This window comes from Saccoglossus kowalevskii, chromosome 10, assembly GCF_978046115.1.
Source record: "Saccoglossus kowalevskii chromosome 10, keSacKowa6.1, whole genome shotgun sequence".
Lineage (NCBI taxonomy): Eukaryota > Metazoa > Hemichordata > Enteropneusta > Harrimaniidae > Saccoglossus > Saccoglossus kowalevskii.
The window spans coordinates 29981970-30270327 of record NC_140650.1 but is presented as its reverse complement, the minus strand read 5'-3'; the positions used below and the strand labels follow the sequence as shown (position 1 = coordinate 30270327).

The following is a 288358-nucleotide window of genomic DNA, read 5'->3' as shown; positions in this document are numbered from 1 at the left end:
TGTCCCATTTCACGTATATTTCCCTCCTGGAAATTGAAAACAGGACTTTAGTATATAGTCATATTTACATAGTTATTGTGTTATAACCATATATTCATGTATTTAATTTACCTCCATTACATCCCCTAACTAATTATTAATACGTTTTAAATACGGAAAGATCATCCTCTGCTGCATACCTTCCTGAAAGTAATTGTGGACACTGCCACACTCTAAATCTGGGAAGAACTATCATGTTTTTCAATAAAGCACTCTGTTTAAATTAAAAACATTTATATTATGTATTTCCAATCATAACAGTAGTGGTTTAGTATTTTTGGAAAAGTGTTTGTCGGAGGAAAATACACAAATATATGCCATTGGCTTGACTAGACGAGCACCAAATGGGGCGCAATTCACTGTATAACGAGGTGATCATGATATCTCTTTCAAGAAATAGTGTCATATTTTATTATTCCGACTTTATTAATTAATTCTTAACATATCAATACCACCAGATTGTAGATGAAGTAATTATATGTACTCCCATACGGTGGCGAAGTACCTCGTAGTCTAATCAGAAAACAAAAGCATCTACAATGTGTTATTCAACCTAAGACACAAGACTATACGTTTTCCACAAAGTGCTAATGCATAAGAAATACTTGTGTTAATGAGAGTAACTAAAACACTTTCTTCCTAACTGTTTATGTAATGTTTCAACCAAAAACACTAGTCTACACATGATTTATAAAATGTGAGTTTAAACAACCAAACCATTAAGTATGTTTCCCTTAAATTGATGTTTTTTTTAATTGTTCCACTATTTTTTTGCTGGTTATCTGAATGTGCCTGGGGTGTGACAACGGTATCACAGGGCAACAAATTTGGACACGTTCATTCATATTAAAGAAAAAGTTTATTACTCATTGTTTTGAAGTGTTCATGTTCCCAATTATTGGGTATTGTTTCTATAGATTCGTGAACTTTCTCAACTGTGAATAAGCCGAGTACTTAAAACACAATTAGAACTATTTCGGGATAATTGGATTCGCTTAAAATGTGCTACTGTAATGGTTTGTTTTCACAAAAATATTTTATTTGTTCGTTTTAGATTTTTTCTGATAATTTCTTGTATTGATATCAGAAATGGGGAAATTAAGAACAATACTACCCTACAGTAGCACATTTTAAGCGAATCCAATTATCCCGAAATAGTTCCAATTGTGTTTTAACTAGTTTCAGAACACATTCCTTCATTCTATTGTTAGTATTTTTACAACCATGATCACGGCCTGTGGTTGGACTGGTCGGCTAAGCCATAGAAAATTAAACAGTAGATTTTTAGCGATATTTTCTAAATTCTGCTCAGTTATAATAATAATAATATTTTATTAGCCCTTGAAACGGACATACAAAAGCACTCAAGCATGTAAATCTTCCAGTTTCTCATTTCTGAATTTCCATAGACAGGTGCAAAAGTTTCAGATTTCATCAGATATATTAATTCTGTATTTATTGCTTATAAAGCATTGATGAAAAAATATTAAATTTGAAATTACATTCACCTGAGAAACATCTATCTACAATAGTTTGTTTCCCACCACTTTCCTCTACTGTTTCGGACAGTGCTGAATAAAATTTAATTCCCAAGTGATTAGTTGATTTGTAAAGTAATAGAAAGCGATAAATATTTGTTTTTCCTTCATTACAAAGCTTACTTACCCCGTCGCCATAGCGTGATCCATACCATTAGTAAATATATATTTTTTGGCCAGTTCTAAGTTAGTTTTAATTTTGAGAATATTATTTTGGTCCACCTGGTAGTATCCATCATTTGTAATTGGTCCAAATACTGTATTCGTGATTTATCATAGATAAAATTGATGTCTAGCCAGTATAAATCTTCCGATACAGATTGCTGGACACTTGATTGATTGGTACTGGATGTTTCTTTGATTAGTTTTATTCAATGCACTTCATGACAGCCTGAGCCATACACTAGATTCACAGTTAATTGATGGCATGATTATATTTTGCCACATGCCATCACCATAATTGAATCTATTGTAGATGTATGTTGATTTATCATATTGCTTTACTGCTAGTGATTCACTGTATGATAATATTTTCATTGTATTTTTAAAGTTTTCATAAAATGTGAATGATCTTTCAATGATCTTAAGATAATGATGCCTAAATATTTGTATGTTTAGTGTCACTATTAGTAATCACCAAATTGTTACTTTCTTTGTAGCTTCCTTTCAAGATACATTATCTGGGATTTAGAATAGTTGAAGCATGATTTCCATTGATCTGCAACTGTTGATGCAATATCTAACATGTATTACAGTTGAACTGTGTTGTGTGCTCTCAGGACATCTGTCATCTGCCCAGTTGTCTTCTTTGTCAGGCAGCTAGGAACTTTTGAACCTTGAAAGTAAAAATCAATGCACACCCATATTATTTTGATTTTACATCTAACGAATACTGTTGTGTGTCCGGCATGTTACGATGAATCGAGTTTGAGTATTGAACAACATTATTAAAAAAATATATGTTCTCGTCCATATTGCATTTTTAATCTGAATATTAACACAACATGTTTTAGTGAAGCCTGATCCACAAATGTGCACGTGTTTATTAATTAAAACCATGCATATTAACTACCAAATTTCCAATTAACGATTTTTCGGGGTTTTTTACTGTTTACCAGGAACAATTCAACATGAAACGTATCATGCATGTGACCTGTAGTGAACACAATGATTAATTGTGGTTGAAAGTTGTGCATATTAATTACATGATTTGCATACATTTGTGTAATATGCATCCACAGTTGCCTATCAAAAAATGTCCTAGAATGATCCAATTACCTAATTAGTTTAGAGTTGAAATATGTGCATATGTATTACCTAATTAGCATAAATTGGTCAATCGTTGGATGTTATCTCAATAACGTCTCAAGACCCATTCAGATTCCAATTGAACTTGTTATTGGGTGATGCACTTGGGTGATGCACTTTCCACTGATATATATATACTACTTAAATAATTAATATCAAACACATGTGTGTATTTATTAACAAGAAGTGGTAGCTTTAGAGAGGGTGCATGACGAACGCCATCGTCACTCATAGCCATACATCCCACAATGCAATGCGGCGATGACGTCATTGTAAAGGTGCTCCTTTCCACAAACATAGCAAGTTTGGTTACCACAATGCGAAAATATTTTGAAAACAGTAACTCAAATCAAGTTGACGTATGCATGATACTGAACAGATTTTATCACATGTAGATACAGCTTTCCATTGCAAATACCACATTCATTTAGTGTATCTTTTGTGTATTTTTTGTTCAATGATGACATCGTCCATAGTTCAGTGCATTGCAATAACTTCAGTTAAATATCAGTTCTGTAGAATTATTGTAGCAGAACAATCTAGAAATTCAAGTCGAAATACGAAAACATATTTTGTCATAACTTTGACACTATGTGGATAAATGTTGTTATCGTGGCATTCGTCATAAGCCTTCTCGACAATCACAGAAAATTGTGGAAATAAGCATTCATGTGTATACGTGCATTATTTAAATAAGGCCTTGGAACTTTCGTAGAATACTCACCCGTAGGGCACATACACGTAATAAATAAAATATAATTATTTATCTCAAATTTCAATGCAATTTGGTGTCCTGTTAATTGTCACCTATAATGTATTTTTGTAAATAAAAAGATTTGTATTTAAGTTTATTTATTTATTCTATTTATACTAATAAAATTTTTATTTTTGTATTTCCAAGGAGACCGAGTTGAGTAACGATAATGGTTAATATATTAAATGTTATATAACCTGGTTATATGCAGTTGTATAACTTGGTTTATACAGTAAATGAATGAATGAATGAATGAATGAATGAATGAATGAATGAATGAATGAACGGATGGATGGATGAACGAACGAATGAACGAATGAATGAATGAATACTGCTCCATCTTTGGGGGTTGGTTGTTTGAGATCTGTGGCGTATGTAGTATATCATTGCGAGTATAATAGAAGAAACACGTGGCATAGAGGCCTTCTGAAATCAACTTACATAATCTCCGTACTATCATAACTATCCTATTGAATGTGAAGGCACTCACTTAAGATTGTTGATGGTGAGCAATACATATATATATATCAGAATGATTCAAAAGAAAATACACAAATGCAAAATTCAAAACAAAGAATAGATAAAGTTGGTAGCATCGTCGAACGTCGTCGATATTCTGGATTGTGATGCTGTCTGAATGCGAAACAGATGTTCAAATATTGGCATGGGAATTGTCCTGTTTCTGTTGTTTTCATTTGATTGATACTTTAAATAATAGAATGTTTCTTTCTTACAGATGGCGCTACATAACAGTTGCGATGTTCATCTTCGATATCAGTTGTGTTGCAGGCTATAATATGTTTCATTGTCCTTAAAGGCCACACACCCATGTGACATACACTACCCAATAATATAACAAAGAAAAACAATAAGAGAACGTAGCAGAGTGTGTTGTGATAATTGTTTTAAATAAATATATCATTTGTTTGGCATAAAAAGTGTTGATACATTTACATTCATCATAATTAGACTCAACTTGAAAATACTCTCAGCTTCAACGATTTATGAATAAATTATGCCAAGGTTCTTAATACTCATACTGAACTGGAACTCATAAGTGACTCTATCTTGTTCATAGTTGAATACAACCAACAGTAACTTGTTTTCTGGTAATTCATTCAAACATGACTAGTGTCCTAGATCATAGAGAGTAGAGAGTTGTTTTTTTATAGATATTTATAGAAAAATATTTGTCTTTTCCTTTCTATCTACAAACTTTTATCACTGGTTCACGATCACGAGTGTCTCTTATCACCAAGGCTCGTTATCAACAGTTTATTTTGAGTTTACGTTATATACAACTCTTGAATTTATGCAAATTTTAATTTTTGTTACGCATTGTGAGTGACCTCTATGTTACTTTCCTTGTCCAAATAATGGTTACAATACACCATACTTTATTTTTTAATTGGGGGCACCTAGTACGTATAATTTATTCAAACCATTGAATTTGCCTTGATCTGCCATGAAACCTTCAGAACCTTTGACGCGAAAATAATATTTACTGTAATTTTTAACTATATAATTCCTTTTGTCATGTTACAATCTAAAGTAAAAAAAATACGCAATTCGGTGAATATTATAGAGACATTTGTCCACAACATGTGCTTGAAAACATGTCTGCGTGTACTTCGAAATGCAACAGATGAATATATGAACTGCTTTGCATCGTGGAATATATTGATGGTCAGACCTTTGGTTAACTCAAATGTGAAGAATGTGGAAATTGGATGACTTTTCGCAAAGGTATGGACAGATACACTAATATCCATCACGAAAATAAATGCATATGTTTATTTTATAAGACTAATCATGTTATAAACTTATAATCAGCAGCTGCACAAGTAAAGAAAAGACAACAATTATACTCAAAAGCAACACAACAGAACTTACTTTAGTAAGATTTACCACTTGTTCTGCTTAGTATTAATATGTTCTTACTAAACACACCTCTGTGATCATAGAGCTATATAATACACATTATGGGCATTGAGTATCTAGAAACTAGTGCAGAAACCCCCACGAACAAAAAAATCCCTGGTTAAAATAACCCAATTGCATATACTTTTGAATATATAACACGTACGTATGTATGTAATATATTTACTAATACATTGGCAAGCGATCGGTAAATATATATATAAATACGCTACATACGAGTTACACGTAGTAGTAAGCTAATAAGCAGTAACTCATAATTTCGGGCGTTACAGGCATGGTTTATTTATATTTATTTATGTGATTTTTAAAAAAGAAAATTGGTTATGACGTTTGTGTTGGTGAATTATTTGGTTTACTAATGTATGTATATGACCTTATCTTGGAGTAGCTGACTATATTGTTTTCATTTTTTTCTCTGGTTTTGAAAAAGTTCTCTATGTATTTGATAACCGTTGATAAATTTGTTTTTCCTTCTCCTGCGTAAAGATCATAAAATTGTCTTCCTCCTCTATGGCGTTCTTTTCACAAAATATCCTTTTTCTCTCAGATATATCTGTGTTATTATATCTTCCAGTCTCTAGTTGTAGTCTGTGAGCACTAATCCTTGATTTTGTCATTGATGACTTGTGATGGGTATTATTGAATACGTGTAAGTAGTTTTCAAAGCGCACAATTTATTTTTGTAATTTTTTTCTTTGTTATCATTACCTAAAATATGTTTAAAATGTTTTTTTTTTCAAATTTTGATTTTAGTTTCCGAATATTACTTTATCTATAATTTCTGTGTTCGTGTTTTGCATTTTTCTTCATGCCACAAATGGTCTATATCTAGATCTTTAGGAATAAGTTTTAAACCGGAGATCCAGTTGTACGAGATGTGAGAGTAGATGAAATATAACTCGTAGATGCCAGAGTTTTCTAGTTCTAAGGCGAGACTGTATGCTCCATATACCAGAAAAGTTTCAGACCAGTATTTGATTATCTGTTTTATACCTGCTGCAATTATTGGGTACCTTCCTAATTCTAAAAGACATGCCACATTGGTCGCTTTGCTGTTAACTTTGAGTAGGTATTTGCAGTATTGCAGGTGTAATTGTTGGATTGGTGACATTATATTCATATACAGCTTTTGGTGTTTAATTATGCTATCTAACCAGATTTCTGTACAGTATAAACGTATTAGTTTGATCATGGTATCAAACATTTCAATGTATGTTTTTATTGGTATATATGTATCTGAGAATAATAACTGTTTCGTATGAAGAATGCTTTCATAGCTATATTTTCAAGATATTCTTGTGCCAAATCAAATTTATAATTTGTTTTTAATTTAATTTCAAGATAAGTGTAGGTTGATATTCCATCTAATTCTACACCATCTATGTAAAAATGATTTTTTAATGAGTTTGCCACTTTTGTTGAATACCATGGTTTTTGATTTATTCATTTTAATTTCCAGTTTTTCAGTAAATTTGAAGACTGTTTATTACCTTCTGCAAACCTCAGGCTGAATTGCTTTCTGATAGTAGAAGTATTTTATATGCGTACAGTAAACACGGCATTGTATTATTTCGCAGAGATACCGTGTTGTTTTCCCCATGTTTATATGTTCTTTAATGTCATTGATATATATAGCAGTGGGCTTAGCCACCCCCCCCCCCACACACACACCCACCCACACCCCCACCTCCACATGCCTTATGCCTCATTCTACTGGAAATATTTTTCGTATGCCATTTTTGTTTTTACACATGCAAGTTAAATTTTAAATGTTGGCATGAACCCAATTTGTTTTTTAATTATTATTATTATTATCCTGTTTACAGTTGGTTGAACTTGGTTTTAGAATTGATGGGAATAGCTTACGTAATGTGCTCAAAAGGGTGATTCCTGTAATTGCTAGGGTCTGTTTTGTCACCTGTTTACCACTCACAGCATAGTTGTCATTCTCCCAGTTAAACATTTCGATTAAAATTGTTTTATTTATCTGGAATTTTGTACCATTTCTATTTCTTTTTGATCGCCATATCGTAGTTTGTATTTCAACTTATACCAGTATATAATACCGGGTGATATAATCATAATATTTTGGAAGAGTCCCAGCGTAGCGGGCGCTCTATTATATTTACCGCATATACTATCTTGAGTAATTGGAATTAATGCAGTTGTCCCAGGAATTCTGCTTCACTTAGTCCTATAGTATTTGCACACGTGACATGCATTTGAACATTATACCGTTCATATACTATATGTGCAATCTGACTACCATCAATTTGGAAATGAATTATAAGGCACCGGCAAGACGGTGTCCTTCGGCGTATTATGTGTAGTGTTCGAGTCATTCCACCGTGGTGGCTAGTAAACTGTACCGTAATTAACATATCCAAATCATGCACTAGTTAACTGGTAGCAGCATCTACATGACATTTTAAATAAGGGTACCAACTAACGGCTAACCTATAATTGACGACGCAGTGCTTTCACTTGTCGGTCGATTGACAAAGCTGTGGAAATCGCGTTTTTTTTTAAAGGACAGGGTGGATATAATGTCACAGAAACGAGCGTTGCACGCGATCAGACCGATATCGTGTCAAAACTGGTAAATATGGTAGAATGTGAAAAAAGAAAAACGACTCTCACATTTCGTGCCAGCCATTCACGCAGAAACGCAAGTTGTAAGATGTTAATATACTATACTACGGCTAGCAGTACAATGACAGTGATGAATCAGAATCTATGATATTCTTCGACCGGAAGCAGCGCTAAGACATTTGAGGACTCACCATGACGGCTGGGTCGTAGGTTGGTACACTCATACCCCAAATACTTAATTCATTATGGACACACTATAAAAAGTCCAAATTGCTTAAATAAATTATTTACATTCTCGGCAACTGAAGACGAAGTGCATACCGACCTTTAGTTCGATCGTTTCTTCAAGTGACATCCATTCTCGTAACTGTTGACCGATTCTCCGTCGACTTCGATGGAATCGTTTATATCTGCCTTGGCTGCGCTCGCAGCATTTTTACTTTTCTTGTCCAATTTCCGATTGGTCTCCTCTTCAACACTTTTCCGACAACGTAGTTTACTGTATGATAACTTTTATGGTTCCGGGGATGACTGGGGATATCGGGAAGCTCGGGCATTGACGGAGACGGAATTATCCCTGGCAACATCACCTATCACCGTGGACCTGTCATCCAATCCTAGGGTATACCAACTCATAACCCGATCATCAAGATACCGTTTGCAAATATTGAATGGCACTGTCCGAACCATACCGGGAAATCAAAGGAACAATATGTATGGTGAGTGTTTTACTGTGCATACTAATAGCCGCGCTGATATTCATAACGCAGTGTGTTTTATATTTATTTTTCTTATCCCAGGGCGGTTCACGCATCGGTAATAGGTAGGAGTGAAGGTGACTTGAATTCTAGTCGGACTCGACTCGCTGTCATGTGACACCTTAATTGCAATATATTCTTATAGTTGTAACAATCTAAAAAAAGAACATCGATTGTTTTACAAGTCCGTTTGTTTTATGTTAAATGCGTTATTTATCATGCGATATGTCGAGTATAACTGCTATGCATGCAGGGAAATAGCATGTAATCGACCATTACTATGATCATAATCGATGTTACTATAGTAACCAATCTATTACGCTGGTATGCCATGAATCTACCAAACACAACAATAATTAGCAATTTAATTCTTTCAATCACGAGCAGCCTGTGAAAAAGGTGGTTCGAATGCACCATCGATACTACTGTTTTCCCTATTTAAATTTGGACACCGGTGTCATTCGAGCAACACAATTAAGTATTCCGCGGTTTAGTTTACTCTGTAATAAAAAAGTCTGAATCATTGAAAATGATGATAGAAGCTATCTAATTGTGATATATTTTAATCTATATCCACACGGTCACTTTTCAAATAACTGCAATAGTATGAATCACTGCTGCCTTCGGCGCATGCGTAGAAGCCTTTATTATTTGCTATTGGTGGAAATTGTTATGGATTTTGGAGTATTTGGACGAACTAAGTTAAAAAGTTGCTCAAATCGTCAATGATGTCATCGATGACTAAGAAATTTAGAAGAAATTATGTGCAAAAGTAGAACTTGTTAATGAACACAGAAGGACGCACGAGTACGTACTAGGTAAACCACCAGGTTGGGATTATTGACAGCCTAAGTATACTAAATAAATACCACCTGTCAAAACCCTTTTCCCACCAATGTTGAGTAATCAATGATTTTATTGAACACCCGTAATCAAGGAATCCGCATTGATTGGAATTTACGATAAACGCTGTAACGTCTTGCGAAACGAGGTACTTTTTATTTGTGAATGGAAATCAACTTCAGTTGAATGAATTACAATTTTATATCGATGTGATTGCATTGAAATCGTCGTTTGCCTCACCCCCCCCCCAACCGATAGAGAAAGACGTGTATGCCTGTCACTGACAGGGTGATTGCATATCGGGAATGCTATATGCATATATTTATTATCTATTTTGTATTAGAACAATCTATGACTCCGACATACGTCGGTGCGCCTAACCAAATCTTCGTAATACCTTTATAACTGGGCGCCAGTAATATCATTCTCTAATTTCCACTTCATATTTTACCAACATTAACACGAAAGAAATAACAATAACTTGCTGAATTTGAACTCTATTCTGAAAGATTGAAGATATTCATCGTTCGTCTGTCAATCACATTCAATCAATAATTAATTAATTAATACAGTATAAACAATAAGAAACAGCTAATGGTATACAAAAACTGGTCGATTTTGAGCTAGAGCTAGACGCTCCATTGAAATTGTAAAATTGGGTCATGCTTTCGTCTAATAAAATGCGTTGGAAGGATAACTAGAAAATATATATCAAACTGTCCCGGGAGACGACCTGACGACATTAGAGCTCTTAAGTCGAATCCGTATACTACTATTAGAGACATGTGTTTTCGTACGCACATGTGATTCAGCGTTGAGTAATGGGATTAAATATAGCATTATTGTGAATATCGTGATTTACCGGGAAAAAAACGACGAGAATACTGACTCACCCACATGTTGTTGCGCGCCAATTGACGAGCAAGATTCGTCCACAATGGATGGTAAATCTAATGACACCTTGTTTTGACATGATCGATTGATACTGCATTACACAATTAAACGAGATAAAAGCTACCGTGACTATATAATGCCCAAGGTGCTTACGCTGACGTAGCAAAGCACGATCAAATGGAATATCTCATCGAAAAATATCCACGCAAACTGGATTGCGAAATCGAGCACGTACCAACTTCTACTATTGCAAATTATTTTATTATACATTAGCGGGTATTATTTCGTTTTAAGGAAAAGCACTAAAATAAATCAAATAGGAAGAGATAAAGGTTAATAGTTCATTTAATGCCGTAGTCGTAGAATTGTATTTGTGAGCGCTACACAGAACTTATCGGTATATCTAAATCGTAATCAATTGCAAACTGACGTTGATATGTAGTGCACTTGTGGGAGCAATAATAAATGGCCTTGGGGGGAAAAGGTTGCGTGTAATTTTCCATTTAAATGTTTATTTGTAATACAATAACGTGAATCTAAACTAATTTCGTAGCATATACACATTTAACAATAGTGTCGTTGAATTCGTCACGGCGTCAGTTGACCACGAGCTTGAATATTATCACCATACTTCGCAGCTCTACCTTCATCCTGATGATCTTCGATATTTATGTAAAAAACAAAACAATGCTTGTATACACGTTGTATACGTCGAATGGGACCCATGACGCAGTGTGACGACTGTGACTCCTTGCAACGTTTATAATGTATTTGCCATTTGTGTAACAGTTGTCAATTGCTTAATGAAAATATTACAGTGACTACGGTTACGTAGTTAATATAGATTACGTCACTCAGCGCGAATTCTTTATACTAATATTGACTCCGGCTATAATGCATTACAATGCAATAATAGTTTGTGTGTTTTGCGTTGATTCACTTTACAGTATACCCACACACCTTTCCAGTAGCGTAGATGTACAGGAGTTGCATATACAATATATGTCGCCGTCGTGTGTTTAAGAAACGTGAACATACTAGTATTTCAATCAATTGCTTTGAAACTTATATATTAAAAAATATTATCGGTCTAGTCGAGTGACCATTGAATTTTTTCATTTTTCATTTGTATCTGCAAATCTGCTGTTAAATGTATGTAAATTCGCTAACTACATTCTGTACAGTTACAACAGTCACTATGTTGTTTTTTGTATGTTATTCATCTGACATTGAGGTTTCACACGACAACAGAAATGTGTGCCAAATATGAATGCAAACCACTCTATATTAAAAATAATATTTTGCTGGAAAAGATATCAGAATACCCAATCCTTTTTATTTGCAATTTTATTGAAAAACAATGTGGGCTCAGAAACTATATAATATTGCCAGTACCACTGTATTTGAGACTAATAATACCTATCACAGTATCACTTTTTGGTCTTTGACGCTATGTGTAATAGCCTCGCTTTAAATGTAGTATGAAACAACTTTAGAGTTCACACGCGTTGAATATGAAATTAATGTCAAAATATATTTTTTTCTATTCTCAGCCGATATCCAATTTTATACGCCAATGGTTGGAGCTGTAGTTATCAGGGGAACGGCGTCACAATTTTATCTAGCAATGGATGAAAATGGACAATTTAGTTCAACTGTAAGTATATAAAATGCAAAACAAAATGTTTTTCTTCAATACGTTTGTAAAGCCTGGTCAGTGTAGCAGACTAACGATAAACGCGTGTAGTATTGGTTATTCAAATTACTAGAAATCGTATTCATGAATACATTGTGACGTCATATCACGTGATTTCTAGTTGTGACTGAATTTCAGTGTATCGCCTACGTGACAGGAAGGTTACATACATAAATCCAGGCTAACCGTGTATTCACTAAGATTTATGCTACCTGTCAAGTCTGATCACGATTACACAACCAAGTCCCTGTAACGTTATCTTATTTCGTTATGCTGGCTAGTGCGTAACCCATCATGTCTAATTTAATACTCTCGTATTTATTGGCTACGATTAATGTGACGTTTCAATGTCTTTCTATTATTGTAGAATAACTTAGAAGATTTATCAAACATACACTCTGGCCTTCTATGATTGCGTCATCCTTTAGTCCCCCATTTTCGTTACATTCCGCAGCTGCAGCGAATATGTTTGAGAATTTCAAATGCAAAGCTTAATGGAGCACGATTTTATCTTGTGTGCGTTCATTTGCTAACGAAAAGCCTGAGGTAATGTTGGTTCACAGATTATAACAAGCGAAACAGTTTACAAAACCACATTGGCTTTTCAGTAAAAAACACGTGACTAATCTTAGAGTTAACGACAGTGAAGTTAATTGATCTAAATATACCTCATATGATGACAGCTAGCATATTTATGACGCCCTGGTCAATAGTTTCATCTGTGAGCCCTGTGAAAACATGGTGTTGAAGAAACCACGGAGCGGAATATAGCCTCCCGAAAAATGTTTAAGTTTATGAAAATGTAAACGCGAATGAGAAATAACGCGAGAATCTACACAATACAGTCTCTTGTATCATCTCTGTAACAAAGATGATATGGTCTGGTCTAATAATGGTGTTATAAACACAGAGCTTGTTCACAACACAACACAACACAATGGTTAATATTAGCGCCAAACATTTTTATCATTTTTAAACCAACTGAAATAACAAAAGTAAACAAAGACATATATAACCATATTTTATGTAAAATAGTTCGGGCAATTAATTAATTTCTTGCTTGGATTATTCATGTTTCAATTCCTTAGCTAGATAGTTTCATTGAGCCAACTGTCAACGGAGTGCGTTATTACGCGTTATTCAATTACAAATATACCCTTGTATATACCCTGGATAATCAAATGGGCCCTCCAACAGAGACGTTTGTCGGGATTGTTTTGGTAACTAAAGTTGTATGTATGTGGGGGAGGGGGATTCGTAATGTGAATGCTGAATCTACAGATTGCCATATATTGTTATCTTCACGATATTGTGTACGTGACAAGCTGCACATTATATTGCGTAATCCAATGAAACCAGCTTATATGAATCATGGCCATATTTAGGCATTGCGTAATAGTGTAATAATGTACTTTCTCTTTCAAACCCCCAGGAGTTAATAACAGAAGATAATATATTCAAGGAGAGCATCGAAGATGGCTTCCGTGTTTACTCGTCCTATCAGCACCCACAGAACAGCAGGTCGACGACTAGCTGGTACATTTCAGTTGATAAACGTGGACGTATAAAGAAAAGCGACTATAAATGCAAAAACAGCTCACATTTTTTGACAATGAATGGCAGTAGACAGACGTAACTATGTCCTGCAAGACAACTTATTCCGAAGTGAAAGAGAACGATGCAGAGTTCGACCAGTCTTCCGTAATGGATGTTCATCGTATCGCACTGCTCCGTTACCAGGACGACAGCGAATGAATAGAGCACATGCGCACATCACTGCAACGTCGCTTACTTCTGCTAGGCCCGAGTTCAAACACAGGGTCAAAAGCTTATAATGTTGCGTGGCTGGTATTTGTGAAGGGAATTGAAGTCATAACTGTTTGTTTTTGCTTCTTACAAAACTATGTACTATTCAGGTGACCATTTTTTAAAGCCAATACAACACTTATAAAGTGTAAACATCGATATTCGGGGGTTTATATATATGGCTAAGCTGTATGCTATCACGCTTGCTGTTTTGAGATTTGGAAAAATAGAACGCAACATTATTCATCGAACCAGTGCACGAGAATGCATTGGTGGGTAGATGAATATTGTACAAAGATTGTACATGGCTCAAATAATTATTGATATGTAATGTAAACTGTATCACAGTGCCTTGGCTGACACGTGTGAAAACCATCCCACCTGACAACCGAGACTAGATTACCCTTTAAAATGATATATACACATTCAACCACAATAAACAATTGTTTTCAAAGCACGTTACAATAATGTTAATCTTGGCGAAGATGTATTTTATTTAATTAAAAAAATGATTTATGATATGTATAATCCCATAAAAATACATTACTAGAGTTTTCAGAAAAAACAGTTTTGTTTTAAATATCAGGCTACCTGTTCTCGCTTGTCTTCAGACTTTCGAAGAAAATAGACATTCACAATGCATCAAATGCTGATTCGTACTCACGCGAGATTTTATTTCATTCATGGCCTATGATGTATGACGTCATTTACCTTTATTCTGAGAATAAATACATACACAACAAAATGATATTAAACTTGATTGCCATCAGGAAGTAAATCGAGTTGAATTTCTAATTAACAACAAATTATTTGCTCAAGGGGGCGGAGGGGGGGGGTGTTACGTTATTCTGTCCTGTATATTGACTGTAAATAATTCCGAGTTATTTCATTAGGTTCTCCTTTGTTAAAACAAGGCAAAAATGGGACAACTAACGATGCACTGTTATTTAATATCAACGGACATATTGATGGAATTTGCATAACCATACGACCCACCTTGATCTAACTCATGAGTTTACTTTACGATGTATATTCATTGTAATCGTTCTGAACGTCCATGTATTCAACGTTGCCATGGATACTAGTATATGTCTGTTGGTGTATATTGAGAAATCAGGACTTTTGTATTGTCCAAACAAGTTTTGATATCATTCATATGTTCATAATAATAACTGTTCACGTGACCAGAGATGTTCTTCTTAATTATTTAAAACGTGCAGAATAACTAATGTGATTTTATTTAAATTATTTAAATTATTTGAATTATACAAAATACGATTTCCTTCATGTATAATTCAATCTCTTCGCGTGTGGCCATAAACTCGCCAATAACCAGGTTGAAGTTGGCCATTTCACCGATCACTGTAGTTCGTGTTCAAAATGGTAACGAATGACGCCATCTAATTAGCGAGACGGACTGCGAACGCAAGAGATGCATGACACCAATTGTAAAAACGACTGTCTTGCATAGGGCATCACACTCACCCATCATAATTACATGATGGTGATGTCTACTTTAAGACACGACAAAAGTCTGTAGACGTATTTTCTAAAAAATAATACGACCTAAGTTTTCATTAGCTATTTCCCTGTTTTTATCCACAAGCCAAAGTGACGATTTATAGACAAACTGCATGAGATTTAGTTTTATATATGATGACGTAATGCATTCTCGAACCGGATCATTTGGGCCAAGGAGAATTAATGTCATAACATTAATGTGAGTTGGTAAATATTCATATCTGCCTTAATACTTTATGTGTTTTGATTTAATTTATTTTACATTTTCAGAACAACATTTTGTCTCATCTTATACATGTACATCAAAAATTGAATAAATTACGAGAAATAAACTAATTCGCTATCTGCTTTAATACATTATGTGATTTAATTTAATCTATTTTACATTTTCAGAACAAATTTTTGTCTCAAACTAAACTACTAGTAATTTGCTGTTGTTGAGATATGCAGTCGTCATCGCTTGCGCTCAAATAGCAAGAAAATCAGTCTAGGTTTGTGCGGTAGGCAGGGTGTAATGTATCGTCGAGCCACATCGTGTTCTCGCACGAAACGTGATGTAATTTCGATGCCAATCCATATCGGAACAAAACAGAAGGTTACCATTCATTTGATTTAAACTGTGTAAATAATAACGTGAATTGTCAGTGGCCTTCTAAGGCTTGTAAAATAATACATACACGATGATGACATCGATAAGAACCGTAAGTCTCACTCTATCTGCGCATGTGCAGTAGAAATGTGACAAGACTATCGTCCGTCGAATCTCGAGTTAATTCAATCTCCGACGTAATGATATAAAAAGCATCAATGAGATAACAGAAGACTTATGGAAGCTGTAATTTCCGTCACTAAGATGCTATTTTGGTGATTTCCAATTATGTTTTTCTTATTCCTTAGTATCAGATCGCCCTTTGCCTTTTGTATTCATCTTCTAAAAATAGTTCTGTGCGATGAATGATGCTCATGCATAAAGGTTGTCATAGAAACCATAGTAAAATGTTTAGATGAGCTAAATAGATTACAATTGGGGATTGCATGTCGCTGCTGTCTCGGTTTGTAGATAAAAGAACATTTTTTGAAAACTGTTCCTATCTCACGTCCAATGCATCACACGATGTTTACGGTGAAATGTACAGAGGTTCTCACATGGGATTAGAAACGAGTACCATTGTCACCACTGCCTTTGCTCTGAATGACGACAATCTGCAAATACAAATTGCACACGAAAATCAGAGGTTGCAACAGTTGCCAGTGACAGACAGACGTGTGTAAGAATCGGCATAATGAAAATACACAATCATAGCCTGTCAGGTTATATTATCGGTCTTTCGTCGTTCCTTGAAACCAATACCATGCATGCGTCTTAAATCCTCATTTTTATTACAGTGTCTACGATGATTTACCAATAGATAAAGTGCACAATCCGATAAAAGGAAATTATATATTTTCAAATAAATGTAATTTACACAAGAAAATATTCCCAAGAAAGGTTTATGGGGTTACGTAACTATATGTCCAAAACGTAATTGTGTTTCTAACAACTAGCGGTGGTGCGTCGTTTGTAACTGCTGGGGCTCGTCTTCAAGTTATTCGTAAAATTTGTGTATTATTTCGAGATAATTATAAAGTAATTAGGCCATAGATTAAAGAACAGCGAAAATATGTTCATCAAATTGATTATAAATTTAAATTGTTTTGCCACCTATATTTATACATGGCATTCACAAGGTGGTAATTAGTTGATATTATATCATTTTTGTTCAGACCGCACGTTTATTCCCGTATTCATATTCTAAACCATTGCGATTGTATTTGTCATGGGCGTATTGTGGTATGGTTGGGTCATAGTGAAGTATGTAGTTCATCCACGCAAATTAACGTAAGTAATGGGGGTTATTCGTGCTAGAGGGCGCTACACGACTTGGATCTGAAACGTTTCGAAGTCAGTCCAATCGCCGTTAACCATGATGGTATTATTCGCAGAGTCCCTGGAGGAAATAAGTATTGTGGCGACAGTGAGTCAGTCGTCTTCTACCCTTAGTACGTCATCGAAATGGCGACGTAATATCTCTCAATGAAACAGTAAAACATTACATAGAAATATACATGTTACTAAATTACATTATCTATTACAAAACAATTAATTAACCATCTAGAGAGTGTGAGTTCTTGATTGGAGTGTATTCTGCGCATGACTGTGGAATTTAAACACGCTCCACGAAATATATACTAACTAGTTATCTTTTCGATTATTTGAGTATTTTTTTGGAATAATACTAGAAATAATTCTACATTCTGACAGGATTATGTAACTTTCTGTGATCATATTAAAGAGACCCTATTGTTTTAACGTTAATTAATTAATTGTCAAAATTGTCAACACTAAATTCAGCATCACATACATAAGTTAAAATTGTCATTCACGTTCAGATGTCACGTGATTATATGCAAATTCATTTATTGTCGGCAGGCGGACGCCATATTCCCCCGCGCCATGATGCATCTCTTTTTCAATATCGCTCAACCAGTTTAGTATTCTGGTGTCAGATAACTTATCGTACTGTTTATGTTCCTCGTGGGTCTCAAGTGCGTTTACACAGTTATCATCCAACGTTTCACAGATATTGGACTTTGACTCAAGATGTTCCTCTTTTACAGCTGATGTTTCTTCTTCGGAACTATTCGTCGGTATTTTGTCAAAGTCCTCCCAATTGAGCGCCTCGTTCCTGTAGCGTATGTTACCCGACGTCACGTGATTACACACGTAGGGCGAATTCACAGCTTGTTCATTCATCCCACAGCTAGTCAGCTTGTTGTTCAATTCATGCATGTCTATAACGCTAGACCCATTAGCGTTCGCATTATGGACACTCCCTTGAAAGAGAAATAAAAATACAAGTAAACTTCATAGCGAATCGATTAGCAAACTCAATTGAAAAAAATACAACTTTAGATTCAAACTACTTTAGAGAAAAGAGAGAAAAACAATTTTGTTATCTTCATGCATAGATAATACTATTATGACGCAACTTTTATAGTACATGTACTAGTAAAGTCAACCCTTGAAGCTTAAATAAACCTAACTTACAATTGTCATTTTGTTGTAAATACACAAGTATGAGGTTATTACGAGCATACCTCAAAGTATACATGAAGACAGTACAGCGGGAGTATCGACCGACGAGCAGCGGAGGACGATGCGACGGCGTACTGTCTGAGTGCATACTTTGAGGTATCCTCGTAATAACCTTATTGTTATAATCTTTTCCTTCTTCTATTAATATTCAAATATTTTCGTCAACCGTTAAGGGTTTTATATATGAAGTTAGAGAGTTTTTGTGTCGTACATTGTAGCACAGAACGCCTACCTAGTACACACTTATTTAGTAATGATTTTCTTTTGACATTGAAATTCGTGCACACTTTTGTCATAGAAACAATACTTCGTACTAAGTGAATACCAACAATGAGATAAGAAACAACAATACGACGTCATTAACTACAATGCAGATTATAAAGAACTTGTTTACTAATATACGTACTATACTAGACACAGTCGTTGAAATGTAAACTATATCCAAAGCTGTGTGTGAATGTTTGTTGTAATCATGGTTTGTTTGATCCATGTGTAATCAACATACTTACCTCAAATAAAATAAAAATAATAATAATAAAATAAACGCTTACAACTTGTTCTAGTTATTTGTTGAGCACCAGATTGATACATGTACATAATACTGGGCTTCTTTAGTAAAAGTAATCCCACATTTAGTATATTGGTACTTACTCATACAAAATGTTCGAGACGCTCTTACAGGTGTTATTCGTCGGAAACTTTCAAGATTTTGGTTCGGCGTAGAAATTTCACGTCGTGACACTCTCGGCGATGGTACGGGAGATAACCCCGTCGAATCATACGATCCACAAACTATTTTACGTGGCACCAGTGGCGACGTTTCCGAAGACGTGGTCGATCTATAATCGTAGAAGTGTTTCTTTGGGATACGAGGTGACGGTGGTTGTTCGTCTTGAGATTGTGACGCGGTTTGCTTTAGCAGTCGGCGAAGAAGTCTCGATGAGTTTTCTATTGATCTTATTGATGACGATTCACTTGATGTCTTCGCTGCTTTGCCTTCCGCGTCAAGCAATGTATCCGGTGCTGAGACATATCTCAAAAGCCGTCTTCTACGACATGGTGAAGGAGAGGAAGCGAGTGGCTCTCGCTCAGAATCACCATTCAAGATGTCCAAACTTTTTCTTGGTTCGTTCACAAGCGGTGGTAGATTGGTTAGAGACGATTGATTGCGCGTCTTGTTCATCTTCCCCTGTTCTACTACACTGTCTCTAGCGTCGACTCTCTTTTCTTCTTCACACATCCTGCCTTCACATGTCCTGTGAACCGTACAGCTCCTCCCGTACAAGGTTCAAGGTGTCAAAGATACAGAAGTAGTGTTGACTGACTGTTCTTGTTATGCGTCTTCTTCACAGCTTATTCGCTGCATGGAATTCGATTACACGTATGTAGTTGGTAAATTATCGCGATGACAATTAACATAAGACAATGTGGTCGCTGATGTGATTAACGGTGCAGTGAAACTAATTGAATGATTTGAAGAATCTAAAAGGTCCTGGTAGCTAAATCGTATTTGTCGTAATTAACAAAAAATGAGCCATATAAAATTATAACTACTGAAATTGACCACTAAAAACAGGGTGCGACAAGCTAGGCAATTGTCTTAACTATGAATTCATGTCATATCAAATCAGAAGAGAGTTAATGAATGAATTACAAAAATAGTTTTAACCAGTTAAGACCCTGCTACAAGTACTATTCTAACCAGGCTAGTGCCGGAACACTCAATGAAATACGTATAGCTCTTCACTTGAAGCATTGTATTCATCAAACGCTTATATATTTTACACAACGCCACATTGATAACTCATCCATGTGATTTAATAAAAAATAATTTTATTAAACTCCCAGTGCCTGTTACGCCTTTTGTATTGCTGACTTTCTTGAAGTTCTAGGGGGCTTTATTTCTATTCACGACACTGGTAACAAAAACAGCTCATCACATTGAATATTGTTGTTGTTTCTTATATCCACGTACGTCCTTCCTTTAATCCAGTTACGTAATCTATTGGTTTGGTTTGTTTGTGACGCTGTTTCGGATTAAAAGTGATGACGCCAATCGTCATTGATGTCGCTTGTTATACCACGGTGATGACGTCAAACGTCATTGATGTCGTTTCTAACATTATACACAATGAACAACTATTTCGCATTTCAAACAATTATACTTAGAACAGTTCCCACAGATAGACTGTGTACTTAAATTTATGTTTGACCTTGTGTGGTTGGACTTACAAACTCCGTATGTCCATGCATATTTCCATTTGTGTGTCACAGTGCAGTGCAGCAACTTGACTAGACCACCATCCCTCAACAGGTGTCGAGGGACGGTGGCTAGACTAGTACTCGAGTACACTGTATTCTGCCTCCACGAATTGCGCTTTCCAACCAACATGTCTATCATATATTGTAGCATAATACATCATTTAAACCGGGTCTAGAAATAATCCGGTAAAAGGCACTTCATATTTCTATTACAATATCATGGTCAAATCAACATTGAAAATAACTATTATTGTATGCTGCATTCAACATGCAGTAATAATGATATCCCATAATAGCGTTTTTTTTTATTTGTTCATTTAACGTTCAGTTGGAGTGTGTTTTTATTTAAAGCGCATAAATCACTAAGGTGAAACGTAATCGGAGCCTGGTCCATTCCCATCGCGCCCAACGTTTGTATAAATTAGAAAATGATCAAATCTAAAATCAAATATAGCCTATGATGGATGTATCACGGGGGGAATACTCTCTCTGGGTTCTCCACACGTCGGTGCCAGGGGGGAATCTCGTCTCGTCTCTCTATCGCGTCCCCTTGAGGTGCGGGATCGGGGAAGTCACTTAAGCTCTACAGTCAAATAAGACACACACAACGAAATACGTTTCAACTCTCGTCTTAGTCGGTTGAGTACTCTATAAGACACAGCGCCCTGGGGAAAAATCCCCAAGACTATCCAAGGCTGTCCCAAGACTCGCCCAAGACTGTGCTTAGACTCGCCCAAGACTCTCCAGGACTACACTGCCTCTGTTCTGGTGTGCTCGCCAAGACCAACTAAAACAACTTTAATCGTTCACTACATTAATAACTACGAATACTAACTGTCAGAAATAGTAGTCCGAATAGCGACGGTTATCTCGTAATTAGTTCCAAATCACTGATGAGCCAAGTTCCGTCCAAAACCTCGCCTGCCTAAACGATGCCAGACATAACACAGTCATTCGCTAATAATCAGCTAATTAAGTCGATTAACAGATACGCGAAAACAATTTCATCATAGATACATCCCTCTGGATTGAAAAATACGAACAACCATAATACCTCTTTCACTTAGTCCTGTCGCATCTACTGATTTGGTATTCAAATTTTGCAACAAATCGTGTAAATATGAACAAACCAAAAATGTTGTTATGGGTGTCAGTGTTTCACAATATTGAATTCAGCATTTAATAATGGTTATTTTCAATGTTGATTTGACCATTTCGCAATAGAAATATAAGGTGGACGCACAGGGTAACGGATTGAAATATATCAAAATATATATTATATTAATTTTCTTAAATTAGACATATGAAAATATTATCAAATGAGTCCTTGGGTACTAAATCGTTTTCACTCCGAACGTAGAGTCCGAGCATGGTTCTAGTAACCGTGGTCTGAGTGGCAGTTGGATTTAAAATGAGCCACAAATAGAGAACTAGTAACCGTTGTGATTTAAATAAATATTTGTTTCATCATTGTATAATCTGTTAAACCTAGTGTGTTCCCTGTCTGTTCGTTGGTAACAAGTAACTATGATTGATTGGTTGATTCTAAACTGTGAAATATTTTTCCGAGTTTTAAAAAAGTCTGTGAAAATTGGTATAACTACGATTATTTTTGAGTATTTTAATAATTTTGACTTAAAATGCATCGTGATAGAAATAATATTTCGTTCGTAGAAAAACTGACTTGGCAGTAAACATATTCGTTCAATACAACATTGAAACCATGAGTGCGCCGGCGTGTGACTAAAGTTACCTATACGTATCGGTAAACCCAAGATGCATGTGAATTTGCGTTTTATTCTATTGTATCATTAAAAGTGGAGATTGTACGAGGTCACAGACATTATACGGTTAATTAGAATTAGAAACTGGAATTAATTTATTTATTGATTTATTTATTTACTAACATTAACAGCGGGTGCCGGTAAATACTCTTTTACAGAATAACGAAAAGTGTAAATTCATTTGAAAATATCAATTTCAGAATTTCCCTGAGCAACATTATATAAAATAGACATAATACCTTTGCAGAGGAGAATATTTCCAACACAGTCCCTCTATGGTGTATTAATTTTATAACGGTTGATGTGAAACAAGTCTACTGAACATAATTTGTCTCACTAAGACTTGAGGAGAGAGCTTGATAATAATGTCCATTGAAAATGTGTACTTTATTATCATGTAACAACATTGCACCGGCAAGAAGTTTTAAAATTCTAATAAGGTAAATTGAAAACTTTGAAAATTTTCAAAATAGTAAACAAATTCATCCAACCTTCAACCATATTTTTAATATTGTAGCATCTCAAATTTACCTTGTACAAATGAACAAGCAAATTAAGCATTGCGGCGTGACTATGTCGTGCGTAAATTACGTCCTCTATCGGCGGACAAGTACGGAGACCAAGACCGTTGACTGAGGGCGCTATTGAGATACTCTGCCCGATTCGTGGTGAAACTTTTGATTTATTTACATTTGAAGACATAACCGAACAGAAGAATGGGCGGATTAACTGGTCTGTATACCACTCACGAAACTGCACACATATAGTTTTATGAACGTAGATTTGAAATGAACAATGTTAATGTTAATAATGAGAGGAACAGGGTAATAATGAAGTTTACAAGTTGCAAATATTGGTTCATACCAGGTTAATATACCAAAACACATGTACATATATATACTAGTACTGTATATCATGTACATTGTAATGGACATCATTCACGTATCGTTTTAAAACGAGGTCCATTAGTACTTTCTAGATACTAGTCCGCGAATAAGCGGCCAGAATGCGTCACTAGTTTATTCACGGACTCCGTCGCGTGTATCTAGAGCGTAATACTAATAAAGCATCGTTTTCAAACGACGCGTGGTGAGGTTATGCCGCGTGGATCAGACTGGCAAAGTCGGGACTTCTTTTTTGTTTTACAAAAAGAAATAATTAATTGTCAATTTAGCCTTTTTAGCGTGATCGCAAAAACTAGCGTGGCCGCGAAAGACATCTTCTAGTTTCGCGGTCACGTTAGTTTTCACCATCACGCTAAAAAACTATTAATCATTTCTTTTTGTTAAACAAAAAAGAAGTCCCGACTTTGCCAGTCTACGCGCTGATCTGCATTGTTTTTGTGGAATTTGAAAACGACACAGCTGAGACACGTGGTCGCTTCGTGTTCAACTGATGTAAGCCTGAATACCAACACACGGACACTAACAGTACGTAATCACGCAATAATGGACAATGCTACGTCTTTGTTATTTTGTATAGATTGTGTGTTCGCCGAACCGCAGCCAATTGACATGAGTACATAGACTGTGTAATTTATCTTCCGTAAATAATGACTTCTAACACTCATGACTGTACTATTTACGCGTTGTCATGGTTATTTCCCAGCATGCGTTTCGGCATTGATATCGGACTGATACTGAAGTAATAAATAACAGGAAAATCGATTTTTAATGAGTCTAATCACTACTGATTATTTTCGCTTAACATGTATAATCATGATAGATCTGTATATTCACACATATACACGGAGACCTTCAATACAGTGTTCACTTAAGTTATACTAGAATATTACAAATCAATGTTTCGTGAACGCACAATATATTGCTGTTGTGTCTTCAACATACATTGTGTAAGTGTCTGGCATTCCATTAAGAGTGATGACGTCATTATTTTTATCGGAGACAATTAAATGCAATATTGAATGATATATCTGATGAAGAAAACCAAGTTAATGACTTTCATTCTTTTTGATATCGATTTCCCATCAACAGGTTGTTTCGGACTGAACACTTAAAATTAAGTACGTTGTTATCCGTGCATACACTCGGGATGTATGTGGTGTTATTGACCTTGTCAGAAGTGACCATTTCTATGTTGTGATAATGTAAAAAGATTTTTAACAATCCATCAAAACTTAATCAGTTGTCATTGTTTTCAAATAACAACACTACACTTTTAATCTGTTATATAATAGTGCGGTCATTCTATCAGGGATTGTATATATTTATATTGTGTATGATAAAAAATATATAATTAATTGTAACATAAAAAATAGAGGGACCCTATATAGAATGGAACGGGCGGTTGTATGCACACATCAAAGGAGACCGGACGTGTTTCTGTGACGTACAATAACCACTCGTTAAGTCATTTGATCTATTAGTAGTTGAAACTATCAAGGCGAATTCTCTTGCTACTAAGTTGTTATGTAACGGTACGCCGAGCCTAACACAATAGAATGAGCGGCTCACATTACTCATTCAGTCCAGAAAACTGTACTTAGATGACGGAATTTATGCATGTTATGCACAACTGATTGCTTATAAATATATCGGAGGGTTTGACACATTCGTCACCAGGTGCACAGCGTCATGCTTACCAGGTGCACATCGTCATTAGTTGCGCCATGAAAGACAAGGTCAATAAATGTAACTACTAACTCAATTAAACATAACGTACAGATTTACATTCTATATTATATACATATATAGTGTAGATATGGGAGTCGATTATTCAAAAACAAGAGTACTCAATATATCAACTAAAACGTATGGGTTTACATAACAGTGCCTATATATACTAGTATATATATGTACATTTTTCATTTTGTAACATAGGATCACACAGGGGAAGAGCGTGTCAGTTACCACGATACCAAACATCGACATATGAGGCATGTAGTTGTTAGCTTGTTGCTATGGCAAAACAACACGGATATGCTCACTGGAGCGAATTGTCAGTCGCACGAAAACAGGCTTTAAGAGTATCGATCAAAGTTTTTTTAGAAATAACTTATCGACTCTTGCATTTGTAAGAATTTTCCCCCAAGTAAACGTAATGTTATATTACTTGGTTTTATAAAATAAGCTGGATGCCCGACGCTATGTCATTGATGAAACACAACCACACTTTAGCTATCATGTTAAAATGCAGAACAACAAGAAAAAAATATATATCGACTGATCTGTTTTATTCTGCGTGTCGTGAATTAGTTTCATAATATAAATAAAGCCTTCTCTTATTTACTCCACATACAGGTAAATCGTGCCCGAAGTCACTGGTATCCAAAGCGTTTGCTATGGCGACTTCGCAAGTGTTTCGATCAGAGCCGCTATTCAGCGAATTCTCTGCCGATTGCTTGTTTTGCCCAATAGCCTGTCCACACTGGAACGCTACGGCGTGCTGAAAAAAAGACAATCATGATATCGACAATGACCAGCATAGCTTGAATATATATTATTAGTTGAAATAAAGACGGCAGTTGATCAAAGGGTTGAGCTTATATCTTATGGTTTGAGCCACAATGGATAGAGTATTGCGATGTTGTAAACGAGGTTGAGTACTAAGTCCACCTTAAAGATCTGAGTGTCACGGTATGTATAGAATGTCTCAAGAGAGTGACAACTGCATGGTCGCCAATCCACAGTAATTTGATACGGATTTGTCAGCATTGTGTTAGTGATTGTGACAAATAAACAGCCGTTTTGACGCGACACTAATTAAAAACACACCAAACCCATCAAGGGTGGGACGTGCAGTATGTCGTTGTGTGACATTTCTTTAATGTCACACTTTTTTTCGTATTGTATTCAAACACAGCAAGGTCACTAATAAAAATTTGCTAAATCATAATTTACAGGAGTACATGTTTAAAAAAACACAAAAAACAATGTACTTCTATACATTGTGTATTCACGGCAGTAATCTATATCAACTGAAAGGCAGTGATTAAAACAAGGAACACGTGTATATTAAAAAAACAAATATTGAAACACTGATTAGTGCAAAATTATATAATAAAAATTCTGATATAGTAGAATATTATTTTTGCGTTTATATAGTCGGCATGGCGAGTTCCGTTGTTAAACCAAAACAATGCCGGATATTTAAAACATCCGATCGATTCAAAACATCGGGAATCTCAACGTGTATCGACTTTAGCTGTATTGCACTCCGACTCGTCCGTATGGCACCATGGCACAGTCATTGCACCAATCGCTCTGTACTTAATAACTTTCCAATATTGAATTATTCACCGGAAATTATTTCCAATTGAATTCAATATATCACCATGGAAACGAGAAAATGAACTCAGAAGCAGCCTGGATGTTTATCAGGTCAGTCAAACAGCAGCATCACGATATAACCGCTTCGCTGATTGATGCAGCGAAAAAAATTCTTGAGTATACAGAATAAAATGCGTGACTTCAAGGCAGTTCGTACATCCAGGCATCTGCATTAGTCTGTTTTTCGTATCTCTCGTCGTTCTCCGTCTTCAACCATTTCCAGATCATGTCGGCTTTAGCCTCGCTGAGATACGCAGGCTCGGATTGGTTGCTCTCCCTTCTTTTTTTGGCCGCTATTAACTTTGATCTGTTATCCGGCTCGACCGGATCGTCGTATGGCGCACACTTAGCAAAGCTGTTCAGCATTTCTCTCACTTCGGGGTTAATTTGAATACTGCTCCTCCTCAATCGAACACTTGCTCCTTGCAAAGGTTCCAGGGTTGCAACGCCACCGCCCCCTCGGAGTACCCGTGTGTTATTAGAACTCAGATTCACTGACTTGGATGTTGGTCGCAGTGTTTTCTTGAGACTCGACACATCGTCGTTGTATGGTCGTTTAAAAAGCGCAGACAAGTCTGGATCATAGGTGTTCTGTATTGAGACTTTCCCCTCGTTAGCCGGAATCAAATAACTTATACCGCGGCTCACTCTCGCACGCCCTATACCCCCTCTCAGTCCATCCAGAGGGGGTAACCTGAATGTCGACTCCTCGTCTTCCTCATCCACCCTCTCCATGAACGAGAACCTCACTTTGCGTTCGGCTTTCATCATTCGCCGGGGTTTCTTCTTGGGCAGGTCTGAAGGTTTGACATGCGATAGCTTCGGTGCGTACTGCATCGACCAGCACAGCGGATAGTTGTCGCTATGCTCTTCCTTGTATTTTTCGAACACCTCTGACATTGTTGATGATGACAGGGCGGATATTATAAATCCTGCCTGCGATCACCTATCCATCCGGTTCACAGTGTAACGTAGATCGAGTTGGTCTCTAACGGTTCGTATAATACTGTAGCCAAGGTAACAGTAAACGGTTCTTAACACAAAATAAATTGTCGAAGAAGAATTAGGCGAACACCGTGGAAACGAGCGATGTTGTGAAGTTTTTGCGATGACTAATTGACTATTCAGTCCACGAAAACAGCGGGCAATTCCTTGTTTTAGACCAACGTATCGACATTAAATTATGCAGGCTCACACGCACAGAGTTGACGACAAACTGTCAGCTGCTCGTGGCGGTCACCCCTTACCTTGTTCAATGATCTCTTACACTAATCCTTGAATAAATACCCTGTCACGATGATAAGCGACGAACATTTTTGTCGTTGTCGATCCTCGAGTCGCTAGTAAACTAAGTAGCTAGTATAAACACACCTGCCGTAAACAGGTTAATGATTTACTGGCTGATGTACTGCAATGGCGAGTAGATTAACTTGGAGTTTTTAGCGGCTTCCAAGCAACGTAACTCTGAGTGTGGTGTTTACAGGTGGACCAACGGATCTGGTCACGCCCAGACGACCGAAGTGGCAGCGAAGAGAACTTGATGCACTATGTTGTACCGGTACAGCGAAGAGTTCAATCAGGCGCCGTAGTTTCAGTAAATTGAATCAGAGCTTAGTAACATTTCAGTTCGCCCCTTTCAGAAGTACGCAATAAAATATGGAAGGCTGAACGTCTGATTGGCGGTGTAAAAGCTGGAGTTAAGTATGTGCTGTCTTAATTGTGCCAGTATTGATTGTGGGTACCGGTTTATTGTTGTAGCAGTCAACAAATAAAGTCTGGCAATCGCATTAAATGCGACCAATTGACCCCTATAGGTACCCTTTGGCCGCACTGTACAACAAAAACGTCACTGATATCTTGTTTCATTTTATTGAAGTAGTTTCTTTCAACTGTACTTTATCTAGTTACAGTCACATTTCACTTATTGTTAACAGTGACAGTTCTGTTTTTATTAAAAACGGGTTCAAGAAACAGACTTTCCGAACTTGACATGAACAGCCTGATAAATGGTTCGAACAAACCGACATTCTGTTAGATGATTGCCAGTTTTCAGTCGTATAAATACAGGCTATTCCATTAACAAGCTACCCGCCCGGATATATTCCCTGATACAAACATTTCCAAAAAAACTGCGAGGGGAAACAATATAGCATTCAAAGGATTAATTTACGTGATGTCAAATTTTCAATACGTGTTTTCAAAATGGCCGTCAGCACCAATGCTTGGTAGATTTGTTTAGTGACGTCATGGAACCTGGTAAATAACTGCAATAATATGAATGTAAACGATGACATGCGTTCATTAGGTATTGCTATGAACAACAATTATTGTTAATATTATTGTATTATATAAATATCATATTGTATTATAAAAATAATCATAATGTGAGTCGTTATTAGTAAACATATACTACGTCTATATGCGTTTAACGGTTAAAACATATTCGTCACGCGGCGTCGTGTTCAAGTGTGTCCTTACGCAACGTATATACAAAGCGGGGAAAGTTTGAACACGCGCGACTGCTGGTATTAATTTGAGTTAATAATTATTATTATTAATGGGCCAGCTTTTATCAACTTATTAGTTTTTCTCTAATTTATTTCATTGCAAGTGTTTGACACCCAGTGACGAAATAAAAGAAACCACGTGACAATGTGTACACCCAATTACGTCTTGCCGCTAGGAAAGAATTTAAGACTGCGTGAATGTGACGTATGTGTGTTCTGTACGATGTTGTAGTTGGGAAGTTATTGGTATGTAAGGCAAACTGTGATAATCTCATTTGGAAATAAATCAACAGTGACGACAACAAACATTCAGCCTAACGCATGCAGCATGACCACCTTATTGACATCCAAACATAACACGTCACAGGTGGATGCTCTTCACTGCACTGCTTTTTCAGTGTTTGAAACTTTACACCTGGCATAGTTGCAACACCACTACAGCGTCCGCATTTCCATTTAATATGTAATACTTCCTATATTTCAGAAAAATAAACAACTACACCTGCTAGAAGTAATTGTGCCACCAAAGACACCGTGAAATGCATATTGTTTAAAAAAACTTAGTGTTTTAACATTGTAGGCATTTGTTATACACAAATTAATTTACAATGTTGACAAGTACCCGGATAAGTGTCATGTTTCGTGGTAGTCTTTTCACTTTTATAGTGATTGCATTGTGTCGAGAACGTGATACCCAGGTAACACTACGATGATGTCTTTCCGTTTTCGACATTGTAAAATTCTTTCGTTTTTACGCAGACAAATATATAGTAATTTTTTACCAAGTGAAATCATATTTATTAAAGTTATTGTTCATACATGAGTTGTTGAACACACTACATAGTTTGTAATTTCATTCAGCTTCTTCCAGTCATAATTCAAGATAAAAAATAACTAAATATAGCGAATATAGATAATATAGCGAATTATCTTTTTTCTGAAAAATTCTTTTGTATTCAGTAATTTTGAAAATATAATTGATGTGCATATTAATACATTTCGTTAAGAATTATACTTGATATTTATCTGATTTTTTTAAAGATTTTTGCCCCAAAACGAAAGAATTCTACGATGGCGAATGTATTTGTCGTAATGTTGGGTACTTATCTCATTAATATGATCGTTACGGCGCTATACAATAAACGACGTGATATGGGACACTAATGATATAGAAGCAACTGTGTGTGCCACACGTATATAACTGGCCCAGTCGCTTACCAATTTGTCTAGCGTGGTATGGATGCCATTTTGTTCTAATAACGTGATGGAAACATAGCTGTGTATAACGAATATAACTAATTTAACCGTGAGTTATGTTATTTGTCAGTTATTAAAGCATGTAACCATGGCAAGGTATACATCGTCTGAAGCTTTGATAAAAGGCAATGGTGAGTTGGGTCGTTGTCTGATTAAAAATGACAGGTTAAGCACATAGTCGCATACTAATGTGTAACCACCCATAATCAAACGAGATAACGTTCACGGGAATCGTGTTAATGCGTTCTTGCATATTGTCTAGCAATATGTCGGGGGCAATGGATGACATGATGTAAGCAGAGTCACGGTCTCCGCCCGGACTGTAAAATGACACCAATGACAGTAAGTCATTTAATGGTTGGAAATTATATAAATATCGACAATAATGATTACCAGTAAGGATAATTTGAATGTTGTAATGTAATGTTGAATTTGATTGGTTTGAGCAACTAATATGGCAGCGACTACCAATTTTAACACATTAAATATTTATGACCAGCCAGACTTTTATAGATTTGTGGCTTCCTGCTCACAACAAACCGATTAATTTTGTTTGTTGAAGTGTTACGTGGTCATGTATATTTTTGAGTTTTGAAAATGTTTGTAGCACATAATTTCAGTCTTCTACAAACGTACGTGTTGTAGGAGTTGGCGATACATAACTATATATTACCGGTACTATTACTTTTACCTCAACAGCCATGTCAAGTCGTTGAGCCCCTGTGGTGGGGACGGCCATGGATGGTCGACTTTAACGAAAACGTGTGAACCTGACGATAAACTAACGTAACATGCGTTATTTGAACATAATATTCTATTTGGCACAACATGAAAGATACGCAATATAGCATCTATTGTCAATTACATAAACGGCACAGAGAGGAACATAATAGAATACATTGACAGATTTTGGAAAAAATTGTGATGAAATGTTTATCTTTTACAAAACTTATAGAGGACTCATATCAACAAAGATGGCAATTTTGATTGTTGCGCAGACCTACGAGTACAAACTGAGACCAAGTGTAATTATAAGTAATTTCTTTGGTAATTGGAAGGTAATAAGTGTACGTCTCCTCCAGGTCAAAACTCGTATTCGTGATTTTCATTAAAAGAGCGCATTGAATTGTGGGAAAAACAGTGTTATCAACACATATGTTGCATATGCGCGGTGCGAGGGTCTATGGTAAAACATAAACATTTCATTCACATTTTTTTTTTCAAAATTTTTCTTGTTTTTGTAATCACGGCAGGCTCTCGTCATATCGTGAAATTATATCATAGAACTAAGAGCGTGCATCTGATATGCCTTGATGGCTACATTCTAGTAAATATACAAGCACTTTATGACTATTAGCCCCGGTACAATGAATACACTACCTTAGCTTGCCTCTGAATGTATTTCATTCATCTTAGTATTTCAATCGGTAGAACATGTGCTAGCTGATATCCTTAACTTTGTGATGCTGATTCTATGATTGATATTCTTGACATTTTAAAAATATGGTTCAAATTCATGTGTTGTTTTAAATTTTCATATGTGCGTAGTTCATAATTTTCTGTTTTATAAATGGATGGTAGCCATATTTTGCGAAATGTACATTTGTTTTGTTTTTCTTTCATTAAATGTTGTTCGATTTTTTGTACACATCTGATACAAAATGTAATGTGTATTTTTTAAGTCCAAGTCTGTGTCATTAAAAATATTTTGAATGTAATAGAGCAAACGTTTATTTATTCGAACGTTGAGGGCGTAAGGGAACTGAAATCCGAGCCTCTGTCCGCTTTTAGCTTCGGACGCCGCAAAATAAAGCATACAGTATCATTATTCGCTGCTTGGCTAAGCCCCTCAGATGCTTGCCTCTCCCAGTAACAACGAAGTTGTCAAGTCTCTCCCAGTGCGTTGTACGCCTTAGGTGAAACTTCTTGTCAACCATAGAAATGACCGCTCAGCAGAACCCCAATCATGAAAGTACCACTAAAACCAGATGATATAGAAATTTAAACATACTCACACGTATAACCAGATAGCTGAAACGAATGATGATCAAAGTTTACAATATTTCACAATTGATGCACCATCTCATCACCCATGTCTTGTTTCAGTGTCTGCATTCTTCTCACTACTTTTTTCAACTTCAACATCTGTCGAGTACAGATGGTAAAGACGAAGGAAGTAGCGATTGGAATTATTTCACATAGTGCAATACGCCCTCTACAACTCACAAACAACACAGCGAGTGACATAATTCTACGCACCCTGGACACAAGCAAGGTAACACAAACCTGCTACTGTAGTATCCGACGTCGCTGCGCTGAATAAAACCACATAGCATAGAAAACATACTATACGGTCTGTGATAATGGACGATTGAATTTATTACCAAGTTATTGAGCCCGATTGGAGTCAGACTTTGCTTTGCGGCTAGAAATATGTGGTGGACATTGGTAAAACATCATCCCTGTTGCTACACCGAATTGAGACGTAGTGCAAAAAAATACATAACTAATTATTTGTTTAAGTTAAAATTACACGGTGACGTCACCTATATAAAGTGAACCACTACCATGTTGTTTTATTATGTATTAGGGTGGAATTACTTCACGTCCTACTTATCATTATCATGCCAGGATACGTATTTACATTGAGCTCAATTCTCAAGTAGGAATGGTATAATACACACACGCCTAGTGTTAGTTGCAGAGCACCTTCCAGTTAAGATTAATTTCACAACAAATTTACTTTCTGGATTAAAATAACAATGGATAACAACAGATAGATTAACATTGTAAACAACATAAACAATAGTGTCCCATGATTCTTTGGTGCAATCCATGGGATTGAGCGGTTCCCCTTCTGTAGTAGCAAGTAAGTACTACAACCACACTGAGTACACATTTTCTTTAATTCACTAAATGGCATGCTTGTGTGATATCCTGCTGAAATATTGCCATTATAATGACACTTTACGCACCTATTTGACAGTGGAGTACGTTGTAAAACTACAGGATCTTGGGTATTCTATGTTATGATACGTAGATGGTTACTGAGTGCATATGACGTCATCGCTCAATACTGTGATGGTCAACTTAAAATGCGATGTGACCTGATTTACTTGGTTTGTTTTTTGTAGTGATCAAAGCATGATGTTTATTCAGAAGAGCCCTCTCCTAAGAGACATTTAACGTCACCCACTCACCCAGTACCTGTTTGCTGAAATGCACACATGGTAGCAACTATACGAAGCGAATATGAAATAATACTGCATATACGTTATATTTAGGTCGGTACAAATATACTGTGAAGGATTAATTTGAGTGTTATTAAACCTTCAAGTCTGAGGTACCAAGTTCGGGGAATTCTCCACCTTTATATCGAACAAAGACACACAGAGAATCGAATTGTTTCAACCTCTCATCTCAGCGCTACGTCGGAACTCTCCCAAGACCGCGTTAAGACTGCGTGCCTCGTGGTGAGCTTGCCACAACTAACTGAGATCGGCTTTATTCACTTCTCAAACTTTTGGCCAATTACAGAGGAGTTTAAGAGCTCGAGGCGTGGCCTCTATACAATCAATTCGCATATAGCCAATCACACAAAGTATTCAACACGCCTTAATGTCTGATTAATTGCCCCGATGTCGGGACATAACTATCATAGTTATAGCCGCCACGTTGTTTTAACCAACATTCCGTATTCTACAATTATATCCGCCAGTTGTCTCCTTGCTAATCTCACTAACATGCAAATGAACGTGATCATGACAATTTGTAAGCAGATGCGGATTATCCAGGGGTCGTCATTGAAAGTCGCTATGACCGCTAAAAGCGGCTTCACCTACAGACATGAAAATATAAATCATGACAATACCATGACATAATGTATTTGGTATCTAGCTCTCATGCTACAATTAGACTCCCCATAGACAACAATGTAAAGACGTGAAAAGTAGGAATATTTTACACGTAGGCTAATCAGTCAGCTATCCACATTATTTAAAAATTAGAATGAATAGTTTGCTAAGTATTAAAAAAACAAATAATAAATGGAACCATTGCAGTGTTGAAAGTCCAAAATGATTCAGAAGTATCGGAAGTATTGGAAATATTGGCCTAACTATTCACCCTAAATGTATCAGACCGTCTTTTATTTCAAAACAGGCAAGACTAAGTGTGAACAAGCGTGCAATTCCTTGAAATAAATCTCGTTTTGCATAACACAACTATTTAGATTTGTCTTAATGTAAATAAATATATATTCATTAATCCCAAACATCTTAAAAAAATAAGAACTGTTATTTTACCCATAATGCATAGCAACAATATATTGATTCAGTCAACTATAATTGTCGATATACCCCTAGTCGTGCACAGTTGACATTGATAGTGATGGATAAAGCTAACAACACTCAGTGCTATTAACTATAATGAGACGGTTGTGGAAAACATGAAGCAACGTGACTGACAGCACTACAAAGGTCTGTGTGTTATTGAACGAGTGAGTGATCGTCATTCACCTACAAAGCTGTTTACTAACAAATGCCCACGCTACAATGCATTGAATGGTTGATAGTCTCTTTGGAAGGTTTATAATTTAACGTCCCCTTGTTTGAAGACTGATCACTCGTTACATTCTACTGCGGTGACTTTGTTCGAATTAAGGTGGAAGCTAACTCATAAAATTGTACTCGTGGTCATTACAAATATATTGACTTAAACATAGCTGGGTGTCACCAGTCTATTTTGGGGGAAATGGTGACTGTGTTTTAGTGAATAGCGGTCATTTTGCTAGTGTCATAACGTTTTTATCGTCGGTTCCTATGGCAGAGATATTACACCATATCTGGTGCTGGTGACTTACATAGAGTAATATGCCATATTTCTGTGAGATTGTCCTAAAAATAAAAAAAAATTGAAAATACTAGAACATTTTCCAAAGATACAAAATTGTAACACACAAATGAATCCTGTTTTATGTTACCATAAGACTGTAGTTCTATGAATGTACCTAAATAAACCAATCAACATTGCCATGAGATTTATGATCAAATTCCTCTAAAATTTAATCTAATCTAACTTCTATGCATCTTAGCCGTTCCTTAAATGCAACCCAGTGACTGTTTTTCCTCCTAACTAACTAATATATCGATTTGGGGTATAGATATACTTACGGTTTCAGAGACACATTCTACATATGTTAAGAACATTTACAAGAAATCCAAATATAATGTCAAACAATTCTTCCTGAAAGATATTGCAATTTTTTGTTGTCATTGCAGATTTTATGGCGTCATCATGACGTCACTGCGTCAAGGACCAATACTACTACCGTGATTTATATATTTTTAATTTAATTTTTTTTTTAATATTTATATTACAACATATTATAAAGATATAGAAACTTAGTACACAGCGTGGTCACGTATAATCACCATGACATATGAGATAAAATACAAAATATCACCTGTCAATTCAACATCTTGTAGTACATTTTCAAGAAATTAAATGCGGCCATGTGTAAGTTTTTAGTAACGGCATATAGAGTGACCCCCCCGGACGCTCTGCAAAAGAAAATGGCCACGACTTATAACATGAACGAAGCATAACGGATTGTTGTTTACATGATTCTTACAAACGCAGGCAAACATTGGATGTAGCGGATTCCTGTGAATCACATTCGTACGTCCATGCATTGACCTCAAACATCGCCCAGTATAGTAGCCGTGGTTTCGCGGCGTTTTGGGTCCGGGAAGGTATTATACCGACTATGTATATATAATTGACAGACGAAGCAAAATACCTTCCCGGACCCAAAACGCCGCCAAACCACGGCTACCAGTAGAGCAGAGCTGCACGTGATGCCAATGGAAACGCGGCGTTTCAAATAATGGGCAGCGCACCGCGTCATAATATGACGTGAAATGCGTGTGTGTATGTATGTATATATATATATATATATATATATATATATATATATATATATATATGTTACACAGCTTCACACTGACAATCTGTAGCACCACTCACTAAGATTCGAATTATCTAAAAAAATATTGATTTTGTACATGCAGCGATAAAAATAAAATATTTTCGTAAAATGTTATATATAAAACCAATCACTATAACAATTACACATGCCATAGTTAAATATTCATATAATGAACTTAAGGCCGCACTTCTTTACGAGAGAGATATTGAAGCAACAGGCGGTTATGGTTGTTAACTTTACATACATCATTCCGAACACACATCGCGAAATCGTATAAGATCGCCAAGAGCGGTGATCGCTAAACAGGTTAGTTCTGCTTCATACTTTACGGCTCGACCCTTTCGTCCTATAATTTTTGTAGTAACGTTACTAGCATGCACAAGGTTTCCTAAAAAATAGCGAAATAGTAAAATCTATCGAATGTGCAAGGTCTCTCCTTTAACTGCGGTTCATTAATGCCGCAAACTACACTGCGGTAATATTTCACGACTAGCACTACCACACGACGAATGAGCCACACATAAAGATAAAAACAATACACACGGCAACAGTGGGAAAATACACACACATCTTGCAGTACGGTGGCATACAAATAACAAACTACACAACATAAAAAGGAGGCTGCATAACATAACGATAAGACTGCATAACACAAAGATTAATTTCCCTGAAAGTCTATTTTCAGTTCTATTGGTAAAGTGGTTTCCAATTCGTCTGTGTTTAAGTGGAAAATGCTTTGCACAAATTTAATTTCATAAACCTTTCACGGCGACGGAAATGACTACTTGGGGACAATTTTGCGTATTTAAATATTCAGTGGCGCAGAGTTAACTCAATTGTAGGTCATACCACCGCTATTGTCGCTGTCGCGCGACCTTCTACAACACAGCCCGTTCACAACTTAACATGATTCCGCGTACGATGTTGATGAACACTCAAATGGATTGGTCGAAATAAATAAACAAAAAAAAAACAAAACAACAAACATAGTTCTAAAATATATGTACGAAATAAATGTTCGGGTGTTGTTTTCAGATAATGCGCCATCACTACTAAATATTCGTAAAACACGAAAAAATCGGATTAGTAAATCGTGCGTCTTTTCCATCCATTATTTCAACAAGTCTCGCCAACTAGAAGTGCTTTTGTAAGTTTCTGCAATCAAGCGACGTCCTTCTTATAAAATTCATTTTCACGATTTACGGAAAATTTTGGTCGAGTGCAACTTCCCAGGTTCTATTAAAATAACTTGGTGACGAGGCTCTGTTGCCCGACGAGCGTAACAGGCCAGGAATAATTGGTTGAACGACTCAGTAAACGAAACATTGAGGCCCTTTTACAAAGGAATATAACACGATAGCATGGAATAAAACTAGATCACGACGACTCAACGACTTTGCACGAATTAACCCATATTTACCAATCTGATAAATTAAACTGATAAAACCGGTAAGACAGGTTTCGTCGCATCCTATTAGGCAATAAACATTCTTCATATTCGTAACAATTCACAGAAAAGTTACAGCGATCTAACACAGTTAGAATTGAAATTGCATTAATAACGTCTGCATAACTTGTCTGCTTTTCCGTTTGTTTCAAGCGCTAATTATATAATCGCCAATTCTGTTTGTAAGATTTTAATAATCGTGGCAAAAGTATACTAGCTTTTATAAGATGGACGTGTAACTTGCCCTGACAGGAGACGATGCCTTCACCATTTAACAATCTCTAGAAGTAAACTCTGCGTACTTTAGTCAATTATGTGTCATTACTTTTTTATCTTGCTTGTAAATTTATCATACACTACCTTAACTCGAGTTCAATCATGCCTCTCTCTCTATCTGTAAGACATATAATAAAACTAACGAAGCTAGATTCCGGTTTATTATATTTGCTTGCATTAAAAGCAGGAAAAAAACAGTTTATGAGATGACATGATACCAGTCGAAATATATAAAAATCTTAGAAGATCTTAAATCTGTGCATATTATTTCGTTATTCAATAATACACATTGTTGTTTAGCGTGTGACAATTTACTGAATACAGTAAGCCAGAATTGCTGATATTCAGACGAGAAAAAGAAAACAAAATGGCCGTTACAGTATATATTTGTTGTCAGTTTGAACACCTTACAAAATGGCGGGCAGTATAATCATAGACCTTGGAATAACCCACAGTATTCACAAAATGGCAGTCAATATAAAGCTCTTGTGTTTACAAAATGGCAGCCAATTCAAACCATACAAATTTAACATCAGAGTTTAACATGTTGCGAGAATGTCGAGTAGCTACTACCTTAAGGGAAGAAGTAATCCCGTCCTGGTATATGCATATGCGATCTAAAAACCCTAAAGGAACGAATAAATACGAGTTTAAATTCAGTGCCTGAATGGACACATTTTCGTTATGAAACCCTGGATAAACACGGAGGCAGCCATTTTTGTCTCTCAGAGAATCACACATGCATCTCTCCGATACCAAGTAATGGTGGCATTTCAGTCTAATTAACATGCTTGGTAACATAATTCTTTTGATAATTTTTATACTGATTACAAGAATGCAGAAATAAACAATAGCTGTCAAGTTTTATACTAAATGATCTATTTTTTTTTTTTTTTTGCTTCAATTATATTTTCATACATTGTTTTAAAGAATGAAGAGTAGATGCCAGTTTCTTATATGTCTTCCCACAAGCACTGGCATCCTACACAAATTCTACACGCTTACTTATGTCAAATATTGGGCTTTTTGTTTTATTATTACGAAAATTACGCCATGGAATAATCGCAACTATTTCATCAAAATAAATACGTATATGAATTATATAGATGGGTGCTGGTTTCACCATGTACAGTGCATATTTTTGGAATAAGTGAGAACAAATAATAATGCACAATATATATATTATTACATTTTTATTAAAGGTCATTGAACCCTGTTGAAGTCACTTATGAATTGACCCGCACTTAATTTACGGCAATTAGCGATTGGATGATTGATGCGAACTGGGAAATTAGACGGCCTTCCAGCTGGTGTTTACACGATGTCGGAAACAATTACTACACAAAAAGGGAAAGCATAACCTGTATAGAATTAGTAGTTACTTAATGACAACCTTTAGAACGCCGTGATGTCATTCACTGTTCAAGAAAAAGAAACACGGGTTGACATTTTAAAAGCGGCGAATATAATGTGATGGTAGAAATATGATACAGGACAAAAAGTCGAATTTCAAAGCAGTCGAATTTCTAATGTCTCAATAATTCTATCGCAGGGGCATTGGAGTTTAAACCAGCGGAAGCCATATTTATCGTTGATACAAGGTTGTTGTTGTTCCATTAACTGTCTGTTATTTTGTATATATTGAAAATACATGCACAAATCAATCAAATGATGTAGTATATTCTAGTTACACCGGGACACTCCCACCCATACGCATTTTATCACATGTATGTAAAATGCCAAATCAAAGGTCAACCAAAGGTCAACCAAAGGGCAGCTTTTTATCAATTTGAATTGTTGCATGTTGTTTGTTTCACATTTAGCTTGCCCAAGACTGCTCAAATTTGTGCGTGTTTCGGTACACATAGAAACAAAAAATGTAATTAAAATATTCATGTAATTTCCCCATAACTGATAGCAAGAAGGGTTGTCATTTAGTTACATCGTATGGAAATGATTGCGTATACTATTTAGTAATCTAAGCAATTAACGTAAGGGCATTTTAGAGGGGTTAAGACTAGTTCGCCAAAGTAAACTAAAAACTCGGTTCGATACAATTGTCCGCAAAGGATCGGTTAAATGAAATACAGGCTAAATATTTCAATACGGCGAATGTCATAACGAAGCAGTAAATCATTACGGGGCAAACATAACTTAGTCACAGTTGTTTACAGGATCAGGAAGGCTTGAACTTTATTCCTACACAGAGTACAGCGTTATCTCTAAATGTCAGTGTAGAGATGATTTAGGACCGGGTTTTATATTATTCAGCCATTCTTGACACCTCCTTATAGTGTCGTTATCCTTCTCGTCTTCGTCGGCATTGGGTGCCATTGGTGGCTGGATTGGATTGTCTGATTCCAGGTCAACCACACTGATCCGGGCATCGTTATTGTAGAGTGTTGGCTTCATACCGCCCACGCCAACTATGGGATTTGGATTAGAATTTTTAACAACCAGGGTGGCTGTGATGAGTTCGTGTTCATGGCTAAATCCCGTCCTTGTGGGTGCTTTGTCACTGCTTCCCATAGATGGGTGGAATTCGGTGTCACAATGTGACAAATCCTTGTCCATTTGACCTTGAAATGCTTTCACATTTTCCATTGTCAATGGTTCTATTTTGTGTGGTTCCTGACTTTGATTGGAAACATTGCGACGACGGGCTGGGCTTGGACACCGTGAGTTGCGTGGGCTTGGGCACGGCGAGTGACGTGGGCTTGGACAGGGTGATTGTCTAGGTGTGTGGTGCGGCGATTGAAAAGGTGAAGATGGATGGACGTTTGCGGTGGTTAGAGCATTACTATCAGTCACTCCTTTCACGAGTGGTGTTCCGGGCCTTCTATGCAGCCTTGGCGATATCAAAGGCGATACAGATTTAGTGGATGATTTTTTTCCCGATGTATTAGGAAATAAACTTTCTATAGTCTCTTGAACGGGAGATCCTGGACTAGTGCTTCCCCTATGACTGCCTTCATCAGATCTTGAAAACGAATCGGCGATATCATGGCATATTAAGATGGGTCTGCATCTCTGTAAGACTTTCCTACGTAAAGACGGTGAGTTCCCTGGACTACAAATGTGATGAGCCCCAGTGTCATAATTGGTCACTTTTTGTAACGAAGTACTATCCGATGAGGAACTGTTCATTCTTTCGTATCGCCCCTTTATCTGTGGTAACTCGGGAACATGTTCGGTACTGCGGGCTGAGCCTACCGTAATAGGAGATTTGGCCCGCCTCTGGTTGAAAGGCGATCCAGGGAGACTTTGCGTTTCTTGATAGTTTGAGAAGCGATGGCAAGTTGCCAATCCATGGCCACCATGAACGCCATCAAACGTTTGATTACTGTCCGGTATAGATTCCAAAGTGAATACGAAATCGTCTTTGACATCAGTCATCTTAGAAAGATGAGACGAATGTTCCAGCACAAGCAATCACAAAAAACGTTCGATCGTGGCGATACAGGTACTACTTGCAGACCAATATTAAAAACTTCCTTCTTGCCATGTACTAAAGTCTAGTCGTCTTGTTGTAAGTTTGTAGTCAACAAGGGGTTTCACTGAAAGTGGTGTTGCGTGAAAACAATTCAAGCAATTAAAGCCACCATAAGCTTACTTAAACTACATCGCATTCAAAATATGTCGACCAGATAGTAATATTGGCTAGTAAAACGGTATCCTGTTCTTGTGTTTCCAATCATAGGGTGGGTATCAACGTCACGTCCGCAGCATCACAAGAAAATAACATCCACGTTACTGTCCAACTCAAGTTACCTAGAATTCAATACAAGAGAAGCGATTTTCGATTATTTACACATGTGAAGTAAGCAGCGAAACAAGTCGAAGCATGTATTTCAAAAGAGTAGCCTAAACAATGTGCTTAGGACGTCGCTGCTATTCACACACGACTGCTCACCGGTCGCTGCTATTCACACACGACTGCTCACCGGTGCATGACTGCACACCCAGCTGAATACAAATTACAAATAATAAAGTACAGAAGTCTTCATATATAAACATATGAATACAGGTTGTCCCAACGAATGTGACGTCACCCAGTTGATTCAATGATCAGGTTAATCTTGAATTGTAGTTGTGTGTTAACCCTTGAATTAAATACAGTAAATGTCTCCTCACAACCGGTGTTTACCTTTAAAATAAGTCAGTACTTGCCTAAGGCACGAGGTTGGAATAAAGTTCTGTTATTCCACTTGAGGCGGTTCTTAGGAAGTGAAAACCAAACCTACCATTTAAACATTACAAATGTTTGAAAGCATGCACGGGCATGGATTGGTCACTTGTTCCGTAGAACGAGATGTCACCAGGTGATGTGGAATGGTTTGTAATTAACCCGGCGATAAAGCAAGTTATTCGGAGCATACCTCGATAGACTCAATTCAGACGTTGTCAACATTTAACACGTAGTTAGGTAAATATGGCAGCCAGGTACTGCGTTGACACCTCGCCCTATGCGTTCTACGAAGGTAACTTTACATTGAATCAGACAGACTTGAGTGAATATTAATCGCATATCACGCGTTTTAAGCCCGGGGTGAATAACGCGTACTGTCAGTTATCCCTTGCCAACTCGGTTGTATCATTTATGCACCGTGTAAGTCCGTCTTTAAATTAAATCACATACTTCTATTTATTAAACGTCAACATTCAAATCGAGGCCGACCCCCACCACGACCAAGACCCCTGAACGCAATCGCACTTTTCGTGACCAATGAGTTATTGTCCAGACTCACCTTAATGCTGTGGTTAGACTTGGTATTCTTTGCTATAACAATCAAGTTCGAAATCAGGTGAAACACAATCAGAACGTTGACTGCTTTCTTAGCATGAACCTCCCCACAGTGCGCATTGTCAACTGTTTACAGTCGTTATTATTCAAAATGAGGTCATCTCAAATTAGTGTGTTGTGCACATACTACGTCACGCCTTCCTCTATTTAAAGTGGTAGGCAATGAAACAATCATAAAGCCGCCGTTAGAGCCGTTAGTGATTTGTTCTGTATGTTTTGCAGTCTGTTAAATGAGGGGTGTTTTACCTGACTGGCGATATTGGGAAATACTACCCACAATCAATAAGGATCATGTTAATGCTGGAATAGTATTATTCCGCAGGATTTATTTTGTCTTACCTGCAAATGATGTCATTGTTATCGAGGAAGCTGAATATGTATCAATTCCTCTTTTCTGATGAATGATTTAGGGACTAGGCGTAAATTACCAGGGTGGAGGCCGGCGCTAGATTGGGGCGAGTCACATTTTATAAGACATTTTATAATATGAGAGTCATGTATTTTTGGTTTACCACTGTAATTTTTGACATGGAAAATATAGTGGTTCACAAATATCCAAACAGTCAGAGATTACCTCTTATTTTTATAGTTCACGTTGGTATCAGTAGCGTTACGGGTGAGCCACTTTTATGTAACTTTTTGATGCACCTTGCCACATGCTGCATAGTCAGCTCACATGCGGAAATGGGTATGCTCACTTTTTTGAAATACCTGGTTAATCGCCTATATGTTTTGTAATGCAGTGTCTATGTGTACGTTGGTTTTCGTTTCGGTAACGGATTACGGTTCCCAGGTTATCAAACGTTTACAACGTCACATGATCAATGTATGACTGCTTAGTCGTATCTATTCGCAGTGATGGAAATAAAGATGACAAGCAGGTAGACAAAAATTGTCCAATTGTCACGCAAGCTGGTGATCGGGGAAATTTCCGACTAGTATGTGATTGTACTAGTTTACAAGATGGCTGCTGATATGAAAACGCCTATTTTGGCAGCAGTTACCCCACCTCTTTCATTATTCTATGTATCGACTAGAACATACCAAAAACTTCGCACGAGCCGAAATGAAACCGTTTGGGTCCGCTTCTTTGGCCTGTACCATCCTCGGAACGTATCAATTTATGTCCGTCTAAAACGGAAATAATAAACAAAAATAATAACAGATTATATATAAACTTGGAAAACAAAAATAAAAATTCTTGCAGTATTTAGAATTTTCGGTCAACCACCATGCTGTATTATTTTGCGGTTTGCTTGTTTTTGTTTCTCGAATTCTAAAAGATGCATACTAATAAGTATTGTCGCCATTGTTCTTTTCATTACTTATTAACGACCTTGACAAATAAGTGAAGTATGATATATGTGGTCTTCATATATCTTCATTAACATTATATTATCTACTATTGGCCGATGACCTAGTCCTATTTCGCCGATTGGGGTGCAAAGTTTATTGAACAATCTGGTTTCGTATATTATCAAATGGAATTTGAAAGTTAATATTTCTAAATTATTCCCTAGGCAACGGATTAGAAGTTGTACCTTGTTACAATTATCTTGGTGCCGTTTTTGATGGTTCTAGTAAATCATATCAAACACAAACAACTTGGCGATTAGGAGGAACTAAAGCATTAATTCCAGTCAGCAAGCAATTTCAAGATTTAGTGATGTAGATGTAAACTTGGCCAATCTTTGACTCTAAAATTCTCCCACTTTTGGTGAACGGAAAGGAACTTGAATCCAACCAAAATAAATGTCGTTTTTTCCTAAAAGTCCTCCAAAACTCGTAAATCCTTGCTTTGCGAAGAGAAATAGATCGTCACACACTGCGCTTCCGTAGAAAGGTCCGGATTGTAAAATATTGGTTACACCTTATTGCTATGTCTGCATGTCGTCGTGCTCACTAGTGTTAGCTCAAAGAGAAAAACTAAGCTGACAAAGGCAGGTTATGTAGGGCTTGGAACGTAACACAGCTATCAGTATTTACAACAGGCGTGGGCGTGGTGTTGACAAACCAGGGAGTGGGCAATATTTATCATTTTATGGTATTGTTTAAACAAATGCGTCGCTATTTATTGACATTCAAGAATGGTATAATAATTACACACAATCTCCAAAATTGTCTGCATACTGTAAATTCAAAATATTTGGTCAAGAAAGGTATTTAGATATAATTGACAATGCCCCTTGTCGAACATCTTCGCTAGCCAAGGACCAATTATTCGGCCAAAGCCTCAACGTTCTTGGACCGGTTATAATTGACCGGCTTTAGCGAAACCGTGCGATTCGGTCGATGCTTGTCGAACAAGCTTATGTAGATTTCGAATTTCATCCCACAATTTACGTATCGAAGCGGACAGACATCTTCACAACAAAAAAATCTAGATAATATGTATTTATTGTAACGAAAATGAATTCGAGGATGAATTCCATTTTTGTATGATTTGCTCTTTTTTCAGACACGCAGACAATCGTATATTCCGAACGCATTCCAACATTTGACAAATTTATATCATTATTGAATACAATCTGTATCTATAATATACATCATGCATGATAACTCGTATTGATTCCCAAATGGTCGATCGGGGTTGTGTAGTTTTGAAGCCACAACTGAATTGCGACCCGTAAAGAGAAATTGATCTCGGTCGAATGTGCTACAAAGAGTAATTTCTGGTGTAAAAAGTAATTCCTGATGAAGGGTTTCGTAAATAATAATTGTGACGTAACATAGTAGTAATCATTCAATAACGAATATATATATGTATATATATCAGGTCCGTTTTTGAAAAATATGGAAAATTGTCACGAGGTGTTTGGAACATATTATAAGAAACTAGCTGTGACAGCGTGATTCTGCGGTTGTTGCATCTTGAATTTTCAAGGTGAATGTTCCGGAGCAACACCGTGCAGGCGGACGATGCGGTTGTTGCTGCTCGAGACCTTGTCCAGCAAAGAAGTTCCACGCTTTGCATGTCTCTGAAATCTAGAAAGCAGATCCACGTACTGCCATAGCCGAACCCCGGGGGCAGTTGATTAATAGCTGGGTAGGGAGGTGCCCCTGAGTCGCTCAAAAGTGTGACAATTTTTATACCTGGATAATGGCAAAATCTATACCCATGTTTATACCAAAGTACCATCTGTCATCATTGTTTATTCCAAATGAAACAGTTACCTATGGATCTGAGGCCGGGATCTGAGGTGGAGATATTCGCTCATATACGGACCCATATTACTTAAAGTATCACAAATTGAAAAAAAAATTACCGATATTTATACCTATTTTGACCATAAATAAGACCGATACTTATAGCTAAAATCCAAAGAAACGAGACCTATTTCAGGGGCACGTCCTTATTAGGCAAGTTTTATGTATTGCCCCCCCCCCCGGAGCCGAACTTGGTGTTTAAAATCAAAGCCTGCGAAGTCTGAAGGCCAATCAGGAAGGAAGCCTGGCGCTACAGATGCGAAGGTGGTGTTCGACGCTATAATTGTTGCTGGCTACTTAAAATTCACCGGGCGACGACGCTGACTTATACATTGCTTCACACACACTAGTTAGTCCCGTGGGTTTTGAGTTATTATGCTGTTAATTTCAAGCATTGTTATTTTTCTGGTCAGTTTATTTATGTAATATTTTAAGTGTATATCAATAGTATGTGTGACGATTAGGTAATGCCGTTTTTCCCTCTTGTCGCGGGGTCGTTACCGACCTTACTGTGGTGTCTATAGTGCGTAATTTAGTAACCACCACCACTTAACCGAATAATTGCGTTAGTGCGTGGTGAGGGCCGCGTTTAGTGCTGAACCATTGCAGGGGCGGGCGATACTGCCGGAAAACAAAACTATACCAAGCATATATTTTGTGAGAAAAAGTTCTTTAAGGCCCCACTCCTAACTTTAATCCTCAAGCCCTCAATGTACTAATTCAATATACCCCTTCAAATAACTACAAGTGACACGAAGAGGGGTATATACAATTGAAAAGAGGGAGGGACACGTGGAGGTACAGGGTTAGAATTAGAGTTATGGGCGAGAGGGACCTAAGAACCTTTACCATTCTGTATACCTAATATTATTTGGTGTTTTGGGTTAATATTTTACCCGTCCCCGTGACCTCGTGACATGCTGCCCTCTATGATTTATCAGTGTACATGCTGTGTACTTTCGTTTTCATCGTGCAGGTAACGCCTATGAATTATAGGGCTCATACCACTAATTGAATTTCCGTGGACGACAATGTTAACATATGACGAGATAGCTATATGAAAATGATGAACAAAGTTGAAAATATGGCTCAAAAATGGGAAATCAATATGTCAGTAATCAACCATATGAAAAAAACTAACATGTTGGCCAGCTCAAACTCTTACAAATCTCAGGTAAACAAGACACACCTACTGTATTTGGATTGCACCTAGAGAAATCACTGGAAAAACACCAAGATTAGAACATCCAAATACACACAGAATAAACCCTAACGTACACAGCCGCTAAGTAGTAAACAAAAGACCGCATGTTTGTCTCACCTTAGACCCAGGTGATTACGCCCTCAAACAGGGAGCACCTGAGAAAAAAATATTTCGTTCTTGCAAGGCATTCAAATTGATTGGTTGATTAGTGGCATGAGACCTTATAGAAAATACCTGGGCCATGACCCCAAATGAGTTCAAATATTTCTAATATCTGTATCAGAGGGCATTGGTTTGCTGTATAATTATTGGTTATAATGTGAGGGTTGACTGCATTTCAGTATCAATCAAAAGCTGGCTGCTTTTTATTACTTTGTACTTTGGAGGATTGGTAAATTTCGGCAGATAAAGTGTGCACCAAAAGATGGCGGCCTCGTATGTAGCGATGTATTATTGCTCGCAATAATTAGTTTTTACTGGAAGAGTGCTAGCTTACACAGGATTTCTAAGCCATGTTTTTATGCATGTATGCAGGAAAGTACTTGTATTTATATAAGTATAGATATTTGGGAATTGTTTTGGATGAATTCGTTGATTATTCTGTAACTGCTGGTATCGCAGCAGACTCGGCAAGTAGAGCGTTAGGAGCGTTATTCGTTAAATTTAAAACTCTCAAGAATCTTGGGTTCTCCACATTTACAAAGTTGTATGATGCCAGTGTCGCGCCTATACTTGACTATTGTTCCGGAGTTTGGGGTTTTAGTAAATTTGAAAAGTGTGAAATGATTCAAAATAGGGCTTTAAGATTTTTTCTTGGCACCCATAGGTTTTCCCCACTCCCGGCGGTTAAAGGTGACACTGGGTGGGTCTCATGCAGAGATCGGAGATGGGCCCATATGGTTAGACTGTGGAAGCGTCTTACTGAACTTGATGACAATAGACTAGTTAAACGAGTATTTCTGTGGGATCACTCCCTAAATTATAATAATTGGTCATCAGAGATTTACCAAATTATGGAGCTCGTCGACTTAAATTATGAACACCTAATTGACGTAAATATACATGCATTAAGAGAAAATATTGCGAGGAGATCAGAGTCATCTTGGTCAGAAGATGTTAGTCACAAACCAAAGTTACGTGTCTATGCAACTTTTAAATTTGAATATAAACCAGAAAAGTACGTGCTAATAAATTTAAGTCGGGGTCAAAGGTCACTATTAGCTCAACTGCGCATGGGCATTTTGCCTCTCCGTATTGAGACTGGGCGATTTAGACACGAGCCTGTAAGTGAACGAATCTGTAAATTTTGTGATGCAAACGTTGTTGAGGACGAAATGCATTTTTTGTTTGACTGTCAGCAATACACTGAATTGAGGCATGAGTATCTAGATTCAATTCTTAATGAAATAACTGGCATATCACGGGAACAAATACTGGTTCGTTTATTTTCAGGGCCAATAAGTAAACTTGCTCTTTTTATAGAAAAGGCCTTTTACAAAAGAAGAAATTTGTTGTACGTCTGAATTTACTGAACTACACGATTGTATTGTTGATATATTATTTCAAGCTCTCTTTCATAACCTTTATTTGTGAATGTAATCGTTATTATTTAAGGTGACTTATAAGTCCACTGGGCTGGGCAGTTCTCTGAGCTGCAGGTCACTATAATAAATAAATTACTTACTTACTTACTTACTTACTTACTTACTTACTTATATTTTTCAGCCTGAAATCAGCCTATTGTTTTTGCCTGATAGAAATATTTTTTTTGTAATTCTATCACTGTGACAAAGTAACTGCTTATTTCTGTTAATTTTTTTCTATATCAATTCTGTGATAATTGCGCTGTTGAGTGTGTAATAACATGAGGAATATGTATGGAAGCTGGATGAGTGGACATCCACTTAGATATCCCCATTAAACCTATAAAAATTGTCATCTTCGAAGTGCAACATCTCCATCACATAAACCAAAGCAGTCATTTTATTTATTTCAAAATACAGTCCAATCAAATCCAAAAGTATAAGTGAATCACTCAAAAGTTGTTTGTATTAGATATGTAGAAATAAAAATGATGTCAATGTTTCATTTACACAAAACAATACGACAAATGCAAAATAATATTACATAATAATTGTATTATACCAATACTTTTTCTTCATTTTACTTATATTTATCATTACGATTAAGCCCTATGTGTTTAGTCTTTCTGTCTTTGTTACTGTGTAACCTTCTTTATAGTAAGGATCTTCCCAAAGATATGGCCCACATAGCTATCTCACTTGCCATTACGTTTTTTTACCGAGTATGAAAGGTTAAGATATTCAACTGTAACATTCACATGTTCTGGTTTAGCAAACCTTAGATATAGAAGGGTTGAATACTTCATCATATTGTAAATGCAAATCCTCGAATGTGCTCTTAGTATACACAGAGAGCTGGCGGTCTGAGTCCAATGATATATTATACGAGGGTGGGTGACATAGTTTGGCTGTGTTAGTTACCATTGAAGTATTGTCATGTGTATTGCTGGTGTAATCGGATGAACTTGACACAAATTATCGTTTTACCAATATTGGTTCAGATGTTGAGTTAGTAACTCAGTATGGCCAACTGAATTGATTTGATATCATATTCCATATCATCAGACGGATATGTGACAGTTGTCTTTGTTTTTCAGTGTGATCAACAAGAATAATTAATAGCACGTTTATATTTCTCTAGCAAGTACCTAAAGTTAGTGTAAGTGGAGAGTACCCAGGTCCCCAGCTGTTCTGCAAAGAACACATATCTGTAAGGTTTTATTGCACGCGGTATATATCTGGTCACTGTTTTTTTTTATTGGATGATTGAATGCACCTGTAAGAAGCCCCTTTTTACCTTCAATACTACGTAACGCATTCAAAAGAGATGACATAGCTTGTGAGATTCCTGGCGTCAATGATTTATTGGGTAGTTTAGTGCCGTATTTCTGCACTAGCTAAGGGAGTCTCGGGGTATTGGGCTGTAACCATAAAAACACAATGGTGTTCTCAAGTGCTGGGATCAAGTCTTCATCATCTGAAATCATTATAATGTGTAATACCGTAATCTTGGTCAATAAAATATATTCATAAAATGCCATAATGTGCTGATACAGGTATTTCATTCGGTTGCAGGCGAATCTTATCAAGATCCAAGAGACTGACCCAAAGGACTGAAACCCATAATGCTGTTTGCTTTGTTGACTAAAATCACTAAGCGAGGCAGGTTGTTGTGCAGTAATTTGTTATCTTACTGAGCATTTATATCTCACTCCAAAAGGATGGTCAATACTATAAACACTCACATGTGAATATCTGTGTTTTCCTTAACTTTGTGTTCCACATTTAAACTTACAAGATAACCATACTGCAGTTAACTTGAAATTTGTACAGGCATTTAATTGCATGAAGCTAAATCCACATGTAGAAATAATAACCACTTCTACAATGTAGAATACACACACACACATGTAGAAATAATAACCACTTCTACAATGTAGAATACACACACACACATGTAGAAATAATAACCACTTCTACAATGTAGAATACACACACACACACATGTAGAAATAATAACCACTTCTACAATGTAGAATACACACACACACATGTAGAAATAATAACCACTTCTACAATGTAGAATACACACACACACATGTAGAAATAATAACCACTTCTACAATGTAGAATACACACACACACATGTAGAAATAATAACCACTTCTACAATGTAGAATACACACACACACATGTAGAAATAATAACCACTTCTACAATGTAGAATACACACACACACATGTAGAAATAATAACCACTTCTACAATGTAGAATACACACACACACATGTAGAAATAATAACCACTTCTACAATGTAGAATACACACACACACATGTAGAAATAATAACCACTTCTACAATGTAGAATACACACACTTACATGTAGAAATAATAACCACTTCTACAATGTAGAATACACACACACACATGTAGAAATAATAACCACTTCTACAATGTAGAATACACACACACACATGTAGAAATAATAACCACTTCTACAATGTAGAATACACACACACACACATGTAGAAATAATAACCACTTCTACAATGTAGAATACACACACACACATGTAGAAATAATAACCACTTCTACAATGTAGAATACACACACACACATGTAGAAATAATAACCACTTCTACAATGTAGAATACACACACACACATGTAGAAATAATAACCACTTCTACAATGTAGAATACACACACACACATGTAGAAATAATAACCACTTCTACAATGTAGAATACACACACACACATGTAGAAATAATAACCACTTCTACAATGTAGAATACACACACACACATGTAGAAATAATAACCACTTCTACAATGTAGAATACACACACACACATGTAGAAATAATAACCACTTCTACAATGTAGAATACACACACACACATGTAGAAATAATAACCACTTCTACAATGTAGAATACACACACACACATGTAGAAATAATAACCACTTCTACAATGTAGAATACACACACACACACACATGTAGAAATAATAACCACTTCTACAATGTAGAATACACACACACATGTAGAAATAATAACCACTTCTACAATGTAGAATACACACACACATGTAGAAATAATAACCACTTCTACAATGTAGAATACACACACACACATGTAGAAATAATAACCACTTCTACAATGTAGAATACACACACACACATGTAGAAATAATAACCACTTCTACAATGTAGAATACACACACACACATGTAGAAATAATAACCACTTCTACAATGTAGAATACACACACACACATGTAGAAATAATAACCACTTCTACAATGTAGAATACACACACACACATGTAGAAATAATAACCACTTCTACAATGTAGAATACACACACTTACATGTAGAAATAATAACCACTTCTACAATGTAGAATACACACACACACATGTAGAAATAATAACCACTTCTACAATGTAGAATACACACACACACATGTAGAAATAATAACCACTTCTACAATGTAGAATACACACACACACACATGTAGAAATAATAACCACTTCTACAATGTAGAATACACACACACACATGTAGAAATAATAACCACTTCTACAATGTAGAATACACACACACACATGTAGAAATAATAACCACTTCTACAATGTAGAATACACACACACACATGAGAAAAAAATGGGAAGTGATACACCCAACAAACTACAAATGTCCTTGAAATAAAATGTCCCCTACCTCACTAATTCATTTATTTCATGCTATAATTTGTGTTTAATTGTAGTGCATTGTTACTATGGTTACTATTGTTAGAATTGTTGTTTTATGATTATATATTATTCTCAGGAAAGTTATCATATTTGCCGACATATCTTTATTGCATTCAGGTGTGTTTTTTTAGTTCTTTATACATTAAACTGACTTAATTGCATCTTTTCTTGTACCACTATTACCACTATTACCGTTCATAAGCGTCTACCTATGTGCCTTTGTGTTTTAAGTGTCTTTAAATGAATGTCACACATACTTGAGAAACCCCTATTAGAGGAATGCTTACATTATACTCTGTAATTTTATTATGAACTATTACTAGAAATCACCATCCTCGAACACTCAACAAATGGTTATATAGTATATACTAGTAGTATATTGTGATAGAAACAAATTTAACAATAAAACTTAATTTGGTCTTTGACCCCAAATTTGACCTGTGACGTCAGACACTATGTGTGACTTTGAGTCACCGCCAACAATCTATTAAAATTACATTGATAAATACAATGTAAAAAGTACCTTTTTTGACAACAAAGATAGTTTTTCCGAAAACACTTGAATAGTTTACATAACATATTGTTGAAAATACTAACTCATTCTGATTACATATCACGAATTCCACTATTTGAAAAAGCAGTGTACTTCCCCACTGCGACTATATATTATGACCCGAATATGAAAATTGGATGCTCAGCATAAGGCAGTTTTCTCTTCAGAAAAGATTAAACCGTTCTCACTTCTTGTCCACGGAACTGCACAGTACATTTTTTAGTATATGAATGACATTTCCTAAAATACTACCGTTATGCTATACTACCGTTATGTGCATGACACTGAATAAGTAAACATAGAATAATTCATGGTTACATGTTCTAGATATTGAACACAAATTCACATTTCATTTGGTGATGTTGATTAACTGCACATCATGTACAATTTAATGAGTGCATATATTTCTGTCACTTACGTCTTATGTTATACGTCGTTGTTTAAAAATACTGAATACTAAAAATGCTGTACATTTCCCTTATACTAATGGTTAAGACCTAACTAATCCAATATGCTTAGCTTAAAAGTAATGACTAAATGTACAATCTTGGAGATACGCATAACCACAAGATTAGTCACGATTTTGTAGGAACGTTGGACAACTTGGAATATAACGTGTCCATTTCCACTTGCGGATATACGACATACCATATGGCAGATCATAGGTCGCCAGAGAACCTCTAATATGGTACTTCTTAAGGGTTTCTTCATCGTACTTGTGGTAGCTGTCTAACCCTTTTTCTGCACGTGTGCCTGATAGAAGAAAAACAGTATAAACATTATTAATTACTTAATACCAAATTAGGAAAGTTACTTTCCGTGTGAACAGTTTATAACATGATACACTTAGCAAACAGAATCAAAGTATTCGAAGGATGGGCCTGGGTAATTGGGTTCCAATGCTGTACTTGTCAAAAACAGTCACATGTTCACTGACCTGATGAAGTATGTTAAAATAAATTAGAATTTGCAATAATGTGACCAACACAAATACCTGGTATAGTGTTATCCAATATAAAACCGGTTAATCCGGCAACAACCATCGCATTCTGTAGTATCACATTGATAACTTGATTTGCGTCAGAGTTTCCTGAAAAACAAAAAATGATGACTAGTTTATTGTAATAACAAATACATCATGATTCATGTTAATTATATGTCTACATAGTAGCATATCATCTTTACAGCATGCGCAATATATTAACATACACCTAACTACCTCACCCAGTATGCATTTACCGATAGACTTTGGACCCCCGAGACTTTCCTAAATAATCTAGTGAATGTTGTAGACACAATAAAGTATTGATAAATGTAAATTCCTTTGATTGGTAGTTTGTTGCCAATTGGTTTTTATCATTAATATTTTTCGCATAATGGCATGTCCCATTGTCATTTTGCTAGAACACTCATCGCCAAATCAATCTTCTACTTAGTTTCACTTCCACACTGTCACTTAGTACCAGTTTTAAATATTTTTCAGATCTGAGACTTCAGCCGACTCCTGTTGTACCGTTGACCTCGATCGTCCAAATAATAATCTCCATCAGAGTCCCCGAGTCTACACGCTTTGACATAAATATTTGTATCAAAGAGGTGTTACATCTTGTTTTCAAACCCAATTTAATTAGCTATTGTTTTACCGATTAGGAGATTTGTTCCTTTTGTTTTATGCTGAAACATTGTATTTTGTCCCATATTTACAGGTTTTTTTTGTAACGAGTTTATTGGGACATTTGACATTTGATATGTATGCGAAGTTTGGATGAGTGCATATTTTATTTCATATTTCACAATCACATAGATGTACCCAACGCATCGTAGCTATGAACCGCGGGATTTCAAGACGCTGAGACCCTGTGCTGCGCAAGCCACGGGACCGCCATTGGTTAAAACTTTCTAACCCGGGCGCTCAAGAAACAACTCAGTTTCTGCCTGAAATGATATTATGATATTAACCTATGGGAAAAACAATACCTGTGTCTATGGCTTCTGGGTGTTGCATTAGATAATTGGGTACTAATATTCCAGTTGTTATCGCTGCTCCAAAGACAGCCAAACTTCTCGAACGAGACATATCCACATGTTGTAGATTAACGATAGCAATTGAAATAAACAAGAATGACATAAAATGATTATGCTAATTATAGATAATGTAGAAAGTTATATAACGCAATCAGTGTAACAGAACAATATAATTGAATATCATTAGTCTTTATTTTATTGGTATAAATATGAAATAACAGACCACAGGCAATCCATAGCACTCCTCCAAGTACTGGCGGTGGTATCAATGACATTAAAATGGCAAATTTGATCGGAATGGCCATTATGAGAAGGATTAGACTCGTCCATTGATTTACACGTCTGCTACCAACCTGAAAACACATTGATATGGTTTAACATAAGTAATTATTCTACATTATAGATAGGTTATTTGAAACACCATTTACATACATATTGTAATATTTGTAAAGTAAACAGATATTGGACAAATATTTAAACCAAAGAATACGAAACATCACTTCAAGCTGACTGGAGGATGATCTTGGATTGATGTTACTTAACTTACTCTTGTTATGGAGATTGATCCTGTAATAATAGAGTATGTTGTCACTCCTAGACCTCCCCACATCCCAGAAACAAGTACACCAACACCTTCCATTCCCAAACCTCGATTTATGGCATGATCGGGCGGTGGCGGAGCTCCACTTATTTTTGCATTAGCATAGTAGTCTCCAATGGAATCGATGATCGATCCAAGCACACCAGTAACCATACCAGTAACACCAGCAGTACTAAATGTTGGCCAACCCCATGGAACTGAGATAGAACAATTAGATAATGACATGCTATGAGATTCAACTTCTAGATTCCTGGGGGAATGGTTATTGTCATTTATTCACCTTTATTATGTATATAACCGCATGCCCATCTAATGTGCTCAAAACATGTATTCTTAACTAAAACACCATCAAATGTGGCAAATATAGGATTTTATGCTGCGCCTTCTTACTTTTAATTATTAAAGTACGATATCTTGGAACATAAAGCACATAAAGTCTGAAAGGGCAGCGATTTTGAATAAATCGATGTGTATGTATCAGATCTATCCTTGCTCTTAGTCTGTTGCGATTCCGATGACAAATTCTTGAAAAATAAATATAAATTGCGTAAACGAGGGGTGAATGCGAAAGCCATTTGACCAGCGAAGTGCGAGCGATACTCTTAGAAACGAGAACCGTACCAAACCATACCTAATAACATATGGTTAACAATTCATGTGTGGTGTCGTAAGATTGACCGGTGTACATTTCTGTTTCTAAATATAGAGAACTGTACTGGTCACCATAAGTCAACATTATTCATGTGTTACAAGAATTGTGTAATTTGAAATTAGTGACCACGTGACAAATTATAATACTTACACGGTAATGGAAATCTAAGCCATGGTGATGTATGAAGTACTTCAATATTTCTATCAGTTCTTGCTTGATAACCAGGGTTACTCGGATCATCAGTAAGAACATCGGTGATAGTTAAGATGTAGCAAACCCACCAACTCAAACAAATGGATAAAAACATCTGAAATAGATAAGCTTCGTAAATGTATATGCACGATAACAAAATGTGGGAAAGTTAGATTATACAGCCAATCACATATTTCAATTATTGTCATAACACCATAAACCATAAACATAATGGCACTATTTAGGTCCGTAATTTGATATGACTATGTCTTTTTTTTAGTCATAAACCAGACAGATATAACCAATGATGTCTTACCGAAAAACGCACAAAGAATTGTCCACGTCCAATATGGCATCCTTTATGTTTACTCCATGTTAGGTATGGGACTTTAACTTTACTTAAGTATTGTGAGAATATTAAAACAAGACTCATCGTCCTGAAAACATTAATGCATAATAATAGTAAACCCTTCAATAAAAACTAAGTCTTTAAAATACAGTATACAATACACTAACGAATACTGAATATTATGTGGATAGTATTTGATGAAAATGACGTATTTACCATGTTATCCCTATTTTAATGTATTTATTTTTGAGACATTACAGTTTGGTTGATCGTATTGAGAAAACTAAATAACGTGCTGCTATCAAAGCATGACATTACTATATAAACGCAATTTTAAGTCATTATGCTTATTTGTCAGCACCATCCACCAGTTAAGTTTGCACCAGTAGTATTGTGATTCAGTTACATGAAAAAACAAAATAAAATGAATACTTTTCGTTTTGTATGTGATTATTCTTACATGCATTGTAAATATACTGTGGTTGAACCTTGAACGAACTTGATTACAGGTACCCTAATATGACATTGACTCTAAACTACGCTTACGATGTGTATTGAAGTAAATATATTTCGGTTATTATGCATGTATATGTGGTATATGTGGGTATAATACTCACATAAAGGCAACTCCCCATTGTAAGCTAATCAGGTCTGATGTAATTGGTAACAGTCCTCCTATAACGACCATGACAATAGAGGGCGCTATAGTTAATGGGCCAACAAAACGCAACACAAATCCAAATACACCACATAAGCCAAATATTGTTTGGAAAACTCCTGCTATTAATATACCACCTTGAATCTGAAATTAAAAAAGTGATCCTACAATGCGTTCTTACCGTTCAAATACATTGTAATTGAATGTAAGAAAATGATGATGTTTATGGTACGAAACATGCCTTCAATTTAATGAAGAATTAAAAGTCCTACCTCACGCATCCTGTCTTGCCAGGTCACTACAGTTACATTAGATGTGATTGATGAATTGTTATTGGGACTTTCTATAATAAAATTATATTTATTATTTTGTGTTTAAATTGAATTGGAATCGGGTTGTATTCCCTGATATCGTCTAATATCAAAAACATAATCACGGTAATTTAAGACTATTCGTTCGAAATGTTTATTTTTGTAATCAGTTTTCAATTTCACCTGCCAAAGATACTTATTAGGCGGCAATTGTAGTGATCGCGAGTTTAACAGCGAGTCGTGACCTCAGCTTATTTAAATAATTTGATAGTGTATATTTTACATCTATAATACATAATGTACTGTAATACGCATCTATTGACAAACAAGTCGCTCAGATCACTTGCCAATTTGTTTTGAGATAATTAAAGTATTGCACACAAAATAAATTACGGGCATGCACAGTAACAATATAATGCGTCAATAATGTTTTATAAAAATAATCTATGTTACATGTTTACTACCTCAACACAAAAGTGAAAGTACGAAGTCAAACATAAATCCATTCGTTCATGCAACACAGCTGTTGATCGTGATATTCGTGACATTCTTCGTAATTGTGTTCAAGCGTACTTTGTTGTTTAATTATGATTGTCAAAACATTAAAGTAGGAATATTGCATTTTATTAAAAACCAACAGTGACTTCAACTGTCTGCATATATTTTTTAGTGATATTCCATGGCAGAATCGTCCTGGAATAATACACTCACACTCTAGAACCTTTACAGGGTAAACACCAAAGCACCAATCTAGCAACTTAATTATATAGCATTATAGTTTAGCATTCACATACCTGACACACCTTCAGGGCATCGCCATTCAGGTAAATTCATTATCACTATTAATGGATATACATAAGAAGATGAGGGCCCTTGAAAAATGGGGAGTCTGAAAAAATAAACAAGCGAGCATTACGCTGTCGTGCAATGAGTTAAATCGCATAATATACAATTGTAATAGTGTATGCTCCCACAGAATTCACTAATTGAATCCACCCAGTACAGAGTCTTGTGTTAGCTGCCTCCCCCGCACGAGTGTTAAATTTAATTTTAAAACTTTTGTTTGTGGTCTAAACTTATATCAACTAAAATGGCTGGTACCATAATTAATTAGCATATCTGTAGTTTTCACGACTGTTAATCTGTACGTCTATTTATGTTATCCTGTTTATACACATAACTGACGATGATGATCTGTTTTCAGAATAAAGACACTTTATTAACTCGTGTATGATTCATTATACTATCAGGGGGAAATTCTTTTCTCTCTGGGTTCTCCACACGTGTCAGGGGGGAATCTCGTCTCGTCTCTATATCGCGTCTCCTCGAGGTACGGGATCAGGAAAGTCACTTAAGCTTTACAGTCAAATAAGACGCACACAACAAAATACGTTTCAACTCTCGTCTTAGTCGGTCTTTCGAGCACTCTATAAGACACAGCGCCCTTGGGAAAAATCCCCAAGACTATCGCAAGGCTGACCCAAGACTCGCTCAAGACTGCGTCAAGACTCGTCCCAAGACTTTCCAGGACTGGACTACGTCTGTCTTGCTGTCCTCGCCAAGACCAACTAAAACAACTTTATTCATTTTCAAAACTATAACCAATTACAAAGCAGAAAAAAGACTCTAGGGCGTAACCTTCAATCATAAAACCAATCACAAGTACTGAATACGTCATATCTTTTGATTAATCGTTCACTACATTAATAACTACGGATACCAACTGTCAGTTAACTCGTAATTAGTTCCAAATCACTGAGCCAAGTTCCGTCCAAAACTTCACATGGCCTAAACGGTGACAAACATAACACAGCCATTCGCTAATAATAAGCTAATTGAGTCGATCAACAGATACGCAAAAACAAATTCATGACAATACATGCTATGTAATTCCATAGAACTATATATCCCTGGGTACGCTCAGACTCAACTGTGAAGAGCTATCTTGTGTCGATTAGATATCGACTAGTTTCCTGTATGTTCGTAAATAGGTAGTTTAACCCTTGACATTACATAAGATATATGCGTCTCTGTCTCCAAATATGTTGTATCCTCATCCCCGGTACTTACCTAGTTCCAAAAGTAACTTGCAAGAAAGTTGCAACTGCTTGCGTAAACAGAAATGCACTAAAAATCATTCCAAATACGTCATTTCTTGCAGCGTCTTCTACACATATGAGATCAACTAATACACCACTGTATACCACTGAAGAACTGAACACGGTAAGAATTTGCTGGGAAAAAAACATTAGTTAATAATATTCAGAATTGACGTAATTGAATGCGCATGAATGGATATATCAAAAATCAAATGAATAAATTAATTACATATATGAAAGTTTCAAACAATATGATGATGGTAGAAAACAAAACGTTATAACAATGCAATTGAAATTATGCCATTTCTCGATGTGATCTGAAACGCACAATAATGAAAACATGAAATGAAAATTACTCAATGCAGGTGTACAAGATGAGGAAATGAGCACGCAAAACGAGTTATAATCATAATGTAATGTAAATAATGCAACAAATAGCTTTGGTGTATAAATCTGAACAAATAATTACTTATACTCCATACTCTTTAGTGGATTCTACGCCGCCTCAGACTATATTGAATTCAAAAAGAAATAAATTAAATACATCTATTTAAAAAATGAAATAAATTACTACCTTGAAATATATTAACTATTAAAACTGACATAAATCGTACAAATATTGAAACAACTTAAAACAACAGCTACTACAATTTAGTGAAAAAAAATCATTGTAGAAATTATACAATCATGTCTTAGGCACGGAAATGTATCCGTAAATATGGACTACAAGCATTAACACACCTGTCCATGAAAAAAAGCTAGATAAATGAAAAAAAAAATGTTTAAAATGTTTAAAATAACAGAATATTGAAATACCTAGACAGTAATTCTATAATACTTTCAAATCAGGCTGAATTATATTCTAACTCCTCATACAATTATTATGAGGAATATCAAACTGGGAAAGAGAAAATTTACTGTTGCTTTGTAGATATTAAAAATGTTTCGATTCAGTATGGAAACCCGCATTACATTAAAAACTAATGAATAATAACATTAAGCTATAATAAAGAATATGTATAAAAAATATAAACTTTACCATCAAAACGTCAGATAGATCAGCCAATAAAACTCACAAAGTACCAATGATACAATAAAAGATCAAAGGAAAAAACTGTCCAATAACTTGGTACAATATAGAGACTGACAATTTTGAATGTAGGGAACATATACTGCTCGACAATAAACTACTATTTATACCTCCAGAGAATAGTCAAACATAAAGCAATTAGCATTCTATGCCTTCAAAGACATAAACATAAAAATATTAACAAATATAAATATACTTATGGCAAGATACCAATTTAGGGCTCACTAATTACATTTCCATAGGCGACAATTGTTAGCATTTGGGCAAACTTCTCAAATAAAACAGGTTACAAAGATCAAAATATTGTTTTAATTTGTTCAAACCACACATATAAATTCTGGCCAGAAAAAACACATGTTCGCCAGCATTGAAGTACGCCCTCACACATCGCGATTCAAATAAAACGCGGTAAAAACATAACAACCATAATAATTATAATAATTAATAACAATAACTTTTCAGTCGATGATATTAGTCAATTTCTTGTGGAGATGGACTAGTGATGGACATCACATTAAAAATAACACCATTGATCTAGAACTGATGAATAAAGCCTTAAAATTATCATGGATAATAAAATCGCAAGCACCATGGTCTCATTTTCCAGCAATCTTTCGCTACTAATTCAATAAATTAGAAGGGCTGGTGTTGATCATCGACTTTAATTATTAGATTGCTTACTGTTTATAAAGATATTTTTTCTGGATTGATTTTCGAAAATCTCAAATGCACACAAACCCTTATTCAGATACGCACATTACATGGAACAAGATGTGCTTATTTAAACCACGGGATGAAGTACATATGTGATCTAACCAATAATAATTGGTGATATTTTGTCACATATTTCAGTTGTAAAATAAATTTGATGTCAAGGTAGATTTTATTACATGATGCGGTTTAATAACTGCCATCCTTAGATAATGGATAAACTAAACCAAATAAATTCACCGATGCATACAGACTTAGTTGTGACAATTACAAGCAATGTGCACATTTCAAATTTCGCGACTATTATACTGTATTAAAACATTCTAAATTTGAGAGAGCCGCTTCTGTGAGCATGTATACCAAGAAGGGTTACGCAGATAATGTTGACAGGGGGGCATGGCAAGAAATTTGGCCGATAACAAAAAAAAATGTGGGTGTTCCAATATAAAATACTTTTCTACACAGAAACAAGCAAATTGATCTTGACAAAAAATCGACCAAAAAGTAGATTTAGAACACACGTTGTGGGAATGTGAAGACAACTAGGAGTTCTGGAGTGGCAATTTTGGACAAATATCTCTTCCGAAAACTTTAACATGTAAAGGATGTGATATTTAATTTTGGAGGAAAAGTAAGTTGTCAAGCCTTGTGGAAGCACTTTAAAGGGCGGTGGTCGTCGTGCTGCGCCCTGTTCGATATGGGAATCATAGCGACGTATACAACGCGTGTAAAATACAATGTCGAAATTCGAACACGCGCTGCAATGGGGAAACATAAAATATTTCGAAAAACTAAAAATGACAAACTGAGTTTATGATAGATTCAAATTTAGTTTCCACTTTGAACAGGATTTATTCAGTGTATTTTACAGACCATTCTGAGAGGTGGACACAAGAGCTGGAGCATGCAGCAATGACTTAATTATTGTATTATTTAGCAAGGGGAATCTGTTTTCCAAATTCCAAAGGGGAATCACATTTTCCAAATTGTCTTTTAATCATTAATAAAAAAAAAGTAATACTTATGGCACATTCCTGTTTTACTTCTGTTCTGTTATTAAATTAGTTGGTTTAGTTATGTAATTATTTATTAGCTTTAGTGTTTAAGTATGTTTCTAAATACTTGTCCATGTTTTGTTAATAACTTATAGTATAGACTTTCCTGGATAAGTAAATTTCCGTATACAACTTGTGTTCACTAATCTATGTTTTGGTATGTTATTTCCACTTTGCTGTTATTATTTATGTGTTTTATATGTTGCGATCTGTACTATACATTAGTGAATTAGCAAATAGCAGTTACATCGATCTGACATTGTTGTTGTTTTGATTCGTGTATAGCCAAAGTGAGCTATTAACATATAGAATAAATGTATGACTGTACTCAACCGAACTTATCATTTCGTACACACAGGTCACTTTATTTTTTCAACACCGAATGCTTAACGTTTAACACCGAATGATTAACGTTTAACCCTCTTACTTGTACACACACAACGATATACATCCATGAAGTGATGCCAGTTGTGTTCTAAAAGATGGAGATTCGCAATATATGAATCTAAGTTTATAACATACAACATATATACTGGTTTGTTATTGCATGTTATAAACAACCCACACAGTTTTAATATTAACTATATATGTATCATTCATATGGATTATGAAACACTAACATATTTTATTATCATTATTGAAGAAATTGGCTTTTCTTTCTAATGAAAGAGACGCCATGTGACGATTTATTGAAACAGGTTATACATCAGAGCGAAGATATTGTTCACAACTAATCATTGAGTAAGCATATACTGATCTACCTGCAATCCATACAATATACATTCGTACCATGGCGGAATATCATCAACTGCATATTTTAACTCGCTTTCATAAACTACAGCTTCAGTATTATCTCCATACCCCCGTTCATCCTCGCCCGAGGATGACAGTACTGGCGATGGTTCTATCTCTATTCCGTCCATGTCCAAATAAGTCCAGTTATATATTCATAAAGATAAATACCCACATATGGTGATCGAACTAACTGGGTGTGTCCCGTCGGGATAGTGGAATGAGCGGCATCCGTGTGTTCATGTGTAGGTGGATTTAGTAGTTGTACAACATGATTTCAATAATACACAGGCATATGTCAGCCGAACATCACATAATGGGTTACTGTAAATGTGTGTTTTTTACTAGTATTTTTAATTGTGTGCTTTTTCCATAATACATAATGAGAAAGAATCCTGTTGGGCAATACATTAACTTAAATTTTGATCTGAGGCGTGAATTAGTTACTAGTCTGCAACAGTAAATTATAGCCTTCAACTACGGGGCAAATACTTTTAAGTATAAAAATAAATGTTAACCAACCACAAAGCTAGAGCATCGACCAATGACAAGCCACTGTCCGTACTATCATGGATTTGTCAGAGATTAGCGAAACAACGGACATCATGTCGTTAATCTACACTTATCCGATTGTGTGCTTCAACGAAATGTGGGCAAAAATCGGAAAATGAGTTCGAAAAGGCTATCCCCAAATCCAATATGTCAATCATTACGGAAAATAACTGTTGGAACTATGTAGGTTAATTAGATTCACTTACAGCGAATGGGCATTTCCCTGGTGATAAAAGCGGTGATTTCACGAGTTTCGGCGATGGTTTTTTTTACTTTTATCTTCAGAGTTTTATATTGTTGATGACTTATTCATTATTAATTGAGATGCGTCTGATCATCTTCCAATTTGTCTTAAAATTAAATCATTTATTCTAACCTACCCCAAAATAAATCTGAATGAAATGAAAACAACACTTTCCGTTTCAATCGGAAAAACTGTAGACGAATTATTCATTAGTTGCATGGATGACGAGTTCGAAAGGTTCAACAAGTCTCTGAATTTATCGCACAGAACAATCACGACCAAGCCATACATGTACTGGGTGAAATATTTGATCACGCTGCCAACTAATTTATCTCGTGTCCGGAACCAATCCAAAACACCGTGGTAAAACAAAGACGGCAGCACAACTAAACTAGAAAACTATAAAGCCCTCAAAAAAAAAATGAAATATCAATAGCGACTTGACCACTTAGTTGCTAAAAAGTAATGTGTATAAATAAGGACCGGTTATTCCTATTTTTGTATTTTATTGAATTGAATTATGACTGAATCTGAATAGAATTAAAAACTAAGTAATGTGTTCAACAGCTCACATATAAACAATAGCTAATAAATATATCATTTACTCATTGTGATTTTTTCTGCATAAAAACAAATCACAATGTCGAATCTTTATTGTAGTGTTTGCTGGACGTAGATCACTCACCACATAATGAATGTTTGTCTCTAAATTCATTCTCCTCATGTATTACTATTTTTTCTCTCGTTGTTCACTTGATCAAAGAGGTAATGTTACATTAGGTAATGTTACTTTTTTGTAGTTCTTCTTATAGATCATTGTCATTATCATTATTATAATTGAAGTGTATATATGGACTGTATGCAGTGAGGATGAACATATCTCCATCTATTTTGAAGAAATCAGGTCTTTGTAATTTCATAGAGATATTATAGATACGTGTTTTTCTGTGAAGCTTTTCCCATTTACTCTATGTATACTTTTGTGTAATATGTCCACCTTCATTAGGTACGGTACGTGGCGTTCAGTTTTCTCACTCAACGACGGTCATCTGGCGCTGCTTAAAAGGAACGTTTTGCAACGGGTAATTTGAAGTGGGTTACTGACTAACCAGGTATTCAAACTATTACGTGACCAGCGTTGTAAAAGCCAAACGCATACACTCATGTTTTATGATGCGTGCAAACGTTTTATTGTGTACAACTTATACTGTCTACATGCATGGCTATAAACATGTGTATGTGTTTGAATTACAATAAAAATGAATGATTTCGTACCTGCAATGCCAAAACTATGCATTCATACCAAGGGGGAATATCATCTACTGCGTACTTCAAGCTCGATTCATGGTTACGATGAACAGAGCCACAGTCTTCGTCTTTGTTTGAGCGGCTACGTCTTGGCGTGATTATCGGGATATCGGCGTAATTGTCCTCTGTAATATCCATGTCAATTTGAAATGCTTTGTCCTCCATTATAATAACTGTCTCCAGATCACCACTAGATAGGAAAATATCATTAATATGTATTTGAATTAAGTCGCATTTACCTATCGATAACTAACACGCTCACAACCACATCCACACCCAATAATTGACACCAGTGAATTCAATTCCTATATAACCCGCATTAGCATGAAATTTACCTCCACTGACTAAACAACTTCTTATCCAACTTTCAATTCAGTCTTCCAGTTGAACGTGTCACGGTAACCGGTTTACTCGCATATAATTACATGGAAGTGGGTCATGTTTCGCATAGCAGAACAATTGGTTTCGTCTTATTACCACATAGCAACACATAGGTCATTTGGGTTTCACTGACCCAAATACTGTGATCGACTGGTGTTTGGTTTGTGGACGTGTCGCTCATGTCAGGCATATATCGCGCTTATATATCTACTCGTATATATGACTATCATATCGCTACCTCTGTTCCACTTTATTGACATGTTGATGAAAGTACTGAAAACTGTCGGTATTTGTTTCGAGGATGCTATGTCACCAAATATGCTATGTTACAAACATACGGTAGCGGAATACAGACGCAAAGTCACGTATACATGCGTATGGTTACGTACACAAACGTATAATTACGTGGCACAAACGTATGATAAAGTATTAAAGACATATGGTTACGCATTGTAGACGTATGGTTACAACATATAATTTGCGTACTAGTAACTAGTTAAATTATGGTCACAAAGCAAAGCGAGAATGCTTTATATGCCGTAACGATGATTTAACGAGTGCAGCCACCGAGTACCGATGTACCTTCAAAATGTTCTTTTCATGCCGAAATACATTATACAGGTCTACAATTGCCTTATTTAAGAAGAATAAATGAAAGTTGTTCATAAATCTACCCATTGGCTGGGGAATTTCTCATGTCGTCTCCAGATTTATTTGCCTGTTTTTTGTTTGCCGACTCCCCACAAGTTTTGAGAGGTCTCGTTTCTTCGCACATTTTTTTTGTAAAGTGTGCTTCTGTAACAGCTTTTTCGATGAACAAAAGTTGTGCTAAGGCTGTCACGAATTGGGAGTTTCTGCCAATCAACTTAATGTGGATACGCGTACTTTGATTTGTATTCAATTTGTCGCATATTCAGGGTTGTCTGTACTTTCCTCTCATCTACCACGCCATACTCAGTTTACGTCATATAAACATGGAAATTCTAGAACGCTCATTGGCTAATTCAAGACAGCCGTAGCACAAATATTATAAACGTATGACAACGTATGTCACAGGCGATTGGTTACGTATTATACGTGTGATTCGAATAGTCTAGTCGGAGCATATCTCGGACCTATGTGAAATTGATAATGAAGAACAATTGCTGATTTTAACGATGTAATTAATGTGAGTACATTGAGACTTAAAAGTCCTTCCAATTTACAAGTATGGGCCTGTTTATTGTATTACTGTATTTGTCAGCAAATGACAGTATTCGGCCAAGAACGTGGAATTTAAATGTATTTTAGAATTTAGGAGCGTAAACCATCCAAGGAAATAAATAATTTTGCGGAGAATTGGTAAACCAGCTGTTAGAAACATAACAAACGTGAAGGCAGATGCACTAGTAAATAACTGACATTCCATTTCTAGAATGGACTCTAAGGTGTGAACAATTAACATAAACATACCTTGGATTTTTTATACTACAATGTTTTTTTTTATTATTTTGGAATTGTTTGAAAGAATAAACAACAGGGACAGACGTAGTTCATTATCATTTTGTTTCCCATTGTGTAACGCAGTTATTGTGAATCCGTCGACTAGGCGAACATTGCACCTGCAAACAATTATGTTGGGTAATATTATTTATTTTATTGTTAATAAAGTCTGATGTGTTATACGGCATACATTTGTTAATAGTACTAAAATTTGTATTATTGTTTTATCATTGTTAGCATTTATTATAATAATAATAATAATAATAATAATAATAATAATAATAATAATAATAATAATAATAATAATAATAATAATAATAATAATAATAATAATAATAATAATAATAATGATAATAATAATAATAATAATAATTACAGTATTGGCTGGATGGAAAAATATATATTTTTAAATTGTTGTTCGATGCTCCTTAATGTAGACCAAATCAGACTTCGGTTTATCAGAAACGAAAAATACAAAACCACTAATAAGCATATGCAGTGATTGTTACATTACATGACAAAACAAACAGTGCGCATGCGTATTTAATAATGTCATTGTTTTATTGAACGAATGCTCAGATTTGTGCTACAAGTTTATAATAAATCATCACAAAGTCCAATGTAAATATGTTAATATACAGTATCAAACAGAAATACTAAAAATGATATGTTCTCGGTTAGATTGTATCTTTAGGAGAAATACAATGTGTAAGCTGCTCCATGAAATAATATTATATATGACTACCATATTTGCCAGATGGCCTTTTTCACTCGACCATTAACGTAGGTGATTAATAATGTTTTGAAATTGCGCCGCCTTGTGTTGAACTCGAGTTTATGAACATATTTATATGGTGGCGCTCTCTCTGACGAACCTTTGCACGTGGCGCCAGGGTATTTCGTTTTCAAGTGAGAAGTGTATTCAGGTCTTATACCACTAATGAGACTTAACTTGACAACAATGTTACTACAATAAAACAGGTTTCAAAGATAACAAAAATATTGTTCTAATTTGCAGAAACTCCGTGTATGTATTTCACTCCAGAAAAACACATATATATCTAAAAAATTACAACATGAATAAAAACTAAGCACAGATTTGTCGACCTTTCTAATTTCTCAGAAAAAATAGCCAGTTGTGTAGTCACGGTGATAAATCGACAGTTTCCAAGATCCTCAGATTTCCGGTACCGGGACTACGGCAATGAAGTGAGCCCTCGTACATCGCGTTTCAGAAAACGGTTATAGGCATCATGTGATTCAATCTGTATTTTTTCATATTTTTTATTATTATTAGTCTTTTGTTGGCTTTCGCGATTATAAAACCTAGCAGCAAATAACTAATAATAATACAATTTAAAAAAAACAAAAAAAAAACAAAAAACTAGGATATAATTTATTCTGTCCTGCATTGAAAACAAGTTCTTAAAATAACTAGTAATAATCTATGTAATAATACATTAGCCAACAAGTTTCCACGAAATGAAGCGATGACATAAGAGGGTGTTATCAAGTGTTCAAATTGTGCATTACAATTTTGCGTTCAAAACACTAACAATGATAAGATTGTCCAGTACAGTGCGTGTTTTCCTCACAATAAAGCAGTATTACTGAACAAATACCCATGATGCTTTTCTTCGGAATTTTTATCCCCACTAAATTTTGAATATCTCAAACAAACTTTATGAAATTATAGCGTTGTTTCATGATGATCTCAAAATGTTATAACAATAACTAAGAACAATACGTTAATTACAATTCGTTCGGTCCTTCAGAGATTGCGTATATGATAGTATTAATGGTCAAATGGCGGTTGATTTGTTTCATTTAATTAAACATATCCACCCTAAAGCGAAGATAACTGCCAGCGACCACCCTGTGATCGACGATTTTCTTGATAGGTTTGTAAGTGTGTTACTATCGAAATGTAGGCCATAACCTACAAATTTAATTAGTATTGGAAAAACATGGTTCAGAATACCTTAATTAAGTTACGTCACAATACTATGAAAACTTTCAAACGTGTATTGGTCATCAAAACTGCATATTTGTAATGAATATCATATTTCACATTTGGATTTTCAATCGAACAATACAGCATATGTATTAATTGTTTTAGTCTCATTCCAATTGCAGCATTCTGTGCCGTATACGATTGTGACCATCAATGTTAAGACTATTAAATGTTATTACTATTTGATGAAATCAGATCATGTTTTAACTAACATGTGTTGAAAATGTAAGCATAATCTTTGATTTAAACTTACATCATGAGTACACGAGAACATCGCAGCAGTGGTACCAGGATTGCTCTAATCGTACTGACAGAGAGACTACCCGATGAAACGTGGGATAGAATACAGGCGTTTAGGAACTTGATGTTTAAAGTTAATTTTAACCAATAAAGTGTTTTTCAATGAACGGTCCAATATGGAGTAATTCGAGTATGTGAAAATTCTTATGTCTAACAGCTAATGTTGGACATTGGGTGACATTGGATGTCACGAGCAGTGTTTTGTATATATCATGCGAATTAAAAGTTCAAACAACACATGCAGTGCATTATCCTGGACCATAAACATGACATTTTCAGATTCGTTGCACACCCTACATTTCTACAATCACGCGACATGAACAAAGAATTTTGAATCTAAAATGATGCACACGGTGTTGTTTGTAAAATAAATAATGTCTGTGTGTTTGTTTGTTTATTTACTGTCAGATATATACATCTGGCGAATTTTGAATCAATAAATATGCACAATATTAATTGTCATTAAATTGTTTCTGTTTGTTTGTTTGTTTAATTATTTAATATCATATGTATCTGGCGAATTCATGGTATGGGTAATATAGACAATGTTGTCGCCTTACCATAAAAAGCATATGCTATGTAGAGAGTCGTTATTCTATGGGTGTTTCACTTATTTCACGGATAGGTAAATAACAACTTAATGAATTTACAAATTTCACAATAATTTGTTTCCGTCTGAAGCCATTAAACCATCCATTCAACGTCAAATTTTGCTAAAATTAAACTCAGTGAAATTGTCGTTGAGGAAAGTGAATCAAACCAATGTGTGTTCTAACATATGATGTCTCGTGTATGCACAAGCATATTCACAACATGGTATCCTAGGTATACCAGGAATAATAACACTCAATAAATGCAGTGTATTACTAAAGGGCCACTTCTCAGTGATACAGTTATATATAATCGTCGATTTTCAACTATCAATCAGGTCTCCCACAATACATGTCTTTACTTACTGCCATATATACTTATCTGCGGGCTATCATGGCGGCAATGGGCGCAAGTCGTGGTGTTCAACTGTTAACCACTGTGCTGTTAATAAGGAGTGTAAATATGTACACACAATTGAAAAATACCACCCATTCTGTATGTACTTATCTCAGTGAAACCGACACCACTTGCAATAATAGCACCATTTATCTCACAAATTATATACTACCTCGCAAAAAATGCCTTTCTCTGCTTTCTAATTTGTTTATTTCCAAACGAGTGAGTGGAGGTAAACTTAATGGATAGGGCGTGGTGGCTTTACCGCAGTCTAAACAAACCACTACTAATCAGTGTATAGGGTCTTTTAAGTAGATCGCTACAAGGAGGTGATTAAGATCTTACGAAGATACCTAGCAAGAATTCAAACTTTTACTTGGTTTAGAAAACCAACAATGTGGAGTCAGAACATACCGGTATTATAAATTTTCTAAAAATTATTTAAAACGCGCCGTAAACATTGCTTGATTAATATCTGCCGTCACTAAATGTGATGTCGGTCTCGCAATATGGACCTTACCAAAATCGTATATAGAGGGTGTAAATTTTGGAATCAGCGCAGAAGAAAATACAAAAACTTTAGTCGAATATTATTTTAGTGTGATGTTTTAATGTGCGTAATGCAAAATACACAATTTGTTTGCATTCACGAGATATTTTTTTTATAATGAGGAATAAAATGGTTAGAATAGAGGGACGACGGGTACATCTCATCTTCTAAACCTAAAGTGTAAATCGCGAGGATACCCTGGACGTACACCCACGTGTTTTGAGATGATCCTCATTCGTTGAAGAAAATATCAGAGCTTAGGGAATAAAAACAAGTACTGAGAATCAACGATGTCATTGTTTATCATTTGTGTTTTTATATACACTGGTGCCGTAATGTGCAAATTAACACATCGTGTAATTCTAATGGACTCAAAACAAATTGAACCACAGGGAATAAATAGCTCAAGTTGATGTACAAGGTGACCATCTTGTCACAGTGAGATGACGTGTATGGTTACTAGTAAACCAGCGATCAAGGGAGTATATTGATACAAAATTGCCAAATTTACCAATTACATCATGTTTCGGTATTGCCAGGATATGGATTGGATACCCTTAACTTGTACTTATATTGCTACTTATAAATGCAATTGTCAGTGCTGCCACGGTACAAGGCGTTTATGGGGGTATAAACAAAGATTACTAGTGGGATTATAATAATACAACGGTGGGAACGTTATAGGCATATATGTATTAAATAATTTCACACCTAAAAGACAAATAGTATGTGTCTTTATCAACACATACCAAGCTTCCTGTTAAAATATCTGCTACTGGATGAGAAAATGACTCTGAATTGAAAATTGAAACAAAACGTGGGACCCTCCTCAGGCAAGTTTCCCGCTATACGGGGTCGGTACTTCAATTCTATTTGTGACACGGTAACGAGTCAACAGCACCCAAACAAATTTGGTCGAACCGACGGTAGTCGACTTCCTGCGAGACGGTGTGACTGGCTCGATTTTCCTCTTGGATGGACACATTAAGTGATACATTTACGTGTTTCTGTGTTCGGAGTTTCCCATGCCGACTAGCAATATGGCCTATTAGCGATCGATACGATCGTTATCTGCAAGACATTGTAATGAACACACAAACCACATAGGGGCAGACCGTTATTTTTGCTGGTGGGGGACTGGTTAGACCAAGAGAAACAAATGATAAACAATAATGCATTAAAAACAGACTTATGACCTGCACAAACAACGTAAATGACAATTAAACTGCCTGAATATGCTATGCTAGCCACCCACTGGCTGTCCCTACGTGAATAACTACCCAACCCAAGGTAGTAGAACTACTACATTCCATGCCCTAAGCAAGTGACCTGATATAGATTGTGGGCAGTCACGACAAACTTTAGGTAAAGTTAGAATAATTATACCCAGGTACAAACAGCCGGATTTTGCTGAATGTGGTATGGAAAGTCTGCTATATAGTTGGCATGTGATATTATCTCAAAACCATACATTCAATATAGTCGAATTTTAGCCCCAAAACAGTAATCAAATGAAGCAATTTATTAGTGAGTCGTGCATGTATGTCTATGAGACCTACTATATTATTCATATGTTTACTTTCAAAAAAAAGTTGGTTTCATACCATTTTCTTCTCATTTTTACAAAAAAACAATATTAACGCCTTGTACCGTGGCAGCACTGACAATTGCATTTATAAGTAGCAATATAAGTACAAGTTAAAGGTATCCAATCCATATCCTGGCAATACCGAAACATGATGTAATTGGTAAATTTGGCAATTTTGTATCAATATACTCTCTTGATCGCTGGTTTACTAATAACCATACACGTCATCTCACTGTGACAAGATGATCACCTTGTACATCAACTTGAGCTATTTATTCCCTGTGGTTCAATTTGTTTTGAGTCCATTAGAATTACACGATGTGTTGATTTGCACATTACGGCACCAGTGTATATAAAAACACAAATGATAAACAATGCCAATAAACTCACCAATGCTGTTACGTAACAGTTCAGCAAACTAATCGAAAATATGACCTGGTTTAGTAACGGCCATTATATAAATTGACGTAAATATCGATTGATAGGATAGAAATGACCAAATATGTCATAATATCACAAATATGTATTTATGTCATAATATGTATTTATGTTATTTTATAACAGTGTGTCAGATTATAATGTTACACATTAACATGTGAAATCGAAATTGGTCTGTTATAATGGACGTTTTTCCAGTGGCGTCCTGAAATGTTTGTGGTATGTGTCATGTTGTTTGGGCGTACCAGGAAACGAGAAATAGACATGCAAAAATAGTAGATGCGTGGGAATGGCAGTAATCGTGAGAGTAAAAAAAACGGTTTCACAACAGACCGGAAGTTCGATTTAATTTTTCGAGAAATCACAAAGTGCATACATTTATGGCAGTGCTGGATGTGAGGTTTAGTACAGACAACATTGGGGTTAAATGGCCCAACGATAATTGTATAGGCTTCTGTGCACTAATTTAATAAACTACAAATCGAGGTGGAATTTGGAAGTAGGCGAAAAATGTCCATCTCAATGCCACTCCGTCCTCCGGTTATTATTTTAATTACTCATGGTATTTTAATCATTTGTATCGCCCATGGCAACCATTTTCGTCACATTTTACATGATAAGGAGTCCTATTCAGAACAATTCATCGAATGTAACGATAAGTATCTAAGAAAAAAAAATAACCAACCACAAGGCTGGATGTTTTGTCGCTAGTTTCGTATACAAAGTGTGCCGATTTCCAGGTACCGCCCATTCACCATGGGTGAGTGAAAGATATAGCGTGACGTTGTTGCCTTGAATCGTATATAGGGAGGGATACCTACGAGGGCGTCAAAGGCATGAAGACCAGAGAAGGCAAAGAACGTCATTAAGATACGGTGTGTTTCGTGTGGGGTAACTCAGCACTCGGCGACTGAAGTGATACAAGACGCCAATATATTGGAGACGAAAGCTGTCTAATGAAACGATCTTAAATATTTGAAACAAAGTCTTGTGAGAAAGTTGAAGGTATGTTTGTAAAAAGGGTGCATTGATTTGTTAGATTCTTGTTTGTACTTTAGATATCGATACCCATAAAATAAAATGTAATACATAAAAGGCATTTCTATAAACCGTACTTCTGACAACAAGTAGTTTTAGGAGATATTATTGGTAATTGGAATAACATACTTCATATTTTATTTCATCTGTAGTACTTAAGGAAATGTTGCCATTAGTTGACGGAAACCGGGACCGCGGTGACGAAGACACATCTAACCAACTCACAGTCATACCTCGCAAAAAGGCAAAGAGATCGTACGAGTCGGCAACTGAAGTCGGTCCTGCTCAGAGCCGGGTGGAGGAGGAGCGGGAGATGCAACAACGGAAGACAGCCAGCGATAGAGAACGGACGCGGATGAAGGATATGAACTATGCATTTGAAATGCTACGGGGAAAGTTAGCTCATAGAAAACAACCAGGAAAGAAAATGTCGAAAATACAAGCGTTGAAATTCGCCATCGAATATATTAACGATTTGGAAGAAACTCTAACGATGACAACACATGTGCCGAACGGTGGGGCTGCGTACTTTCAGTGGGCTCGTGAGAGGGGATTCATTTGGGCCAGAGAAAAGGTAAGCCAATTCATGAGATGTGTACCATACATTCGGCAACAATAAATTTGTATTTTGTCTGTTATAAGCTGGTCCAGGATATCTTCATGGCAAACGTAGTATTAAACATTAACTAACCGTGACAACGCGTAAGATTAAATCGATATTCGAAGATAAAATTGCCGTTATTTGTGTCTTAAATCTAAAAAATAATCTGGTATTCACTGGATTCACATGAAACCTATATTACCCGGTTATAAATATACGATAAATACATTATTAACACCAATGTCGAGAAGAGTGAAAAATAAACACACGATTTTAAAACGTTTCACAATCAATAAGTCGAAGTCTTACCCGTGTCATATTGAAGTATGATGTGTGGTCTGCACTCCGTTTATTGTTAAAACTAATTGCTACTAATACGAATGATATGGATGTGTCTTCACGTTATCAGCGCAGTTTCACTCGACATATCAGATTATTACGATTATATACCCACTGTGGGCGACTCCTTGAGGTAAACATCTCTTCCAGTGTTGGATTTCATCATGACGTCAACACATGGGAAGTTGAATCAAAGTACACAAACTGAGTTCAATAAGAAGTGGAATTCGCGTTTTTTGGGGATTGAATAGCCATGGATATTAACAAAAATGTTGCTAAACTTTAATAATATGCTCTCTTATCTTTTTGAACTACTTCCTTGTTTATTCAAAATACAAAAAAATGCCTTTCGTGACACTTTAGTTCGACTATATTCCATGATAAACTTGCTGCGCTCTTAATGGCTGATACATTTAAAATGAAATATTGTTCGTAAATAAAAATGTGTTCACCGTTGAGTAAAATACATTTGAATAAGAAAAACGCGTTTGTTTCCAAACCTGTTGATTTTTGCCCTTGTTAATTTAAAATTGATATTAAACTTATGCTGGTTTTATTGTTGTTACGAAATGTCGGTTGCATGTTAACTCATTCGTTAGATGTGGCGTGTATATTGCTATGGAAACGGCACTGGGAACAAACAAACAGTTGACACAGCACAGATACAAAATGTCGCTTGACAAGTATCAACAACGGCTAGAAAGTTAGACCTTAATATTGCCTGTGAGAATTTCAAGCGTTCGAAACATCGTTCATACTGACATATTTCAGTTCATTTAGCTACTCTGTATATCCGATATTTCAAGTTACAGCTATTAATTTAGCTACTCTGTATTCTTAATAATTCAAAATATTGCTAATATAGCTACTTTGTATTTTTGATAATACAATTCGATTTGCAAACGATCCACAGCGTTCAGACGTATATTGTATTGTTATTACATGCATGAAAACTTATGTGTTTGAATTCTACTTGATTTTACAGGCGAAATTGCCAGAGTTTCACAATATGGCGTCGGACGATATCACCATAACAACGGAGTATGACGTCAGCAGTCATAGTACGGTTGGTTCAGACGATATAGAGTGCCAGTCTCCATCAATGTATAGTTATGAGCCAGATCAACTCACGATAACACAACTGTAAGCCACGTGTGTTTTAACGCGGTTTCGATACTAAAAAACACTTTTTTCATAAATATTACCACAAATGGTCGTCATATTTCTGCCAAAGAAAGTGCAGAGACATGTATGTTTTTCGAAAGTGTAAATGTTATCTCTAAATCGCTAAAAATCGCGAAAGTTCTGATATTGTAGACATTCAAGATATCGTTTAATGCCGTTTCGGGCTTGACAACATTCACAGGAACAATAGGTTTATTCCATTGGCAGATCGACCACCATATTTTCCAGCTACCCTAGCACCAAGGATACACTGACATACATCATTGCTTTTACAAATATATGGGAATATAGGTGTATATGTTGACTCGATAGAAATAGAATAGTTCCTGATTCATTGCGAGATTTGTAAGTCGGATTGCAAGTTTCATCCAGTTTTCTTGAAAAACGTACCTGTAAGCGTGTTTTAGAACGCTTCTAATCAGATCTATGTATTTTATCGCAAAACCGTGCGTTTGATATAGACGATGAGACACGGCAGACGATTTGTACATTTATAGTAAAGTCTGCGATAAAACCAGCCGTTCGGGGGTTTTAATTGTGGACTTTTCTCTCTCAATCGTCTCTGAAATATGCTTAGACAATAGAAAACCATACTCGGCGATGTCACCTATTCTATCCTGGTAATACTAATTAAAATTGAAAAACAAAGGAGGAAAGTGTTTTCCAAGAATTCCTGTATAAATATCAATTTTAGGACTATATAAATATATTCATCTATCAGAAATATTACATGGAAATTCTAGATATATTTTTGTAAATATTTATTATAAAATCTTTATTATTGTATATTATTTAATCCATATATTGTATATTAGAGGGCAGATACTGAATATAGCTACTCATGGAAATTACTGTCTAGTGAATTGCTACCAACAATCAATTTCCAATGTCTCAAAACATTACGAGGCGCCATTTTATTTCAAATTTTCGGTATTTTCAGAATTTTAAATCAACTTTTACTGTTTACATAGCGAGTCTCTTTACATGTCCCTTATCAAATGCTGAAATCTAAATACAAAGAAAAGTTGGACATTTGGGCAAGTGGTTAAATGGCAACAATTAGTTTGTATTTAAAACATCAGAAATTCGTAATTTTGCCTGATTTAAGCATAGTCCCTCTACTGGAGGGTCTATGATTTAAGGTACGATTAATTCATTCTTTCTTTCTTTCTTTGCATTAAAACAAAATGAATTGTCTTATACTTCTTTCGATTGATCTGTTGTTTCATACAGGAATTTCTTTATGAGTGCGTGCGGTGCGAAAATAAATGTAATTCTTGAAATGGCCTATGGTGTCTGGGTAATATTATTCAGTGAAATTAATCACATATCGTTATACAGATTGATTCTGGACTGAGTGAAAATATGTGTTTATTATGGGCCACATTTGTTTCATTGCTTTCACTTGTATGTCAATTACCTGAAATATTTCTGCATCCAATCTAACTTTTAAAACATATACACATTAGCTCGTTATCGTACAATCGCCAAGTATTCACCACGGGTGGAGCGTCGGGGGGGGGGGAGGGATACATAGAACCTAATGGGGACTTGCTCCTGAAATGAGTCTCGTTTTTTGTATTTTAGAGGTATGAGTATTGATATAAGTATATGAGCGAATATCTCCACCTCGGACCCCACCCTCAGATCCATAGGTAACTGTTTTAGAATAAACAGCGATGACAGAAATGGTACTTTGGTATAAATATGGGTATAGATTTTGCCATCATCCAGGTATAAAAATGGTCACACTTTTGAGCATTCAGGGGCACCTACGTACCCAGCTATGTATCAACTGCCCCCCCCGGGGGGGGGACTTCGATTACGGTGCCAATGCCTTTAGAAATGTATCTTTAACGTGAGTCACTTTCTATTCGCACAACATTGCAAAAGGGACAATACATTCTGAATAATCTCGTCTTGAGTTCACAGGATAAAGTACAAAACTGGGTGACTTATAAGATTTCAGAGTAGAAAACGACGAATAGTTTAGATTTAACACCTAACGTGCTGTACAGATTAGTGTCCCAGTTATTTTATACCATCACCATGAAATATCACCATGAAATAACGATGCAATCCTAGCACGTATCGAGTTGTGCGTGTTCAGTGATTTTACATTTGGCTCGCACGCTCACACATACTTTATGATATTGCAGTTTGATTACGTATCCCGTTCTATCATTCGTGCAGCACTACGCTGTTTCAACCGCCTTCAACGTTGAACCAATCAAAACTTGTTTTCCCCCAAAAGACCTTCACGAGCTTGTTGATCTGTATCACAGTCACTTGGGGGCTGAAAATCAATAAATACTAATTTTAAAAAAAAAATCACCCGCTATACGTATATAAATAAACAAGTTTATACGTATATAAATAAACAAGTTGTTTATTTATATACGTATAGCGGGTGATTTTTTTTTTAAATTAGTATTTATTGATTTTCAGCCCCCAAGTGACTGTGATCTGTATATCACCGGGGGTGGAGGAGAGGAAGCGGTCGCCCACCCGAAAAAAATGGGGGGGGGGGCGTTGCATCATTGAGTTTCAGAGGGTCTAGATTTCATATCTCACCCCCTCATGCAAAATGTCGTCCCGCCCTCTATGGACATTATAAAGTACGTTTGTATGACGTAATCAATATACCATTGCCAATCAATTCAGGCATGTATTAGTTTCTATGCATCCTTTACAACGCCCAGACGTTTCGATATACACTTGATAGCGACTTTGATGCACGCCCTAAAGATAACTAGCATGATCACAGAAGATTGCCAAACTTCCGTGTTGTCTCTCGTGCACGAAATGGTATACAAACAGCGCCAACTACAGTCGAAAGTAAATTAAATTCATTTATGGAATTGCCTTTGATATTCTACACGTTCCAAAAAGTTCTGAAATTCAGAGTTCGTCAACATTGCTAACTTCACATGCAAGAATCACAGTATACATTATTTCTGCAACTTGTATTAAAGTGTCACTCAGATCATTTCCATAGATTTTTTAGGGTTTGAGAACAGAAAAATTCAGTGGCATGCACAAGCATGAATAGCAGGCAACAATTCAGAACTAAGAATTTTTTTCTGAACCATACATGTTTGACCACTATTCAAATGAAGTTGAGAAACTTGATACATACTCCTACTATCCAGTTCAATACTACATGTATTTTAATCTATGCAAATTAGGAATGCAGCATACTGTTTTGGATCTATTTTTCTGCAACACTCTTGAAACCAGTTACCCGAAATGTTTTCGATATATGCACAAAAAGAAATTGGGGGCCAGACAAGGTCCATAGTTCTTTTAAAGTGACACTGGGCTTAATCCAAAATCTTTCGAACTCACAACATTCCCAGCCATGGCAGTTTTTTTTTGCTTCACTCCCAACGCCATGGCTAGTACATTGCTATACATGTATATGAATTCTTTTCCAGAAGGCAGACATCTTGAATCATTCAAATAACTCATACATTGATACAAACACAAGACTTGCATGTTTCAATGACTACATGCTAACATAGCACCTTGGAAATTTTATTTTGCAGTAGCAATCATGTGACGACATTACAATCACATACCTACTAGTACAAACAATGGACACTTTTTGTGATTGTACACAGAGGGGAGTTATATACTGAAAAGTCTTCAATTCCAATGAGCTTTTTTTTTATTCTTTTGTGGAAAAAAAATTACATGTATTTACAAGTTTAATATGTTAAAAATAAAGAACTCTTCTCAGTTGCCATTTACTTCCATCCTAATTATCATTATACATTCCACTCGCACACAAAACAAAAGATAGAATATTCCACCGAAAATCTCAAAAAGGGTGTCGAAGAACCGTCAGATCTAAGACCAGAAACTGGGCAGCAAAGGCTTTCTCACAAATGACAGATTAGAAAAAAAAAAATAGTTTCCTCTAAAATTAGAGGAAAATCCATAAAACATAGAATGTTTTTTTATTTACATTAACTGTAATCTACATAATAGTTACTTAAGACGATGACTGAAGAGTGCTTTCTCTCTTACAAGTCTTGAAGTTGCATTAACACACAACAGTGCTTTATTGTGATCAAACACCACTGGAAACTGAAGACAACTAAAAATAGGTTATCCCAAATTAAAAAAAAAAACATACTACAGCTATAGTGAAGAAAGATAAATGAACTAGTGAAAAGGCTACGCATAAAGAACTTAAATTTGACAATTGACAATGAGATTAATAAGGCCAAAGTCTTGTTAAATGAATATATTCCAACAAGATCTTAATGTATACATTCATTTCCATTTAAGGCATCACCACACATTTTTAACCTTCATTTAAAATTAAATATATATTAAAATGTTTGACAAAGTGAAATGCTTTTTACAGATCGAACTAGAGACGCAAGTTTTGTGACAAGGTGTTAGAATAATTTATGCCACACATCTACTTGTTCAACCCATCTACCTTTATTATTGATTTCTTAAACTCATTAATATGTATACAGTAAATAATTATATTTACTGTAATTCAAATATAAAACTTAATAACTATACCAGAACACATTGGCATATCAGCAATTTATTTTAGGATAGTATAATCTTTACTATTCAATTCCATACTTGAAAACAAGTATCCCAAGACAATTTAAAACCATTTATTTTCCCCATTGGTTTTGCAGCACAAATTGAGAGAGAGAATGTTAAGTTGTGAATTTACAGTTGGCGATACTGACACTTGTACACATACACCCAGTATTTTTACAAGTTGTGTTAATTTCTTGCTCATAAGAAAATAATGCTACTTTGGTCCAACACAGATACAGATAAAGAAGGTGATAAATTCACAAAAAAATGGAAACAATTTAATTTTTTGTTACAATGTATGTACAATTACTGTCAAAACAATTTGTTGTTACAACTATGTACAATTACTGTCAAAACAATTCCTGAATGCGTAGCCTTGTGAAAACAAAATGATAACATCAAAACAACAAAAAACAAGAGATTAAGAGATGAGAATATCTAAAGATAGCTATATTTCTTAAAGTTGAAAGAAGTACATTTCATTAAGGAGGAGGCTCTTTGTCTTTAACACTTAAATTATCTAAATGCAGTAAAATATCACTAGGTGTTGCACCTCCTGTGGCACCTTCGTCATCGTCGTTCTCATTCGGCTGCAAGGACTTCTCGTCCTCCAGTTCACGTTGGAACTGTGCTTCCTCAGCTAATGTAGATAAGAGTAAATCTTGTAGAAACAAACTATGGTCAGCCCGCTCCACTTCCAGGAGCTGCTGGTCACTCTCGGACAACGACGAATCATTTATCCTGTGTGAGACACAAAGAGGATAATTGAATTATCATATGTAACTGACTGTTTATTCAACATCGTAACAGTATGACATTACCTTTGTCACACTATGATACACTGTATTCAGTCAAAAAACTGTTGCGACACTAATAAATGTTCTCTCTATCTAAGCAGTATTTAATATACTTTAGGTAAAAATATATGTACTTTTAGTGATGATTTACAAAAGCACAAAGTCTATTGATTTAAAATTAATACTTGTAATTACATTGTAGTCGGTGAGTTTTCACTTATTTCAAGAGGCAGTGTGCACTTAAGCTCATAGCCCAAGCATGGCACTTAGAATGTGTATTACCGTAATACTATTGCAGTACCATTAAATATTCAGGCATTTTTGCAATGAGATGCATTATTCTTATCTAGGCATATGTGAAACCATGAAATTACAACCACATGCAGAATTGCAAAATTCAAGAATTCTACAGGGTCTAATTAGTCCTGTTACAGGCATGTTTGAAAGTTTTGAGAAAACTGCTAATTTTTAAAATGATGCCTGAGTGACTATCATTGTATGAAGGATACATACCTTGATAAAAGAAACTGGGAATTTGCTTGTGAACTAGGCGTACTATCTAATGTACTGTTTGTGGAATTTGAAGGGTTCATTAAAGTGGCTGAAGCTGCCTGTCGCCGTGAAAACCGTTCCATGTGATGTCTTGCAGCCTGGGCTTGCTGTCTCTCCAACTGTAGCTGCATCTGTAATTGCTGTAGCTGTGATGAAGTAGATGACTGCGGTTGACCCGCTGATCGACGAACACCCGATAATTGTGATAATAATTCTATGAGAGAAAACATTTATGAATTTCCATATATCATATACAGTCCACATGTCAAGTCTGATAAGACAAAATATTTTACTTCATGACATGAATTACACTTAGAATGTATAACATGTTGCAATGAGAACCATTTATTAAGGCGAGCCGGATTATTCTGAATCAATTTTTTCAAAAAAATCAACCATAAAAGTTTCTGTCTGGTTAGTTATGTTAGCAGCCAGGCAATGACAAGTACAAGGGTGGGGGTTTTGATTATCAGATTTTAAATTAAAACTCATTCGTACTCCAATTTATTGTCAGAAAGTCAGTGAGGGTACCTGGAAAACACACATAAAATGAATAAAATCAACAGATCTCTCCCAAAAATGAAATCAACAACGATGCCTAGAATTGTGACTTGCCTGCTATTGGATCCATCGTTTCCCTACTGCTTGGCGATGTTGAACTCTGATTAGAAAGACCAGAACCACCACTAAAATGCATGTTGGTTCTCCTAGCCCTTGGCACACCCACCCCTCTACCAGGGTGGAACATTCTTCTAACATGTCTTGTATTACTAGTTTCATCGTAAAAAATTATGTCAAGGAAAAATTGGCCCACAAATACTTTGTTTAGAAGTGCACATACACATACTATGTAGTGCATTTATGGTATGCCGGATTATTAACTTATTTTGACCATGGACACACTTTTGTCATTTACACAAATGTAAGAGTAATACAGCAAATGTGATAGTGAAATGATCCAAGACAACAGGAGGTCATCCGCTCCCAGTGCCAATGACAACGGGAGGTCATCCGCTCGCAGTGCCAAGGAAAACATAGTGAATGATAAGGTAAAAAGTTGGTAATTTTCTTGAACATAAAATGCAACTTGGTGTGTTTTAAAATAAATTGTATACATTTTACACTTGCATAGCAGCTGACCAATACAATCATGTTACACTACATATATACATGTCCTGCATTTCTAGTTAATCTTCAACAATGAACACCATTTTTTCTGCCCAAACATTGTCTATTTTTAGAAATCTTTTGGTGTTTTTTTTTATTTTGGAGCAAAAGGACATCATTTCCTACTGGCTACAGGATCTGATCCAAATTTCTGGAAAAAATATGAAAAAAGTATTTAGGTTTATCTATGGTAGGTTTAAATTTATGATTGTGACAATGAAAATGCCATCATTGACCTCACACACATCCAATAATTCATTTATAGACAAGTCATTGCTAATGACATAGTCCAGTTGGAATTAGGAGAAAGGTTATTACCGGTAATGCCAAAAATAAGGTAATATGAAAAACAATTTTTTTTTTTTTAATTATTTAGTTAAATTTATCAAGTAGTGTTTTAACTTTTAGAAAGTTTTTGACTCCTGTGTGCAAAGCACACAATAGGAGTCTCTGTTTGTTTGTTTGTGCATGTGTTTGAGTGTCAATTTCCTATACATAATTCCCAGTCATAATTTTTTAATTTTGCCATGTTTGAAAATGACGAATTTGTACTAAAGTTAATGGAAGTTGTTCTAAGAATACAACACATATTATATTAATACATTGCAAGCATAGGTAAAAATCCATACACAGATTGCAGCACATCTATGGAGAAACAGCAATGAAGATCTATAAATTTGCTTTGAATGAATTTGTACGTTTGTAAGTTTTCTCCCCAGCTAAATGCACAAACATGGAAGTTAATTTACATATTAATGATGCATTTTGTTACAATAATAATCATTCTCATAAAAGTATAACCTTTATTGTTTTCATGAAAATATAACCACACCATCTCACTGGCCAAAAATGGTAGGGAAAAGTACTGTAATAAAAGGCCAAGGGAGAGCACAGTATCTATAGAACCGCCATACTTTGTCATCTACTATTTCAATAAGATCATCTCGATAGAATAAATATGTACAATATAAAAAGGATATAAGATCTCTAGGAGCTCTATGCTCCAAAGTTAGATGAGCAGCAAAGTCATCTGTAACATGATTTGGATCACCTCCCGGCAAAGCTGCACAAACCGGACAAACCTACAATTCAAGCAATACAATGGATTTGTGCTGAGTGTACAAATGATAGACATATGGACATAAGAATAAATCAGGAAGTAAATCCAACTTGGTTCTTTACATACAGGAAGGTTTACCAAGATTTTGCTTTTATCTTGATATATTTTAAATAACTATCATAATAATATGGAAACAAAAACATACTTGTATCATCCTCTATATTTTTCAAATATATTTCTTAAGTCTAATTTTAAAATCAATAACTGTTTCCACTCTAATTACAAATCCAGGGAGACTGTTCAAAGCAATAATGATAATTAATGTTTCCAACAATTTTGTAATATAAAGTACAGTCTAAGTACATCATTTTCAGGCTAAATTACACATATAAGGCTCCTACATAGTTTGAATGATTGAAAGTTAAGATAATGGTGACACAATGTACGGATGTTTAGTTCATCAAAAAGTTGGATAAACCAGGGTTTCTGATAGTAGAGGCTCCACTGTGAAAGAGGTCATGTGAACACCAGCAAAGATATTCAGAATCAAAGAAAGCTTAGAAAGAACTCCCGTGTGCTGAGAGTATTGAAGACACAGTAAAAATTAATTCAAAATTACTTGTACTTGAGATATTGATGGAATAGCTGAAAACTAATTATGTAAATCAGGTAACTGATATGAACAGATTTAAGTGTAAAACTAATAAGGTCTGCACAATGTACCTAGTTTCATTTAAATGTGATTAGAACCCAAAAAATATTAATTATTATGCTAATTAGTGAGTTAATATGAACAGATTTTAACCCAAAATTAATCAGGCTGTCTATTGTCCTAGAGCATTTATGTACCAAGTTTTATTCAAATGTGATGATCAATACTTGAGATATCAGTATTAATTAATTATGTTAATTAAGTGATTAAGAAGCATACATATTTACCAAAAACTAATATGGTGTATAGTCCTAGGTTCATTGAAATGTGATGGGTACTCTTGAAAAGTTTCATTGAAATTCAATGAGTGGTTTGTAGACATCAGTGCAACAGCTATAGAACAGCAAAAAATTAACTAATTATGCAAATTAGGTAATTAATAGGCACAATTATTTATTCCAAAATTAATCAGGTCTCTGCATAGTCCTAGAAAATGTCGCAAGTCTCATTGAAATGTGATGATTAGTACTTGAGATATCAGGTGAAAAGCTGAAAATTAACTAATTATGCTAATAAGGTGATTAATATGCACAGATATTTACCCAAAAACTAATTAGGTCTCTGCACAGTCCTCAAGTAACTATGTACCAAGTTTCATTGAAATGTGATCATTACTACTCGAAATATCAAAAGCTGAAAATTAATTAATTATGCAAATTAGGTAATTAATATGTACTGATATTACCCTAAACACTACCAGGTCTGTGCAGTGTCATATGACATCTATGTACCAAGTTTTATTGAAATGTTATGATTAGTACTTGAGATATGAGTGGAAAAGCCGAAAATTGATTAATCATTATGTAAATTAGGTAATTAATAATATTAACAGATTTTTACCCAAAACTAATCAAATCTGCGCATTAGTTCAGAGCATCCATGTGCCAAGTTTCATTGAAATCCAATGAGTGGTTCTTCAAATATCAGTGGAACAGTCATAGAACAAGCTTGAAATCAGTTAATTATCATTCAAATTAGATAATTAATATTCATAGATTTTAACCCAAAACTAATCAAATCTGCGCACTAGTTCAGAGCATCCATGTGCCAAGTTTCATCAAAATCCAATGAGTGGTTCTTCAGATATCAGTGGAACAGTCTTGGAAGAGCTAAAAATCAGCTAATTATCATGCAAATTAGGTAATTAATATTCATAGATTTTTACCAAAACCTAATCAACTCTGTGCATTATCCCAGAGCATCCAGTGTTCTCCCCAGGCCTCTGAAGCGACACGGTACCGTGACGCTTGGACACTCGGTCGTGATGCTTGCACTTTGTGTGTGACGCTTGGTCACTCAGCCGTGATGCTTATATTTTTGTTTACAAGTGTCAGTCTCGTCTTGCACGTATTTAAAACAATAACATGTATTGATCGATTTAGGTAATCCCGCTTTTGTTAGCCATACAAAGACAGTGATAAAAACGGAAGTCTGCAATATGTTGCGAAGTCTTTCAAAGGTGCAGAGCCTCCAAATCAAAAAAAAATAAATAACTAGAATAGCAATAATTTGCCCATTGCACGCAATGGCAACAATGTGACAAAACAAGTCACGGCGTACGTCGGGAAGATCAACCCCGATTTGCTGCACTCTGATTTGTTATCACTCAATTGCTGGTGACATTATTTACTCCAAAATTAAAAAAAGAACAAGTGAAATTAAGTCGCATTGGAAAGAAAAGTATGAATATTTCAACAGCGGACGAGATGGGATGAGACAAAACAAACTCTGACCTCTGGAAATACCCCATTCATAGGGTACCCTTAGTACAGAAAAACGCCGCCCTAAGGCGACATAATGCACGTTGCAACATTGTGACCGATGCATGCTGGGGTACATCCATGGATAACAGTATATCCATGGATAACAGTATATTCACTGACTGGCTATAACACAAGTTTTTCAATTTTTTTTTCCTTTTTATGATGTTCCATTTCAAACTTTATTTGACTTGATACAAAAACAAAAAATACAATGCAGTAAAATGATATAAAATTTATCAGATATAAAAATATCTTGTCTTTAATTAATTGTAGATTGACAATATTTATTGGGAAAAACTGATTAATATGCAAATAAAAATTATGCAAATTAGATGCATTGTTATGCAAATTGGCCGTGATGCTTGACATGAAGTCTGGGGAGAACACTGGCATCTACAGTACAGTTCTCGCGGAAGCTTTGGCTTCACTTCAGCTTCACTTTCGCTTCAGCATCGCATCATTATGGCATTGTTATGGCTTCAGCATCGCTTCAATGTCGCGACATTAAAAAGTTAGGCGATTATCGCTTCGCTTCATTGTGGCCTCATTATGGCGACAATGTGGCATCAGCATCGCTTCATCAAACAAAGAAGTACTGTACTCATTTCCCCCAAACCTCTTGACCGCTTCCGCTTTTGACCGATCAATTTCAGTTTTATTTTCGACCGTGCAACAATTCGGACTACTAAAAATTTTCTGGTTTTCATAGATCACGGTTACTAGTTTAGTAACCGTGCATAGATGTTGAACAACCGTCAAAAGTTCAAATACTTTTTGTTTTAACTATCTATAATTATATGCACGCAATCTGACCCTTTGACCTAGATTTGGCTGGGATTGAATATTTTATTTTAGACAATATTCCGACGTGACTCACTGCTACAAAATGTATTCAACAGAAGTACAACATGGTTGTCTGGGTTTCTTTTCCTGATTGTGTTGAGTTTACGATTTGTATAATTATTGTTGTTTCCCCCCAAGCAGAAGACAAGCCGAAGGACCATGAAGCTAAATAGAATTCCCACGCATGGACGTGGACTGAGTGAAAGAAAATATTTCTAAGGCTAAAATAAAAATGACCTACTATTACACATCTTTGTGTATTTGTCAATTTTGTATATATTTGGTATGACCGAATGATCGTAAATACCTAGAAAAATCTTGTCTTTCGTTAATAATTTCATTTGTTTGAAATGTCTACCGACCGTAATTTGTTTCCCCAAACGGTCCCGACGTCCGTCATTCAACACAATCAGCATTTATTTATCGCAATTCATGGGGATCATGTCCCGTAATTTGCGGGCTGTAAAACCAAATAATTAAACAAGTACTATTTATTGTATTTTTGTTTTACCTCGTGAAACTACAACAGAGCGTAGAGTTGTCGCGGTTAAATAGTCGCCTTGAAATCGATGGAACTTCAACTACTAGTATCCATTTCTCACCTTGAAATAAAAAAATCGAAAAGCATCGGGGGATATATTATTAACCAGTCTTACGAATCGCTAGCTTTATTTTATTCGAATTTATACAATTCACGAGTTTTCGACATTTGTTGGCAACTTCCGCGCTAAAATGGTTGAAAATGTGGGTGTGGTTTTCTCGCAAAGTCCTGTTGATAATACGGACTAATATGGTTCTGTGACCCAGGTCATGCTCCGATCAGGTGACTCTCAGCCAATCAATGATGTTGTAACAAAACATATTTAACGCAAATTGAAGGGTCGTCGTACCATCCAATCTCCATCGTCGATTCACAAAGTTTTTTTGTGTGCTGTGACAGGCTTCGCAATTATTCACTGGAAAACATCGGTATATTTTGACAAACGGATGGGATTTTACCTCAGTTCAAAAAAAAGAAAAAACAAAACAAACAGGGCTGAGATACAAATCAGTTTTGCAAGTTGGGAAATAAGGTAAACCAGACTGGGGTCGATGATTTTCAGTATCGAAGGACTTCCGTGTGAATCATGATTTTCAAATTGTTCATCGGCTGGTGACCAAATATTTACGGCCACACTAAATGGACACGTTTATTTTTCTGAAGCCCAATAAATTATTCCTGCATGTCAAGCGCTATTCGATTTTTTACAGGGCATGGCTCGTTTTCATTCGAAAATATGTTTGTGAGAATACTTTTAAAGTACGTATAGATCGAGCTCAGATCACTGATCGTGACTTAATTTTGAGAATTGGTTGTCAAATATTACCAGACCGACGCCACCACAACCATCCAATCATATGTTGGAAATGTACGCACTTGTTTTGGAACTTTGTATCAAGATGACTGGCGACGACGCCGACGCACCCGGCGGCGTACGTGTGTGTTGCATGTTTTAGTAGTCCGGGCATGGGGTCGGACTCGGCTAAAACTAAACGAAACACAGAAAAATACCACCGAAATGAGGAATCTGAATCTGCTCTTCTAGCAGCAAATAAAATGAGCGAAAAAAGGTAAATTTTATAACAAGAAAAGTTTCACTTCGTATACAGCAAATTGTGTTGTATCAGGACGACGATTGCATCGTGTGATTTGAATTTATCACGATTTTCCTTCCAGTCAATATGAAACTCGTCACCTTGCCGATTGTAATGTACTTCGCAAAGTTTTTGGTGCCCAATACTCGCAACACTAAAATAATTAAACAAGATATTTTTTTAAAATGTCATTTTACTCTTGATCATATTATTTTATTCGCCTTGAATTTCAAATCGATTACATATCGAACTTCTGTACATGTTTTTGTCTACTGCCCTTCTGCATGCAAATAATGAGGTCATACTCATGTCACAATACTTTGAAGCTGATGCCATGTTGATGCCATGAGACTGCGAAGCTAAGGCCACGATGATGCCACAAAATAGCGAGGCGAACACAGCTTCAATTTTCAATGACGCGAAGCTGATGCCACAATGATGCGATGCTGAGGCGACAATGAAGCCATGCGTAGGCGACAATGATGCCACAAAAGCCAAAGCTTCCGCGAGAACTGTACTGTATGTACCAAGTTTCACGAAAATTTGATTAGTGGTTCTTGAGATAACGGTGGAACAAAAAAAGTGACATACATACATACATACATACATACAGACGTACAGACAGGGTAACTGCAAAGACTCCCTTTTGTGCTTCGCACACGGGAGTCAAAAATTGGTGAATTCTTGAGTGCCTTACCACTTCAACTGACGAATCAGAATGCTCTGAAGTCACATGTTCCTGTAAGGTTGTCTCTGTAAAACCCATCTTACCACAAAATGGACAAGTAAAAGATTGCGGCTGCTCAGGAGATACCGCTTCACCTCCGTAATAAAGATCTGGATAAAAATAAATGTAATAAAACAGTTTACTCACTAATTTTAAATACAATGTGTTGTATATTAGTAGTGCATGTGCTTAAATAAATGACTGAAACATGTCTATGGTTGAAATAAGTTATATTTTAATGATCAAGAATAAATTAAATGTAATTTTTGGTTTATTTACAATTCCAATAGAGCAAATACAGTATTCATCTTGCAAATAAATTACCACATCAAGCACTTCTCTATATCCAGTTAATTGGGAAAAGTCAGGAGGGAGTTAAATGACCACAAACACAACAAAGACGCCCATGAGAAATACATTGTTCAATAGCAAAGAGACTAAAGTCTGGAGATGAAATCATTATCACTGTAACAAAATATCTTAGACTGTTGGAGTCAGAGGGATGTGTCATTATTACTGGCTTCATATCTAGTTCAGCAGCAGGAGGTGTTACATCAAGTATGTTCAATATCTGTCTTGTAACATGACTGCCAATAAAATGCATAATTTACAATTGAACACATTTTAAAGATGCAAGGAATACCACTCTCAGTGACTTGAAGCTAGGGAAAAAATCCAGGCCATGGAGGCCAGTGTCTAGGTGCCATGGAGGCCAGTGTCTAGGTGCCATAGAGGCCAGTGTCTAGGTGCCATAGAGGCCAGTGTCTAGGTGCCATGGAGGCCAGTGTCTAGGTGCCATGGAGGCCAGTGTCTAGGTGCCATGGAAGCCAGTGTCTAGGTGCCATGGAAGCCAGTGTCTAGGTGCCATGGAGGCCAGTGTCTAGGTGCCATGGAGGCCAGTGTCTAGGTGCCATGGAGGCCAGTGTCTAGGTGCCATAGAGGCCAGTGTCTAGGTGCCATAGAGGCCAGTGTCTAGGTGCCATGGAGGCCAGTGTCTAGGTGCCATGGAGGCCAGTGTCTAGGTGCCATGGAGGCCAGTGTCTAGGTGCCATGGAGGCCAGTGTCTAGGTGCCATGGAGGCCAGTGTCTAGGTGCCATGGAGGCCAGTGTCTAGGTGCCATGGAGGCCAGTGTCTAGGTGCCATGGAGGCCAGTGTCTAGGTGCCATGGAGGCCAGTGTCTAGGTGCCATGGAGGCTAGCGTCTCGGAGCCATAGAGGCCAGTGTCTAGGTGCCATGGAGGCCAGTGTCTAGGTGCCATGGAGGCCAGTGTCTAGGTGCCATGGAGGCACTCATTACTCATAATGCCATTGATCTAATGATCTAAATAATAAACTGAATACAGCGTTGTTTATTATTAGATTACATTACATGTGAAAAATGATTCCATACATCACAAATAATTTGTTTCAAGTTTATGCTACAAATTATGACTTGTCCTGGGTACCTTGTACCAAGTTTTATTGTAATATGCTGAGAAGTACCCCAGATAATACTAAAAGAGCTAACATTGTTATGCAAATTAGATAATTAATATTTACAGATGTCAAACAAAAAAGTAATAAGATCTGGATATTATCACAACGCATCTGTGTATCATGTTTCATTGAGATCAAAACAGTGCATAATATTAATGGAATAAACTAATAATTTGCCAATTATCAAGCAAATTAAATAATTAATATGCATAGATTTCCACCATATTCTAATCAAGTCTGTGCATCACCCAACGCATCTGTGTACCACGTGGAACTGCCAAAAATGGACTCGGGTACATGTATGTACATTAATCCCAGAGTATCTATATACATGTGCCAAGTTTCATTAAAATTTTAACAGAGATTCTTGAGATACTGGTGGAACAGACAGAGTAAACACAAAGACTCCCAATTGTGTGCTTCACACACAGGAATAAAAAATCGAGCATTGTTAAATCAAATGGCAAACAGACTCAGTTTTTCATTTTAGCTTGTCTTTATTTGGACCAGAAATCTTATTTCTGACATAATAGTGATGAAAAATCTCAGAGTGATATTTTTTTTTGATGATTATTGACTAGTTTGTGACAACTTACCAAAATCAGACCTTGTTAATATACATTGGACTGGGTGTTCAGCTGTATGCCTTGTAGTGGTGGCGCCACTCTCGTGGCATGTTGCACATAAATCGTAATCGTAACAAATCAGACACTTGTAACGCTTCCCACGAAAATTTGATTTCAGACATGAGTCACAACTAACACCTGTGATTGAAAAACAGACGATAAAGATAATATAATCTGCATAATCAATGAGTTTTTGTATCTGTAACAAGATTATCATGGACTTTCACATTTGTGTTGAATCAATATATATATTCAGTGTTCTCCCCAAGAATTTGAACCACTGTGGCGGCATATTTTGCATATCATTTGCATATCATTTACATATTAATAGAAATTGAACAAAGCACACACACACACACAATAAACAACATATATTTTCAAAAACAAAGTGGCAGATATTTATTTGCTTTACACAGTGTTATAAACACTTTATTTTGGGCACTTTTGTAATATTAATGAGCTCCGCTCCGTCACAGTGCAAATATTTTTTTTGGAGTCAAAAAATTACGTTTCACAACTTAGAAGAGTTTGAATTTAAAAATGAAACAATCTCGAAATGCAAATGCTGCAGACTAAAAAGAAACAAATTGTAAAAGGTTAAATGAAACTCATCTGAAACGTTCCAGCCAGGATTATGTTCAAGACTTTCACGATCTTATTTACTACAAAATTCTCCTTCAAAAAATCGACCATGTAATTATTTGGCGGATTGCTGGTTATTATTGCGACCATCAGCTTCTACAACGTTTACATTTACAGTAAATGAACGAACAAATAACACTTCCAAACAATCATCAAAGTTACGACGTGACATAACTTACTTCGCGATGTTATACACCAGTTATACCAATAATTTCTCTTACTCAGTCATGATGCCATGCAAAAATTAAATACTTCTTTTTTTATATGAAAAAAACGTAAAATTTGAACTAGTTTTATCGGGAGAAATTATCACTCGATCACTTCGTGAACAAGCAGCCTGTCGGCTGAGATAGCTCTGCTGTTACCAATGCACATTTCAATTAAAGAACAGAAGATATCATTAGAAAATGAACAATATGTATAGTACATTGTATCAAAGCAACGGACCTTGCTGTTTTCAACAAGAATTCAAAAATATCACTTTTCACCAAAAATGACAAAAATAATCATCAAAATTAAGTAATTGAAGATATCACCACGAAATTAACAAGGTCCACATGTAATACCTATATATGTAATATAAAAGCAATCAGACTTCAGAAAATATCACTTTTTACCAAAAATGACAAAAATATTCACCAAAATTAGAGAATTAAAGATATCATTACAAAATGAACAAATTTGAGAGAGGTCCAGATTTAGTACCTATATATGTAATATCAAAGCAATTGGACTTACGGTTTTTAACAAGAAGTTGAAAATATCACTTTTTACCAAAAATGACAAAAATTTTCACAAAAATTAGAGAATTAAAGATACATGTATCATTACAAAATGAACAAATCTGAGAGAGGTCCACTTGTAGTACCTATGTATGTAATATCAAAGCAATTGGACTTTCAGTTTTGAACAAGAAGTTGAAAATATCACTTTTTACCAAAAATGGCAAAAATATTCACCAAAATTAGAGAATTAAATATATCATTACAAAATGAACAAATCTGAGAGAGGTCCACTTGTAGTACCTATGTATGTAATATCAAAGCAATTGGACTTGCGGTTTTTAACAAGAAGTCGAAAATATCACTTTTTACCAAAAATGACAAATATTCACCAAAATTAGAGATTTGAAGATATCATCATGAAATGAACAAATCTGAGAGAGGTCTACCCAAGGTACATATACACCAAGTATCAAAGCATTCAGGCTTGTAGTTTTCAAGAAGAAGTCGAAAAAGTAAAACATTGACACGGACGCCGCCGGACAATCACTCATATGATAAGCTCCGCTTGACAAAGTCGACAGCGGAGCTAAAAATCACCTTCAATGAAACCAATATAAAATGCACTGATCGTAAGTCACACCCAAAATTTTAATTCTGAGAATAGCAGCACTCACTTTTTTGGGGGATTGTAAATTAATTGATTGGTTGTCACAGTGGAATGAATGTAGGTTACCGGTATGTGATATCTCACCAGATACTGAAAGTAGTTGATGTTACAACTTCTTTACACAAACAATTTGTAGAAAGAACACTGTAAACTATAATTTTTGCTCTTAGAAAGGTTGGCAATTTCAGATTTTTATGCAATTCGTGGAAAAAAATTTACTGCTTCAAAATTTCTCAATTTCCATTGGGTCGCAAAATTCACGGAGATTCATCCTTAATGTATACATTTGATACAAGTGTTTGCAGGTACATGTTTGACTTGAACTTCTGAAAATGTGCTGTCGCTTTTAACCAAGAAATTAGTATTCCTTACATTCATCATAAAGAGTTACACAACCTAAAAGGGTTACCAATTAGTTCCAGACTCGATCATTCTGGTTCATTTGTTGTAACATTATGTGTTCTTTTCCAGATAGATTATTACAAAACATGTCATCAGAGGTGTTAACTGCATATTACAAGAGTGAATATTTTGCAACATAATGTACTCCCCACTGTACAAGTTGCTGTCTCTCAAAGAAAAAGATGTAGTGTGTATGTGAAGAAAAACAGTGTGTATACGAGTATATGAAGAATATAATAATCGTTCCCCAGTAGATTGTCTTACGATGAGGTCTGATTTCTCCTTTTATCTAGCAGAGCAAATACATTGTATATTGAATTTATATTTCAATTTCAGTGTGTTCAAGATTTGTTTATTTATGAATAAGCAACCTTGCTGTAGCGACTATTAATAAATCAATACAATTTTATAATTTAGAAATTTGTGACAGACTACATGTCCCAACACCGAATATCAACGGTGACTCTCTGGACGTGTAAGTTGTACATGCAAGCAAGTGCCAGGGATGATGGTGCATAACCCCATGCAGCGCCAACATGACATGCTGTTTCCGGAAGATAAATTTAAAATCTGCCCAGACCTCAGCCAGTGGTTTCACCGTCTGAATCTGTAATACACTCACAATGGTTACTAAAAACTATGAACTCGTCTACTTGCTACAGTACAGGTAGAGATGTTCAACCACAGGTTGAATTTGGAACCCACCAATCCTCAGACTGGCTCAACAACCCAAGGCAGCAATCAAAACTATGCCACTAGTATTCCCGTAACACCACACGGACAGTGATTCTGGTCGGTGTAGATAGAATACATGAATAAATATTAGTTAAAGCTTTATGATATCATTTTAAAATAACATTATTTGTTTTTTTTATGTTAGAATAATACATCACCAGACTCAACCACAAAGGTACACTATGTTGTTGCATGGCTATATCATTTGTTATGTAGTGTATCAACAACCATTATTATTGGTGCACTGAGACAGATTCTACTGACAATTTGCATCAACCAAGTAGATGGAGATTCATTAGAGAGAGGGAAAAAGACTTGCATCCGATAATGGCAGATTGGAATATAATGTAACTGGGTGAAAAACATTTTAGCAATAATAAACTACTCGTAAATAAAAAGAGTAAATTTGGCAATATCCAAATTTCAACATGAAGCATGTAGGGTTAGGTATCACCAGCTGTGGTCTGGACAGTATCGGTAAATCAAATACATCACACAATATTGTTATTTAGTTGATTATAGCAAATCTAACAGAAAGAAACCTGAACACAATGATTTACAGAATATAAACCTGCTTCAATAGTGAATATAAATCTGTTAGCATTTAGCATGTCTGATTCCCTGTCTAATAGCGATTCCCATACTAAATTTGGACGCATGCGTTTACTTAATAGGATGATTTTTGACGGCTGCTCTCGACAAATCAATACTAAGGTGTAGGCGATCAAAGGTGTATTATCGTCAAATGTGTCATTTTTTGAGTAAAATAATAAATCAAGATAGTAAGTGAAATTCTATTTTTTAGCAAATCATGTGTATAAATTAAAAATCTGAGGTTCAAGTGTTAGACACAATGATAGTGAAATTCTGAAATCAAGATGGCGGCCATGTTGGAATACTCGATTTCTCACCTTCATGTCGGGACATTCTAGTCTACTATATAGAGCCTGGTACAGGCTAAAATGAATCGCCAGCTCACAATAAAGACACGTATTAATCATGTAGAGTTATGCCTTGATCCCGCGACGATAAAACCTATAGTTTAGCGTAGTTCCGGGTGACCGTCCATAGCGTTTACAAAACTCCCCTACGAGCCCACAGTACTTCCAATGCCCATGACGTCACCAAACACGGAAATTCTCGTAATGTCTCGCTGCATACGAGATTTGGGGTCTTTCACCTCTGCGCCAGCGCCCATCCCACAATTTACATTTTTTTAGGGGGGGGCATCATTATTATGATTACTGGTACTCATCGATCATAACAAGCTTACTTCACATTATTTTGAATCTATGGAGTTAGTGATAGCAAGTAGTAATACTTCGAAACGAAACAAACAGTATAATCGAAACAATAATGCAAAAATAAGTTTGTAGTACTGGAAGTATCCTCTGGGGCGGAGCTACGTCACAAGACGTTCCACGTTACTACGACGCGCACCACTGTACATGCATTTATATGGGCTCTGTGCGCGCTGCTGTGGAACGCCGGTCGAGCCGGTGAAAATTCGAGAAAACAACACAAACTCAACTTTGAAGTAATCCCGAACAACTAAATTTATATATGTTACACACGTAAGGCTAATCTTGTCACACTGTTCAGAGGAGTCTCAACAATCATCCCAAAATACCGTTTTCTGCGAGTTTTGGGTCTTTGTTTTCACCGCCTCCGGTTGCCAGGCGGTGAAAATGCCCGGATGTCCGCCCCCGAGGATACTGGATTTTAATTTCGATATTTTCGCTAATAAGTAAAATCTGCTGAATGAATCCCACGTGAACATGCAAAATAATACTAGAACTCATTGTTTTACTGAAAACAATTTTGAATTTAAAATATGTTCACAATATCAAAATGGCGAAATTAAATGCCAGTGAAAATAAATGGTATTGCAGTTACTGTAAAATACATACAGTGTAATTTTCGCTGAACATTATGGCTGTTTTGTGGGATGTTTATTTTCACTGACTTTTGATGAGTTGAGTGTAAAGCATAGGGAAATAAGAATGATCATTGGATTGTAATTTCACGGATTCATCCTTTCAAAGAAAATAAATTCCAAGTAAAAATTAAGCCTTTACATTATTTTAGAAATGACTTCTAAAAATCGTTGTAGGTTTGATAACACTTCTTGTGAACTGTACAAAATCCAAAGACTCTTTAATACTTGGCTTAGTGAGAAGTTTTCCGCAGATCATACAAATTGAAAATACTACAATAATAGTAGCGCACGTAATTATGCACATTCCATGTTTGGAAGCTCTTTTCTCCACATTCATATTTTTAATAAAAAATAATTTTTATCACCCACATGTTATCACTTCATAATATTTTGTAATTTTTAGCTGTGATTCAATTAAAAAAACATCTTTTGATTTTTCACCAATAAAGAAATAAACCACGTTAGCGTAATTAAAACATTTACTATGTATGTGTTATGTACTGTACTAGTGTACTGGAAGAAGAATGATCGCATTTATTTATTTATTTATTTATTTATTTATTTATTTATTTATTTATTTATTTATTTATTTATTTATTTATTTATTTATTTATTTATTTATTTATTCATTCATTCATTCATTCATTCATTCATTTATTTATTTATTCATTCATTTATTTATTTATTTATTCATTAATTAATTAATTAATTAATTAATTAATTTAATTATTCATTTATTTATTTATTTATTTATTTATTTATTTATTTATTTATTTATTTATTTATTTATTTATTTATTTATTTATTTATTTATTTATTTATTTACAATATTACATCAAAGCTGTTTTTTTTTATTTATTTTAAACAAATTGCATATTGTTGTTAGTCAGCGTGTTTCTATTCTAACAAATCTACCCGAATTAAGATTTGGAAATCTACCAATAGCTATCCCAGGTATAAGTTTGCAGGTAATCACAGATAAAAATAAAAACAGAGGAAGAGAATGATTTGTATAAAGTATGTTTCTGGCTTGCAAATGAAACTCCCTACTTTTTGTTTACATGTGTGATTTAGAATTTACATAACAATCAAGTAAAATAACCTCGCAGACAGAGATAACCACTATATCAAGAAATATCACGTTCAATATGAACTAGGACAGAAATGAAAATGATTGTGGACGAGCTATAATTAATTAACAAGTTAATATTATTTAAACAGAGCTTTACTGCAAGCCAGCAACATTTGATTGTTTTTCTAGGGTGTTTCTCTGACTTTCTTTGTTTGTATTGTTTGTACATATGTGAACAGCTGTAACCATTCAAGCCATTTTTACCTTATGTGCGAACCTGGGAGAAGACATGTCAAGTCAACTTTTGACCAATGACCAATGTTAAGTTCACGTGAATCCTACTAAGGCTATATATAATCCAACTTGTATTATGTTGCTTGCTACTTCTTCACCATTCCAGTTTCTGTTTATCTTACATTGTGTTATACAATACGTCATCACTAAACTCAAGCGAGTTTCACTATTTTGTTCAGTCTGACACGACACTCCTGTCATCATCCTTATACCCTGAATCCCTCTACTATTTCCCCCCGCAATGTTCTATCGCACAATATACTACTTCTCTACAAATCCTAGATAACTTTGGGAATGTGATTGTTTAAATATTTTAGTCTGGAAAATAAAGTATGATTTATCGAAACATAAAACTCAGAAAACTAATATTTTATTTATCTGGGCATCAAAGTGTTGTTGCTGGGAGCAGGAGGCAGCGTTTGCTAGCACACGTGTGCCCCATATTTACCTAGTACAGGAATTTCAAAGCGCAAGCTCAAACGCACGTGCGGATTTGGCGCGCCCTCTTCAGCCCGCCAAAAAAATTACAAATCAATAAACAAACCCACGTCAATAGGAACCTCCCCCCTAACAAACAAGCGTCTACCCATGAGCCTTTGTGTTTTAGCGCGTGTTGTTATCGTCGCTTGGGACTCAATTCCCGCGTGTGCGCAGATGACGACCCTCCGGCTTTAAATAATCGAACAAATACAGCCATGATTGTTCAAAAACGAATCGTATTTGATTGAGATGCGTATATTAGTAAACAAGACGTAAACAGTTATTAGCTTGTTCTTGGGTACATGTTTTCCTCCTGGCTCAGAGTCATCCAGTCCTCTTACTGTGTATGTGTGTAAACTCACTGTTCCATTGTTGACAGAACTTAACATGCATACTAAGTAATAATAATAATAATAATAATAATAATAATAATAATAATAATAATAATCTTTATTGATAAACGTATTCTTAATTGAGACATTGTTAGTAATACAATAAAATTAAATGTTGAAAGTTGAAATGAGAAAATAAAAAAAATAAAAAAATTAGAGAAAAAACAAAACAAAACAAACAAAAAAACATTTTTATGAGGTAGCTGGTAATTTAGATTTAATGAAGTTTTCTCTCATTAAGAAACCTTGGTATACAAATTTGGCTAAATTAATTAATATCTTTTTGTCTTTTGTTTTAAGTATATTTACTAATTTCTTCTTTGTTTTGATTGGTCGGTGTTGCAAGAAATTTGTTTAGGCTGTCTTTTTTTAATGCATCATAATGTGAACATGTTAGGAGGAAATGTTTTTCCTCCTCAATCTCTCCATTCTGGCAAATTTGGCATTTTCTTTCTTGTAAGGCGTGGTTGGTGTATCTGCCCTTTTCAATTTGTAGAGTATGTGCACTGTAATAACTCACAATCTTAGCCTACATTAATACACAAATTAGCTATTTAACTTGGCCTAAACACTAATTATGCCTGCGCATTACCACAAGGTACCAATGTACCAAACGTTATTAAATTCTGCTGAGAAGTGTTCAAGATATTGCTTACACATTTACACAGACAGGACAAACACAAAACTCATTATCTCTACGTTGTGCTTCGCACACGGGAGCTCATAGCAATAAATGAAATCACATTTAATTTATCTCTGATATATGTATATAAATAAATGGAGAATTTGTGACTTGCGTGGTATGGCAATGTCCCCAATAAAAATGACAAATATAAATTGACAAGAATTGCCAGTCTTACCACGCATATAGTACAGCGCCGTGTTTGTGAGACCATTGACAGAGTTAGGGAGTCCGAGACCAAAACAGTCACTGGGAAGATGGCGTCCGGTAGTCCTCGTGTGTTGGTGTATGGTGGGAAAGGAGCGCTCGGGTCAACAATTGTTAACTTTTTCAAGAACAAGGACTGGGTAAGTGTATTTATAAATGAGTACGCACTTGAAATATGTTATACTAGTGACAAAACAGGTTATTTATAACACTAAAAACAAGGAAATCGTGACCTGTGCGGATGCACCCGCTCCTAAAATAAAATGCAACCCGGTCCCTAGATTAATAGCATTTGTTGATGTCAGCACGTGTCATGGACACGCCCACATTTGACCCAACGTCACGTGTTGTTTGTGAGTGTCCAAAAATAAGGTTGTTTATAGAAGTACCTAAGTCGTTACAACTCAAACAGGCGACATCTGCAACAACTCCAGTTGGAACAGAATGACTCCACTAGTGACCAAGTCTGGTAATCGCCTGTTATTACTCTGGGTGGGGGAGGGGGTTGTTGAATTGTGACTGCCATCGTGTACACACAGTGTTAAATGGCGGTGGTCGTCGCGCAGCGCGAACAATATATTTTCCAGCTTGCCCTTTACCATTCATGCATTCAGTATCAGTAAGTCAATACTAGATTTATTCTTTTGTCAAAGCAATTAATTTTATTTTATTACAGTCTAATATTTGTAAATTAAATACTACAACATTTAAACTATAAGACATAAAATCGGAACGGGATGGGGAAACACAATTGCATAACTAGACATTTTAATATTCAGGTCAATTTATAGAAATGTGTCATGATATACAGTATAAATATCTATCCCTTTATTCTAATCTTAATGCCAAGACATGTTAAACTGTTAAATTCACTTGCATTATTGTGTATGATTTCACTTTGATTGAGTTGCCCTATGGGTTCTGCTTCCTGTTCCATGAATAACCATTAAAACAACTCTGAGAAATGATCCTGTTACGCAAAATTCATCATTATTCTACTGTGTTTTAGTGGGCAACAAAGGTATTTCACATCGCCTCTCGTTCTTTGATTTATTCTTTTCATACAGTAAAACAGTTCCGGAACTGAGTTGCCATGGTGTCCACTTTATGTGCAGTAAGAGTAATCATTGCCAAATGAATATAGCACACTTGAATTGTGAAGCTCTTCACAAAGATACAAGTATAAGTGTAGTGTAATCACAGTCCCAGGTATATTGCTTGATTGTGATAGAAGTTCAAAATCTTTTCTACAAATGGGATGTTAATAGCGATGCAGGTGGTGTGATTTTCTGATTCATGCACCAAAAATGGCATGTAGTAAATGTTTATTTAATTTTGTATTTTTTCTGATATGATCAACTGGAAGGTTTATTTTTCATTATGATCTCTGAACAGTGACACCCCTCATGTAGAATGGTTTATTCATGTTAATTTCACAGTAAACTGCATTAAGCATAGACCCTTCTTTAAAATGCCAGAGGTCATACCAAATGCACAGCTAACAACAATATTGGTGTGATTTGTTAGCAGTAAAATAGGTTTTAATACTATTTCTTTTTAAACTTTCCAACTGATTTTTTTATGTTCATAAGGTGTGGACAGTGTTTCAGTGTTTTCTGCCGTAATTTTGTTCTGAAGTAGGCATTTACAATTTTGATTAAAATTATGGCAGATATGCAGAATTTGTGCAAAATATATTTTCTAAGCAAGCTTTTTTTTTCTTGGGTGACATTCCTCTATATTTTTGTTTCCTCCTGGACTCACTTGGGCAGAATATTTTTGTTATTATATTCTCCCCTCGGCAGAGTTCATAATCGCACTTGTAGATAAAAAGAACACTTTTTACAACCTGTTGATATTATTTCTTTGGTTTTCAATTTGACCAGAACACAAGCCAATTTAAATAACAGATTTGGTAAAGGCATCCATACTATGACATCACAATTATTTTGTGTTCTCTTGGAGATTCTGATTTAATCATTTCAAATTTATTGAAAGATTATGCAATGTGAATAATATGTAAATATGATGTCATGGCAATGTATTATGAAAGTCTATGTATAACCTTTTTTAGCTCCGCTGTTGACTTTGTCCTGCGAAGCTTATCATATGAGTGATTGTCCGTCGTCGGCGTTCGTCGGCGTCCGGCATCCGTGTCAATGTTTTACTTTTTCGACTTCTTCTTGAAAACTACAAGCCTGAATGCTTTGATACTTATATATGTATATGTACCTTGGGTAGTGCTCTCTCAGATTTGTTCATTTCATGATGATATCTTCAATTCTCTAATTTTGGTGAATATTTTTGTCATTTTTGGTAAAAAGTGATATTTTCGACTTCTTGTTAAAAACCTCAAGTCCAATTGCTTTGATATTACATATATAGGTACTACATGTGGACCTCTTTCAGATTTGTTAATTTCGTGGTGATATCTTCAATTATCTAATTTTGATTATTGTTTTTGTCATTTTTGGTGAAAAGTGATATTTTTGAATTCTTGTTGAAAACAGCAAGTCCCATTGCTTTGATACTATACATATTGTTCATTTTCTAATGATATCTTCTGTTCTTTAATTGAAATGTGCATTGCTAACAGCGGAGCTACATGTATCTCAGCCGACTGGCTGCTTGTTTAATAATTTTAATAATTTAATTCACCATATTTGTTCTATTAATAGTGCACATACTTATGTAAATAAGAGGTGTGCCTATTGTCAAATTACCGGATTCGACTGATACCCCGCCCTGGGCGATCTTGTGGAGAATTCGATTTTATTTTAGAAAAATGTGGACCAAAAGATCGCCTGGGCGATGTTATGGCTGATATTAGGAAGCCCATCTTGTCTGGAAAAAATAACCCTGCGCTGATAAAAATGGTCTAGAAAAAATAATGTTTCGCGTTGACCAAATATAATCATGCAAAGTATAAATTCAAAGTGTTTTAATACATTGATGAGAGGTCGAATTTTACGTGAACAAGAACATGCACTAAGAAGGATAAGCAAGTCAAAGTCGAAACGGGGTGCATCATGGACATGACACAACACACGCTGCGACAACTGAGTGATCAGCGACATCATTGTAGGACGCAATTGAACTTCAAGTACTTCTTTGCGAAACTTGCTGCGCGGCGATGCCGACACCAAGTGTGTGTTGGCCGAAATTTGACCCCAAGTCATGCACTGAACTGGTGCGTTACCGTAGCAACCTTTTTCTTTCGTGCTCCGCGCGTCGATCTAGTAGAATTGTTATTATATCCAACGGTACAGTAATTACTAGTACGCAACTTGTATGCAAATCTGTACTGGCTTTGAATATATCAACGTTGTTTACTTAGTGTACTGCTTTTCTAATTACGCAAATTTGCTTACAATATTGTACCGGCTCTGAATATTTCAACTTTGTAATGTATTGCTTTCATGATAATTACGCAAACTCAAGTTATTTTTTACTATTGTTAGGGCACCGACCCGGGGTATTGGGTCTGTGAATATTTCAATATTGCATTCGTAATTATTACGCAAACATAAACATGGGCGCATTTAAATCATTAAAAAGGATAGTAGTCAGGTATCAACGGAAAGTCAAGAAAATTATTTAAAATACTTAATTCATCGGTGTTCCAATGGTGAGTTATTTTATTCGAAATGAAGTGAATATGTAATATAAACCATACCATGTGTCAAGTTAAATTTTACTATAATATAATAAACTCCAGGAAGCACACCTCGATCGCATTATTCACGTCTATTTCGACTGAACTCTCTAATAACCTCAATATAGTTACTTGTTATTTGTTCAGAAAATCTTTCAACTCTCACAAATACCATGAACGCAAAGAATTAACTGGGGGTTAACTGAAAGGGAACGTCTTTTTTGGACAAAAACACGTCAATACAAGATTATGTGTGCAAGGTTAGATTTATAGAACGTACATGACCGCTGTTTTTTTAATAATCATGTTGCATGTGAAACACACGAGACATTTTAGTTCGTCCATTTCTTGTTTACCGATCTTGAACTTTTTGTCTGGAATGTAGACTTGCCTGCAGTCTGTAGCGATTCTGATGAAACATTCTTGAAAAATAAATATAAATTGTGTAAACGAGGGGTGAACGCGAAAGTCATTTGACCGCGAAATCCCAACAGACTTGCCATCAGTGTAAGCGCCCTCACATTACCGGCCAGATTCGGGCTTGTAAATTTGCATACACGTCATACGGTGGGTGGAGCAGCCGAGCCACGGATCATAACAATAAACCGGACATTGCACGTACCCGTGTTTACTTGTCTCGCACTATGTTACCATGTTGTTGACGCCAACAAAATTGAGTAAAACAACTATCATTTCTCCGAGAACGCAAGTTTTCGGGATCTAAGTTATCTAAGAAAGTGTGTATGGTTTCCATGGTCTTAGTTGATATGTTAATTAGTCTTCTGATTGTTTGAAACATATTACACGTGTCAATCATTACAATCCCGAATCTGGCTGGTAATGTGAGGGGGGCTTACACTGATGGCAATAACGCAATTTATATTTATTTTTCAAGAATTTTTCATCGGAATTGCAACAGACTGCAAGCAAGTCTGTCTGGAATACGATACAGACAAAGATTAAACATTACTGATACCAACCAAGAGGCTCGAATCAGAAAGGCTTGGCTATTTTAAACTTCGTAAATAGCATTCTTTTTAAGCGTAGACTTTATTCAAGTGTAATAAACGCAAGTGAAATGTATTAACGAATCATAATACGCAACAACAATTTGTATACAGCATTGGAGTTTTATGCTTTTCGACTTCACAGTGAATTATTTTTAGCATCATATTTGAAATAGCGCGCTCGATGCAAGATGTCGGACGGGAAAATTGGGGTCTGTAAAAATGTTTGTTGGTTCAGTCAGGCAATGTGTGGACCAAAACATTGCTCATGGGCGGAGTTTAGGATGGGTGGGGTATCAGCCGAATCCGGTAAGTCATATAATAATAATAATGTTCATTAACGATCAACAACAAAACTTCAAAAAAAAGAGAAAAAGACAATTAATCCATCCTAAACAAGAGCAACTGATTCAGCATGCAATAAACACGATGTTTGGCTGACTTATAATAGAAAAAATACAATATATGGCATTGTCATACTGTTGTCATGGCAATATCCTAATGGTCAGGAATAAATTAGTTTTATTTGTAGTTCTTGCCTGTACAATTTAAAGTAGTGTGCATAGGCAATTCTTGTATTATAGATTCAATTTTTTTTCAAATTTTCACATAAAAAATTTATGCCAGAATACTGCCTAATTAATCCTAAAATCTATAGTTTAATAGATTGCCTGCGGAAAGCATCCACGAAGAACTGAAATGAATAGTGGAAAATAGGTGTCACCATGATGAATGCTAATACTGTTTATTTTGTTGTTGTGTGTATATAATTACACAGCAAGTATTATCATGTTTATCAAATACATTTTGGTAAAACTTGTGAATTCGAAATCAATAATTCATGAATCTCAATCTCAATCTAACCGAATCAATTTATTCTGAGCATGCTCAGTTGCTCGTCAGTGCAGTAGGGAGAGGTAATTTTGGATGAAAATCTTGAAAAAGACCCACATAGGATTTTCAGATGTGGGAAAAAAAATTATGTGCGTACTCAACGGAGACTTGTTCAACCTGCCAAGTTTCATTGATATCTGCTGCAGAATTTCTGAGAAAATGTTAGAGACATAAAGGGAAGTGGACAGAAGGAATCCAGAAATAAGAATTAATAGTCTCCTTTCAGGCTATGCCTGAACAGAGACTAAAAAGTCACTTGCGTGTGTTTTAAATTTTATGCATTAATTTTAGGAAATGTTTGAAATGCTTTGATTTTGAAGAGATAAACAATTTTTAATTTGTTGGTGAAAATGTGTTGAATTGAGAATAAAGTGTTTTTCTTTCAAGGTTGTAAAATTTGCAGTTTCCAATTTATGCTTTCAAATTTAATTAATGTATATGCATTGTTTAATTTCACACAGTGGGTGGCATCTGTAGATTTATTCCCAAATGAAGATGCCCATGCTAACATTATACTGACAAACCTTGATAACTGGACAGAGCAAGAGAAACAACTTACCAGCAGTGTGGAAGATACATTGAAAGGAGAGAAATTAGATGCAGTCCTGTGTGTTGCTGGTGGATGGGCTGGTGGCAATGCTGCAAGTAAAGGTACAATGTAACTATACATACCAGGGATTTTTTTAAACAAGGGAACAGGGGCGCAGCGCCCTCATGCCATGGCCATGTGCCCCCTTACCCTGGGGAGCAGATCCTCCGGCAACCATAAAATTTTGATTAACCAGGGATCACATGTGGCCACAGTCTTTAACTGTGAACTGTCTGATAGTAATTTTGGCCCCAAGGAAGCCATAGAATGCTCCATTTTAACTTAGAATTATCAAAAACTCCACACCCTGGTAGGGAAAACCCTATCTTGGGATTTGTCAAGATTATCTGACTCACCTGATGACAAGAATTTACATTAGCAATCACTTATAATTACACAGAAAAAATAAATGTTATGCAGATCATGCAGCAAATATTTGTAAATCAGGGGATCAGCTCCTTACATTTTCTTTTACTAGACAACAACAGCATACTTTGTTTATTTCTAGATTTCGTGAAGAATTGTGACATGATGTGGAAACAGAGTGTATGGTCCTCCACATTAGCAGCACAAATATCAGCTACACATCTTAAAGATGGTGGTTTACTCACACTGCCTGGAGCTAGACCAGCCTTAGATGGAACAGCCGGTAAGAATTTATACAGGTAGTTCTTAATTTATGCATGACCTTGACGGGGATCACATATCCTGTATGTCTGGTGGTTGCAAATTTGTTGTGTTGAAATTTTACTAAACGAGGCAAGTAAGTCCTCAATTATACTAAAAAGTGTTCATGTGAAATAAAGTGCGGAAGACATACACTTAGAAAGTGTTAACGTGATCAAGCAGTCAAGTTATTCATCTACCTTGTCATGTATCATGCATGTAAAGCAGTGTAACACAAATCACTTGTTACTGTCTGTGTTTTCAGACATTCACAGATGGACACTGCACAATGAAATGCTTCTTTTTAATATCATGAAATTCAAGCACCTGTAAACCTTATCCAAGAATCCCCAAAAGTTGCATCCATTATAGAATGAAACTTGTTGTATCTGGTCTCTTCATTGAGTCTATGGTATACTAATCCAGGCTATAGGCCATGACGATGACATATGTTTACATTTTTGCCAAACAGCATGTGAATGTTAAATAACAAATATAACTTATTGATCAGTAATGGCTGGTGATCTTCTGTGACAACAATGTTCGCAAGTTGTTTTATTAACAGGATACATGCATGTATATTTAATATCAACATCAACAAACAACACCATTATTTTATTTTTGGGTGCGAATGATCGGTTCTAGCCAACAAGTCAAGTGTGATTTATGATGTTCATCTCCCAGATAAGATTTGAACTCTGAACTGAATCAATTGCGGATCCGGCGCAACAACCACTACTGTAACAATAATTATATGGGTGAACAGTTAACTACTGGAGTCTATTTATGGTTTCATTACCTTGCCCATATCATAGATAAAGGAAAAGGATCTGATCTGTCATTGTTTACGAGGTCATTGACTTCAACTTGTATATCAATCACGATAAAAGTCCAATTTTCGTGTGACTAACATGCACAATTTTCCAGGATATACTTGGAAATTTGGCTTATTGGTTATAAGCAAACATTTTGGAACTTCTGAGACACAGATCTTACTCTCAAAGATCTGTTAATTAGATGAAGCAGTAACCTGATATGTAGTAAAAAGCCTTGTTTCTGCCAAATTTTTAGTGAGTATTTTTTCTCGTCTAAATTTTTATCAGTACTTTCCCAGTAGACTTTTAATTGTTACATTATTGTATTGTTTTGGAAACTGTTATACAATTCATGTATTAATCTACGAGGAGCCTTGAGATTAATACAGTTCATCTAATAATAATTAAGTGATGTTCAGATTATTAATTTTATAAATAAGTGCTATTGAGCGAGGTTGAAGGTCATGGGTTGATATATTTGAAAAAGAAAGGACCTGTTGTTTACATAGCAAGCTCACAAAGAAACCCGTATCTGCCACAGTCCGATATTGTGCTGCATATCAGGAAGGCAAGTGTTTAATAGTCAGACCACTAGAATTACGCTGTCAAGCGGCACATCCTTGGATTATCTCTAATCTTAGCAGCATAAAATTATGGTACAAGTTTGATTAAATACCCAGCATCTATATTATAACCGACAATCACGAGTGTAATGCACACAAATAAATAGCCTAGGCTATTATGTTTATACATGTACCTTGATTCACAATGGGCAAGGTACTAATAGTTGAGCTAAGTTTAATTTAATTGTAGGTATGATTGGTTATGGGATGGCGAAGGCTGCTGTTCATCAATTGGTGAAAAGCTTAGCCGCTGAAGGAAGTGGTTTACCTGAAAAAGCATGTGTCACTGCCATATTACCGTAAGTAAATACGACAAAGGTTTATCTTTCTAGTGGAATTCTTGTCCAATGACAGCTTTGAACTCTATCTACAACTACTTTCAATTTATCTCTGCTGTCAGATGATGGATCTAGCTATTCATATAAGTGGATTGTTTGTCGGTTGTGTACGTGAAATCCATCAATTAATTTTTGAACCGCAAACCGGATTGTTGATACTTGATCTGCAGGTATTTTGGGTTGGCCTCTATTAGCTTGTTCATTTCATGATAACTTCAATTCTCTATATTTATTTATTGTTTTTGGTGATTTTTTTTTTTTTAGAAAACTACCAGCACATGTTTGCTTCATATTTTGATGGGTCTCCAACTAAACAAATCAGGGGTGGTGGTTATGTGACCTAATTAATATGCAAGAATATGATTCTCAGCAAACACTTGTGTATGAATTATATATCTCATGTGCTGTGAACAAATAAATAAATTACCCCCCCCCCCCCCACAAACCCCTCCAATGTGTGACTCACAGAAGCTGAGAAACATCATTTATGTTCTGTATCAGTTAGCACTCACGGGAAGACTAGTCTAATTAATTTAAATTTGTTATTTGTCGTTTGAATTGTAAACCATTGACAAGATAAATTGTCACTAAATCTGAAAGACTGATGTTGAATGTAGTCTTGTCTAATACAATGTCAATTTATTAGGATGGAATTCATGAAATGTAGCATGATGTTACATTAGAGTGGTATCAAGACACATGTACAGTGTATGTGTCAAACAACCATACCATATTTTCTCTATTAGAAGTGTATCTCCAATACATGTAGAAGAGCACAGAAGCCAAAAATATCATTATATACTGAATCATTAATATATTTAACAGATTTTGACAATATCTATTATGCAAACATATGCACTATTATAATGACATCGTATTTATGATTCGGTACTACCTATAGTTTTCGTTTAACATTGTTTCATTCTCTTTTTCATGATAGCGTTACCTTGGATACACCAATGAATAGGAAATGGATGAGTAATGCAGATTTCAGTACATGGACATCACTGGAATACATAGCAAAGTAAGTAATCACAACTATCACATGGTCTATGCTTTTATATACCTCCCCCCCCCTCCCTAGATCCGCCAGTGGATGAATATATTGAACTATGTTTTATCAAAACCTGGAAACTCTGTTCTTGTAGCACACATCTCAGTATTCGTTTGATGTAGAAACAATGACATTCTCTAATACGCATGTGCAGAGATTGTTTTGGTGCATACAATCATTACACATACTTATTAATGGTTTTGATAAAATATAATTCAATTTGGTCTACAGTTTTGAGTACCAAACAACAGTTTTAACAAGTATGTTTCCATCCATATTGCATCTTTTTAGCATGGGAGGTTCTTCCACAAGAAGCAAAATGCAGCCTTGACTTTGAAAGCACTCATTTAGGATTTAGCGAATCTCATATTACCACTATTTTTAATGAGACACCTTGATGATACAGGCCAGCCTTGCCATCATCCATTTACTGCAGCACCTCACCACTAGATGGCGCTACATATTAAACAAGTTTTCATACTACAATTGTATCTTTGTTTTATTATCAACAGGTTGTTCTTTGATTGGGCAACCAATGATGGTCGACCAGAGAATGGCAGTCTATTAGAAGTTGTCACCAAAGACAACAAGACACAACTTACAAATATGAAATGATGAAAAACATTAAACAGCAATGGCTTGCACTCAATCTGGAGATGCAGGAACCATCATTGTCAGTGTGTGATTTGTCTGGACATTAAAAGATGTACTTTTCTCAAGAAACTGGATGCATTTGTAAAACTTCATACAATCATGGACCAAATTAGAAATCTTTTTTTTTTTCATTCGTTGTTGTAGTGTAACGCAAGCAATAGTACCGGTAATTTGGTTGTTAATAAAGTGCCTCTTGATAAAAGTATGCATTTTTTATATAATTTGTATCTCTTTCTTGAAAACTGTAGTGTTACATTGATCCGAAGGACACTGATCAGATAGTATAGTTGGCAAGGGTTAAAGAACCACATAAAAAGAACTTAAATTGAAATTTTGTTTATCTACTGTATTAGCCCCTGTTTATAAGGTGCAGCCTAAAAGAAGCACATAGAATGACCCAGTCAGAAAAATGTTTCCCACTAAATATAGTGGTTTTAAATATTGCATTTCAATTGTTACTGCACAATGTAAATGTATTTTAAGTAAAATATAACATTACAGGTATAAAATTACCATGCATCAAGCTTTTTGCACATTGATACATCGTAATATAGTTGATTTGCGTCACCCAAAATGAGATTATGATATCACAATATTTAAAACTTCTTTGTTGGTTATTTTTTTTTATTTTGAAGCACATGCACTGGTGCATTCCCAGGGATTGTCTCAACTACAAACCAGATTGCGTTTATTCATAACATTGGCAGCAGTGTATTTTAGAAATGTTTTGTTAGGCCAGACTTTTATTATCCCTTGTTTCGCGAGCCCGCCGAATGAACAGGAGCCGAAAATGAAATAAAAATATAATTTTATTTCAGCGTAATTTCTTGCACCCGCCGACTTGTAAGCGCAAACAAATATTATTTTTATCTTCATTTTTTTACCGCCCGCCGCATAACAAATCCATGTTGCATTTTCGTGAGAATATCATGATCAAAGTATCGAAGTATCGACAGATGAGAAACAAGGTTATACATGGAATAAAATTTTATTTCATTTCTTCTCTCCGATCAATGATCTCGCTTACAATTCTTTGAGAATCACACAAATCCAATGGGAAAAAAAGAATTTTATATTTATTTTTGCCCTCAAAAAAATTGCCTTATAAAAACTTGCGAAACAAGGAATAAAAAAAGTCTGGCCTTAGTCTCTGTTTAAACGGATCACATTCAAACTTCATACATGCCCCTTGGGATACATGTACACATCTATTTTTGTGCTAAAAATTCATCATGATCAAGCATTTGTGCCATTCCAGAACTGGATCTCCACCATATAAGGATAAATTTGTTTTTCAGATCTGGTGGCCATTTTGATTTAGTGAATGTGGTTACAGAGCCTTATCTGACATACTCTGACTGGTCATGCTCAAACTTTCAGAAATCTGAAAACTTTCAGGACTATGTAATTCAATTTCTTGTTCTTAAATTTACTATAGATTTTGATAACTATCCATCATAAATTCATAGATGTTTCAGTGCATGTCTGCCAAATGGCTATATAAGCCATTATCCATTATTATTATGGTGGGAGGCTGTACTCTGCTCACTTCCACAAACCTAGTGGTGCAGTAACTAGGTCAGGTTAAGAAACTTTCCACTCAACAGTCAATGACACAAAGCATTTGAATCAGTTTAAATAGACTTTCTGTATTTAATATTTCTACAAAATAACATCAAAGACAATATTTCTGAAGTGCAAAAAATCCCCTGTGCTGTGGATGACAATGCTCACTTTACACAACACTTTGTAGTCTTACAGTCAGAAATAAACATTTTATGCACTAGCAATAAATATTCTGACCAGTTTAAATCCTAGAATTCTAATATTTGCATTTGGGACTTGTACTTCCATATATGGCTGCCTTTTAGAAGTATACAATGATTATCATTGTGTGGCAATGGACAGCATCTGGATTGAAATAGATTAGAAAGAGTACAATAAAAGTGAACACGTAATATCCGACAAATTTCAGTAAATTTTCAGTGAAGTATAAACATCAGTAGTTCAAATAATGAAAACTGAAAACCAAGGCTATCAAATGATTTGAATTTATCTAATTTCCTAATTTTGCTTAATGCAACACCAATTCGGTTAGTCTACTACCTGCCTTCATCAATGTTTAAGAGAAACAAAATATAATACAGATGTAGTCTTTTGAGATTGAAATGCACATATACATTGGTAGGAGAATCAGTCTTTTAGACTATTGAACAGAAATCCCAGGCTAATTTCACAAGACTGATATTTTTGTTGTTTTTTTTAAAAAAAAGAAAAAGATTGTGATTTAAAAGCTAAAGTGCGATAATGCTGCTCATACCACGCTGTGACTGGTGCAATGCACGTCAAATATAGATAGTTAAGACAAGTAGGAAATAATACATGTAACATTCCTTTTTTTGTTTCAAGATTTGAAGTGATACTGTTTTGTTAAATAACTTTTAAATTGTGTTTTCTATATCTACTATTGGATTACAAATTTACGTTTTAAACTTTTAAATTTAAACTTTTTAAAATCCATTTTTTTACAATTATATCCGACAAAATCTGGGAAATGTTAACATTTACAGAACAGGAGTTGAATGAAAGAGTCGTACATTATATTTACAGTAGAATGCACATGATTGGATGACTTCTATGATAAATGTTTTTCATATCTGATTGGTTGCCTTGCATCACATGATACAAAACAAGAATGCTATTGGTGGTCACCATGGATATCAAATGTATGGCAAGATACTACCAAGACTGGTAGTCACCTGACACTTGTGTAAATAGCGCCACCAAGTGGCAATGATCACATTCCAATGTATACTTGCGTACAAATTCTCTCAAAAAACGAATATAAAATTTATGGCACCAACTTTTGGCCTGACATGATTCCAAACCTCTAAAAGTGAAAACCCAGAATCTGATACAGTAAATAGAACAAATTTGACAAAAACATTAAAACTACTTATGCTAAATACCCTGCATGTTATTAAAGTCAAAATTGTGTAAAATCACCAGCAGCTGGGTTGAAAAGGCTTTCAAAAATGGGTGAACATAGATAAAAAAAACAACAACATGTTGGCGTAATAAAAGGATGTTACATACAATAGGATCGCATCAGTGGCTTTGATTGGTCAGTAACAATCCACCTTAAACCAATCAGCAGCTGCATATTAAGAAAGTGTTATAGAGAATATCATTGAATAGAAAAAATTTCATATACACACAGGGAGGGTATGTTAGAAAAAGACTGTCTATTTTAACTGAGGGTTAGTCAGCAGAAGCAAAAAATGTGACAAGACAGAAATGCATTCAATTAACATTACCATCTGGAATATCATGCAACAGTATTGATAATTCCAAAAAAAGTGATACACTTTATTCCTTCCAGGGAGGAAAGGGTTCTTGGTGTGAACAGACAAGAACAAAACAAAATCTTAAATGTACTTTTCAAAGGATAAATAATGCAAAACTTTTACATGATGTCAAACAGACATGCTCACTTTGTGATCAGAGTCGCAATAAATGATTAGCCCTTGGCTATCAAGTGAAAACTATAGCTCTCACTCACATACATGCAATAAAATTTAGGTATGAGAGAAAATAAATTATTTAAATTATTCTGCTTTAAGTTTATCTACATAAAAATACAATGTTGCGCATCTGTCCTGGCAAGTTAAAATTTGAAGATTGTCTTCAGCCTCTTTTTTTTTTCAATAGTAATCTTGAAAATGAAATAATTGTTTTGGTATCATAACCATGGCAGCAACATGCTAATTGCTATCAGATTGGCCAGAAATGGATGTTGGTAATACCAGTTTTATGCACATGACTGACTGTTACAAACTTAAATCAGAATATTTGAATATTTTCTGGCTGAAGAGGAAAGAAAAGATATTTTGTTCAAAAACTATAAAGTTGAAACACCTTTGTATTTACAGGTACAATGCATTGCACTTAATTTCATACATGCTACAAAAATAATTGCCTCATTGTGTGGTCCATTTCTCCTTTTTTTCATGGAGTTAGGGCGGCCAAAGTTATTTGTCACATGTGACAAAACACTATATAGGGCAAGGAATATTAGTTTTGAGTTTCCAGTTTTAAGTGGTTCCAATTGTAATAATATTTGTACTGCCTTAAAAGGGTATTTTCACAACATCATAAAAATTCCTTGCTTCTAAATAAGTACACTGTCTTTCTTATACACTGGTTTCCTTCTTCCATTTAGAGGACTTCTTCTTTTTCTTTTTGCCACATTCAGATCCTTCCATGCCCGACTCAGAGCCGGAGCCAGAACCTGAATCTGATACTTGTGACTGCTCCTCCTCGACTGAGTTCTCGACTATAACCCCATTTGTTTTTTCATAACAAGGTTCTGTTACATCTTCGTAACAGGGAGGTGAAACGGAATCAGTCTCCTGTATATCAGAGTCAGGTGTTTTTGGTTTGATGCTGTTTGATGCTGTTGGATCATTATCTCTGGTGATCCTTGCCTCCCTCCCTAAACTGCTATCCCGGGATATATCCCTAGGAATGCTGGGTAAACTGTTTTGCGACTTATGACAATCCTCGTGTGACTCCCCCCTCACTATATTATGTGACTCCCCCCTCATAATCTCACGTGGCTCTCCCCTTAGTTTATCGCGTGACCTTCCTCCTATTCTCTCACGTGACTCACCCCGTCCTATTTCGTGTCCTTCTTTGTCTCGCTTTCTTTGCTGCGAGAATGTGTTCAGGCTGACTTGGGTGTTGGCCTCGCTACTGTAATGGCTTGCTCCTCCTCTTACCGTAGAAGCCAAGCTTTCAGGAAAACTTGAATGGCTATCCGCCATACTACCCCGACTCTGAGGTCTATTTTCAGGGTATATGTAATAGTTCATACCACAGTCTCTGTTTACTGGTAGCTGTGGGGGACGAGGAGGATATTTTATATTCGGTGGACGGTTTTTATACTTCTGCATATACCTATGATGCGGGGGATATCCATTTGGTCTTTGTTGCAAAGCATACGGATGTGTCCTGCTATCAATCGTACCATCAAATGAATGATCAGTGTATGTTGCAGTGTGAGATGGAATGCTTGCATTAGTCATTTTTCTGCCTTGCGGCACTGGTCGGTATCCTGGGTTGGAGTGAAAAGAGCGGTTTGTGGTGACTGAACGGTTAGTGAATGACGAATCAATGCTGCTTGCTGATTGCTTGTGATGATAAATATGTCCATTGCCTTGCAAAGCTGCGCCAGAATCTACAGAGTATGCGTATCTGGTTTTACGGCGACAACCACAGCAGCGCTGCCAACTAAGACGGACATCAGTTCGTAACAAACAATTATACACAAAGATGAAAATTCCGAGTGCGGTGCTGGCAGCCCCATAGAGGTAGCTGAACAACAAACTCAAGTGATATTCCTGCGTTATTGTCATGGCACCAAACAACCACACACCGATGAAACAGAACATTATGAAAACAAGCGATCGCAGCTGGGACTGGTAGCTATGTTCAGCATCCAGAAAACTAGTGGCAACTGATGTTGCTGCAGTGTGAGTACCAATAGATTCCAAATCAGTGAGCGGTAGGTCACGCTCGGCATTTTCGTTCTCACGGTTCTGCTCAATTTGTTTGACTTCATACTTCCTGGGCATTGTCTGCAACTTCCTTGACGTGCTGATGAAATAGACGATGTTGACGAGGAACATCAAACTGACGAATGAAAGGAACGCAATCAGCTGTAAGCTACTCTCAAGATTAGTTTGTATCTCCAACCAGCAGCTAAAAAGAATAAATAGAAAAGTTTTCAATACTTGATGCAAAAATGTGTGCTTTGTATGTTTTCATTGACAAATACTAGTATACTGCTAAATTCTCAGAATTTGCCATGACATTGATGATTTAAAAAATGTCACAAAGTTACTGGAAATCAGATTAAAGATGTCACAAGTTCACTGCTACAAAATTTCTCACAAAAAAAAAAAAAAAAATCAGGATCACACTCTTGGAAGATAGAAAATTAGAACAACTTATTATATGATTATTAATTAATTCATTTGTTTTTTCAGTAATGAATAAGTACAGTACTTACTAGTCTGAGCTCCCATATTTCTTTATATCAGCAGCTGCACTGATACCAACAACAATGATGGGAAGACCTGTGGAATGAAATAAACATTTACTAACAGTGTTTCCCCAGCTGGTTGTCCTCCATTGTGACTACTCTGGTAGTATGAATGGTGGTTTATTCAGAATACTGTAAAATCATGCATTAATTTTCACTGGCATTTAATTTAACTATTTTGATGTTTTGAGCAATTTTACTGGGTTTTGTTCACAAATTTGGCAGAGAAAGAATGAGTTCTATTGTTGTTCTTCATGATAAAGAGAATTTAATTAAGCGAATTTTATTTATCAGTGAACAATAAATGCATTTACAGTTACGCAAAAACTACAACTATTGTTTTCTTGAAAATACAAGTATGGTACACTATGAAATAACTCCAAAAAATTTTATAAATTTTTGGATCACTGATTTAGAAATCATAATAAAACATTGGATGTGAATCATTGAATACATATAATTTCCCAACTTTCTGGGAAATCATTGACAAAGCATTAGATCACGATACTTACCCCAACCAACAAAGTAAAACCTAAGCATTGGTCTGGGTGGAGGAGGGGGTTCACCGGGTGGCAATACTTTATCCTTCCTGCATAGTCGTCTATTGAGATTTCTTGATGCTATTGCCAACCATACCAGTGTACACAAAGTGAAGTAATGGATTGAGATACCAATCCCGTAACAGATAACTTTTGGTTCTGTGCGATTTATACCCCCTGTGAAGGCTGTGACTGTCATGATGATGCACAGACTTAAATTCATTAATGTGTGCACACTTTTCCTTGATAAGCGAATTTGACTGAAAAAAAACAAAACAAAGAATCATTTAGAAAATGTATCTGGTGTGAAAAGGAGGTTCCGACAAAATTGTATAGTTATATCAATGAAAGGGAGGTTTTGTATTAACATAGAAAGGAGGTGTTGCCCAGGTTGGGCTTTGCCCGTTGTCTGAGGGGGTTATGTACGTTTTTTTTTTGTCTGGGAGGGGTTTTGTCATGCACTTGTAAAAGAAATCAAACAGACAAGTAAATTCAGAAGAAAACAGAAGAATCTCAAGAGAATTTGACACATAGCAAGTTAGAAACGAAAGTAACTTGCAATATACATACAGAAACCAAGGATTTAGAAATCACAACGTGCCAGATGATATGCAAAGCAGTGCAGCTCGTCCATCAGTTACCCTCAGTACTTACCTATTGAAACAGATATATGTCAAGATGGTCACGAGTATTGTAATCACACAAACACCGCTGCCAACATAAACTATGGGTTGTAACAGTCCTGTGTTCCAGCCACCCATACGTTCCATACTGTTGTCTGGGCTGTGTAAATCCTGTGTAGAGTTAAAACCAGGAGTGGTAAAGTAAGACATGGTGTTTGCCCAGAAACACAGTGCCAAATACACAGACCTCACCCAAAAGGTCTTGAAAGCTGGGGGCATTTAGGTGAGATTCATTGTCTCTGCACAATAGGCCAAGGTGATTTGCATGAGTGCCATTGTGTCAAAGGTCGTTATATAACAGCCTTTTTAGATAGTGATCTGAATAAGACAATTAGCACACACTCCAATAACTATTAGGGTCTGTTAGAAAAGCTTTACTATCCCTTTGTGATGGAGTAAGCATCAATCATTGTGGTTTAGGGATTGCATTCGTTTCTTTTTTGTGTTGTGGTAATTTCTTGTATAATGTACACCACAGTCCACTCCCCCTATAAACAGAGCTTATTATAGTAGTGTATTAATCCTGTATATTGTTGTCAATTTCTTAGCATCCAGGGATGTGTTCAGTTATATTATGATGCTGGCTTTCAACACATGGTATCAGAACAATTACAACATGTGACTTTGAACTAGTGGGTCTTACTACTTCAAAACACTACTTCAAGACTGCACAGCAAGCATGGCACAATAACTACTAGTTATTTATGTTTTAAACAATAATGAATACACACTGGTGTTTCTGTATAACACAAAATTGTCAGATTGAAAGAAAGTCAGAAAAAACTTAATCACACAGGGATTTTTTATAATATGAATAGTTGACATTTTCCACAACAACCTCAATGCTTTTTACATATCAAAGAATTAATATTGGTGGAAATATCATCATTTTCAGTATTTTTGTTTGCTACTATATGTTTTGATGAATACATTTGACTATTGTGTAAAAAAAAAAGGTGTTCACGTACCACATTGTTCGTTCTTAGAAACAATGAAATTCTCTGATATGCAAGTGCACTGGCTGTTTTTGTATGTACAATGCATATGCATATTAATTGTGCTCCATACAAACGCAACACTTTCGATCTACAATATTAAAGAATAGATGTTTTCGTCCACATTGCATTCACTGAATATGTATAGTAAATATGGTTACCTTGAGAATGGCAAAGTTTGTAAGATGGGAGCAGTGTACAGATGTCAGATTCTCATTCTGTTGTACAATTTTACAACCAGTAGTATCCCAAGCACCACGGCCATCTAGAAATAAAAGCATATAAATACAAATTTAATATACACCATATGTATGGTGTGTAACTTCAAGTAGATTCCAAGTTACTATGAACCAATGAGATAACATTTTAGTGAATTTTGTAGTATTTAGTAAAATTTCCAGTCGGAAGCTTAATTCTGCTGCATTGCATGCTGGGATTCCAGCAATCAGTGAAATTCTGCTGCATTGCATGCTGGGATTCCAGCAATCGGTGAAATTCTGCTGCATTGCAGGCTGGGAAATGATGTCCAGTCAGGCCTTTGTGCTGTTCCTGTTCTAAGTGCATGAAATTTGGACTAAAGCAGATTACGACTGTCCGGAATCTCAAAAAACAGCCATTTCGACTGAGATAGCTCTGCTGTTAGCAATGCACATTTCAAATTGAAAATATTATCACAAAATGAACAAGTCTGAGGTAGATCCATCCGTATTACCTATACGTATAATATCAAATCAATCAGACTATTGGCTTTCAACAAGAAGTCGAAAATATCACTTTTTACCAAAAACGAAAAAAATATTCACCAAAACTAGAAAATTGAAAACATCAACATGGAATGAACGAATCAAAGAGAGATCCATCCAAGGGACATAATTGTTCAATATCAAAGCAATCAAAATTGTGTTTTCTTAAAAGTTGAAAAAGGAAAACGGTCAACGACGGACAATCAGTAATATGATTAGCTCCACTCAACAAAGTCAACAGCAGAGCAGAAAAGGATAAGCTGATTTGTAAAAAAAACAATAATTAAACTGGTAGAAGCAATTAACACAAATTGTAAATATCAAAATATTATAATTATTACTGAACACCATATTATACAACATGCAATCTAGTTGCTATAGAAACCAGTAATGAATACCACTACATACCTAAAGCCCTGAAATTCCAGTATCCAGCTACGGGATCAGCTCCCTGTGGGCGTGGCCTAAATGTCAGGATAACAGGATCTGTTAAATTCTCTACATTTAAATCAGCTGAAAAGAGAGAATAGATCAAGTTACAATGATATTACAGGTCTCTGGTAAGAGATGCTATTGTCATATTCATGAATTTTTATGTAAATGAGGACATTTACCATGTTGTCAAGGGAACAGGTCAGATGACCACACTGATGGCAAAAGTACAAGACATAAATGAGTACTGATAGAAGAACCTGTTTGGTGGAGAAGATAGATTTCCATCCACAAATTGTGCCAAAGTTCGACAAATTTTCTTTCTTTTAGTATACTCTTTACACCACTACAAGAATAACAAACATTACAAGAAAAAAACTCACCAATTTTACTGGAGATGACAGTTGAACTCACATCTCTTCGTCCATCATTCGATGCATAGTTTGTCGAATTACCAGTGTTCGGGAATAATTTACCATTCTTATAAACAAAGAACTGTAGTCTGTACATGGTATCGGCTCCTACGCTATATGTATCACGTAATTTACTAACTAGTGAGACAGGCAGCTGAATAGATGCTTCTACAGGCTTTACAAAGTAAACAAAATAATAGTTTATTTTTACTTGTTACCATGCCAACAGATTTTTCTTTCTTAGAGAGGAAATTTTCTCAACATTATATTCCATTTACCATGGTTTTCAAAATGTAGTCATAATTTTTTTTAATAATATTAATCACATGAGCTAGTTCACACATGATACAAGCTTTTCCATTGGCAACTCAGTCCCCACATCTACACTTTTGGCCAATCATAACATTTCTTATGTATAATTTTTAGTTCAAATGCTACCTGGGATGGAGCACTGTACTATGAATCACTTCAAACAGAGGAAGGAAAGAAGGAGTCAATGCCACTGGTCTCGCTTCAACCATTTGTAGGGGAACCTAGGAGGTTAACCTATTCTCCACCGGACTTTCTCACCCAAATTTGTCTGCCCATTTTTCTTTTATTCTTCAAAATTTCTGGAATTGGACCTTAATTTTAATTTGTTTAATTCGGCCATTTTTGTCACAATCTTCTGAAGGAAAGTGCAGACTATAAACAGGAATTTGTGATGAAAAGAGGGAACTAGTGGTGAAAAGGTTAACCAACTTGTGTTTGAATGGCATTAACACTGTAATAACACATTAACATAAGATGATACCACAGTACAGGTTGTGTACAACACTAAATATGGAATACAATTTGCCTGTCAGATATAACAAATATTTTAAACAATATTTTGTTTTGAACTTCATGTTTAACTCACTGCATATTTCCTCACCTTGTAATCAGTATTCAACTGACTACTGTTAATATTTGCAGTAAAACATTTAAAATGTTTGTCGTCATACGCTGTGTCTACTCCACCATCTCGTACAAATGATGCACATGTGATCGGTGATGATTCAAAAGATTCAGCTTTGATGCGGAATGCTTCCAATCCAATGTTTGGTGCAATGTGTTCCATAATCTGTACTTTGTTCAATAACACATCTGAAGCAAATTTTTCTACTGCCATCACAAGCCTGGGTGGAACAAAAAGCAAGATTTTATTAATCTCTTTGTTAATTTGGAACCAATTAGACACAATATTCAACTTGCTACAATTCTTGATCAACATTTTTGAATCAAATATGCATGTTAAACTTAAACAAAAGGTTAAGGTCTAGAACTTCAATGTTTGAATTTTACCTCTTTCAATCATAATAGAATAGAATTTCCATTGCAAATTAATTTTATTGCTAGTATTATCATAGAAATTTAGTACACATTTATTTTTTCACTTTGACATATCTTCTTTGAAAGTAATCACAATATAGTACAGTGCCCTCTACAGTTCACTCACCTCGTACAGGCTTGTTCAATCCTCTGTCCAGCACTTAATAACTCTGATTTCATTTCCATCACATTACTAGCAATGTTAATCATGGTTTTGCCAAGCTGTGAACAAATAACAGACTTTGTAAATCATTGATGTCATGTTTTGTTTTTATTATGTTGTAAACATGACAGTGTAATCGTAATGTGAGTAAAGAAGTCTCAGTCAAAATTCTAAGAAAATAAAAAAAAAAAAATATGTCAAATTATAATTTGTGAATGATCAGAAAAGTTGGCAATTTGCAATTATTGTCATGAGCCTCAGACTCTAAGAATAAAAAAGAATGAAAGAATAAATAGTCCTATTATTCTAGAATTACACAGGTATAAAATATACATTTATAATTGGCCATTTACTAGCGTAAACACGGAAATGAAGGGAAGCAAGCCAAGTTCTTCATGTAATTATTTATAAATTTCTTTTCATCTGACACTCAAAATTATATATAAAGTGGACTACTATTGTCGTCTGGATATATTATTCACAAAGCATCATTTCAAACTATTTTCCATTTCCATGCTTACAAAGTTTAAATTTTGTGATATGATTTCTAATATTTAGGAACTCAAATCTCTTTACCAGGCCGCAGATGTCTCCAGCTGACCCTAGCAACAGACTCCCAATGAACACTGGAATACAATTACAAAATTTTGGTGAATTGTCTGCCTGTACATTAGATAATAATAGTGATTTTTCTGATTATGTGCTGCCATTTTCTTTATTTAAAATTAAACATTTTTCAATTTTGTTCAGAACAAAGAAGAAGATATTTTTTTCACATTTAATTGGCTGAATTCACGATTGTAACCAGGGAGACAAGACTTGACTTTCCCATCTCTTCAGTGAAACTAGACATTTTTAAAATTTTACCCAAAAAAATCTACACGAAAATGTAAATATAAAATATTTCCATCATAGTAAGAGGAATTAGAGATACAGTAATATGACAGAGCTTTACATTATATTCTCCATTAGCTGAGAGGCAATATATAATGTATATCACGGGATACGGTAACTAGATGACTCTGATAGAATGAAATGAATCCTTTACCATTGAACAACGAACAACTCCAGGCATCCATAGTGATATGAATTTTTGATGCTCAACAAGACAAAACTGAGACACAAAGACAAACAAAAATTGGTATGATTATCATATTTGAGATAAAATTTCCTTTGTGATATATTCTGGGGTCACATATATTATTTTAGTTAGAATATTATTCCTGCTTAATCAAAAAATATGTCTACAAAGATATTGCGGAGACTTTAGTTGTGAATTTTCTAACTGAGCAGCAGAGTTTACAACAACTACATATTAGTATATAACATATAATGTGATGTAGTTTCATAGTTTTTCACTGCATACTGGTGACATTTAAAATGTGAGCAGCTTACAGAGGAAATTTCAAACTCTCAGTTAACAGTCTTGAATTTCTTATTTATTTTTAAATTCATTATTTAAAAGTCAGTATTTGTGGTGGTGGAAATAATGATTCATTTTTTAAGTGGATTTATATCAGTTACTATTCAATTGTGGTTATAAGTTTCCAATCCAATCCAGAACAAAATAAAACTGACAATTTGTATTACTGAGTGGAAATAAACTAACATTATATTATATATGAATATTATATTAGGATACTTGACTGGACTGTAATCAGAAAATTGATCCTTTTTGATCAAAACTAACACAGCCAGTGGAGAATTCTGCAGAAAATAACATTAATTTTGCACTTAAGATGACAAGCAGGATTTCCAATATATATGAAAAACAAGTAATTTTTCATTAATAAAAAAAATGAGAAAAATCAATGAAGCGTGGATAATCTTAGAAATAATACTCCATAACAATAGAAGATTAAGAGTAATTGTTAAACTTGCAAATGGGTCTTAAATAATTGAATTCAGCTAAATTAATACTAGCTTCCAGCAAGCTCAGTAATATTGTAATACACTAAATCACTGTTCAGTGGTTATTCAAATTTACCAAATTTCTACTGTAAATTACAACAAAAGATATTTCTTATTGTTGCACATGATGACATTTTTCTGACAAATAACCATATGACAATGTATCAAATATATGCATACTACTGTGTATGGTGTTTAGTACAGCACTGTGATTGGTTTGTGGGCTGTTCGACCTTTGACCTTGTGGTATTAAATACTGATATTGTCGTAACTTCATGATGAATTTTTTTACGGTAATGATAATTATGGAAGGTATGGGTTTGTACTGAATGCTAACAAAATTTGCAACATATAGTCACAAAGTTTACAATGAAATGTTAATAGTAAGGAAATATATAAGATGAAATTTCTCAAATTTTCAATAGTATCCAACAGAAATGAATTCAATAAATATCCTTGCTATAAGTTACTGTAAGACATGTTGAAATAGATACATGCCATTTTAGAGAATCATCAATTAACAGAATCTTAATTTAGTTAAAGTGCCAACAATTTTATTGTACTTTATTTTAAATCCTGAGATCACGAAATTACAGATTAGCTACATCAGCTTAAAAAATAGATGCTGGCTAAAAAGACATGTTTTACAGTATTTACTAAATATTCATATTTATACTTTTTGAATATATATTAAACTTTGTATTTTGTAACTTCTCACATAAAAAATTAGAAATCTAAATAGTTTCTACAGTTGGTGAAGTTGTGAGATGATTTATTGCTTTGAGTAATATTTGTTATAATTATGATTACGCAATAACATAAAAGCGTCAGATTACAAGTATGCCATATCAATTCTGGCCTCTGAATTATTTGTGTTAAAAGTTGCCACAGGATAGTAATTTATGCTGAGAGAAGTGCTTTCAGGCAGTAAAAATAACAGAGCTTATACACAAAAAGACTAAAATAAAAGAAGATTAAAATAAAAGTAGCACATATGCTATATAGTGATAAAGATAAACTAACGTCTGCCACCGAACATCGATCACATCATATCATTTGTCAGTATGAGAAACAGTTTTTAGTTTTAAGTTAAAATAAAAATGAATATAATAGAGTGAATAAACGATAAATATTTTGGGTAATTGTTAAAGTATAAAGCAAATATTATCTTGCCATCTTCTACATACACATTTTTCAAGTGAAATGTAATTTTCAACATAAAATGTTTTCAAGTTCGATAGTGAAAAATTAATATTTCTCTCATTAGGTTATGTCTTTGTTGGACGACCATTTTGAATTTATTGACAAAAAAAATAATCAGTTTCAGCTTAAAAAATTATTACTGAGTGTTGAATTTTCCTTGCAATAATTTTGAAAAAAATTGAACTTGTAAAAGGACAAGATTACCAGTAATATTGAATTGAGTGGATGGTTCCGTCTTTAAACAAAATTAAAACCAGATTAGAGTACAATAGTAATCACTGTCTCTGTACTAGTATCAGTTGCCATGGAAACTGGAAGAAAAGTGGTGTTAAATTTATTGTGTCTTCCTGCTAGAATTGCCCTCAAACGAGTCTATTGTAACAAAGGATTATTATAACCAGTATTATTTTCTATCAAGAATCTTACCATGTATTTGAAAATACTCATAACATTGCGTGTCAAAATCAGAGGATGAAGGGAGTTTTGGAATAATGAATATTTTAGTAGTGAATTTAAGTGAAGTTCAACTGTGGGGCTTCCTAGCGGGTGCTGTTTCATATGAGTCTATTTTGAAAAAGCCCAAGTTTTGATTACCGGTAATGATTATACAAATTACGTAATTAATATGCACAGATTTTTACCCTAAACTAATCATGTCTGTACAAAGTTTCACTGAAATTTGATCACTGATTCTTCAGATATCTGTGGGACAGACAGACAGACAGACAGACAGACAGACAGACAGACAGACAGACAGACAGACAGACAGACAATTGTTAAAATCAAATCTAGTTGTTAAAATAATTCAGTCGAGTATTGTACCTGTATCATTATGACAGTTTGCTGTCACTCTAAATGTGACATCCAACCCTGCCATAAGTTCTATATCTACATCACCCATTGTCAATTTCCATATACATTTTTATAATGACACAGGATTAGAAAATGTATGAGCATTCATGGTCTAGATTAAAGGGGTCATACTTCGGGGGTCAGAGTTTCTGTACATATCAAAGTGACAGGACAGGTCCAGGGTCAGACATTTCAAAAGTCATTCTGCCCTGGGCTGCTAAAAATACTTCACATTGAATACCTTTTTCATAAACATATTTGAAAAGGTCACTAATAGGTTACAAATGTATATTTTTGTAATGTCACATTAGAACGATTGAAAAAGTGATTGAAACAGTACGTCACAACGGTTTCCCACACACACGGTTTCTTCACTACCGGTACATCAATTTTCTTTACTTCAGCTGCTGCCTTTTGGAAATAAAGGTCAAATGTAGTGTAGTCAGAATGGGGTTAGATTTAAAACTCTAGTTGAGAAACTAAACCCTATTCTAAATATGCAATATTCTTTTAAGACCATGCCTTGATATTAGGTACTTTTACAGTAATTTCCCCTAGCTTATCTTAGGCATATGTAAAAATAGCACCTAATATTTTTAGAGTTTCAAAATTGTAACTAGTTTATTTTTCAACTACTGCCTTGTTGTGATTAATTACATACAGTAGTTTATTTCTAAATGAAAACACAATCATAAAACATTCATTCCTCATATCATGAATGCCCATGATTTTTAGTGATTTAATATACTTGTATATCTTTAGTTACAATGTGATATAATTCTAGCAATCTGATTGGTTTATGGACAGTTTGACATTTGACTATCTTCATATCATGTGATATTATTCTAGCAATATGATTGGTTTATGGACAGTTCGACATTTGACTATCTTCATATCATGTGATATTATTCTAGCATTATGATTGGTTCATGGAAAGTTTGACATTTGACTATCTTCATACCATGTGATATTTTTCTAGTAACATGATTGGTTCATTGACAGTCTTACATTATCACTATTATCAGGTGACTATCCCCTGAACAAAAAGTTTCAATCTGACAATATTTAGTAACAAATTATATTTATAACAAGTCATTGAAAATGACACAGTCCCCGTTAAATTTTTGAAAATTCTCTTTGTGCTCGTCATTTTAAAGCGGAGGGGTTGTCGCAAGCATGTCCTTGAAACTTGAGTTCCAAGTGGCGTATACAACACATTGTTTATTTACATCAAAACACGTGTTACGTGTAGTAGTAATATGGCCAAAAATAAAAACAGCCGTTATTCGGCCATCTTTGATCAGATTATGAAACACACTGATATGTATGATGTATGTGCCAAATACAAATGAAAATGGTACATAAATTGTGGAAATATAGTAGTAAGGCCAAAAAGTCAGATGCCTGTCAATTGGCCATCTTTGACCAGATTTTGAAACAAATTGTCATGGACATGCATCCTAACATGTATAAAGTACATATATGTGCCAAATTTAAATGAAAACTGACAGAGCACGTCCAAGATACCACATAAAAAAAAACAAGATGCCTGCCAGTCGACCATCTTTGATCCAATTGTGAAATAAATCATCATGAACATGTATCCTGACATGTATAATCTATGTACCAAGCTTGAATGACAACTGACAAAGCATGTCCAAAATACAACATTTTCAAAAAACAAGATGGCTGCCAGTGGGCCATTCTGAATCAAATCGCTAAACCACTGCATGTGCATATGTCCCACATAAAGTACTGGGCACATGCAAAGAATGAATGCAATCGGTCTAAGGGATTCTGAGATATGACTCCGGACGGACGCACAGATGCACGGACGCAGACCGAATTATAAGTCCCCGTTTTCGAACTTCGTCCGAACAGGGACTAATAATGTACAATACATCCACGTTCATATATATGGATTTTTTCCCCTTGTTTATAAGGATATCTCTGTAAAGATATGGGGAACTCTGTTTGTGGTTCAACAAGTAGCCAAACATCATGCCAGCTTTGAAGGTAAGTGAGACAAGTGCTGTATTTAATCTCTTTTTGTCACATCAAGCTTTTTATAAGTTTAATAAAACATACATTTCTCCATATTTAAATGAAACCATGCAAGATTAAAGAAAGTTCTCACAAACAAATACAGACATGAAGCTCACCTCTTGATCAATGAATTTACTGAACTTTTCCATTGTTCTTGCTATGAACACCACATCCATATCATTGCTAAAGGTATGTGCATCTGATGTCTGTGTTTCGAGTTCCTTAGCCAGTCTCAAAGCATTTGTACTGTTAATATTGCTCTGTGGATGAAAAATTCAAATTAATACTCAATACATGTACCTAGGCAATATTTTAGAATTACATACAGGTCATGTTGAAGTACCAATAGGCTAACCTCATCACCACCAGACTCTCTCAACCAAATTTGTCTGCACTTTTTTCTTATATTCTGCATTGTTTCTGGAAATGAACCATAATTTTGGAAACAATTTAAGTCAATTTTTAGTTTTTACTCAAAAAATGTGGCTATTTTTCTTCTGAAGGAAAGAGCAGACTATAAATGGGACTCATTTGTGATGAAAAAAAGGAACTGGTGGTGAGAAGATTGAGGGTTTAGCTTACCAAGGATAAATCTTCTAACCATTTGGTATCAGTACTAAAATACTGACAATCAGATGTGTTTGGTACTTCCCAGTTACCATTTATGTTACACTGTCTGCTGGCTGAAGGTTTACCAGGTACACCTGTATATCCACTACCAGCACCTCTCGGACAAAGACGATATGATTTTATACCAGCAACTGTCAATGGCCATGATATAGTGCCTGAAAGTGAAATAACAATTATCAACAAATTTCTATTTAGCATTTCCGATGATAATAAATAAATGACAGAGAAAAGAAACAATAATCTCATAATCATGATTAATGATAAAGTGCGCCCTCTATGTTATAAAATGTGCCCTCTATAGATCAATTACCTTTATTATCTGAGGTGTTCTCCTTTGGACAAAACTCAGCACTATCTTTTAAAACGATTATACTGACAGCGCGCGAGTCGTTTCCTCTTGACGTCCACACACGGCATTCCCATAAACCACCATTACTCATCACTAAGTTATGTACTATCAACTTGCTTGTTATTATGGACCTATCACGAGATATGTGTTCCTCTACTCCAATTCCTGCAGATGCGTTTTGTTTGACTTCTTTCAAGTCTTTAAACCATGACATTCTCGTAGACTCATCGAGGTAAGTTGCCATGCACGTCATTGGCAATGTGTCACCAAGAAACACAACTTGATTGTTAAGAGGTGACAAGTCAAACACGGGCAGCTCCAAAGGATAGTCTGAAAATTTGAAATACGAGTATTTTTATTATAAATGTCCTAAAGAATTAATATTTTATATTAAAGTTAAAATGTAGAAGGTTTGTACATGCTTCCTAATATCGTGTGCAAACATCATATTATGGAGAGCATTTGTCATGTTTGCAACATGATGAACGCACATCAGAACATGATGGTGGCATCCAATAACAAGATAGTTGTGTACAACAACATCATGAATGTATACCGTAACATGACAAGATATTAGATTTAAAAGAGTTATTGTTTTCTATGAGTATGAGTTGGAATTTGGAATGGATCACGTGTTCAGAAACAGCCATTGTTTGAGGTGTGTTATTCTTGTATACAATATTCTGCGTGGATACCTTGAAGTAAATTGCGTAGAAGTTAATGCCAAGACAAGCATGTGCCCACCAACAAATATTAATAGTAAAATCCATAAATCGATGTTTGGGTTGCTTGTCAGATAGATTTAATGTATGGTGAGCTAGTTCAAGATGGATTCTGAATTATTGCTTTTAAAAGCTCTGTTTCCTTCAGTGTGTACTGTAACTTTTTTTTTGCTGACTGAATGAAAGCAATTTGGTTCATTTCCAAACTAATCTATAAGAGTGTGTGATATAAGATGATAATAACATCATATTAAAGCACTGAATGAAACACATATTGTAGTTTTTGACTCAAACAGCAGATAAATAAAATATCTGAAAGAGATCAATTTTCAATTTTTTAATTTTTCTGTTTGTAACTCAAATATTTCTTATTCACTTACCGCAATGAAGATCTCTTTTACGAAGTTCCCTTAATTTTTCCCCTTTTAAAGCTCTTGGATAGACACAGGTGGTTGTATCGGCTATATTGCGTTTGTTATTTTTAGTCCACTTAGGAATCCAGGCCATCAAACAATCACAGACAAGATAATCAGACTTGAAGTCACTGATGACAGAAATGAAACAAGAAGTTGAAAGAATGAGAATATTGAAAATAGCATTTTAAATTCACCTTAAATTCAACATAAAATTTTATTGACCACCATTTATTGAGATGATCTTGTGTGACCGTATTTGCTGTATTAAAAATGCAAATAAGTAGTAGAGAAAAAAGGGTTAAAATTAATATACACTCTGCTGTATACATTGTAGATTGACAGTTTAAAAAAGCATTTTTTTACCAAAAATATTCACTGAAATTAGAGAAAGGTATCGTCACAAAATGAACAAATCTGACTAAGGTCCACTCAAGGTGTCTACATATAAAATATCAAAGCAATTGGGCTTTTTCGTCTTTTTTAAGAAGATGTCAAAAATGCAAAGTTGGAAGATGACGGACAATTAGTAATATGAACAGCTCAGCTCTGTCAAGTCCACAGCGCAGCTAATAAAGAGAGCGATCATGAAGTTATTGTCATATGGAGAACACCCAAGGTACATATCAAATTACAAAACAATTGGGCTTGTAGTTTTTGAGAAGAAGTAAAACACACTAGATGTCAGCCACCTATAATGAACAGATGCTTTGTTATCTTCAAGCAGTTAATCAGACAGACCTGCACAGCACATGGGGTGTCAGTTGTAGAGTTTTGATACATTTTATAAATGTCAAGGAGATGGCAGAAGCACCTACAACGGCAAGATGTCAACAAGCACTTGTACGAAATGACATTATAGCATTTCCAAGTTCAGTGTGAACCCCTGGGACCTTGGACCATTAATAAAATCATGCACAGGGAAATTCAATTCTTCTCTCAACATTATTAACAGATAAAATGTCATCATCCTCGTCTCCGGGGAAACAAACTCTCACTTGACTTCAGGATGAACTGTTTATGGGTCTGTACAATTTTTGCATCAGGTGAGTTTCTTATTCAGAATGACAATGTTAAACAAACTGATAACGAGCACATTTAAAAAGAATTATCCATATTAACAATTACATGTATATTTGAGTAAATGAGGACATCATCCTGTCATCCGTTCAGTACAGTCAACATTTTGTATTTCAATGATTTCTTTGAGGCTGATTGGATGCACCTTAGACTATACAAGCTTGAGATATGAGACAACCCCAAGACATTAATGTACATGTACATAGAGAATGATGATATTAATTGACACAGACAGTATAATGGTTCAAACAATTCAAAGCTGAGTTTAATTTAATAATCCTTCATTTACAGTCATGTATGCTCTACAGCATACAGGAATTTGAGAGACAATCTAACTATGATACACGGTCTATGTTTTCTAATGGTATCACAATACAAGTGGTTTTCTCTCAACGATACTTGTTTTATCACTGAACATTAAGTTCAAGTTCAACATTAACACAAAGCGAAAATTTACGACTATCACCATGTATATCCATGAGACTGCAAATCTTAAAACTGGTTTTATCACATTAACGACTCGTGTTTTACTGGAAATTTTATAACCATGTTATAAGTTTAAATGTTGAACATTTATGAAGAGACCATCTCTAAATCACAAATTATAAATGATTCATCGCATACATCATGCACATCAAAGGCGACCATTTGATCAATTTTATTATTGTACATCCATGATAAAGCGATACAAGAACGTTTATTTGTGTCCTAATTGCCAATTTTTATTACACATACAGTCTAGCAGCATTAAAGGTTCAAGTATAAGTCACCTTTAATGTAAAATTTTATTGACCAACTTTTATTGAAATGATCTTGCATGGTGCATATACCGTATTTGCTCTATTTCATGTAGAATTGCATATAAATAAAAAAATGCATGTGTTGTATACTAAATATTTTAACAATAGGAACACACCTGTAATATACAAGCAACACTAATAAAGTAAATATGATAAATGTTTTTCCTCTTTCATATTAGACGTGATGAAATTGACAATCTAATATCTACTATACAATTCTAATTCAAACTTTTATACAAGAAAGCACTTTGAGGTCAAGTTCAGAGCATTAAAGTTCTTTAGGCTCTTACTGACCTATCTGACCTTCAGAAATGAAATGCTCGGTCTGACCCAAAAATAAAATATCATAGTAACCAGGCTAACCATTTTAAAGAAGTATAAAATACCCTTTTTTACCGAAAATGGCAAAAATATTCATCAAAATTGGAGATGTGAAGATATCTTAAACAAATGAACAAATCGTGCCATTTTCAAGAAGATGTCGAAAATGTAAAAGTTAACTCTGAGGGATAATCAGTAATATGAACAGCTCCGGTGTTAATAAAGAGAGTAATAATGAAATATAATGTCATGAAATGAACAACCAGAGGTCATCCAAAACAATTGGGCCTGTAGTCAAACATACTAGTTGATAGACAAACAACAATATTATACATAGTTCCAGTACCAGTATTGAAGTTCACCCAGTTGTCATGGTAACAGTAATTATCACTCGAATTGCAATTAGTTGTAGACATGCATTTGTTGTCATCTTGTAAATGTCATAAGGCTGTTTGTTTGCAGAGTGATGTTTTAAGGATTAGGAAAAAAAAAAACAATCTACACACTACAACTCAATTATCTAATTGCTGCTACATATCAACAAATAAGTAACATGACTCACACAATGTCTAAGTTCCTCAGGGAATTGAACGTGCCTTGAGGAATAGTAGCTATCTGGTTGTCGGAAAGATTTCTGAAAATAAGGAAAAACATGACAGTTATTATTATTCTGACAAGAAATCTTACACACGTGATACATTAATGTAGGATGCAAATGACACATTTAGGAAGAGACCACTAGACATGGTAACGTAGAAGTATGTTGTGGTTGACATGAAACAGCTTGTTTTATCGCTTCATGTTGTGCAATCTTTCTTGGAACGATGATCACCACAATTTGTATGTCATTCACAAGATACAATTCCCACACAATTTAAATACTGTATTTGTTCTATTGGAAGCGCATCTCCACACAAGCCAAAATAATCACTGATTGTATACTTGATAACAATGACACTTACTTTGACCATAGTTTCACACCATGTCATTTACATAAACTACTAATAGAACAAGTACTAATAGAGCAAAAACAATTTTAAAATAGAAAATAATTTTGTTTAATCACTATTGGAAGCTACATCCCTAATAGAAGTCACACAGATTCTTTTTGAATAATTGAAAACCAAAAATTCATCATTTCTCATATGTGTAGGTGCTCTAATAGAAGCCACATACCCTCCATTGCATTGTACCATTTTAATAGAAATCGCATTTTCTAATACAGATTTTACAGTAATTTCTATTTTGAAAATTCACCTAGTGCTTTGCATTGGTGACGTATACGATATATAGAGAAAGTTGCCTCAATGTGTCAGATAATAAATTAAGCATCACTTTATATTTGTCACATTCAGAATTAATAAATATAGCTGATCTCTATTGTAAAGTGATTGGCAAATGTCAATGGTTCAAGTACAAATAAATAGATGGAAGATGACCCCCCCCCCCCTTCCAGCTCCCTGGATACAATCAACCTATTCTGGGCAAATATAATTTTTAAACAGTTTTGTGGAATTGTCAAGTATTATTCACTACAAAAGGAATTTTTTTAAAAACTTTTTCCCACTACTCCAAATATGCAAACTAGCAAAGGAAAATCAAATAATATGTAAAACAGACACAGTGTGGTGCTTCAGTTGACAGTTCTGAGAACAAGTCTTTCAAGCAGCTGAGGTGAAAATTGGACTTTTCACATAGAGAAGTAACTGCACACATACATTGTATGCATGCTCCTATATCTACAGTTCGGAAAACAGCCTATAGCCATGTAAAACAGCTGATTAGAAACATAAATCATACTTCTACCTACACCTCCACAGTGGACCACTCAACTATTTCTTAATGACAATGACTCCAAAAGGAAAGATGAGAGAGAAGTCAAAAGATGAGCAAATAGGTGAGCATGTAATGCATCAAATTTGGAAACATTAGAGACTGGAATGACCTGTGAAGTGATTTCCTGTCAATTTACACTCTAATAGCAACACACCAGTTAGATGCCATTGGCACAATCCATTAAGTAATAGGGGTGAAAACATGGTGAAGTTGGATGCCATTGGCACAACCCATTCAATAACAGGGGTGACAACATAGCAGAGTTGGGTGCCATTGGCATAACCCATTCAGTAACAGGGGTGACAACATAGCAGAGTTGGGTGCCTTTGGAACAGCTCATTCAGCAACAGAGAAACAATATGGTTTATTTACCTGTACATTTGGCCTTTCAATGGTCATACTGGGTCAAAAGTATAAGACTAGCATTACAGCAGTCCTACAACAATTTGTCACCACAATACATTCCAACTGTCCCCCTCCCAAATAAAATGGTACATTCCAATAGAGTCATACAGGTGATCCAACTATCATATGCTTTTCACATTGTGTTGCATTTCAAAAAGAGGATCTGAATCTTGTGTTAAAAAATCTAAATGAACTGAAATTTCTGGTGAATCAGTTTAACTAGATATTTATTTCCATTCTCAATATATAACATGAAACACCTTTGCTGCAACCAGTGAGTTGCTATTTATACCGAGAATAAATTCCTAACATTTTTCAAAATATCTAGGTTATAAGGTTTAATAACTGATTACTCTATCAACAGGTCAGCATAGGCCCCATAAAAGGATTATCACTACTTACAATCTTTCAAGGCGATCAAGTCCAGAAAACATGCTACTGTTGATACTACCAAGTCTATTACCAGATAAATCCCTACAGGTGAAAGCACATAAAATGTGGTTATTATCCAAAACAATGTAGTAAATATATATAATGTGGCATTTTGAAACAAATTTATTAGTACTGACCATCTGGTACATTATTTCTATCGCAGGGTACTTGACATATATGTGCAGAGAATCACGTACAGCGCATCAAAACATAATAAGCTGGATATTACGGATGACAACATACACGCTCATTTCACACATGTATCAACTTTCGCTTTATGTATCATCTTTATATCTCTCTATTATTACTGACCTTAGCAACAGTTGCCATGGTGAATTTGAAAATACATGTCTGTACTGTACTGTGTGTATTTTTTGAATGAATACAAATTTATATATTTATAAGATGTGTCATCTTGAATTTCAAAAAACAGATTGTAATAGCAAACGGGTACGGCGACATTGTTTCCTCTTTAAGTACATATGCCATATTTGCTTCAACAGAAGCACATATAAACTGTAAATTACATTTGTTGTATATTGAATCATTAAAATGTTACTTATTTTGACAAATACAGTATAATACTTTCTGTAAAGCATAAAATGCAGACAAAATGTGTATTTCACCAATCAAGACGATAATAAATCAGTTTTGGGGCCGAATTTACTAAATTGACATACTATATTTGCTGTATTTAAAAGAGTGCATCTTCAGTAGAGACACATGAAATGTTGGTGGAATTTTAAGCACACTAAATGTAAACTGAACCTAAGCATATATGTTTCTAACAGAATATGGTAAAGCTACTGTAAACTGATTTGCAAGAGACAAATTTACACGAGTCAGTGAATATCGCAAAATTTTGCAGCAGTGACAATTTCTCTGAAGTGTACAATGGTGTACAGGATAAAAGGACACACCAGTAATTTGCAGTAAAGAAGCTTAACAGTTTCATCAAGGGGGACAAGGGGGACAAACCCGTGTGTGACTATAGTCATGTTCAGGCTACGCCAAGTACGGGATAAGATTAAATCTAATCTCATATATTTGCATATCGGCTAGACCCAATAGCGTTCACGCATGTTAGAAAACAGTGGTTAGTACAGACTAAGGGCAATGTTGTTGGCCATTTGTTCGGATATACTGAGAATAATGCCATCAATATTTTCTAATAACAAGCAATAGTGATTCATCAAGAATGGCAAAATGCTCCTCAATAATGACACATCAATTGGAATTTACTAGCTTGCCTTTCTAAAAACTGGTTGCTATCGATATGTAAAACATTTGTTACATATGTTTGTTTGTTTTCTGTGACTTTTTTTCCTACATTCACTGAGTACTGACATTTACCAAAATTTGTCTTCACAAATGCCTTTAATAATCAAATCATGGAAATCACTAGCAGCAAAAATTAAATGGTTTACAATATTGAAGAAAGTGTTTACGGGTATGTCAAATGCCATTGTCATCTGGTCCAGTTTATGACCTGCCCCAGATTTGGATGGGTATCAAATAATTACGAAGCATGAGTAATTTCAAAATAAATTATGAACTTTTATACACTCATGGGAAATAAATGATAATGGTACTTTGACAGAATACCATAGAATACAAACAAACAAATGGATCAATTGCCAGAACTGATGATATTTTGTATACAATTTAAGTATCCTTAGTGACAGATACAGAGTAGATCTAGTTGACTGGCGCATGTTTCATTAACTGATAGGTATATTTTGACAAAAATACAGGACAAGAAGTATTTCTACTTGTAGTATCTTTCTTTCTATATTATTATTTTTTGAGATCCAACTTCCAGGGGAAATCAGCATATGAGGAATTTGACACAACGTATTAATATCACAGATACATGTAGAAGACTCGCATCAAAACAGTTGATCAAATGAAAATTGCCAAGTGCATTGGATTTAGACTTGATGTTAAAAGTTTTAAACTGACTTGTATGTTGCCTATATATTTACTATAGTCTGTTGTTACTATGTACAAATTTCTTCTCGTCCTGGGCTAAAAGACTACCTTTAATGTCAGGACCTGGCATTATTGTTGCTATGCCAACGTCCATAAAGATGACAATCTGATTAAAATAAGATCTATTGTTTGACATTTTTTCTCTCTTGCCTTATGTTTTTGTTTATTGTGAAATCTACAATAAATCTCGCAGTCTAGCTTGCACAATACATATTTATTTTAACCAGATTGACCAGCTGTGAGATTAGTTTCTGTACAAATAAAAGATGACTTCTGCTTTATAAATTGATGCTATTTGTATAAATTAGCATATATATATATATTAGCATATATTAAATCAAAAAACACTTGAGAGCAATAAAAGAGATCAACACTGAGAACAGATCTGTTTTTAACATTTAGCTTCATTCTTTCATATAGATGTATTGTCATTAAAAAAAAAACAGTTATCAAGTAATAATCTTACTGCCCTTGTTCCTAAAAAATAGATTTAATACAGTTTTTATGTTTCCATTGTGTTTTAAGTCTTTAAAGAAAATTAAAATGGCTATAAATTTTAGTTTATGGTTTCTATAGTATTTCATTTAGTGATGTTCGCCTCAGTAATTATGGAGAGCAATTAAATAAAACTAATATGAACAGTTAAATGATAATTAATGAGGTACATCCTTATCAATCAAATAAATAGGTGATTGACTGTTTGATGACTATTTCAAGTAACAACAAGGGGCTTTTCAAAAATGTAATCAATTGACCACGATGTGAACAAATACACTCGAAAATATACCAAGGTAGAAACAGTGAAATCTCAAAAACAACCAAATAATATAAACAAGTTCTATGACAGTCAGTCATATGTGTATGAGTTGCCAAATGTGAAAATAATCCGATGTATTTCTTGTGAAATTATTGATTCAGAAACGTGGAAACCTTGAGTTTATAGTACTGGTAATAATAAAATGTAAGAACTCATTGTCAATTTACAAATACTGACCATATCACATTCATTTTCGCTAAAAAGACTTTTTGGGTATTTGTACGGAATTTATATTCACTGATTTTTAACGAGCTGAATGTAAACTATAGAAAACAAGCCATGCATGGCATAGTCCCTGTTAGTTATCAAATTTAAGATATATAGTTTTGTTTAGAGTAATATAGTTTGAACATAAACTGTGTCAGAGATGCAGAAGCTGCTCTGGAACAGCATTAATTATAACAAAATGATTTTGAATCAGATCATCAAACCAATACATCTGTGTATCTATGACATGATGTATAATGAATATATAAAATTTGAACATAATCAGTCATGTATGGCTCTAGAACTGCATTTATTAAAACAAAATGGCCGCCAGTCAATCATTTTGAATCTTATCTGAAAAACAAAATGACATGCATCAAGGTCCCCTAATGTCCTGTGTATGTACCAAGTTTGAACAAAATCCATCTGTAAACAGCCAAGATTTGATTTGGAGATGCCAGAAATGCTTGATTTTGATGATTTTTCAGCACAAAAATGGCCATCATTCTGCCATCTTGAATCAAATCGTGAAACAAATTTATGTGCATATGTATAATATTATGTATGGGCAGGGATCTCGCCACGGCGGTGGTCGGCCCCGACCGGCACTCAAAATTAGCGACCACCATGGAAATGCTTCCGACCAGGACTATTGTTTGATTGTTATTATAATTATGTACCGACCGACACGCATCTTGTCAGTCGTGGATTATAATTTGTAAACAATAGATCTAGTCGCACGATACGTAGCGGCTAGTTAATTTTGTGAAATTAGCACCTCTTTGTTTGTAAGTAAATACTTTCTGTGATAAACACATTCTTTAGATTGAAAGCTATAATTCTTTCAAAATCAATTTCACCCCGATATAACATGGTCAAAGCGCCTGTGGGTCAAAGCGGAGTTCACGATCTGACAGTTTATGCTACTCAAGAAAAAAATCAACGTGTTTATTGCGTGATTTGGTAAAATACATTTGAACTGTTATCATCGCGATTCATGTAAATACTCTTCTTTCAAGACCTATTTTACCTTTTAAAAATTGCTAATCACCTCTTTAGATAACCATCATGCAGTTTTCAACTGAAATCGATGTCAACACATCGTGCTACGACATTGCTTTACTTCTGCAATGTAATTTTTCTGATCGCTACCATTCGGAAAACTTCGGATTCTATCGGCATTACCATGCGGCATTCTGATTGGTTAATGGAATTATTGACCCATCGGGTCAAAGGACACATGCCGATCAACTAATACGTCACAAACATCATGGCGGGCTGTGTTTTTTACCGAAGCGATCAAGTGATCAAAAATATCCACTCTTGATAAAACTAAGTCAAATTTCACTTTTATTTCTTATCAAAAAAAAACGAATTTTGCTTGGCATCATGAATGAGTAAGAGGAATTATTGGTATAATCGGTGTATAACATCACGAAGTAAGTTATGTCACGTCGTAACTTTGAAAGTTCGGAAGTTTTATTTGTTCGTTCATTACTGTGAATATATACGTTTTAGAAATTGATTGTACGAAAAATAAATTACAACAATACTCCAAATAATTACGTGGTCGATTTTTTGAAAGAGAAAGTATTTGGGGTAAATAAGATCATGAAAATATTCCTGGCTGAAACGTTTCAAATGTGTTTTATTTAACTTTTTACAATAGACATTGATATTGCAACAATAATTTATTTGTTTCTGTTTTTAGTCTGCAGCATTCGCATTTCGAATATATTTAATTTTTAAATTCAAACTCTTCTAAATTGTGAAACATAATGTCTTAATTCCAAAAATATTTGCGACTGCGACCGAACTCATTAATATTCATTGCTAATTAATATTCATATAGCTCATTAATATTCATGACCGACCGGCACTCACGTTGGGCTGGCGAGATCCCTGTATGTGTGAAGTTTGAATGTAATCGGTCCAGGCATGTCTAAGATATAGGTCCGGACGCACATACAGATGCACACAGATGTCAATCCATACTTGTAAACCCCAGTTTTCGGACGGGTACTAAAAAGGTTGGGTTTTATTTTCTCTGAAACATTCCTTCCACAAAAATAATTCCAAATGAAAATAAAGTATTTTACATTAGTTTTGATGCCTCTTCTAGATAGTATAAGCATCATTTTCAAATCAAACTCTACAAAGCTCTAGTGTGAATACAGAATATATGCAAGCATTGTTGTTTTATAAAAACATATCAAGGAAATGAAAATTCCCAACGGTCAGTAAAGTAGAAATGGCATTAGAGGTTAGGATTCTCAGTCAGCAAATGTTCAGCACCAATATTTTGCAAATTTGATCAAAATCTATTCTGAAGTTGTTTTTGAGATTTTGTTTATATACATGTAGGTTGAAATAAACAATATGTAAATAATATGCACTAGATGTCAAGGCTCCAAAACTAATCATGTCTGTGCTATGCTTTATCCGAAGGCACCTATGTTCCAAATTTAATCAAAATCTGCTCAGAAGTTTTTGAGATTTTATTTACACACACACACACACACACACAGACAGACAGATACACACAGACAGACACACCACACAGGATTAAGGATGAGTCGTGTGAACAGTGCCCTCTAGTGGTTGAAATGATTTATGTTGAAATAGGAAAATGAAAACAATCACTATGTAAACAGTCTGAATGATATTTTTTTGCATTAAACCACACAAAATATATTTTTTTAATTTTGTTTTTTTAAATGTTGATCAAAGTGAGTTCAAACATGAAACGTAACAAAGAAATTATCAAAAAATACATATTACATGTAAAAATATTGCTGCAAAACATTGGTAGGTCAAACATCATGGTGTTCAAAAGTTGACAGCATAAAATACAAAAATAATGACTCACAATTTCTTGAGTGAATTGAGTCCTTCAAATGCACCAGGCTGTATAATGCTGATACGGTTATAAGACAAGTCTCTGAAAACACAAAAGAAGAGATAGTCGTTTGTTAGTCATCGTCTTCTAGTATTACGATTCAAGCACCTGAAGACGGGAGAATTATGCATGACGCATGAGAATGATTCATTGAAGTCTTCGGGATACACTTGTATAGTCGTAATGAGACATTGATATACTGATGATCAAACAGAGCTAGCATGTTTATCCCCTAAATATTGTTTTTTTTTGACATTAATGTTTTATTATTTTCATTTTTAGGGATATTTCAGATCATATCAGAATTTACAGAAAAAATATGTGAAAGAATAATAAAAATAAGTGAAATTAACAAATAAATTCAATATAAATCATTTACATTTTAAGAAAAGTGTAACTGTGTATGCAATTTAGCGAAGGATAAAACATTGTGAGATCTGCTGGGAGTGCAATCATATCCTATGACACACATGTGGGAATATAATGCACATTATTTTACTTTTTAAGCAGTGGCAAGGTAACCCATCACCATCATAGGGTCAGTTTTCCTAGAACATATACATGTAATATACATGCATATATCAAGTTACCAATGCATCATCAAATTTTAATAAAAGAATAAAAATTCAGTTTAAAAAATTTTGAAAGCTGAGAGCAAACAAATCTGTTTGCGCACAAAATCTAAATTAAGAATTTTTTTTTTTATAATAATTGTTTGGAAGAAAAATTGATGTATATATATATTGAGTCATAATGGAATGATGTAATCATTACCCATCATGCATCACACGATAAATTACCCAAAATGCTCCAGTGCTAGCGCATGTATAGCATTATATTACAGCCCTCAAAATTCCTTGTTGAAGCCCCCACCCCCTTTTTCTCATAATACATGTGTGGATACACTAGCTAGCTCATTGTTGTATAGGGTTCAGAACAGCAAGAGTAACCATGACAATAAGCTAAGCAGAGATCGGCTCATTATGTACTTCACATCTACTTATTCATTAACACCAAAGTATTATGATCACCAGATACAGTATATATTATTGAGATTGCAAAATGCAAATAATGAAGCCTAACAAATATGAGAATACAGACAAACTACTTGGGTATTTCAGTTTTAATATTTATTTCTTAAAATTCAAGATGGCTGCCATGGAAACCAAACAACTTGGTCTAAAACATGATATTAATAATTACAATAGTTATATTATTATGCACTTAGTAATAGTGATAATTTATCATGGTGACTGACTTCAACTGTGGGAAAAATATATTTTCTTAAAGTAGAATCCTGAAAATTGTTGGTATTATGGGTATAGCCAAAATGAACTGATTCAAACAGAGCTACTTTGATGATGATGACAGGAGAGAATACAGACAAAGAAGACATAGTAATGATGATATTTGAATGTCATCATTCTGCCATCAGTTATGAGATTGGATCTATCAATACAGTCCATGTCATCCATGACAGCTGCTTAGGGAGCAAGGCGTCAATATTGTCTTTACTTCCAGACACATACATTGTAAGAGTAAAACAAATCAATGTGTTCACTCTGGAAGGAATCACACATTGATAGCTATTTAAATACCACATCATTCTGCCACAGCCATAATCAACCTCATATTAAACCGCAATATTGATGAACGTTGTTTATTGAAAATTTTACGGCACTCAAAAACAACCTCAAGTGTTTTATATATTGTCAGGAAAAGAATCTCTGATGTGTGTTAGATCAATAAATTGTTCACTAGCGAAATAAAACACACACACCTTCTTTCATTGGTGGTTTAATTTATGGATCACTTAACCTCCTACATGTTGTATTGCAAAAAAAAAGTTGTTATATACTCCTTTCCTTTTTTTCCTCTTTCAACAATACCTATACTCTATACTGAGTAACTGAACATAATGTTTGTTTTCCAGTGAAGGAATCTACTGAAGGAATTTTGAAGACACAATGGGGAACCAGATCTAGTCTACAACTGTACAGAGGAATCCAGAGTGATGTCATACGACGATTGATGTATATGACCATATTTGTAGCTGTCAAGGAATACATCCAGACATATAAATGTACATCTTCTAAACATAATTTAAATTACTGTAATGTTTATGCAACCTTACTGCTGGCTGCTCTACATACATAAAGTCATGTATTTGTGTACAATCCCTCTATCATGCAAGACATGGTTTATTGTCAGAGGGTACATCCATTATATGTTTGTGTACAGTCCTTCTATCATGCAATGCAATGAACATTGTTAGTGTGTAAGTCGTTGTGAAAGTACGTGTTCGGTCCCTCTATCATGCAAGGCATAGTTTATTGTCAGAGGGTACGTCCATGTATATGTTTGTGTACGGCCCCTCTATTATGCAATGCAATGTGAACATTGTTAGTGCTTACGCCCATGTGAAAGTATGTGTTCGGTTCCTCTATTATGCAATGCACAGTTCATTGTCAGAGGGTACGTCCATGTATATGTTTGTGGTCGACCCCTCTATTATGCAATGCAATGAACATTGTTAGTGGATACGCCCATATAAAAGTTTGTGTTTCCTCTATTGCATGGTTCACTGTCGGTATGTTTATAAGTTCATTACAGTCCCTATATCATAAACCAAGTTTTGTGGGAGATATATTTTCACAAATTTTGAGAGTCTGGAAAATCCCAATGAGTGACTTTTGTGAAATGTCTCAAGAATATATACTTTTCAATCATCAAATCATGACAATTTAACAACTGGCATCTGCAGTATTAAAGTGCCTGTGCAATGCCCACCCCCACGTTTCCCATTTTAGATCTGTGTCCCACTGAAATGGGCAGTTATTGATTTTTTTGCGGAAAATGATTACTCGTATCCAAGTAAATTTGGGATATTTCTCGTGTTGTAGCCACGCCCACCTATCCTGAAATGGTCAACTGTTTCCGGATTTCCGACTCTCGCCGGAAGTGCGCCACCAAATGCCAAAATGTGAGAGGAAGTCATACCCCTGAGCCGTAATAACACTGGTCGGCGTTTTTTTTTCTTTTTTTTTTGTATATTTTCTTTCTTTTTTTGAGAGAGAGTTTTTAGATGTTGTGTTGTGGGCAGTTGCAGTGAAATGTATAGTCATAGTGTAAGTATTCACACGTTTCTAATCGATCCGAAGGTGCGACATCAGTGGACGAAAGCCACTTAACCTCAGATTCCAATTTTTTGGAAAAACTTTCCTCGTCCATGAAAAAAACATCTAGGTTTAAAGAGAAACGCCGACAACATAAACTTGGCGCAACACTTTTGAAAGAAATAGATTCCGGACCATGATCACCGAGGCGGATTTCAGAAGAGAGAGAGACGTCCGGCAAGTGTTTCAAATGAGTTGACTTTTTTTGCGATCCTAATTATCGTTTTATAGAGACCATTTAGTTCCTGTTAAGTAAAAGGTAGCAATAATTTTGACAGTGACACGAAAACGAAGCATCGGACAAATAGGAAATTACACAGCCCTTACACACTGCTAATTGTTTTCATTTTCGAAGGCTAAAAGTTTCTGAATTGTTTGGTGATTGGTGTTGAATGTCGAATTCACACCTCTGTTCTTTTTTTACATCCATGCTTGCAGCTTGATCTGCGTAATAATTTATGAAATATTAGAATCCGGGCTTGGTCAATGTGTTTCCACTAAATAAAGTTTTAATATGTTGTTATAATTATGACAATCATGCCATGGATCACGCTAACTCGAATCCACTCTGAATTTATCTGTATGTGTGTCGATCTCGATTATTTTTGTTATCCAATTAAACGCCGCTTTTAACGCACTTGCCCTCGTCGCAAATAAGAAGCTAATGAGGAGCCTCGTTTTAAAATACACAAGAATAAAGTTGCCGTAGATGAGTTTAAAACACATTTTTTCACTTAAAAAAATAATTCATGCTTAGAAACATAAAAATTAATAATATTTATGTATCAATGGATAATTTTAGGCATAAAAATAGCAGCCATTTCACAGGCACTTTAAGTGCTGAATGATAAAATTAGCAAAAACAAACTTTTTTCACTTCAATTTAACATTCTGAAGAAAATAGCGAAAATAAAGTGTTTGTAAAAATCAACTCAAATATCAAAAGCTTCTAGAAATACATTACATAGAGAAAAGATTGTCTTACAAGCAAAGTATGAAAACAACAAAATGTCAGGGGGCTGTACAAAACAACTGAGCACCAGGTACAAAATTTCAAACATTGAGAATTGGATATTCATTTTGCTACAGAGAATTCAGGAGACAATAAATTCCAAACAAATAAACAAGCACTGAGCAGCAGTCTGCAATTATGGAAAAACCGTTTCAACTTTAAATGCATGATGCCATTAATAATACAAACGGAGTCCTTGGATGCTGACATGTTTATTTTAATTTCCATGGTATTTTAACCGTTATTAAAACAATTTTCACCAGACGCTATATCATATTGTGTAATAAAAACAAGCAATAAAATAAGACATTAAATTTATGGATATTGTATTGTCTACTATGATACAGATATATCATAACTGCTATGGAAAACCTTGTCCAACTGATAATCACTTTATACAAAACAACTTAATAGTGTCTAATGCTCAATAAATGTTATCATACCATAAATTCAACATGCTTGCCAACCTGATGTGCATACTGTACACATAACATAACATACGACTGAATTGTTGGATATAAATTGTTTTCCGTCTGAATACAGTGCATCACAAAATATTGTCAATAAATTATAATAAAATTTATGTATATTATTGATAGTTTATAGAATTTATTTCAATTCATAACATTTACATATTTCATTATTTTTTTTTTTAATTTATCCCACCAAATTATTAAATTTAAAAAGTGATAACGCTATTTGAATACAAGTAATTTTAATATCCATTATGTTGAATGAGTGCTGATAGTAGGTGTTTTTTTTTTATCCATTAATTTTTTGACAGGCATATCCACTTCGATTTCCCAAAGTATTAAATATTCATCATTTGAGATACTTTGCTAAGGTAAATTACAAGTGAGAACTATACCTGTTTATCAAAAGTATTCTTTCAAGATACTAATTTGCAAAAAAGCGATTTGAGGGGTGCCGTCTGGAATTACAGCATATCCCTTTAGTTGCAATTTGTGAAAGCATTTTTTTTTTTTTATCTCTCCATGTATTTTGAAAATGGATTGTATAATCCTGAGTCTCTCTTAGAGTGGTTTTAAACTAGTGCCGGAAATGAAATCTGTATATTCTACTCATTTAGAGAGTATAGGTATTTGATAAAGGCAGAAAAAAACAATCAAAGAAAGCTCTGAAAGACCGCCTATGTGCAGCAGGGTATTGGAAAACATGAATTAGGAAAATTATTCTAAATAAAAAAAGCAATCACCAATGGCGACAGAATGTAAGATGAAAGTGAAATTGATATAAATTGCATGATTTGAGGGCCGTAAATCATGTGGTAGAGATATGTTCAGTGTTGATGGATACACAGTATGAGCACTCAACCTTTGACATCCATTATGAAGTAGTCCAGGTCAATATCAAAACCTGTTGAAATGTTAATGAGTTACAACCAGCTATTTGCGACATCATAAAAATCAAGAATTTCTAACGAAAACATAGAAACAACACTGCGGCTTGACGCAATGAGCAGTGCTACTAATAGAGGAAATACAGTGTACCAATTATAAATTTCTTGCTTTGCGGCACACAAGATACTGCAAAGAAACATGTGTGTTCACATCACCTATGGTTATACATGTTCCTTCCACCTATTTAGAATTCTTTATGTTTGCCTCACTGCATGATAAATTGTCCACTTGTGTAAATAAGAACAGCAGTTGCATTTTCTTGAAAAACGTTTTAATTTCCACTGAACTGAGGTAACCATTCAGCTCAATTTCCTCCCCTCGTCTATTCATTCAAAATCCAATCCACTTGTCATTACCAGCGAGTGACATTTCACAAAGAAAGAAAGTCCAATTAATTATCCGAGACACTTTCCACATCTCAAAATGTTATCAGAATAGAAACCGGCAGTCATCCCAGCGTCTTGTGGTCATGGAATGCCAAGTCTCGTTCCTTAGAGGCAGGGGACAGCATGTAGAAAAAGGTCAGAATACACTATATTTTACAGACAATTAGAAATTTACTCCATTTTCCAAGAGTACACACAATTACAATCAGAGTCAGAAAAGGATTCCCCAGCAGTGTAAGAATACAATATATTCAGAAGGGACTTTAAAAAGCACAGGAATACAATGGTTTTGACCTTTCTACATTCTGATTTGCACGCCCAGTACAGTTGGTGATTCAGATACCATAAGTCCAACAGTGGGGTTCCGATGACCCCATCTGTCATATGATCAAAGGGTCAGAAAAATTCTGACATGAAACAGTCTGAGGCAATCCACTACATCATTCTATAGAAGTCGACAACTAATATATCAAATAAATGAACTGAACTTTTTCAACTATCTCTTTTAAGCGTAGGTTTTTTTCTTTTTCTTCTTCACAGGATCAGTAAGCTTAAAAATGAGAACATTCTGGGACTCCACAAAATACAAAACCATTCTTTTAAACTCGAAACAATCAAAGTACACATTAATATTATTAAAATAGGATTAATTTGGTTTTTTTTTTTTATGTTTTGTATGTGATGGTAATGAGGGTAGGTATGTTTACATTGTTTCAGTTTTAACTATGTATAAACAATACCTGATATCATACATGTTATACTTTATGGTAATTCGTAACCCTCCCCCCCTTCATATTAATGATCAAACCCTAAAGCTTTTACAAACAAATGTTTGAACACTGACAGTAAATGCCATTTATCATGCCTAAATCAAAACACGAATAGCTATGGATATTTTTGAGCCCTGATGACAGTTATCTACAAACACCCACATATATCTATTTACTTATGGAATTTCCATCCCCTGGTTTTATTAGTACAATTTAATTCCAAAGATCATTAAAATAATCATCTAACAATTAAAAAACCAATTCTCTATTTAGTGATGTGACAGACTGGGAAATGTAGATTAATTGAACTTGATTTTCATTTCAGAGATTTTTGGCTTCCCGCTGGTTAGAAGAATCTTGGCTATTCTGTCATTGGGCATGTAGTTGAACGCAAGATCTGTCAGAGAATATGTGCAGTGAATGGGATTTCACGGAGGGTGGGCAGGATGATGACATGTTTTTGTTTTTCCACAATCATTCCTAATACTAACACTATTTCAGATTATACCAGCTGCCTTCAAATGCTATATACTGTGGAATACTTTATTTTCGCTGGAATTAATTTTCGCTGAAAAGGCTTTTTGGGCGTTTTGTATGTAATTTATTTTCACTGATTTTTGATGAGTTTACTGTGAAATATAGGAAAAACAGTATATTGGCTGGATTTTATTTTCACGAAATCAACCCTTCAGCGAAAATGGCGAAATTAAATTCCAAGCGAAAATAAAGTATTCTACAGTACCTCACAAAATATCAATATTTCAGTTCCCTTGAGCAACCACAGCTCCCAAATTTACAATTCATTCCTCTACTGACCCCTTCTGTACATGTCAATGCTGTTTTCTTTACCACTTAAAACATTCACCAGAAGCTAGAAAGCTAGAAATGTTACATATTTGTGCATATTCTTGGGGGTGGGTATATTTCTATTGGCTTTGTGCGAGCTACTATGGAACACTGGTCGAAGCGCCAGTGAATAAAGCTAAAACAAAGAAAACAGTGCAAACTCAACTTTGAGGCAATCCTGAAGAACCGAATTGATATACATGTATGTTGCACATGTAGGGATAGTCTTATACTGTCCAGGAGAGATTCAACAACTAGCCCAAATAGTTTTCTGAATGTTTTGACCATTGCTTTCATGGATGGCGGTGAAAATGCTCGGATATTTGCTCCCAATAATGCCAGAAAAAATGACATGTTGACTACTATCGTTTCTTATATCTCTCCTCCAGGGCAGTAATTATTTGTTTGTTGGGAACAGCAGATTCTCAATTTTGGCCACAATCCTGAAATATTTACATGTATATTGCAGATGGAAAAACTAATAACTACTGAAGAAGAGCCTTCTAGCAAAATATCAGTATCTAAGTGTCATTTAGGATGCATGAGGGCATACAGAGAAGATGCATCATGAATGCATCAGAGAATAACCTTAGTGATTATGTTTGACAAAGATGGAAAGGCTTCTAAGTCAATAGTGTCTGTTAACATTAGAAGGGGATATTACACCAATCCATCAATGACTCAAGTGATATCAGTGGAGAATGACAATTTGGCTGTTACAGTATACCTTGCACCTCTGCTATGTCAGGCTAAGGTAGTCTGTCATAATTAGACTCCTGCTTGTCAATCTACAGCCACAAAATCTGAATGATCAGCAACTATAAGAAAGCTGAGAGAAATTGACACTAGGAATGTGCATAGCCTCAGGGAAAGATCCATCCACTGAATAACAAGATGGATTGCCAAGAAATTAGTGTCAGGGGTAGTCTCTAAACAGCCAGGTGATCTGGATAAATTAGTAAGTGTTAGGGGCAGTCTCCAAACAGCCAAGCGTTCATCAGAAATTAGTGTATGAGACAGTTACCTAAAACCAAGCATTCATGGGCACATGTGAATGTATTGTTAATTAGCAAGCTGTTGTCAAATTCCTCGAAAAGTAGAAATGTTTTTTGTGAAAAAAATCATGTGTAATTTACAGACTTAGGCATCAAGTTGAGTGAATATTTTATTTTAGTTTACTTTGATGGCAATTAAGTATTTCCTCCAAAATATACAATACTGTAAATACTACTATAGATGAGAGAATGCCCACTCACAAATATACCAAATTTGAAAAATTATAACCCTTAAGACAAGAGAATTGGTAGTCTGAGGGCCTTGAGGGCTACTACTATTTGCAAGCTGTAATAATACTGTACTTGCTCTATTAGTAGCATATCTCTAATAAAAGTAATAACTAAATAGTTTTAGCCAACCAATCACAGTGATTTGACACTACTGGTGTGAATGTATATGATTTCCCACATAGAAGGCAGTGCAAAAATAGCCAATCAAAACCTCCTGTTTGATTTGAATCTACCGATACATAAATATTTACAAAATTGGTGTAATGCAATGTTGTTTTTGTTAACCAAATACAAACCTGTTTTTAGCCACTTGGCAAATAGGAAAAAGATAACATTATGACAGATGCCATGTAGTGAACTGAAATATGATATACTGTGATATAATATGCTTAAGATTAATCTACCTTTCTGTGGATGTTTTTAAAATGACGACCATTTTTTCTAGTCTGAGCCATCGCTGATGAAAAAGACATAATTTGCAGCAAGATTATTTGAAATTAATTTGTCATTGGTGACTGTAAATAAATTATTCCTAGTTTTATCAAGAAGGTAAATTTATCAGATGACAGATATTGATTTCAACGCAACTACACCTTCTTGAAAGTTTTGAGAACAGTAAATACGTTTCTTTTTTCCCCAATGAAAACATGATAAGGGGACAAGTTAATAGCAATTCCATGTAACCATTGCAGTCATGAAAGCCAATTGTTCTTGATGAAATCAGGAAAAGAAAAACAACAACCCCTGCAGATTGCAAAAAATTGCAATACAGGCAGAAATGTTATATCATGTGTTTAAAGGTTTTTCCAATTGAATTTGTTAATCTATTATTATGATATTCATCAAAATATAAGTAAATTGTAATTTATTTGGTCAAATTATGCCAAAGTTGAATAATTAATTATTTACTCAAATTAAAGTGTGCATGATAAATATAAATATTCACAGGACAAGATAATTTTTATTGAAGGGAATTTGCATCAATTATAATGTTTTTTAGGACTCAACTGTGTTACATTACAAGCTATACACTACAGACCTGTTTTACAAAGAAATAAATAGATATGTAGGCTGGGTAGACAGCTCGCCTGAGGTTACATGTTCCAGCCAAATGCACTCTATACAACTACAAACTACATACTGCACAAACCACATTATAGAACAGATGACAGCTTAATTATCGATCAATTGGATTTCACAGACAGGGAAATATCACTAGAAACCAACTCTTTAGCATTAATTCGATTTATTTTGAGGCATGACCTCTGACATTAACCGAATTCCATCTCCTAATTATACCCATGCATACTTATCATATACTATATATATTTGCAGTGTTTTTTTTCTTTTGCTTACAGCTAACTTTACTAAAATAAAATCCAGTGGATATTCAAATTTAACAATAGAAGGTATTGTTTCTTTCACAAACCAGTCATAACTATGACAACTAAATGTGATATATGATGAGCCACTGTAATGTACACAATGTATTTCAATCTGCAAATATTACCCATAATGCTCAGCTTTATTGTCTGATTTACTTTTTTTTTCTCTGATTGAACACTGTATTGCATATTTTGAATTATTGAATATCAGTAAACGAATATAGAATTTTTTAATGATTCAATTCAGTAAAATACATTTTTTAATTTGATTTAAAATAACATAAATGTTATTAATTGCAAGATTAATACATGTATATTCACTACTGTATGTTGATTCTGTTGGAGAAGGTGTTTGTAGTGTAGTTAACATGGAGCAAATGACTGGATTTGCTAATTCATGCATAAAATGATTAAAATAATGCTAATTTGTTATGAGCAATGAGTTATGGATTTCATTTGATAAAGTCATTGCATGATAACATATTCAGAGAAAACAAACAGACTTGAGTACTCTGGTACGTAAACTGCTTTATTTTCAAAAGCATATGCAGTCAGAAAATAACTAAAATTTGATATTAGAACCTTGTACACCTTTTCGGTATGGTCAAATCTATGATTCTGTCCTTGCTTTGATGATTATATATAAAATTGAGAACAATTTTATCTGGTCCACACCAAACAGAATTATGGATCAATGAATGATGAGGATTGTGTCTGCTTCCAATTTGTTTGCATGTTTGAATTTCTTTTGCTAACACTTTTGAAGACCGTTCTAACGCATGTTGATTTACATACAATGTAGTTAGCTTCTGTTCTGAATTACAAATGCCGCAATAATTCAAAACAAAACAGAATCCTGGTGAATCCTAATTTTCTCTGAAGTGTCCACAAATTCAGACAATCAAATATGTCAGATAAATAGTCCCAAGACCCCAATAAATGCTTTCAGAATGCAACTTCAACTTTAACTTTGCAAACTCACTTAGATCAAGAAATGATGACAAGCCTGTGTATAATAAATGCCTCATAGTTGTATATAAGTTGTAATTCAGTATTAAATGTAATCAGATTTATGATCAAAAACATTTAGCTTATCAAGAGAACACATATACTGGTAGTCAATCTATGGAGGCAATCAACAACTGATTTATGCTGGTATTGTTTTATTTTACTTTGATCTATCAAATACAGTTTTGCCCATGATATCTCGCATGTCAAGTATGAAATGAACATTTATTGTGTTTGGAGTGTGTATGCTTTCACCTCTGTATTTTGTACAAATGACCCAAATTGTTCATTTTAAATGAGTGTACCTGCAGCTGATCTTCTTTGAGGTGGAAGTATTTTCTGTCAATGTGTCACTGAGATCTCAGATTGATCTCATGGAAAGAATCACCACAGAATGATACATTAGGCTTTCAGTGTTACATTTCACGGATACAAATCAATGTATTATTACCATCTGTAGAGTACTTAGATTATAAACTGAGACAGTCAACAGTGGTAAAAATAAACTGTAGTTTTAAATTATTAAATACATATGTATATATTTATAATAGTGACTGTGCAATCATTTGTTATATACATTAGTCAAGCCACTATTTTTAAATTTGCGAAATATTATTATTATAACTAATTATTCGAGATATTTCCAATATTAATAACAAAATTGCTCACACACTTGTCTAGTGAAGTATTTGGAATAATGTTTATTATTAATATAATGATTTTTTAATTAACAAATTAACAAATATAAATTCAATCCATTAAATAGTTAACGCCGTAAATTTCAAATTTTTTACCTCACATGATAATTGAAGAAGAGAAGTCACTTTACTCCAAAGTTCAAATGGCGGGCAGGAAACATTGATTGCTTTCAATTCTCCTGCATTCAATCAACTGATCAGGAAGCACCTCAAAAGTCCACTGGTGAACCAGCGCTGAATTTGATAACAGGGAATGAATCAAAGGAATATAATAATAGAGTACGAACAAATGTGACAAGATGGCTTTCACAAATATATCTATTCCTTTTATTGTGCATGTTCACTGACCTGGAACAGATCAAAGAACACATAAAGCAAATACAGACCTGAGTACTGACCTTACAAAAGCTGACAAGTTTGACTATAGCTATATGGCATGGTACTAGACTTTTTATTTTTAATTACATTTTTAATACAATATTCATTATAATACTGACAGAATATTTTTTTTTCTCCCTGTAATTCAGAAACTTTTTAAAATTACTTTGTGCATTATTTATTTGAAATAATTGAACATGTTTTCAATTAAAGAAAGAAAAATTAACTGACAATAAAGTAGGGTAGAAATAGTTACGACAAAGGATCTACATTATTATTTATTTACCCACTTAAGGGAGACCATTAGAAACTTGGGGGTGAATTTTAAAGAAAAAAATCAGCACTGAAAACATATTGAGAAAAACAATTTTACACTTGATAGAAAAAAAATACATAACAGAAATCTCAGCAATATCAAAACAATATCAAAAATCTAGCTCAAAAAACAAATAAGTAAGAAAGAAAAAATTGCAAGAAGTTCACCCCCCCAAGTTTCTAATGGTCAACCCTGAACTATTCAACTATTCACACACACAAGTTTTTACATATATATTTTCCAACAAAAGTGAAGAGATGAATATGTCAGGTACTGTATTTTAGAGATATGGCTTATTCATGAGATAGAGGGACATATTACCATCCACAGGGTGGACACATGGGAACAACAGTTAACAATCACTCTAACAGGAAGCATTAATAAACAAACCTCAGTTGGGCCACCTACCATTGTGAACTTAACTCACTATAAATAAATGATATCAGTGAACTTGGCATATACATGTACATATTAATTAGGGACTGGCCAAAATTCAATATCAGACATTTATAACTGCAGTTGTGTGTGTGTCCTCCCCACCAATAGAGAATTAAATGGTCAACCCTGCTACTTGTTCAGCATGCTGCAACCATAGATACCAGATGGATGATTAATTTGCATATACTTATAATGATGGATGTGCCTGAAACTATTCAGTGCCATTATCAAACACAATGTATCCATAAAGCATCATACCATCTTGACAAATTCTGTAAATCACTCAATTTTTCTGATTTCATGACATTCATAAAGACAACATTTCATTTACAAGTCACTGACAGTCTGTGTCATAGGACCACGGAGAAAATGTCATTGCTACAAAATATTGTTTTTTACTGACTTACAAAATTCACAACAAGTTGTCTCTCATGAAATTATCAGTAAATTGGTTTACAGTACCTTGATCTAAGGATTTAACCATTGGAACTTTGAAAGGGGAGACACAAAATTCAGTTTTCTTTCACTTTGTTCTTAGCTGGCTTTCCTCTATCAACTACATGTAATTTTTTTGTTATACCTGTAAACATTTATTTTTTATCATTTTTTTTCCTGTTTAATTTGCTTTCAAAACTTTCTCTCACCAAATATATTTTTCCAAATCCATCCTTCTCTATGTTTCAAATGGCCAATCCCTAACTAATGAGGTTGCATACACAAACATGTGGGTCACATAGCTTGAATTTTGAATCATAGTCTCACCACTGACCCAGCATACATCAAGTGTCATTTCAAATCAGTGAAGGTCAGGTGCACTGCCATGCACTATGAAGTAAAAATACAATTGCCAAGTTCATTATCACTTCATAAAATCACAGCTGTATTCAAACATGTTGACATTTTCCATATGTAGCTGATAATGTACATTTTCTACTTGTCACTTGGAATTGTAATAGTATCAATGAAGGTATAAATCATTAAATATAAAAAAAAAAACAGTGAAATTACTGTTCTCTGTCTCTACTTTTATCTACAAATATTTTTTTATGTTAGTATGCAACTATTTACAAAATATTGTGTTACACAATAGTTAAAGCTAATTTTTCTAAAAATAAGGTGAAGCCCCTCAAAAATTGGAGCAATAAAAGAAAATGAATTTATTTTTTGAGTAATAATAAAAATTGGTAAATAATAGTAATCCAGACAATGGAAGGCTGAAGCTTTCCAGTTTCTTGTCTGACTGTATGCAATCTGATCAGCATTAGGCAACATCTTGCTAACTTTATTGAATTTCCTTGTGTGGAGCCAAGTTGACTGCTTCTGGATTCAGACCCCAAACCTGTCACGCCATACTCATGAGAGTTAAACAATTGTGAAAGCTTTGACAGCCAGGATTGCACTTAACGTATCTGTCTTCCAACCATCTATGCATGCAGATATAAGTTTTGACTTGTGTAAAATAGAAGAAATGCAAATTCTTTGCAAAATTGATTTGAGTCAAAATCCGTCTACAATTAATTTATTTGGTATTAGTCAACAGTCACTGTCAAACTGTTTTTTGAGAAAAGCGGTAAAATATATAAAAAATATCATATATTTTATACAATGAATGTCACCAAGCAAATTTTTATATATATTTTAGCTGGAGAAAACAATGGTAAAATATCCTAAAACAGACAAAACATTCTATTTTCATTGTATTTTATTAGTCGATATTATCTAAATTGGGAACGATCACCTCATAATTTTAATTTATTTTCTTCATCTTTGACATACCAAATATTTATTTATTTATTATGTTTAGCGTTCTACCTTGATTATTATTACTAATTTGTTTAACATAAATTTGTACATGTACATGTATAAACTAAATTTCAAATCCCATAACTATATAATATAATATATTGTAAAATATTTCCTGTATGTGATATCTGAATGTAAATTAAATAAACAAGTAAATAATATATGAAAAACCCATTAAGGCAGATGAATATAATAAAGCTACAGTGGGACTAAGTAGAATTTGTTTGTAAACTGGGAATCAGTCACCTACTAAATAGCGCCAGAAGAGACCTAGCCAGAACACATTACTTAGCAGTATGTTGATTTATTGCGCAATGTGACACAAACACATGCTATAAAACACATGTCACTGAGCAATCTTCACAAGATGTTAGCACATAATTTATAGCAGGTAGTCTGTGGCATACAGATGGTAAAGACAATAAATATCCATATTTCATGACAATTTATGGTCCTCTACAGAGGAAAATGCATGCCAAGATGAGATCGTTGAGCTGATATTAAAAAACACCTTGGAATAACAGAATTCAATGATCAGTAAGCTGACTGTGTCTGCGGTTATCACCTGACAGTAAACAGATTCTGTGATTGCTGAGAGAGAGCATGAAAACCACAAAGTGTATATGTATTTTAAAACGCAGGTGATAGAGGGACTGAGTGGCCAAATCACAGGTGATAGAGGGACAGTGGTTAAATCACAGGTGATGGAGGGACAGTGGTTAAATCACAGGTGATAGAGGGACAGTGGTTAAATCACAGGTGATGGAGGGACTGTGGTTAAATCACAGGTGATAGAGGGACAGTGGTTAAATCACAGGTGATAGAGGGACAGTGGTTAAATCACAGGTGATGGAGGGACTGTGGTTAAATCACAGGTGATGGAGGGACTGTGGTTAAATCACAGGTGATAGAGGGACAGTGGTTAAATCACAGGTGATAGAGGGACAGTGGTTAAATCACAGGTGATAGAGGGACAGTGGTTAAATCACAGGTGATAGAGGGACAGTGGTTAAATCACAGGTGATAGAGGGACAGTGGTTAAATCACAGGTGATGAAGGGACAGTGGTTAAATCACAGGTGATGGAGGGACAGTGGTTAAATCACAGGTGATGGAGGGACAGTGGTTAAATCACAGGTGATAGAGGGACAGTGGTTAAATCACAGGTGATGGAGGGACTGTGGTTAAATCACAGGTGATAGAGGGACAGTGGTTGAATCACAGGTGATGGAGGGACTGTGGTTAAATCACAGGTGATGGAGAGACTGTGGTTAAATCACAGGTGATAGAGGGACAGTGGTTAAATCACAGGTGATAGAGCGACAGTGGTTAAATCACAGGTGATAGAGGGACAGTGGTTAAATCACAGGTGATAGAGGGACAGTGGTTAAATCACAGGTGATGGAGGGACAGTGGTTAAATCACAGGTAATGGAGGGACAGTGGTTAAATCACAGGTGATAGAGGGACAGTGGTTAAATCACAGGTGATAGAGGGACAGTGGTTAAATCACAGGTGATAGAGGGACAGTGGTTAAATCACAGGTGATGGAGGGACAGTGGTTAAATCACAGGTGATGGAGGGCCTGTGGTTAAATCACAGGTGATGGAGGGCCTGAGTGGCCAAATCACAGGTGATAGAGGGACAGTGGTTAAATCACAGGTGATGGAGGGACAGTGGTTAAATCACAATGATAGAGGGACTGTGATTAAATTGCATAACTTGATTAGAATATATTATTGAACAAAAAGGACAGTTCTAAAGCCAGACAGGGATCTAAATTACAGCGGCAAATCACGAGTTAGAGGTTGGAGATTGCTATAAACATTAATGACAAGCAATCACATTCTTACCTGAAAATACTGAAGGATATAAATAAAGGTGAAGCACCTCTCTTAGATATTCTGTAAAACACTTATGGTTACATACATACATGTAGCGACTTTTTAAAGAATTTCACTTCATAAATGAATTACATGAACCTTGATTAAAGGGCAGTGGTTGCCATGTATTACACATGTTGCCAGTGACTCACATCGAACACTGCAAAATGATCACTGCCCTTTAATGTCAATATTATCGATGTTAAAACATTTGTTTTCATTCACTGCATATTAAATCAACAAAATTTCAGGATAGTGAAATTAGCATGCTAATATAACATAATTAACAAATAGTCTTTTCAATGTATTAGTTTTATTAACTATCATAATTTTACTAAAAATTTGAAATAAAAAAATACGGAACACATTAATTAAATATTTGTTGATTTGTAATCATATTATATTGATGTTCATAAAGTTGAAAAAAAAAAATTCTAAAAAAGTAATGATGCATGTATGTATGCCTATGTGTAAAAATGCCAGATATACATGTAGTATATATATGTATTCAAACATTTTTTTTTTCTTTTTAAGTTTTCTTTTCCTATAAATAGGCCACAACATTACTCTCTGTTCAAATAGTACACATACAACAGCTGACAGGGCTGTCACAAACCTGACAAGTACTCATGGGTGGGAAATAGTAACTTGACAATAATAAATCTGAATGAATACAGCCTGATGACAGTCTTGTACATGTATCCACCCATAACAACCCCTTGTACAGTCTAGCCTAGTGCAAATAAAGTTACACCCCCTAAGATAAAATGAAATACATGTGAGAGTTCAGATGAATAGAGCCCCCACCCTCAACCCAAACAGGCAAACCACAAATTGGCTAACGCAAAGGAGTAATTTAGAACCCTTGTGTGCACTCCAAAGGGGGTCTCGTAACAACACTCCCTATAAAACTGGTTGCATAATTCTCTCTTCTGATTAGGGTCAGATTCCACGACTCCAATGAGTTGACAACACTGAATAAAACTAACAGAATGACTAATGAACCGTTGAATATGACTGTCGACTGTAAAGGAGGCTTGAGGAGAGAACCACGCTGTACATGTGAAAGGTGGCCAACAACACTGACAAAAATGGATATTTAGCTGTAAAATTTTTTTAGTACGTATCTAATGAAATTTCACAGGAGACCAATATTTGAGAATAACCCAGAATTGGTAGTAAAATTGCAACATTTTCAGCAAAGAAAATTTATCACTTTGGTTTCATAGCAATGTTCATGAAATTTATGTAACACTCAAATCACAGTAGCAATAGATAGTGAAGTAATAATGGTCTGCAACTATACATATAAATGAAATCAATGTTTGGACACACTTTGGAATTCTTTGAATGCATATACAAACAAGTTTTTTACATAATTGTTGACACAAATATATCTAAATGAAGAAACAAACCACAAACTAACATACATCCACAGTTTGATTAATGCATAGTGTGTTTATAATTTAAGAATAGCAGCGATAATATCTATAGTAAAATAAAAATTAAATGATTACCAAAAATTTGATTTCTCACTGATTATACATTTATTTTAATATCAATCTAGAATCCATAGCACCAGATAGGTAACATATCTGACTATAAAGAGAAACACTGATTCCATCCATTCTCCATAGTATGCACCAGCAACATGAAAATTAATTCCGCAGCTATGGAAACAAAGCTTTCTCATTCTGAAATAATTCTAAAAGAGACATCCTTCGCTAGTCACACATAGTTATTTTGCAAACCAAATATTGATAACATAATTAGTTATTACCTTCACTTCATTCACTTATACATGTATCATTGATAGACAAGTTTATTTTGAAATCCCAATAGACCAAAAACTAATTTAAGATAAAATGGTCAATAATTTTAAAAAACATACAAAAACTGACGCTGAATTTTCCTCAACAGACTGGCTCCTTTATTTGAATATTACAAATTTAGAAAAGTACATCAGTTCCAGGCTGCGTCAGAACAAAAATGACATGTTCTTAGTCTTTATAAGTAATGTGAACTCACAGTAATGCTTGTTGAATAGTGAATTCAAAGAGAAAACTTTGTACTGAGTAAATTTCATTAACGCTTTAAAAGACGATAATACAGCCGTAAATGCTATTGCAGAAAACATGGGGCGTAAGCAATTTGTATCGTTTTAGTTTCATTGTGCCTCCATGCCAGTCATACTGGGCTGACAATTCTATTATAAAAGGCTTTCTTTTTTATCGAAGAAGTCGCAGGGCACCTCGCATGACAGCTACGAATTAGCCAATAGAACTGTCATTTACAGAGTACTCATTGCTAACTGACAGGAGCAGTAACAATCAACGCTATAAAGGTGAACTAATTTTGTAGCTAGTTGAAGTGAAAAGGCTAGAATCGATTTCATGTCATCAAACATCGTTGGTCTCCTTCCCATTGTCAGAAAACTGTCACAGATTCTTTCTAAACACAATTAAAATTAAAAACAGTCTATTACCTATAACAGTCAATCATTACGCAACAACAACTCGATCTATAGCTATGCCCTGGTCACACAGTTTAACCACAGTGGCTAAACGCTTGTTTGGCTTCCACCAACATTTCAAGTTTATCTTGTCTGTGAAGCTTCTTCAAAACCATTAATCTCCAAACCATCTATCTTGTTAAAAGTAATGAGAAGACTACCTGAATGTTTTTGTAAATCAGGCGAAAACGTCTTGATAATTATCGCAGTAAATGTACGTCCAGATTACCAAGGGCTTCTTTTCTTTATTACAAATGATTGATTTTACAATCGATGCCAGAGATATCATCAAAATACATGTACCTGAACACAAATTATATTCAGGTGTGTCTATTTTAAACAGCTGTGTTTGTCATCATTTTTTTAATTCATGTAATGCTGAACCAAAGTGACCTTTGTGGCAACAAATGAAGACACATGTGGTGAAATGTTAGGGTGTCACTACGCATATACAACAGCAGCAGCACCTAGAACATGTAGTGAATTGGATAACTGGTTAGGAAGTGAGTTTAGATGTAATTAAAAGTTACAGTAGATACAATGTATATGAAATAAACATAACATACATGTACATTATAGTGTCTCTTGCTTCATTTATGACAATACTACAAAGTTACATTACATAGGCTCTCACCCCTAGAAAAAGAAAATTATTCTAAAACTTGATTATTTTCATTAACTAATTCAATCTCATACCATCCAGTTTGAAAGCAGTTGGATCTGAGAAAACACTTGAAAAATGTATATGACTGATGAAAGCACTCTGCTTGAATATAAACTGGAACTGACACAGACTTACGAATAAAAGAGACAACACTAGAAATGAGTGGCTAAGTAGACGTGAAAAAAGCGTACATAATGGTATTAGGTTTTAAATAAATCTACATGGAAGGGAAAGCTGTCAACTTGAATCCGGGGATGAGGTAGACATGATCCAATACTGACATGCATCAATTGAATTACAAAGTTGTCCTGATTTGGGTGGATAGAATGTCTATCCTCTTCTAACCTTCTCAGTGGCATTACAAAAGATGGAAGCATGTTCTCCAATGATATTGATGAAAGCAGACCTAATGATGCTGTGTTTTCTTCCTTAAAATGAACTGATTTTTATCAATGCCTAGACTTAACAAATTGATACCCGCAATATGACAGCACCGAGTTGACACAGATTAGGGAGACTTATCAACTGTCATAAAGGGTCAGCTTTATCTAACTGTAAGAACAGTGCAAGAGACAAGTGAAGCCAATTAACGGCCCACAGTGGATGTTTCGGTGACTGCTCCAATTTCATAGAATGTCAACCTAGGACAGTAAATTGAAGGGGATGAACAGTTCTTAGAATCGCAATAATAGGGAGTCAATACAAGAGGTCAGACGATATCAGTAAATGCTTGGTTTTTATTTTCGATTCACGTTCTCAGCAGATGGAGAAGAAAGTAACAATTTAGTTGGAAACTGACAAATTGTGGCGTCATTAGACCTAACATCTGATAATTCATGAGCATTTCATGCACAGCAGTGACTACTGTACTGTAAACGGCTTTTATCAAGTCAGTCTAACATTGACAATTTCACTGGGGTTTTAAGGCAGGGGGGTCGGAGCAGCTTTCGGAAATTTGACATTCATGGGAATTGATAATTTAACAGTACATGTACATTGTATGTTGTCACATGTGTGTATATCAATGGGAAGTTTTTTCCATTCATCTGGGGATTAAATTCATGGTGACAAATGGAAAAGATTATTTTGAAAACAGACAATGGTGAACCTACAAATCTGACAACTCTGACAGGAAGGTTTTTATTAAATTTTAAATCCTGAGCTCTGATATTTTTGGATATCACAATATACGAATAATCCTAGTGCTTCGTTATTAAATTATTAAGGTTACGCAATAAGTATTCCTGAAAAAAGAAGACTTGAGTATCCATGGCAATGTGGTTTTATATTTTCTAGTCAACCCAATGAACAATGAGGGGGTGATTTGACAATCTGTATACATGAATGTATGTGAACTTAACTATGAAATTAACAAAGGGAGATTTAGGACACGCAACTATTGTGCCATGTGCTCATTACAAGAAAAATGACCATGAACGAATTGGTTAGAATTGATGTGCTGCATGTTTCTATCTTCTTCATTGTGTGATGTAGAATCATTTTTCCAATATAACCTAGATTAGTTTCTGTTAGTCTGAGGGGAAAAGTAATTCTATTTCTCATTACTCTACCCTTAGTGCATATATTTCACGAGCCCCAAACTTTTAGTTTAGGCAGGTGAGTCTATTTAAAATTTATTTTTATGCAAATTAGCCATGTTTTCTACCCACAAAAATAATTTTGTTTATTTACTTTCTTTAATGTAGTAGATGACTGGAAAGTAAAAAATACTACCTACCAGCCATTACCCAATATTTTATCTTTTTACTGGAAACACAGAATTTTTTCCATGGTCTAGACATGGGCAAACATTTTAAAAGTGTCAATGGTGTCTGCGATATTATAGCATTGACTGTCAATGGCAGTCTGTGACAGTACTTGTAAGAATGAGTTTGATTGACACTTGCATGAAAAACACATCAAGAAGTGAAAATCATACACTTGATATGTAGATTAGTTCCATTTCAAGGGGACGTTCATCGCATGTCACTACACAGGGTTATGAAAGTTACGTTCACAGTACGCTTATTTATTATCTACCTCTGATATTACCTTCCTAATAAATGACAGGTTTGTTTGTAATCTTTGCGAAGATATCTACTTCATTTCAATATTTATGAGTTTGATGCTGCAACCCAAGCGAGGACACAGATACAAATTTTCGAGGTCTGAAATTTTCAAAGGAGCAATATTGTCAATGATTTAAAGTGGCGTAATTGAAGCCCGGCAGTTATAAATAAAATATTCGTCTTCTACCTTGATGAAGTCAAAAAGTCAAATATTCATCATTACGCATGCATGAGTAGACATGAGTTTGATAAATATATGAATATAAGGAGGTAAAACGCATTCATCTGCTTGAGTTGGTTAGATATGAAATGTCACATGCAGGATAGTGAATAGACACAATGCATTGACGTTTTAAACATTAGTATTCCTGTCACTCTCACGTTCTCATTATATTCCGTGGTGTATAATTGCCTCCACAAAGGTTTTTGGTGAACTGGTGGGTATGAATGCAACCACGTCGATACGAATTATTAAACTGTTACTTGAAAATACTATTTTTTACTGAAGATCAATAATATTGATTATTTGGCATAAGTAATAACACCTGTCTATACTTTCTTGTTGTTGGCAAGTCATTCTCGCAACCAGACGTTATTTCTGCTTTGAGATTCTGCGAATTAGGCCGTGGCTCACAACAATGTGTCGAGCATAAACTATAAATGGTCTCACTGTTTATGAGAACACTTGGAGCGTCAAGATTTCACAAAAATCACTCTGCCTTGACGGACAAGAGAAGGTTCAATGTTTTTGCCATTTTTTCTAATTTATGAATTTGACTCTTCTGTTCATTCCTTGTTGTTGAATGCTACCATTTTGAAAGATTTGGTTAGCATCCTGATTCAGATTACGATCATCATTCTGGATATTTACCTGCTGTTAACGAGAAATAGTCAGTCATTAAATAAGTTATGAACAATTGCCCCCATCTACAATATTGTAATATATTTTATTGTTACTTGAGAGGTTCAGATATTGAACTCGACTGACAGGATATGAAATAATATAGTTGAGGGTATACAGTGTGGTAACAGAGATGTAAGTAAATCTAATATCAAACTGAGCTATTAACACTGCAGCTATTAACTGCAATTATGTATATATATACATGTACATGTATAACCAGTCTCTGTGAAGGCCTGCGGACACACTTAAAAGATTCACAGTAAATGTGTTTTTTTAATTCATCTACAATTATTTCTATACTCACCTAATATAATGTATTATTAGTGGCTTTTAAAACAGAGCATTTGTTCATTTAAAGTGCTTGCATTTCACTATTATCTTACCCCAAAATTATGCTTCCAGGACTCCCATATGAAGGGGTAATATTACATACACTGGATGAATTTGTAATTCCTCTGCACTATTTTATGTCTGCTGAATTTTTTTACCAATCGGAGTCTATGAATGTCTTAAAGAATAATTTTAATGCAAATCGACCAAGAAGTTTGCAATGAATATATTATAGTAACAGCAAATGAACCACTGCATTCCTACATAGACTCAACCATATACATGTACTTACAATGTTAATGATACAAAAAAACACAATACTGTTTACAATCATGCAATAAACCTGATAATGAATGTTTTAATATTTATTTCATGAAAGAATGCTACGATACATGTAGATGAAAAAACTAACCACCAGGATAACATACACCTACCACAATATGGATTGAGGTACCTTTGTTGTCTTGGCAAGCTGAATCTATTATAAAATCAACCTTCCATACTGTATTTGGTCATTCAATTACATTGGATTTCAGTCTTAAGGTTTTCAAAGATTTTGATTGTACTCATTTAATATTAATACCGCAAATGTTGAGGCATTCTCAAAGGATTTGGATATTGTACCAGAAGGATGGCAAATATATTTCAGTTTATTTCATTAATATCAAATCAGTGTATGTCTAAGCTACCTATTTGACATCAAATGAAATTCAAAATTTGGCAACTTAGACTGAAGTGAGTAATAAAGCTGTCCCCATGAATGCCTCATATCAGTAATATAATCAAATCACACAAAGTAACAGTAATCCCCTCTACACAATTTATCATGGGATATACTGGAAACCAGCCAGCTACAAAGTGAGAAACTGTGTTAAAATCATAGTAATACATAGTTAATCAAAATACCCCAATATTAATTAACAAGATCTCCTAACATTTCAATCTAGATCAAAGTGAGCATTAAGTGGGTGGGGCCATTAATAGTGTAACCATAGCCCAAACAATTCTGTTTTTAAAGAAATCCATCAAAATTATTTGATTTTATTTGAGCAAGTTGAAATAAGATTATTATTGGAAGAGATTACAAAGACACTGAAATCAGGTTCAGGGATTTAAACTAACATCTTTGCCTCATAAAGCGATTCATTTGAAACTAGCAGATTTGGTCAAAATGAAGCAAAAAGAACTTGCTTAATTATACATCTTGGTTTTACTATTCTCAATCATTTTTTTTAAGTCATTAAGTATTAAGTGACCTTTGAACTTCCATGATTAGCAGTACAAATTGTACACAGTCACAATGTTTTGCCCAGATGGGCATATACAAATGCAGAGAATTGATAGTTGAACGAACCATCATAGAGTTCTGCATGCTATTCTGTGTATTGTGTATTTTTTAAGTACAGCACAAACTACCTTTTTTGTTATCAATATTTAGAACATATGTTGTCTATCTATACACACCACTTCAAAACATCAATTTATCAAAATGAATGAAATATTAATGTCTACTAAACTTAACAATAGCATTAATTTTACAAACACAGTGTATATTAGCACCTGAGGAACTGAGAATATAAAACAGGGACTTTTTGGGTTATTTTAACTGTTTAGTAGAAACGTGAGTGAGCTATTAGAAAACTATCATATGGTGATTCTAAAGCACCGCGTTCGTCATAATGCCATGTATTTGATATGTGTTCCATACAACGAACACACCGCATTGAAAATACAATCAACATTCATGGCATCAACACTTTACAACAAATATAACAATATGGGAAATGCTTTTATTCAAAGAAACAAATCTGCAAAAAAAGTTACACCTACTGCCCCTTTTAAGTGAAATTAGCACTGACATAAAGGAGGCCTGATGGACAGCGTTAAAAATCAGTGAAGTATTCGTAAGAACATTATTCACTTCACTATAATTGGATTTAATTTTTCATCTACCTTGTTTCACACAATCACAATCAGTTTAAAACCACAACAAATATATCCACCAACACTAGAATTAAGCCGCAATCTTGGCTCAAAAGAAGCATTCATTGAATAAGGCAGAATTTGGCAGGTGGCTCTTTTTTTTAAAATTAAAATAGGAAATACTGAAATCAGTTACTCAGCAACGAAACACCTGAAACAGACAAAGCGTTTTCTTGATAGCGCAGATTTCATGAATAAATTACCTATTGATATAATAGTAAGTACACGGCTTACAAATTTACATTGGACTTATCAATATTTGTTGATAAAATGAAATTACTGGTGACCATTGTGTGCAAAGAACATAGAAATCTGATTGATAGGCATTCATCTGTCACTTTTGTCTCTCTCTGTGCAAAATCCATGAAGAACTGACTCATATTTTAGAGGCAGATTGACTGAAAGATTGGGGGCAGACCATTTCAATTTAGGGAGGTGGAATTATAAACTGTGCTTATAAACACACTCCTATTTAGCAAGCTAACATTTATTGGTTTTTCATGTTTCTTAATTTCAAAATGGCAGCACACTATATATATAAGAAAACCAATTCCCCCTCCCCCTCACAAAATAATTAAAATAGTCTTCCCAAATGGTAATCAAGAATTATGTGTCTTAAAATGGGCTTCATATATTTAATGTTGCTAAAAATGTTGCTTTTATATACACTAAATATCCAGTTGTTAGTTGATAGATACACAATGTATATGTTAACATTGCCGAATTCAAATGTCCATTGTATTTTATAATAAAATTGGTCACAGTATAATCAAATTATCGAGACGTTGAGAATTAGAAAATTTATTCAAAATTATGCATAAATGCTCATAACATTATGTATGTTAAGCTTATTTTGTTAAATCTACACACAAATCTACTTACAACGTGAGGGACAATATTTTAATTAATTCTGTGATATTTTAGAATATTATTCTAGTGTGTTGAATGAAGCTCACAACACTGAAATCAATTTCCGCCTTTACAAGTGAGTCACATCTGGTGCACGATAAATGAAAGACTATGACATATATATGCCAAAACCTACTGTTTCCTCCCTGTTTATATTCAGTACACATCTATTGCCAGAAACGATTATTTGTTTATTTTTCAAAAGAAAAAAAAAATGACATTTTTGTTTAATGCTTCAACAAATAAGAATGATTGTACATGCACAGTCTATCAAAACCCAATAGGGTTTAGTGTAAAGCTTTCCTGACCCCTCGACTGTTGGTTTTCACAGAGCATGGTGCCAATCACAATAGCATTAGACGTTTTGTTGTCATGTACAATGTACAAAATGAAATCTAAATTTTGTTTTCACGGCATATTTTCCAGCAGATATGAACTATTAATAGTTATATCAATATTGAGAGAAACATTCAAGGGTGAAAAGTTCATGTGAATAATTTATTATTATTATACATCTGTCACCGTAACGCCTTAAGTTACAGCGTGCCGTAATTTTGCGGTATTTTACGGGGTATTTTCATACTACAAAATTTGGAAATGCGAATTCCAAATATGAAATGATTACGCGCGTAAGCATCCTCTATTAATAAAAACAAACATGGCTGCCACCAGGATTTGACCGGACTCCATACAAAGAAGTTCGCTGATTCTGTTCTAAATTTCTTGGATTTCGGCATTTCCATGATGTATCCTTGAAGGGAAAAGATGTATAATAATAAGGTTATTACGAAGATACCTCAAAGTATGCACTCAGACAGTACGCTGTCGCATCGACCTCCGCTGCGCGTCGGTCGATACTGCCGCTGTACTGTCTTCGTGCATACTTTGAGGTATCTTCGTAATACCCTTATAGTACTGTCATTTTATTCTTTTACCGGTAAATAACAATGCCAATGTTACATGGAAATTGTGACAGTTTATTCCACAATTTTTCAAAGATGTAGCAGGACAATTCAGTGAGTTGCAACATCATCATTTGTTCTATTAAGTACTATAGTCATAATACAGTTAAATGTCCAAATGCAGTCACTAATTCATATACCGGTATATTAATGATATCTCATTTGTCTATTCATCTTGTTAAACTAAAAATAATTAACATATCAATGAAGTTCAAAGGTAACTAAAACACCATGCTTTAACAAATCCTGGGGAGAACACTGGATTACATGTGTGCATTGACTTATGAATGAATTGAGGTATTCTCGGGGCGGAGCTATGACACAGAACATTCTAGATTGCTATAATGCACACCACTGTACCGTGTATCTCTATGAGCTCTGTTTGAGCTGCTGGTCAAAGAGCTGCCACTGAAAACAGCTAAAGTCAAGGAAACAGCACAAACTCAACTTTGAAGTAATCCTGAGCAACCAAATTTATATATGTTACACATGTCTCAACAACAACCCAATATACAGTTTTCTGAAAGTTTTGGGCCTTTGTTTTCACTGTGATGGTTGCCAGTTGGTGAAAATACCCGGATGTCTGCTTCGGTTATGGAATGCCAACATCATCAACTCCATTATCTATCGACACCTTCATTCTTTTCATCACAAATTCACAAAATGAAACAAATATTGCCAATTTTTTTTTAGTAAAAACTGAATATTGACTCCAATTTTGTCTGTCTGCTCCAAAATTAGGGTTCATTTCCAAAAATATTGAAGAATATGAGAAAAAAATGCAGAAAAATTGGCGAAAGGAAGTCTGGTGGTGAAAAGGTACAAAGGTCTTACATAAAACATATCCTATTTAATTCAGACTAAATATCCAGATGATACCCATATTTCAATTAATGCTACTGAATTGGTTATTTTTTTGGGTCTTTGTGATTGAACCTGGTTGCAGGGTAGCCACAACAGGTTCTGATGAGATTGTGGTACATTGGTCTCAACAGTGATGGAAACTGGTTGCAGGGTAGCCACAACAGGTTCTGATGAGATTGTGGTACAGTGGTCTCAACAGTGATGGAAGCTGGTTGCAGTGTAGCCGCAACAGGTTCTGATGAGATTGTGGTACATTGGTCTCAACAGTGATGGAAGCTGGTTGCAGTGTAGCCGCAACAGGTTCTGATGAGATTGTGGTACATTGGTCTCAACAGTGATGGAAGCTGGTTGCAGGGTAGCCACAACAGGTTCTGATGAGATTGTGGTACAGTGGTCTCAACAGTAATGGTTGCAGGGTAGCCACAACAGGTTCTGATGAGATTGTGGTACAGTGGTCTCAACAGTAATGGTTGCAGGGTAGCCACAACAGGTTCTGATGAGATTGTGGTACATTGGTCTCAACAGTGATGGAAACTGGTTGCAGGGTAGCCACAACAGGTTCTGATGAGATTGTGGTACAGTGGTCTCAACAGTGATGGAAGCTGGTTGCAGTGTAGCCGCAACAGGTTCTGATGAGATTGTGGTACATTGGTCTCAACAGTGATGGAAGCTGGTTGCAGTGTAGCCGCAACAGGTTCTGATGAGATTGTGGTACATTGGTCTCAACAGTGATGGAAGCTGGTTGCAGGGTAGCCACAACAGGTTCTGATGAGATTGTGGTACAGTGGTCTCAACAGTAATGGTTGCAGGGTAGCCACAACAGGTTCTGATGAGATTGTGGTACAGTGGTCTCAACAGTAATGGTTGCAGGGTAGCCACAACAGGTTCTGATGAGATTGTGGTACAGTGGTCTCAACAGTGATAGAAGCTGGTTGCAGGGTAGCCACAACAGGTTCTGATGAGATTGTGGTACAGTGGTCTCAAAAGTGATAGAAGCTGGTTGCAGGGTAGCCACAACAGGTTCTGATGAGATTGTGGTACAGTGGTCTCAACAGTGATGGAAGCTGGTTGCAGTGTAGCCGCAACAGGTTCTGATGAGATTGTGGTACATTGGTCTCAACAGTGATGGAAGCTGGTTGCAGTGTAGCCGCAACAGGTTCTGATGAGATTGTGGTACATTGGTCTCAACAGTGATGGAAGCTGGTTGCAGGGTAGCCACAACAGGTTCTGATGAGATTGTGGTACAGTGGTCTCAACAGTAATGGTTGCAGGGTAGCCACAACAGGTTCTGATGAGATTGTGGTACAGTGGTCTCAACAGTAATGGTTGCAGGGTAGCCACAACAGGTTCTGATGAGATTGTGGTACAGTGGTCTCAACAGTGATAGAAGCTGGTTGCAGGGTAGCCACAACAGGTTCTGATGAGATTGTGGTACAGTGGTCTCAACAGTGATAGAAGCTGGTTGCAGGGTAGCCACAACAGGTTCTGATGAGATTGTGGTACAGTGGTCTCAACAGTGATAGAAGCTGGTTGCAGGGTAGGCACAACAGGCTCTGATGAGATTGTGGTACATTGGCTTCAACAGTGATGGAAGCTGGTTGCAGGGTAGCCACAACAGGTTCTGATGAGATTGTGGTACAGTGGTCTCAACAGTGATGGAAGCTGGTTGCAGGGTAGCCACAACAGGTTCTGATGTGATTGTGGTACAGTGGTCTCAACAGTGATGGTTGCAGGGTAGCCACAACAGGTTCTGATGTGATTGTGGTACAGTGGTCTCAACAGTGATGGAAGCTGGTTGCAGGGTAGCCACAACAGGTTCTGATGTGATTGTGGTACAGTGGTCTCAACAGTGATGGAAGCTGGTTGCAGGGTAGCCACAACAAGTTCTAATGAGATTGTGGTACATTGGTCTCAACAGTGATAGAAGCTGGTTGCAGGGTAGCCACAACAGGTTCTGATGAGATTGTGGTACAGTGGTCTCAACAGTGATGGAAGCTGGTTGCAGGGTAGCCACAACAAGTTCTAATGAGATTGTGGTACATTGGTCTCAACAGTGATAGAAGCTGGTTGCAGGGTAGCCACAACAGGTTCTGATGAGATTGTGGTACAGTGGTCTCAACAGTGATGGAAGCTGGTTGCAGGGTAGCCACAACAGGTTCTGATGAGATTGTGGTACAGTGGTCTCAACAGTGATAGAAGCTGGTTGCAGGGTAGGCACAACAGGTTCTGATGAGATTGTGGTACAGTGGTCTCAACAGTGATAGAAGCTGGTTGCAGGGTAGCCACAACAAGTTCTGATGTGATTGTGGTACAATGGTCTCAACAGTGATAGAAGCTGGTTGCAGGGTAGCCACAACAGGTTCTGATGAGATTGTGGTACAGTGGTCTCAACAGTGATGGAAGCTGGTTGCAGGGTAGCCACAACAAGTTCTAATGAGATTGTGGTACATTGGTCTCAACAGTGATAGAAGCTGGTTGCAGGGTAGCCACAACAGGTTCTGATGAGATTGTGGTACAGTGGTCTCAACAGTGATGGAAGCTGGTTGCAGGGTAGCCACAACAGGTTCTGATGAGATTGTGGTACAGTGGTCTCAACAGTGATAGAAGCTGGTTGCAGGGTAGGCACAACAGGTTCTGATGAGATTGTGGTACAGTGGTCTCAACAGTGATAGAAGCTGGTTGCAGGGTAGCCACAACAAGTTCTGATGTGATTGTGGTACAATGGTCTCAACAGTGATAGAAGCTGGTTGCAGGGTAGCCACAACAGGTTCTGATGTGATTGTGGGTACAATGGTCTCAACAGTGATAGAAGCTGGTTGCAGGGTAGCCACAACAGGTTCTGATGAGATTGTGGTACAGTGGTCTCAACAGTGATGGAAGCTGGTTGCAGGGTAGCCACAACAAGTTCTAATGAGATTGTGGTACATTGGTCTCAACAGTGATAGAAGCTGGTTGCAGGGTAGCCACAACAGGTTCTGATGAGATTGTGGTACAGTTGTCTCAACAGTGATGGAAGCTGGTTGCAGGGTAGCCACAACAGGTTCTGATGAGATTGTGGTACAGTGGTCTCAACAGTGATAGAAGCTGGTTGCAGGGTAGGCACAACAGGTTCTGATGAGATTGTGGTACAGTGGTCTCAACAGTGATAGAAGCTGGTTGCAGGGTAGCCACAACAAGTTCTGATGTGATTGTGGTACAATGGTCTCAACAGTGATAGAAGCTGGTTGCAGGGTAGCCACAACAGGTTCTGATGTGATTGTGGGTACAATGGTCTCAACAGTATGGTTATTTGTCAACAGGATCATTAATTTAGGAGAAGACTTGTTTGCAAACATAACAAACTTAATTAAAGTGAATGCACCTTATGACAACATTTTTAAAAGGTGAAAACATTTCTTAACAATTTGGCACAATTTCTGAGAAACATTTGAGAACACACTCCCATTGAAATGATGAAAACAAAGCCTATACTGTTAGATACATTTGCATATTCAGAACATGTATACATGTACAATTATTTTGGAGTGTAACTTAATATTGGTCACAACTGACTCAGAGGTAAAAAACTCCACAACATCCCAGATTTCATTTGTTTATTCTCTGAAAATGACGAGAACTTCGAAAGTTTGTAATTTCATTTTTTATTAGAAATGCAATCTGCAATAATCCTTTAGTCTGTCAAGTCCAATCAATATTTGGTTTTGAATGCAAGAAAATTTCAACCACACTTCATGCAGCATGCTGTGATCTAAGAATGCATTTGTCGAGAACATTATCACCAACTAGAAAAAGAAAGCCCATAGTTATCCATCCGTAGTACACATAGAGAAACCCAGAAAATTTGCAGCATTTGAAAAAGAAAGCTGCAACCATCGACAGCCATGTACATGTCATCTCTAAACCAAGTATTTGAATAGAAAACTGCATGCTGAGTTGAATATATTAACATACAAAAGCATCTATTAACACCATTTCTATGAATGCAATATGCGCTCTCTGGCGTCAAGGTGATATATAGTCCATCACACATATTCGCAATTACTCATAATTTTAAAACCAGAAACATACTATTAAATCCAGGAAACACATCAAAATGAAAAGAGGTCAATTTATGTTTTATTTATCTACAGACCCATAAAAAAGTTAGTTTTAAACTGCTTAGAAATCATTAAATTTAGATTTTCTGATTAACAACCAATGTTGATAAAACCGTTCCATTATATTATATAAATGCCATGTAAACTCATAAAAAACGTATCGATAGTACTCTGGGCAGACATGATAATAAATGAGTTTTAAAGTCAGAGTTTAATAATTCAGATTAAAGAATCGTTCAGGGGATTATTGAGCAATATTCATAATTACATAAACATGTAGTTATTGAACCTCATTCCCAACTGCTGTCAACCGTGGTTACATCAAACTGAATAATGTACACTAGAGGTATCAGACATTACTCAAGTACAGTACATGTAGTTGTGATTTAAGACATTTTAGTTCAAGTTTAACCGCTGGCCCCAGCATTCGCAAATTTTACAATTTTTCATGTGATTGTTCATATATTAAATCTTAATTATAATCAATTATAAGAATTATGTTTGTTTGTCTAAAAATCAACATTAAACATGGACAATATTAAAGCGAGAGGGTCGTCACTTGCACACGTGCGGGAATTGAGTCCTAAGCGACGATAACAAGACACGCTAAAAACGCAGAGGCTCATGGGTAGACGCTTGTTTGTAAACAATAACACACTATGGCCATCTGACGTACGAGCAAGTGACGACTCCCCGGCTTTGAACAAAATTTTTGTTGGAAATGAACATCAGAGATTTAGCGTAATCAGTCCTAGTGTTACAAATGATTTTAGTGAGAGTAATGAGAAAGTAAGACATTTTTTCAACCATGAATTAAATAAAACTGACAAATTTGATGGAAGGAATAAAATCTTCTCAATGCATGAGACTATTTGCATCTACGTGCAACAAACATTTGGTTCTTAGCAGCACTGCTTGATCCGCCATTTGTATTCACCTAATATTACCTCATTCAAACATTTCAAATGAGATTACTTTATCCCACAGGTATGAAACAATGTGGTGGAATTCAGAATCAAGATTACAAAGAGAACTTAAATTAATTAGTTTCTTTCAGCATTATAAGAAACTGTTTGCCTGCATCAACATTACTTATGAATCAATTGGCGAATATGGCTTTGGGTTAAAGTAACAAGACCGAAGCAAAAACCCTGGGGTTTTAATATACAATTGAGTGCATTATACCAATTGCTTGGCTTTAATGGATATCTCGGGCTATGATTTTACTTCCAGATGATTAGTTCTTGCATTTCTTAATTTCTAATGGTAAGTGCTGCTGCTGAAATAAATTTACCTGGCGGTATAAATATTTATGTTACAACTGAGCAAGATGATTTATAGGCAATTGATTGGGAGGGGAAATTTACATTAGTGATTGCAATGTGAGACAGAGTGATGATGTAGATTACAATGTCCTCTCAGAGGAAATTGAAAGTGTTTTTTGTAAAGCAACAAAAATGCATTTCGATGACAAGAATTGTGGATTTAATTTCTGTGTTGAAGTTTAAGCAAACCATTTCAGTACCGGTAAGTATCATGAAATCTAGATGCCAAAACAAAAATTACAGAAATAAAAGGACATCATCACATGGTCTGGTTTCTCAGATGTTTGAAACAGAGGACAGCATATATAAAAGTAAAATTGATTAAAATTTTAAAGGTCTTCAAAATTGATTATGAAAGTACAAAGTATTCCAATGATTCAAATAGGAAAGGTCAACTGAATAACTACATTGTATCTTTAAAATGTTCTTCAAAAAATAATGAATTCAAATTTTTTTTCGTTGTAGTACAATTGCACTAAACTGCTATTTAAATTAATATTGACAATGATAACAGCAGAAACAAATTTCTTTATTATATTTTCCTTCATTTTGGATTCCGGAAGGCTGGGCACAATTCAAATTTGAACAATTTTATTCATGACAAAGTCTTGAAGAAAAAGAAACTTGCTTTCTACCCAAGTAATAATGCTAGTATTTAATTTTTGCTATAACACTCAAATGGTGTGTCTGAAGTCAGGCATGTTAGAAATCGGATTTCCAATCTACTCGATCCAGGGTTACTTCCTGTGGACTGCACAGAGTGGAACGTTCCGTCCATTAAGAATTACCATGGCGTATCTCCGACCATTCTACTAGCCTGCAGCCACAAATCCAACATACACATTCCTTGTTAGTCACCCATGGGACTTTGAAACTACCGCTTACGGGTGTACAGAACCTCGGCACAAAAGTAACACCGCACACGTGTTGTAGTAATTTTACTCAGGCACCAAGCCTGTCTATTCAAATCCGTCAGAAAAATATCCCCCACACTGAGACATGCGCATCAAGCCAGTAGTAAATTCTTAACAAATCCATATAAAATAATTGTTATGGAGTGGCCATAAATTACTTGAGGTTAGGACAACAAACACAGCAGAGAGACACACTTCACGCCTAAATGGTAATAAAAGACTGAATAGCCCACTCAAATTTCATGCTTGATAAGGGGTAAATAAAAGGAACCCTGTAACTACCTTGCAGGTTGATTGTATCACCTACCAACACTCAATCCTGTTTTCATTGGAAACAAAGTTTTGTTACCTGCAAGAATGCAATTAAATTGTTTGTCACATTAAATTAGTATTGCAGTAACTAGCTGCATTTTAAGACCACCAAACTCTGTCAAAACCACTTATCACCTAACAAATTACTTAAGTACAATAATTTTCAATAGCTGCTCTAGTTTACCCATAATACACCACAATTCTGAAATACTGGATTTCAAACAGCCCCCCATGAGCAAAGCAGTGCAATTCCCTACCCAGGAAGCTGGTGAAATTTGAATAACATAAACCACTCTGAATTCTTTCCCCTTGTTTACAACTTCTTACCATCCCAGAGATACTTTCTTATACAAATATTTTGAGACTTATTTTGACCCAGATGTTTATCATACTTAGAGTACCTACTGCAAAAAGGGGGGGAGGGGAGCTATAAATACTGACAGACGCCAGCAATGCAGCATGTTCAGCTTAAGTAGACCGATGACAGCCACATAATATGCATGTCCTAGTGGGGCACACCAAACATCAATAGGCTTTCAAACCATTCATTTTTTTTTTTCAAAACCACATTCCGTGCATACCTTCTTCTTCCACCAGAGTTACAATAAGAAAAGGTGAGAAGAAACAGGGAATATTGAATGAATTAACAGTTGTTGATTAGAATGTTTTCATCTATCAGTCCCAGAGCAGAAATGGGAGGGGCATGTCTATCAGTAAATACAGATTTCACCAACCATCAAAGTCCTGCTCAGCAATTGCAATCATTTATTAATAAACACATGACTGAATGCTACAGTTAATATACCCCCCCCCCTTACACATCAATTCTACATTGAGAAGCACAAACATTAATAAATATGCACATGTATGTACCAGTTGAAAGTCTGCTGTGAGCCATATTTCTATCAAATTTAATCAGATCAATTCCTGATAAAGAGTCTACTGGGACGAACATTTAGGGGTCATGTGGGCAAGATAAAAATTGACACACTGATATACCCATAACTAGCTCAAACAAGTTATGTTCCTATTGTGCAATAGTAAACAAAATTGAAATGAGTCAGCCATTTTGAATCAAAATTTAAAACAAATGGCCACCAGTCAGCCATTTTGAATCAAATCTGAAATAATGACATGCATTGATGTCGCATAGTGACTAATGTATACATATTGTAAACCAAGTTGAACAAATTCTATCCATACACAACAGATATCTTAAATTAGGTCGTGAAAGTAATGGACATTCATATGTAATCCAAGATGTATGATGTATGTTTGATTGTGATCAATTCAGACATTTTCACCATACATATGTAGGTCAACCAATAAGTCCGAGATATTAGATCATTCACTGGAACTTGCTTTATATAATACAACTCTGGCATAGGTTTTCATCTCTCATTTCAACATTTGTCTAAACATGAAACGTACACTGGACTTTCTGATGAATGAAATTCACCAAGTGGGTACAAGAAACCAAAATTGAAGTGCAAAACAGGTTTTAAATTTCACATTTATTCCTGGCTGAAAACCTAGTTCAGACATGGGGGTAGGAACAACTGCATCCAAATGAACAATACACCAATAGCTTGACATAAAAGCAAAAGAGGGTAATCTGAATCTTGAATTTAACCACTATAATATAATTTTTTTTCAATGACTCACAATCCCTCTACAGTGTTGAGGGACTGTGAATGACTCAATGTGAAAAAGATTTTATGCAATTTTCATCTACTGCATGTTTTGTTTGATTCTGTGAAGAAAAAACTTGGGACTCTTGAAAAAGATGATGGCTGTGAAAACTTCTCATTCAAGTGCAGTTACAATTAAGTATTTGGTGTACTGCGATGTAGACAGACACTGAATAGTGAATAAATGACCACATGTGGGGCTCACTGCTAAGCAACACCATAGTATGAATAACACAGAATGCATTCATTGGTGGAGGGAGAAGGAGGAGAGAGTGATAAGCTGATCATGGTGGTGTTGAAGTGGAATATTTCACATTTATTCAAAAACATTGGTTTTGAATTTCAATAAAACGTCTGTCTGAAAACAAAGTCCCTTATTACAGGATAATGTGAAGTATCATAAAAGACTTGCTTCACTTTCCGAAATAACTGAACCGGACTAAAGCTATGTAGATTATTGTTGCAAGCGACACAAAGGTAATCCACATGGACAAAGGAAGGGGGTATTGCTGAGTGAGACACAGCATCAATAGCAAAACAGGAACGTTCCTTTATTGCACCTAATCATTTGTCATAATATGCCCGTCTTTAGTGAGAGGAAGGAAACTGTAAGCCATGCCAACAAGGTGCTGGTCATTTAGCCTCATTCACACACTTGCAAGACGTGGAAACCACGCAGTGTATAGAGACTATTTCAAGGGGAGTCTTTGTCCCACGCTCTCATACTGATTAATTGCTAAGGACAAAAAAGTCACACAGGGGGCAACCATGATTTCAAGCAGCAACAAGCAAAATTTGTCACTTTATTCAAACCTGTGGTCAACGTATTCAGCGCTTTTGAAACATAGATTCAATACCTGTTGTTCAGAAGAGAGACACATTTTTGTTACACCGCTGCGCCTATATCTGAACTAAGGTGGTTAGTGCTTTCGCAAACTAAAATGAAGCGCTTGGTAAACATTTCATACTTGAAAATAAAAGCCATCATTGAAAGGAAGCCCTCCGAAGTCTCTACTGTATCAGCTCAAATGGCAGCTTTCAAGTGGACATACAAAGAGTAATCTTTTCACACTTTTCACATGTAAAAATAGAAATAAGCCATGTATGGGTTCTACCGTGTTATTGTTAAATGTTGTAGTTTCTTTAGTTGCATTGAAGACACCGAAAACAGGTTCACAAAACATGGGGCCATTACCTTGCTAAGTGACAACAAGTAAAGAGAGTAAAGAGTCTTCAACATCCAATTCAGTCAACAAGAAAGTTCAACTACATTAATTGTTGGAATCAGGTGAAACTTGACCTGAATATTGTTATCCTAAACAATCAAAATCAATGAATTATGATTTCAACAGCATTCTCACAATCCCAGAATCCTTTACTGTGTCTAGAATATAAAGCTCAATTAACTTCTTATAAAATGTAATTCAAGAACATTTCATCAAAAATTAAAAAGAGTTAGACCTGAAAGTTATAATATTAATTCGATTGTTGCTAGTAGCAACCGACAATGGGTCCAATGAATCTGCCAGGAAACAAATTAACAGAAGCACACATAAACCATAAATCAGTAATTGTATTCCAAATCATTAAAATATAATTTATTTTGACCATTACACCTCTGTCATTTAAATTTGTGCAATTGTTACTAACAGAGTACAGTATCATAATTCTGATAAGCTTGAGAAAATATTGATCCACAGACTACGCAACTTTCTGTCACACATTGAGGGTGATTTAAAAGTCTATGTTTCATGGCCTGGAAACAAAATAATCCCTAATGTCTGCGTTGTATGCATACTGAATTTGTCTCTTGTTTTTCATTGAAACCAAAATCACATGCTACTCACTTGAAGTTAGAGATATGGTGTAACAATTTTACCTTTCACTTTCAGCCAATCAAGATTTCAATATCTTCAAATGAGAGTGCGAGTACATGAATCTCTTTAGTTTCAGGCTAGTGTGGCAATGCATCAAAATGTCTACTGATCAAAAATCTAATCTTTCACTGATTGCATAAATGAGGACCCTGATGCAAGAAAAAATGTGAGATCTTTAAATAAACAACACACAAAGACTTTGTTGCATTTTACCTGCCTCAATTTAACTTGAGACATTTTTCCTGACAAGAAAGCATGTAATTTGTGTTACACACGTATGACATCATCCTGTCCATTTGATGCATTACATCTGACAGCCTTGCCATTATTGATCAGCATTGAGGTCTTAACAGTTTGCTGAGTTATGTTACAAACACGTTACAAAAAATCTATCATAGCAACTATTGTAAATTGCATCACACAACAACTGAACGATATCGCTTTTAATTCAATCTCTTACAGTAGCTGTCAATTGATAAATTTTTTATTCACCTCTATTAGACAAAGACAAATTTCCCTTATGTACCCAAGCAATATTAGTTAATTTTTTGCATCTCATTAGCATAACAAGAATATTTGTGAGGTTACCTAGATGGCAAAAAAAAGGGGTTTTCATTCATTTCTAAAAACCATTGTTGACAATGATTAGTCCAGGGCTCAAGATGGTGATTGTGTAGATGCCCCACATGAATGTACATTGATGCAGGTATGGAAGATATTGCCTAGATGTCCCACATGAATGCCTTGATGCAGGTCATGGAGGTGATTGGCTAGATGCCCCACATGAATGCCTTGATGCAGGTCATGGAGGTGATTGGCTAGATGCCCCACATGAATGCCTTGATGCAGGCCATGGAGGTGATTACATAGACGTCCCACGTGAATACCTTGATGCAGGCTATGGAGATGATTGCCTAGATACCTCACATGAATGCCTTGATGCAGACCTTGGAGATGATTTCTTAGATGCCCCACATGAATACCTTGATGCAGATCGTGGAGTTGATTGCCCAGATGCCCCATGAATGCCTTGATGCAGACCTTGGAGATGATTTCTTAGATGCCCCACATGAATACCTTGATGCAGATTGTGGAGTTGATTGCCTAGATGCCCCATGAATGCCTTGATGCAGACCTTGGAGATGATTGCATAGATGTCCCACATGAATGCCTTGATGCAGGCCATGGAGTTGATTGGCTAGAAGTCTAACACGAATGCCTTGATGCAGGCCATGGGGGTGATTGCCTAGATGCCCCACATGTATGCCTTGATGCAGATCATGGAGTTGATTGGCTAGAAGTCCCACATGAATGCCTTGATGCAGGCCATGGAGTTGATTGGCTAGAAGTTCCACATGAATGCCTTGATGCAGACCCTGGAAGGGAGTGCTTAGATGCCCCATGAATACCTTGATGCCCTTAATAAAAAGTCAAATATTTTTCCAATTTTAATAAGTCAAATGAATTTTTCAAAATTTTGTCAGTTTCAATTACCACAATTTAATTCAACAACACAATGAACTAGAAGTATACACAATCCAAGCAACCAATTATTGAAACAGCAACAGTTTGTTGTATACTGAATCATTAAAATATGACATAAATTGACCACAGACACACCTCTGCAATTTACGCAAGTGCATACAATACTAACAGAGTAAATACGGTATAGAGACTTCATCCACGCAATCAGCAGTATATAACACCCTAGAGATAGAAGTACTTCGGACTATGCTAAATGTTTAGATGTTTGTTTTGGCATGTGTGTGGTTGATTCAGTCCAAACTCATACTGTCAGGCGCCTTTTATCTCCCACAAACATTTGTCAAGAATTTTACACATTCTCATCAAAGTTCTTTTCTACAGCTAAACGCACCATTTAAGACTGAAGAGGCCAAGAATGTTTTAAACCAAAAAAAAAACAGAATTGCAGTCTTTTAATGAGTTCTAGATTTACTTGCAGAGTGGACCTACATTGTGTTTTATGTTTTCAGCAAATTGTTCGTCCAACAGAATCCACAATATGTGGACTATGGAATCCTTTTAATGTAAATGCATGAGCCATAAATATGACTCCTATGCAGCCGTTTTTAAACTGGATTTACATGCACAGATGTCATTTGACAGGGATGAACTAGGATGGGGGGAGGGGAGCTAAATATTCTAGAATATATTTTAACTTGTTATGCCGAAAACAAGTGTGTGAGAACAAGATGATTTGTAATACCATATTTGACCTATTAGATGCGCATTTCCAATAGAAGCGCACATAAACCAACAATTGCATTTATTGTTTTATGGATTAAAATATAACTTATTTTGACCATAGATACATCTAGATGTAATTTATGTGAGCAAATACAGTAATTACATAGTTGAGATTAAGTTAAAAGAATGAACAAGATGATTTTCAATTCAAAAGAAAATTTGTTTCTCGTCCCGACAATATTTCAATTGCTAAAACCAAATTTGCCTTAATGTTTCTTAAGATAATCAAACTTTGGGGATGATTCCACAGGAGCAAGGTTCATTTATTGACCACCCCCAAAAAGTTCAAATGGTACATCCCTAGTTGTTATTTTGGAAATGGTTTTATATGACTCATTAAAAACCCGATAGGTGTTTTGCAGGCATCTCTATTTCACTTGCCCACCCAACACGTAAAAAGTGCTGCAAGCAGAGATAGAGAAACAAATAAAAAACTGGAATTCCACAATCACCAGGCTTACATCACGCACAATTATTACACAAATTGAACAGACACAGAAAGTATGTCATTTGAACAATAACAAAAATAGTTCTCTTTTTTCTTATTACGAAGTTGCATCGCATGAACACCAAATGACATCATTTAAAATATAATCAACATTTAAAGATTTATTCAAAATGCCGACCTTTCAGGGGGGAATATGGCGTTGAGATACTATTTACTTCATCAAAATTGACCAGCATCAAATATGTATAGCACAAAATAATTTTGCATGTGAAGAATACCACAAGAGGATTTGATACCACTACGACACTACAACCTTTGTTTGTTCTTTTTTTACATTTGATTTCATGCACAGTGTGGTATCTCTCAGTGGACGGAAAATGAAAAAACAAATTATAGAACAAAAAACAAAAACATTTAGCTATCCCTTTTCAATATGATTTGCTGAGAGTCGTTCACAATTCAACGACTTTTGGTCTTGAAACACAAGTAATCTTAACTTCAACAGCATTAATATGAATAGTTGTCACTTCCAGAACATTAAATTATTACATCATCGGGAGCATATAACCATGGCAACCAAATATTACATCACCATGGCAATAGGATAATATCTGGTACTTTACTTCAATGCACAGAGAAAAATCAATGAGTCTTTCAATATTTTTTTTTTGTTCAAGTGACGACTTTAGGGACAAATGGAGAAGAATAATAGGTTATTTTATCAATACTTATTATCACAATGAAAAAGAAAGAAAAACATTTACCCGTAGATTGAATAAAAAAAAACTGCTTGCCTTCGAAATTAGGTAGATTTCAGTCAGGCAGGTAATTTTGCAGTGTATTATTTTTTAACATAACTATACATGCTATTATTAACTATGGGTTAACAAACCAAGCAGATATGTTATTCCAGATTGCCTAGAAGCAAGTCCAACACAGATGATATCAAAACATTAAAATACAAGTCAATTTATTGAGAGCCAAGGGGTGAAACGTGATGAAGGCAACGAAAGCATGAATGTGTACTTTGTGGAATGGGAAATATTGATTGATTCTGTTTTTATATTTCCAAATATAGAGTTAGAGTAAACTGATAGAACTTGTAAACCCCTTTTGAATATAACCAGGATATATGTATTTAATAAAATTAAAAGCACAAATGGAAATTATGATGCAATTTTTATATCAGTCAGTCACTCAACAATTTCTGTTAAATATTCAGGATATATACTCATCAGTCCTAATTAGAAAGCACTCTGATAAGTAGATAAACTACAAACAAGTTGGAATATTTGAATATTTAAATTTAATTCAATATTAAAAGATGACTTTAAAATACTTTGTGTGAGCACTGACGGATGATGACTGCCACTCATGGCGACAGTGACATGTTATCAACAGGGGCCAAAGAACTATGGCATCATGTCGTTTGTAGAAAATTCCAGAGACTTCTAAAAGGGAGATTTCATAAGCAATGATGGTAATAACAGCTTTAAATACCATGATAAATCTGTAGGCTTGTTGTAAGGGCATTGAGGCGACTCTAGGCTGAGATATGACAAATAATTGCAGACAGCCAAGTAACCGAGATAAATTCTGACATACTTAGACCATTACCATGGCTAAAATACAATGCAGAATTTGTTTATCATTTTATCATTCTAGGCATCTTTTTCACTGAGGTATGTTTTTGACTTTTAAATCATACTGCACTCCACTGTACAACAGTTTAACTGAATAGTAGATATGTGAATATCAAAATATATAACAATCTGCAGAGAAACTATTTCTAATATCTTTAGCAATTCTGGAAAGGGCTATAATTTGCTTGCTGGGAAAAAAACTATGGACAATGTATACTATGGCAGACAAATTTGTAAATTTATTGCAAGTAATTTACAATTTGAAATCAACATCATTATTCCCAGATTAGTTCAACTCAAACCAGTACTGTAGCTCTCACTAGAATCCTCATTTTCAATTATTCTGTTATAGTTATTATAAATTATAAATGTATCTTTTAATTCTGGTAAATGAATTTAAGACTAGCTTGATCAAGTCAGACAGAAAAGCACTGCCACAAAGCCATACAAAACAAATGACGAAAAATAATATCAAATCAATATCCTGAATTGTAGTTTGTTGCAGTCAGCTGTCAATCAAAAAAATGCCATATAAGAAATCCTTTTAATATTTGATAAAAGAAACTCTTTGAATCTGACAGAGGTCAACAGAGAGGGCATAACCTAGCCGCCTCGTCAATGTGAAAAATTACTTTTGAATGCATGATTAATGTTAATTAAGCCACTCAAGTCAGGACAAATTATGAGCTCTAGAAATCTGCTCGTAATCATAGAAAGAAAGCAGAAATTGTTGTTATCCAGGTCAAATCAGGAGTGATTGAATTCAGTTGCTACCAAAGCTCAATTTAATAAGCAATAAATTTACCGATATGAGCTGCCAAAAATAAAATGGTTAGTTAGAATTAAGAGACGGTCATAAATGTAAAACTAAGAGAGAAAAGTTAACTAGGATTCTGTGTTTAACCTGCGTGTCACATTTGATTTATTTGGTTTGATCACAAACTGTATACGCAGTACACTGCCCATACTGTCATGCTTGTCAAACCAGTGTAATATTCTGTGAGATTCGGCAAAATAAGGTGTCACATCAAAAAACAATGGGAACAAATTCCTTCAACAGGCCAAAAAATAATTCAAAATTTAGTTGACATGAACTAAACACTAAACTAACGATCCCTATTTTAGCTACAAATGTACTTAGATAACTAGTTGTCTGCTATTTTTGCAATGATATAAGTAATTTATTTTGCGATATCACACGAGTATTATAAGTATGTGATAATGATATGTTCATCTACAAATAACTGTACTGTGACAATGTTGTTGCCTTGTTATGACAGCTTTGTTGTATATGATGCCTGGGTATTCCCTGGATACCCACATAACCTTTCTGTCACTTTGCCCCCCCCCCCTCCCACCCCATGTGATCTCCTTATCTATAGCAATCAAGTGTCAGTACAAAAGTATAGTGTGCAAAGTTAGACAAAGTTAGTGTGAGAGAACCAAGTTTACAAAAAACATTATATTATTAGTAGTAATATTATTTTGAACGAAAAATAATACCGAATTTTATTACTATTCGAATAAGAATAAAACTAAATACATAGAAAAGAAGAATATAGTAAGCATACTGTCTGCATTTTCAATAACAAGCAAATAATAGTACATATTTGGGATATATCTGTAATACCAGCGGCAGCTAAAAGATAATGCATCATATATAATTCTCTTGATCTTAGCTTCAGGAATTGTGTTAAAGCGGGAGGGTCGTCATCTGCGCAGGAATTGATTCCCAAGCGTCGATAACATCGCACGCTAAAAACGCAAAGACTCATGGGTAGACACTTGTTTATAAACAACGACACGCTATGGCAGACTGCCGCATGCACAGGTAACGACTCTCCCGCTTTAACCCACAATTCTGCTTCCCAACCTTAGTCTGGGGGTTAATTCTGATATTGACAATTTTCAATGCATTGAAATTTGACAAACCAGGACTTGCTTCTCAAAAAAGTAAGCAGGATCCTTGTTTAGTCCCAGTTAGGCTTGGATGAAAGCACCTACCTCGAAACTACCAAGGTAACTGTATTTGTTATTGACAATATTTTCAAAAATGCAACAAGCATATTCTAACATGCTATCATAATTGGTAACATTAACATAACAATACAGACATACTAAATAAGGTCTGAGGACATTCATTGTGATGCTAATTAAGTACTGATGTAGATACTTTTTTATAGGATAACCCTATTAAACGCCATCAATTTTCCCTTCATAATGTTTTTGTAAAATTTTGCACATTAACTGCAATGCCTTTGTTGATTTTGGACCAAAATATAATTTTGAAATGCAAACAAAATACAAGAATGTACAACTTATACAGGTAATTTTTTTTTTAAAGTAGACAAAAATTGACTTAGGCAACTAAATGTGAAATTATTTGCATAATACTCCATTTGCTCTATGATAAGTATATCGGTATTACCGACAAATGTGCACACAAACCAAAAATTGCAATATAACTTTGTAATTAACACTAGTCTCCACATTGATATTTCTTCTTGAAAACATTTTTTTATCTCCATATTAAAATATATCAAACTGCCTGTTGAACTTAGAAATTCTTGTCATATATCTTATAAAAGGCCACCTGTCTATAAAAACCAATTTGTCAAAGTACCTTAGGTTGTTTCCAATACTAGATTTGACTGCAGTTTGAATATGCAGCTCAGTAAGGTAGTATATTTGCATACATCACATCACAAGTACAAGAGGCTATACTTTCAGATAATATCTGACAGATAAAACAATTGTAGGAAGATTAATGAAGCAAATGGCTGCATGTCTGCCACATACAAACCTTGACCTACTAAGCCACTGAGTGAAAATAATATAGGACATCTATCACAACAAAATACATCCATTTTTTGGAACAGGGTGCCTCATATACTTTAAAGCAAATTTCTAGAAGATTACCTGAATGAGAATGACCATATTTTTCTATTTAAGTATTATTTGCTGATCATTATCTGTTTTACAGGTGAAAAAAATAGCATAAAAAAACAATTAAGTACACAATGTTTGAAATGGTGAGGAAAACGCCAATAAAATGCATTATATCAAAGACCAATTACATCATAAACTTCAGACAACAGGTTTTATAGCAAGTGGCATGTACTTTATTCAGAACCTCAGAATGTTACTTTAAAACAGGGTACAGGGTGCAAGACTTTGCCAGCTGAGTTCAGCTCAAGTAAATTTTATTAGGCCTTGTAGAGAATGCACAAAACAAACAAGCTGATATAGTAGGGTAGGTGTTAAGAAAATAGAGCGGCTCTTAATATATACAACAAAATCAAGCCATTCGGTATTCCACAGAGGGTGCCTCACAAAAGACATGACCCCCACACATAATAGGCACAGTGTTGTCACTATGTTATCGGAGTGGCCATCAAAGATTGCTTTCGTGACGCAGGTTATGAACAATCTTGATAAGTGTATATCAAATGTAATAAAGATTGTAACAAGTCTCTCCTTAATTCAGCCAAGCATGCATGGACACAAGGATCCATATTGCAATGATACGGTACCACGCAGTGTGTAGCTGCCACCCAGTGGTACAGCCTTTGTGATAACCATAAAGAAAGCCCTAGGGTGTCTCTTTTAGAACATGTCTCTTAACATCAATGGTACAAAAAAATTACACTAAATAGTGCAGAGAGTAAATATTGAACTAAGGACTATGGGTGAAGGAGGGCCAGGTAACATGAGATGGTATAATCCACTGGCAAAGCAACAGCTATTCATCACAGCAATCTTGCTTAAGAGAGAGTTACTTGCCATTTCAAGTAAACAATCCCAGGGATTTGGTAATAGAGCCCAAATCTCGCATTCTAATCAGCATAACCTAATACTCTAGGTCAGAAAAAAAACACCTGAAGAATTTGGAAACTGATAACATGCCTAGAGCTAGTGATAGGGAGGGAAATACTAGTCAAGGCATGGGAGGGAAATACTCGTCAAGGTCTGGGAGGGAAATACGAGTGAAGGCATGGGAGGGAAATACTAGTGAAGGCATGGGAGGGAAATACTAGTGAAGGCATGGGAGGGAAATACTAGTCAAGGCATGGGAGGGAAATACTAGTCAAGGTCTGGGAGGGAAATATGAGTCAAGGCATGGGAGGGAAATACTAGTGAAGGCATGGGAGGGAAATACTAGTCAAGGCATGGGAGGGAAATACTAGTGAAGGCATTAGAGGGAAATACTAGTGAAAGCATTGGCGGGAAATACTAGTGAAGGCATGGGAGGGAAATACTACCGGTAGTGAGGATATGGGAGGGAAATACTAGTCAAGGCATGGGAGGGAAATACTAGTCAAGGAATTGAAGGGAAATACTAGTGAAGGCATTGAAGGGAAATACTAGTGAAGCCATGAGAGGGAGATACCAGTGAAGGCATGGGAGGGAAATACTAGTCAAGGCATGGGAGGGGAGTGAAGTACTGGTGTAGTTAATGAAGGCTAGGCAGAAAAGTACTATAGGGAAGGCCTAGTAACAAAGTTCTAATGAAGGTGTAGGATGTAAGCACTAGTGAATGCCTTGGAGGTAAGTACTAATGTAGTTAATGAAGCTTCAGAAAGAAAGTACAATAGCGAGGCATGTGACATGAGTGCTAATGATGGCTTGGGAGGGAAGTGCTAGTAAAGGTTAGAGAAGGAAGTACTAGTAAAGGTTAGAGAAGGAAGTGCTAGTAAAGGTTTGAGAGGGAAGTGCTAGTAAAGGTTAGAGAGGGAAGTGCTAGTAAAGGTTAGAGAGGGAAGTACTAGTAAAGGTTAGAGAGAGAAGTGCTAGTAAAGGTTAGAGAGGGAAGTGCTAGTAAAGGTTAGAGAGGGAAGTGCTAGTAAAGTTTTGGGAGGGAAGTGCTAGTAAAGGTTAGAGAGGGAAGTACTAGTAAAGGTTAGTGAAGGAAGATCTAGTAAAGGTTTGAGAGGGAAGTGCTAGTAAAGGTTAGAGAGGGAAGTACTAGTAAAGGTTTGAGAGGGAAGTACTAGTAAAGGTTAGTGAAGGAAGATCTAGTAAAGGTTTGAGAGGGAAGTGCTAGTAAAGGTTAGAGAGGGAAGTACTAGTAAAGGTTAGAGAGAGAAGTGCTAGTAAAGGTTAGAGAGGGAAGTACTAGTAAAGGTTAGAGAGGGAAGTGCTAGTAAAGGTTAGAGAGAGAAGTGCTAGTAAAGGTTAGAGCGGGAAGTGCTAGTAAAGGTTAGAGAGGGAAGTACTAGTAAAGGTTAGAGAGGAAAGTGCTAGTAAAGGTTTGGGAGGGAAGTGCTAGTAAAGGTTAGAGCGGGAAGTGCTAGTAAAGGTTAGTGAAGGAAGATCTAGTAAAGGTTTGGGAGGGAAGTGCTAGTAAAGGTTAGAGAGAGAAGTGCTAGTAAAGGTTAGAGCGGGAAGTACTACCCGGTAGTAAAGGTTTGGGAGGGAAGTGCTAGTAAAGGTTAGAGAGGGAAGTGCTAGTAAAGGTTAGAGAGGGAAGTACTAGTAAAGGTTAGAGAAGAAAGTGCTAGTAAAGGTTAGAGAGGGAAGTGCTAGTAAAGGTTAGAGAGAGAAGTGCTAGTAAAGGTTAGAGGGAAGTGCTAGTAAAGGTTAGAGAGGGAAGTGCTAGTAAAGGTTAGAGAGGGAAGTGCTAGTAAAGGTTTGAGAGGGAAGTGCTAGTAAAGGTTTGAGAAAGCTAGCACAGGATGGAGATAGCAGTGTTGATTTGATAGCTCACTCAAAACTGCTGATTTGTAATAATATCTTGTGACAGCTTCAGAGAAAAGTACTAGCCATAAACGAAGTATGGAATGAGATTTAAGCTAACCTCATATGTTTGCATATCGGCGAGACCAAATTCCCGAATTACTGACAGAGGTGATGAAAATCTATTTGCGCATGCGCAACCTACCAGGCAACAGGCGAGGGAAGGACAGCAATATAAAATGTAAAAAAAAACAATAGACATGCAACCAGTGACGTACTCAAAACAGTTTTAAAAGATAGCTGAGAGAGCATGTGTGTGTGTAAAGAGGGGCATCAAGAAGAACATCTAGAAATACCCCCCAAATTTATTAAAGTATTACATTATAGCCAAAGCAAATTTGCATGTTCATTCAATCTTGCTCGATCAGAACAGTGAGTAAGGCTGATACAAGCTATTTGAAAGATGGTGGCCCTTTTACTTCAGGTGATTTTTTACGCTACCAATAGGAAACATGGATGAGCAGCACAATGCGTTTCTACATGTTTGGAACATTCAAAATCTGTCCTACCTTCCAGCAATATGTATAAACACAAAAATGATAAACACACAAACGCTATCAATTTAGAAATCGGGAACTGCGTTCCACACAAGGGCACAGTGGTTAGCTTGAGCTAAGAAATGCCAGAACTTGTCTTTTTGACTATGATTATTCAGTACAGTAACCAGGAAGGTATATATTTAGTTGTATGGTTATAAAACAATACTAAAGCAAATTCAGAAAGTACAGTTTTTCTCAAGAACAATGTCCGTAGATGTGCCTGTGTTGATAGAAAATGAATAGTTATGAATGTAATAGTAAATCTTCCAAATGAACATTGAATACAATGGCATTTTGGTGGCTTAGCTCGAGCTAAGTATTCAGGCATGTTTTCTTAGATTGGGTTAACGTTTTTGACCTCATACATGTAGTCGCTGTGCGCAAACGCAACTACTGAAACAATAATTGAAAGCTTATCAAGGATACATCCGGTTAATACTGTATCAATAATAATCTTTCGCCAAGTGGATGGTGTGTTTATCAACACCAGGGCATGACTAGTGTGACTACTTACATTTATAATAATCAGTTTATAATAATCAGGGACTACATTGTCTCTGACTTTTCTTGAGACAGTGTGTGTTATGTCTAGACGCTACGTTATTTCGAATCATTTAATTAAAATTACGAATGGTTACCAACTAATTGTCAAACAGTACTGATTATTCATCATATGAATTGTATGCCTTTATTTACCGGTACTAATAATCTGGACATTAAAATTAATAAAACATGAGAGATGTTGTACATGACTACACTAGTCATGTGAAAGTGCCAGCTGACTTGTGGACATACAGGTATTAAGATCTCCCAGGAGTTACACAACACATCTCAAATAAAGCTATGACTTTGTCTACATGGTTTCTAGGGAGAACTCAATCTAACATTATATAACGGCCTTGACCAAACATGTGTTATGGAACATAGTCATTGAAATCCATAATACTGGAATAAATTTCTAATCCTGAGGAACAATTATAGGATTATTAAAAAAAAAAACACAAGGTCAACTAATTATATTGAGGAATAGATGTAAAACTGAGCAAATAAATGCATGCATGTAAAAAATACAAAATTTGGTTCCATTTACAATGAGAAGTATTTCTGAACACTGAACCAGAGAGAATTGATGAATTGGCCTCATTTCGTAAGCTCTCCCACAGACATACATAAATCAACGATAAATAATTTGCCTGTTAACTCATATACCTGTAATACGTCAGTGTTTTGCCAAGAGCTGAATACTTTGAACACCATATATTTTCCTGCCAGGATTTTAGAACAACACAATTTTCAAGTATTCTATAATTACTTTACTTTATTAAATTTGGTCTAGAAGGTAATAATATCCCACAAGTTATGTCTTGTTCAAATTTTTTTTTTAAATTTATGCAGACTGTGAAATTTGCTTTCTGAAAAAATTGAGATTATTACTAAAATGCTAATCATTTCTGTGGTGTGAAAATTATGATTCGTGCATACATAATTTTGCATCATTCATATGTAAATTAGCCACACTTCATGAGTAAACGATTAACCACCATGTTAGGTAGGGGAAATACCACAGGTTGATGATACTTTATACAGATCTGCAGGGAACACATCGAGGTAGGGATGACAATCAAGAGAGACTTGGAAATAATGGTCGCCTACTTAGGAAATAAGTGCAAACATCAATAATCTCTTTTGACACCTAATTATCAATTTATCTTTTAGGACAGGATAAGGTCAAATTCTCATAAAAGCAAAGGTGTTATTAACAATCTTGTACATTATCTAAAAATAAACACACTACACCCCCATCTCATAATGTGAACCATTTTACATCACAGTCCCAAAGAAACAGAGGTTTATATCAGCTGATAATAGCTTTTTATGGAGGAAATAAAACTTAGTTGAAGGTTAGTAAATCTGTATGGTGATAGACACTTGACTATCATTTTGAGTGAAAGATTTTAGACAGCTGGGAAACAATAGTCATGAAAGATGTCAAAACAAACAAGTTTCTTATTCTTTTTATATTGGCTGGATTGTTACAGTGAGGGTTAAAACTACTTCTAATTTGACCTCATTAATTCACAGCACTGTCTTTGAAACATCTAAATGTTAAAAAAACAATGGCAGCCGTGATAAGTAGGAGAAATGACTATTAGTGATTGCTGCACTGAAGACAAGAACAATAACAAAACGGATATTGAATTTTAGTTCAGATATTATAATTAACTAAATATGAATCAAAATTAAACTATCTTGAATATATAATGCATGTATAATGTTCATTTATTGTTTTTGTTTTACATACTAGTACTAAGTAATGCATGTAACAGCGACTACAATGATACTATGTGACATCCTTTTGTCAACACTGGAATAACAATAAACATATAAGAACAGGACTTGAAATTGACAGTAACCTGACATTCACAGACCTACTATTCAGCTAACTTTTCCAAAAAAAAACTATTTCAATAAATAACACATTGTCTTCAAAGCTAAGGGTGTCTTACACAAATTAAGCAATGTGAAATTTATTTATTTATGTGAACACTTCAAGTGTCTGCCAAACCTGGACTACTCAATATTACCATGTAACTATCAGCTTTTAAATTCAGCAGCCCAATTGGCTTCCAAGATTTTTTTTTTTTAATTTCAAGCCCTCGAAAATATATGCCTATAAACCTTTAGGTATATCAGTTGAGTTCCTCTATTCATGCTGATATTGACTACGACACACATTCTAACAAAAGCACTGTACCAGTTTTAAAACGACCTTAAAGGGCTACGGAAGCAATGCATTGTGGGATGATATATCATATAACATCATGTAACATAGGGGGATAACATACAGCAGCAATAACATGTCAATATACAAATAATACATAAAGGACAATACATTAATGCATTGCAATCATGATGGAACATTATTCAAATATAACAATAATTATTATTTCATATCCATTAGTAATTGTTTGTATATGCAGCATATTGGAACAACAGACTTTATACAGTATCTATAATATACAATATAATATAATACCAAGTGATCATTGGTAATATAGCAACACACAGATTACTTTCTATGCCATTGATTACTGAGAGCTAGCTTTAATATTGATCATAGATTGATATTCAGTAGCCATTCAAATCAAGAGTTTTGGCATCAACACATTAATGGGAGTCAGTTAGCTCTTAAATCGTGCCAATATTATAAACTCCTTTACCCCTACCCCCAATTGCCAGATATAGTATGCATAATAGATTGGCAAATAGATATGTTTATCACGACAGGCCAGGCTGTCATTCATGTATCCACACATATGGAACAAAGAAATGGAATAAACCACAGTGAAAGCCAGCTGTATCAAAGGCTGACCTTGGACATGCCAAATTGAGTGTGATACCTCTCAATTGTAACCATGCTGGGACCCCTTGGATTGTGAGATTACAAGAACCCGCACTTTTGAAGGGAAATTTCCCAGGGGCTGGAGGGTGGGGACAAAATAGCTGAAACTCAACCAGAAAACTGGATTTGCCTGTGCAATATAATTAGATGATATACACAATAGATGAGCACTTGCAACATGATCATTGGGAGTATGGCCGCACAGAACTGTGGGAAAAATAATGGTACTTACAATCTTTCCAATGAAGACAGACCCATGAATGTGCCAGTTCTCAGTATGCTTATAATATTGCCACTCAGGTTTCTGCAAACACAAAAATAATATTACAATTTTTTTGTAATATCTTGTAATAATTTTGTGATAGGAAAGTTAATAATGCAATATGAATATACAATCATAATTTTTAATATTGTTGTTGAAACAATGAAATTCTTATTTCATTGAAATTCTTAAATACATATATGATCCGGTTATTTTGGTACATACAATAATAATCCCTACACATGTGTTAGTGTTTTTTCATCAGTATTTCAACAAATATGCAACATTTTTACTATTAGTTCTGTCATGACAAATCATAATTTGGTTTACAGTATAAAGTATCAAACAACAATACATGTATTAAATAATATATGCTTTCATTCATACTGCATCTGAGAAAAGTATTGAAGCAGTAAGTTAGTCATTATGCAATTCACATGATTTTGTTGAAGCCGGCCTACATGGCCATCCCTACGATAGAAATAAGTTTATGAGAGTTTACAGGACTGAAGAGCAAGCAAAATTGTTTGTGTCAGTCAAATATGTTTTAGTCAAAACCAAAGTTATCTGGCAAAATACACGACCGACTGTAATCAGGTGTTCTAAAATGTTGGCTTTACTGAAAATAGAACATGTTTCATTATCCTTGCCAATTATGACGTCAGTTGCACATACACATGACCGATTATAAACAGCCGACGTCTACAGTGATGAGATATCATAATTTTTTTTAATACAAATGAACAAAAACCACTGTAAACAACTTTATTTTTGTGCCAGACAAATTTGGTAATTGCGAATTTTAAGACCGTGAATCACGGTGGTTGTTGTAAAATTTCATCTACATGGATGCCATCAAATTATCAGACTGTGAAACCAATTATCGTGAAAATTAAATGGTTTAAAATATGTAACTAGATTTAAAAAAATAGGATGCAGTTATGTTATGGTAAAAATGCTGGTATGTCTGATGAAAATATACACTAGTATATTTTTAGATTAAGTTACTATCAGTAGTTATTATCATTTAACACAGTTACTGAAAGTACCCTTGGAATTTGTTTAAACACCAAAAAATACAGTAATAATATATAAATTTGAATAATAATCCAACAAACATTTGAAATAATAATTGAACTCATTTTGGTGAATGTCGAATTATTTAATAAATTATAATAATTGTTGATCATAAAAGTTACACCATACTATGTAAAAGTAGATAATTACAGTGAAAGTTATTAATATTAAATCAGAAGAAATTGTTTCAAAATGTTAACAAGGGGAATGTTTCTTGTCATTAATGAGCAAGGGTAACAAAAGGTTATGCCAATTGTACATCATTGTAATTTTTGAAAATCATATTATATTACATTTTGTTGTTGTACATCTCACTGCATAAGACTGCACAAAGGTAGCTAACAGCCAAGATCAAGCCTGGATTATACTGCATATTGAGAACGAGAGCGTCATTTTAGTCTAAGCATGACGCGCAGAATCATTGGGAATCTTTTGACTTACCGTAGCGCTAAAGAGACAAACCGGTATTCTGAATTAGTTCAGATCCAAACTACTTGAATGCAGCAGGTTTCAAGTATATAGAAGAATCACCAAGCAAAATGTGTCAGTGCCACAAAAGCGTTAATTATTACGGTGACAGACAGAATAAAAGACTCGAAAGAACAGATCGGAGACCGGTTGAAAAACGTAAGCTGGCAAACATTCAATTTATATTTTTTTTTTTATTTTTTAATTAAAGTTGCCCTCATTATAGTCAGCATGTGGGACAGACTACAATTTGATAATATTGCTGTTATCATTTCACGATGGAAAACAGTTGGGCGTCTGTATTTTAAGTTAACGCAGCTTTCAAAGAAATTACTCGGTGGGTTGAAATTACTAGTGGCCGGATAATCGCTTTCCTGTGTGAGATCTGGTAACAACAACACGACATTCTTTTTTTTTTATCCACAATGTTGCAAATACTAATATAATAAAAATGCGATGTACACCGAGGTTAAAAACAACAGAGAAATCAACGTTTGCATTTGAAATCTAAACATAATAGAGATACTCACAGATGCACGGTGTCAGCAGGCATCAACGTAGGTTCGACAGGACTGTCTAGGCCACTACTAGAGCATACGATGCGCCTGCCTTTTGGTGTTCTTTCCGGGTCCTCCCCGGGTTTGGATCGCAACATACTACATGTACAACGCAGAGGACAACCGCTGACCTCAAGAAGTAATGTTTCGGAAAATATTACGACTAAGACTAACGTACATAAACTGCGTTTAGCGCTCAGATTCATCGTTTTGAGAAACACATGCCCCGAAACCATATGGCGAAACATATAAAATCACTAAGTTATTCCAGTGCGAAGTTCATCGCTGCTTTATCCATTGAAACGAGGCAACATTGAGATGTGGTTCCACGATCAGCGTAGTCGTTGTAGAACCTTCGATTGTACACTTCTCTCAGTGTAGTCACGTTAACATAAACAAGTCTAGCAAGTCCAGAAGTGGCTCGATGACACAGGTTATGATTAGAAACAACGTTGTAGTTTTTAAAATAAACCGATCAGCGGCTGAGACAGGGAAATCTGTTCTAATCCAGCGTTCCAGTTAGAGTGGTGCACATTACAGTGGCTTGATCGTTCGGCAAACCGATGTAACGAAATGTAGACAATCCGACCGTCGCGAGATTTACATCCAATGTGCTGCAACTAAATAGATCCTCCAACGTTCGCTTCGATCTATGTTTGTATATGAGGTCTCACTACAGACTCGGGTGTTGACTATACGTGAAAACAGTCCAAACGACAAGATTTTCACATCTGAAATGCCAAGTCTATCAAAACATCGTGGAGTAGTCGACTGGAGTTGACCTGTGACGTCATGGGATCGTATTTCAAGACAAACAAGCTGATTGGTTGATTGATTATCGTGCCTGACGTCACACAAAAGGTGTCAATGTTCTATCCCAAATCTCGCCTGAGGGCGCAGCACCTGTCAGTGGCAAGGAAACTGCGACATGATCGATGACCAATTTCTTTTAGTGTATTAATTCGTTGGGCCGGAATACATTAATGAGAGCTGTAACCGCAACAAAGCTATCATCAACGCAGTTCAATCATTTCTAGATAAATCAGCGCATGCCGACATGCTAACAAAAATAACGTTTTACAATAATTGTTTTCGGAGCTGGTCCTTTAAACTGTTATGTCTGTACAATGACAGGTACGATTGCAGGTACTGCGATTTGTAATATTTAATTGTAATTCAAGAATATTTAATTGTGCCGTTTTTTTTCGTTTGTCAATATTATTATATGTACCGGGTTTATGAATACCCTAAAGACAGCTAGCATGGTAGAGAATGATTCATATCTCCAAGGAAATATGTTAAAATGGGACAGGTGATAATGGCACACTGTTCTGCTACAAGGCATGATGTAGTACATTATTTACACTAGGATATTTTTATGGACTTTTAATAAACTTTATCAAGGTTATTCAGACATCATCCTCGGACTTTTCGGCAACAAATATTCATATACTTGTTCACATAACTCGTACATTACACACGGTGCGGTTTATTTATAATTGTTTACTAATATCTTGCAAGTTATAAGTAAATACCTATAATTAAAACGTGCTTGTAGCGTACAAGTTATTATTAAGTAAATATAAATACACCGTGCTTGTACGTACGAGTTCAGCGGGCTGAAGTTTCGGTCACCATTTCCACCCGGACGTTTCGGCGTCGGAAGTTTTATATTATGTTTTATATATTCTCTATTGAGTTCTTGCAGTTATATATATTTATTTATTTGTATTCCTACTTATTCAGTTATATATATTTACTTTTCAATTGTATATACATACAAATGACGAGCTAAATACATATAATTGAGGCGGACCCTCTTTTAGAGAGCTTATGTTGCAACTTATGAGTTAAAAGTAAATACGATAATACATAATATAAAACCAAACTGTAAGAACTCAATTGATGAGATATAAATCATTTGTGTGACTGGAACTTCCTACATTCGTGTCGTGTGCAACGATGCACGTGTTAACAATAAAGTTCTTGCAACCGGAAACGTTACATTCTCTAGTTTGTACGTACGTATGGCTTAGAAAAGGTCTATGGACGGATGTACGCACGCTTCGTAAGAATACAGTTCCTCCATCCCTGGAAACGGTCATTGTATTATGTGTGAATTGGCCTCCTTCCCTGGCAAAGGCGCGTTGCGGGTATGCGCAAAGCATTGTCACGTGATCAGTACACAGTCGGTCATTATTTTTGGCATCGTCAGTGCTGTGTTTTTTTTTAACAACTTAGTTATTTATTCCAGAATTCGAGTTTTTTTAATCATGATATCTGTATAAGGTCATATTTTAGCCAGCGAGTGGTTCTTTAATTAATTATATCTATTTTACCAGCAACGACACATTTTCGCAACAAATGTTCATACCTTTGCCCAGAAATTGTTCGCATTTGATTTTTGGAGTGATTGAAATGAACTCTATTTTATTTACCCTTCTTCTCGGCGCGAAACCAATATTTGTCTTCGATTTTCACATTTTACGATCGAAACAATTCATTCAAAATTGGTGGGCTGATTTAATATTTGTCACACCTCATTTTATTAATGTTAAATTCGACGATTTTTATGGATGCTCTTTTCGATCGTAAATGCAAATGGCGATGTTTTGAAATGACAATGTTCGCTGTTCAGTGCTAAATAAAACAATTATAGGCAAAAATTGAAGCATTGTTTTATACTTTTGCATCGAATAAATTCATTAGTTGTTGTATAATTGACTTGAATTGTTATGAACCCCCAAGAATCAGAAATATCACAGTTTTTCGATCGACCCGTTAACATAAACAACGTCATTTTGACAAGATTTGTTTAGCGATGTCAGTATGGTACGCGCCGTTTTTCCCTATTAAAACTAGAAAATGAATATATTCCCGATATTAATCTTTACCTGGCAGGAACTGGGTGTTTATGAGTTGGTAGCCTAGTTGTGATGCGTATCAGGTTTCAAAAAACCCAAATTTCATTGCTAATTTGGTTTACATGTTTTGTTTACGTTGTAGTTCCATGTCATTTGATGTCAAAGTGAAGGCATACAATGAGGTATCGCTTTGCATGACGGTAAATTTGCCGATTTCTGACATTGTTGTAATCTGTCTGACTTCCTGGCTCCCTCGGCCCCGGTGTGAACGGTTTGTTTACCCGCAACGCGGTTCGAGACAAAAGAACTCTAGTCATTCTAGACCGGAAGAGACTGTGGTAAGATATACGTTTATTGTTACCAGTTTTACAATCTGAGTTTGCGATCTGAGTTTGGTGCGATCTTGCTTTGGTGCGTTGAGATTGTACTCCTTACAATCCGACCAAATATCTGTCATGAATTTGTTTTCGCGTATCTGTTGATCGACTTAATTAGCTGATTATTAGCGAATTGCTGTGTTATGTCTGTCATCGTTTAGGCCTATTTGAAGTTTTGGACGGAACTTGGCTCAGTGATTTGGAACTAATTACGAGATAACCGTCGCTATTCGGACTACTATTTCTGACAGTTGGTATCCGTAGTTATTAATGTAGTGAACATTAATCAGAAGATATGACGTATTCAGTACTTAGTGTGATTGGCTTTATTTATTCGGAACATGTCAGAGAAATACAGATCAACTCGAGGTTCGAAGTCGCCACTTATCCTTCCGGGACACACTTTTTTACTACTTAAAATAGTGAGTTTTTAATATTTGGGCCTTTAAAAAACAAAACAAAAAAAAAAAAAAAAAAAAAAACGCGACCCGATATTTCATATTTTTTGGTCGGTCGCTGAGGGCAACAAAATATTTTTTTAGCCTTATAAATAATCCCATATGTGTACAATCGACTTGACCAGATGCGTTCAAGATCGAAGGACATTTAGTACGACCACAGTCCCTTCATAGACCATAGTGTCATGAATTTGTTTTCGCGTATCTGTTAACCGACTTAATTAGCTGATTATTAGCTGAATTGCTGTGTTATGTCTGTCATCGTTTAGGTCTATTTGAAGTTTTGGACGGAACTTGGCTCAGTGATTTGGAACTAATTACGAGATAATCGTCGCCATTTTGACAGTTTATATTCATATAGTTATTAATGTAGTGAACGATTAATCAAAAGATATGACGTATTCAGTACTTAGTGTGATTGGCTTTATGATTGAAGGTTACGCCCTAGAGTCTTTTATTGTTTTGTAATTGGTTAGAGTTTTGAAAATGAATAAATGAATAAAGAGAGTTTTGAGTTAGTCTTGGCGAGTACAGCACGATAGACGCAGTCTAAGTCCAGTCCTGGAGAGTCTTGGGGCGAGTCTTGAGACGCAGTCTTGGGCGAGTCTTGGGTCAGCCTTTCGATATTCTTGGGGATTTTTCCCCAGGGCGCTGTGTCTTATCATGGAGCTCCATGGTCTTATAGAGTGCTCGATTGACCGACTAAGACAAAGTTGAAACGTATTTTGCTGCGTGTGTCTTATTTGACTGTAAAGCTTAAGTGACTTTCCCAATCCCGTACCTCAAGGGGACGAGATATAGAGACGAGACGAGATTTCCCCCTGACACGTGTGGAGAACCCCAGAGGAGAAGAATTTTCCCCGTGATATATCCATGAAAGTTTCAGGCACAGTCGTTTGTTACATTTGACTAAATCGGATTACATGTACATCGTATCTAAACATTACGAAACAAACATCGTGTAAACGAGACTGAGCTGCCAATCCCGGGGATATTTCTATTTTGATTTTTCAGTACAGTAACTAGAGAGGTATATATTTATATTCCGTAATTATACAGAAATGACAAATTGCAGTGTGGCGGTGGGACACAATTTCTGTGGCACGAAGTGTGCAATCGACTTGACCAGTTGCGCTCACGATCGATCGGAGCACTATTGTAATTCTTAATAGTTTGAATCCCGTCTATTACCTAAAAGACCACAGAATTTTAGTTGGATTAAAAGTAACTCTGAAATTAATGAAGAAAAGGAAATAAAGCGTTTTGGTCAATCCCATTAACAGATGATATAACATTAACAGTGTGGAGACAAAAAGTCTTGCTAAATTAACGGATGGTTTCGTGGTGTAGTGGTTATCATGTCTGCTTTACACGCAGAAGGTCCTGAGTTCGATCCTCAGCGAAATCATTGGTGTTTTTTAAAGTAATAATTTTTTTTACCACAGAAATGTAATGTAATATTTTTTTTATTTCACGCCATAATTTACGCTTTTATATGTTATGTATTGCATAACCAAATCACCTCAGTGATAACAAATATCACAACTTATTAAATAGAATTATTTCGAAAATAAACATGTCTGTATCTGTTATCATTTCATTTCACAAACATCTACAAATTGGATGATATCGGACGTAAAACAAACAAACATAGAGAACGAATGGAAACGACAAAAGTGATTCCGTAAACAATCTTAGTACCAGTGACATGTGAGGGCGGGCTTTATAGTGACCAATGCAGAAAACATTCTTATCTCAGACTGGTAATACTAGTAATTGGAAATAAAATGATTGAAAAAAAATGATTGAAGAAATTGAAGTTGTAGCAAAATATTTTCGACTTCGGGCAAATGGTTTCAAACACAAAAAGATATCTCGGAGCGAGCTAATAAAGCACTATTCTGTTTGGGAAAAAACATTATGGGGGTTGGACTGCAGCCTGACCTATTTGACTGTAAAATATTGCAAATTTTGTTATATGGTAGTTGTGTGTGGGGAATGCGGGGTGTAATAGCTGACATAGAAAAAGTACAAAATAAGTTTTGTAAATTTATATTGAGAGTTAGTTTCAACGCTTCCAAAATAGCTGAACCGTCTCTCTGATTCACCGCTTACTGCAGTAAGCGGTGAATCAGAGAGACGGTTCAGCTATTTTAAAGGACTGTTATAATTATCTATACAATAGGGCAGAAGCGGGGGGTCTAGGTGTTGGGCTTTTGAGGTAAAATATATTTTATGTACATCTGGTTATGGTCATGTATGGTATGAACAAAAAATTGATAATAGCGAGATGTTCTTCAGTAAATTTAAAAGAAGATGTTTTGATATATCTAGACAGAATTGGTGTGCAGAAATTAATAAAAATGTAAAGCGTCAAACGTATTGTATGTTTAAACAAGATTTAATATGTGAAAGATATCTTGCTGATATTTCGTTGGCTACTCCTATCTATTCATGTGATGTAATTGAAAATAGTAGAACATTTGCGTATTCCACGTGACCAAAGGTTATGTCCGTTTGGTTGTAGGGTCACAGAGGACGAATACCATTTTACAATGGTTTGTCCAAATTATGAAGCACTCAGACTAAAATTCTTACCAAAATATTATTTTTCACCACCAACCAAGATGAAATTCATTGCATTGCTTCAGTGTACTAACTCGTTTATTTTACTAAGTTTGGGTAAATATTTGTTTAAGAGTTTTCATTACAGAGAAACTGAAATGGAAGTATAATTTGAAGTAAATGAATCTTGTAATTTTAAAGCGACCGTGTGTAATTTTAGTTTTGAAATGTAAAAGTACTTTAGGCCGGTGACCATATAGTGTGGAATAAAATAATAATAATAACATATTAATATTCCGTGATTATAAATAAATGACAATGCGAATGTAGTAAGTGAAAGTTGCCGAAAATCAAGAGGTATTACATCTTTTGTATGGAAATGCTAGACTTGCTTGGAACTTGCTTGAAATAGTATGAATCGGATAAAAAAACACAGAAAGTTAGTTGAATTAAAAGTTTCTCTAAAATAAGGGAAATAAAGCGTTTGTCCGAAACTGTTAACAGATGACAACTTTAATACTGTGATGACAAAAGGTCGTTTTAGGTTTGTGGATGGTTTTGTGGTGTAGCGGTTATCACGTCTGCTTTACAAATTATTCAAAATAATGTTTTATTTAATTAAGAAAATACTTGGTGCGTTGATGTTTTTAATACAGTGCACCAAATATCCGTCGAATCGCAATGTCAAAATGACCTGAAAAAGACGTGTTTGCTCTTCAGACTTCATAGTATTCGGAACATGTCAGAGAAATACAGATCAACTCGAGGTTCGAAGTCGCCACTTATCCCTCCGGGGACACACTTTTTTACTACTTAAAATAGTGAGTTTTTAATATTTGGGCCTTTAAAAAACAAAACAAAAAACAAAAACAAAAAAAAAACGCGACCCGATATTTCATATTTTTTGGTCGGTCGCTGAGAGCAACAAAATATTTTTTTAGCCTTATAAATAATCCCATATGTGTACAATCGACTTGACCAGATGCGTTCAAGATCGAAGGACATTTAGTACGACCACAGTCCCTTCATAGACCATAGACCCAACTTATCAATTACAAATTTCTATTTTTAATTTTCAGTAAACTTAACTAGAGATGCATATATTTATATTCTGTGTGTGACTATAAATAAATGACTTGGAACTTGCTTGAAATATATCAAGAATATTCTAATTCATATTAGTTTGAATATCGTCTATTGCCTAAAAGACCACAGAATGTTAGTTGGATTAACAGTTTTTCTAATGTGAAGAAAAGGAAATTGGTGAAACCATTAACAGACGATACAACTATAACAGTTTAGGGACAAGAGGTTTTATCAAATTCGCGGATGGTTTCGTGGTGTAGCGGTTATCACGTCTGCTTTACTCGGAGAAGACCCTGAGTTCGGTCCTCAGCGAAATCATTGTACTTTTTTAAATAAAAGTAATACATTTTTCATTGGTATTTTTTATCAAAGTAATACATTTTGTTCACTACAGAAATGTATTATTTTTTTAATTTCACGCCATAATTTACGCTTTTATATGTTGTGTATTACATAACCAAATCACCTCAGTCATAACAAATATCAAAACAAAATAGAATTATTACGAAAATAAAATTTTTTTCATATTTTATTCATCCCATTTTACAAACATCTACAAATTGAGTGCTATCGGGAGCAAAATAAACAAACTTAGACATAGAGAACGAATGGAAACTACAAAAGTGATTCTGTAAACAATTTTAGTACAGTGACATGTGAGGGCGGGCTTTATAGTGGTCAATGCAGAAAACATTCTTATCTCAAGGCTGGTAATAATTGGAAATAAAATGATAAGTAATCAGAAATCTATATTCTCTAGTTGATATATATATATATATCACATCACGAATAAACTGGTACAGTAGTATAAACCAGAGATAGGCGGTGTACTTCCCATGTATTGTCCAGAACTAATCTGAAAAAAGTTCCCCCATCAAGGTAAATATGGCAGCAATTTTTTCGCTGCGCTCTGTTTAGTGATGATAACAAATGTTCAACACAAAACATTTAGGGGAGTTTTACATGATCAAGAATATTATATATATATATATATGGCAGATGTGGCATTTTTGTAGTATTGACACAACGTGATGATTTATTCGGTCATTGGCTCGTGATAATTTTGATAACATTTGGGGACATTTGTAATTCTCAGTGACATCACTGATCACATGACTAATGATAGGCTTTAAGCGACTCCCATTGCTTTCCAGAAAGACGCTTGACAATGAACTTTTGAAGTTTATGATAATATTCGTTTACCCATCAGAACGACACGCTGTGAACATTCAGTTTCTTCACTAGACGTTGGAATTCTCTGCAGTCGGCCTTGCCACTTTAACATTTTGATGCAATTTATTTATAAATTGTATAGAAACAAAAGCATACCAACTATGAGTTACATCAAGTACCTGAGAGTTCATGTGGTACAGGGCTTTGTCGCTATCGTATAAAATAACTGGCGTAGGCAATATTCGAATATTTATCAACAACAGAACACTGATCTGTAAGTTAGTGATTTGTTGAGCAAATCGAACATAATATTGAAAGCTGGAAAACCGAAAAAGCATAAATACATTTCACCATTCTACATTTACGGGAATACAATATCAGAATGTGATGGTTTCGTGGTGTAGCTTGTTTACCGGACCGATCGGCCTCGCACGCAAATGACCCTGGTCCAGTCACTTTCGATATGCAAAAATTAAACAGCAGATAATGTCCAATAAGTAATAATGATCACCGGAAATCATTAAGCCATATTTAGTACCTGATAAATAACAACATCTAGGTTCCGTTTTATTGTTCTCTGGCGCAAAGCTGGCAAAAACGTTCCCACATGTCTAGGTTAGCTCGTTACGGTACCTTATTGTGCCCTCGATAATTGTCGCTCAGTTAACAGTTTCTCATGTAATTATATATTCATGATATAATCACATTTACAGTGTAAGTTGAATTGTTTCACTTCTAAATTATAAGAACAATAACCCAACATGAACTTTTTGGATATTTAAGTTGCTTAGTATTTGTTTTATTCTACTGATATAGAATGTTACATATCTTCAAGTAAAAGAAAATAATATAAATTATTTGAGTAGAATTTATTAATTAAGAACAAACTATATTTAAAATATTCTTGAACTTATCGTAACGTTTGTGGCACACAAATGAGAACACATTTCTCATATATAATATAATTATAATTATGTTATTAATTGTCGGTTAACACAAAATAACTAAATGACATGATATATAACTGATAAAAATTACTTTATCCGCGAAATGTCATTCCCACGTTTCCGAAATAATACAATAGTTTAGAAACTAAAAACCAATAGTTGTAGCAAGAGATGACTGGATGTACTAAATACTAGTTAGTGGTCAATTCGATGTTGACGTCTCTTGACGTCCCTGCCCAATAAAGGTTTTACGAAGTAACATAAAAGAGATGGCAACGCCCAGAATAAAGAACAACACTAAAATGACCATGATAACTGTTAAATCGAGTTGAACGTCGAAAATTTGAATTAGAGCAGACACGGTCACCATGACAACGTATGTCAATATGAAGCCACACATACAGAGAATTTGTGAGATTAAACTTTTGGTGCCCCCTGGTGATTTTCCGCAGACTTTTAGTTCGATCCACAAAAACAATCTGATTATTACCCAAGCCAGGAGTACAGCGATGTACTGGATGAGAGGAATACGAATAATTTCTTGTATCCTGACCCAGGTACGACCCTCGCCGTCTGGAATCCAACTATAACAGTACAGAACAATCATCAAGTAGACAGACACCGGAAGTACTCGGCACCACCCCGGTACCGTCTTCCATACTGGCAGCCCGAACAATTGAGTAACGCACAGGAGCCAGGCAAACCCGAACACGAACATCGGCCAAAGTGAAGTGCCAAGAAGATCGGGTCCTGCAGTCTGACTGGCTACAACCCCACTGTGTATCAACACCCAAACCTCCAATAAGAGACGCCAATATCGATTCAGGTGAAGACGCGTGTACATTAAACTGCCTTGAAGGAGGATTATCCAAGTGTGAAAAAAACCAAAGGCGTGTCCCCAGGTATTTTCCATCGGGTGGTACCATAGTGTGTATATGGCTGCCCATGAGAACGCATACCCGTGGTATTTACGAATTAAAGTTATTGGTCCGCTGGACAAACGAAGACGTCGGCTGATTTTACCAGTGTGTCCTGGTGCTGGCCACCCGAATAGAAGTCCACGGTCGCGATACTCCATTAGTAGTACAAAAACTAACAACATAATAACAGACCCCTGTGAACTGGCGATGCTAACGTCCTGTGCTGTTCCGTCATAAGTTAAGTGTGTCTGTACAAGGTGTATGATATGGAATACTACATTGATGCCAAAAGACGCCCAGTTGAATTTCGACATCTTGGATGAATACTTGGTCTCGCCGACTGTCTGAGTTTTTGAAATTTGTTGCCAGTATAAGATCGACCAGATGAATATCTGGTGACAAGAATAACAGAGCCAAACGGCCAGTCTAGTAAGAGCACTGATGTCATCATACGGTAGCTTCCAATAGTACCAGCGTCCTGTCCTACCGGTACCATAGCGACCGTGCACGCCAGGTTCTTCAGTGAATGGTTCAGGGAGGAATCGTTGTTTCGATGAGTTTGTCACATTGTGGTCGTAAGGCGATGGAGCGTGCCAACCCCGCATCGATCCTAAAGTAAACATTGCAACCAGAAGAGCAAGTACAAATGACATGCCAACTAACCACACAGCTATGTCTTGTCTCGTTGTTTTCTGGTTTTCCTGGAGAACGAAACAAAATGTATAATTTAAGCCAAAGTTTAATCACACCACAATGTCTGATGCATTATAACTCAATACCGTATTATAGCTACTTATAAATGACTCAATAAATATACATTCAATCTTGCTAATCAAATATGCAATTATACACAATGTATATCCATTATAGCTAATTATATTTGCAATATATCTAATTATATATTATAGTTAATTCTTTAGTTAATTACAAATGTAATCTGACTTCTTGCTGTTCCCGGAGAAAAATCTGCATATCTGCATAATTTAGGTATTACTATAAAAAAACCACATTACCAAGTCCAAAGACACACTCTGACTCAATAAACATATATGCAATTATGGTCAATTATATATGCAATCTAGCTAATTATGTATGCAATTATAGCTAAATTAGATAACTTTGAAGGTATACCTTGCCATTGGCCAGATTAATATTATTTGCCAGATCATTTGAACTGTTACCAGTGTCAGTTGAGTGGTAGTTTTTATTGCCTCTAATTTCAATCTCCTTATCTTCCTTGGTATCTAGAAAAAATCACATACAAATGTTTGAAAGGTTTATTGCAGATAACGAATCGTTGATATATTAACAAAGGAAATTAAACGATTTAAGAGCATATATGAGCCACTAACAGAAGAAATAGACTTTAGCCAAATGTCCAGAATGCCAGCAAATTTATTTACGCCATGCCACAGTCCCTCTATCAAGGGACTGTGGCCATGCCAACCGAATTGTGTCCATCGACCGACGTTGGAGGCGCTACAGAATTCCAAAAGGCGAAACAAGACAGCTATGTAAGCACGTGACACCCATTAAGCTAAGAATGTGCTCAGACTCTGGCCGTATTTTACGATTCACCGTGGCCAGTGTAAAGAGGCGCAGTTATTACTATATAGCTCAACAAAGTGGAATTTGGACAATGGAGTCTGTATGCGAATAGCACAATCAAATGTATTTTGCTCAAATATTGACGATTAATGGCTGGTGACAAATTCATTGTGTTTATCACAGTCCCTCTATAGAAGGACAGTGTGGGGGACACAGTTAAGAATATAATACATTCAGACATGTCATGCCCCATAATGGATTTCTACCTAGATGTAAGTTCGTCACGTGATGAGACATTTTAATTATAGAATCAGTAATAGTATGGTTGAAAAATTGTTGCTATGCACTAGTATTGAATATTTGTGTATAAACAGAGGCTGTTTCCACTTTACAGTAACTATTGTTTATGCCACTGTCTCTCTATAACACGAAGGTATTAGCATTTTACACACATATTTAACATTGTATTCAATGTATTCAAGTTTGACGTTTTCGTTGGCCACTCTTACATGGTCTCAATTTGAAATAATTAAAAAACAATTTGAAATGAATTAAATTATATACTATATATCATGTGAGTTCACAATATAATAAAAATGGCGGCGTAAAGGTTCATGTAATAATCCTGCAGACGACTACTAGTAAATGGACAACGTTATTTTGATTTAATTGCGAGGCCGGCTGGTATATAATAAAGCTCGGGAAATAGCATTATCGTGTGCACACTGTTGTGACCTTTTCTGATATTGTGCAAAACCCGAAATATTTGTAGTCAGCAATGGCTACCATATGATATCAGTGAATTTCTTGGAGATAACAATGGCGATTTATCCTTGGGTAATAGACGGTTGCTAACCGTGGGTAATACTATTAAGTACATTATACGATAACACCTGTGGTGGGAAACTTACCTTCAAGCATAATTCCCTTGTTTACAAAACTGGAAGACCGTTTTTCAGAATTCAAATCTGATCGCTGTGGATAGAAGTCCATGTTCACTAACCATAAGATAGGCAAAGGTCAATATCAAGGTCACATTGGATATAAAAGGACGATGTCCTTAAAATAGGACACACTGCCTTTGTATGTACGCGTTGGGTCGCGGTCACGTGACGATTGTACTGTAAATAAACCGTGAGTTGTTTATGCGCCGTCAAATGAGGATTTTCGCTGCTGTGTGTACGACTTAAAGCATGCCCAAAAACGATGTCCAGTATTATAATACTTAATACTCAACTTTTAAACTTAATTTCTACATTTGTAGTTTTATAGTTTCTAGTCGTGTTGTATGTCGTATGTCTTAGTTTAAGTTTTTTTAAAGACCATACTGCTGTACCTCTGCGTCAGTGTTGTGTCAATAAATATTATTATAATACCATGAATAAACAAACAAGTCATTCACTCCTAAATCTTTCATTTGTGTGCAAATCAATTAGAATCAACTGACTTCACACAAAAGAACATAAGTACGGACAAGGTGATTTGTTTCAACAGATACATAATACAACAAATTTCTCTCAAAACAGAAGAATTGCGAAATTCTTTATCTCTCTGAAGTTAAACTCAAACATTAAACGAAATACCCCTTTTAATAGTGACAGAAAACGAATATTCAGTCTGAATACACCCAAACATTTTGTATCGACCAGAATTGTAAATGAAGGTATATATTTGCATTATGTGTATTATAAATTGTAGCCGGCCAATCGTCATGAAATGTGTCCTATTTGCTCTATTTGGAGCACATAATTTTGTTAAGTCTGTGGTCAAAATGATGACTTTACATGCAATAAATACAATTTATGTCTTTGTTCGCAGTTAGATACCCATGATGCTCTGCTTGATTTCATATTTTGCTATTTTCTCTATTATGAACGCGAATATTTTTAATTCGAAAAATCCGTGAACATATCTTGGTTCTTCATCCAAGGATTATGGGTAAAGTATGACATCATATCCTCTGTTGTCGTCAGAAATTGAGAAAATGATTTCATCTATAACTTCAAAAGTTGAACTTCAAATTGGCTGAAACATGCATGTAAAATAGTTGTCATGGCAACAGTACTGAAAATATTCAATTTTGTGTTTTTCTACCAAGTGCCCACATTTCCTAATATTGTATACAGTTTATTGATTCGAGTAGGTTATATCTGTGATATATAACCTGTTGACCACAAAAAGGGGACTAAAAGTGTCATTTTAACGACCAAAATAATGAATTCTATTTTTTTACGTTTGTGGCAATATCTTCACTTTATATGTATTTGTAACATTCTATTTCCATTACTGTAATAATATACATGAGTAATATGCACACCGAACATTTGAACAAATTTGCATCAGTATTTCTCACGTTATAGATGAAGGCCGCGCATTTTCTCAATTTTTCACAACAGTGGATATGAAGTCACACTTTACCCACAATCCTTTGCCAGAGAATCAAGATACCAGACTACATAATATTGTTGAAAAGTCGAATATCTAGAGAAAGAAAAGTGATATACAAAAATTGTGGAACTCTTTTCTTGGGGAACATAATGTTGTTTGGCTTGACTTCCCCTTTAATTAAACTTAATTTTAAACTCAATTCTATGTTGAATTGCGCTGTAATTGAGTTTTATTAAACTCCAATTAAATCGCCAACCTATATAGATGTGGTTTAATATGGATCTCGTTTATTGCATAAAACGACCACAGATATTACTGGGATCAAAAGTTTCTCGAAAATATGTTAAGTAAATGAGGCGTATTGGTGAAACCAATAACAGATGGTACAATTTTAGTACTGTGGAGACAAAAGGTCCTTCGAGAATCGTGGATGGTTTCGTGGTGTAGCGGTTATCACGTCTGCTTTACACGCAGAAGGCCCTGAGTTCGATCCTCAGCGAAATCATTATATTTTTATCAAAGTAGTAATATATTTTTTTTTACTACAGAAATGTTATATTTTTTGATTTAACACCATAATTTACGCTTTTATATTATGTAATGCATAATCACCTCAGTGATGAACAAAAGTTCAATCAACTCAACACGAAATATTCAGGCTACTTGAGACTAAATAGAACTTAAGAAAAGATACGTACTAGATGTGCATTATTTATTTATTTATTTATTTATTTATTTATTTATTTATTTATTTATTTATTTATTTATTTATTTATTTATTTATTTATTTATTTATTTATTTATTTATTTATTTATTTATTTAACACTTTATTTAAAGAGAGTAGGTCAATATACAATAAAGTAATTTTCATTTGGCCCTCTGTAGAAACAACATACACAATATATACACTATAGGCTTGAGCCATTTACAACAAATTGTTCACTAAGATATATTTTGTAAGTTTTTTAAAAAAATGCTTAATGAGGCTGAATTTCTGATATGGGGTGGTAAGTTATTCCATAGGGTTACCCCTCTATACTGAAACGTCCTCTGACCCATGGATGTTTTCCATTTAGTAATGCGTAAATTGTTTTTAAGAGAGGAGCGTGTACTATACTTGTGGGTTTAGGAGATAGGACTGAACATTTCACTTATATATAAAGGCGTATCTAAACATTATTTAAAATTATGTTAATGAGTCTGAGCTGCTAATCTGCGTAACATGAACGTACAATACAAACTGTTTACAATTATGAGAATGTCAGAATACTACCTAAAATTTATTTATCAATTACGAACATTCCACATGAAGCGTACACCAAATTCAAATTGAGCCAAAAATACTTGACTAGGCTGACCACGACCACTGTCCCGAGGGGCGGACTGATTTAGAGGGGGCTGAGGGGACCGCGGCCCCCTATTTTTAACCCCCGCATCGGCGCTCGCGAACTAGGCCTTCGGCCAACTTATCGCCCCCCCCCCCTATTCCAGAATCCTAGATCCGCCTCTGGTCCCACCATAAAGGAGGACTGTGCCACGACTAAAAAAAAAATATAACTACTGAGAACATTTAACGCTAGGGGGCGCTATCATAAACAACATGTCGTCCACTGGCAAATTGTTCGAAAACCACAAAGTGTTTGCTTTCTCAAATGTCATTGTAAAACCACGTCATAGATATCGGAATGAAAAAAATCAAATTAGATTGTTGTCAACGATTTTAAATTAGTGATACGAGTTGAAGGATTGTTTACAACTAACAATATTATGATTATTTGGACTTTATTGATAGTATCCAAAGTAAATACATGTACATTCGTGACCTATATATTCGTTATCTATAGTAGGATAAACACATTTATTTCCCACGCATATACGTATGTTCATAGGGCGGTGGTCGTCTTGACACGTACTGTTCAACACGGGTCTCATTGCGACGTACTAGTATATAACGCGTGTAAATACGTTTGTTTACGGGAAATTCTAGCCCGTGCTGCGCGACGACTACCGACGTTTAACAGACGATACAATTATAATACATTTTTTTTACTAAAGAAATGTAATATTTTTGCGATCCGCTCCGCTAAGATTGTCCTTAAGATCACTTTTGTGTGTGTGTGTGTGTGTAATTTCCAGTGTCCTTACGTATTAATTTCTTTTTTTTTTTTTTTGGTTTGGTCGATTTCGCTCAAACTTGGCAGGGAGGTCACACCTTCACTCTAGTTAGTAGGCAAAATGAGAAGAAGAATTCTGGCCCACCGTTGCCACGGTAACAGCAAAAAACTTACTTTTTAAATACTTTCGGGCAAATGTAAATCTCTCTAAAATTCTAGGATTAAAACCCTCAGACATGTGGGCACAGATTTACTATTTGTTTTATATATCTTGTTCATTACTGAGAAATTTGACCTCAAAGTTGGCGAAACTTTTCACCAGTGACGGCTTTTTAACTTTTTCTGTGATTTGTTTCTTCTTGGCAGGCAGGTCATACCGTCACGGTCACTAATCAGAAACAAAATCCGGGCCCACTAATGCAATGGCAACAGCCAAAAAACTGATTTTTGAGTACTTTCGCCCCAAATGTATTACCTCCTACCAATCTTGCGATAGCAGTGTTCAAATTACCATCCGTTTTACGTCGGCTAAATTGCACTCAGACAAAGGTCGCCGGCTCCGAAATTATTACACTGTAATTAACGTAATCCCAACACAACTTTGAACTTCAAATGAACTGTAAATGCTGCGTTCGGTCAGTCGAGGGACTGTGGTTCGGTCAAAAAATCTAAAATCGAAAAACGGTCGGAAATAATAATTATAACGGTAGAATACGTGCCAGTAATATAGTAAAGTGACTTCTAAAGACTGAATATTGTTTGCGAACTTCGTGTAGAGAGCCCGGTTTTAGTTATACACCAAGGATAGGTTCAAGTTTATGACCTAGTATGGCAACAGCCGAAAACATGTTGTTTGGTTTCTTGAGCGGAGTGGATCACCAACCAGTCTAACGGGTTTTTTTTATTTCTCACCTTCATTTATATTTATAGTTATGGCGTTCTACCCGGAAACGCAAACTTTATTTTATATAATTACTGCAGACTACCACATTTATGATTCTGATAAGACTAACAGTTCACAGGCATGGAAAACTGGTGGTTTCGTAGTGTAGCGGTTATCACGTCTGCTTTACACGCAGAAGGTCCTGAGATCGATCCTTAGCGAAATAATTTTTAACAAAATAATACATTTTTTACTACACAAATTAATATATTTTTAGCATGAAATGTAATATTTTTGTTGTTTTATTTTAACACTTTTTTGAGTCGTCTTATAGAGTATAGAAATATATGAAAGCAGGTACTGTGATTGGATTTACAATGTGTTTTATACCTTAACCTTAAAATATGTTTCTAAGTGGTTTCGAGGTGTAGCGGTTTTTTGATACATTTTTTACGATTTACTCCAAATATTGTACATTTTATCCAATAATATTTCTCACCATAATTTACGCTTTTATATGATGTATTACATCATCTCAGTAATAACAAATATCACAACTAATTAAATAGAATTATTACGACGATAAACATGTTTTCATCATTTATTCATCTGATTTCACATCTACAAATTGAATGAAATCGGGGGCTAAATCTACAAACTTAGAGAACGAATGGAATTGACGAATGTGATTCCGTATAGTGATCAAGGCACACAATATTCTTAACTCAGTGTGGTAGTGATTAGAAATTACTAGTAAATGATAAGTAATCAGGAATCCATATATTTTCTACTATTTGATACATATATCACATAACAAATAAACCTGGTATAAACCAGATATCAAGTATAGTAATGGCGGTGTACCTCACAGGTATTATTCGAAACGAATCTGAAGAAAAGGTTTTCAAAGAAGAATTTTCCCCACCCATCCAAGTAAATATGAGAGCAATCTTTTTGCTGCGCTCTGTTTAGTGATGATAACAAATGTTCAACACAAAACATTTAGGGGAGATTTACATGAACTCAAATAGGTGTATCTGGCAGGTGTGGCATTTTTGTAGTATTGCCGATTTTCTACACAACGTGATGATTAATTCGGTCATTGGATTGTGATAATATTGATAACATCCGGGGGAAATTTGTAATTCTCAGTGACATCACTGATCACATGACTAGTGATAGGTTTTGAGCGACTCCCATTGCTCTCCAGAAAGACACTTGACAATGAACGTACGTTGTGTACTTGTTGTGAACATTCAGTTTCTTCATTCGACGTTGGAATTCTCTGCAGTCGGCCTTGCCACGTTAATTCGAACATTGGCTATTTCAAACAGCCGTTCACTGAATATTCTGTTGTCAGGGAGTTGTTGAAGCAATCAGAATATGCTACATTAGGGTTTGACCAGAAGTATATGTTTTCAGCGCTTATGACCTTGGAGGTTGTATGAAAGTACTTCACCTCGTTTAAAATGTTCCAGAAGAACTATGTGGCAACTCCACAGTCTTTCAACGGCGTGATGAACTACATGGGCAATGTTGACTAGTCATAAATGCATGGGTTCCGGCTACTCTGAAATCGTCCTTGAGGCTGAACTGTAACAGTGGCTGGCGTAAGAGTGTGCTAAAAAAGGGTGTGCATTTGTAAAGACTTTGTTTGAACGATTGTTGATAGAGCGCGTTAATGAAAAAAAAAGAATGTAGGGCCTTGCACGATCTATCCGTTTCCATCATTTTGAAGTACAAGGCATACGAAGACAAGGTCCGTTCATTCGTTTTTTGACTCACATACATCCTATTTTATTTGTTCCCACTTTTTCAGATATTAGTATGATTGAATGCCTTCCTTGCATATATTGAAACATTTTATCGTGGGGCTAAATAGGTGAAAAAAGGTAGCATTGCAGTGGCACATTCCCTAATCCCAGGGTATCACAGTGCAGTAGACAAATATACAATGAAGGAGACATTTATGAAGGTGGGTTACAATTGGTCTTACAATTGGTATTGGAGGTGTCAATTCCACTTTTTATATACCATTGCTGCTATTCGTAACTTCATCAATCCATTCTTATTGGCTGACGATTTGCGGACTGCTCTTCACAGAAGGGAACTTAAGTTGAACACACTGGTCGCGTCACACAAAACAGTCAAGCTCACCGCCTCACATGGAAAGGTATGTAATATTTGTGAAAAGTGTTCTTGATGTACTGATAATATATTCACTCACACCCTTGTAGTCTCGTAACAGCTGATGTTCATCTTCAATAAGAACAATAAATATGCACTACTACATTTCTTCATAGACGATGGTTAGAAGGATATGCCTTATCAAAAAGGTGCCCTACGCATCCAATAGCAATGCACTTTTTCATGCCCAAATAAACATTTCTACGTTTAGAGAAATATGTCTGCTAGTATTATATGAGATGGTGCCCAACAATATGTTACATGTATCTTCTCAATAGATGCTTACCATGCCGATTCTATTAAAGCCCGGGTGAGATTACACTGATGATCTTCCAACAGTATCTGTACAAGAGCTAGAAGAAAACCAAGTGATTTCAAGCTTTTCCTAGCAAATGAACAAAATAAAGCTATCCTAACTGTTACAACATCAGGTGTGGAGCAGGAATGCAGTAGCATCCCGCATGGAGCAACTTGGAATAGTATTGTTAGTAATGGTTGGCAAGGCATGCCATTTTCATTCATCTGATGGTGGGGTAAGTAATTGAATTCCATGCAGAAATTCATTTAAACCATTTTTATCATAAATTCAACATGTTGGTACATGTATATCATTGCAGGTTACAAAACAATAAGTTCGTGATCTGTTGTCAAATCAACAGGAAACAAACACAAGGATTGTACTTTACTTGAAATATGCATCCAAAGTTGTTAAAATGTCATACAATTTATCATGAAGCTTTTAGACATTACTTCTATTACCAATGAAAATCTTGTATCTATCATGTTGTTTTTATTTAAGTTGGATAGTTAATATAACTTGGTGATGAATGGTCTGTAAAGCCAGAAATGATTGATGAATTGAGGCATTCACATGTCTAGTGTATGCATTAACCATCCAGGCATCTATTGACACTGTACGTGGAATCATGTTAAGGAAGATGGTTTGGGAAGTGACAATGAAATCTATGATTGGCCACTCCTGTATGCAATGTTGCCAAGACAACCTTATCCGGCACAATAGTCGTGTGCGCCATCGCCTTGCTATCTTGTGAGCAGATACCTCGTATTCTAATCTTCTGGTCTCCAAAGCCATATGATCCTGGACAAGATTGGGCATAATGGTGGAGGCGTTTTGGAGCCAGTGTGGCCATTCGGTCCTTTTTCTGATAGATTACAGAAGAGATGTAACAGTATGATGATGACATTGAAGAACAACCAAGATAGTGATTATGAAAAAAATCTTAGTTTATATGAAGACTAAAATATGAACATAGAAACTTTTGGCAGTCATCAGTTTCAAAATTAATTAGTTGTGGGTCTATGCATCATAGTAATTTGTGTTACTCGGGATCTCCATGTAATATGTTTGCATTCCAATTAGGAATGTGTAGAAGCAAAATACCAAGAGAATTATGCTGGATATATTCCAGAACATTTACCATCACAAAAAGAAGGTAGAGAAACAAGATGTGTCAAATTGCAATTTTATGAAAAAGTCCAAAAAGTACAAAATAGCATATTTCAATATTTTCACGGAGAGTTAATGTTGTACAAAAAAGATGAATGGTAGTTTAAATGGCTCATATATGTACACTTTTCCCCCTGCAATTCTGAAATCAATAGAGATAGTTATAGAGGTACTAGGCCATCGTCCGCCTGCACGGTGTTGCTCCGTTCGAACATTCCTCCCTCCACAACACCGTGCGGTAATTCTATTCATAACCGTATATGTCACGTGGTTGCGCGATAGAAAGTTTACCGACCAATAGAAAGCTTTGTTACAATGACTACCAAAAAGCGTTTGGGGCTTTGCATTTCTGATGTCTTCATCTTCGGCTTCATTTCTGCCAATATATGTTGCAGTGACACCATGAGCTTTGAGGTATAACACCTACTCTTCTATAATACTCAACAGGCTGGTAAAGCATAATAACATAATGATTTACCATTTCCAGTGCGACTAAAAACGAACACATCAGACTCGGAACTAAGTACCCTGAACGGCTTTTGTCCGAATAGTGTATTGCCTCGACATCCAAGCCAATACAGCTTCCACTGTGCGAGCATTTTCACTATCTGGCAACCATCATGGTGAAAACAAAGGCCAACAACTTTCAGAAAACGGTACTTTGGGATGGTTGTTGACACCCCCTGAACCGTGTAACAAGATTACCCTGCACATGCAACATATTTAAATTTGGTTGTTTAGGATTTCTTTAAAGTTAAGTTTGTGCTGTTTTTTCGATTTTAGCTATTTTCAACGGCTTTTCGACCGGCGTTCCACAGCAGCTCGCGCAGAGCCCATATAGGAATACATGGCAGAGTGGTGCGCGTCTTTAATAGCGTCTTGTGACTTAGCTCTGCCCCGACAATGTTGATAGCTTGGTCAAGCGCGTTGATGAAAGAAGCAATATGATTGGCTGTTGGTAAACTGATTCTAAACTGTGAGGGCATTGTCACATACACATATTCCTAATGAAATACTTCAAGGTGATAGTGGAGTGCTTCGCCGGAACATTCACTTTGAAAATTCAAGATGGTACTAGGCATAGACGTGACCTTTTGATCTGATGACGTCATAGATGCCATGATTGAATATTTAATAATTTTGTTTTGATTGTACACGCTATAACCTTTCGAATAATACCTAATTTGTACCTGTAATTTGTAATTTCTTTCTATGTGAAAAGGTCCTTCATATTCCGCAAACCCCTTACTTTTTAAGAAATCCAAAATTGCAGACAAATGAACCATTAAACAAGCCAGCATGGGACATTTTTTGGAATAGGAATAAAGGAGATTCTGTTCTGGGATTGTAAAAATGCAGGTTAAAAAAATGTATCAGGATGGTGACTGGGATCACTATCTTCCTCCTCAACTAATAGGAAATTAAGCAATTTAAGTGCATATCTGATCCACTAACAGAAGAAATTCACATTAGTCGTATGCCCAGAATGCCAACAAATTTATTTACGCCATGCCAACCGAATTTTTTTCATCGACTGACGCTGGGGGCGCCATATTATTTCGATAGGCGTAACGAGAAAGTTATGTAAGCACGTGACCCGTGACAAAACTAAAAAATGTGCCCGAACTATGGTATAATTTTACGATTCACCGAGGTAGAGGTAAAGAGGTATAGTTATTACCTAGCCTGACAAGTTGGCGTAGGTGGCGCCCTGGACTGCTGCGATCCCCACCAACGATCGCAGCAGTCCAGGGCGCCACCTACGCCAACTTGTCAGGTTAAGTTATTACCATAAAGGTGCACAAAGTGGACTTTGGAGTTTGTACATACTATTTAAATATGTTATATAATATATATATATTTATTATTTCTTTATTTCTCTTTCAAGCATTTACAGAGAACACTAAACTTGTGTACGATTAGCACAATGGAATGGATTTCGCTCGAATATTGACGATTAATGGCTGGTGAAAAATTCGTTGTGTTCATAGTTATAGAATCAGTAATAATAACGGATGGTTGATAAATTGTTGCCATGCACTAGTATGAATATTTGTGTATAAATAATGGCTGTCTCTCTATAACACAGAGGTCTTGACATTTTACACACATAGTTAAAATTTCATTACATTCAATAAATTGTTGACGTTTGCATTTGGCACCTTTACATAGTCTCGATTTGCAAAAAAGTAAATTTCCAATTAAATGATATACTATATATAATGTGATTTCATAAAATAATAACATGGCATCGTAAGGGTTCGCATAATAACCCTACAGAAAACTGTGTGAGAGAATTTCTTGGAGATAACCAGGGCGAGTTACCCTTGGGTAATACTATTATGTGCATTATCCGATACAAGCTGGGGTTGGAAACTTACCTTTAAGCGTAGACTCCTTGTTTATGGGACAGGAAGACTGTTTTTCAAGCTTCAAATCGGATCGCTGTGGATTGGAGCAAAGTACTGAAAAGTTGTGGCAAATAAGTGGCAAAGCACTGAAAAGTGTGGCAAAGTACTGAAAAGTTGTGGCAAAGTGCTGAAAAATAGTGGCAAAGTTTGAAAAGTAGTGGCAAAGTGCTGAAAAGTGTGGCAAAGTACTGAAAAGTTGTGGCAAAGTAGTGGCAAAGTACTGAAAAGTTGTGGCAAAGTGCTGAAAAGTAGTGACAAAGTACTGGAAAGTAGTGGCAAAGTACTGAAAAGTGTGGCAAAGTACTGAAAAGTTGTGGCAAAGTGCTGAAAAGTAGTGACAAAGTACTGGAAAGTAGTGGTAAAGTGCTGAAAAGTGTGGCAAAGTACTGAAAAGTAGTGACAAAGCACTGAAAAGTGAGGCAAAGTGCTGAAAAGTAGTGACAAAGTACTGAAAAGTAGTGGCAAAGTGCTGAAAAGTGTGGAAAAGTACTGAAAAGTTGTGGCAAAGTAGTGGCAAAGCACTGAAAAGTGTGGCAAAGTACTGAAAAGTAGTGGCAAAGTGCTGAAAAGTGTGGCAAAGTACTGAAAAGTTGTGGCAAAGTAGTGGCAAAGTACTGAAAAGTGTGGCAAAGTACTGAAAAGTTGTGGCAAAGTGCTGAAAAGTAGTGACAAAGTACTGGAAAGTAGTGGCAAAGTACTGAAAAGTGTGGCAAAGTACTGAAAAGTTGTGGCAAAGTGCTGAAAAGTAGTGACAAAGTACTGGAAAGTAGTGGTAAAGTGCTGAAAAGTGTGGCAAAGTACTGAAAAGTTGTGGCAAAGTGCTGAAAAGTAGTGGCAAAGCACTGAAAAGTGAGGCAAAGTGCTGAAAAGTAGTGACAAAGTACTGAAAAGTAGTGGCAAAGTGCTGAAAAGTGTGGCAAAGTACTGAAAAGTTGTGCCAAAGTAGTGGCAAAGCACTGAAAAGTGTGGCAAAGTACTGAAAAGTTGTGGCAAAGTGCTGAAAAGTAGTGGCAAAGTAGTGAAAAGTAGTGGCAAAGTGCTGAAAAGTGTGACAAAGTAATGAAAAGTTGTGGCAAAGTACTGAAAAGTGTGGCAAAGCACTGAAAAGTTGTGGCAAAGTGCTGAAAAGTAGTGGCAAAGTGCTGAAAAGTAGCACACACTGTGTTTGTTGTAGACGCTGGGTCGCGGTCACGTGGCAATTACAGTGTATATAAATCATAAGTGGTTTATGCGCCATCAGGTGAGAAGTTATGCTGCTCTGTGTACGGCTGACTTAAAGCATGCTTAGAAGTAATGACCAGCATTATAATACCGTAATTTCTTACATTTGTAGTTTTATAGTTTCTAGTCGTGTTGTATTTTGTATGTCTTTGTTTTAGTTTTTTTAAGACCATACTGCTGTACCTCTGCGTTAGTGTTGTGCCAATAAATATTATTATAATAGCATGAATAAACAAGTCATTTACCACTGAACCATTGATTAGTGTGCAAATCAATTAGAGTCAACTGACTTTCCACAAAAGAACATAAGTACGGGCAAGGTGATTTGTTCAGGGATATGTAACAGCAGTGAAAATGAACTAGTGCTGTAATTTGCATAATAATTAACCAATTTTTTACCCATATCTCAAAATCAATTATTGCATTTCAATTAACACAGGCTTAGTTTTGTATTGAAATTCGAGCTTACTAATTTACCTAATTAATTATCTAATTTTCACAATATTCATAATTATGCCATTTCACTGCAATAGGGTACATATATGATCTGGGGTAATCTTCAGACGTGATTAGTTTAATGTTCATATTGGTTATCTAATTATTATTTGCCCATTTCTGATATCTCAAACATTCAGGTTGAAATTTTGACATTGAGTGAATACCAAATTTTAAAATTAAAAAAAGAAAATATATTAGCGACGGTGATGAGTATGATGGAGTACGCAAACATGACAATTCATTACTATACACGGATTTACAGCAGGCGCAAACAAAATTATACGGGAAGTTAGGGGACTCCATAGGGAAGTTCCTACGAACATTGTAATATAGCGAGGTACTTTTCGTATTGACGTTATGAAATGATCTAATGCTATGAAAACGATTTGCTACATTATAATCTCACTTTCCCTGACGCCACTTATTTTGGACTCATTGATTTGTGTCTAGGTAAGTTCTATGGCTAATTTGTTTTCATATTGTAACTAAGGAAGTTGTAAATCACCCTAACGAAACTTATGTGGGGAATATTGGAACAATGATATGCACTTTCCCAGAGAAGATGCAAGTTAGTCATACTACTTTAGATTGAGCCCGCTATAAGCGCTATAAACGCTCTAAACTTCAGACCAATATTTGCTGTTTTAAAAACAAAGGCTGATCGAAAACTGTTTCGAAATATACACAAAAGAGACGAGCAAGAGTTAAGTGACAATCAATGATTTATGAAGCGTATCAAATGCAGTTACTTCATCGAAGGTATAGAATCAGTGATTGAATGTTCCTTACGAAACCCACATTGTTTTCTCATAGTCCACTTGTTCATTGATCCTATCTTTTATCTGAATGTTGTGAACAACATGAGGTAATGTAAAGGCATAAATTATTCATTGGGTTTTAATTTCGATTTTTAACACCGATAAGTAAAATGCGCTAAAATAAACTCTGCCGATTTCGTGAATCCAGTAAAAAGGCTCAAACATCAAAATAGTGAAAATAATTTGTGTTGCAGCAAACAGCATTGTAAAATTAAAGAACACCTTACAGCACTATTAATTAATCAGACTGCTCTATGATTTGTTGTTACGTCCCTGTGGTAAGGTTCAAGTGGGGGCTAATCTGCACTGGCTCGGAAGGTTGTAAATGATTAGCTAGTTTGAATTTGCATAACAATACTGACAATGAACGTGCATTCAACGCCACAAGTTTTTTTGTTTTTTTTAGCCAATCAGAATTCATCTTCCGACCCAGTGCAGATCAGCCGCCAAGTGGCAATTCAGACTTAACCCCGGAGACTATCGCATAGTACTATTCCCCAATCGTTTTTATTTCACTAGTCCATAAATACTGCCCTTAACAACAATGACAGTAAGTACAGGTATGGATAATGATTAATAAATATTAACTATACACACAAAATAATCTGGCGAAATTTAACTTTCCCGTCCATAAGCCATATTAATGTCATCATATATAACATGAAATCAACATTCCACTATATTATATTACAAGTACGTAACATTTGTATCATTGGATGTTAATTTCCCTGTTTTCGGGATGCATGAAGCTTATCCACAGGTGTGTATAACGTACTGGTGGTTACGTGGTATTTACCAACACATATATGCAGTATAAACCATATAAGATTGTGGGTAACCAGAGGCATTGTGGGCATCTTATGATCTGATTTAATAGTAGCAACCTGCTTCAAAGTTTAGCGGTTACAACTTCACGGCAATATGTTTTTATTGAGGTTTGAATAATATACATACGACACCAAACGTGATGAAATTCCATTGGATTGCTTCCAGCCCCAAACCACAGCGTGTTCAAACAGTGTCGATGGTGTGAACACATAATGAGGTTCTTATCTTTCTAATTACCGGTTACAAATCACGCAGACGTGACGGTTTTACGCCAAACGTGTTGGCATTTCAATTACAATCACTAAGTACAAATTTCTCACAATGTCCGAAAGCGATGCTAATGAGGACTGTGGCTGATGTTTTGAAGTTCAACCAACTGAATATAATATAATACAGACGTGAACAGTGGCATTAGTAGAGCAACGCGTATTCTTTCTAATTTCATGAAGGACTCATGGTTTAAATACTAGTGTCTTGTTTGTTGTGCTCAGTTATCTAAATAAATCACCTGTTACTTGACTTCAAAGATAAATCATCCAAAGAAAACACAATAGCCCGTCAAAAAGGCAGAGTATTTTTATCATGCAAATTGGTCTTCCAAAATGAATTGACGCTTGTGTCCCTCCCATCTAAGTCACTCCAAGTCATGTTATTGACTGTCGTCATGTTTATCGAGGGGGGATTGTAACTTTGGCGAGGTGAACATTTGAATATCTATTGTCTACCTGTCATTTAACTCTGCGTAACCATACCAGCACGTTGTACCTTAACACCCACACACCACTCTGAGCACCACTACAGAGAACATTGCCGATTTGATCAGAATCAAGTTTATCAGACATGCAAACCTGATTGGTGAAGAAATTTCAACACTTCATCATGCGAAGACATTTTATCGCTGTGATTTTCGTCGTTTGCCAGATTCGGGGTAAGGTTTTAAAATTATTATTGCTATAACGTCAAAACCACATCTTTATTACATCTTTATTTCCTCAGCAAACACAGTCCCACAATTTATCAAATTGTTCGCCGGGTAGAATTCAGTATGTCTGATACTGACTTACGCGTAAATTGAAACTCTCAAAATTCTGATGCATTTTTAATAACTGATGTATGGGTATCCAAATTCAGGGTACTAACTGGTTGTTAAGACCATCACCACGTACTTACACAATTATCATCCTCACATTTTGATAAAGTTCGAATGTTTTCAGTTATACATTGTTCATTTTCCCTAATATTCTTTATTTCGGGTTTCTTAGCCTATTTCTGATCTCGTTAACGAAAATGTAGGAATCCATTTTAGCGCCAGTGGTACTGTCAATGTAACCATGCATGAACCTGGTATAAATATATGGACTCTGTACTATGTTTGCCCGCCTTGAAGATTGCGTGTAGACGGAACCGTTTCACACATTATATTGATTGATGATGATTTATTTATTGTTTTTTTGTGCAAATATTTGAAATTCTTTCTTGCTACCTAATTATCATATTATATATATATATTATATATAATATGATAACCAGACTAGCAGCTTTAGTCACTCACTTGTAAAAAATCATCTTCTATTGTAATAATATTCTATTAATAATATTTATGTATCAATGGATGATTTTAGGCGTGAATTGATTATCCGTAATTTGTTTGCAATCTTTGCAATAACCTGGGCCCTCACGTATTTTTTGGTTACTTTGGTTTCAAAAATGTCAAACAAGCATTTTAAAAATGTAAAACTTTAGCATTTTTGAAACGGAGATTTGAGCTGGAAAGGCTTGTGCATTTGTCATGTTAGACCTATCCTTGAAAAATAAAAAATAAATCATTTACACATACTCTCTTAAAAATCAAATTTGCATTTCAAAACTGCGTTCGCAAATACACGTATTGGATATTTATATGTTTGATCTCAACAATGTTGAAAGTCTATTGAACAATAATAATAAAACAAATATGTGTTTGTATATATTGCATCTTTAACCTACACGGTTCATTTTAGAACGATATAATCTTCTTTGTTAAATATAGTATGTTCTCCGGGCCATTTACGGCCGACATAGATGTCGTCTAGATGTGTCTTTATGATCTCGAAGATTGTGTTTTACAAAGTCTACCGAGTAGACATATCCGATTAGTTTTAACTACTCATAACTCATCCTATCAGCTCATGCACAACAAAAAAACTTTGCCATTTAAACGCTATACACATTATTTACATACATGTAAACCCCGGGTGGAGAATACTGTGTAATCACGGTACATAAGTTTTTGCCATGTTTGCTGATTTTATAGTCACAGAATTATAGAGGTTCAATACTCGCAGTATAGAAATAGTCGCTACGATGCATATCACAAGAAACATGTGTTGAAGTTGCAAGTTACCCGTACGAATCCGTACCGTAGCTTGCGCCCGTTATACGCACTGTAAACGCTCATAAATTCAGACCAATTTTTGACAATTTTCAAAACAAAGGATAATCGAAACCTTTTTTGAAATAGATACAAAAGCGACGACCACGAAATAAGTTGCAATCAATGATTTATGAAGCGTATCAAATGCAGTTACGTCATCGAAGGTATAGAGTCTGTGATTGCATGTTCCTTACGTAACCCACATTGTTTACTCACAATCCATCAATTTGCAAAACTGGTTCATTGACCCGACCTTTTATCTGAATGTTGTGAACAGCATTAATTTTTCACTTGGTTTTAATTTCGCTCTTTTATAGCCGATAAGTAAAATCCGCTAAATTAAATCCGACTGTCATGTGAAATAACAATAAACTCGTTATTTCTCTGCCGAATTCGTGAACTTAAAACGCAGTAAAAAGGCTCATACATCACAATAGTGAAATTTAACGCCAGTGAAAATAAATTATTTTACAGTAAACAACATTGTAAAATTCAAGAACATCTCACAGCACTATAAATTACCCAGAATTCTCTAAGATGTGTATCACTGTGCGTTGATTTCTTTGAAACTTTTTACTGGTTTACTATGTTGGACCCTATTAAATTCATAAAGAGTCTGTTGTTGTTTTTTTTCAAAATTACGCTTTGCAATGTCTGGAGAAAAATAAAATATAGGGGTACTAACAATGCTGTCAATCTTTGGGCGATAGAATTACTAACATTCGTTCTAAATTTGGTTAACTGTTTACAAAAAACACTATTCAACAATTCGACGAAAATTAAAAATGAAAAAGAATATGAAAAAAAAGTGTACGTTTTGAGGATGCATGAAGCATACCCACAGGTGTGTGTGTACTGGTGACATTTACCAGCAAATATATACCAGCATAAACTATATAAGATTGTGGGTAACCACAGGCACTGTGGGCATCTTATGATCTAATTTATGGTATCAATTTGCTTCAATATTCAGTGTTTTCGTTCAGGCTAGAATAATCGGATGTTACATGAGAAGGTGTTTACAGTCCCAAACATTATCAAATTTCATTAGATTACTTGCAGCTGAAAATCACAGCGTATCAAACCAATGCCGATGGTGCGAACGTATGCTCTGAGATTCTTACCTTTTTAATTACCGGGCGCAATTCACGCCGACGTCATTTTTTTTCTATTGCGTCAAACCACGAATTGACCACTAATCAGTTTACTAAGTACAAAATTCTCACAATGTCCGAAAGCGATACCCATGACAACTGTTGTTGATGTTTTGAAGTTCAACCAGCCGATTGTAATACGTTCGTTTGGCAGGTACTGTAATACGTAGAGCAGTGTCATTAGTAAAGCAACGCGTAGTTTCTAATTTCATGAACGAGTCATGGTTTAAATACTGGTGGCTTGTTTGTTATAAACAAACAGCGAATTTAACACTATTATTACACTTAGTCGTCTGAATAAGTCACCTGTTACTGACAAAGAAAACACAATAGCTCGTCAAAAAGACAGAGAATTGTTATCATGCAAATTTGTGTTCCAAAATAAATTGACGCTTGCGCCCCTCCTACCTATGTCACCCTAAGTCGTGTTATTGATTGTCGTCATGTTTATCGAGGGGCGGATTGTAACTTTGACGAGATGAACATTTGAATACCTATTGTCTACCTGTCATGTACTAGTAACTTCGTGTGACCATTCCAGCACGGTATACCTTAATACACATACACAACACTGAGCCCCACTGCAGAGAACATTGCAGATTTTATTAGAATCTGGTTTCTCAGACATGCAAACCTGATTGGTGAAAAAAGTCCAACACTTCATCATGCGAAGACATTTTATCGCTGTGATTTGTGTCGTTTGCCAGATTCGGGGTAAGGTTTTTAAAAAATTGCTATAATGTCAAAACCACAACTTAGTTAGACCTATATTAGGGAATGTTTCATTTTTGAATCGCCAGTACTTTAAATATTTCGAATGATATACATCAGATAAGCTGAACACACGTTGATATCACTGTATCCGGAGCCACATCTATGACAACCACAGTTCCACAATTTATCAAAATACTCGCAAGCTAAGTCTGATACTGACTTACCCGTAAATTGAGACTCTCAAAGTTCTGATGCATTTTTAATATCTGATGTATGGGTATTCAAATTCAGGGTACTAATGATCGTTAAGACAGTTTCGCATTTCAAAGTTTCTTCCATCATCACGTACTTGATTCACTTATCACCCTCATATTTTAATAATGTTCCTGTCAGGTGTTTTCAGTTATACATTGCTCATGTTCCGTATTATTCCTTATTTGGGGGGGGGGGGTCTTGGCGTATCTCTGATCGAGTGAACGAAAATACAGGACTACGCTCAGTAACCGTGCATAGACATAGTCTAAATGCTCTCCTTGAAGACTTTTTTTACCGCGGCAATAATTTATTTGCAAATATTTCAATATTCTTTCCTGCTATCCAATTAGCATATTATTACTTATTAATATATATTGAATAACGACAATTACTATTGGCTCCCATTGCACTTAGTCAGACTAATGGCCATAGTCACTAGCTTGTAAGGAATCATCTTCAATTGTTATTTAAAGTGAGAACAAAAAGTCAGACAAGGCTCCTAACTACATGTGAGTCACCGTGCGGTTATACTAGTAGTAGGTTCATGGTCAATGGGATCAATTACAGAGGCCTGGATACGTACATCGTAATAAACAATGAAGCACGATAAATTGATTGTCCGTGATTTGTTTGCAATCTTCTCCATTAAAAACCTGGGCACTCACGTAATACCCATTGCATTGTTTGAGAAAAACTCTTTTGTAACACGATTCACAGTTTCTCTGATAGAAGGACATGTATAGGACTGTATTGATTTTACACCAATAGTCGTAATTTCAATCGATTGGCATTGGTGTAAATGGACGTTTTAAGGACATTATAACATGGCAGATGAAAGCCAAAAATCTCAAAAGCGATTTGTATCGGTATTTAAACCCACATTCTGACTATAATGGACATGGAACAAAGGCGACCACAATGTCTCGAATTCAGTAAACCTGCATATTATGTCACTTACACGAGATCGTCTATTTTGCGGGCAATTTACAATTTTGAATATCATCATGATACTGACTGTATGCAAAACTTATAATGATTACTTGAGCAAAGGTCAATATTTCTTTGAAAACCTAGTTAGATTCGAGGTCACAGAAAAAAAAGTCCCCTGTGAATAAACTCTTGTTAATCACTGTATTGTAACAATGACGATAAATGAACCCTTTGATATCTGTTTATAGACAAGCCTCCTGTATTCATTTATACACTGTCTTAACGACTAGTTAGTACCTTAAATTTGAATAGCAACACCTCCATAGTTCTTCCCACGGCGCTTAACGAAGGCTTATAAACATATGTTTAGGATCTTTCTCGATAAAAAGACCGACATGAGAAGATCAAACACAAAACGCCAATACTTATTACATTTATTACTGAACTCATAACATTTGCCACCATACAACTCCTCCTATAGTAGACGTTTGCCGTTTTAGAACTGTACTTCAAGAAGTAGGTTTTCAAAAATGTCAAACGTGCATTTCAAAAGTGTAAAACAGAAGCCGAAAACGGCTTGCATGTTTGCATTTTAGGCACATTTTTGAAACTCGGTCTTGAAAAATAAAAAAAATCCTTCACTTGTATTTTGCTAAAAAAATCAAACTTGCATTTCAAAAATGCCAATCGGGTTTTTCAAAAATTTAAAAATGTTTAAAAAATGTTAAACATGTAAAATTGCTGTACATTTTGAACACCATTTTAGTTTTCAAACACGCACTGAATAATTACATGTCAATTGTTGAATATAGTATGTTCGCCATTACAGTTTCAATGGTTGCAGTCTAGATATTCATTCGCCTGTATTGAGTTTTCATTATGATCTCAAGGAATATGTGCTACAAAATGTATTGACACACCTGATTGGTTTAAACGCCCCATAACTCACCATATCAGTTCATGTACTACATGGATGCAACATATATCCCAAACCAAACCTAACAATACCAAGGTTCACCATGTAAACACTGTAGAAGAATTCTATGTGATCACGGTGTATGAGTTTTAGCCTTGTTCACTGAATTCATGGTCACGGAATTGCAGAGGTTCAAATCACGCAATATAGGAGTAGTCAATTTTAAATCTATTTGGAACATCGCCATAATTAGTGTTTGAAAATTAACGCCGTTTATACAACTCAATATTCAAAACGTGCGCGACCGAAACGTCAGAATTAGTGCGATTTTGAAGTTGTAATCCATAATTGTATACGGGACGAAAAATGGGCGAAAACATCTATTTTTAACATATTTCTTACTTTACTTAGTCTGTACAATCGTTACGGTTTCAATAAAGCTCTATTCTATTCTATTCTATTGTCGTTTGATATAAATTTATCGTTGAGTAGCTTTGACTACTTCGAACACGGACACAACACATTTTCTCGTTTAAAGGGACCAGATCGAACACGCCCACCTAAAATGTTAATATTGTCTAATGATTTGGTCCTCGAAAACGCTGCTTTGCACCACGGAAATATCACGTACAGTAGCTCCTCCTGACTTTATTGTTCATTAAGTTGATGTTGTAGAGCCAACCAAGTTTGGTCAAGGTTCATTGTTCTACACTGTGTTCTGCATTTTGTACCGCAGCTCATTTATTACCCGAAGAACGCTGTAGGGCTTTATTATTGGAACACACTCAGCATACGTGCGTCTATTACAATACAAGTCACGGTGACTTTGACACAGATTATATTATACCCCACAGCAGGTAAAAAAACACAGTTGTTGGTGATCTTATTTCACAATGAAAACAAAGCATGGTATTTTAGAAACTACTGAGTCATCATTCTCGCTGGAGTCAACGACATCATGTACTTAGTCTATTAAACTATATCTGCATTCAACAAGGTCATAGGCAACGTAGACCATATCGCAAATCAAAATCATAGTGAATTGTGGGATAGTTTTGCTGTTGTCGAACCGTGACTGAACACAATAGGGCAACCCCGCCATAGAACTATCCCACAATGCACTAAAATTTGAAATTGCGACATGGTACATAACTTTGATAACCAGGTTATAGAGCAGAGGTAACAAGGTTTTTATTAAAACAAATCCAAATGCGTTGTAATAAACACTGACATTAAAGGCCATTCGCATTTCCCAGAGTCAAAAATAGATGAATCAAGTTAGGACAAATTTGAATACTTTGTGGGGCTGTGCAATATCACTAGGTTATGAATAGCACCGTGAACTTGAACTCAACAGGTTATGCTTGATGGAATGCGGAGATACGCATGTGCAGTGTATTGATTCTGCGAATGCTTAAAAATAAAATTGTAATTTTTTTAAATTGTAAAGATTTGTGCTCAATATTACATTTATTGCGCAAAGTATTCAAATATTAAAAATATTACTGTAAAGGGGGTAATTATTCACTGGGTTTTAATTTAGCTTATTTCGCTGACTGGAAAATGCGCTAAATTAAAACCCAGTGAATATGTAATATTTAGTATAGAACACATTATCTAAATGATAAAACCGTGAATTTAAAACACACTGAATATGCCTGAAATGATAAATCAGTGAAATTTAAACCCAGGGAAAATTAGTCATTTTACAGTATTCCGAATTCATAAGTTCGTCAAATTGTACCATTCTTTCATTCAGTTAAGTATTACTTTTTCAAGGATGCTAATTAACAAATAGGGGCGGTAGAAATCGAGGGGGTCGAATTTCTTGCAATTGTCTTTGAGGGCCGTTTCTATTACATGCGCTTGTTTCAATGTAACGCATCATAACATAAATACAAGTAGTAACTAAATTGTCACTCGAACCGAGTCAAGCCAACTTGCGAGTTTTAGGCAACAGTATATTTATAGTTAACTTGCAACATTGGTTATCAAATTACAAGTTTATTTTGAATGTTACGTCACCTGAAAGCATGTCTTAAGTCTGGTTTCATCAATTACAAAGCTAAGGCATATTTCTAATACATGTCAAAGTTCAAACGCGTAAAAACTGTGTAATACAGTTTAGTTCTCCAAAGTGCACCATACAAACACACGTGTTATATAATTTACATTGGTTGATCTAAAAAATATCAAACTTAGTCTGCTGTTAACCATACCACAGAACCGAAATCCTTGTGAATAGATGCAACAAACGATTTGGCACCAACGGCGGTGCATGAACTTACGATCCTGGGATGAAGTCCTAGATGTCATTGATTCCACAGTGTTACTATTTGTGTCAATCTTGACAAATCTCTGCCAATCTCTGACAGACGAACATATCTTGTTGTCAGATTTTTTTGTGAAAACTAAGTTGGGCGGGGAGCAACTTTTGAAAAGCCAATTTGGAGGGAAGCAATTTATTTTCCCAAAAATTTGAAAGCAAAGGGTGAAGTTTTTTTTGCCAAAAAGTTTATACTAATCTGGAATGTCTTTCAAACGATGCACTTAACGAAGAAACTTTTAAAAAATTGCAAACATTGAAGCAGACGATCGTCGGCAGCAAACAATGTCTATTTAGCCGGGAGACACTTTTCGTTCCAAGGTCCCGCATTATGTTCCACTCTCATAGAGCTGCCAACAATAGAGGGATTTTCTAGTGCAAAAAATGCGATCTGACAGATGCGAGTGGAAGTCTATGAACCTTTTTTTTTTGTTGTCTAAGACAAGATTTCATTGTTTGGGAAAGATATTTGCCACAGTGTTCTTTTTCTGGTTCAAATACTGGTGGATATTTCAACGCCCGACTCCCCTGCTTCAAGTTAATAACGAAAGCATCCCAAATAAAATGTTGACTTACATTGATGTCAGTTTAAGCATGTGTGTTATAAATAATTCATACCGGTAACTTAAATATGTACAAACTGAACACGGCTCAAATCGTAGGTTTTTCTCATTCTTACAAGCGTTACAAACTAAGTGTTAGTACGTCAATGTTTTAACTGTGGCGAATATCGGAGTATATAGCAATAAACATTCCTCAGCCGACGAAAGTTTGTGCTAAGGTTTAGTTTACAGTTTTAATATAGCTCTGTTCAGTGTTTTAAAGTAACGAAACCTATACTTTTAGGCAACAACAATTGTCATACAAATATTTCATAGTAACGATGAAACGGACCAACATCATTCATTATTTGATGGAAGCGAGTCGCCTCTCTATCACATCATGCATCAATTATATGTAACCAACTGATTGTTTGGTTAATTTATCGGGTTGCCTGGTGACGTTTTCAAATGTGCCGCAACCAATTTGTCTTTTAATACAAAAAAATAATAAAATAGTGACTCGGTGTTACGTATTGGTATTTGGGACTGGTTACCTTAACAACATATATTGAGACATGTATTTGTTAACGGTAGTCGCTACCAGTGTCTTTGGATATTCAAACAAAGTCGTTTTTGTTTTACAGTGTCACTTTCCGCTGACGGCAATGGACCAAAAGTTGACAGAATTTCACCGGTATCTGGTAGCGTCAGAGGCGCGACTGAAATTGCAATAGAGGGGTCAGGTAAGGCCACTTAGAATATCGCCACCTAGTTTATAAACATACCAAGAAGTCGTTGTTGTTAAAAGGATTAGACCAATGTGTCTACTTAGGGAATGGTTCAGTGGAGGCACTCTTATGCGAACAAGCCTCCAACGGTTAACTAGACTGATTTGTTATACTTTTGTTTTATCAGCGACATGATGGTATCCAGGTGCATTATGTATTTTTATCGATATATCAGTAAAATATACAAATAAATAACACAGATGTTGTTTTTTTCATTCTTATTCGATTTCTATGTTTTCAATGATCCAGGATTCAGCCCGACTACCTTCAACTTTGGTCCTGGAAATGAGCACCTTGGCAACAAGGTATTTTTGGAATTAATGACGTCATCGGTACAATGTGATGTAAAGCACGCAAGTGATACTCGTATCGTATGTGGCACAAGGTAGTACACCAATAATCGTTATTTGTATTTGTATTTATATGAACACTGTTAACCTGACGTGACGTGATTATAAGCACACTCGGCTCGTGCAAGCGTCTACGGGACCGCGTTCTGCAATATTCTAAACTATTTGAATAACTACCCAGGATAGAGATGTTTCTCAGCTCGAGAGGTAGAACCCCAAATTATGGACGCTAAAACATTCGAGTTGTTCAAAAAAATAATAATTTAAAAACTTGGCTTAAATCACAATAAATTAAATTAAGATCAAATATATCAATATAGGGGGGGGGGGATATCCAGTACTGCATTCCAACGACGTTCACAGGAGTACACTCCGCAATAATAATGCCGGGTATTTTCAATTTCTCGTTGACAGTCAGGGAAATACAGTTTTGGCATTTATATTAGAATATATCTTTCGACGATACCACGTCATAATTTGAAATAATTTATCAAGCATCGTTTTTCTGAGTGTTGTGACATTTTCTGCATAAAGCAAAGTTATTAAGTTAATTATTCCATGCTGCGTGTTTCTCTGTCGTGATACAGGAGAGCATCTCCAGGAAGCTATACAATTCGTTTGGCGGTCGACGGAATATTCATTGAAGATATCGACGGACAATATTGTGACAATATGAACGATTGTACTTTCACGGTAGGTACTTTCACAGACGGTTCACGTTCAGATCTGTTATTCCATATCATGATAGTGCATCTACTGGTGAACAATATACAGCATAGACAACACAAGTAAACGAATCTAAATATTTACAGTATTCTGGTTCAATCTTTAAAAATGTTTCTCATGGTGTACGAAGTAGTTCCAAGACGCAGATTTAGCAAGGAGAAAAGTGACCGAAAGACGCTTTACACAGAAGTAAAAATATCAATGCGTGTAGTTGATAACTTGAATGTATTTTTGTTTACAGTATTCTCTGGATATGTCGCCGAAAACGTTGTCTGTAACACCATCGAACATCGTGCCAGGTAAAATTGTTTCAGATATTTAAACAAAAACTCGTCTATTTTATTCTCAGTGTTATTAGTATCAACACATGGCGGAAGGGAATTCTTGATCGAATTATTGTTGTGTGTGAATTACAGTCAAATATCTTGTACATAACCAATTTTAATTGGTGCATTTCAGGAACTATTTTGGATGTCAGAGGTCAAATCTTTACTGACAAATATTTTCAAAATGACGCAGAGAAAGATGAAGATCTTCCGAGTATTTTAAGGTAGAAAATCTTATCTTATATATTATTGCAGAAGGACCGGTTGTAAAATACAGCTGTTGGTCGATTAACACAGTTTCGTTATTGTTTTGCATAATAAGTCCAAAAAGTTTCGATGAATCATTAATTCTACCAGTGATATTATAACCCGGACAAATACTTATTTATTTACGCTATTACTCAACCAAGGTCTGAGTACGTTACAGAAAGTTTCCTGATACCCATAGTTCAATGCGCCACAAAAAAAGATGGCGGAAAGTTTGAAGTTGTTGTTTGCAGGTTCTCTGAAATTTTCACAATTTTGCTTCATTCGCTGTCTCAACAAACCATGTCTACAATGCATGTGGTGGGTGGCTAATTTTGGAGTAAATTGTAAGTCCGGTGAGTTTGAGGTTCGTCATTTTGTTCAATTGTGAACTTGTTGGGGTCGTTCGTTCGATCGACCGACAGTCAGCAAGGCACTTTTCCCGGAAAAATAGCTTACTAACAACTGTTCGGGAGAAATTATTATGCATTTCAGTATAGTCTACTGGTCACACTGGTTTAGGTTTATTACCAGCCAACCGGGCTTTATTTGAGCTACGCAAGTTATTTTGGTGTGTACAAATTAGGTCGGTAAAAATAAGGAGACTGTCACCTAGCCCTGAGTACAGTCCTGTAGGTTGGCCTCCTTCCGCTGATCATTCGAATGATCAGCGGAAGAAGGCCAACCTACAGGACTGTACTCAGGGCTAACTGTCACCCTGCAACAACAGTATCTATGGTGATTTGTTTTTGATCACTTGTAACCCCCCCCCCCCCCCCATCCTCCCATGATGCATGTAGAATGTCGGGTAACCCGGTTGTTATAATATTATTCTAAAATGCATGAACTTCAAAAAAATATTGGATTAATGGTCCCACTCCAGATACAATCCCATATTTTTTTCTCAGACCACTTGAGTTTTTACCCATATTGAGAGAAATTCTCTATACTGGAGAAAATAACATTTTTGGGGAAAGTGACTCACTGTAAGTCGGTGTTAGCTTACCAAATGATAGTACATGACATTTGTGAATGCGCCTTTGATAATATGCAACTCTTTTGTGTATCTCGACTCAGGCTGGCAATATGTTGAGGCCAGTCTGTACTTATATTTGAATTTTGTTCTCGAATCTCAATTTGTAGAGTCTATAATACAGGCCAAGAATGCAGCTTGTTGTATACAGATGAAGAAGGGGAACAACAACTGTGAGTGAGAATTCATATTCATTTAATTGACAGCTTGTTTACAAGATGGCTTCATACTGAGTATGAGTAGCGCTATGTTATGTAGATTGCTTTATTGTTCTTATGTTCAAAATAAATAATACTTTAAAGCGACAATACAGTTTTGAAATTTGTCAAAATGGCTTACCAGATTATAGGTTTACCTATTCGCCCTTTTGGAGTCGCATTTTATATTTTGCTTCTTTGCTGGAAACTTGATTCCTAAAAACCGACATTTTCAAAATACAATGTAAAATACAGAGCAGAACGATATGTCAATTCCAGCTTTGAAAAGGTCAGGTCAACTAAACTCTTGCATATTGTGACCATTCAAATCACGAATAGTGTGAGAGTTAAATCGTGCATCGTGCATCGTTCATGGATGTTGTTTATACTTGTTTTACATGTTGCATGTGTCAAAACGCTCTCATCAGATCTATAGGTACATACTGTAATTTTGACAACAATCTATACATTTTGTGATTTTTGTGAAAAGTAATATTTTTTATTTTCAAAAAAGGGCTAGTAATTTTCACTAGCCTGAATGAATAGTTACCCGTGCCGGGGGACAGACAGGTAGTAATTTCAAACACTGGAAATAGCTGTAACTATTGATTTTTTCCCCTTCGATTTTCTGTCAATTTGTTATAATATTCACTAGATGGCTTCATATTCACTAGACGACTTCATATTCACTTGATGACTTTATATTCACTAGATGGCTTTATATTCAATAGATGATTTCATGTTCAATAGATGACTTCATATTCAATAGATGACTTCATATTCAATAATTCTACTATACTATGTGATTTCATGTAATTTTACTTTAAATTATTCACATCACTACATTATTTCAATTTACTAGGTAGTTTGATATCAATTCATTAGATTGTTTCTTATTTCAGGGAATGATTTCTGATCATAATCTCTGAATGAGATAAAAAATACTAAGAATAATATATGACTTATACATAATCTATTCAAATTCTATTTGCATGACAATAATCTATATTTGTTATCCATTTTGCTTCATATTGCCCTTATTTATCATTTGTGTTTTTACTTTTGTTTAAAAGTGGCAGTGAAATGCCCACCTACCCATTTAGGTTTTTGGTTTCTGTTGCCCTGGAATAGACTTTAAATTATAAATCATCTTCAATTACAGCCGTTCTGAGAATTATTCGGACAGTCAGTTAGCAATATATGTTGGAACTTTGCAAAACATTTGGGTCTTTTCCAATCTAGACTTGATGGCGCCGTTGTATTGGCACGCCCACAATTGGAATCATTCCATATCTTGCAAGATGCGGGTAAAACGCTGTTTTCAAAACGACATGCGTTGGTTACCATATATTAACAGGTTATATGTTGTATATGCATTCAAAGTGTTATTTTAAAATGTTATAACCATCTGAGTCCACCTGACATAGCGTAATTTACAAAACAACTCCCGAGTGTTGAGTAACCCCAGGTATTAATGAACTCGTCGTTGGCGGGAAGGCTCAAAGTAAAGTTTCTTAGCGGGATGCGCTGCAGTTTCGCGACAGTTTTGGGCCAAACTAAAAGTTGCTTTTACATTACTGGTGCATTATGTATCAAATTCAGATTTTATACCGAGGTGGGAGAGTACGTCAGGGATACACAAACGGAAAACTCGATTATAACGGTTTGATGGATTTTGTCAAATCAAAAGTGCCTTCCTTGATCGAATCACTTTTTCAACTGCAGTTTGAAAATGACGGGGTATAACGACCGTTATTATATTTAGTCCATTTTTGTAATAGGTAAAACTGACTAAAATGAGCGAGTGGTTGACATTTTTCGACAGATTTAAGCAACACCCAACTTGTGATTTTCAAAATTACTGAAAATAATTACAATATAATTATAAAAAATAAAGAATGGTTGCTGTGGACGCACGCTAGATAATACTTACAATTCACCAAGCCGACAACCCCTATGAAATAGTAATCTCAAACCACGCGCCCGTCACTCAAGTGGCGCTGACAAGTCTAGATTGGGCAAAGACCAAAGTGTTTTGCAAAGTTGCAAGTCATTTTGCTAACTGACTGTCCGAATAATTCTCAGAACGGCTGTAAAATTTAATATTTTGAGTTGTAGCAACACGCTTCTCCTGAATATCAGACAAAAAAAACGGGGGGGGGGGGGTATGCAAGTGTCATTCACTGAAAACAGTTAAAACTCCTTTTACAAGTGTGTGAATAACTGGTATGCTAACGAAAAACATTGTTGTTATTTACTGTGGAACATGAATCAAACATTGAATTGTACAACATGGTTTTTGTTTCTTTTATTTCTCCTGCCATAGATGATTACCCCATTGATATGTATCAAACAGGAACCAAAATCAAAATATACCAGGTCGTGAAATTAATGTATGAAAAATGGATCCGAACTCCAGTTAATGACTTAAGTTGTTACTGTACCGGATTCTGTCCTATATTCACCCTGGGCCGTTAAACAACAGTTTGAGTTTTTAAAAAAAAATATAATGGGACCAAAATATCGGCCCAGGGCAATTTTTCGGCAGTTTTTAAAGTAAGACTACCATGTCTATGTTGTGCAGCAATGTTCCCTAGTGACGTCACCAGTTGAATACTAGTACTTGTATGCAAATGAATAGCCTTGTGAATTGTTATGCATGATGTCCAGGTGTGCTTTATTTAGGACAGCCTAAATATTTACGTTCATGTTCACACATGATTGTAGTCAAGCCTAAAACTTGGGTAAGCCTAAGGCCTGCCTTATTTTCGAATATAAACCCTTTTTTTAAATACCTACAGCTAGAGCTATTAAAGGCTTAACTTGCTCTGCTATTATTTGTTTAACTCAGAATGGGGTTTGGGGTGTGTGGGGGTGGGGTATGTTCCACTCGGCTAAAGCTTGAATTAAATCACCCCTTATCATGTTTTGTTTTGTAAATTAACTGTTTTCATGTACAAGTTTCCACACACTAGACAAAATGTTCAAATAGCCATGTGAACTTATGAACCAAATAGTTTGATAGACATAAAAAGGAGCGGAACAGTGAATGACAAAACTGGAGAAAACACACTGGGGGGTAGTTTCACATCTGCTATTCAGAGGCTTGAACAAATGATGTTTTTGATTTTTTAAGTAAGGAATTTTCTGATAGATATTTGAAGATGAAATTATATCTTCTAAATGTATAATGTCTCAGGCTAAAATATTTTACCCTATTCAAGACGTGTTTTTTCTTTTACCAGTTTGTGTACCTGACTTTTAGCCAAGTTAGGCCTTCAAGGTGTAGTTGCACCCTGAAGTCAGGACTTAGTTTGATCTTTGTGTGAATTGCACACAACATCTAATCAATGTGACTTTAGCCTGGGAGACTTGCAGAGCAAAGTAGTATTATGTAGATCATTCCATTGTATTTTATTTGCTTAGTACAATTAAGAAATGCCATACAGTATTGGTTTGGAGAAAGTCATAGAACTCTACTTTGTATCTGTTTCTTGGGGCAAAATAATGCTACAATCAGCTGGTCAAATGAAGATTTATTTATCTAGAAAGCAGTGGCAGTTTCGTGCTAGAATGGCTTCATATAATACAATACAATAATACTTTATTATCACCGTAAAGAAATTACAATCTTTTTTGGGCTATGAATAATAAAGTTAAATTAATAAACATGAACACAAATTAATTATAGTATCAAAAAACAAAGAAAGTTACTAAATGCTTCTTTTCAAGTTTGCATTATTATCAATGTATTGGATTAGTGTTTTCAGTAAATGTATATCTGATGCGTTGATGATTGTCTTATAAAATGTAGATACCGTAAAAATCATATTTGAGGCCGCAGCTTTAATAGAAGCCGCACCCCTAACTTGAGACATTGTTTCATGTTGAAATTGACAAGTTTTGATCCCAGAAAAAAGTCTGCAATATAAGCCGCACCCCAAACTTTCACAAACCGAACAGACACCACATATTTCAGAAAAATTTAATTTTAAATTAAGGCATAATTTTTTGAACATTTCAATCTTTCTTGACGCCTAGATTAGAGTCTAATTTAGGTTTTCTGTAGTCATTGACGCCTATTCGAGAGTACAGTTTTTGACTCCCATGTGCGAAGCACAAAATGGGAGTCTTTGCAGTTAGTGTGTGTGTGTGTGTGTGTGTATGTGTGTGTGTGTATGTGTGTTCGACTGTTCCACTGCTATCTCAAGAACCATACATTGGTTTTTAATGAAACTTGGTGCATAGATGCTCTGGGCCAATGCGCAGATTTGATTAGGTTTTGGTAAAAATCCATGCTCGTTAATTACCTAATTTGCATGATAATTAGCTAATTTTTAGCTATTCTATGACTGTTCCACTGATATCTAAAGAACCACTCATTGGATTTTGATGAAACTTGGTACATAGATGCTCTGAACATATGCGCAGATTTGATTAGTTTTTAGTAATAATCCGTGGATACTAATTACCTAATTTGCATAATGATTAGTCAATTTACGGTTTTCCCACTGATATCTCAAGTACTAATCATCACAATTCAATGAAACTTGGTACATAGATGTCATATGACACTGCACAGACCTGGTAGTTTTTATGGTAATATCAGTACATATTAATTACCTAATTTGCATAATTAATTAATTTTCAGCATTTGATATAAGTACTAATCATCACATTTCAATGAAACTTGGTACATAGATGTCATATGACACTGCTCAGACCTAATAGTTTTTATGGTGATATCAGTACATATTAATTACCTAATTTGCATAATTAATTAATTTTCAGCATTTGATATAAGTAGTGAGCATTACATTTCAATGAAACTTGGTACTTAGATACTCAAGGTCTATGCAGAGATTATTTTTTTTGGATAAATATTTGTGCATATTAATCACCTAATTTGCATAATTAGTTAATTTTCAGCTTTTCCACGGGTATCTCAAGTACTAATCATCGCATTTCAATGAAACTTGGTACATAGATCCTTTAGGACTATGCAGAGACCTGATTAGTTTTAGGATAAATAATTGTGCATATTAATCACATTAATTAATTTGCATAATTAACCAACTTTCACACTGATATCTCAGGTCCTAATCATCACATATCAATGAATGTTTGTACATGGATACTGTAGGACAATAGACAGACCTGGATAATTGTGGGTTAAAATCTGTACTTGTTAATTACCTAATTTGCATAATTAACCAATTTTAAGCTTTCACACTGATATCTATACTACTAATTATTCCATTTCAATCAAACTTAGTACAAAAATGCTCTAGGACAATGTACAAACCTAATTAGTTTGGGGTAAAAATCTGTTCATATTAATTCCATAATAAGCATAATAATTCATAATTTTTTGGTTCTAATCACGTTTCAATTAAACTTAGAAACATAGATTTTCTGTTACATTGTGCAGACCTCATTAGTTTTACACTCAAATCTGTTCATATTAATTTTCTGATTTGCATAATTAGTTTTCAGCTAAGTAATTTCGAATTATATTTAATGCGTCTCCAATACTCTCAGCACATGGGAGTTCTTTCTAAGCCTTCTTTGATTATTATGTGTACCATGAATGGGTAAAGTGCGTTTCGACAATGAGCTGTTATTATCGTCAAAAGTGTTCTTCTTAATGCTCAGCTCATCTTTCAAAAACAACTAATTTCTTGATTTAAAAAAAAATCATGTCGTTTTCCCATCAAAGCCAAACGATCGCACTACAACAACGGTAAATCTCTTCCGTGTGCGTTCACCATGAAGTTGCTGAATACATATTTAAATGAGCTATGGTAATTTAAACATGTTGGCTCCATCCAGCGTTTTGATTGGTTAATTAGCGACTTGACCTATCAGGTCAAAAAACAGTTTCAAGTCACTTGTGTTTGAACAAACATGGCAGATATTGTATCGGATCGAGTGTTTACATGTGACCGAAATCATTCTTTGTGGTGAAGCTAAGTTGAATTTTCACAACAATTCAACGAATTTATTTTTTGTACGTTATTGTAATCACTACTGAGTAATAATCATCAATTATAACACTTCGTAAAACAAATAAGTTATTCACTTGTGTGAAACGCAGCATGAGCTGCTGGAATGCGATACCGTACCGTGATCATTTGCTACTAAGAATGCATTCGTTTTTGTTTTATTTCTTTTAGAATATACTTTTCATTATCAAAAAAAAATAAATAAATACATATTACTTTAAATATACTGAGTATTTTTTTATTATCATGTGAACATTTTGATTGACTAATTTTCCCCGATGTCTAAATTAGAAAATGGAAGGTACAGTCACTCTGCCGGTAGTCGAACATGCCAGTAGTCTGACGCAATTGACTGTGTCAGACAACTGTCTCTCAGTTGTGAGTGCTAACGAATTAGAGTGACGTTTATTCAAGAGATTATAGTATACGTTAGGTACCGTAATCTACAAATGCGTACAAATCTATTTGTAGATATTATTTATTGTGCAGTATGTTATATAGTGTGAAATTTCATTTGTGTACAAGTTTGTCTGTGTGTAAAAATTCGAAAGTGCGCTTAGAATTGCAACAAAGTTGCAATCGAGTGTCGTACATCTCATCTCATTAGCATATCATTATCTCTTCTGGCCTTTGTTTTCTGAGAAAAATTTCCCACTGTTACCGAAGTGAATCTCTAATTAAAACCGCACCAAGACTTCACGCATCTGAATTCGCCCATTGAAAAAATGAATTTTAATTAAAGCCATGGCCTCAAATAGGAATTTTACAATACTTCATTTCAATAATAATATGAGGTTATTATGAGAATTCCTCTAAGTATGCACAAAGACAGTACAGCTGGAGTATCGACCGACGCGCAGCAATCATGGGATTGCCAAAATCAAAAAAAAGTTTAGAACAGAATCAACGAACTCCTTTGTGTGGAGTCCGGTCAAACCCTGGTGGCAGCCATGTTTGTTTTTTTATTAGAGGAAGCCATGTTTGTTTTTATTATTAGAGGAAGCTTACTACAACAGTAGTGTTCTTCTGCTTACTAACAGGCTCTGCTGGGTCAATGTGGTGATCAAATTTCTAAAAAAAATTACTAGTACATGAAGCTAGAAAAGTTTAATACTCTAATCATAATTCTTTATTTACTCTAATTTGTTTTCCTCAACAGAAATGTTACCAGTGTAGTAATTTAAGGATGTTCAAAGGAATTCAAATTTCATGAAATACTCCCTACTATTGCTGTTACCATATCATCTTAGATGTTTTCTGTCATTTTCCTACGCCTCTATTGTCATTGCTGTTGCATAGTTTTCTGATCATGTCAGAATGTGGTTTACATTTATTGCAGAAAACTTTTATAATTTATTCACCATTTTTGTTATTTTATTGTTCATTAGATATGGTATCACACTTGATAGTGATAGTACTTGGGGTAATTTCCAATGTCGCCCAGGAGGGACATTTATTGGTAAGTACCATAATATAAATCATCTACATAGTTTTGAAAAATAATAAATGAAATGTGTGCTGTGAAATGTTTTAGCAAAAAAAAATCACCTTATCGTCCCATTTTTGCATTTCATTGGTACATTTGGCAAGTTGAAGCACCATGAGCTGTAAAGGAAGTTTACTTGTACATCTTAAAAGTGTACCACATGTTTTTTATCACAAAGGCCCTCAACTACAAGTCTTCCACCATGATCTCATATTGTGGGGAAAAGGGATGAGACTACTTATTAAAAACTGAATGTTTACATTCCAGGCTCACAGAATGTATCTATGATCGTTTCTGGTTATGGACGTTCCTTGGCTTTACCTCAGTTGTTGAAAGTCAGTGCACAAAATAAGCTGTACATGTTTCAGACTCATGCTGGTGAGTACATCTACAACTTTATCGCTGCAAACACCTAATTCAAATTGTTCTTGATTTTACCAGAAACAGTTTTATATTTCTTAGTACTAGTGAAAACTATTTTTTAGTTTTACTTAATAACATATAATGTTAGGCCATTGTTTTTTAATTTTTTATTCCATGGTTACATTTCAATAAAATGTCTGGTTTATAGAAATCATCTCTGTTAATCCAAGTACTGGCAGCACTGAAGGTGGAACTCATTTGACAATTACTGGAAAACATTTTGATACTGATTCTACAGTTTTAGTAGGAGGTAGGTGAAGTCATACTGTTAAATAGACATCTGATTGGGTGGTACATTATATCTGTATAGCTTTTCCATGAAAGGCCCCTTCTCCCCTGGGAATATATAAAGAAGTTGATAAATGATGAGCATGTCAACTGCCATGAGGGAGTTTGATGAGTCTGACCATTGGATACATTCCTGTTCTCAGGTGTTCCTTGTATCATTGATGACATCACCACAACAACTACCATCACATGTGTGACTGGAGCCCAGGCTGCAGCACAGTCACCATATCCTGGAAATAGAGGACTACTCCGGGAGGTATGGACTGGCACCACTGTCAACATGTAAGATATACAATATTTAGTTGTTTTGAATTGAAAAACACTGTTTTCATTATAGGAGTGAACCAGACACTATTAACACTACAAATTGATTTGTTTTTTCTTTCCATCCCCAGTATTAGTGAGATTGCAACCCTGGATGAATCTTCACCTGGATATTTAGATGAGATTGTTGTTGATGGATCCAGTGAGTCTGGTTCTGATGCCGGTGACAATTATGTCTCCAGATTGAGTGGATATTTTGTGGCTCCTTATGACAGTGACTTTACATTCTTCATCGTAGCCGATAATGAGGCTCAACTCTACTTCAGTGAGACTGAGAATAGGAGTGACAAGGTACATGTATATGCCATTAGTGTCTTGTAAACCTATTTGTTCAATTAGAAGTACCATAAATACCATAAATAATTTAGGCATAATCTTTGGAACATTTCAATCTTTCTGGAGTTGTAATATAGGTTTTTTGTAGTCACTGATGCCTAGTTAAAAGTACAATGTTTATTGTGACTAATGTGAATGGGCAAATTTCCTTTAAAGACAATGAGCTGTTATCATGAAGAAAGTGTTAAAATCCTTCTTTAATGCTCAGTTTATCATTCACAAAACTATTAATTGTTTTTAACTGTAATTGTTCAACAGTCTTTGACATCTATTTTATAACCAAATTAAGGCCTTTAACTCTTTCTTTACGGTACCATTACTATTTAAAAGAAAAATGATTGTCAGTTACAAGAATCGTGCTTAATATTTCACAGTTGTCATGCTAAGTACTTTTGTGTAAACAATGTATTTTATTTCTTGTTTGTTTTACTCAATTGACAAACCAACTGCTGTTCTGTTGTTTCTAATTTATATTTCTTTTCACAGCAACTGATTGCCTCCTGTTCTTCACCTACATCAAATTGGTTTAGTTTTGATGAACAGAAATCTGAATTAATCTCTCTCACTGGTGGCACTAAGTATTATATTGAAGCATTACATAGAGAATACTCTGGTGAAGACTCTGTGAAGATAGGGGTCTTGATTGACGATACTCCATTTGTACATAGCCAGGTTGAATCTGCTGTGAATGAATTTCAGAAAATACAAATATCGTCTGTGACAAAACAAGAGATTCAGGTGAGTGTAGGGACATATTATTGTAATATTAAATATTAAATATTTCTTTTACTAAAAATATTTGCACCTTGCTAATTTTAGTGAGAAACATTTTTGATGTGGTCTTTACATTAAAATTTCTTTCTGGTGCTTTTCGAAGGCAAATCATGCGAGTTGTATAATGGGCCATTCCAGTTTATATCTGCACCCCCCTGTTGATGAGGTCGGATTTCCAGCACTGTATGATGGGGAAAATACCCCGGAATTCCAACTGTATATGGAGAAACAGAATCTGGAAATTAAGACGAGTATGGAAAAAAAAATTCTGGAAATCCAGGCAGTTAATAAAATATGGCCTAGTTTATCTCACCACATACCGGTTGATGAGGTTGGATTTCCAACACTGTATGACTAAAAAAATTTGGAATTCTAACTGTATTGGGCCAGTATGAAATAGTTATTACTGAAATTAGATAATGATGGTGGGACGAATGAGCTCATCAACACCGTGAATCAGGACTAGTTTGGATTTCCATTATCAGATATAAAATTTTGAACTTGGTAAATTAGCATATGATGAGAGTTATATTTGGAAATCCTACTCTGTTTGGTGTCACAAAGGAACTCATCAACACCATAAGTAGAACCTATAGTTTTGGATTTCCATTACTGTATGGTGAATGGTGATTTGGAAATAAAATTTTGTATGACTTATACACCCATGGAAATTATAACCTGTATGAAGTAAACACACAAACTCATCAACAGGGGGGGTGCATATATAAACTGGAATGGCCCAATGCCTGGGGATGTCAAAAAACACTTTCTTTACAGAAATTGTTCATAACTTTAATCCTTAACAATAATCAATGTACATAGAATGTACCACACAGTTTAAATTTAATATTGAGATAATCACTTTCATAGTTCCAATATTATTTTTATTCTTTCCCATTCCAGAGTGTCACACTCTTCACTGAAGACGTTTTTCAATTTGTGTATGATGGGATTGAGTCAGATCCTCTGTCAATATCATCTGAGGTTGCTGAGGTAAGTAAAAATGGTCAGCAGATGTATCCAAATTTTTTGTGTGTGTCTTTTGTGTATACTGGCCATATCACAACTCTTTAGTATGTATCCTTTCCCAGTTTTCTCAGTATATAGTTTTTTTAGTACATGAATTTCTAAACTCTGAATGAACACATATCAAAGGTAGACAGGGTATTAAATTTCACTTTTTGATGCTTGTGAAATTGAGTTGTTCAATTGTCTAATTTACTTTAATCTGTTTAATTCACTCATTTTCTTTCCCAGATCCAAGGTGCCCTACTGAAGATGTTCAGTGTACAGTGTCTAGAAACACAGACAGCCCCAACTTGGTTCCTAGATGATTTTGAAAATGATATTGGTTTATATGAAACTGGTGAGAGAGTTCAAGATGAAGAGCCATTTTGTGGGCAGACCTCTTTGAAGAATCCAACCAATATTTATGTAGCTCCTGGTGAAGATGGGTTTCCTGTTTCAGTGTATAACACTGTAAGTCAATAGTGCTTGCTTGGATTTCAGTGTTAACGCACTAGAAATGACACAAGAGACTGATATGCGAGAAAAAGTAGGGGGATCAAGAGCCTCAGCGTACAAGCGTCTTAGCCGTCTATTCCATGATATTGGTCGCCTTTGACCAACATCATGGCAAGGACGACGTAGTACTTGAGTGAGGGCGCCACCTAAGGGTACTCTGTGTGTAGGTGTCATTGAGGCCTGTGTCCCGCGGCGAGTTGTAACTTTTAACTCATCTCTGGGCAAGTGCGACGTGTTGCCCAGAGTATGGATTCCCTGTGTGACAATCCCCCCCTCTAGCTGTATTTATTGATAAATAATCAAAACATGAAATAAGCACAGAGGAAAAAACAAAATACAAAATGATGAAGCAGACTGTAATGATGGGAGGGTGGGAGGTAACTTGAACGATGCTCACTGTATGAAAGCAGGAACTAAATGATGCGATGAGAGTAGCCAAGACTAAGGGACGCCGTGGATGCACTAACGTGATTGGCTAAGATGGCAAAATGTAAACACATGATGGTTCATGGGATACTAACTAAAATAGCACAAACTGGGGAATGATCTATAAAGTAAATACGAGTTACATAATCAAGGGTGGAAGTGAGCTAGCTGACTGATAAAGGTCAATGGAGTGGGAGACAAAGAGTGCACATTTCGGTGCGTTAACATACAATTACAAATGTTTTGTAATAGTCACAAATAATAGAATTGGAGTACAAATAACTAGAGAACAGTGTGTGGAATACATGATAGTCTTGTGAAGTAGATTCAACTTCTGAATCTAGTCATTGTTACAATGATACTGCCATTCATACTTGATCTACACAAGTCTTATTTTTGCAAACAACTAAATGAGGACAATACCTAGTTTATTACAGAGTATTGCATACTAACCCCTTTGGTTAATGAAATTTTAATTTCATAAACAAATGGGATAATTGCCAATTATCATATAATACTGGTTAAATAAAATCGAAATAACAGTGGATAGCTCCCGTAGGGGGCGTCCTTCCCCTGTCATCTGATTTGCATACTTCCATTTTTAACCACGAGATTGATTCACGGTTGAAATTTGGGCTTGCCAAAATATCATTGTTTTTGCGGTGGAAATACATTGTTACCACCCATCATCACAGCCACCGAACTATTAGTGTGTCAGGAAGCTCTTGTGGACATCAAGAACTTCGTACTTAGTCACCTTGAGTAAAAAATTGTAGTTTTAGTAACGAAACTCAAAAGCCCGCCTTCAGTTTCAAGATGGCGGAAAATATGGATACCGGAGAGTTGAACACCGTTCATCCCAGCACTTCGGATTCAAACACTTTCGGATGAAAGTGTGAAGAGTGCCATATATTGATGCTCACTTACGATGATCACCGTATTTGCATTCCATGTGGCAGAAAATGTAATGGGCACATCAACTGCGGTGTTTGCTTCGCCTGGCCGATAGAAACTTGGAACTGGGATTCCCGCCTACGCAAGTCAACGGGAAAATCAGGAAAGAAGAAATCCAAAAAATGTCATTTGGAGGAGTCTTCGGTTTCATCGGTACCTACCAACGCTGAGGACGAACTATTGGCAGACGAACCCAACCAAAAACGTCCAAAGGAGACTGACAATGAGCAAAGTGTTATAGCTCATTTACAGAACAAGGTGGATCTACTGACCAGAAAAATTAAAGTTTTGGAAAACCCAGTAGACGAAGAGGTACCACCAAAAGCATGGAGTGTCAGCGCTCTCCAGGCGGAAAAGAAAAAGTCCTACACAACAGTGGTGCGAGAAAATGTTGAAGACGCACTGGCTGAGGCAGGCGTGATTTTTTCTACTGAAGATGCTACAAGCAACGCGGGGGAGGCCGGCTCGTCGAAAACCACAACAGCGAGTGGTACCGACAAGGAGGACCCCGAATTCAAAATCCGCTCTGATGCTATCACGAAAGGTGCGGTTATGGTCAAGAAAATCTTACCTCTACCGATTCCACCGATGACGGACGCCCCACGTTTCTCGATCGGTTTGTCTACACTGCCGAAAAAGGACACTTTTGCGACTTCAGCAATGCTACCATGGTCTCCCCGACTGACACAGGGCGCTGCTATAACACAACGCGTGATCGGAGGAGGCAAATGGGATCGTGACGTTACCGAGAAAACCGCTACAGCCACCAAGGACGACTTCTTGGGGACTAACCAGGACGATTAGAGCAGACGCTACCAAAAAGTTATACCGCCCGCTGATGAGTGGAAAACACCGGTCGGTACCGACGCCAGCCTGCACGAACGACCTCTCGGCGTACAACCACCAGAACTGTGGCCATGCGTCCGGGAAATGGTCGCCGAAGGAAGTATAACGAAACATCCACTCGGCAAACCACAAGTTTACATCCCGTATTGCCTGTCCCAGTCAACGATATGTAGATTGGAAAACAACGTTTGGGACACTTCTCTTGCATTAAGTCATGGAGAACTTTTCACTACTACTACACAAATTCAGTTAGCGAAATTCAAAACAGGCAACATCACCAAGGATGAACTGTTTAGCACATTAGAGCCGCTGTTGGTTGCGACTAACGTCGTCGACGCTGACATAATACAGAGTCATCTCCAGTTACGAGCGACTATTCAACACTCTCGCCGTGCAGCAGTTTGGTCCGCTATGCTAAAGACAGCCGCCAACGCTGAAATCAAGAACGAATTGGCGACGATCGATTTCAGAGGGACCAAATTATTCGACGGAAAACTCAGCGCTGTGAATTCTAAGTTGAATGAGAAAGCAGCGGCAAAAGTTAACCGTGTGATGATCGAAGGCGCCTTTAAAGCCAAGCAAGCCGCTAATAACAAGCAGAGCATCGCGACCAAGGCGAAGCCAGTTAACCAAGCTACTACGAGTCAGCCCAAGGGAAACGCAAAGGCAAACCCGAATCAGGCAAAAGGAAAAAGTGGAAACCAGCAGCGACAGAATAAACAATTCTCGAAACAGACTGGTAACACTAAAAAGTCTTCCTGACTATACGTCAGCAAATATGGTAATGTATCAAAACAAGGTGCGATTAAACATGTCAAATATTACTCAAGTCTCCGAGTATTTTTGTCAAACAAATCAAACCACAGATCCCCTTACACATATACCACTTGCATTAAACGATTCGATTCAGTGCCCAGGATGGCGGGAACTCAATCGTGCACAACAAAAACACGGTCGGCCGCACCTCAGGTCGGTGGGCGATCGTATAAACAAACAACCGGCCGAATGCGTGGACCTAGGGAGAATGACGCATCGACCGGTGAAAAAACAGAAACCCGTAAGGCAGAGTCCCTACTCCCCTCCAGGTTGGAAAAAAAGGGGGGGAAGGAGGTTAAACGGGGATATAACGCCGTATTCACTCCAGGGGGAAATGGAGAAATCGGCGATGTCAATGTATACCGCCACAAGCGACCGAGGGTTGGTGAGTCCCTCGACGCTGGTGGCACTGCGTCTGCAGAAATGTATTCCCCGGTGGAAAGAAACGATAAACGATCCGTATGTGATATCGATAATAACACACGGGTATCGAATACCGTTGATAAAAGAACCGAAATGCAAAAAAAGAACATGTATTTCGGGGAAACCGGGCTCTACTCAGTCAACAATACTGAAAGAAAGCGTGGAAATACTACTCGAAAAAAAGGTAATTCAGCGGGTACAAAACCCGAAAAATTCTTTCATCTCGAGGTTATTTCCCGTCAAGAAATCCAACGGTGGGTACAGGCTGGTGCTGGATTTAAAGGAGTTGAACAAATTTGTGAAGAAAGAAACGTTCAAAATGTTAACTCCGGCACTAGTGAGAGCGTCAATTCAAAAAGGGGACTGGATGACGTCCCTCGACTTGACCGACGCTTACCTGCACATACCAATACACACAGAAAGCAGGCGCTTGTTACGATTCGTGGTGAACGGTGTAACGTATCAGTACACCGTCCTACCTTTCGGCCTGACGTCAGCCCCACTTCTGTTTACAAAAGTTCTACGGAAAAGTGGTGGCGTTACTGCACAAGAACGCAGCAGACGTCAACCCCTACTTAGACGACTGGCTGATAAAAAGTCAAAATCGGAACCTGATTTGTCAATCAACCGAGCGGACTGTCAGTCTACTGCTAAAGCTAGGTTTTCTGATAAATATGGAAAAATCAGAATTAATACCGACGCAGAAAATAGTCTTTCTGGGCATGGAACTGGGTGCGGAGAAAGGCATGATCCGACCAGCCCAGCACAGAATCGACAATGTACAAAAAATGATACAATCATTTCTAAAACAAAAACAAGCCACACTACGCCAGGTAATGCGACTAGTGGGGATGTTAACTTCGATGAGGGGCTTAGTACCGAGAGCGGCACTACAGTCCAGACCGATCCAACGCCTAGTGTTAGACGCACAGTTAAAAATGCGACTATCAAAGGACGGGATAAAATACGAAAAACCGGTACTGTTCACACCGGCCTTTCTGGAATCACTTCCGTGGTGGGGCAACCTCAAGAACCTCACGGCGGGGATTCCCATGGACAAGGCGAAACCGACAGTAACGTTGGTGACGGACGCATCCATGACGGGCTGGGGAGGGCACTGCATGGACGGGATTGCACACGGTCAGTGGAACGAAAAACAAAGGAAATTTCACATAAACCGACTGGAAATGCTAGCGGTGCAGTTCTCCCTGCAATCCTTCAAAAAAGCGGTAAAAAACCGAGCCGTGTTAATAAGATCCGACAATCAGACTGTAGTAGCTTACCTCAACAAGGAAGGGGGAACGAAATCACAGTCGTTAAACGACCATGCTGTAGCAGTGCTAAAGTGGTGTGCACAAAACAAAGTCGAGCTGATGTGCAAACATATACCGGGAGTCCAAAACGGTGTAGCGGACTCGCTATCCCGGGGGAAACCCTACGACGACACAGAATGGGAGCTGTCACAGACGGCAGTAAACCTAGTGTTCGACATGTGGGGGGAACCCCAGGTAGATCTGTTTGCAACACCGGAAAACAAAAAACGTCCCGTTTTTGTGACGCGTTATCCGGACAAACAGTCACTGACGTGGGACGCACTTCAGATGGAGTGGGGCGGAATGTTCAGTTACGCATTCCCACCATTTCCATTGATCCACCGAACGTTACAAAAACTGGAACAATCGGAGAACTCGCACATGATTCTAGTGGCACCGAACTGGCCGTCTCAGACTTGGTTTCCGTTACTGCTGTCTCTGCTAACGGACCATCCGAGAAGCCTGCCACAAGAAATCACGTTGACACAACCCGGCGGTTATACACCAACCAACCTGGCTGTACCAACTTCACGTGTGGAAACTATCCAGCAATTTAGAATTGCGCAAGGGTTTTCAAGCCAAGTGTCGCAAACAACGACGGACGGGCTTAGGGATTCCTCAAATGGATTGTATCAATACCACTGGGAAAAATTTCGTAATTGGTGTCTTGCAGGGGATATACATCCACTCTATCCCTCTTTGCCCCAAGTAGCGGAGTTTTTTTCTTATTTGATCAACGAAAAAAAGTTGAAACCGGGGACAGTAGAAAACTATAAATCGGCGATCAACTCTGTACTCAAACTAAGCCTAGGCAAAAACATTTCGGATGACCCGACAATCTCCGATCTGTTCAAGGGCTTTATTACACAGGCAGGCCCCATTGAGAGGTACAAAGCACCTGCATGGAGCTTGTCAGTAGTCCTTGAAGCGCTACGACAATTCCCATACGAACCGAAGGAATTGGCGTCACTACAGGACTGGACGAAAAAGACTGTTTTTCTACTAGCACTCGCTTCAGGGAGGCGAGTTAGCGAAATACACGCTCTGTCATTTGAAGACAATTTTACGGTGTTTTATCCCGATAAAGCGATTTTAATGACATCAGTAAAATTCAGAGGAAAAAATCAGAAACTGCACGAGACGGCGACTCCGATCGTTATCCCGGCACTGAGCAATATTTCCAATGAAAAACAAGACAGAATTCTTTGTCCGGTACGTGCGCTAGCTTATTATAAGAAACGTACTTCCGGGGTCAGAAGGGGTCAAAGGTCGATGTTCGTTTGTTACCAAAAAGGTAAACAAAGCTCAGCGGCGTCAAAATTCACGTTAGCGAGATGGGTAAAAGAGACAGTTTACCACGCTTATAGTGATAAGTATTTGAGCACAGAGGCAGGCAAAGTCACTGCCAAGATGCATGACTTAAGAGGCATAGGTAATACACTGGCATTTGCTAGCGGAGCTTCTTTAGCCCAGGTGCTAGCAGCCGGGTCCTGGAAAACTAGCAACACTTTTCTCTCTTATTACCTGAAAGACCTAGTGGCCGAGTCACAGGGCCTACACTCGTTAGGCTACCTAGTGACAGGCCAAGTTGTAACGAAACAATAGGGCATGTAACTTCCCGCAACTGCAAGAATTATTCAGTTAGCGGGAGTTATACAGTTAGGGGGATGGAATTTTTTCAATTCCATAATCAGGTGGGGTAGTATTTATCTGCCAAGAGATATTCTCTGGTAATCTGTCCCATTTGTTTATGAAATTAAAATTTCATTAACCAAAGGGGTTAGTATGCAATACTCTGTAATAAACTTTTAAAACTAGCGCCGAAGGCGCATATTAGTTTTTATGTTTATATAAGAGATTGCATACTTACCTTCCCACCCAAAACCACCCCAGATAAATAGCTACGAATCAATATCGTGGTCAAAAAGATCTGGAAGTATGCAAATCAGATGACAGGGGAAGGACGCCCCCTACGGGAGCTATCCACTGTTATTTCGATTTTATTTAACCAGTATTATATGATAATTGGCAATTATCCCATTTGTTTATGAAATTAAAATTTCATTAACCAAAGGTAAGTATGCAATCTCTTATATAAACATAAAAACTAATATGCGCCTTCGGCGCTAGTTTTAAAAAATTAATATTAAATATTGTCCAAAACATTTTCTTTAAATTATTTTGTGGCAACTAGTATAAGTGCATATATATTTTATTAGGTAATAAATTTGTTTTTTCTTCAGTTCTGCTTTGCTTACAGAGGGGCTATCAATCCACAGTTCAAACTGAATGTGGCATGGACTGACATATATTCACAACGTAAAGAGCGTCATGTATGGTATGATTTTGATGATGATTTTGTTGTTTCATCTGATGCAGAGTAAGTACTAGTAGAATAATTTTTTCTTTCTTTTCGAAAACAGGGGCACATGGATTGATCTCCATGCCTCGACCGATCACATTCAAACTTCACACAAACATCTTATTGTAATGAATGCATTTCCAGACCTCCTTAACAAATCATGTTCAAACTTTATTTATACATCAATCATCATGTTGCACATATGCACAAGTATTCGTTGGATGATCAGATTCAAGGTGGCTGAATGGTTGCCATTTTAGTGTTGAACAAGTTTTGTTTACTATTGAACCAACAGGGACTTTATCATATCATGAAAAGATTGTGGTACATTGTCTTAAAATAATTTAGTTTTATTACATTGAACTGCCATGATATGTATGAGAATATTTGTGGAAGCATTCCCTATGTAATCTGATCAGGCTTTTAATTAACCTGTGAATATTCTGTATAGTGTAATTTGTTTGACTAATATAAACAACTTTCTACTTCCAGTAGGTGGTTTCATACTTGTGTTGATTTAGAAGATATATTGCTAGCTGATTCTCGACTTCCAAGTGAATTCACCTTTTATATTTTATCAATAACCTTGAAAGGTGAATTGGAAGAAGATTTCTACATCGATAACGTGTTCATTGGTGCTGGTCATGTAAGCTGTGAGTACTGAGTTATAATTATTATAACTCCTCCAATGCTATATGTCTTCCTCCAAACAAATCTCAATTTTTATTTATTTTTGTATAATTGCTTTGTTAATTTTGGTGCAAATGAATATTGGTCTTGATTTAATCATTTGAGCAATTATAAGAAAAATTATGTAGGTCAACTTTGCATTGAGAAGATTAAAAAAAACACCATTCTGCTGGATAAACCATGAGATACGAGTGAGTCAGCTATTGTATACCCTGCATTTTTTGGCTGAGTATTTAGAGCACTGAATTCAAAACTTTGGTTATTTTCATAAGAAAATAATTTGTTCAATAACTAGCTAATTTTCAGCTCATACAAAAGTATCAAGAGCCATTCAAAAAATTTGATGATACTGCCTCCCTAATGGAAGCCCCACACATTCTTTATGAAAATTTAGCACCACAAATTCTCCGTTTCTCATATGTGTAGATGCTTTAATAGATACTTGTAATACAGATTTTACAGTACATGATTAATTTAACAATGAATTCTGTGCATATGAAATTTGAATAAAATTTTATTTTACCAAAAAAAAGAACATTGAATATTTGTATTAAATATTAATGCAAGATGACTTGCAACTTTGCAAATGACTTTTTTTGTCCAATCAGAAATGAGTAAACCAAAAACATTCTGAAATGAACATGAATCAATTCTACCACATACTCACTAATTTTATGTAAGGATTTTTTTTGATTTTGCTACCACATAACACATTGCTCATGATTTCTTCAATTTTGTGTGTTTTTCATCACATGTCACACACTTGCATACCCTAATCTTAAAAATACTTGATTGAGGTCTACCTTGATTGATAGCCTCTGAGATCATGTTGAGTGTAAGAAAGCCATAAGACTTGTTTTCTCAATAAGTGTTCCATTCACTGTTCATTGTGTCAAATTTTCCAAATACCATGGTCATATGATCTAGCAACCATTGACATTTAAGGTAGAAGCCTAGTCATAATTTTTGACAAAATTGGTCATAAATCGCATGACAATGTTCATTAGTTTATTATGTACAATCATGAAGCTAATGTCTCATGGTACAATGAAATAGCATTATTTTGTGTGTTACAGTTGTGCTTTTCGAGAAATGCGTCCTAATATTTCTTGAAAATTGCTATTTTTAGATTATTTTCATAGAACACAATGTTAAAGAAAAACTGCATTTTTTGACACTTTTTAAAACCCAGATTTTTTAAATAATTCAGAACAACAAAAAGTACTCCATCATTAACAATATATGATTTTTTCAGCCTATGTCACCAGGCTAGATTTTGAGATATTGCATAATATCTCTGCCATAGAAACCTGTGGTAAAAGCGTTATAATAGTGTCAAAATGGCGATTTTCCACTAAAATAAAACCATCAATTTCTCGAAAAAAAGGCTGGTGACACCCAACTTTTTTTAGGTCAATATCCTTATATTGCCTTGGAGTACAATTTATTGCAAAATGAATAAATTCTGGGTTTTTTAATTTATGGGTAGGCTTCTCCCTTAAAGTGCCTGTGCAATGCCCACCCTCACGTTTCCCATTTTAGATTCGTGTCCCACTGAAATGGGCAGTTATTGATTTTTTTGCTGAAAATGATTACTCGTATTCAAGTAAATTTGGGATATTTCTCGTGCTGTAGCCACGCCCACCTATCCTGAAACGGTCGACTGTTTCTGGATTTCCGACTCTCGCCGAAAGTGCCCCACCAAATGACAAAAATGTGAGAGGAAGTCATACCCCAACACTTTTGAAAGAAATAGATTCCGGACCAGCCCATGATCACCGAGGCGGATTTTAGAAGAGAGAGAGAGACATCCGGCAAGTGTTTGCGATCGTGATCGTGATTATCGTTTAGTCCCTGTTAGGTAAAAGGTAGCAATAATTTTGACAGTGACATGAAAACGAAGCGTCGGACAAACAGGAAATTACACAGCCCTTACACACTTCTAATTGTTTTCATTTTCAAAGGCTAAAAGTTTCTGAATTGTTTGGTGATTGGTGTTGAATGTCGTATTCACACCTCTATTCTTTTTTTACCTCCATGCTTGCAGCTTGATCTGCGTAATAATTTATGAAATAAGAATTCGAGCTTGGTCGACGTGTTTCCACCAAATAATTATGACAATCACGCCATGAATCAGGCTAACTCGAATCCACTCTGAATTTATCTGTATGTGTGTCGGTCTTGATTATTTTTGTTATCCAATTAAACGTCGCTTTTAACGCACTTGCCCTCGTCGTGCCGACGCGTTCTCCTATTTCAACAAAAAGTCAATTTATTTCCACGCAGCTGTCATTTATTTAGTAACTGTGATTTGTCGTTTTTTTTAATTATTTTATAGTGATCACTATAGTCTAATGTTTAGAATGTCAGAATATGTTCTCTTTTATTTTAATTTTGAAAGTTTTACTCAGATAATCGATGAAATAAAACAGTGTAGTGACGTGCTTAGTAACCTGCTAGATAACGAGATAATTACGACGTCAAATTCTATTTTGTTCAGCGACAGTGTACAAACGTGCGCCGGTGTCGGTGACGATCACGGTGACCAGCTACACCAGAACGGACATATTTCGCATCTAACTCAACCCCATGCAACACAAATTGATACTATGTGTTCATTATGGTCCATTCTTCCTCGACGAACAAGTACATAAGTGACAATTTAGTCAAAGACGAGAAAACTGCACAAGAAATTTGCCTTATTTACACGTATCGGCAATGCAAGCGGCCATGCGACTTCCCCTTCTGACGTCACAAGGGGAATTTCTGTATGCAAATGAGAAGCTAATGAGGAGCCTCGTTTTAAAATACACAAAAATAAAGTTGCCGCAGACTGAGTTTAAAACACATTTTTTCACTTAAACAAATAATTCATGCTTAGAAACATAAAAATTAATAATATTTATGTATCAAATGATAATTTTAGGCTTGAAAATAGCAGCCATTTCACAGGCACTTTAAGTGATGTTCCCTTGTCTTGTAAGTGAAACAATCAATATAAATTATTACAAAGGTGAACAAGTGTGAATTGAAGATTTCTTTTTTTTATTTAGATGTAATCACCTCACCCGCTGCAAGACCAAATGGTTTATTCATCTCAAATGTTACTGTTGAAAAATACAACAATACTTTTGACGTTGCTATGTTGCCAGAAAATTGTGGATTTGATTTTCCATTAATTGGAATGAAAAATGCGAGTATTATCTCTGGTAGTAGAGATGCTGATAGTGACTATGTTGAGTACTGTACCAGTGCTGCTTGCGGTGATGGTGCTGATATTGTCATTAATAGGGAGCAGTCTGCAACACCACCAGTTGGTGGTACATTCCAGATTGAACTTGGTGGAAAAATTGCAGTAGGTATGTTGAGTAATTATTATTTTCATCTCAGAAAAGTCAATTGAAAACATTCAATGTTATAGTTGTTCAGTTGTTTTTCTACAAGGTTTATCGTTATGTACAGATCTGTGTTCATATTTGTTTCAAAATAGCTTGTCTGATTTTTAGGTACACACCTAAAACTATCTTGCATAATAAAAATGTCAGCTGCTAACTTAAAAGCTACAGAAACAGTGTAAACACTTATAAAATGTTGTAGCAGGTAAAATATAACATAGTTGATATTTTGTATAAAAAATGCATAAATAACATTCATGTTTTGTAATATTGCAGTACCAGCTGATGCTACAGAAAGTGATATGCAAGAAATATTTGACAACAGTTTTGACATTGGTGTGTCTGTGGTAAGAACTGATACATGTGCTGGCTACACTTGGACTATAGAATTCAGCAAAGCTGGTGGAAATCATCCTCCTATGAGTGTAAGTTGACTACTATTTTATGGTATGAATTTGTATGACTTGGGGCATATACCGGTAATGAATATGTCCTAAAAGTTTCATCCCATTTTATCCTGCCAACCTCGTATACTTTTACATTGACTTGACCAGATAAGGGATAATGTTGGAAATTGTTTTAGCTCATGTTTTTTTTTTTGGTGAAAAATTTGTTTATGTATGGTGACTGTTATCTTCAGTTCTTCAATATCAGTGAATATTTTTGTCATATTGATTCACAATAGTTTGTTGATCTGATGAGTCAACCTATTTGAATCTGATCTGAATTTTGGAGTTTATTGTGGTACAATACCTTGTCAAACTTAATATACATTTTTACAAATACAAATATACCTCTTCCACTGTTAAAATCAGAAGACCCATCAGCTCTTCGGATATTGTTTCTTTGATGTAATCAAACAATTCATTGTTACTTGATACTGCTTAAATTGAAAATAAATGATTCTGGTGTTTTTTAGACCAATAGTCTAGTTTTTTTCTTGTGTGGAAACCCAAGGCACTTTAACTTCATATTATTTACTGAAAAGTGATTTTAATGATGTCAGGAACCTTCCATCCTATTAATTCAACCATTTCTGACCACCTATTTTTGGCCATATTTGTGGTGAACCCTTTTTTGGTGTTGAACCCTAAGGTAGAATTTGAACTTGGGTCTACCAGTGATAGGTCTGATAAAACAACCACATCACTCATGATGATCTGTTCATTTCATGTTATGTGTAATTGTTTTCTTGTCTGCTCAACATCAAAATGATTGTGGATTTGCTTGAGCAGTGTAATACTTTCTTTACAGAATGGCATCTACTCACAGTGGACTTGCCATATCAGGTAATAAATGTTCATGCAATAGATGGAACTTTCTCTTTGACTACACACCATACTTTAATTTGTAGGTTGACAACAGTCGTTTAACTGGCTTGGATGTAGATACTGTAACAGAAACATTGAGTAATGGTGGGTTATACCTGTTTCCAATTCCTGGTGATTATCTGAGAACTCTAGATGAGACTCCTCAAGTAACTGTTAGTGTCAACCAGATTCCTTCTACTTGTACTGGAGATTGTAGTTTTGAATACTTGGCTGACCTTACACCACACGTGACTGGTATATCTCCAATTTCAGGTATTTTATAAACTTTGTTTAGACATCATAGATGAACAACTATTACTGTATTGTTATCTGCAAGGTTTTTTAACAGCGCCCTCTATCTTAGATAAGATTGAGTATACATTATTTACTTCATTAGCACATACCATTATGTAATTAACAGAGGTGTGTCTATGGTCAAAACAAGTAATATTTTAATGATCCAGCATACAATAGATCCAATTGTTTGGTTTATGTGTGCCATCGTCCGAATTGCATGGTCCAGTGTCTTCGACATATAGTCCTCTACACAATACTGTGCGGGATCGCATAGGCTAATTGCATATCTTAAGCAGTGAGATCTGATTGGGCGCTTCTCGAAACAAGCTCAATCAGCATGGATGTACCAAATTATAAAACAAAATTCCACTTCCTGTTTTTGTCACTATGAAGACATCCTTCCCACACAAAACTGTGTCCATTGCCTGTACCTGATGAGGCTTGAAGGTACCAACACCGAAAACTTTTGCAATTTTATCATCACAAATATCATGATTCATGGGCGCCGCCATTTTGTTTAAAATGAAACGCCAAAGAGGGATTTGTAACAAGCAAACTGATTGGACAATGATGAATATGCCTATTTGATGGTCGGTCTAAGTTTATTCGGCTAAGCCTCTAAAAAGACCTTGGCTAGCGAAGATGTGTGCTTTCTATTATGTATGTATGAACTTTTTTTTGTTCCACCGTTATCTAAAGAACCACTAATCAAATTTTGATGAAGCTTGGTAAATAAGTGCTTTGGGCCGATGCCCAGATTTGATTAAATTTTGGTAAAAATCTATGCATGTTAATTACCTAATTTGCATGATAAATAGCTAATTTTTAGCTGTTTCATGACTGTTCTACTGATATCTAAAGAACCAGTCATTGGATTTTGATGAAACTTGGTACCGTAAAATTCCTAATTGAGGCCACGGCTTTAATTAAAATTCATTTTTTCAATGGACGAATTCAGATGCGTGAAGTCTTGGTGCGGCTTTAATTAGAGCATTCACTTCGGTAACTGTGGGAATTTTTTTCAAAAAACAAAGGCCAGAAGGGATAATGATATGCTAATGAGATGCACGACACTCATTGCATGTTCGTGACATTGCAACTTTGTTGCGATTCTAAGGCATTTTCGGATTTTTACACACAGACAGACTTGTACACAAACGAAACTTCACACAGTATAACATACTGCACAATAAATAATATCTACAAATTGTATGCATTTGCAGATTACGTATACTACAATAGAATAGACTAGAATAGAATAGACTAATTTGTTAGCACCGGTATAAGTCACAAGTGAGAGACAGGCGTCTGACACAGTCGATTGCGGCATGTTCGACTTCCGGCAGAGTGACTGTACATTCCAAGTTTAATTCATACATCGGGGAAATTAAAAAAGTCAATCAAAAAAAAAATGTTCGCATGATAACAAAAAAAAAAATAAATTCGTTGAATTGTTGTGAAAATTCAACTTAGTTTCACCGCAAGCGGTCACATATAAACGCTCGATCCGATACGAGATCCGCCATGTTTGTTCAAACATCTCTCTAGTCTCTTGAAACTGTTTTGTTGACGTGATAGGTCAAGTCGCTAATTAACCAATCGAAACGCAGGATGGTGCCAACGTGATTACCATAGCTCATTTAAATATGTTAATGTAGTTCAGCGACCTCGTGGTAAATGAAATGCGGAAGCGATTTACCGTTGTTGTGGTGCGATCGTTTGGCTTTGATTTTGATGGGAAAACGGCATGATTTTTTTTTAAATCAAGAAATTAGTTGTTTTCGAAAGATAAGCTGAGCATTGAAGAAGAATTTAACACTTTTGACGATAATAACAGCTCATTGTCGAAACGCAGTTTACCCAGTCACGCTACCCACAATAAACCTGTACTCTTGAATAAGCGTCAATGACTACGGAAAACCTTAATTAGACTCTAATCTGAGCTTCAGGAAACATTAAAATGTTCGAAAAATGTTGCCTTAATTTAAAATTAAATGGTATATCTTTTTCTGAAATATGTGGTGGCTGTTCGGTTTGCGAAAGTTTGGGGTGCGGCTTATATTGCAGACTTTTTCCTGGGATCAAAACTTGTCAATTTCAACATGAAACAATGTCTCAAGTTAGGGGTGCGGCTTCTATTAAAGCTGCGGCCTCAAATATGATTTTTACGGTACATACTGTAGATGCTCTGAACTAATGCACAGATTTGATTAGTTTTAGGTAAAAATCTGTGCATATTAATTAGCTAATTTATTAATTAATTACCTAATTTGCATAATTTAATCAATTTTAAGCTTACACACTGATATGTGCAAACCTGATTAGTTTTGGGTCAAAATCTATTATTTCCATAATTAGCATAATAATTTATTGGTTCTAATCACATTTCAATGAAACTTGGTACAAAGATGGTCTCTCAGCACACGAGAGTTCTTTCTAAGCTTTCTTTGATCTTTTATTGAAAGGTTCAGCATCATCATCAACTGAAGTGACTCTCCTAGGAGTTGGATTCAGTCAGACCGCAGATGACAATAAAGTCACCATTGGTGGTGTGAACTGTGTCGTTACAAATGCTTTAGACACAACGATTATATGCCTGATTGGTGAAGCTCCTGGCGGTACTCAAGATGTAGTAGTGTATGTTGCACCAGATGGTTTAGCCACACACCCCAGTGGCACTGTGCAATTCCAGTATGAAGTGGGAATTACTGATGTCAATCCATCTAGTGGCAATACTGGGGGTAAGTTTTAACTATGTTTACACTAGATTAAGAAGGAATTTAGTAGTGTATGTTGCACCAGATGGTTTAGCCACTCACCCTAGTGGCACTGTGCAATTCCAGTATGAAGTGGGAATTACTGATGTCAAACCATCTAGTGGCAATACTGGGGGTAAGCCTTTATCCATGTCTACACTCGATTAAGGATGCTGTACACCTTTTTTTGCTTTGAAACCGAAAATTCTACTTTTTTGTATTTTTCAATGCTGGACTGCAAGGAGCAAACACTCAGTAGGAAAAAAAGTGAATTGAATGTTTTTATAGGGTGTAAAAATCAATTTTTGTTAATTAAAAACAAAAGCACATGTCATTGTTTTGAAAGCTATGTTTTAACAAGTCATTGTCAATGACACGTCCCCGTTCCGTTCATATTTGAGTGACATATACATTCAAAGCAGATCATGACCGAAATGCACCTGCATATGTACAACACATTGTACTAAATCTGAACAAAATCCATGCATGCATGACTGAGATCCAGTTCTGGAATTGTGAAAATACGTGATTTTAATGCATTTTCGGCCTTAAAATGGCCATCATTCAGCTATTGCTAAGCGGATCATGAAACAAATGCACATATCTATTTGTGACATGATGCACCATGTGTGTGTGAAGTTTGAACTTGATCAATCCAGACATGTCTTGGATACGGATCCAGAACTGAATTCTTTAAGAAAATGGCCGCCAGTCGGCCATTTCGAACTTGATCCGAAAAAAAAAATGACGTGCATCAAGGTCCTATTATGTTTAATGTAAGTACCGAATTTGAACAAAATCCGTCCATGCATAACTGAGATCCGGGTTCGGAATGGTGAAAATGTGCGATTTCAATGCATTTTCGGCCTTAAAGCGGCCGCCATTTGGCTATCGTTAATGGGATCATGAAACAAATGCACATACATATTTGTGACATGATGTACCTTGTGTGTGTGAAGTTTGAACTTGATCAATCCAGACATGTCTCGGATACGGATCCAGAACTGAATTCTTTAAAACAAAATGGCTGCCAGTCGGCCATTTCGAACTTGATCTGAAAAAAAAAATGACGTGCATCAAGGTCCTATTATGTTTAATGTATGTACCAAATTTGAATGAAATCCGTCCATGCATAACTGAGATCTGGGTCCGGAATGGTGAAAATGTGCGATTTCAATGCATTTTCGGCCTTAAAGCGGCCGCCATTTGGCTATCGTTAATGGGATCATGAAACAAATGCACATACATATTTGTGACATGATGTACCTTGTGTGTGTGAAGTTTGAACTTGATCAATCCAGACATGTCTCGGATACGGATCCAGAACTGAATTCTTTAAAACAAAATGGCCGCCAGTCGGCCATTTCGAACTTGATCTGAAAAAAAAAATGACGTGCATCAAGGTCCTATTATGTTTAATGTATGTACCAAATTTGAATGAAATCCGTCCATACATAACTGAGATCCGGGTTCGGAATGGTGAAAATGTGCGATTTCAATGCATTTTCGGCCTTAAAGCGGCCGCCATTTGGCTATCGTTAATGGGATCATGAAACAAATGCACATACATATTTGTGACATGATGTACCTTGTGTGTGTGAAGTTTGAACTTGATCAATCCAGACATGTCTCGGATACGGATCCAGAACTGAATTCTTTAAAACAAAATGGCCGCCAGTCGGCCATTTCGAACTTGATCTGAAAAAAAAAATGACGTGCATCAAGGTCCTATTATGTTTAATGTATGTACCAAATTTGAATGAAATCCGTTCATCCATAACTGAGATCTGGGTCCGGAATGGTGAAAATGTGCGATTTCAATGCATTTTCGGCCTTAAAGCGGCCGCCATTTGGCTATCGTTAATGGGATCATGAAACAAATGCACATACATATTTGTGACATGATGTACCTTGTGTGTGTGAAGTTTGAACTTGATCAATCCAGACATGTCTCGGATACGGATCCAGAACTGAATTCTTTAAAACAAAATGGCCGCCAGTCGGCCATTTCGAACTTGATCTGAAAAAAAAAATGACGTGCATCAAGGTCCTATTATGTTTAATGTATGTACCAAATTTGAATGAAATCCGTCCATACATAACTGAGATCTGGGTCCGGAATGGTGAAAATGTGCGATTTCAATGCATTTTCGGCCTTAAAGCGGCCGCCATTTGGCTATCGTTAATGGGATCATGAAACAAATGCACATACATATTTGTGACATGATGTACCTTGTGTGTGTGAAGTTTGAACTTGATCAATCCAGACATGTCTCTGATACGGATCCAGAACTGAATTCTTTAAAACAAAATGGCCGCCAGTCGGCCATTTCGAACTTGATCCGAAAAAAAAAATGACGTGCATCAAGGTCCTATTATGTTTAATGTATGTACCAAATTTGAACGAAATCCGTCCATGCATAACTGAGATCCGGGTCCGGAATGGTGAAAATGTGCCATTTTGATGCATTTTCGGCCTTAAAATGGCCGCTATTCGGCTATCGTTAATCGGATCATGAAAAAAATGCATGTGCATATGTCCCATATAATGTGTGATGTATGAGTGAAGTTTGAACATAATCGGTCCATGCATGTTCGAGATACAGGTGATCACGGACGCACGGACGGACGCACACAGGGCAAAACATAAGTCCCCGTTTTCGGACTCCGTCCGAATGGGGACTAATTAATCAGCCAAAGACATAATAGACAGATAATTTGCATAATAGTCACCACCCATAGCAAATATAAACAGTCTCTTGCATTCAGTACAAGCTCAGACTAGTAATACAAGTACATTTTTAGTCCCCGTTCGGACGTAGTCCGAAAACGGGGACTTATGGTTTGCCCTGTGTGCGTCCGTGCGTCCGTGATCACCTGTATCTTGAACATGCATGGACCGATTAAGTTCAAACTTCACTCATACATCACACATTATATGGGACATATGCACATGCATTTTTTTCATGATCCGATTAACGATAGCCGAATAGCGGCCATTTTAAGGCCGAAAATGCATCAAAATCGCACATTTTCACCATTCCGAACCCGGATCTCAGTTATGCATGGACGAATTTTGTTCAAATTTGGTACATACATTAAACATAATAGGACCTTGATGCACGTCATTTTTTTTTTTGGATCGGGTTCGAAATGGCCGACTGGCGGCCATTTTGTTTTAAAGAATTCAGTTCTGGATCCGTATCTGAGACATGCTTGGATTGATCGAGTTCAAACTTCACACACACAAGGTACATCATGTCACAAATATGTATGTGCATTTGTTTCATGATCTCATTAACGATAGCCAAATGGCGGCCGCTTTAAGGCCAAAAATGCATTGAAATCGCACATTTTCACCATTCCGGACCCGGATCTCAGTTATGCATGGACGGATTTCATTCAAATTTGGTACATACATTAAACATAATAGGACCTTGATGCACGTCATTTTTTTTTTCGGATCAAGTTCGAAATGGCCGACTGGCGGCCATTTTGTTTTAAAGAATTCAGTTCTGGATCCGTATCCGAGACATGTCTGGATTGATCAAGTTCAAACTTCACACACACAAGGTACATCATGTCACAAATATGTATGTGCATTTGTTTCATGATCTCATTAACGATAGCCAAATGGCGGCCACTTTAAGGCCGAAAATGCATTGAAATCGCACATTTTCACCATTCCGGACACGGATCTCAGTTATGCATGGACGGATTTCATTCAAATTTGGTACATACATTAAACATAATAGGACCTTGATGCACGTCATTTTTTTTTTCGGATCAAGTTCGAAATAGCCGACTGGCGGCCATTTTGTTTTAAAGAATTCAGTTCTGGATCCGTATCCGAGACATGCTTGGATTGATCGAGTTCAAACTTCACACACACAAGGTACATCATGTCACAAATATGTATGTGCATTTGTTTCATGATCTCATTAACGATAGCCAAATGGGGGCCGCTTTAAGGCCGAAAATGCATTGAAATCGCACATTTTCACCATTCCGGACCCGTATCTCAGTTATGCATGGATGGATTTTGTTCAAATTTGGTACATACATTAAACATAATAGGACCTTGATGCACGTCTTTTTTTTTTCGGATCAAGTTTGAAATGGCCGACTGGCGGCCATTTTGTTAAAGAATTCAGTTCTGGATCCGTATCCAAGACATGTCTGGATTGATCAAGTTCAAACTTCACACACACATGGTACATCATGTCACAAATAGATATGTGCCTTTGTTTCATGATCTGCTTAACAATAGCGAAATGATGGCCATTTTAAGGCCGAAAATGCATCAAAATCACGTATTTTCACAATTCCAGAACCGGATCCCAGTCATGCATGGATGGATTTTGTTCAGATTTAGCACAATGTGTTGTACATATGCAGGTGCATTTCGGTCATGATCTGCTTTGAATGTATATGTCACTCAAATATGAACGGAACGGGGACGTGTCATTGACAATGACTTGTTGTATTAGTAGTCCGAGGTACAAGTTACATGCACTCCATTTACGATCGTCCACAAATTTAATTTTGTTGAATTTCTCGCTCTTCAAGCAGTCGACTATGAAACCGTCTTGGGGTCGACTATGACAGTGACAAAAGAAAACGAATGCAAGGAAATTTTGAGAAGAACGTCGACAGTATGTAAAGCGATTATTATGAAAATTTAATCATGGAAGATACCTTCCACGATTTAATTGATCAGACCATGGAGGTATAAACAGAAGGTAGAAAATTTGAGCACATGGCAGACTTAGTTTTCGTGACCAAATTACGTGCCATGGACTCCGACCACAATGAGTCGGAAGTGAAACACTTGGGCCCGGACTTGGCTACACCATGGCTACACGTAAAGCCCGACAAGCAGCTGTAAAAGCGTGTGTGTGAGCATCCTTATTTTACCTGTTTTATTTTTCTTTATCTTCACATTCTCAATAAATAATTTGACGGATTCAATGAAGTTAGGTTTGTTATACATGATATAGAAAGTGAACTGAATGTAAGATACCAGCAGTAGTCCCCGCCAGCAGTTGTTCCGGTACTATGTATTACGCATTGAAGATGGGAAAAAGAACCATCACACTAATTTTGTCAACAGTTTTGGGACTTAAAAAACGGAAAACACGATTTATGGTGAACAGGTTATTTTACAAATCAACAAAATAATAACGGAGCAAACAAACTGAAAATTCACCGCCCAATCGACAGACAACTTTAAACCTAAGCGATCGCATCTCCCGATTCAGTTCAGCACTCGCTGTGACTTCTATCCCTCTCATTGCCATTCAAATCAGATAATACAGATCTTCGTCGAGACATCTCAAACAAAAATCTTGGAAAGAAAACTACGTGTAGTTGACTCTGGTGGTGCGTTCAGCCACGGTTATTGGTTCAGCAGTTGAGCAAGAGAATGACCTTCCATGGAGGGCAATGTATGGTAATGAGTCTTCCAGAAAAGGAGTGTCTCCTCCCACAACGTATTAATGAATATGTAAATCATGACGTCATTTTGGCGCGGCTTTGTCACGCCGTGAAACAGTGTTTTCTATTGGATTCAGGAGCATAATTTCGTACTTTATAACCAATTGCAACCACGCATATCCACACATTTGCATGATTATGACAGACAGATATCATGACTATTCGTTATGAGTTTGTTTTGATCCATGGGACAAACGGATTTTGAGTTAGCCGACGATACGTTGCTGCTAAGTTGTTTTTGCCGTTTTCTCGGTGAAACAAAACGGCGATTCACGGCAACTGCAGGCCTTTGATCTTGATCTTGAGTTTTAGTGGACGCATTATACTAATTTTTCGCACAGACACTCTTCGATATGTTCCCTCTCAAGCCGCGTTGGGGTTTTTCTATTTTCCTATTTGTTTCGAAATTACGTTCTAATTTCTGAATACCGAAAAGAACCAGATCGCATTGTTTTTTCAAGATAGCTAAATTATTATTTCTTCTCCAACTATCATGTCGATATATATCTCAATTAACGCGGAATGGTGGTGAGCGTCGTCTGAAAAGCTGTTTTGTTGCCAATGTTCCACTAAATTTGTTTATTCATTGGTTCAATTATTTTTTTACCGAAAATGGCTTTCTGTGTTTACACAGAGATCACATGACTATACACGTCCATACACACACTATCTTGTCGATTTCATATCCAGTGTGAAATAAGCTTTCCATCTATATAACGCTTTGTGTGGTTCAGTAAATATTTTATATGAAAATATCAGTTTAGAAAATCAATACCAAAAACGTGTACAGCATCCTTAAGAAGGAATTTAGTGGTGTATATTGCACAAGGTTGTTCAGCCATTCACTCTAGTGGCACTGGTAATTTGGCATTTGGTAACGCAATGCTGAAGTGAATTATCGATGTTGAAGTACGATCTGTTTGAATTGATTTCGGAGAAAAAAAACTACCAAAAAAATTGTAATTAATGATTTTTGAAATTTAAACTTGAATATGGAATGAAGTATTTATCGTGCAAGCTTCATTGTTGAAGCATAGTTTACACACAGTTATCATGGTCTACGCATTCACACGTTTTTCATGGCATGGCAAATTTGATTACCGGTATTCAGAAAAGTCAAATAATGTTCAAAGACCAGGTTTTATGACTAGACAGTCAAATTTGGAGCATTTTGGAAAGGATGGGCACTTAACCAAACGTGAACCAGAAAATGAAAAATGGCCCAAATGTGGGTGGGCTCTTAGTCGAGTATGCTGTATCATGTTTCTATATGTAAATTTCCAATTCTTCCAACTTATTTTTTGGGTTGTACTACTATCGTAAGGAGTGACGAATGGCCATGGATTTTTAAAAACACCTAATAGTGTGATAATTCTGAAAACATGACAGAAACATTGCATCGTATTTCAAAATTGTGTTTGGTGACCTATGCAAAAATGATATGTAGTGTTATGAGAGCTACATGTTGTACATATGGCTGTCATGAAAAATGGGAGAATTCTGAATATTAGTATATGTTATCCATGGAATAATGTGTTTACATGGATTCCTATGGGAAATGTTTTTGGCTTATTTTGCATATGTTTTCTTGAAAACACATTCTTATTTCTCTGTAAAAACTTTAATTATGAATGACTTGCAAGTAAAATGAACCATCACAGTACAATTTTTGAATGATTTACCTTGATAAATTTTTTTATGGTGTTAAACTTTTAATATACCCTCTGTATTGGCTTTATAATTCATAATTGTTTGTCAAATTGTTGTTTTTCAGGAGGCTTGGAGATTACAATTACAGGTTATGGATATTCAAATAATGTTGATGATTTAACAGTACTCATTGGTGGTGCACTCTGTGATATGACATCATCAAGTCAAAATACCATAATATGTATATTACCAGCTGGGGTAAGTTTCACATTTATTGATATCCCTTTATAAGACATAGTTGTTGGAATTCAAGATTCATCCCAGTTTGTAGTCGGTTAATCAAATTTTGTTTTTGTTTTCTTCATTTTTAGTTATATGATGCTAGTTTACAATATTATCTATTTCTTTTGGCCAGATCTTCTCGCTTTCACATTCAGACAAAAATTTGTCAGCAAAAAAAAAAGTAAAAACTAAACATAAATAACCAAAACTATACTGGGTAACTAATTCAATAACAATTTTAAAATGATAATATAAGATCGTACTTTAATCATATTGATAAATCTTAAACATTCTTGTATAATAGGTTGCAGGCAGTGTTGATGTGAGCGTCAGTATTAGTGATGTATCAGCTACCAGTGTGAATGGTTTTCAATACGATGCCAGTCTTACTCCATCTATTACACAATTGAGTATCACCCAGAGTAGTGTTGCAGGTAAGTGTTGCATTAATATTAGCAACCACATCAAATTTGCTGAAAATAAAACCTTTTTTGCAAGTTATATTTAGACCCTATTTTTTATAGTTTTAACAAAAGAAGACAATGCTTCAGTCTTTAAAAAGCTATCTTTTGATGTATTCAATCAAATACTGTAGCATAATGTTTGACCAACTATTATCAGAATCATCCCTAGTTCAAATCTTGCCTTTGATTGTCTGCAAAAAATGAGCACCCAAATGAGTGACTACTATGTAGGTGGAAGCGAGGTGAGGGAGGGAAAGGGATGTGAGGGGAGAAGAAATACAAGATATTGCAATGTGGAGGGTAAAGAAGAGGAGGAGGGTTAACATTTACGATACTGTATTTCTAAGGTGGTGCAACATTGGTTGTGAGTGGTACAGGATTTGGTACAGATGAGGCAAGTAGTGATGCTCTGAAGATTGGTGATGTTCCATGTCAGCTGATATCCTATTCTGATAACACAATAGAGTGCATATTACCAGCCCAATCACCTGGTGTATATGATGTCAGACTTTATGTTGATAATGTAGGATATGCAGATTCTAGGTAGGTTAACAGTAAACAATAGTGAATGAACCAATCTGGCATATGTGGCTAGATAAAAACATCAGACCTTTTGAAACTGAGTTTGTGTATTATACTTACACCATTGTAGATTTGATTTGGATTTCATGCTGACAATTGCACAAACAAATAATAGTTATGATTGTGCTAGTAGTGTGCATTTGAAAATTCATAGCATTAGTCCAATTCATGCATAAAGTATGCCCTCTATGGCAAAAAAGTGCCATTCTGACTTTCAGCAAGTAGTATTGGGGTAGTAAGTTAACAAACTCACTTGTGAATTGACTGACAGATTGAGATTGGCTTTTCAGTTTGTTGAGAACATTTGTAGACTTGGCAGCCCTCAACTTTACATGTAATAACATAAATAATAGTTTTTGACTCCCGTGTGCGAAGCACAAAAGGGAGTCTTTGCAGTTACCCTGTCTGTATGTATGTATGTCACTTTTTTCGTTATCTCAAGAACCACTAATCAAATTTTGGTGAAACTTGGTACATAGATGCTCTGGGATAATGCGCAGAGTTAATTAGGTTTGGGTAAAAATCTATGAATATTGATTACCTAATTTGCATGATAATTAGCTGATTTTTAGCTGTTCCATGACTGTTCCACTGATATTTGAAGAACCACTCATTGGATTTTGATGAAACTTGGCACATGGATGCTCTGAACCAATACGCAGATTTGATTAGATTTGGGTAAAAATCTATGAATATTAATTACCTAATTTGCATGATAATTAACTGATTTTAAGCTGTTCTATGACTGTTCCACTGATTTTTGAAGAACCACTCATTGGATTTCAATGAAACTTGGCACATGGATGCTCTGAACTAATGCGCAGATTTGATTAGTTTGGGTAAAAATCTGTTAATATTATTAATTACCTAATTTACATAATGATTAATCAATTTTCGGCTTTTCCACTCAAGTACTAATCATAACATTTCAATAAAACTTGGTACATAGATGTCATATGACACTGCACAGACCTGATAGTTTTTAGGGTAATATCAATACATATTAATTACCTAATTTGCATAATTAATTAATTTTCAGCTTTTGATATTTCGAGTACCGGTAGTAATGATCACGTTTCAATGAAACTTGGTACATAGTTACTGTGCAGAGACCTAATTAGTTTTGGGGTAAATATTTGTGCATATTAATCACCTAATTTGCATTATTAGTTAATTTTTTGCTGTTCTATGGCTGTTGCACTGATGTCTAAAAACCACTCATTGGATTTCAATGAAACTTTTAAAGAGTACCCATCACATTTCAATGAACCTAGGACTATACACCATATTAGTTTTTGGTAAATATTTATGCTTATTAATCACTTAATTAACATAATTAATTAATACTATATTTCAAGTATTGATCATCACATTTGAATAAAACTTGGTACATAAATGCTCTAGGACAATAGACAGCCTGATTAATTTTGGGTTAAAATCTGTTCATATTAATTCTCTAATTAGCATAATAATTAATATTTTTTTGGTTCTAATCACATTTCAATGAAACTTGGTACATTGTGCAGACCTTATTAGTTTTACACTTAAATCTGTTAATATTAGTTACCTTATTTGCATAATTGGTTTTCTGCGTTTCCATTTTGAATTAATTTTTAATGTGTCTCCAATACTCTCAGCACACAGGAGTGCTTTCTAAGCTTTCTTTGATTATGTTTTCCTCGTAAAGGCATATTGAGTTTTTTCTTTTTGAACAACTTCTGATGTACTCAACAAAGGAGCTCAGTACTAAACACAAAGCAGGTTTTATTGGCTTAAAGTTAGATTTGGACCCTGTTATAATCCATATTGCCCCTTGGAAGAGTTCTAAGCAGAAATGTTCATATGGTGAATCTATACTGCACCAGAGAAGGGATGAAATTCAAAAAAACTTTGAATATGTTCTTCAAATTAAACTATGATGGTGAGATTGAAGTCACTATTGTTATCTAACTTGATTTTTTTATTAAAATATACATCAACCACCTGTGAGATGATAAATCTCTGGCAGGATGTTTGGAAAAGTCTAGAATAAGCCAACTGCAGTTTATTGAAATCCCAATCTACCAGCAAATTTGCGAACTAGTTTTTCAACCTGCTGTTCCATTGCTTCTGAGACTTGTTGTAAAGGTCACATATTAAGGTCATTGATAAAATCAGTAAAAAAGTGTTATTGAGGTTACAAAACTCAATTCATTCTATGACAAACATTACATTTATTTTTGTACACAGTTTTGAAACAACTATTACCTATCAGTTGAGTGTGACTGCAATCAATCCAGGTTATGGATCCATCAAGGGAGGCACTCTGGTAACAATATCCGGGGAGGGATTCAGTAATGTCAATTCTGAAAATGTAGTATTATTTGGTAACATTGAATGTCTGGTTATAAGCAGTAATTCTAATGAGATACAATGCATTGCTGGAGACGGTGGCACCACACATAATGTTGATAATTCAGGACTTCATGCAGGTAAGAATGTGTTGCAATATCTCAATAAGCAGACACTGTTTTACCACCAAAATAGTTGCAATGGAAATGCTGTGCCAAACATGCTCTCATATATCTCTCAACGTTCACATTACACCTTAGATGAAATACACTGAGAAGAGTTGGCTGTTTTTATATATCATTTAGGTTTTAAAGTTAATACGCTGGGAAAAAAATGCTTGAACAGAAAATAGTGTTTAGATCAGTGCACATTGTCAGACTAACAACAGTATTCTAATTGAGAAAACGTTTGATTGTGGAACATCCCCAAAACTTGGGTACAAACTCTCATCTGGGACAGGTTACTGTAAATCATTAACATTTCTAGTAATTATTTTCTATGACACTTTTCATGAATTTCTCACACTCAACAAATTTCGATGTTTTGTAGTACACAATATAAATACTTTTATAATAAGTGTTATAAATTACTGTATCATGAATCAGTGACTGCAACCATACAATATTTTGTCATCATCTTCAACAGACTATGGTTTAGGTTATAAATGGAGTCCACAGAGCATAACAATAGAAGCTGGTGACACCGTATTGTGGGAATGGGGCTTACCAGGATTGATTAAGGGTATCACTTATGGTGTTCAGCAGACTCAAGATGCTAACTCTGTAGAGTATGATGGATCAGGATTTAAAACACAAAGCAGATCAGCAACAGGTTAGTATATCCTACAGCATGGACAACACCCACCTCTGCTCTTAAAATTATTTTCTGTATTAACACTGTATATTTCTAACCAGTTTTGATACGATTGTCCATGCATGCCCATGCACATTTTCAGTCCCCGTCCGGACGTAGTCCGAAAACGGGGACTTATGTTTTGCCCTGTGTGCGTCCGTGATCACCTGTATCTCAAACATGCATGGACCGATTAAGTTCAACCTTCACTCATACATCACACATTATATGGGACATATGCACATGCATTTTTTTCATGATCCGATTAACGATAGCCGAATAGCGGCCATTTTAAGGCCGAAAAAGCATCAAAATCACACATTTCCACCATTCCGGACCCGGATCTCAGTTATGCATGGACGGATTTCGTTCAAATTTGGTACATACATTAAACATAATAGGACCTTGATGCACGTCATTTTTTTTTTTCGGATCAAGTTCGAAATGGCCGACTGGCGGCCATTTTGTTTTGAAGAATTCAGTTCTGGATCCGTATCCGAGACATGTCTGGATTGATCAAGTTCAAACTTCACACACACAAGGTACATCATGTCACAAATATGTATGTGCATTTGTTTCATGATCTCATTAACGATAGCCAAATGGCGGCCTCTTTAAGTCCGAAAATGCATTGAAATCGCACATTTTCACCATTCCGAACCCGGATCTCAGTTATGCATGGACGGATTTTGTTCAAATTTGGTACATACATTAAACATAATAGGACTTGGATGCACGTCATTTTTTTTTTTCGGATCAAGTTCGAAATGGCCGACTGGCGGCCATTTTGTTTTAAAGAATTCAGTTCTGGATCCGTATCAAAGACATGTCTGGATTGATCAAGTTCAAATTTCACACACACAAGGTACATCATGTCACAAATATGTATGTGCATTTGTTTTATGGTCCGCTTAACAATAGCTGAATGATGGCCATTTTAAGGCTGAAAATGCATCAAAATCACGTATTTTCACAATTCCGGAACCGGACCTCAGTCATGCATGGATGGATTTTGTTCAGATTTAGTACAATGTGTTGTACATATGCAGGTGCATTTCGGTCATGATCTGCTTTGAATGTATATGTCACTCAAATATGAACGGAACGGGGACGTGTCATTGACAATGACTTGTTGAATTCAGATAATGACACTCCACAGAATTTTACAAAAATGCTGTCAACAGCATAATACAACAATTAAAAAATGATGTTCATCCATACATTACACATCAGTCATGTTTTAATTCAAAATTGGTGACTTGGTTGGTTTGATATACTTTGTCAAGTCAATGACTTGTCAGTGTGCTTTTTTGATTTCTTGCAGTGCTGGATACAACTTAAATTGACTTTTACTTTTTTACAGGTTCATTTTCCCATACATTCACTGTACCTGGGACATACTACTATTCCAGTGGTCCAGTTGACAGTTTTGGAGAATTTTTCATGAAAGGAGTTGTTATCGTTACTGATCCAGTAGCCGTCGCTGAACCGCTTAGTGTAACTGTTGGTGGATTTGAGGCTTTGTACGAAACCAACTCTGGTAAGTAGTATGAATCATGTATTACAAGTGGTCAAAATTAGACATCAAATAAAATAAAAATTCCATGAATAATAAAATAGTTGGAATTTAAATATAAAACAATGCAAAACATTTTCGACTAATTACCACGACAATTTTTTTTTTTTGTGATGTCTATTGGAAAGAGTCAAATAAAAAGCATTTGAAATATTGTAGCCAGGAATATGTACATGAGCTTCACCATCTTAATTACCACAAAAACACTTTCCTTCAAAATATCCATCGTAATTTTTTGTTATAATTTATTGATCATACCATCAGCTTCATCACTTGTAAACGATCATCAAAGTTACAACGTGTCTTTAATATTTCTCATGGTTATACACTGGTTATATCAATAAATGCCTCTTACTCAGTTAAGATGCCATGCAAAAAATGTTACTTCTTTGTTTTGATATGAAATACAAGTAAAATTTGACTTTGAGTTTTATCGTGAACAAATGTTTTAGATCATTTTGATCACTTTAACGATTAATCCAGACCCACCATGGTGTTTATGACGCATTATTTGACCAGCATGTGTCCTTTGTCCCGATGGGTCAAAAATGTCGTTTTGGTTAATGTTTTTCCTTGAGTAGCGTAAACAGATTGTAACCTCTGCTTTGACCATAATATATCGGACTGGGAGTAATTTTGACAGAACCTTAGCTTTCAAATTAGGAATTTCAAACTTGCGTATTGTCAAAAAGTATTTACTAACAAACAGTGAGGTGCTAATTTCACAAAAGTGTATTGTTTACAACCTGCTACCACATCGTTCAACTAGGTACATTTTTTTTTAATCCACGACTGCTGGATGTGTGTTGGTCAGTGCGTAATTATAATAACATTTGTCCTGGTCGGTTGTGTTTTCGCAGTGTTTACTAATTTTGAGTGCTTGTCAGGGGCTGACCAGTATGGTGAGATCTCTGAAGAAAGCAAAAACATAACAATACAGTACATCATTTGTATTACATATATTTATCTTTGCATTTAATAAAAAAATTGTTTTTAGGTGTGTCAGTCACTTCATCATCATCTTGTCTTGCTGCTGATCCATCCTGTGCTACTTCCCAGCCAGTTGGTGTTGACAGCAGCATATTCTACTTTGTATATACTGGATGCTATACTCCAATCATTGACTCTGTGAATCCTACTAGTGGTACCAGTGATACACAAATAACCATTACTGGAGAAGGATTCGCAACCACACAATGTGCTAACCAAGTCACTATAGCTGGCCATCCATGTAATGTACAGTCCTGTACTGAGACCATAATTGTATGTGATATAGATACTGAAGATGCATTAACTGTTGGAGTTAAACATCCCATCACTGTACAAGTGGAGAACCATGGTTTTGCTTTGAACCGTGGATCAGCCACATTTGAACTGATTCCAAACATTGATAGTGTTACTCCAGATAGTGGATCCTTAGCTGGGGGTGCCAGAGTTACTATCCAGGGTAGTGGGTTTTCCAGTGATGCAGCAGTTGTGGTAGGAATACCATGTGAAGTTGAGTCTGTCGCATACAATGAAATCGTTTGCATCACTTCACCAAATATAAGAGGAGTGTTTGATGTTTCCATAATGATTGGCTCAACTACAAGTGAATGTCTTGGCTTGTGTTTGTATGAATTCTCAAATGCCATGACTCCTGTTGTGAGTACCATCAGCCCAACTGACATCTTTGGAGCAAGTACAAGCTTGACAATCACTGGAACAGGATTTGGTAATGGAGTTGTGACTGTGACAGTTGGTGAACATGATTGTTTAGTGCAGTCACTGACAGACATTGAAATATCCTGTGATATTGGTTATGTTCCAGTTGGTGAGCATCAAGTTGAAGTCAACAGAGCTGATCAAGGTAGTTCTGTATTAGAATTAGGGACTGAAACAATAACAAGCATTCCAGTCATAGATTCCATTTCACCATCATCAGGAAGTATTAATGGAGGATCACTAGTCACTGTAACCGGAAGTGGATTCCATGTAGATGACACTTTGGTTGATATCGATGGAACAGAATGCAGTATCCAGTCAATAATCATTTCAGAAATTATGTGCATCACTTCAGCCCATGCTGATGGTAGTGTTGATCTCACAGTCACATCTGGTGGAGTTGAATACTCACCTGAAGTTTACACTTTCTCTGCTGCCCAGACCCCTGAAGTAACAGGACTGTCTCCATCTAATGGTGGTAGTGGGACAACTATTACAATCACTGGTACTGGATTCAGTTCCACATCATCTGATGTTTCAGTAACATTTGATGATGTTACATGTACTGTGATCTCATCATCTTCAACTCAGATTACATGTGATACTGGTGTGCACTCGGCGGGAACATTTGAAGTGAAGGTATCTGTTGCTGGAAAAGGTCTTGCCACATCTAATTCTCACACATTTGAGTACAACTTGATGATTGCATCTACTTCTCCTGCTACCTGTAAGTAAATCTTTGCAAATCATAGAAGGTTATTGAAGGCAAACAGGAGGCAAATGTCTGCCTCAACACTTCATTACCAATGTTATAGCTGTAATAATTTACAAAACATTTTTCATGGCAAGATGATTTCAGGAGTTAGTTATAGGAGATGGATTTAACCTGGTTTGTTTCTTTGTATAAAGAAAAGTAAAATAAAAATGCACAATTTCTTTAATCGTCAGACTTTAGTAGTTCTTACAAACCCATTGAACTCCTGGATTCGCCCCTAAAAATGGTGTTAATATTGGCACTTTGCATTCTTTTTTTTCCCCAAAGTCACCTTGCTCCATCTTGTACATGTAATTGTTTAGAATATAATTATGTAACTGTTGATACAGGTACTAACATATCTAGTGTATTCTTGTTTGCAGGTAGCTTTGGTGGTTCTTGTACCCTTGTAGTCACTGGTGATGGTTTTGATGATGAATACACTGTGGTAACCATTGATGGCAATAATTGCCCTATTAGTAGTGTTACAGCTACTGACTTACAGTGTGAAATACCTGCCAACAACAATCTTGGTAAGTTACATGTATATCTTGCAAGTCAAGTGATAATATTATGATTTACTTGCTCATTCAATTAATTTTTGATTAATTAATATTACTGACAGTTATTTTTATACCATATGATTGTTGTAATTACATATAACAATTTTCAGGTGATATTTCTCATATTGTTTTGTTTCAGCACTTGGTACATATACCTGTGATATACAAGTGTCCATTTCAACAAGTACAGCTGTAGCCATTGAATCTAATGCACTGACCTATGATAGCTCTATCACACCCATTATAACGTCAGTCAGTCCAAGGAGAGGTGGTACAGGTGGTGGAACTCCTATTACAATTACTGGATCTGGATTTCGGTAAGTGCTGTTAGGTATACTAAATTTCAAGAAGAATTTTCTTGGGAATCACAGTACATTTGTTTATTCCTATCGATATAGACAAAAAATAACATTGGTTGCTGGTTAAATGATTGAGGATTATTTGTATTGTAGTGATGGTGAGAACACAGTTACCATAGATGGAAGTTTGTGTGTGATATCATCAGAAAGCACCTCTGAGATCATCTGTGAAACTGAACCCAATTCTAGAAGTATTGAAACTAAAGTAAGAGTTCTGGTAAATGGTGACGGGATAGCAACACAGGTAAGTCTTTGTTGTCATGGTGATTACCTCTGCGATATATACTTGTTGCCGTGGCATCAATTGCATTTTATGTTTTCATGGAATTTCTAATCTATGTGTCATTACCATATTTGAATATAGACCACTTGTTGTTACATTGCTGTACTTCATACATTAGCTTACATGAAAATTAATAAAGTTGAAATATTTGATGTCAATTTTATTCAGTGTAAATGATTTCTTTGCTTTAAATTAGTAACAAATTATAATTGTCTTTTTATATTACATAGGATGATGCTGATTTTGAATATGTTGATTTGTGGTCCAGTACATGGACTTGGGGAGGAAATCCCTTGCCCATTGAGGGTGACTTTGTTGTCATTCAACAGGGACAGCGCATAGTGTTAGATATTGACACCCCTGTCTTAAAGATGCTAGTAATTCAAGGTAAATGAGCATTTTTAGAATTGACATACTTAAATTTGATAATGATCATGAATTATATATCATTATGAGATTATTACAAGTATAACTGAAAGTATGCACAAAGACAGTACAGCAGGAGTATCGACCGACATGCAGCGTTATGGCGTTACGGTGACAGATGTATAATAATGTTTTTTTTGTATTTGTACTGTTTTTTTTGACCTTCCTTGATTCCTTAATATCAAAGTCAGTCTATGAGTAAAAACTTATTATCAATATCATGAATGAAAACTAGAGTATATTTATCATGATTTATCACATAACTACATGTAATTTTAAAAAAAGTTCAAAAGTAAAGAAGTTCAAAAGGGTTTTAATGTAAGCACAATGCTTCATATATTGGGAAATACCAACTGCAAGTGAAAGCGGTCATTGATGGGGCTTGCTGTTATTTTCCTTATTTCTGTGTGCATGCAGGTGGTGCTTTAATCTTTGATGAAGCTGATTTAGAACTGAAAGCTGAAAATATCCTAATAACTGATGGTGGTCTTCTACAAGTTGGAACTGAAGAAGAACCATTCCAGCATAAAGCCATAATAACCATGTATGGTAATGTTAGATCACCTCAGATGCCGCTATATGGTGCTAAAACTCTGGCTGTCAGAAATGGAACACTGGATCTTCATGGTATATTTTTTTTAATTCCCCTTGTTGAATGTAAATTCCTTCTTGTTTTTCAGATTTGAAACCTAATTGGCCCAATGTTGTAAACATTGTTTTGGGGTACAAATTTTCTTAATTAAATTATTGACTGCAGCTATTCTTCCACATTATAGGCATTCCCATTCCCGTGACCTGGACTTACTTGGCTGAAACAGCTCCAGCTGGAGCAACTCAGATGACATTGATGCAAGAGGTTACTTGGCAGGTTGGTGATGAGATTGTTATCGCTACGACAAGTCACAGGCATAGCATGATTGAAAATGAGCAGCTGACCATTACAGGTGAAGTCTACTCCCACCATTATTTGAACAATAATAATTATGAACTCCCTCCCAACACATAATAGTCAAAAGCACACTTTATGTGACATATTTTGAAGCACAAATTTATTTATTTATTTGTTTGTTTGTTTGTTTGTTTGTTTATTTATGTTTATTTAATTTCAGCTGTATCCAATGATGGTCTGACTATAGAATTCCAGCCTGCATTAGAATATGAACACATCTCAATGGAAGAGACAATAGATGGTGTAGTTTTAACAACTAGAGCAGAAGTAGGTTTACTAACGCACAATGTACTTGTTAGAGGTTCTGCGCACACTGAATGGAATACTGTTATTGAAACTTGTCCTGAAGAGTTTGATACAAGTATGTACTATCATTATGTACTTTATACTGTTAGGAAATATTTCTAGTGGGTATTAACTATGTTTACCCCATATATTTTATTTTACAAGGAGGCAAACGTTCGGTCTCCGTCCGTGTGTTCGTCCGGAATCATATCTCAGAATCCCTTGGGCCGATTTCGTTCATTCTTTGCATGTGCCTAGTACTTTATGTGGGACATATGCACATGCAGTGGTTTAGCGATTCGATTCAAAATGGCCGACTAGCAGCCATCACTCTTTTAAAAACACTCAAAACATTTGCCAATGAAAAAGGCTGTGGTTAGAAAAACTGCAGCCAGAATGAGGTAGAATTACCCGGTAATACAAATGTTCTTTGAAGTTAATTATGAACAGAAAGTGCAACACTAGTTCAACTGAAATCGGTGACTGAGCAGAGAAATAAAGATTTGTTTCTATTTTTTATTTAGATCAATTTGTCACTCAGACATGTTTCCAAGGTAGGTTTGGTGAAGAGACTGGCAGTGACCAATTCGGCTCTCAAATAATGTTTGCTGCTAAGGAGCAGGATTTGAACTTGGTTACTGGAAGAATTGAATACATTGAAGTTACACATGCTGGTCAGGCTTTTCGCCTTGCTCGTTACCCGATTCATTTCCACATGAATGGTGATGTGTCTGGTTCCTATGTCCGTGGATGTGGTATTCATCATACATTCAATCGTGCTGTGACCATACATGGTGTCCACAATCTGTTAGTTGAACACAACGTAGCATTTGATATTATGGGTCATGCTTATTTCATGGAGGATGGCATAGAAACTAACAATATTATACAATACAACTTGGGTATCTTTGTAAAGGCGAGTGCTAGTTTACTCAGTGTTGACATTACACCGGCAGTTTTCTGGATTACCAATCCGGATAATATTGTTCGACACAACGCCGCAGCTGGGAGTACACATTTTGGTTTTTGGTATAACATGCCTGTGCATCCTGGTGGACCATCTTTTACTTCCACAATATGCCCAAGGAATATCCCTGTAGCAGAGTTTCAGAACAACACAGCTCATTCCCTAGGGTGGTATGGACTATGGGTGTTCCCAATATACACACCGATGGAAGGCGGTACATGCAGTTCAAATATACCAACAGCTAGTCACTTTTATGACCTGACATCATGGAACAATGAACGAGGAGCAGAAGTTGTTGAATCTGGTCCTGTGCAGCTGCATGAATTTGTAGTATTTAATAATGACAAGGCTGGAATTGAAATGGTTGATTTGAGCGGTGGATATGTTGATGGTCCTATGGTGAAAGATTCAGTTGTCATTGGTCATAGCAGCATTATCAATGCATCAGCATCATGTACTATTGCGGGGATAAAAACACCCAAGTCAGCTTTTTTGACTGTCGATGGTGTTAAATTTATCAATTTTGATGAGGACCGTTGTGCAGCTCTGAGAGCCTGTGCACATTGCAAAAACCGACAAGGAGGATGGAAAACTAAATTTCAGAATTTAGAATTTTTCAATTCACCAAACAAAGTTGGTTTTCAGTGGGAGCATGAAGCTGTATATGTTGATTTGGATGGTTCACTGACTGGCAGTGCTAATTATATCGTAACTCCTAACAATGGTCTTCTTCCATCCGATCACTGTGATGCCACTGATCTAGCATTCAACATGGGTACATCTCCAGGAGTTGTGTGTGATAACACAGTAAAATTACATCGTTTCTCATTCAACCATGCTGCTTCCTCTTTGCAATACAAAGATGTCATCTTCACTCTCGATAACAGCTTAGGTTCAAGTATCGTCCCATATGAACAGATGCGTCTCACTCACTCAGAAGGTTGGATGATTACTTTGGTAGATGGAAAGAATTACAACATGGTATGGGAAGATGCTGAACAACTCACAAATATCTCATACGTCGGCACTCTCTATAATATGGAACCTACTGATTATGTTACTATAAGTCACTCTGTTGCACAAACTCCTGACCGCTTCTCTATTCTTGGTCATATGGCTGACACTACTGAAGAAATGGTGACCTATGATGATAATGACAATGGTGACTTCTACTTTGATAATGCTACTCATTCTGTGTCATATCTGTGTAAGTATAGAATATATAGGATTTTATCGGTGTACATACTTTCTAAATTACAACCACATAGCCTGACTGATGCTTGAATAGCCTGTATTAATAATTATACAAACTTCTTTCAATCTTTCCTAGTAGTTGCACCCTCTATCATCAACACACTTTTGTGATGTAAATTGTTGATAAGGCCATTCGCAGCATCAGTAGCTGTTCATCTATGAAAATTAATATGTTTTTGAAATTTCTGATTCTTTGGTGCTACTTTTATAGGAAAAGTATATAATCTGAACTGGCACTAAACTATATTTTCGTCTCACCAGTTCTGGTTTTGATTGACTGTGATATAACAAATCAATCAATTACAACCAACGCTTCTTAGAAAAGTACATGAGCATTTTCATTTACGTACATACAGCTTTTTTTGGATATAATACCTTGACTCTTTTTTTTCTATTTTTTTTTTTACGTTATCATACTTTGATATTTTTAATCACTTATATATTTATTGCTGTAAACCAATAGAACATTTGTAATTCTAAGGATGCAATAAAGTTATTATTATTATTATAATGAACGGTGAATATTTCCATTCAAATATTATATAAAATAAACATCACACAGGATGCATATCAGCTTTTGTAATTTGATTTGATTTGATTTGATTAGGCCGACTGGTGGTCATGTTGGTTGACTGGTGGTCATGTTGGTTAACCATTTCATGTATGGCTTCAAGCTGGTCTGAAGAAAAGGCATAATTTTGTGTGCTCAAATGTTAAGTCAGCCTAATAAATGTCCTTGACAAGGATTTGTTCCATGTTGCTGCTTTGTGATATGGTGGGTGACACTTTGTCAGTCAGCACAAATCAATCAATATTGTTCCCAATGGTGCCGCTCGTGTGTTGCATTATGTTGAATGACCTCATACTTTGCTATATCAAACATAGTCATGTATAACAATAACTTCTGTGATGTTAAGGGTAAAAACTCTTTGATAAAAATATAAATTTTGTACTTGTAAACAAGACAATGATTGCATGTGCATGGTAATCATTGTTTCACATGCCTATCACCTCTGATTCAGTGTTAAAATTATTTATTTTCCAGTATCTGGGAAAGGAGAGTCTGAAGAAGTAAACCGTGATGTTACCTTCAATGTGTATCGTTGTCTGTACCCAGACTGTATTACACCAGTACCCCTGCCACCACCTGCTGCACGCCCTGCCAATGCAATCTTGTGGTCTGACGTTGCTTCCTGGGCTGGTGTGGAAGATGGATGGGGTGGAAGTAATGGTGTATTACCAGCTGATGGTGATGATGTCATGATCTTACAAGGTTAGCACATCTAATAATTATCGTTATCATCATTATTATCATTCTCACTAACAATTAGTCTCATTAGATATTTATTTAATAACCTTTCTTGCCAGTTTCACTTTCTTGAATGGTGTGGTAGTTTGTTACCTCCAACAGCTCAACAATGTATTCTTGTCTAAAATTGAGTGCTCCATTCTGTGAATTTTTTTTTGGGGGGGGGGGGGGCTTGATCACAGAATTCGACCTATCTGATAAACAGTTCAAAATTCCCCTCATTACATACAAATCACCTCCCTATCTGTCTGATCTTAACATATATATTAACCAACACATAATGTGTGCTCGAAATAACATTACTTCTCCAAGTCAGCAAGAACACATCCTATGGAAATCATGCCTTTGCAAATGCTGCCTCAAAATTATGGAATAAACTTCCACTTGAAATTAAGCAATGCAACTCTCTAAAGTTGTTTTGTCAGCCAAACGTAGTTGAAAAACCCCTTTCTTAATTTTTAATAACTTACACTTTGCACCATTTCTTGACTGAGTTATTATTTTTTTCACTAAAATAAATTCTGTCATGTATCGCTGTTTGAATTCTGCTTCGTGAGTGTGCAAAAAGCAACTATAATCAAGCAAGTATGTAAGGTTTAATGTTTGCTTGGATGCTGAGTAAAATAGTCATTCTATAAATTCAAAAGAGAGGGACCTCGTGGTTAAACAAGAGTCTTGTGTGCATCTCAGACCAATCTTATTGGAAAACGCTTCACATTGAATATGGATTTTGAAATATAATTCATCTTTGATTGTCAAACAGAAAATCATGCGTGTGATTTTGGTGGCACCCTAAAATGGTGACAACTCAATCACAACCAAAGCTACGTAACTGCTGAATAATAGTCCGCTATTGGCAAAGCGGATATCTTGTGAATGCCATATTAAACTGTTTCATTTATTACAGTACACATAATACTTTATATGTCAATAGCTTGAAACCAAATTTCACTGACCATATCCATTGTTTTAGAAATGCATACATTTTTAGAAGGTTTAAAAATTATTTTTAGTATATTTTTGAACAATATTTTAACATGTTATTCAAGTACTGTAAGTTGTAAATTGCAGAAAAAGGAATGGTTTTGATCTCCTAACAATTAAATATGCATAATTTCTGTATAAGAGTTTTTAACTAACACTGATTAAAGAAATTTTGATTACCTATGATCCATTACATACATGGTAGTCAGAATGTGGAGGCATGAGGTTATTGGGAATCCTTACTATCTGGGTATCACATGCTGGAGAACTCAATAAACTCTATTCGATAACTTCTTTGAGCATTGATTTTTCATGTTTGTGTAACTATCTGGTAATATGATTTCCAATTTTCCAGATACTTGGATGGTTGCTGATATAAAACTGCCCTATATGAATAAGCTGTTCATCTATGGTACCTTAGAGATTGACGACACTATGAACAACATGATAAACGCTACTTACGTTTTCATTCGTGGTGGACGTTTAGTCGTTGGTTGGGAAGATGCACCATTCAAGCATAATTTCAGATTTCTCTTACAAGGAAACCACTGGACTCCAGAAATGCTTTTGCCCAATGGACCCAATTTGGGATCCAAAGTTATAGGTAATGTTTTAAGGCAATTGGAACTAAAGTTTTGCATCTACTGAGCATGTGACAATGCATTGTGCGAAAGCAATTCATGTTTTACATATTAATGGAGTCAAACCATGAAGGACATTGGAAGAATAATAGAACTTTTATTTTTTTACACAACCTGCAAAACTAGTAACAATTTGTTAGGCCTATCTTGCCAGACTTTGTTACAACATTTATTGTAACAATTGCTGCATAATGTAAGTGTTTACATAAATCCATTCCTTTATCAATTTACAGGTGTCTTTGGTGACTTAGATCTTCATGGAAAAGAACCTAATATCTACTGGACTCATTTAGCTGCTACTGCTAATGTTGGTGATGATATAATAACAATGGAAGATGCAGTGAACTGGAAAGTTGGAGATGAAATTGTTATTGCACCAACAGACTATGAGCCTTTCCATACGGAGATATTCACTGTCTTGAACGTCATTGATAATTATACGCTACAACTTGATAACAGTTTGCAGTACACACATCTTGGTAAGTGCACATAGATTTCATTGATAACTCTACACTACAACTTGATAACAGTTTGCAGTACACACATCTCAGTGAGTGCAAACAGATTTCATTGATAACTCTACACTACAACTAGATACCTGTTTACAGTACACACATCTCAGTGATTGTACACAGATTTCATTGATAACTCTACACTATAACTAGATAACAGTTTGCAGTACACACATCTTGGTAAGTGCACATAGATTTCATTGTTAACTCTACACTACAACTAGATAACAGTTTGCAGTACACACATCTTGGTGTGTGCACACAGATTTCATTGATAACTCTACACTACAACTAGATAACAGTTTGCAGTACTAACATCTCAGTGAGTGCAAACAGATTTCATTGATAACTCTACACTACAACTAGATAACAGTTTGCAGTACACACATCTCAGTGAGTGCACACAGATTTCATTGATAACTCTACCCTATAACTAGATAAAAGTTTGCAGTACACACATCTCAGTGAGTGCACACAGATTTCATTGATAACTCTACTCGACAACTAGATAAAAGTTTGCAGTACACACATCTCAGTGAGTGCACACAGATTTCATTGATAACTCTACACTACAACTAGATAACAGTTTGCAGTACACACATCTCAGTTAGTGCACACAGATTTCATTGATAACTCTACACTACAACTTGATAACAGTTTGCAGTACACACATCTCAGTGAGTGCACATAGATTTCATTGATAACTCTACACTACAACTAGATACCAGTTTGCAGTACACACATCTCAGTTAGTGTACACAGATTTCATTGATAACTCTACACTATAACTAGATAACAGTTTGCAGTACACACATCTCAGTTAGTGCACACAGATTTCATTGATAACTCTACACTACAACTAGATAACAGTTTGCAGTACACACATCTCAGTGAGTGCACATAGATTTCATTGATAACTCTACACTACAACTAGATACCAGTTTGCAGTACACACATCTCAGTTAGTGTACACAGATTTCATTGATAACTCTACACTATAACTAGATAACAGTT

At 35.6% G+C, this 288358-nt stretch overlaps 10 protein-coding genes and 2 non-coding genes across 12 annotated transcripts; 5 read left to right on the top strand and 7 right to left on the bottom strand.

Moving 5' to 3' along the window:
* Positions 1–39815: 39815 nt before the first annotated feature.
* On the bottom strand, positions 39816–43509 carry LOC144344592 (uncharacterized). The gene is made up of 2 exons (XM_085504483.1): positions 43386–43509; positions 39816–42408 (listed from the first exon to the last, which is right to left on the bottom strand). Exon 2 carries the CDS (start codon positions 42031–42033, stop codon positions 40867–40869), a length of 1167 nt encoding a protein of 388 aa, XP_085360609.1. The 5' UTR covers positions 42034–42408; positions 43386–43509; the 3' UTR covers positions 39816–40866.
* A 10803-nt stretch (positions 43510–54312) lies between these two features.
* On the bottom strand, positions 54313–55818 carry LOC146738009 (solute carrier family 23 member 1-like). The gene is made up of 3 exons (XM_085504669.1): positions 55719–55818; positions 54736–54831; positions 54313–54494 (listed from the first exon to the last, which is right to left on the bottom strand). Exons 1-3 carry the CDS (start codon positions 55816–55818, stop codon positions 54313–54315), a joined length of 378 nt encoding a protein of 125 aa, XP_085360795.1.
* On the bottom strand, positions 54743–58351 carry LOC146738008 (solute carrier family 23 member 2-like). Its single transcript, XM_085504780.1, has 6 exons — positions 58178–58351; positions 57528–57648; positions 57170–57326; positions 56314–56564; positions 55719–56119; positions 54743–54831 (listed from the first exon to the last, which is right to left on the bottom strand). Exons 1-5 carry the CDS (start codon positions 58246–58248, stop codon positions 55886–55888), a joined length of 834 nt encoding a protein of 277 aa, XP_085360906.1. The 5' UTR covers positions 58249–58351; the 3' UTR covers positions 54743–54831; positions 55719–55885.
* A 115-nt stretch (positions 58352–58466) lies between these two features.
* Positions 58467–66556, bottom strand: LOC102807389 (solute carrier family 23 member 2-like). Its single transcript, XM_085504668.1, has 4 exons — positions 66348–66556; positions 60600–60763; positions 59324–59418; positions 58467–58561 (listed from the first exon to the last, which is right to left on the bottom strand). Exons 1-4 carry the CDS (start codon positions 66543–66545, stop codon positions 58467–58469), a joined length of 552 nt encoding a protein of 183 aa, XP_085360794.1. The 5' UTR covers positions 66546–66556.
* Positions 66557–74963: 8407 nt separating this feature from the next.
* LOC100367099 (uncharacterized) lies at positions 74964–77342 on the top strand. Its single transcript, XM_002742297.2, has 3 exons — positions 74964–75125; positions 75311–75732; positions 77084–77342. Exons 2-3 carry the CDS (start codon positions 75322–75324, stop codon positions 77243–77245), a joined length of 573 nt encoding a protein of 190 aa, XP_002742343.1. The 5' UTR covers positions 74964–75125; positions 75311–75321; the 3' UTR covers positions 77246–77342.
* A 4934-nt stretch (positions 77343–82276) lies between these two features.
* Positions 82277–97483, bottom strand: LOC100377255 (E3 ubiquitin-protein ligase KCMF1-like). Its single transcript, XM_085504482.1, has 7 exons — positions 97296–97483; positions 93184–93351; positions 91082–91221; positions 85352–85453; positions 83820–83985; positions 83166–83418; positions 82277–82596 (listed from the first exon to the last, which is right to left on the bottom strand). The coding sequence occupies exons 1-7, from the start codon at positions 97309–97311 to the stop codon at positions 82338–82340; spliced, it is 1104 nt and encodes a 367-aa protein (XP_085360608.1). The 5' UTR covers positions 97312–97483; the 3' UTR covers positions 82277–82337.
* Positions 97484–101475: 3992 nt separating this feature from the next.
* On the top strand, positions 101476–111966 carry LOC100377104 (dihydropteridine reductase-like). The gene is made up of 6 exons (XM_002742279.3): positions 101476–101590; positions 107468–107657; positions 108104–108244; positions 109890–109998; positions 110978–111061; positions 111604–111966. The coding sequence occupies exons 1-6, from the start codon at positions 101501–101503 to the stop codon at positions 111704–111706; spliced, it is 717 nt and encodes a 238-aa protein (XP_002742325.1). The 5' UTR covers positions 101476–101500; the 3' UTR covers positions 111707–111966.
* Positions 111967–113374: 1408 nt separating this feature from the next.
* On the bottom strand, positions 113375–197434 carry LOC100366945 (adhesion G protein-coupled receptor A3-like). Its single transcript, XM_006825896.3, has 18 exons — positions 196676–197434; positions 194571–194642; positions 142055–142126; positions 136140–136211; positions 134059–134130; positions 131263–131426; positions 130122–130490; positions 129764–129966; positions 129298–129441; positions 123134–123228; positions 122570–122813; positions 121627–121831; positions 121220–121324; positions 120230–120333; positions 119045–119184; positions 118364–118650; positions 117819–117885; positions 113375–117508 (listed from the first exon to the last, which is right to left on the bottom strand). Exons 1-18 carry the CDS (start codon positions 196948–196950, stop codon positions 115939–115941), a joined length of 4260 nt encoding a protein of 1419 aa, XP_006825959.2. The 5' UTR covers positions 196951–197434; the 3' UTR covers positions 113375–115938.
* Positions 197435–201736: 4302 nt separating this feature from the next.
* TRNAV-UAC (transfer RNA valine (anticodon UAC)) lies at positions 201737–201809 on the top strand. The gene has a single exon. It is a non-coding gene; the product is annotated as a tRNA-Val (tRNA).
* Positions 201810–206020: 4211 nt separating this feature from the next.
* On the bottom strand, positions 206021–209735 carry LOC144344591 (uncharacterized). Its single transcript, XM_078006452.2, has 3 exons — positions 209552–209735; positions 208224–208336; positions 206021–207793 (listed from the first exon to the last, which is right to left on the bottom strand). Exons 1-3 carry the CDS (start codon positions 209631–209633, stop codon positions 206375–206377), a joined length of 1614 nt encoding a protein of 537 aa, XP_077862578.1. The 5' UTR covers positions 209634–209735; the 3' UTR covers positions 206021–206374.
* Positions 209736–211460: 1725 nt separating this feature from the next.
* On the top strand, positions 211461–211533 carry TRNAV-UAC (transfer RNA valine (anticodon UAC)). Its single transcript has one exon. It is a non-coding gene; the product is annotated as a tRNA-Val (tRNA).
* Positions 211534–251861: 40328 nt separating this feature from the next.
* On the top strand, positions 251862–283735 carry LOC100366639 (fibrocystin-L-like). The gene is made up of 23 exons (XM_085504667.1): positions 251862–253901; positions 254555–254691; positions 255169–255326; positions 258417–258722; positions 259035–259183; positions 260113–260341; positions 262831–263106; positions 270392–270525; positions 270854–270983; positions 271361–271556; positions 273825–274066; positions 274572–274757; positions 276142–276318; positions 277352–278785; positions 279196–279345; positions 279515–279692; positions 279828–279978; positions 280248–280404; positions 280861–281070; positions 281220–281387; positions 281553–281753; positions 282202–283625; positions 283712–283735. Exons 1-23 carry the CDS (start codon positions 251862–251864, stop codon positions 283733–283735), a joined length of 8457 nt encoding a protein of 2818 aa, XP_085360793.1.
* Positions 283736–288358: the final 4623 nt, after the last annotated feature.

Bases quoted from the DNA above. Each gene is read 5' to 3' on its own strand.
- LOC144344592 (XM_085504483.1), bottom strand. From the start codon at position 42,033: ATGACTGATGTCAAAGACGATTTCGTATTCACTTTGGAATCTATACCG.
- LOC146738009 (XM_085504669.1), bottom strand. From the start codon at position 55,818: ATGTCTCGTTCGAGAAGTTTGGCTGTCTTTGGAGCAGCGATAACAACT. The intron at 54,832-55,718 runs GTATTGTTTTTC...TTTGTTTTTCAG, and splicing joins CCCAGAAGCCATAGACACAG to GAAACTCTGACGCAAATCAA. The intron at 54,495-54,735 runs GTATTTGTGTTG...TTCTTCTATCAG, and splicing joins ATTGGATAACACTATACCAG to GCACACGTGCAGAAAAAGGG.
- LOC146738008 (XM_085504780.1), bottom strand. From the start codon at position 58,248: ATGGTCGTTATAGGAGGACTGTTACCAATTACATCAGACCTGATTAGC. The intron at 57,649-58,177 runs GTGAGTATTATA...TAATGTTTTCAG, and splicing joins CAATGGGGAGTTGCCTTTAT to GACGATGAGTCTTGTTTTAA. The intron at 56,565-57,169 runs GTAAGTATTATA...GTTCTATCTCAG, and splicing joins GCTTAGATTTCCATTACCGT to TTCCATGGGGTTGGCCAACA.
- LOC102807389 (XM_085504668.1), bottom strand. From the start codon at position 66,545: ATGGAGGACAAAGCATTTCAAATTGACATGGATATTACAGAGGACAAT. The intron at 60,764-66,347 runs GTACGAAATCAT...TTTTTTTCCCAG, and splicing joins GCATAGTTTTGGCATTGCAG to CAAATTCTTACCGTGTTCAG. The intron at 59,419-60,599 runs GTAAGTACCGGG...TTATTTTTTCAG, and splicing joins CAAGTTACTTTTGGAACTAG to ACTCCCCATTTTTCAAGGGC.
- LOC100367099 (XM_002742297.2), top strand. From the start codon at position 75,322: ATGTTGCCATTAGTTGACGGAAACCGGGACCGCGGTGACGAAGACACA. The intron at 75,733-77,083 runs GTAAGCCAATTC...TTGATTTTACAG, and splicing joins TCATTTGGGCCAGAGAAAAG to GCGAAATTGCCAGAGTTTCA.
- LOC100377255 (XM_085504482.1), bottom strand. The intron at 85,454-91,081 runs GTAAGGCACTCA...CTTGAATTGTAG, and splicing joins CTGATTCGTCAGTTGAAGTG to GTTTGTCCGGTTTGTGCAGC. The intron at 82,597-83,165 runs GTATGTATCCTT...TGTCTCACACAG, and splicing joins TCCCAGTTTCTTTTATCAAG to GATAAATGATTCGTCGTTGT.
- LOC100377104 (XM_002742279.3), top strand. From the start codon at position 101,501: ATGGCGTCCGGTAGTCCTCGTGTGTTGGTGTATGGTGGGAAAGGAGCG. The intron at 109,999-110,977 runs GTAAGTAAATAC...TTTTCATGATAG, and splicing joins TGTGTCACTGCCATATTACC to CGTTACCTTGGATACACCAA. The intron at 111,062-111,603 runs GTAAGTAATCAC...TATTATCAACAG, and splicing joins TCACTGGAATACATAGCAAA to GTTGTTCTTTGATTGGGCAA.
- LOC100366945 (XM_006825896.3), bottom strand. From the start codon at position 196,950: ATGTTTCGCCATATGGTTTCGGGGCATGTGTTTCTCAAAACGATGAAT. The intron at 129,967-130,121 runs GTAATTGATCTA...TTTCACTTTCAG, and splicing joins GAACACCTCAGATAATAAAG to GCACTATATCATGGCCATTG. The intron at 117,886-118,363 runs GTAAGTATCGTG...TTCATTCCACAG, and splicing joins GTTTTACTTTGTTGGTTGGG to GTCTTCCCATCATTGTTGTT.
- LOC144344591 (XM_078006452.2), bottom strand. From the start codon at position 209,633: ATGGACTTCTATCCACAGCGATCAGATTTGAATTCTGAAAAACGGTCT. The intron at 208,337-209,551 runs GTAAGTTTCCCA...GATTTTTTCTAG, and splicing joins CAAGGGAATTATGCTTGAAG to ATACCAAGGAAGATAAGGAG. The intron at 207,794-208,223 runs GTATACCTTCAA...TTCGTTCTCCAG, and splicing joins TTAATCTGGCCAATGGCAAG to GAAAACCAGAAAACAACGAG.
- LOC100366639 (XM_085504667.1), top strand. From the start codon at position 251,862: ATGAGGGGCTTAGTACCGAGAGCGGCACTACAGTCCAGACCGATCCAA. The intron at 279,979-280,247 runs GTAAGTCTTTGT...TATATTACATAG, and splicing joins GTGACGGGATAGCAACACAG to GATGATGCTGATTTTGAATA. The intron at 280,405-280,860 runs GTAAATGAGCAT...GTGTGCATGCAG, and splicing joins AAAGATGCTAGTAATTCAAG to GTGGTGCTTTAATCTTTGAT.